This window comes from Doryrhamphus excisus, chromosome 9 (genome assembly GCF_030265055.1).
Source record: "Doryrhamphus excisus isolate RoL2022-K1 chromosome 9, RoL_Dexc_1.0, whole genome shotgun sequence".
In the NCBI taxonomy this organism is placed as follows: Eukaryota; Metazoa; Chordata; class Actinopteri; order Syngnathiformes; family Syngnathidae; genus Doryrhamphus; species Doryrhamphus excisus.
Window position 1 is genome coordinate 6337903 of NC_080474.1, and position 270937 is coordinate 6608839.

Below are 270937 nucleotides of genomic sequence, written 5' to 3' on the forward strand. Positions count from 1 at the left end.
AATTAGCAATTGTAATCAGGTTGCATATTGGGACATTCATTTTTATTTACATTGTGTTCCTTGAACCATGGCAAGCTAACTAGATTTTGCATTGTCAGACTTCAGCAAGAAAATAAAAGGACAAAAAGTGTTATCAATGATAAAAGCCATGGAAAACATCACTGGTGAGATGTTTAGTGTAGGGGGATAATCTTACATGCCAGCAGCCCACTGGCCTCTCCTCCCTCACTATGCTGTGCGTTTGCAGGAATGTGTTGCCTGAGAACCGCAGGTTGGAAGAAGGTACTGACAGCAAGCGGATAACCCAGCCAGGCCGCCTTTGTTTGTTTGTGTGTTACTGTGTAACACTGTCAGGCCTTGGCCGCTTCCAGGCTGTGAGAAACTCTCTACAGCCGCGTCTGCATATAGCGTGATTTACAATTGTGGCTCTGAATCAATATTTTCTTCCATTTCGGAGTGGATTGTTCCATTGGCAGGGGCTCAAGAATGGACAGTATTTGTTGAAAAATGGGAGGATCCCATCACCATTTTACAAAATTCCCCTTTAGAAAATTTTAAACAATCCCTCCACAGTAACCGCAATTTTTCAAAAACCAATGTGAAATAACTCTATCTATAAGTCTATCACGCTAGCTCCTGTATTAGCCGATGACAAGTGACAGACCTAATGTAAATTTAAAAAAGTACATTTTTCAAATACCTACCATGTTTGATATCTGATTACTAGCTCAGCAGACAGACAACATTTGGAAGTGGTATGTTTTTGACTCCTGACGTTTATAAGAAATACATTTGAGGCATCTGGTTAGCTCGCTAGGTTTCTAGCTTGTTAGCTCGCTAGCTTTCTAGCTTGTTAGCTCGCTAGCTGGAATGGCCTTTATTGTCATTATACAAGATGTACAACGAGATTGGAGAGCTTCTCAAGTTTAAAAAAAAAAGTATATAAAAGTAGAGTAGAAAAGACAATTTAACAAGATATCTTGTGCGTCTGGTTAGCTCGCTAGCTTTCTAGCTTGTTAGCTCACTAGCTGGAATGGCCTTTATTGTGATTATACAAGATGTACAACGAGATTGGAGAGCTTCTCAAGTTAAAAAAAAAAGTATATAAAAGTAGAGTAGAAAAGACAATTTAACAAGATATCTTGTGCGTCTGGTTAGCTCGCTAGCTTTCTAGCTTGTTAGCTCGCTAGCTTTCTAGCTTGTTAGCTCGCTAGCTGGAATGGCCTTTATTGTCATTATACAAGATGTACAACGAGATTGGAGAGCTTCTCAAGTTAAAAAAAAAAGTATATAAAAGTAGAGTAGAAAAGACAATTTAACAAGATATATACAAGATATATATACAAGATATCCAAAATATACACATAGTATTGCACAGGAGCATATGCAGGAGCAGACATATTGCAGATATATTAATTTAGTGCAATGATAAATAGGTCATAGTGCAAATAATGACTGGTGTATACAGATGAGTAAAGTCACATATGAGTGTATTTTATTGGGTTGTTAAATAAATAAATATGATTGACAGCTAACGTCTGTCTTGAGTCCCTGCAGCATATGAGTTGTGCAACGTGCTGTAAACAATGAATAATAGAGGTGTAAAGGTAATATAGTTATTTCAAGCCTACATGGCTTTATTAATGTAGAAATAATTACAAAGTCATAAACAGGTTTTTTACGAAAATATTAAATTTATTAACATTGAATCCTACACCATGGAAATTCATTTATTAGGGTCGGGTCTGGAACTAATTAACCATTATAAACGAGGGACTGTACTAACAAAAGTTATTGGTGTTCTTCAAATAGCACGACAGGGCATCGTTGCCACTTATAGGAATGTTAACAGACAACATGCTGCTACATAAAATTCCCGTCGGGGTAAAAGCGAAACTCGTGAGTCACAGAAAATGGGTCCGTTACTTTTGTATGTTCCTAGACATTATTTTTTTAATTGGAATGTCCTTACAATTCATACGTCTTCCACCCCTGACATTTGAGTAGGCTTTTTTTATACCTGTCTTCTCAAGGGTCAATACTACAGAAAATGCTTTCGAGACCCCAAGTACTGCTTGCCCTTTTCTGATTTTATTCACCCCATCACATCCATGACACCCCCAAGTCAGCTGGAGAAAGTATATGTTACATCATAAAATATGTTACGCTCATTTTGAGTTGTCTTTTCTTCCCATCCTTGCTGTCAGCATGCAATCAAAAGTATTGATTGGTTTTGTTCATTTGTTGTCAATTCACTCCACAGACTGTGTCCTCTCTCAACTGGAATAGTGATCTGTGTCATTTCAACAGTTCTGCCTCCTGTCATAATTATTTGCCGAAACATAAAGTGTTTGGTTTTGTGCAAATTGCTGAAAAAATAAAAAAAAAATAAAAAAAGATAAATCCTTTCCCCCTTCCATGTTTAATCTGTCACTTTCATACAAATTCCTAATTCTGTCAATCCACAATGATTTGGAAAATAAATTAATTCCCTAGCTCAAACAGCCACTAAACCCCAGTGCAATTGAATGACAGCCACAGGGCATTTGTTATATAAATATATTTTAGTGCTAAAAGATGGATGCTGGTGTCAATCAAATTTGCTGTAAATCTACATTTCGAAGCTATAATGTGGTTTCTTTATGTCACTCCTCAATGTATCAATCAATTGAAACTGATAAATAGCTTCATTCTGCAGAGTTCAGTAAACTAAGTACCACAAAAAAGAAAATATGGCAGGATGCATGTATTTTGCTCTATTTTTCACATTTTTTTCAGGTTTGTTTACATTTTTGTATTTCTGGTTAACATATTTTTTTGGTTAACATTAAAAGTGTACTTAAAATTTTGCCTCAGTTTACATACATTTTACATATTGCGCATGTCTTGACTTGATATTAATATACTGTGTGAGTCCAACTATGGTTTTAATGTGTTTTTATTACAAAGAGACTTTGTTAGCATCCGATTCACTATGGAAACAGGAACCAGGTGTCATCTCCATCTCCAGGTATGATGATGTCACCAGTGGTGTTAACAAAAACATGTTTTTATAGTTATATAAATGAGGAATGAAAAAGCACCACCACCTTCATGCCATGAGTGTTTTTCCTGAATTTAATAGTGTTTATCAACTTTTTTTTTTACCAAATGCTGGCAATAACGACTTTCATTGGCTTCATTTTGAGTTATTTTGCATAAAAAATTATTCTTTTTTTTCTTCCATATTCAATTTTGTTTTTTTATTTTTATCCACACATAGCTGGATATTTTTAAAACCACATATTTTCCTCTCTCTGTTAGTCGCAACAAAAAAAAATGCATCCATACGTAACCATATAAATGCATTGGGAACCAGTCATAAGCATGCTGCTCTTTAAAGTGAAGCAATACTTGGGCTTGCAACTACAAAGTACAAGTTACAGGTCGCTTCTGTAACAGCATACAGCATACATTGCCGCTGGGAAACATAAAACTCTGGTTATTGGCATCCATACCCAAACTGGATAATTGGATTTTTCTCAAAATCCACATTTTGGCCGGAGGTTTGAAAACCTTCATTTTTAGTCCCAAATATTTGAGGGCTTGAGTGGAAAAATAACTTAGGGCCTGAGCCCTACGCAAAGAAACTGAAACCAGCAAAATGCAACACAATATGTAAGTGAGAGTAGGAAAGCGTAAAAGCATATTCAAGTGTCAAAATGCAGGCTGTGCACAAAAAAAATATATGTGTTGTCATTTTTTCTCCATTTGATGACAGGTGATGCTATGATTCACAACAAAAAATAAAGTTACATAAAAATAACCTATTGACACAAACAGTCAGCAGGATTTTAGCAAAAGCCACAGTTTTAAATGTCTTCTGTAATGGTTCCAAACTGGAAATAAACAGACTTTTTCCCCATCTGTCATAATAATGTGAGTCAAAATCAGCCTTGACATGCTGTTGAAAACAGGGATTGAACAGTGGTAGCGCAGCGAAGCCCACTGTTAGCAGAGTGTCACCATTAGTAAGACCAACCAGGGAACACCCTCTCTGAAAAAAAAAAAAATGAAATGTGAGAAGGAGCTCCTAATGGCCTGCGTATACATATGTATTAAATATACTGTGGAAACTATATGAAATCAGTCATGCTACAGAATATGGTCTTTCAATTGCATATGGCAACAAATGTTGCAAGAATTCAGTTGATATACAATGAAACTTTAAAGAGGGAAGTATTGAAGGACAAAGTGAAAATTATTTTTATTATTTTTTACTATATGTGGGCTAGGGATCGGGTCATTTAAATTCAGAAGCCATCTCTCAGAGTCCGACTGAGTGGCTGTGTTGTTAGCTGCTGCCTCCTCTAACTTTCCCCATACGTCAAATGCCTTCCCAGCCTTCAACCCCCCACCACAACAGCTGGTGTCTCAGCAAGGACCCTGACGTTACACTGTCAGTGCAGGCTTTTGCCGCGGATCAAGTCTAGTAGTGTCGGGGGCCCCTAATGGCCCTCATGCAAAAATGCACACAGTAGGACATAATGCCCAGACAGCGTCCACAAAACCCTTCAATGCATAGTCTAAATCTTCAGTGGTAAATTAGCTTCAACCACCATAGTTTGATCCAAACTTCTACATTAGAACCATAGAAAATTATACGACTTCCTTAAACTACAACTGGACTCTGCCGTTCTAAAGCTCCTTAATTTAAGCTTAACCCACTTTGTTATGGAACAGGAAGAATTACAACTAAAACGAATCACAGAAAACCCACAATGTCACATACGCCATAATCTTTGGTGAGTTATGTTTATTGAATGAAGTCAAAATGGGTCATTTCGAGCTTGTGCTTATATTACACGTTTCCGAGTCATAATTAAGTTTTAACATTTGAACTTGCTTAACATGAGCAGATTCAATTTTCCTTCTGACTGTTTAATTTGTCATGCTTACTTCCTATTACTTTTTTAATGTTGTTATTTGCACCTTATACAGAATTTCTGTGGTAAAAAAACAGTCTTGTGGTCAAAGGTTTAGCGCCACCTGCTGCTCTGGAATTGCTCCTGACGACCTGCAGATGCAAAACCATACTGACGTTGTTCTGTTTTTAGCTTTGGTTTTAGAACTATAACATGCTGTGTGTGTCTCCTTCTTCTCAAACTGCTGACAAACAATTTGAAACATGGATCACATCAATGAAAAAGGAGTTTTTCATGATCCACCAAACACCAAAAACACACAAAGTCTTTTTTTAGCCAGTGTCAGCTCAGACCAAAATCACTATCATGAAATCAAATGTTAAATAACTGGAAGCTGCTAAAAGCTTGTAACTAAATGTAGTATCTTCCTGCTGCAGGTATGGGGTTTCAGGTGTGCTGAGGTGGTTCTGCCCAGGAAATGCCAAATATGGGCATTGGGAGAGAAAGCAGAGAAGACGGCAAGACATGTCACAACTAAGAAACACAATCATGACAGATAGGCTTAATTTAGCTCACCTGTGATGGATGAATGGATGCATGGATGGATTTTCCAAGCACAGGCGATTAACTTGTGCAGTGGGAATTTGGGAAATGATGTTTTAAAACAGTATAGTGTCTGGTCAACATCAGCTTCTGTGTGTATGCCAACAAAATGAAAACATCTTGGACAAATTCCTCTGCTTTAACTGTTACTCTCAAATATCTTAATTTTTATTTTTCTGCACCAAATAAGATGAAAAATAAATAAACAAATCAAGAATAAAGAAAATCAATCAATCAGTAATAAATAAATATAATAATAAAACGGCAAATAATACAAACTTAAGAAACCACATATAGTTGGTGGGTAGACAAATTATTTTTTCAGATTAAAATTAACAAAGCATTATTAGAGCCCTGTAGACATGCCAAAACACGACTATAGTCACATTTATACTCTTTTTATTTACAACATATTGCGCAACTGCAGGGTCTTGAGACACATGCTAACTCGCAAACTAGAGAGCTAGCGACCTAAACGGTAGCCTTCAAGTTATTTCCTTTAAACTTAAATAGGCAAAAATTTACCACTTCCACACGGATAGGGAGGATAACTATTAACAGTTATTTAACCTTTAACATGAACATTAATCAAACGTAATAATTTTTTCTGGGTACATGATACCATTCAGCATCCATATCAAACTTGTGTGGGCCGCACTAACATTAAACTTTCATATCAAGGCGGGGGCCTCAAACTAGTGTCCTGCGGGCCACTTTTGGCCCATGGGCCGCGTGTTTGAGACCCGTGCTCTACATACTGTATGTGGGACATTTTTTTACCTTAATTTGCCCAAGATGATAATTATTGCAAATGTCATCTGCAATAAAATGTTTTGGAGACACTTTTCTGTATTATGTATTAGCATCATGCATGCCAGACGCTGTATAACTGTAACATATGTAACCGATGTGTTAATTTACTTAATTTTATTTCACCAATAATTCACTTCATATGTACATATTTGTCGCTATATGCATTTTTTACATAGTCAATTATTTTATTTGCATTTATTTTTGTTGTGTAAACTTTGACATTGTGTGATGTCACTTCCTGTCTTTCTGGCGCGCTCCTCTTCAGTCGTCTTTTGACTGCTGAGGACTAGGTATGCTAGTCAATTGTTAATTGTATAAAATGTAAATATGTTATGCGTTTCACCCCAGTGTATGTTCATATATTATGTACAGTATGTAAATACATCTTGTAAACGTTACTGTTGTTAGATAAGTTAGTAAAGTGTATTGACGCTGCTGTACGTTTTGTTTGTTGTGCACAGTGTTCAGAGGAAATAAACGCCTCCCTTCGGTTGGCGAAGGAATTGCAGCCTCCCACGCCTACATTTTATTAGCATAGAGTTTACTTGTATACTGTCTCTCCTGAGTCAATATGATGTCTTATGCTGTATGTCTTATTTTGTCTTATTATGTGTGCTATACTTAGAAGGCACTAGTAATGTCAGAAGATTGGAAAGTTTTTTTATGCTCTTGCTATGATAATATTACATTTATAAATATGAAATCCTACTTTGCGGACCTTCACTTATCACGACCGAGTCTGAGTTAAACCGATTTAACCACAATAAATGAGAGATTTTTCTGTAATTATAGGGACTACTTCACAGCAGCTCTAGGAATCAACCCACAGTGTTTGCTAACAGAGCGGTAGCACCAACCAGAGTGACGGAGAGGGACTAGGAAACAAGTTTTCTACGACAAAGTGCCATCAAAACATGCTGAGAAGTCTATAGGAAGTAAACATGAATGTATGTTTACATACTTTGTTATTTGTTTGTCAGTATATCCCGTTATAAAACTTTTAGCATGCAGTAATGCAAAAGAAATGTAAAATGTGTAACATACGCTACACACTTTACAGCGAAAAATGAGAAAAATAATTCCAGTTTGGCTGTAAATATGTAAATATAATATGTGGCTATATGTTTTTAACCCAATGTGACCCACAGTCAAAAAGTTCTAGTCTAAAGTCGTCTGGAACAGGCTCCACTTTTGCAGCTCTTATTACATTTTGCTGAAGGAGAAAAAAAAAGGCTGTTTTGTGTGCAATTTTTGCAGACCCCTGTTCTGGAGCAGGGCTATCTCTCCCTCTCTTTCTCGGTAGTGCAGACTCTGTAGGACCCAGCGGAAAAGCGCCTGCGCTGATAGAGAGGGGGGGGAGAGAGAACTGTGCGCATAGAAGAAGCTCTCAGACCAGTCAGTGGCTTCATGGAGTTATGTACCTCTGATGCGCCGCCATGGATTGCAATTCGCGATCACTGCTTTTGCTTTTACCTCTTTTACTGTCTTTTATGTTTCCAGCTTTTTCCGTCGTCTATCCCCCAAATGAAGGTAAGCAAACTTGCGCGTAAATTTGTGTATGTGTGTGTGTGTGCTGTATTGAAGTGTGTACAGCACACGCTGCGCTGCATCGGCTCGGACTTCTTCATGTCCAAATGATTGTAATTAAAAACACAACATTACAATAGAAAGACGTGTGTGCGCCATGTGGAATATTAGTAGTGACACATTTTACGCCAAAAACAAAACAAAACGTGAACATAGACACAAAGAAGCCAGACAGGGTACTCCGTAATTTGGGATTATCTCTCAAATAAGGATTAAATGGGAGTTCTAAGGGGGTAAAAGGGTTCAAAGAACCTCATTTGTAAGAGATATTTACACGTTATGTTCTGTTTATGGATATATGTAGCGCGAAAGCACACTTTTGGACTACAGTTCCACGTATTTATTAACAATAAACATGATTTGAGTGCGTAAATACGCAAATTCACCTGTAATGATTTAGTCTTTGTGCAAAACATATACGGTTACTGATGGTTTTATGAAGTCGTATAATGAAATAATAACACAACACGACTCGTTTCTATTTTTGCCTGAGCTTTGTCACCAAAACACGGCGACAGAAAGAAAGAAGCGTGGTTGCACTTTGGTTGAAAGTCACCTGTTTAAACACTTGAAACTGCCCTGGAAACAAAGTGAAAGCCGCACGTCTTGTTTGTTTGGATAACTTTTTTTTTTTTAAAGTGCGTCAAAGCCTCAAGTCACAGACATATATATTTTTTTGCAGCGAGCAACAGGGAGTGATGTGTGTAAAGTGCGCCTTTTAGAGTCTTAATTGTGACCAACAGTCGGGTATACAAATAATGACCACACTCTGAATCATTTCCTTTTAGACGAATTACTGTCAAACTCTGAATTATTTCCTTTTAGTTGAATTCCTCAGCAATAAGTCAAGTTATTTGTGTTTAATCACTTCTTGAGGCAATCTCGTTGTGCTTAATGTTAATTAACAGACAGCAGTGCGATGTTACCTCCAAAAGTATATCATTAAAAATATAGAAAATATACTCCATCCGTAGAATAACTGTTTGGAAGTTTTAAAAAGTTTTAAAAAGTTTGCACGTTTACTTTTACTTATATATACGTGGGAAACAGTACATTTAAATAACTTTTTAATAAGAGTATACATCCAAACAACCTGAGTAGGCTCGTTCGTCTTTATTTCTTTTTTAAGTGCATACAACCAACGTTTATTCTGGTGTGGTCCATTCAAAATAATAAAAAAGGCTCACTTAAGCGCTGTAATTACTTATGAAAATGGAAAACATTGTTAAAATGATTGATTTTCCAAATCAGACCTATTCTATCCAAAAGAAGCAGGGGTGGAAATACGCCCTGGAATATTGAAATGTGTGTTTGAATACAGTTTATATCTGTGTGTGTGTGTGTGTGTGTGTGTGTGTTTCATAGAATTTGAAAAAAAACGGATGAAAACAACAACTTTAATTTTAAAGACAATACAGGGGGGTTCACGCCTGTTTATAAAAGTACGCGAAATATGAATATCGACTTTTTTATGTTGTTTCAAGTTGGGACACCTATTGCATTGTTTGAGGTGCTGTTTTAGGTTTTAGATAGAAGATGTGTTACCGGTAACGCTTCAATTAGACAGTTACATGACAGTGGGATCACGATTCAAGCTGTCAGTAATTAAAGTGGACGTACGCAAAAACTTTTTTTAGTCTGCGTAGGACTCGTAATTTAAGTAGCAAATAAAATATTTTTCATCAACAAAAGTGAATTTGTATTAAAAAAAAACATCATGATGCATTGAAAATATTGCATTATGTAACTTTTCATGATTTAGAAAAGTCAAAATGTATTTTCCATAAATCCTTATTCAAAGTTATAAAACATACTTTTAGTTTGAGTCCATTTTTAAATAGTATGTAAATGAAGGGAATATTTGGCATTTTCTGAACTTTTTAGTTCTGTATTTGCCTGTATAATTTTTAAAAAATACAAAATCACTTCATATTATCGGTTACATATTTCTTATATTGCGTGCGTTAACGTGCTAAAAAGTTGGTGCGGTCATGCTGGGGCGTCGGGAGGCCGGTGGTAAGCTATTTTTAGGCGGCTGAGAGGGAGGCTTGGCCCCGGGAGCCCCGCGGAGGAGTCCCGCTGGGACGGATCGACGTTTACGAGATAGGATATACCTTTTTTGGGGAGGGGGGGGGGGGGGGGCTGCTCTCAAACTGTTGTTATCCGGTCTCCTTCTTCAAAAAAATAACCTCCTTCCTCAACCAATCACTGAGCTGGAAAAATGACAGCGTGCGTTTGGGCATCACCATCGGACAAAACGCTTATGTCCATAACCGGTTATTTAGTCCATTTTTTTGGTATGTCTAGGTGTGTGATAAGTATAGGGCATAAAAAAAATGAAGAAAGAAGAATGGGGGCAGAGGGGTTGGGCGTGCACGCAGCAGCAACATCAGACAGAGCGACTGTGCACTTGAATTATTCATAATGGGAGGTGAGCACTTCATCCTTTAACACAGACACAAGTCGCCTTCCTTTGCCTGCACTGCAGCCTGCCAACCTTCACATGCACGCAGCAAGACAGTGACGTCTATACTTCATCATGGATCACTTATTGGCTGGTATTGATTTGGTTGTGTTTGGTAATTTCATGACCAAATGGAATGTTTGGCTCAAGGATGTATATACGTAGAGTAAAAGTCTGATGAATTGGAATGATCCCCCCCCCCTTTCAAGTGCAGTTCAATGTATAGTTTTGAACTTACCCCATCTCTCAAAAGTCAGCATGCAATTATATAAAAAGATATAAAAAGGAGATGTGTTGGAATAAAAAAAAAAAGACCTTCACATTAGTGGCTCTAAAGTGGTTTGGCTGCAGGACCCAACCCTGTAAAGACAAGCGGTGACCCAAATTTCTGATTTTTTTAAATCAAATATTTTATATTTAATGAAAAAGACGGCATAGTTTGAATTTGACATTTCAGGAACAATAAGTTGGTATCCGCAAACTCCAAATTATTTCAACAAAATGCTGCTAACATTTGCTCTGTATTTACTAGCCCAGCAAAGCATGTTGTAATTTAATTTACAGATGCTCTAGCTCAATGCTAATTTACATTGAAAAGCCCATAACCGTGCTAGCAGTAGCGATTTTACATCACCTCTAAATATTTAGCCGATATATAACAAGCATAGGGCGGCACGGAGGTCTAGTGGTTAGCGCGCAGACCTCACAGCTAGGAGACAAGGGTTCAATTCCACCCTCGGCCATCTCTGTGTGGAGTTTGCATGTTCTCCCCGTTTTACTTACTCCGGTTTCTTCCCACATTCCAAAAACATGCTAGGTTAATTGGCCACTCCAAATTGTCCATAAGGTATGAATGTGAGTGTGAATGGTTGTTTGTCTATATGTGCCCTGTGATTGGCTGGCGACCAGTCCAGGGTGTACCCCGCCTCTCGCCCAAAGACAGCTGGGATAGGCTCCAGCACCCCCTCGACCCTCGTGAGGAAAAAAGCGGTAGAAAATGAATGAATGAATAACAAGCATAAAATACTACCAGGCTCAACAATAGTCAGGACTGGACTAGACTTAGTCTTCTTCTATGATAATTGGGTTTCAAATAGCACTACAGAGTATTATCGCCACCTATAGGAGTATTAATAAATGACAAAAATGCCCACTGTCCATGCACACAAGATATATGTTTACATTGATGTACCTGTTTGGACCTTTGGCATGTTTCGCTGCCTTTCTTATATAGCCCAGTTTGCTAAAAATACATCAGTTTCCCGGTTAGATGGGCAAGGTCTGCTGCATGATGCTGGTATGCTAAGGGGTGAGTCCATGGAAGAGGTGTCTGGGTGTCCATGTGTCCATGCTCAAGTGTCCAGGACGTTGCGGTTAGGGCGTACTTGCATGTGCACACATTAGTTTCTATCCGAGCATACGGTTTCAAGTGCTCTTTTGGTGTGGATTTGTGTATTTCTTTGTAACAGTGCACCAACGGAGTGTTTATATACGTGTGTGAGAGAGTGTTGGCGCTGAGTTGTCGGCCAAGTACAGCTGGAGAGAGGAGGGAGTGTGCGATATAAGAGCTGTTTCATTTTCTGCTCTCAAATTCCCTCCGCTTGCCTCAATTTGAGCAGTGGGCTCGGCTCATTGAGAAATGTAAATTGGAGGCAATAGGCCTGGATGCTGAGCCGCTATTATCTGACATGAACAGATAGCTTCATTAGACGCTAATAGGAATGTGTCTGCTGCCACTCAGCTGCTCGATTGGTCCAGCAAGGTTATAGTTCAGGTGGGCCCCGGGTTCAGTTTTGAGCTTGGACTTTTGTTGTCCTGTGACACCGTACCAACAAGATGGGGGTTCCTATCATTATTGTGGTGTGAAACTACAAACTGAGCTTTTGAGGTGTGAGATTGTCTTGTGTGGAGTCAGAAAATAGATCCTCATTTTCACTTTATTGGATCTTGCTTCACAACTGTTTTTGGTATCGTTTGTTTATGCCATATTTTGTTATGCCCCATAAGGGGACATATTTTTTTTTCATGTCTCCTCGATTTGAAATACTACTGAAAACCTGTACTATGGACATAAAGTATTTGTCACTGATGCAGTGATGAATACTTAAATGATGTTCTTAAAATAAAATTTTACTTATTGTGGATAGAATATTTTCACAGAGCACAGAAAACCTGTTTGCAACCCTCAAAAACATTTTCAACATTATTAGAGCCCTCTAGACATGAAATAACACCCCTACAGTCACCTTCACACTCATATTACTCAATATAGTAGACATAATACACTGAAATAAGACATATATTGCAGACTCATGTTAGCACTGGGAGAGTTCCTTGTTCCTTGTCTCAGTATTTTGTTTTTTGGCGAGTTGAAAGAAAGTTGTGTCCACACTGTGCTGGATTAGTAGATGGATGCATCCAAAAAGGGATGGATAACTGAGTAAAAATGATGTAATACACAAGGCACACCTACGTGTGGCGCTGTGAAAAGATACACGGACCGAACCATGTGACAAATCAAACCATCATCATTTCAATCATTCCTTTTGGGAGAATAAGCTACGATTAAACTGTCAGAATGTTGACTGCGGTGAGTCATAACACTCGAAATATTCAGATGTGACGGCGAGGGGGGCGCTGTTTTTAAATTATTTGTTCACCTCCTGTATTCCAAATGTACTCTTGCCTATTTTAAGTACCGAGGAAACCATCAAACACAACCAACATATTTAATATTTCCTAATTTTAGTTCATTTAGTCATTCATTCATTTATTCATTTTCTACCACTTATCCTCACAAGGGTTGCCCGGGTGGAATTGAACTTGGGTCTCCTACATGTGTGGACTGAGCGCTAACCACTCGTCCGCCGTGCAGCCCTCATTTATTTATTTATTTTTATTGCGAAATTAGTCAAAGAACAAAGAACAACACATATTTTTTACAAGTAATTGGCCATATTCAATGAGTCAGTGATGACTTATATTATATTATATTATATTGCTATTAACTTCAGTTACTACTTTATTGGCATTTTATTGTAAAAAAAAAAGTAATGTAAGTATAAAACAAAATAATTTTGCGGGGTTAAGAATATTTTAGGGAGCCTTCACTCCCTCTAAAATAGGCCAAATGACGCCACTGAGCATAATTTTGCCGATAGGCTCTCCATGAGCATGAGAGAAACCCTGCAATGAGCAAAAAAATGGAGCTGGACTGGAACACCCTCCACCAACATGGCTGATTTGCTGTGGACATACTGCGGTGAAAAAAAAAAAAACCTACAGAAACGCCCATATTTTAAAGGAAAAGTGCATATCTTCCCATTTTGAATAACTTACGTTGTGGAATGAAATTAATTAGTATGAATTTAGAATTAATTTATGATGTGGATTTTGCTAAACAGTTCATGTAAGGTCGCATTTTACATACACTATACAGCTGCAGCTCAGTGAATTAGAATTGAAAAGTTAATTTATTTCAGTCAGTGAAGTCAACACTGTATTCAATGTGTTGCAAAAATCATCTAGAATATTGTCATATATGTTCTCTATATGTGGAAATTTCATCGATCCATCTATTTCTTATACCGCTTATCTTCATGAGGTATGCTGGAGCCTATCCCAGCTGACGGGGTACACCCTGGACTGGTCGTGAGCCAATCACACATATAGACAAACAACCATTCACACTCACATTCATACCTATGGACAATTTGGAGTCGCCAATTAACCTAGCATGTTTTTGGAATGTGGGAGGAAAAACCTACGCACGTATAGGGAGAACACAAACCCCACACAGAGATGCCCAAGTGGAGATTCGAACCCACATCTTTTCGATCTCCTGACTGTGTGCCCAACACAGCTAAACACTCTTTCACTATGCGGCATTGGTGGAAATTTTAATGTGCTGGAATTAAATAAATTAAATATTATTAAGTTATTAAATATTAAATAAAATAATTAAATATTACAATGAAATTAGTATTATTATTTAAATAATTTTAATTTAATTAGTGATGTAAAAAACTTCTTCTTCGTCTTCTCCCCCTCAACAACTGTTTCTGCATAACATATGCATAACATATGCTTACCATACATGTGACTGTGATTGATTTGCAATACTGTGCTAGCAACACCGTCATGACAGCATGTGCGTTTAACTTGTGTCAGGTTTGTCAGGCATAGCACGAGCCAACACATTTTCAAATGCATACCTTCCAAAACGGCATTCAGGTCAGATTGGGTCCGTCATGCAAGTCGTGTCTGAGAAACGTAACGCTGACACTGCGTCATGCAGATTTGTCTCCTTGGCTCACTTCAACATTTTCCCATTTGTGTAAATACAAATTAGAAATAAAATGCTTGCTGCATAATCACCACAAATTAAAATTGGTCTGCAGTCAAACGCGGTCCAACCCCCCCCAAACCTCCACTTGCCAATAGCGTTGACAGGATTGAGTGTTTTTCAGCCAAGAAACTGCTCGTTTGCATCTCGCCGTCAAATAAATATGTCAACCTGGGATGAATAATCAGAATCAAAGTTCTCAAACTGTAGCTCATTCTCACCAGCACTGTTTTTTTTTCTAATGTAAAGTGTCCTTTTGGGAAAGGAATTACCATTATGAATAATAATGGAAGTCCAACAGTACTAGTTCTTGGGAAAAAAGCATAATTATAAACCATTCTTTTTTTGTGTTTGTGTTGTTTCTTCCCCCAAGATAATACGTATAGACTCTTCCTGTAAAGAACCTGAATGGGAGCATTTTCAGTATCGTCTAAGGCAGGAGTGTCCAAAGTGGGGCCTGGGGGCCATTTGTGGCCCACAGCTGTAGCCCGTGGGACATTTTAAAAATACAAATAATCAAGAAAATTACTTAAAAAAAAAAATACAGTAAAAATAGAACAGTAGTAATTTCACAAGAATAATGTCAAAATATGAAGAGAATGAAAAATAACAGGGCTGGTGGTTAGCACACAGGCCTCATAACTGGGAGACCCGAGTTCAATTCCACCCTCGGCCATCTCTGTGTGGAGGTTGCATGTTCTCCCCTTGCATGCGTGGGTTTTCTCCGGGGTACTCTGGTTTCCTCCCATAAATGTGAGTGTGAATGGTTGTTTGTCTATATGTGCCCTGTGATTGGCTGGCCACCAGTCCAGGGTGTACCCCGCTTCTTGCCCGAAGACAGCTGGGATAGGCTCCAGCACCCCCGCGACTATCATGAGGATAGAAAATGAATGAATGAATGAATGAAAAAATAACAATAACAAGATTACATGCATAATATTAAGAGGAAAAATAATGATTTTAGAAGCATAAAGTTGAAAATGATAATTATTTTTTCAAAAGTTGCAATATCATGAGAAAAACACTAAATAAAAGAAAAATGGGAAAACAAATATTTTGACATAATGTCATTTTATGACCAAAAGAAGATTCATTATTTGCATTAAAAAAAAGAAAAACCCAAAGTGTGATACGGGGGTGTCCAAAGTGTGGCCCACTTGGCCAAAATGTCATTAAAAAAAAAAAAGTTGTAATATTATAAACAAACAAAACAATGAATAAAGTTCATTAGGTTGAGTAAAATGTATAATATTATGTCATTGAAGTCAGATATTATCAGAGAAATATAAATAATATTGGGAACAAAAATCGACAAGAATAAAGTTGAAGTTTATGAAAATAACCACGAATAAGACAAAAGTGCAGGTTGTATATTTCTTTAAGTTAAAAAAAATGCATTTGTATATGCGTTTTATTTTTTCTAAATGTAAAAGAAGTAATTTTTCAGTATGTTGCCCTCATTGGAAAAAGTTTGGACACCCCTGGTGTAATGTAAAGAGAAATAGTTAATATTAATAATAATAATAATTTGTCAGCTATAACAAAAAGCTTCAAATGGATGCTGTTTTTTTCCCTTGAAATATAGTAAACATCTTAAAATATCTACATGGGTTGGTTTACAAAATGTCAAATATCAAAGTGGCCACAGCTTTCTTTGATTTTTCATGTATGTGGCCCTCGATGGAAAAAAGTCTGGGCACCCCTGGTCTAAGGTCCACCCACATTCGGATATTTTTAAAATGCATACGTATATGTGGGTAGCGTTTTGGTTTTGCGTTGTAACAAATATGTGATGGTATCTCATGTTTGAAACTTTATTTAACAACAGATGTGCACCGATTTAATACTGAATAAATTTTCATTTATTTTTCGAACCAGCATAATTTTTGTTGTATTTTAGCAGCTGAGCAGTAGTTTTGGAACTTGCTTGAGACCCGGGGCCCCCACATCGGAGCATGTTTCCTTTTCTGATATCGATGCTTAGCAACTTCTGCTTTTATGCTCTACACAACACGAGAAAGTCACCCCTTTACTGTTGCCAAGCGTAGGGTATGTGTGTTTTGTGTGTCTGTGTGCTTACCAGCTGAGTAAACAGTGGCATGATCAGCGCTCGAGTGCTTGAGGTTGGGATCTCTCCTGTGGGATTAGATAAGGGCTAATTGGGGCTAACAAGGACTAGACACTCATATGTTGTCTTTGTTTTCTCTCTTTTTCCCGACAGTCAACCTGTTAGATTCTAAAGCAAGCCAAGGGGAGTTAGGATGGATTTCCTACCCTTCACATGGGGTGAGTATCTTCTAACTGGAGTAAGTTTCCATATGTGGCTATAGATTCAAGGTTCAAGCTCCCATCGCATGAAAAAATATCATTGTTTTCAGATAAATAAGCCAAGTGTAGATTAACCCACATTTTGGTCCGTTGTCCGACACACAGGTTAAAGGTTAAATATTCTGTGCTCGCCATATGGTTAGGATGCTTAGGGAGAAAATGTATGTGTTGGTGTTTATTTGTATGTGCGTGTGTTGAAAGGAAAGATTACGGTATTAAAGGATTTGGGTGTTGTTTGGACAAAAACATCCTCTCTGGAATTTTTGATATGCTTAACCTCTTTCTGGACAAATCACATTCTAAAGAGATGAGGTATTTTAGGAGTGTTTTATGAAAACACTGTAATTGTATTGTTTAGGGCTGCAACTAATGATTAGTTTCTTTGTTGATTAATATGAAGCTTGTTGTTTTGATTAATCAAGTAATGGGTTAGGCCCCAGACCGACCGACGGGATCAAACTCGCTTTTACCGTGGGCCATCACAGTATTGGTTACAAAGGCAACCTAAATACATTTGGCAAGAAAGATGAAGTGTCTTTTGTAATTAAATAAAAAACATAATAATAATAACATCTTAATAGAAATAAAATGTAAAAAAAGTAAAATAATTACAACAAATACATATTTGGGGCATGTATTATTTCCATGCTCTTGAAGCCTGAATCTGGCACCTATGCCTTCAGTTTGACACCCGTGGCGTAGTGACAGTTGGCTTCCAATATCTTGTTTTGCCTCAAACACAAATATAATACACCTGCGTTCATGGATGACCAAGGACATTAAAAAATATTCACATTTGAGAAGCTGAAATCAGATATTTACATTTTTAAATAAAAAAAAATAATAGGTGATTAATTTGGCAAGTGTTTAATCAATAACAATAATTAATTGTTGCAGGTCTAATGGTGTTTAGTGAAAAATAGTTTTTGTAGTTTTTGTTTAAAAATATATTTATTATTTGTATGCTTATTATTTATTAGATTTATATTTTGTATATATGAAATATATATTATTTGAGGGGGGTGGAGGGATTTGCATACGCTCCCTTGAAGAAGAAATTATTGGTGGTTATTTGATGATATCCCTGAAATTTTTCCATAATATATACAATTTTAGATTCACCTCAGTGGTCCGTTGTACACATTTTTCAGACTAACATTATTTTAAAAAAGTAATTTGTCACGTTCGCGCTTGCGGGCTATGCGATGCGACCCCAGGATGCAGAGAGCAGGACCAAAAGTGCAGATAAAGGGTTGAGTTTAATGCAAGTATTGGCAGCAGCAGGATAACAGACAGCAACTACCAAACAAGCCAAAACCAAAGACAATTCGCAATGAAGCCACAACAGAAAGAGCACGCACCTGAACTAAATAGAGATTATGAAATTAGAAGCAGGTGCGTGAAAAGAGCAGGAGCAAGGAAAACGGAAGCACGACAAAGGAAGTGGTTACCAAAATAAGGGCATGGAAACTGGAACAGAAGCAAAGAAGGAAACTAAGAGAAATGTCATTATACCGAACAGAGTTTTTATTCATAATAATATATATTAAAGGGGACCTATTATATTTTGTTCCACTTTTCTGACCTATGAATGCAGTTAGAATGTTGTATTCTCATGTTAAAAGATGCCAAAGTTTCAGATAATCCGGTTTGTGCATTTTGGGAAGACATTTGGAATGACTCAATATGCTCGGTTTGAAAAGGCGTGGTAAAACCGTGCCTTTGTGACATCACAGAGTACACACAGAGCACTTTGGGTGTGTGACCAATCACAGAGGCGGGCCGTGGGTGGAATAAATTAAACAGGCCGTTTTTGCAGGAAGCACAAATCAAAGGTAATAGGTGCAGATTCTTGAAAATCGAAACGATTTTCTGTGCGGGTTATTGTGTGTAGCTGCTCTATAGGAGACCAAACTCAATACAAACGGTCTGACAATTTGCATAATAGATCCCCTTTAAAAAATTCTGAATGTTTCCTTTTGTCAAAGAACATTCCAGCGCTTTACTTAATCTTGGTCAATCAATGCATCTTTTAAAAAATGGTAACAGGGGACTCGCAAAAAGTAAAAAAAAAAAAACAAAAAAAAAACAGATACCTCCTTAGACAGAGAAATAGCACTTAAATTGTACCAATCATGAGGCAGTACAAAACTGACAAAGAACCTCTACAAATGTGCTAACTAAGCAAAATTTTGTGTATCCTGGCATGCAACCCATCATTGAAATCTCTAACTAACTATCCAGCCATATTCAATTCCACTTGTCTTTGTTGGGGTCGTAGGCGAGCCGGAGCCTATTTCAGCTGACTTTGAGCGAGAACGGTGTACACCCTTGGCCTCCACTGCATATAAACAAACAACCAATCACGCTCACATTCACAAGCCTACAATTAGAGAACGTGCAAACGCCACACAGGGATATTCCAAAAAGGAGATCCAAAACTGATCCTGACTGTGCTGCCAGAGCAAACCATTTTATTTATATATTTATTTTGACAAATAATGACGTAGATGAGGCAGTTTTGAAATAACAAACTAGTACCTTGGCTAGCACTTTTGAGGAAAAAAAAAAATCAGAAATCTCATCTGTCAGCTTCTATTGCCACTCCAAAGTCCTTTCAGTGGGTTCTTGCGCAGAGTTTATTTGTCTAACTGGTTAGGCTACTGTGACTTGGGGCTGGCCCACTGACACACAGACACACACACACACACACACACACACACACACACACACACAGTTCCTTATTCCTTGATGAAGTGTTCCAGTTTCATACTTTTTGGCTGTAACTTAAAATAATTCTCATTCAGTCAGAGGTTGGTGAGATTGTATTCCTCAGTCATACACTTCACTGGCACCATCAGAAACATTCCCCATTGATTATTTATTCAATTTTTAATTTAATCTTGGATAAAACTGTGAAATACAATGTCGATTTAAGCTGAAGCAGCAGTGGGCCCTGAAATGTGGATAAAAAAGTAAACAAAACCAAAATAATAATGAAATTAATAGACTGTGTTTTGGTTGAACATTCATACACTCAAAAGTCCAAGTCGGAACTTGACCAAATCATTTGAAAAAAAATAATCCCTTCTTTGTTGTGGTTCATTGGTTCCAATTCCAGACCTTGATTATTTACAAATGGAATGTTTACATAGTTAGAAAATAGAAAACCTGTTTTCCACCTTCTAAATGTAGTTTTTTTTAATTATTAGAGCCCTCTAGACATGAAATAGCACCCCTATAGTCAACGTTATACTCATATTACCCAATAATAACCCAGAATAACACTGTTGCTAGCAGAGCTGAGTGGGGGGAAGGGACGAAGTGACGTTTGGCGTTAAAAATTTAGTTTTAGCTTGGCATGGGTTACAGCTGCAACAGTAGATCACGTTAGGGATTATTTTGTTTGTTAAATAATACAAACTTGCAATAAAAGCCTGTTCCGGCGATCAAGCCTGGTGCTTGTGCGTCTCACCGAACATTACAGTAACTTTACTGACACCTAGTGACCCGTATAGAATAGTACATAATGTCTTTGAATGCATCTACTGAATGCCTTATATTTGTAACGCATGATTTATACTTATAACTGCTTAATAGGCCAAAATATGTTAATACGCATGCTATTTGACTAATACTAGGCCGTATTTGACCACAAAACAACATGCTTTATTAATTAATTCATAAATTTGACAAATAAAACAAAATAGAGTGAAGCTGAAAAATCAAAAGTTAAAAGTGGTGAGGGATAACTGATTTCTGACATGAACACGTCTTTCTCTTCTATGTGTTCTGAAAATATAAAAACAACTAAAAAAAAGAGACAGCTAATTAATGCACATAATGCGGCACACATATTCCGCCTATAAAGTTTGCTATTAAAACACCTGCAACATTTTATTTATATACAAACTGTTACATTCAAGATAACATGTAATATTGTATTTTGGCATATTTAGGTTATTTTAAGCATTACCAGAGCTAACTATTATTGTTTTAATTTAACTTTGCCCAGTACAGTACAGTCTAGGGTACACCCTAGACTGGTGGCCAGCCAATCACAGGGCACATATTGACAAACAACCATTCACACTCACATTCATTCCTATGGACAATTTGGAGTGGCCAATTAACCTAGCATGTTTTTGGAATGTGGGAGAAAATCGGAGTACCCGGAGAAAACCCACGCATGCACGGGGAGAACATGCAAACTCCACACAGAGATGCCAGAGGGTGGAATTAAACCCTAGTCTCCTAGCTGTGAGGTCTGCGCACTAACCACTCGACCACCATGCCGCCCATGAAGAGAATTAAATATAAATAAATATGGAGAGAAAATGACCACAGGTAGAGGTGCCAATGCTGCAGTGCCCTTATTAGATGACAGAACGAAAAGACAGGGATTGATCGATATGGCGGACAAGAGGCAGAAGAGAAGAGAAAAGTGGAGTCAGAGGGAGAGATTGCTGATGATGAAGTCCTCAAGGTGAATCATCTGTAATTACTCACATCATCTAGTGACTTGCTCCGATAAGCAGCCTGCCCTGGGACAACCGCTGTGCACAAATGATTTCTCATAATGTGGCACCGAGCCCTGACACACGCTCATACGCAACACACACATACGCTCCTTCACAATGATGGAGAAGCTGTGGCCATTGGTCCACTGAGACACAACACACTCCGGTCAGAGCAAATTAAAGAGTTTAGCCTCCCAGGATGTTCACTGTGTAGACGGGCTGAAAATGATGAGTGGCCGCGTACGCGTATATGCCAATGTGTGTGATCCAGATATGCTCTTATCTGTTTGGGAGGCAGGCTGATGGCTGAGCAGCGTCCTGGGAGCTTAGCCGTCCGCTAGACTAAAGAGAGTTACAGATTACATTCTTGAGTGCTCTGAAAGCATTCTTCAGCAACAAACCAACACCCCAGACTCTCTCTGTACATGCAAATAGAATTAATGGGTACACACAAAGTAAGTAAGTCCTATTTTTTTGTGAAAACCAATAGAGAATACAAGTACAGGGTGGATTTGGCCAACAAATTGGTACATTCCATTGATTGACAATTTGTGCAGAAGTTAGAAAGGAAGTTTGAGTTGGACACGTTGAACCGTTTTATATGTTAATCCAATGTCTGTGTTTTGTCTATTGGTTTTAGGGGTGTCTTGATCCAATGTTGACATCAGATGTTGCTCCAGCAATGGCAAAAAAACACAAAAAACAGAGTATCTGATTATATCGACCTACATCTAAAACCTACATCTAAAATCTCCAGCAAAAGCCCTCTGGCAGTATGGCAGTATTTTTTTGTTAAATTTGAAAAAAATTGAAAAAGCGGGGCGGCACGGTGGCCGAGTGGTTAGCGCGCAGACCTCACAGCTAGGAGACCTGGGTTCAATTCCACCCTCTCTGTTTGCATGTTCTCCCCGTGCATGCGTGGGTTTTCTCCGGGTACTCCGGTTTCCTCCCACATTCCAAAAACAGGCTAGGTTGATTAGCGACTCCAAATTGTCCATAGGTATGAATGTGAGTGTGAATGGTTGTTTGTCTATATGTGCCCTGTGATTGGCTGGCGACCAGTCCAGGGTGTACCCCGCCTCTCGCCCAAAAGACAGCTGAGATAGGCTCCAGCACCCCCGCGACCCTCGTGAGGAAAAAGCGATGAATGAATGAATGAATAGATAGATAGATAGATAGATAGATAGACTCCCTTGATTGTCATTGCACAAAAACACAGTAGTGAAATTGCCAACGAAATGTCGTTGCCTGGCTCCCATATAATAACAGACACACATTTCCTCTGGTGGCACAAAACCGGAGCAGTTTACGTTCAACCTTATCGTGCATCGCAAAAAAACAGCATGAAGACCGTGGCACACTCCTGTTCGATATGGGAAACTAGCACAAGAGAAGAGAGCCACCACATGTCGGGGGTGGGTGTTTTCGGTTTTAAAGTTTACATTATGCCTAAGTGCCACTATATATTGTTGATGAAACTATACCCCAGATGCATAAATACTCATATATTACTCATAAATTATCATATATACTTTTAAGTAGTATCATTTGATCAAGGCTTTTTCTAACATTCCTGACTTCAAAATAAGTCCTAAAAGTATTTTATCACACCACTATGGGTATCGGCCAGTACTCAAGGCTACTATAATGGTATCATATTGGAAGCGGGACGCCCCTAATTGGTTTATTGCAAACTTTTGCCAATAACTGTTTTTTTCAGTCAATGCTTAAAACATTTTTTTCTCCAATTAATCGACAATTATTTGGGTATTTGATTAATCGTTTCATTAGAAAATGTAAATATCTTCAGAGTTCAGCCTTTCAAATGTGAATATTTCCTTAAATGTATACAAACTAACTTTGTTTGGTTTATATAGATTTGGTTCCTCAACTGGTCACCACACAATGACAAGCTTTGACGCAAATTGTGGAATTTTTTTAATCAAACTTCTCGAATATCTTATACGGAAAGGGACTGCAGCTCTTCTCTAGCAGATTTCTGCAGCTGTGTGTCGGGCGGATGGCACGTAAGTACAGTAGCCCATAAACTAGTGTTGGAAAAAGCGAATAATATAGACAAGAACGCACGGTGCATTCAGGGGCATCAGGTCATTTTAGATTTCTTTCTTTTTTTTTTTCCCAGGCATAGACCTGCGACCCACTTAAAATGTTTCAGAGACACAGTTTTGGGTCCCGACCCGACGGTTGAGAATCCCTGCTTTAGGGTCTAACTGATTACTTCATTAATCGAAAAACTTTACATTAATTCACTATGAAAATAATAGTTAGTTGCAGCCTGACTTGAAAAGGAAAAGCTTAGGAAAAACCCACTGCAGTAAGTGTTAGACTTTGCTTAAATAAACAAAATTTATTTAAACTGTCTCCCATCTAATTTTCTTCCAGTATTTTCTCTCTTTTTAAATATTTTTAGCTTGGCCACAATATAAAGGATCACTGATTAAATAAAAATACATTGAAATGCTCGTGGAATTGGCCTTGAAACTCCACAAGACTCCCAAAATGTGCCTTTTCCCATCACGTCATAGGAGTTGCATACGGTATTACAGTGAATACACCAAAAAGGGGCATCAACCGAAGCTGGCAAGGCAGTGTTTATACCATTTCATCCAAATAGTGAAGACTGTTAAAAATCAGCCCGAATCGTTTGACGTCATGGTCTTAGTAAGACAAAGAAAGTCGAGGCATAGGAGCATGAAATGTGTATTCATTGAATAACAGACGCTGAGGAAGCGTCCTTTGACTGATATGCAGCAGTTGTCGTCTCCGTGACCCCGGGACCCCTGCAAGAGGCCAGAGTGCAACATGGCTCCACACTTGTTTGTGGAGCGTTCTGTGCTACTGTAGAATTATAACCATTCAAATGCACAAAGCAACTCTTTTGGGCTTTTTTTTTTTTAATTAAACATTAATTTAAAGTATAAAAGTCTAAAAGTATAACTGCTGACATCATAGTGTCACTGTCCATACAAACAGCCATTACTGATTATTGTTGAATTTATTCAAGATGCACACATTCTGGTTTCTTTATTAAAAAGTCTTGGTCTAAAAGCATTGTTACCCAATACGGACCTATATACCGGCCCGTTAACTCTCATTGACCTTTCTTTGAAGCTGCTGAACTGGTGAACTGCTGAGACGTGCCTGTTGCCATAGTTGTAATTTCTTTAACGGCTCAGGTTACGGCACTCTCATTTTACTGTCCCTTAAGTTGCTTCACCTACAGCAAAGATCAGAGACACCAGGGACAAGATCACACCAATTTTGGCCCAGCTGTGACACATGGGGGCAGGGGGGCAAAGGTCACAAGGACCAGTGTTGGGTCTTAGTGTTGTTATATATCAATTAGAAGCCATTGGAAGGGGAGTTTCACCCACTTGGAGATAAACAAAAGGGCTTGTCCGCTTGTTGGTTTTAATTATTTAGACATGTTTGGGAAAAGAAGTTTCTCCACATCCACAGCGGGGGCTTCCTTAGAAGCGTGCAAGAAAAAAATAGTTGCAGAGAAAGTAGTGCAGGGATACTTAATGTGACACATTAAATACACAGTCGCACTCAAATTTATTAATATATGTAAAATACAACATGAACTCCGATTGTAAATTATATTTATTTGGAACGTACAGGGCCGAGTGGCCACACAGCTAGGAGACCCGAGTTCGATTCCACCCTCGGCCATTTCTGTGTGGAGTTTGCATGTTCTCCCCGTGCTTGTGTGGGTTTTCTCCGGTTTCCTCCCACATTCCAAAAACATGCTAGGTTAATTGGCGACTCCAAATTGTCCATAGGTATGAATGTGAGTGTAAATGGTTGTTTGTCTATATGTGCCCTGTGATTGGCTGGCGACCAGTCCAGGCTGTACCCCGCCTCTTGCCCGAAGACAGCTGGGATAGGCTCCAGCACCCCCGTGACCCTTGTGAGGATAAGCGGTAAAAAAGGAATTAATTAATTAGACAAATAATTAAAGGAAAAGTATAAGTATAAAATAGTGTGTGTTACATATATGTTCTGGCCCCCCTGACAATTTATTAACTTAATTTGGCCCACGAGTGAAAATATTTGCCCAACCCTGTGCTACAGCCATTTTTAATACCCAAAAACAAGAATAAAATATCCAATCACCTGAATACAACAGACAAGACTCTACCATGATAAGTGAATTTCGAAGAAGTAGGAGTTCTGATATATATAAATCAAATATTTTCATAGTCATAGAAACCTGTTTATTAATTTGTAACAATATTAAATGTGAAATAACACTCCTATAGTCACCTTTACACTTGTATTACCCAATATAGTTGACATAAAAGACAGAAAACAAGCCATTTAAGACATAAATAAGACTCATGCTTGTTTGTTCGGCCGTAAATGTGTTTCAGATCTGAGTTTACGGCTGTGTAGCCAATGTTGTGTTGTGACATTAATTCATGGGAAAACGATGTACATTTTGGTTAAATATGTATATTTCTTGACTACAAATAGGCGGTTTTCAACCATGAAACAGCAATGATTAATCATTGCATATATTTTTGATGAAAACTCGAAGCACAAAGTGGCAAGGTATTACTGTACATTGAATTAGGGTTAGGGTTAAAGTGTAGAAAGGGGCTAATTCCTCTTTGTGCACATAGTAATGTACTATTACTTTCATTCATCATTCATTAATCATTGAAATTTGGGGTAGACTAGGGTTAAAGTTAATTCAGTTTTCATTAGAATATCTAATTGAGTTGAATAGAAACACATATAACATGCTACTTTTGTATAATTCTGCAGGTTTTGCTAAGTATAGGAGGGCGTTTAACTCAAATATGAGTGATTTAACATTAGGGAACTGATTTTTTTTGATAAATTGTCGACTAAACGTATTTTCAAATTGTAATAACTTTCAACAAATGGCCAATTTCAACAAATACTCAATGTTTATAAACTTTACCAATACAAGCAATAGAGTTTAGGGGTTAATAACGTTTGAGTGCAAGTGTATTTATGTACATTTTTCCCCCTAATTTGTGCAAGGTTGTCACTGCCAGACGTTGCAAGTGTTTTACATAACAAAGTACAACACTTCTCTTAAAGTGTAAGTGAAGTTATTAAATTCTTTATTAGTCATAGCACTCAAGTAGGTCTATTTTTGCGTGTTTTGAACGACCTTTTGAGCTTAGCTCCACTCTGAAGAATGAGGTGAGGAGCACAGTTGGAGGATAAATACTGCTGGAATTTTTTTTTTTTTTTTTGTAGTTTTTGGTGCTCTTTTGGTGCTACTCGAGCTAACATCCCCTCCTCAGCACTCCACAGGCTTTCTCTCGAGGTCTTTTACTAAGAGATGAAAAGCAAGTGGCTATCCTTAAGCCTGAGAGGTCCTTGAACACTCTAAAGATACGCTTTACACCCACGCCGTGACACACACACACACACAAAGTTCTAATCGAGAGCAGAAACCTTCATAGCCAGTCATTAATTTCTGTGTTCATGCTTGAAAGCACCTGCTGTGCATGCCTTTAAACACTTCATATGAGCTTGTATGTGAATGTATACATACGTATATGTTTATGTTTCCAGCGCTACTATAGTCAAAGGGTCAATCATTCCGCTTCCACTTACCAAGACAGTGTGTCGCTTTCTTTGTGAATCAAGTGCTGCTCCATTCTTTATTTTGCCAAAAGAGGACAAAAGCGTCCATTTAGACTCAATCATTCTAATTACTGTCAATTTCCCGACAATACAGGCAGTGTTTCAGGTGTTTGCCTGTTCATCATCTCTCCGATTTGTTGTTATTTTTCCTGAACTGCGAAGCGAAAAGCGCATGATCAATTGAGTCTTCCTACTGTGTTGAATTCAAAAGGAATGACCCGCACTTTCTTTTCTCCTTTCCTCTCTCATCGCTTTCTTCCAGTGGAGGGAAAATGTAAGATAGCCATGAACGTTCCTGGTATACACTGAAATCTCTCAATACTTCCTAGATTCTTTTATTTCGTAGTAGTTTCAGCACGTTTCTATTAGACGCAGTCATACTATGACGTAGATAGACAAAGACTGCAGTCCTCACTCGTAGATCAGATGTTAGTCAAATGGGCGGAAAAAAAACACTACGAGATTTTACGCACCTATTCTGAAATTGCACATTTATGTTATATTTAAAGATCAGTTTGGACGATAATTTGATTGGTTTTAGTTAAATGAGAGATCTGGTAGTGGGATTTTTCCACCCGTATTTGTTTAGACTTCAGCATGAGATTGTCTGAATCTAAATTATTTATGTTTAAATGCTGACAGGATGGAGATAACTTTGTTTTTTCTATTATCCTTCCCCGTTTTTCCTTATTTCTGCTTTCTTACTCTTCTTCTGTTCACCCAAAATGCTTTCATTCTCCAACTCCTTCTTTCTTTGCCTTTCCTGCAAATTTTCTCCTGCATTTGTTTCTGCTCGGCTTTCCCTACTTCTCTCTCTACTCTGTCCCTGTTCCTCCTTTATCTTCCAGTGGGAGGAGATCAGTGGGGTGGATGAGCATTATACACCCATCAGGACTTTCCAGGTGTGCAATGTGATGGAGTACAGTCAGAACAACTGGCTTCGCACCAACTGGATTCCCCGTCAATCAGCCCGGAAGATCTACGTTGAGTTGAAATTCACTCTGAGGGACTGCAACTCCATTCCGTTAGTACTGGGCACGTGCAAAGAGACCTTCAATCTTCTTTACTTGGAGACCGATGACGACCAAGGCACTCACTTCCGAGAACACCAGTTCTCCAAAATCGACACCATTGCGGCGGATGAGAGTTTCACACAAATGGACTTAGGCGACCGTATTCTCAAACTCAACACCGAGGTGCGTGAGGTGGGGCCAATGACCAAGAAGGGCTTCTACCTAGCTTTCCAGGACGTGGGTGCCTGTGTAGCTTTAGTGTCGGTGAGGGTGTACTTTAAAAAGTGTCCGAACACGGTGAAGAATCTCGCCTCTTTTCCTGATACCGTACCCATGGACTCGCAGTCGCTGGTGGAAGTCAAAGGGTCTTGTGTGAACCACTCGAAAGAGGAGGAGCCGCCGCGAATGTACTGCAGCACGGACGGGGAGTGGCTTGTCCCGATTGGAAAGTGTCTGTGCAACTCCGGCTACGAAGAAAGGAGCAACACCTGTCAAAGTAAGACACGTCTTATATTCTTGCATGCGGTGTTTCGTTTGGTCTCAGATCTTATAGCTCACGTCTTTTATACATTCCTCAGTCAGGCTGCTTTTCTTTGAAATATTGGCATATAATATAAAGCAGAAGTGTTTGATGTGAATACTTTAACACCTCATAATTGTCAGCTCAGAACCTTTTCGAATATAAACCGTCCATTCTTGAAGTATACATGTGTGTTTTTCAATGGCCTTCAAAAGAACCCAAGAAACCCATAGTGGGGGTGGATGAATCAGCAGTGCCGCATTTATTTTTCCATATATGTATGATGCGTTATCCAGGTCTTGGCTGTCGTGTTCAGTATGCAGTAGTTTAATAGTAAGCCTCTCTCTGCATCACATCATTAACTTTGGGAAGATCTGAACCAGAGGACGTAAGAATGAAAGTGATAACACAGAAGAAAGAAGAGGGTTAAGCGAGTGGATGGTGAAAAATGAAATAGCTGTGGTGGTACTTGTGGGTGTCGGTGGAGACATGAGTGAGTCAGTCGGCTTTAAATCAAGTCTGGAGATACTCAATTTCACCTTGAAAATGTATTGATATCCTGGTAGAGGTTTTGAGGAGTTATCTGGCTACCAAATTGTGGTCGAGGGTCTGGTTGCATCATCATCATGCATTTTCCAGCTTACTGATGCGAGTTGTATCAAAATCGTGCAGTCCCTTTTTGTCCGACTATAAAGTACAACTCTATGGAAGGCTGCAAATGTTGGTCATTGTTTTCCAAAGTCAAATGTGTTATCATATTGTTATGCATAAAAGGTGAACGTAATAGGATGACTGAAATCAGAGGTTATATATATATAAATTTTTTAATTACCGTATTTTCTGGACTGTAAGTCGCTCCGGAATATAAGTCGCACAAGGCCAAAAATGCATAATTAGATAGAAAAAAACATACATAAGTCGCTCTGGAGTATAAGTTGCAGGAACAGCCAACCTACGAAAGAAAGTGCAACTTATAGTCTGGAAAATACGGTAAAAAGCATTAATCAAACCCCATGGCTGCACGGCGGTCCAGTCCAGGGTGTACGCCGCCTCTCGCCCGAAGACAGCTGGGATAGGCTCCAGCACCCCCGCGACCCTCATGAGGATAAGCGGTAGAAAATGAATGAATGAATGAATGAAGTCGCTCTGGAGTATAAGTCGCAGGAACAGCCAACCTATGAAAGAAAGTGCGACTTATAGTCCGAAAATACGGTAAAAAGCATTAATCAAACCCCATGGCTGCACGGCGGTGCAGTCCAGGGTGTACCCCGCCTCTCGCCCAAAGACAGCTGGGATAGGCTCCAGCACCCCCGCGACCCTCGTAAGGATAAGCAGTAGAAAATGAATGAAAGGATAATCAAACACCAAAATAGTTGTTGATTAATTAATTGATTAATTGTTGCAGTTCTCTCACTTTTTGTTTTTGGCCAAAAGTTTGCCTTGGTTTTCATACACTGTCTTGGTTATCATACCATATTGCACAAAACAAACTACTCCCAGCATTGCTTGTTTATTCAGCAATTTTACATCCCACATCTTATGCAATACTTTATAAAATACTACAATACTGCAATATCCGGTTACATAAACTAGTAATAAATTGCTGTATAATAAAGGTAAAAATGATATTTTGCATTGGTTTCTGCATATAAATCTGTAATCGTCCTCTGTAAAATGTGTTTTTGTTAATACATATTTCAATTTGTATGGTTTACTATTGGAAAAATTGCTTTGGTTTTTGCATTTTTTCAGATTTTTTGGAACAAATTAATAATGAAAACCAAGGTACAAATGTATTTTGGTGTAGGTAGTAATGCCCAAGATAAAATTAGTTGATTTCAAGTTTCTGCAGTGAGCAGAAAGCTCCTCAAAAAATGCTATAAAGTCAGTTTTTTGGGGAAAAAAAAATATTTTATTCTAAGAGTGGAGTCTAACTGTGCACCTAATATGTACAAAATAGTAAATGATATCCTGATATTCTCAGAGTTTTGTTGACATAACACGCTGTTTTATTCTCAACATATGACATCTGAATATTTTATTCTGCTACAAAACTTGTCCCATCCCAGAGCTTAAAATCCACAGTTTAAATCCACATTTTGATGATCAACTAAGTTTTTTTTTTATATATTTTGAAACTCTTAGACTAAACATATCAGCAGTCTACTGTAACATACAATTCTATGGGTTCAATTTCTTGTTTTATTCACACTCCTCTGGTTTAAGCATATGTATGTATGTTTTTTTAAATTACAACCAAAAGTACTTGCAGACGCAGCGTGTGCCATAAAACCTCCAAGTTGTCTTCGATGTGGCTGGCAGCTGTGGTTTATGTCATTCTATACTGTATGTTCTGCGTACTATTATGTGTTGGAAAAGCAGACATATATGCGCTGTAGTTTTTCTGCCATGACGATAATGCTTTTCTTAGACAGGAGAGAATGTCCGCAGCTCTTCTTTCTGGTCGCAAATGTTGCCATATTTATGCGTTTTTTTTCCTCTCCGGAGCTTGGCCCGATGTTCATTAAAGATCAAAGAGAGTGTAGTGGGTCAAACTCCTGCTGGTGGGGCCAAGGGAAGTTCTTTTCTGGGACAGTGGACTTCTGGCAGACTTGCCGTCCACAAGATAGGGGACATCAAATGTACAATTGACACAGACACATGAGGATTATTATGATATATTGGTCTTCTGATTGACACACTGACCAGCCAATGCTACTGAAATATTATTGTAATAATTCAAACAGCATTGACATACATACAGTACATATAATTTCAGATGACTATAGTAGGGATGTATTAAGAAAGATTCACATTTTGCCGAAAATTGCTTATTAATCGATTAACCAGTTCATTTGAAAACTATTTTTTGTATTTTATTAATCATTCTAGATTAAAAAAAAATAAATATCCTAATTTCAGCCTTTCAAAGTTTCATATTATTTAATTTATTTTGATTCCATGTGTAATTGGTTTGAGCCCGATGACCCAAATCACTGCAACAATTGCTGAACAAAAATTGCTGATTAATCGATTAACCAGTTAATTGAAAACTATTTTTTGTATTTTATTAATCATTCTAGATTTAAAAAAAATATATAAATGTATCCTAATTTCAGCCTTTCAAAGTTTCATATTATTTAATTTATTTTGATTCCATGTGTAATTGGTTTGACCCCAATGACCCAAATCACTGCAACAATTGCTGAAAAAAAATTGCTGATTAATCGATTAACCAGTTAATTGAAAACTTTTTTTGTATTTTATTAATCATTCTAGATTAAAAAAAATATAAATGTATCATAATTTCAGCCTTTCAAAGTTTCATATTATTTAATTTATTTTGATTCCATGTGTAATTGGTTTGACCCCGATGACCCAAATCACTGCAACAATTGCTGAAAAAAAATTGCTGATTAATCGATTAACCAGTTAATTGAAAACTATTTTTTGTATCATTCTAGATTAAAAAAAATAAATGTATCCTAATTTCAGCCTTTCAAAGTTTCATATTTTTTAATATCATTAGTCATACATGCAGCCATCCTTTTTCTATACCTCATACCTCAACCTTCATTCGGGTCGCCGGGGTATGCTGGAGCCTACCATGGCTGACTTTGGATGACGCAATCGCAGGGTTCGCATTGGATCGTGAATAACATACATGTGCGATATACAACATGAACGATAAAACACTATCCACGCAGGGTGTCCCACCCCGGGTTAGGGCCTAACCGATTACACGATTAATCAAAACCACCTGCTTCAGATTAATCAACTAAGAGAATAATTGTTGGTTGCAATCCAAAATTATTATGAACCAATAAATCAGTGGTTTGGTTGGTTATTTAGCTGTTTAACTCAATAAAGAATGCACGGACGGTGACTCGGCAAAGGGTGGGGTTCTTTGTTTGGGAACGCCATTCCGTGGAATGATGCAATACGGGGCAAACAGACTACTTTGTTATGCGGAATATTGTGCGATAACTAAGACAGAGATCAAATTTTGGCTAAAAATCTCGTTGAAAAACCTACCATCCAAAAATTTGAAGTTTGAACAAGATTTAGTGCTAACAAATGGCAACTTGTTTTCGCTCTCGCCCTCACGAGCCGAGCGGCCGTCTTTCGTTTCCGATCTCCATGTGAATTGTGTGAATGTTTGGATGTATTGGACAATCTCTTATTGAATTCAGGGTGCTCTAATGGACTCTAATAAGGTCTTATGTTACGGCGGAGTGGGACAGCTGCATCAACAGACCCCTGCCGCCCCCACGTGCAGCCACCATGGACCTCGGTGCACAACTTTCTGTCCAGACTCTCTGTGTTAACAGACAGATGAGTGCATGGGGTTAGGTCACCTTACAGACTGATAGCCAGAAAGCTGAACACATATTTACAATAGAGAAGACAGCTAAAAATGATAAATCCGAGCATGTGTAAACCACTTACTGGATCCTAATATTAAAATGGTGTATCACTATGTGGGAAATGTAGTTTATTGTATGTTTGTATGTTTTATACTGGTCACATGTTTGGGGAATGAACAAGAGGTTATGCACAACATTGAATAGTTATGTTTTGTTTTGCATGGTGTGTTGAGGTAATGCAACTTTGTTGTTTATTTAGACTTAAACGTTGTGTGTTAAAGTTTCATCATCGGTTCCGTTTACGAAAGCAATATTGTTGTTTTTTTTCGAGGCGCCATTTAGAGCATGCATTCTGTCTGGTATTAGAAACGTCACAGTTACCAGAATGTGTGCAACCGGTGTCTGCAATGTGTGTGTCATTACATATTTCACAGGATGTAATGCTATGATTGCACTTGGATATTTCATCATCTGCGGCAGACAACGTCTTGTTGTCGTAGCGTGTGAGCGGACATGACGGTGGTCGTCAGGTGACTGTATGCTTTAAGAGCAGAGACTGTGAGGCCAGATCTAATCTAGCTAAGTCAGTCTTTCATCTGTCATTAGAACAAACCGGAGCAGGTGAAGCGACTCCTGTCTAGCATCAGTGTGAAATTCCTGTAACCTTAATTTGATCCTAAAACAGCAAACGGATGTCTGTAAGACGTGTGTGTGTGTGTGTGTGTGTGTATATGTGTATGTTTGCACTTTGCAAATGCAAGCAGCTGTCCGGTCACATGTTGATGAGAAGCCAAACTTTATGCTCTTGCTTGATGCATCAGGACACACAATACCTAAAGCAGCCAGGACTGTAATGCTTATAATAACAACATCATAACCTGACAAAAAACACTTGATTTTACGGTCCTTAGTATTGCAGCAGTTTGAATTAAAACACCTCGATGGCTCATTCATGTTCTTTACATAATCTGCTTTCACCAATACTGATTACTTTTATTAGCATTTTTGTATACCAATACAGATACTTACTACATTTATTTTTTTTTACTACTGATACCGATGACTTTTTAAATATTTTTTTGGTACCATTATGGATTATTTTGTGATTTTTTTAAAATCACAGATGACTTTTTTGGCACTTTTTTTTCGATTCCATTTCCAGTGACTTTTTACTAGTACAGATAACTTTCTCTGAATTTTTAAAAATACTGATACTGGTGGGTTTTTTTTTTGTTTTTTTTTGGGGCATTTTAAAAAAATCCGATACCTATATCCATTACTTTTTGGGGGTCATTTTTTTTTATACTGATCAATTCCCTTTTTTTTAATCAATAAAACTTTTTTTCCCCCACTGATTACTTATTTGCTTATTATCCTGATCAAACATATGACAAATATTGGCAATATAACAACTTTAATGTATGTTCATTGTTCATAACATATTAGTTGCAACATATCAAAATACCTTCTTGTAAAAAAATTAATATGCGTTTACATTGTATAGTTCAATTGTTACCATTAAAGGACAAAGATGTGACTTCAAAAATCATTTTTTGTATCATAATCATGTTTTCCAGATGAACTTCAGTAAGATCATAAAAGTTAAAATTGTAAAATAAATATACTAAAGGTGAGTGTGAATGGTTGTTTGTCTATATGTGCTCTGTGATTGGCTGGCGACCAGTCCAGAGTGTACTCCGCCTCTCACCCAAAGACAGCTGGGATAGGCTCCAGCACCCCCGCGACCCTTGTGAGGATAAGTGGTAGAAAATGAACGAACGGACGAACGAACTAAATATACTAAAGGTCTGGTATTTATCATTAAAACTGCATTTGGCAACACAATTTATGTATAAAAGACAAGGTTGCACAGTATAATAATAGAGTACCGTAAAATGGATTAATAAGGGACAATTTTCTGGAAAATGTTTTAAATGTAATTCTGCCTTTTCATGTTAAACAGGAAGCTGCTTTGTGTTTTTTTTTTCAAAGTCGCATATATTCTTGAACAAATTGTTAAAAAAATATTTTCCCGAAAATTGTCCTTTTTTTTATGATTAAAATACATATCATAACACGTCTTGTTGGTGTGGTAGTTGGTTCCAGCCACCGCTCTTCTGGTCAGTGCTCACGTGACATGAATGGCTCAGTTCGATTTGACACTAATTTGACCCAAAAAGATACGGAAGGGACGCATTCTTGTTAGTATTGACACTTTGACATATTGACATATCGATGCTGCGGAATCGGTGCACCCACCATTAGTCTTTTGTGTATAGACATTTAAGGCCCGGCTCTGTAAAATCACATCCATTGTCTCCTCTCTCCTCCCTCGGAAAGTGTGTGTTTGTTTTTGTTGACCATTATATAACTGCTCGCCTCGCTACGAGAACATGTCGGCTCTGCTCACACACAGGCGTGCATCTGTGTGGTTGCATCTGTGTGTTGTAGCCTTTCTATTTATCTCTTCCCAGAGTAAACTGAGCCATTGTTCCCAGGTCCGGCTGCACACAAATACACATGATACCCTAGATGCTGCTTTTACGCTTGGCCTGCCAGATCCTTGTTGAAGGGCTGTTCTATTCTTTGTGGTTAAGTGAGGAGTTACTGATACTCAAATACATCCAGAACGCATATTTTCAACAAAGACAGTCATATCAAACCGTGCTGTCCAGTGATGGTGTGCACGTTTATGCTTTTTTTTTTTTTTTTTTTGGTTAAATGAAGTGTTATACTGTACATGGTTGTGTTCTAGGCTAGAGTTCCTCTGCATCCGTCCCCCTCCTCTCCTGTCACTTTAGTTTAGTGTGAAGGCTTTCTCTGCCGCAGCCTTTTGGCTGGGTGCTCCTTGGAATGTGGCCATTTTGGAGCGAAGAAGGAGCAGGAGAGATGAGAAGAAAGGACAAGGCCTGGATTGAGTGCTCCACTTCGGGAGGCGTCATGGTGGTATCGCGGCATTTTGCGGGAAAAAAAAAAAAAAAAAAAAATTCCAATCTGCTAATGAAACAATATCACGACAATGTAAGCAGTAAAAAAGTATAGAATTAATAACAATACAACTTTTTCATAACTAACCTCTTCTGCAGATGCACTGTGACTTGGACACACTTTTTAAAACTTTATTCCTACTTTACACCTTTATTCTTTTTTTTTTTTTTAATTCCTACGTTACCCCATCTACTGTATCTCCAACTCACAAACACGTATACCTCGGTCTGCAACACTTCATCATTCTCCACCTCACTGTCCCGAGGTGCCTTCAAAGATACTCCGGCACTTATATATATATATATATATATATATATATATATATATATATATATTTTTTTTTTTTTTTTAATTTACTGTGTTGGAAAATTACAATATGTGGTTAATTGGTTCCAGACCTTGAAAAGTCCCAGGTGTACCCTGCCTCCCACCCAAGGTCAGCTCTGATAGACTCCAATGTACTCTTGACCCTAATAATGTTTAAGCGGCATAGAAAATAGATGAATGGATTGTTCCAGACGCGACCATGATAAGTGAACTCCTTATGTATAAATTGAATACTTTCATATTTAGAGCATATAAATCCTGTTTATGACCAACAGAACATGGATTTTAACATTATTAGAGCCTTCTGGACATGACATAACACCCCTATAGTCACTTTTACACTCATGTTACACAATATAGTAGACATAATAAGAGACAAGAAGATATTTCAGATATAAATAATAATTGTGCTTGTGTGTTTTCCAGTGCTCGGGGAGCCGACTGGATCTGTTGTTTGGTGCTTGTGTGTCTCACTGAACATTACAGCAACATTTCTGACGCTGTATAATACTATAAATCACATCAATGTTTTTAATGTGTTTTTATAATGACTAGTTTATTTAGTTTGTAGGCTTGAAAATTCCAAAAAATTCCAAAAATTTGCTAACAATCTGTATTTAAATACAAAACAGTGTGATGTATTATGTAATATATTACTGAGAAACTGTGATAGAGTACAATCGCAAAATTTGAAGTTGCGAGGAATTATTGAAGTTGCAAATGGCGATCAATCGTGATTATCAGTGATTAATCAAATTACATTTTAAAGCCAGCTAAGAAATAACGCTGGCACGTAAAGATGTGCATTCAACTGGGGTATCCACTCCAAGATATGGAGGCCGTCCTGTATGGTGCCCCCCTATACAAAAAAGAGAGAAAAAAAAACTAATTAAAAAGCTTGGTGAGGGACATGAAGTAATCATACCACTCCACTACACACCAGCCTGAAGGGAAATCTGAACGGGGAGGGGGGAGAGGAGGAAAAAGGGGAACGTGGAAAACGTGAAAAGAAGGAGGGAAGAGGATGAGCGTGTAGTTAATTAGAGACACTATTAATTCAAAGACTGGAATTGACTAAGGAAGGCAACTCAGCAATAATTTTGACCGCTGGAGCGTGTTCATGCCCCAGTGTGAGTGTATGTGTGTGTGAGAGTGAAAACAGACATTTATGCACTCATCCTTTGCTGAATTTGGGGTGTATACAAAGTACTGGTGCAATGGTCTTGTGCCTTTGTGTGTCTGTCGTATTATGTTGCAAGGAGCAAGGCGGGTTTGTTCATTCGTGGCATTATTGCCTGTTGCGCTCTCTTTTTAGGGCCTTCCACTGCAAGCCAAGGGTGGCGGGTAAGCCTGTCACCCGGGGGGCCCCTGGTAATGTTGGGACTTCAAAGCTGCTGGTAACCACAGGCTCAGGAATTCAACTTAACACACATAGAAACAAACAAACCCCAATGTACGCATGCACACACACACACACACACACACATAAACACACACACATTGAAAAGATAGATCGATGGGGTGTTTATTTGTTTAAGAGGCCCGACCGGTTGACAGCACTACTTCACAGTGGTCAGTCTTTGTGTGTGAGCGTGTGTGCATAAGGACTCCATGCGTACCGGTTTGGGTGTCTGTTCACTGCAAAGAAAAGAGTAAAGGAAAAAGAAGAACATAATTTATGTATGTATGTTTGCATGCAAACCACATATGCAATTTATGGGGGTGGAACTCTTCCTGACATGGAGTTTTAGTGTGTGTGTGTGTGTGTGCTTGTGCGGGTGGCCTTACAGTTAGAATGGCCACTGTGGTAAGTGTTGTGTTCACTTACATTGCGGATGTTTGGTCACACATGTAATGTAATGTAATGTAATGGTAGGTGAGCGAAGGCAAGTTGAATAAGGACTAAGGAAGGCGGGATAGGAAGGAAAGGGATTCCCTCAGGGAATTTGGCAGAAAAAACGTTTGAAACTATTACACCTAAGTTAACACCTAAGTCACTCACACGGTCGACAAAACACACAAAATGTATATAAAATACAGTACTAAAATTATTAAATGGTGGTGGCTTTCCTTTTCTTTGGTGCACCGACATCAGTGGTCTACCTTGGTACCCAAGCCATAGTGTAAGCTACGTGCGACTACATCTTATTCCGACACATGAGCATAACTAATTCTCGAACGAGTCTCATGTTTAAGAAATAAAACCGATTTAGGTTGTGGACATTTATGGGAGTGGATTGTAACCCCACAACACCGTAAACCAAGGACCGACTGTAGGTGTTTCCACTGTATATACACAGTGGTACCTTGAAAATGTCAGACAAAGACCGAAACATAGGAAAATCGAATAACTTAAGTAATAAATAAGTAATATTTTCTAAAACTCCAAAAATATTAACAAAAAATATATATTTTTTACGATAATTATTCTTTGTTTTGCTGCTGTTTTTGTCCTCCCCCCCATCCCGCCACCCCAGTTTCTCTTCTTCTTTTCTGTGTTTCTTCTTGCGCCGGTCCGGTCGCACCAAATGCGCATAACAAAAACATCAAATAACGGCAAATAAAATTTAATAGTAAAGGGAAGTTGTAGCCAACACCTTTCCTGACACAGAGCAAATTTGTTTAGCATGTAAGGGCATTTAGATCAACAATACTATATGCCCTAATGTCTGGACGGGGCAAAAAAAAAAATAAAGTTATATTATGAAAATAAAGTCAAATTAATTATTAATTATTCTTTTACATGCAGGAAACAGTGCAAAATGCATGTAGATGGTGAATGAAATGAATGATAAAGTACAGGGCAAACACACTGCTTTGTTATGCAAAATATTGTACAATAACCAAAACAGTGTATGAAAACTGGTGGCAAAATGTGATAACTTTGAAAACCGAATCATACAAAAATTATATTTTGATGATTTGACTGAATTATGTACTTTGGCAATATACATTCACAATTTCTATTATTTTTTTCTATCATATAACTCTTTATTAGGCGGCACGGCAGACCTCACAGCCAGGAGACCAGGGTTCAATTCCACCCTCGGCCATGTCTGTGTGGAGTTTGCATGTTCTCCCCGTGCATGCGTGGGTTTTCTCCGGGTACTCCGGTTTACTCCCACATTCCAAAAAAAACATGCTAGGTTAATTAGCGACTCCAAATTGTCCATAGGTATGAATGTGAGTGTGAATGGTTGTTTGTCTATATGTGCCCTGTGATTGGCTGGCGACCAGTCCAGGGTGTACCCCGCCTCTCGCTCGAAGACAGCTGAGATAGGCTCAAGCACCCCTGCGACCCTAGAAAATGAATGAATGAATAACTCTTTATTAGTGGTAGTTGTATACAACTAATACTAATACTTTGCCATTCTCAGCTAAACAAGGGTATCAGCATATTTGAAATATATTTGTGTAAAAATACAGTATCATTGGTGCAACTGTACCTAATTCTGTATCCAGCATGTAAGGTTATTACGACGTGACGCTTGCCGTCCTTCATGCATGCCATGTGGCGCTGCCTTAGACTCATCTCAGGGCCCCCACGTCTGTCAAGTGTCTCACTTATCTAAACAGCTCCTGTAGGCATATATGGCAACATTGTGAGTTACTTGTCAGGAGCATCATGTCACCGTGCATCTGCAATTCTGTATGACGGAAGCTCCCGGCCACATAAATGTCTATCTCCCAACAGCCGTCTGATCTCACCGCTTTTGTCACAAACGCAAGCGTGACAAGCATTTCCACAAACTAGTCGATGACAGCAAAGCAACATCTGTTTTCTCTAGAAATAATTGCCATTGCTGAGCTCCGTCTCGTTCTCTAGTTCCCATATTAACGTGAAAGAATGACAAGGACTCAACTCATCTATCCAGATGTTTTTCTGCTAGACAAATCTTAGCAAAGTGCCTGTTTCCTTATGATGTCACACCTTGTAAAACATCATCTTGCTTTGTGCTGGTTGGATTTTTAATTCATTGTGTATTTTATCTGAAATCCTTCTGGCTTTTGTCGGATTGCACCTCATTCAAAGTCACATCGTATTACATGTAAATCCACCATCAAAGCATATTGCCTTAATAACAAGAAATAACTGCAATAAGAAGTAGATGAATCAATTTCAGTCGAAATTAAGTGTGAATGATGAAATGAAAAGTCGGGTGATTGTTGAAATAGCCTAGAAATGGGTTGAAATTGATTCAGTGACTGAACCAGCAACCGTCAACCGTCCATTAATTAACATTGTCCCAGATAATGTTGAATTATGCATACATGTAACAGCCCTCATTTTTTTTTTACATGTTTATGTTTTTTTCCATGTGTTGAGATGTCCCATTTTGTTCAGCGGTCCTTGAACACACCATAGTTGCATTCTTCAATGTCACAGATAATGTTGAATTATGCCTACATGTAACAGCCCTCATTTTTTTTTACATGTTTATGTTTTTGTTTCATGTTTTTTTCCATGTGTTGAAATGTCCCATTTTGTTCAACAGTCCTTGAACACAACATAGTTGCATTCTTCAATGTCACAGATAATGTTGAATTATGCATGCATGTAACAGCCCTCATTTTTTTTACATGTTTTTGTTTTATGTTTTTTTTACATGTGTTGAAATGTCCCATTTTGTTCAGCAGTCATTGAACACACCATAGTTGCATTCTTCAAAGCAAAATTGCAGCTTTCACACTTTGTTCATCAGTCACTTTACGTTATTGTTCATCAGTGGTTAAAAATGTGTATGAGACATACAAGAGGCTTAAAAATGGTTTGTACAATAACAGGAGGGGTTTGTCAAAAATCGACATTTTTATGTACTGTATTGTACTTTAGTCAAATTGTTTTGATTTTAGGTGCTTAAAACAAAGGACACATTTTATTTAATTTTGTGGTACTACTCAAAGTTTACACGATTAGGCTTGTTGTTTAAGTTGTAGGGAGAACATTCCGGAAAAAATGTTGTGATTATTCCGTATCATTCATTCATTCATTTTCTACCGCTTTTCCTCACGAGGGTCGCGGGGGTGCTGGAGCCTATCCCAGCTGTCTATGGGCGAGAGGCGGGGTACACCCTGGACTGGTGGCCAGCCAATCACAGGGCACATATAGACAAACAACCATTCACACTCACATTCATACCTATGGACAATTTGGAGTCGTCAATTAACCTAGCATGTTTTTGGAATGTGGGAGGAAACCGGAGAACCCGGAGAAAACCCACACATGCACGGGGGAGAACATGCAAACTCCACACAGAGATGGCCGAGGGTGGAATTGAACCCTGGTCTCCTAGCTGTGAGGTCTGCACGCTAACCACTACACCTAGAAACCTAGACCTGATACTAGAAAGTATCACTGTCTGCTCCTGTATGATTATAATGTGAAAAAAACTGAACATGTGATTAATCACGGGTTAACTGTGTAATAATTGTGATTAATCACGATTAAAACGTTTAAGCCATCAACAGCTTTAATTACATTGAAAGTTTTCATTGTTGTATGACGTTTCTGATTAAGCTTGCATAGACAGTCTTTTCGTTTTGTATTTATTTAACAAAGTGAAATTCAATTTATAGCAATTGTGTTTTCTAACACAGTGTATCGTGATCTGTGGGCAGCTGCTGCTACAGAAATATTGACATCAATATAACATTTGCACACTTAGTTAATGAACAGACACGGCTCAGGAAAATAGTCTTTGGTTACACTTGATTTAATTTCCTAGGTGTTTGTTGCTGTGCCTGATATAGTAACCCTGGTATTATTGGTTTCTCTCTGACCTTAATTAGTTTGTATACTACCTCGGGGAACTTGAAAACATACCATAGGTACACACGCATACTCTAAGACAAGATTAAAAATCCAATCTTTATCATGGAAGAAAAGTTTTTATTGGATCTCTGGATTGTGAATTGTGCAGGTGTACCTAATTTTATGGTCTGTGGGTGTGAAAGATCTCTTCTCAATCCTGGCAGACATAACTGAGCTCAATTTAACATCAAAATTACATTTTCTCTATTTTATCTTACTTACTGGCGCATGTCTTTGTGGCAGCACAGTCTTAATTTCGGGTCCGAAAAATGATCTTTTTGTTCTTTGAAAAGAAACTGCTTTTTCTCAGCTGTGAGATTGATATAACATTAAAAGAAAACTTGATAGACCTAAAAATGAGCCTGAGTAAAAATGTGAAATCTTGTATCAGCTCAGTAAATTTTATCTGTGAACCTTATAAGTAGTATTTTTTGTACAATTATCCTTAAAATGACCTGGATAATTTGTTCTCTTTCATGTTTCCCTTAAAAAAAAAAAATCTGATCAGACACAGGCTCTGTTCACAATGTGTGCGTGTGAAAAAGACACACAGAAAAAAATAAATGCACAGTTTAAACGAAAGAGACACATCTGTCAATATACTGCATCCCGGTCATTAGTAAAGCAGTGGTGGTCAGGAGAAGACGATGTGCTTACCACTGCACAAAGGCATTCTCAACACCCACAGACACAGACACTCACACACATCCTGTGGTCATGTGGTATTTGGGGCCTATGACAAGTCAGGGTGTTGTGCACGTCGGCACGTTGTGATATTCATCGGCTATTGAAAACAGAAGTACACTTGAAATGGGAGCAAATGGAATGTTTGTTTGAAAGGTACATTTTTTGTTTTTCACTGTTGGTCTCTAGACCAGGGGTCTTAAACACGCGGCCCGCGGGCCACATTTGACACTAGTTTGAGGCCCCCGCCTTGATATGAAAGTTTAATGTTAGTGCGGCCTGCGCAAGTTTGATATGGATGCTGTATGGTATCATGTACCCAGAAAAAATTATTACGTTTGATTAAATTGTTCATGTTAAAGGTTAAATAACTCTTAATAGTTATCCTCCCTATCCGTGTGGAAGTGGTAAGTTTTTGGCTATTTAAGTTTAAAGGAAATAACTTGAACGCTACCGTTTAGGTCGCTAGCGCTCTAGTTTGCGAGTTAGCATGTGTCTCAAGACCCTGCAGTTGCGCAATATGTTGTAAATAAAAAGAGTATAAATGTGACTATAGTCGTGTTTTGTCATGTCTACAGGGCTCTAATAATGCTTTGTTAATTTTAATCTGAAAAAAATAATTTGTCTACCCACCAACTATATGTGGTTTCTTAAGTTTTTATTATGTGCCGTTTTATTATTATTATATTTATTTATTACTGATTGATTGATTTTCTTTATTCTTGATTTGTTTATTTATTTTTCATCTTATTTTGTGTAGAAAAATAAAAAGTAAGATATTTGAGAACAGTGGATTGTTTTATCACAGCTTTTCTTGTAGAAAATTGGAACCAAAGCGAAGTTTTTAAAAAAAAAAAATGTTTTTAATAAATGCGTTTTTTTTTGTTTTTTTTTTGGAAAACCTGATGTGGCCCAGTCTCACCCAGACCCTAACTCCAGTGGCCCCCAAGTAAATTGAGTTTGAGACCCCTGCTCTAGACTCTGTTTACTTTGATTTTAAAAAATGGACACAATGGAGACCTTTTTTGTGTATGGCTACAAGACGATTGATCAGTGAGTTTTGAAAATTTGGACTTGGGTAAAGGAGGGCCAGTCCTTCCTACACGCAGAACATGTGTCATGCCGAAGTCCCCACAACTCCCATTTTACGCAACGGGGAGCATTCTTGGCAAATGCACAAAGGATGCGCATTCAGCTGCCTGGTAGTAAAACTAAATCCGGTTTTCGAAGAAGGTAAATAGTACGTCACTTTACATTAAATTTTACAGCAAACCTATTTACTGCCTTTTGCCTGCTTTGTCACCAATTTGAGAATAAAATCATAGAATTGACCGATTCTCCTGTCAGTCCCTGCTGGTATAATGGTACAATGAGCCTCTTTTGGTTTTCGCTGGCATTTCGAGATACAGTCATTTTGAATAGGGTCCCAATTAGGCCTGAGGCACCCTTGGGTTAAACTGTCTCACGTTTTGCACCACTGACTGACAGCTGACCCACGCACAAGACATGAAACCTTTCAAAAGACCAAGGAGTGAATGGGTGCAGAAATATAATCTCTGCATTTGGATACAGGGGGACAATGCAAGCACTGAGACGTCGGTCTCAGTAAAGTTAAAGTGATTGCAGTTTCAACAATGCGAGTGCAATTTGATATGTCGTTAATGAAAGGGTTTTTTTTTTTTTTGGAAAGCTTTGCCCTACGGAACAAAACTGCAGTATATACTGATGTAAAGTGAATGAAATGTCCTTACTCCCCCCAATGCGTAGTGGATGCTTTGTTTGGGCACTCCATTCCATGGAATGATTTGCAGGCAAACAGCAGGATATACAATAAGCAGGGATTTTTTTTAAGATTAAGATATGCCTTTATTCGTCCCTCAGTGGGGAAATTTGTAGAAATTTGAAATTTGTTGAAATTTTTCCTACGATCCTTCGAAAACCGTGAGGTACCGCAGTCATTTTTTAATTGTCTGTCCCTATTTAGAATCAAAAGTTAACAAACCTGTACGCCAATGTTCATTTTTGAACACATTTTCTTTGCATGAATGCATAGCAAAATAAGCGTGCATAGCTACTCAAGCTATCTCTAACCCAAAATATCCATATGGTCCCTGAAATGGTCCTTACACACTTTTCTTTATTCCCACAGTTGATGATATAAGATAAAGGAAAACCCCATTGCACACTCATTTATTGCACACTGCACACTTCTCTGTCTACTTGCAGGAAGCAAAGCAGTGACATTTACCTTAGCGCTTGACTTGGAAATGCTATCAGATAGAATGACATGCCCTCTAGTGTGTTCTTGTGTGCGTGCGCAGCTGTGGCAGTGGGTCATTTGCGTGCAAGCTACATACTGCTGTGTATGCATATAAGTGTGTGTGTGTTGTGTGAGTTTTGCGTGTGCTGATTAAATGCGGTCAGGCCTCAGCGATCAGGCCTTTAACTGCCCCGCACTCTGAATGCCAAACACAACTGAGCATGCTCAGTGCAGCCATGCGTGGCGACTGGAACACGGGCAAACCTTAAAGGCCTGCAGCTGTGTGGATGTTTGGGTGTGTGTCTTTCCTCATCTCTGCTTGACCTTTAGCCTCTGTCTCTTGACCATGTTTAGCATTCTTATGCTGCGGTGTTCAGCTTTAAAGGGGGGTTATTATGCTATTATGCTATTATGCTACCTATAAATGCAGTTAGAATGTTGTATTCTCGTGTTAAACTATGCCAAAGTTTCAGATAATGAGATTGGGAAGTGAGCTGTGAAAGAAGTTTGGAACGCTCGGTTTTAGAGTTTTTTTCTAACACTGGCTAGCTGTGATGTCACAGAGTGCCATGCTTCCTTATATGGGCGTGCGCTGTAGGCCAGATAACTCTTCCCCAAGCTCGTTTTCTCTTTTTATGGTGTTAGCAATGTCTACCACGCTTGTCTACAATTCCGTACAAAACGTGGCAAATGTGAACGATATTTCACACTGGACTGTTTTGTGAACATGGTCCAGTATGCAGCTGGACTAGCTGACAAACTTGCTAAAGCCTGACGCCTTTTCAACGTTACTTAGCCGTGTGGAGGAGTCAGAAGTACAAGCAGTAAGTAACAATTTATCAGTGTCAAAACTGTATTTATTTATTTAGTGTAAGTAATGGAACAAAAGCGGTTGTCTGTGTAGCACTATAGAGTGTGCATACAGGAATCCGGGTTTAAATTACAAGCTTAAGTCTGGAGTTGCTACTAGCCATTTCCCAACACAATCAATGGGTCTACCGAGAACTTGTACTTCTACATTATGTACTTCTTCATTGTCTCATCACTGCGGTGTGTGAGCAAGTAACGCGTACTGTCAAAAACGTTCAGCAGAAGCTACAAATGTCTCTTTTGTGTTTGCCTTGAAGTCGCTCCTCCTATAGGGATTTGAAATAAAGCGTTACTTATACCAGGACAAAAGTTGTAACCTTTAAAGGTTCTGGGACACAGTGCAGATGAGCGCTGACCTTTCTTACAAATTATACACACATATTCTCTCTCTCTCTCACACACACACACACACACACATAAACAGGCATGGAAACAGTGTGGAGAAGAAAGGAGAAAAATGGCAGCCAGCATGTGTCCAAGAAGATTACTTTACTCATCATCTCAGATTTCCCACCTCCTCCGATTCATTTCCCCTCATCTACGCTTGTTCAGACACACGGCAGCAGGTATTTGTCAAGGTGAAGGTAGTGTGACCCACGGTTGGCGATACGAGCGACCGGTTTTTTCAATTTCTTCCACTCTGCTCGTCTTTTGCCACTAAATGTCCCAAGCCAACATGCAAATTATCATTCTTTTCATAATTTTGGAGGAACATCTGTAATGTTTGTGTTGAGAAAATAAGAACTGAACTATTGAGTAATACCTCGTTTATCGTGGTTAATTAGTTCAAGACCCGTCAGTGATGAAATAATTTCCACAAAGTGGGATTCCTTATTAAAAAGTTGAATATTTTTGTTATTATGCCATAAAAAACCTCAATATTATTAGAGCCCTCTAGACATTAAATAACACCCCTATAGGCACATTACCCAACATAATAAAATAAAATAAGACATAATTAAGACTTACTAAAGACTCACACAAAGTTGCTTGTTGTGCTCCTTTTTACTTCAGTACCGTGACTATCGTCTCATCTTTGTTACATTACTGACACCTAGTGACCAGTGTATTATATTACATATCATCATAATGTCTTTGGATGATTCTTATGAATGTTTTATGAATGCCTTGTAATTGTATTCTAGCTCATTAAGCCACTTTTATTTTTTAAAATGCTTAATTTAAGCCAAAAATCCATAAAATGTGCCTAAGTGTCTAAATAATGTAATTTCAATAATAGACCATCATCAAAAACGTAAAAACGCAATGATTTGTTAATTAATGTAATTAGAAAAAAAAAAACGTGATGAGTGAAGCTGCAAAACTTGAGGTTTGAAGTGGCGAGGGACAACCTTAAGGCTGAGATTTCTTGTGACATCGCTAGCTAGCTTGCTTCCTAGCTTGCGGTCATTGTATTTTTGCAAGTTTTTCCTCGACAAAATCCACAATGTCATTGAAACGATCTGCACCCAAACGCACCATCACACAAAAGGTTGGACTTCTGGACATGCTGAAGTATTGTAGATGTTATGGGGCTATACAGCACCAGTATGGAATACTATAAATGAATTGTCAGTTCAAAGGAGGATTACTGCTGCAATATGTTTTAACGAGGATACAAAAACACTACAGTACAGTGGAACGGCTCCAGGACAAAAAGTCAGGGTCACAAGATTGAAATATGCATGTTTCACTCAATAATTTCTTGTATACCCAACCTGTAGATCGATTATTAAGATATTATTCCGTCTGAGAAAAGTGTATAAAGTCTATGGTGGGGGCTTTATAGCTTTGAAACACATATAATAATTAAAAAAAATGAAGTTGGCTACTTCGCGGATTTCACTTATTGCTGATTATTTTGGGAAACAATGGAACACCATACTTACATTTTTCCCACTCCTATTTACTTTAAGGCTACTTTCATATATACATTTTTAAAAATTCAAAACATCTTTTGTTTTTATGTAAAATATAAGGGTGGTTTGAAAAAAAAAACGAACATCATGAGTTATCGGTTCTCATGAGTGTAACTGACGGGTATTATTGATGAAATCCCAACTCTAATGAGCTTTGGCCAATTAATCCATCGATTTACATGTAAATGGATCCTGAAAGGTTACTGGCTATGACTGCCATCTGCATGTACTTACCATGCTAATGTCGTGCGGTGTGACACGTGCACACGTATATCGAGGAGATTTAGAGGTTGTGAGGTAAGATGTGTGATGAGAGACACATGGCTGCTCGATGGCTCGGTAGATTGCGCTGCATCCAATTATCAACGAAATAAACTGCTAATTACAATGCTCGTATATCAATTGCAGGTGTACACATCTTTTGATTATCAAGCAACATTGGGGTAAATTGATCTGTGTAGATTCTCAGTAATAGTGGTTCTCAGACAGGTGAACGCCCCATCCTTATGCAAGAGGGTCGTTGACAGAAACCTATAGTGACCATTCTCAGGGGACGCACCTGTCAAAGACATATAAAGGGGGGAACAGAATACCTAAAATTGAAGCAATTTGGGGGGTAAATTCATCATCCATAATCCGTATGTCAGATGTGAACACATGTGTTTCTCTTTTCTGAGTGTTCTAAAGATATAACACAGGAGAAGTTAGTGGCTTGCTGGCTAGTAGCTAGCTAATTGGCGACTCCAAATTGTCCATAGCAAAAAACTTACCACTTCCACACAGATAGGGAGGATAACTATTAACAGTTATTTAACCTTTAACATGAACATTAATCAAACGTAATATTTTTTTCTGGGTACATGATACCATACAGCATCCATATCAAACTTGCGCGGGCCGCACTTAACATTAAACTTTCATATCAAGGCGGGGGCCTCAAACTAGTGGACCGCGTGTTTTAGACCCCGTGCATGCGTGGGTTTTTTCCAGGTACTCCGGTTTCCTCCCACATTCCGAAAACATGCTAGGTTAATTGGCCACTCCAAATTGTCCATAGGTATGAATGGTGAGTGTGAATGGTTGTTTGTGTATACGTATGTGCCCTGTGATTGGCTGGCAACTAGTCCATGGTGTACCGTGCCTCTCGCCCAAAGACAAAGCTGGGATAGGCTCCAGCATACCCGCGACCCTAGTGAGGATAAGCGGCATAGAAAATTGATTTGATGGATGTTGAAGAAACCTCATCATTGCCCTTTTATAGGATGAATGTTCATGTTGATATACATGCAAGTTGACATTGGGTGAAAGGCGAGGCCGCCCCTCACTTATCACCTGTCAATAGCACTGCACTGCACAATGTTGAGACAAACATCCATTGATTGACGCTCACATTGACACCCACAGACAATTGAAGGTCCAGTCCAGTCCCTCTAGCACCATGGTCTTGTTAGCTGTATTTCTAGGCCATAATCAACACTGCGTACATCAAGTGGAGACGTTAAGAATCCTGCCAAGTTACAAAACCGCCCTAAACACTAGCTTTGTTTAAGTAAGTGGGATTATCTGTACAGAGCATACACAAGCTGCAGGGGGAAAATACAAACTGCAGAGAAAAGTCTGAGCCCAAAACTAAACTAAACTGTGTTGGAAGCTCACAGTGCTCTGCTGCATCTCTCATGCTCGTGTAACCCACCTTGTTGCTTCCTGGACTCGAACCATCGATCTAAATGCAGGGACTAAATGCACCATGACTCTTGAGGTGTCAGGGAGTGAGTTTTACAAATGCACAGCTGGCATCTGTGACACTAGATCAGGGGTCTCAAACTTAATTTACCTGGGGGCCACTGGAGCTAGAGTCTGGGTGAGGCTGGGCCGCATCAGGTTTAAAAAAAATGCATTTATTAAAAACAGAAAAAAATATATATATATTATAATATATAGAATTAAAAAACTGTCTTCAATGCTTTTGCTTCTTCTATACACGCTCTACAATTTTCCGATTTTCTACAATAAAAGCTCTGATAAAACATTCCACTGTTCTCAAATATCTTAATTTTTATTTTTCTGCACAAAATAAGATGAAAAATAAACAAATCAAGAATAAAGAAAATCAATCAGTAATAAATAAATATAATAATAATAATAATAAAAAGGCAAATAATAAAAATTTAAGAAACCACATATAGTTGGTGGGTAATTATTAATAAATTATTTTTGTCATATTAAAATTAACAAAACATTATTAGAGCCATGTAGACATGACAAAACAGAACTATAGTCACATTTATACTTTTTTTATTTACAACATATTGCGCAACTGCAGGGTCTTGAGACACATGCTAACTCGCAAACTAGAGCGCTAGCGACCTAAACGGGAGCCTTCAAGTTATTCCCTTTAAACTTAAATAGCCAAAAACTTACCACTTCCACACGGATAGGGAGGATAACTATAAACAGTTATTTAACCTTTAACATGAACATTAATCAAACGTAATAATTTTTTCTGGGTACATGATACCATAAAGCATCCATATTAAACTTGCGCGGGCCACACTAACATTAAACTTTCATATCAAGGTGGGGGCCTCAAGGTAGTGTCCTGCGGGCCATATCTGGCCCGCGGGCCGCGTGTTTGAGACCCCTGCTCTACAAGATCCTTCTTTTCGTAGAATGATCTGATGATAGAAAGTGAACTGTCCAAAATGGGCTTCATCTCACATTCCTGCAAGTCAGCTAATTCTTTGTGTGTGTTACCTGAGATGTACCAATGTGTACTGTATCTATAATATAGTTTTACAGTCGCTGAATGGAGTTATAAATGTGACTGATTTGCGTGTTGTATGGTAACGCCTGCAGCTATTATAGGATCATTCACGTCAAGTTGTGTTTCCCTCTCTATTTTTTTTTTTTTTTGCCTAACCATGCATGTGTGTGCTCAAACATTCAACTTGGAACCCAGACAAGAGTTCTGTATAAGAGAGATGTGCCGCTTTATAATAACGCCATCAATCACCACCTTTGCGGCTTCCTTTCTCATTGCCCCCATTCATTTAGCTTAGACTATTTATGAGCCTATAAAAAACAATAAGAAACAAAAGACGAAGAAGAAAACGAGAGCTCAGCGGCCGCTTTAAACGCATGGGAATGAAGAAGTCTGTTAAGTTCCACGGAGCATACCACATCACTTTGAGTTAATTACTCTTGATTTGTAACATCTGGTTGAGATTGGAAGATGTTTTCATATACGCGGTATGTTTCTGGACATATCACAGCTCGTCTGTTCAGTAGTTTAGATCAGAAGGGAAATTAGGCAGAGTCATGCTTTCTGGCAATTAGGAATGAAAGAAAACAAATCTGTCTGTCTTCTCAAACACAGACAGATTCAAGCTTATGGTTTGTTCGCACATGTGTATTTATCACATTAATTCATTTTTCATATGAAATGTGCCTCATTTAATGATGTATTCTAAATTTACATTCCCAGGTATTTCAACGTCAATCAACAAGATAGTGTCCACGCCCTCTAAAACATTGTTTTAGACAATCTAATGTTTTTTTTTTTTTTTTTTTTTTACAAGAAATATCAGGTTAAGTCTAGCGAGAAAAAAAAAATCAGGGTTTGGCTTGAAATGGTTGTTATCGTGGTTTCTAAAATACACACTTAACTTGGAAAAGAGAAAACCTGTGGTTGCAAACAGGAAATATTGAAAATGATCTTCCACTGCAAAGTCTGTCATAACCAGTTTTGTTTTGACCCTTTAATAGTATGTTTTATTAAATGCAAAGATTTTTTTAATGCAGATATTTATACAATCTAAAATAAAAAAGAAAAGCAATGACAACTGGTGAAGTAACTGATATTTGGGGACTACATAACATAATATCCAGTAGAGGTGCTTGATATAGTATTTTTACCAATATACCAATACAGTCCAGCACTTCATTACAGATATTGGTTTGAATCTCATTTTATGGCAATATCTGCCAGAAATATCAGTCGGACATCCCCAATTTCCAGTGTAAAAACAATTATTTTGATGTAAAGCTTGTTTATTTTTTGATTAATCAAGTTATTGCTTAGGCCCTAGATAGATCAAATCAACATGAACCAGACACAGTTTGCGGTTCGGTTGGCAACATACCGGAAAAAGGTAAAAAATGTTGATTTTTTTCCAAGTTCAAAGCTGATGTGTGTGAATATCTTTTGTGCCCCCCCCCCAAAAAAAAAAAAAAAAAACAACAACATGGAGAACAAAGGGAAAAAAAAAAATTCACATTTGAGAGGCTAATATTAGAAATTAATACATTTTAAATTAAAATAATCAATTAACCAAATACCAAAATATATGTCAGTTAACTGAATAATCGATTAATCGTCAATCGATCACTAAGGAAAACATTAAGGAGGGCGTAGGGACCTTAAATAAGGTTTAGGTAATAAGGTTTAGACACATAAAGGTCACTCCCAGCTATTTTCTTGTCAATGGAAAACATGTAGTGTGATGCAAACCAAAAGTAGAGAAAGGAAATTGTGCTATGGTTGTCTTTGCCCTTGGGGTGTTAAGTGTGGCTGTGGTTAAGTGTGTGACAGCCACAGCCATTCACAATTTTATTTGAGTTCTGCTTTGGTCTCCGCAGTCTGTTTTCTGTTAGATCACCTTCTCTGCCGTAAAGGTGTTAGACTTTGCCTCCTGTGAGCAACATGAAGTTTTCCATTGACTTTGAGATTCATTCATTCATTTTCTACCGCTTTTTCCTCACGAGGGTCACGGGGGGTGCTGGAGCCTATCCCAGCTGTCTTGGGGCGGGAGGCGGGGTACACCCTGGACTGCTGGTCGCCAGCCAATCACAGGGCACATATAGACAAACAACCATTCACATTCATACCTATGGACAATTTGGAGTCGCTAATTAACGTAGCATGTTTTTGGAATGTGGGAGGAAACCGGAGTACCCGGAGTAAAAAACCCACGCATGCACAGGGAGAACATGCAAACTCCACACAGAGATGGCCGAGGGTGGAATTGAACCCTGATCTCCTAGCTGTGAGGTCTGCGCGCTAACCACTCGACCACCGTGCCGCCCCGACTTTGAGATTGTTGATATAAATTCCGAACTGCCTAACTATGGAAGAAAAAAACAAACAAAACAAAAAATTTCCGAAATTTTTTTTTCATATAGTCTTAACATTTGGGGTGTTTCCATTGTCTAAAATGATAAAAGCTACCAAATTAACTGATATATGTAACCATTAGGCTACCAACCACAAATATTCCACACTCCATTGACTGACAAACAGATATCAAATGGAAGTAACTTCCATGCGCCAATGGTAATGGAATGGGAATAAAACACCAAACACACGGAATAAGACTGAATAAGACTGAATAAGAATAAGCACACAAGGTTGAATGCTGAAGGTTGAATCATTGCTGGGTGTTCCTGTGATGCGCTTCAATGATGTCACACTATTTACAAATTTTAAATTGCTATCCCATCTAGACATCCCACGGTGGAAAAACCAGTCAGATCTTGGTGTACTGCTCCAAACCATGCCGTGGAGAGCTGGACTTTTTATGTACCGTTTGCTTGAAATGCGGTGAAAGATCGTAAAAACGGAACATCTCATCCGTTTTGCATTCATCTGAAATAAAAACTCTTTGACAGATTTGTTTTTAATGACAGACTGTCTGTTAGTGGAGTAAGTGGAGGTTATCACCCTTTTCGCAGAACGAAATACCATGTGTGTGCCCAGCGGGTGGACATTCCTGCGAGCCCCATGGTTTCCTCTGGTCATTCATGCGGGCTTCATCCCACTGTAACGGTATTGTCTTGGGGCTCAGACGCCGCTCTGACAGGCCCCCCGCATTTCAGTCTCTGGCCACCCTGACAGCAACGCTGTTCAGCTGCATGTCAACAACGTTGAGCCTGTGATGGGCACAGCGACAGTGGGAGAGGTGACACAAAAACGAGGTCTGTGTTGATGGGTTTTGTATGACCTTGGTGTTTGTTGGTGTGTGTGTGTTTGGGATAGATTTCCCGAGTTTTGCTTTTAATTGTTAAAAAGTAATGAACAAGAATATTCATGTATTTAAAAATCAGGTGTTCTCTATTCTGTATTCAGTGTTCAATTTCCTAACTCAGTACAGTTAGAATAGTAATACAGAGATATAACATATTTTTGTCCTTGGGCGGTTTCAGACTTTGCTCTTTTTGTGTGGAAAATAGAAAATTGCTTGAATGAACTTTAGTAGTTTAGTAGTCTATGCTTTTGTTGGGTTCATATTGGAAGTTTAGAACGTCTATGAATGCACATCGCGGTATTGTGATGGGGAGTGTTGTTCTGATGCAGAACGGAGAGTTGGAGATAAATTGACGGTGTTGGAAAGGACCACTGTGTTAAAGTACGAAAACAATTAAATTAGAGTATTGTGCTTTTTCCACTTTTCTGACCTATAAATGTAGTTAAAATGTTGTTTTCTCGTGTTAAATGATGCCAAAGTTTCAGTTAATGAGATTTGCACATTTGGGGGGTGGTTTCGGAGTTTTTGCTAACACTGACTTCCAGCGTCCGGGTACAAGCTGTAAATGCTGTTAGCTGTACAAGCTGAGTGGGACCAATCACAGCAGGGTAGGTGTGCCCGGAGGCAGGTTGTGGGTGGAATACATTAAAAACAGACCATTTTGGAAATCCAAGGAAATACAGTGAATAGGTGCAGATTGTGGAAGATCTAGAAATCTAGTTTATCGTGTATAGCTGCTTTATAGTCGTCCATAACTCAATACAAAGACTGTGTGCATCAGAGGGTACACTACGATCAGACGGGTCTAGCTTGTTGTTATACTTTGAATATATACAATTATACTCAAATGTGAATATATTTGAATTTCTTTAGTCAGTCCTATTATCTTTGTGTTTTAGGCATAATCAGATATTCACACAAATCAGCTTTGACTTTGGAAAACAGTGATTGACGTTGCGGACCATACTACCAACAGTTTGTTTTTGGTTCATATTGATTGGGTCATTTTAAGGTTGGGGTCGGCAACCCTTATTATCAAAAGAGACATTTTGCCCCCTCATTTTGTCTGGAACCACAAACCTTATATACAAGTCAATAAACTTAGTTTATAAAAAGTTTTAACCTTTCTTACTTTTCCCAAAGAGAAGTGCATATGCAACAGATACCAGCTAGTGGTAGCCAGGGTTGCCGACCCCTTGATCTAAGACCTAACTCATTACTTGATTAATTGAAACAACCAGTTTCAGATTAATCAACAAGAAAATAATCATTATGACTAAGAAAATAATCATGTCATGTGTCGAAGAACGTAGGCAAGAAACCACACCTAAGACCTAACTCATTACTTGATTAATTGAAATAACCTTCAGATTAATCAACTAATAAAATAATCATTAGTTGTGGTCCTACTTGCCATTTTGCACATGTGGTAATTACTGAAAAAAATTCCAACACAAAAAAATTGTGTTTTTTGCTTATTTGTGAGTAAAAATAGTATATTTAAATCCTGTTTTAGCATTCACATCACATGTCAATCAGATGTGCAATCCATCTTGATGCTTTCTATGGAATGATCACATTGCAGTGACAGTAACAAAGCAAAACAAACCTAATCTTCCTTTTTTTACTTAACTAAATTAGGCTACCACGGTATTTGTTTTTCTTTGCTGCGTGATAAATACACATGAGGATTGGACTGTTTGACACAAACAAAGAAACACCATTCTTTCTTCTATGTAAATCAGCAAAAATGAACCTATGCAGTGAAAGAAGAAAGCAGGACAGACGGCATCTGTCTCTACTTATGAATCCCACAAAGGGCTTTCAGCGTTTCTTTCTTGGACATTCACTCTTTCCTTTCCTTTTTTCTCACCACATTCTGCAAGTGTAAAAGGCGGCTGTATATCATCATTAACGGACAGAGCCGATTAAAGGTGATTAAGCCCTGCCCATCTATCACTCTCGCCTTTCAGCCTGCCATTGGCCCCAAATTAAGAAGGCCACCATTGTATTTATGTTTATGTGTGCTCAGAAGAGAAAGAATGGCTTTCCTGCCACCTCGAGAAAGAGTTAAAAATACTCCCTATTACGCTAATTGGCGAAAATGTATTAACCACATAAAGTAAAGCCGCTTAAAATGCGAATAATTCACAAGGGTATTGAACTAACTTAAAATAGTTGCAATGTTACATAGTGATTAAAAATATTAATTTAATTTACATAACTGGCCATGATGCAATACTCCAGTCAGAGTGAGGGTTTAGCGATCGGATTAGTGTTCGGAGCTACGGTTAGCGTTAGACTTGAGATTAGAGGGTTATGGCCGAATCTATCAGTAGCGGTCCAAATGTATTTGTGGCAGGGTGACGCAAATAAATTAATCTATGGGAAACACTATTCTAACTCCTTGCAGCTCAGTAATTAATGTTCATAATTCACATAGACCAATGACAAAAGACAACAAAATGAGAGGCAGGGAGCGCTACTGCAGACCTGCCAACATGTACAAATTTATTGTACTCAATAACATTTGACTCTTGAATACCCTTGTATGCTTCACAGTTTTCCATTGTGTTAACTGAGAACCACTGCCCAAACCGAATCCATTTCCCATAAGAAATCATGTAAATCAATTTAATCTGTTCCACAAAGTTAAAAATGCTAACATAAAACATGTTTTTTATAGTTAAAAAATTATAGTTTGACGAGCAGAAAACAATTGTAAATTTTTATTAATGACAAATGAAAAGGATAAATGAACATTTAGGGTTACTTCTACCTCAGCTGAAGACGTTATTGCCAAAGACAAGATGTGACAGCGAGATCAACACGGACACCACCTACGTGTTTTGCCATTAGTGCCTTGCTGTCTTCCAGTTCCTGTTCATGTATTAGCAAGCTAATAGGATGCTAACAATGATGTTTTTTGAAACAGTTGAACTCATGTAGTGTATTAATAACATGTCAAGACGTGTGCCATTATTGTACACTAACCGAAAAAATGTAAGCAAACCAAGGCAAAATTTTGCCCGGGCTTATGCTAACCAAAGTTCCACTTTAAAATTACAGGAAAATTATTTCGGACAAAAGAAGATTGGTTTCACTTGGTAACATTGTTGTTATAAATTACACAAATATGTCCACAGGCCGTGGGCTGCACGGGGCCAAGTGTTTAGCGTGCAGGCCTCACAGCTAGGAGACCCGAGTTCAATTCCACCGTCGACTATCTCTGTGTGGAGTTTGCATGTTCTTCCCGTGCATGAATGGGTTTTTACTCCGGATTCCTCCCACATTCCAAAAACATGCTAGGTTAATTGGTGACTTCAAATTGTACATAGGTATGAATGTGAGTGTGAATGGTTGTTTGGCTATATGTGCCCTGTGATTGGCTGGCCACCAGTCCAGGGTGTACCTGGGATTAGGCTCCAGCACCCCTGTGACCCTCACCACAGGCCCAGTGTGATGGTTTCACAGCTCTCTTTGCAACAATAATGCTCTTCCGAGTCTGAAACAGCATTTAAACCATCACGAGATGCTAAAACAGACGAATGAATTTCATTGCTGGTTTTACACAGCATTGAGTTACATTTAACAAGCTGGGCCGTGCGGAGGAAAATGTGGATGACAGATTTGCCACTGTCTGATTTCAATTAACTGGCCCCAACCAGCTTCATAATATGAGTCAGTCGTGGTGTTTGCTGCCCAAAGACGGAGGAGTGGTTTAGGCGTGTGTCCATGTGTGTAACTTATGTACGATTATGGTGCGACACTAAAATCTTCTCGAGAGATCCGTGTTAATGAGATCCAAGAATGATCACATCAGTGTTAGAAAGCGCAATGAGAATAGTACAGCAGTTATGCTACAACCTTTTTAAGCATTACAACAAATTCACTTTGGGCTCCATCGCTACTGTTTACACTGGAGGGTGCTGCTGTGGAGAAGTCTTTCTGCTGAACATGCGCTTCCCCCGCCGCCACAAACCACCCGCTGCACCACACCCCGAGGGCACAAACTTACACAGATTAAAAGTTTAGATGTAATGATTGCGTATGTGGAATATGCGATTCACATGCATGTTTTTACAAATAGATTGTCTCCTGAACTGGATCTACACTTGTGGACATGTGGACACGTGTGGCAATATTTTCTAGTCCTTTTTCCAAATTGTTAGATGCAGTAGTTTGAGTAGTTTCTAGGGAAGTCCTAAAAAGACTGTATGAAGTGAGCCTGATAACACAAGTTAGCCACAAGTCTCAAAAATATTAACACAAAACACGTTTGTATAGTTGTTTGTATAGTTTTATAGTTGTTTGTTACATTTTGTTGTATTAATGCATTTTTAATGTATTTTTTTATCAGAACACGTCCTTGTTAGCGTCCTATTAGCTTGCTAATAAATGGAAACAGTAACTGGAAGTTGCTACCTAACACAAGTTAGCCACAAGTCTCAAAAATGTTAACACAAAAGACGTTTTTGTAGTTGTTTGTATAGTTTTATAGTTGTTTGTTACATTTTGTCGTATTAATGCATTTTTAATGTAATTTTTTTATCAGAACACGTCCTTGTTAGCGTCCTATTAGCTTGCTAATAAATGGAAACAGTAACTGGAAGTTGCTACCTAACACAAGTTAGCCACAAGTCTCAAAAATATCAACACAAAACACATTTTTATAGTTGAAAAAGGATAGCTTACAAGTAGAAAACAATTTTCGATTTTCGGTATGATTGATTAAAATACAAATTCATATTTCTGGTTAGCTTTACCCGGATTGAAGACGCCATTGAAGGCTGCGAAACCAATACGGACACCACATTATTTATCAAAATGCGCACACTTAGGCACTCCATTTTAAAGTTGTGATTTGTGTTAACATTTTCAACATCTTCTGAAACCGATTATGTGGATTTGGTTACAGTACATTTTGGTTAGAGTTGCACCTTCTGGAGTGGATTAACGACACTAACCAATGTTCCAGTGATCAGTAAATATCAACATAGATATCTACACTGAATGTGTTTGCTTTATGAGAGGAAAGAGGAGCACCTGGAGGAAACCATTGCCAGCACAGAGGGGGGGCAAAGCAACAAAGAAAGATGCCAACAGTATTTTACATCTCATTTTCTTTTATCTGTATTTTACGCTCAGGAGTGCCCATCACAGTCGAAAAGTCTTTGGATCTTAATTGGACCCTGGAGAGTTGTTTCACTGATCTCCTATGAATCACTACAGGATTTCTTTGACAGTGTGATTTGTGTTTGTGGCCGATCCAAGTTTAGTCCAGAGAGGTGTTTGGAAAGGACCCCTGCAAATACCGACCATTCTTGCGTCCCATCAGCGTCGAGGCGATTCTGGGTCTGCGATGTGTTTTTGGCTTTTGCACGTGTGTTTGATTTACTTGTGGCAGGTGTTGCGGATGGTCAATCGTGTGCAAAAAAAACAACACAAAATCAGCGTGAAACTCAAATTAGTTCTGAAATATAAAACACAAGTGAAGAAGAATTTATGATCAACATGTGTATGGACGATGACGTCTGTGTGAAATGGGAAATGGGATTGGTGGTACAGGTACAGGAGCGTTATGGTTAATGTTGGAAGAGTCTTGATATTTTCTTAGAACTCACACACTGTAAGGATGGGAATCACAAAGTAACTTAGAAGGTTACTGTATTATTACTGTATTTTTCCCATAATGTTGCTAGTATCAAAATACAGTGTTTTTGATACTTTGCAAGAAAACCTGCATTTTGTTTCACTTTTATCTCACACAAAACACATGCAAGTTCTTACGACCCACATGGATCACAAGTTGCTGATTTATAGAAAGGTTCATCCTTCTTTCGGTGACCCAGTAACCGTTGCCCTTGGGTCTCTCTCCCTGTGTCTCCGTCCACCAACACATGGCGGGGCACCCTGCGGTGAGGTGTGTCAGTTGAGGAGTGATTTAGCGCCGCTCTGCCCCAACCAGCTGACACACCTGCCTCAATGCATTCCAACCGGACACACACGTGCACATACGCATATTTTAAACGATACCCATAGCTACTTCAGTTTGAACTTGTGAAAAGGACACACGCGCATGACAGCATGCAAAAAATAGTCCAGATTACCCGAAAAAACGACAATTTGTTATCACTCTCAGGTATTGGACACCCGCTCTCCATCATTCAAGTGTCATGAGAATTATTTAAAGTAGACGCCATGCCCTGAACTTTGACACAAAAGGCATGTGAGCATTCCGCCGGGCAGTAAATATATATTTTTCCACAATACTATTTACAAAGGCTCCTGGAGTCATGTAATAAAATAAGAGCTCACTCACAGATAAAAGGACAGTAGGTAATTCATACAGTTTGTTCATTTTGATGACCAACTTTAAATTATTGCTGAACCAACCACGTTTATATAAGCTCTATGAATTTACTTTATATTTAAACTCTTTAACAATATTTTTTTCTATTTTTCATTATTAGGTATTTCCTTTTTATGTTTATTTCCTGACATCACCTTAAATTGCACACAATCATGCATTACCATTATAATACAATACAATACAAGTCTATTTAATAAAGTCTATTTCTATGTTTCCATCTTTTAATGTGATTTAATTTTTTTATTTTTTCTGAAACTTTTTACTTTTTTCTGAAATAATAAAACAATCAACAGAAACTGTATAAACATAATATTTAAGGCACCACTGATAAAATATGTTGTTTTCATCTAAACCAGGGGTCTCAAACACGCGGCCCGCGGGCCAAATGTGGCCCGCAGGACACTAGTTTGAGGCCCCCGCCTTGATATGAAAGTTTAATGTTAAGTGCGGCCTGCGCAAGTTTGATATGGATGCTGTATGGTATCATGTACCCAGAAAAAATTATTACGTTTGATTAATGTTCATGTTAAAGGTTAAATAACTGTTAATAGTTATCCTCCCTATCCGTGTGGAAGTGGTACGTTTTTGGCTATTTAAGTTTAAAGGAAATAACTTGAAGGCTACCGTTTAGGTCGCTAGCTTTCTAGTTTGCGAGTTAGCATGTGTCTCAAGACCCTGCAGTTGCGCAATATGTTGTAAATAAAAAGAGTATAAATGTGACTATAGTCGTGTTTTGTCATGTCTACAGGGCTCTAATAATGCTTTGTTAATTTTAATCTGAAAAAAATAATTTGTCTACCCACCAACTATATGTGGTTTCTTAAGTTTTTATTATTTGCCGTTTTATTATTATTATTATTATATTTATTTATTACTGATTGATTGATTTTCTTTATTCTTGATTTGTTTATTTATTTTTCATCTTATTTTGTGCAGAAAAATAAAAATTAAGATATTTGAGAACAGTGGAATGTTTTATCAGAGCTTTTATATTAGAAAATCGGAACCAAAGCACTGAAAAAGTTTGTATATTTTTCTGTTTTTAATAAATGCGTTTTTTTTTTTTGGAAAACCTGATGCGACCCGGCCTTGCCCAGACCCTAGCTCCAGTGGCCCCCAGGTAAATTGAGTTTCAGGCCCCTGATCTAAACCAGACAAAGGTGTCAGGTTTTTTTATGTTTTCCATTACAATCAAGTAATCTAAGGAGCATCGAGCAATTAGTTCAACAGATAAAAAAAAACACTAGTCAAAGCAAATCTATACAAGCCATATACATTATAATAATAAAATAAAACAAAAACAATTAAAATAGGCTAAATCCTTGATTATAAATGACAAGAAAACAGTAAAACCCACTGTGTTTACGCCTCAAATGTACGGATCAGTGGGCGTTCTGGTGACAACAGCTTAGTTTCTTTCATTGGCCCTGACATCCATTCCTGAGACGGGTCTGTGCAGACTTCCGCAGTGGGGAATACTGTCATGTTGTCTGAAGTAAGGGGAGTCTGGGGGCTCTTTAGCATATGGCACTGGCCCCTTACTGAGCAGTGTGTGTAGGCGTCTGTCAGTGTGTCTTTGTGCATATATGTGTGTGTCCTTCAGTTGTCCTCAGGTGCTCCAGAAGTGAAAGTGGTATTCCCTGGTGGAGTTTTCCACAGTGGTGTCGGCACACTAGCTTCTCCCTGTGACTGTGACTCCACGTGGACCTCTATTCATCTGAAACATTATAAGGAATATAAATCCAGATGTCAGAGTTGGAAATATTATGTAGTTTCAATTAATAACTGAAATATAGTCAAATCTGTAACTATACACTGAGTCAAATCGCTCAGTGACGTAATTTATTTAGACATCATGAGATTAGACGTCATTGTCTTTGTTCAAATCTTGCAGACTGGGCACATTCAATAAAGTGGGTCAACATTATTGGTGTGCATTTTCGTGTGTGCACGTGTGTGTTTGCGCCCATCCATCATCATTCAAGATGACCTATTTTTTTTTTTATTCAAAAGTGTGGCTTCTATACCATGAATCACTTATTCTGCACTGTATAGAGATGTGTGAGTCATGAACGAGTCGTTCACAACTTGCACATTTTTTTTTTTTTTGAATCGGGACTCACAGGTCTTTGTCTCTGTTAACGTGTTCATTTACTCACACCGATTACTTCTAGCTCAATTTAAAAAAGGAAACCAGGTCTCAAACTCAAATTACCTGGGGGCCACTGGAGCTAGGGTCTGGGCAAGGCTGGGCCGCATCAGGTTTTCCAAAAAAAAAACGCATTTATTAAAAACAGAAAAATATACAAACTTTTTCAGTGCTTTGGTTCCGATTTTCTAAAACATTCCACTGTTTTCAAATATCTTAATTTTTTTTTTCTGCACAAAATAAGATGAAAAATAAATAAACAAATAAAGAATAAAGACAATCATTCAATCAGTAATAAATAAATATAATAATAATAATAATAAAATGGCAAATAATAAAAACTTAAGAAACCACATATAGTTGGTCGGTAGACAAATTATTTTTTCAGATTAAAATTAACAAAGCATTATTAGAGCCCTGTAGACATGACAAAACACGACTATAGTCACATTTATACTCTTTTTATTTACAACATATTGCGCAACTGCAGGGTCTTGAGACACATGCTAACTCGCAAACTAGAGAGCTAGCGACCTAAACGGTAGCCTTACCACTTCCACATGGATAGGGAGGATAACTATTACGTTAATCAAACGTAATATTTTTTTCTGGGTACATGATACCATACAGCATCCATATCAAACTTCCACGGGCCGCACTAACATTAAACTTTCATATCAAAACTAGTGTCCTGCGGGCCACATTTGGCCCGCGGGCCGCGTGTTTGAGACCCCTGCTGTAAAGAATCGAAAAGTGGTTCTTTACGAGTTGGGAGATGTAATGTTTACATTCATGAAAAGTATTGGTGAGATTCCACCGGAAATGGTGATATGGTTGCTACTATTGTCACCCTGGGGGTTTTATACAATGGTACGTCTTGCTCTAACTCACCAAGATTATGACAGCAAGTGTGTTTGCGTGAATGTGAGTGTGGTGTACATGGATGGTTCTTGAAAGCAGCACAATAGTTGTGTAAAGGATGGCTGAAAGCAAATGGCTTTAATTGTTTTGCTGTGCGATGCTTGTTTCCAAGGAATGAAAGTGTGGAATGTGTGCGTATGTATGGGCAAGTGTGAGGGCATTAAAGGGTCAGAGTTATCTTCAAACACTGCACAATACAGGAATACCCACGCTGACACACAATTGTGTGTGCATGTGTGTGTGTGTGGGGGGGTTTGCTGCGCTGACTTACTCTTGTGTGCTGGTTGTCCTGGATTTCCTCACTGACCCGGCTAATCTCTGGAGTGTGGAGTGCGTAGGAAACGGTTATTGCATCCTTGATGGATACAACAGGGAGTTGATCCGTGCCTCCCTGTATGTGTGTGGTTTATAGGACTTGCCCCCCCTTGTTTTGGCCCACTTTATTGTCCTTCAAACAACAGTAGCTTTACACACACACACACGCCTACAAACACGGTTTACTGTAAATACCTTTTGTCTCTTTGGCTTATTGGGAGGATGAAGGAGAAGAGGCAGGAGAAGCTGCAGGAAAAGTGTTGATATTGTTTTTTTTTTTAGTTATCGCTGTCGCTCTCATAGGAGCAGATCCTTTAACTCATTTAATCTTAGACATTTTTCAAAAGCCGTCCCTCTCAGTAATGGCTATTTTTCATGATTTTAACTGATTTCTCACAGAATATTGTTTTCTAGTGCTATACAGACATTGTATAGTCCAAAACAAAGATTAGACTCTCAACTTTTATCAGAAAAATGTTTGTTTTTACCTTTTACCATTCTTTAGTAATCAGCGGATTAACATTTTCAGCAAAAACAACTAAAAATCCACCTCTTTAAATCTGTTTTTAATGTCTAACTTTTTTTATGCCACTTTTACTCATGTTTTAACTGTGTATAAACGAATGAATGTTGTATTTTAACATATATTTTACTCTGTTTACTTGCTTTTATTCAACTCCATTTTCTTTAAAGTGTCTTTGAGTATTTTGAAAAGCGCTATACAAATAAAATGTATTATTATTATTATTATTAAAATATCAGTTGTCAACAAGAACTTTTCCACACACATGCTTAACTTTCACTTTGACATAAAGCCATATATATTTATCCATATACGTATATTTAGCTAAAATGATACCACAACATAAACAACACAAAAATTGTTCTTTTACACAAAAATAACCATTTATTTACAAATATAACACTGTGAACTATTTACAATTTCTGAATCTTGTGTGTTCATGCGTTTGCATGTTAAAAATTCCATTCAATGTGTGCAACACAACAAGATGCCTTTTCACTTCCTGGTTGCTGCAGAGCTGCTGAGCTCTTAAAAAATACACTTCTGCCACTTTGTGACTGTTTTTTTCTGCTTAAAACTGCACCATCATGATGTGTTCTATTGTGGAGTTGCATCATCACTTCTTTGTGCCTCTCGTTCCAAAAAAACGTGCAAGATGTGAAAATACGTCTTTTGTAGTGAATGAGTTAACATGTTCAAGTATACTGTAGCAACATTGCAGTTGTGTGTCGTGTTAAAGAGTTTTGTCATTTCCGACTGTTTCAGGCCGTGAACATGACAGGATGAGTTGTGCAGAAAAGACAGTTGAGTTTGCTAATGTTGTTGTGGTGTGTTTGAGGCCAAAGAAATTGTTCATCGACCACCTTTCTGTCATCCTTACAACATCTGGGTAGAGATTACTATACTGACGAACGTATATCCTTAATGATAGTTACGACGTTTCTTCGCTCGCTGATCTTTTCATGATGTTCACGTTCACTTCTGGTAGATTCTATTGCACTAAGTCACTTTCTGGTAACAACAAAAGTTGTGTCTTTGAAAAAGTTTTCTATCCAAAATGTCTTTTGTTAATGTCACGGCAGGGTGAAACGGCTCAGCTCACAAAAGCCTTTAAATCATCGCATGTGTTGATTATAGTAGTCATTTACATTTCAAAGACCGACAACAAAGAGAAGGCCACTTCAGACTGACCTCCTGTTATAATTATTACACATAGACCAGTATATGAGGCCAGTATTTGCTTTAGTTGAATGCAATTTGGCAGAGCTGCCTTGCTTGGATGGAATAATATCTGTCAACAATTTGCATTTTATCAACTGGAAATAGGCTGCATTGGAATAGGAATTAGGGTACATTAATGTGAATTTATCACACAAACCCACTATTATCATGTGATCTTTTTTTTCTTTCTTCACAAACATGTTCCATTCTTACTGCTAACTTCGAAAACAAAAATGAGCATCAACAATTTGCATTTTATCAACTGGAAATAGGCTGCATTGGAATAGGAATTAGGGTACATTAATGTGAATTTATCACACAAACCCACTATTATCATGTGTTTTTTTTTTCTTTCTTCACAAACATGTTCCATTCTTACTGCTAACTTCGAAAACAAAAATGAGCATCAACAATTTGCATTTTATCAACTGGAAATAGGCTGCATTGGAATAGGAATTAGAGTATATTAATGTGAATTTATCACACAAACCCACTATTATCATGTGTTTTTTTTTTTCTTTCTTCACAAACATGTTCCATTCCTACTGCTAACTTTGAAAACAAAAATAAGCAGAGGTGCATGCAAACAAAGAACTACAGATGATCAGTGGCAAGAGGAAGTTAGGCCATTATACTTTCCTTTTTTTTCTGACAGAATGACAAATGACCGCGAGGTGGTATGCAAACAGGAAATCAATAGTCGGGTTGCCGCGTTTCTCCACTGCTGTTTGTTGCCAGACTGAATGTTTGAGGAATGATTACCAGGAGCAATGACGACTTAGAATGAAGCTTCAGTTTAGGGCGTCAGGTCAAGGGCACAGGAACATTCCCACATTCCCATTGTGACACCAATCGATTTATAAGTAAAGACTGATGTCAGAGGTCACCGAGACATGAACTAGGAGCGAAGTCACTTGTTCAGTTTAATCCCTATAATCAATAACCACTGAGGTAAGGTTGCCCAATTAGTTTTCAAGGCACACTAAAATTAACTGAATGGATAAATTCCTTAAGCAAGTTCTCAATTATTTAGTGCAGAATTTGTGACAGTATTGCTTATATTATTATATATTATATCACTCTCATTCAGGCCGCACGGTGGCCACACATGGTGGCTAGCATGTTGGCCACACAGTCAGGCGATCGGGAAGACCTGGGTTCGATTCTTTGCTTGGTATTTCTGTGTGGAATTTGCATGTTCTCTCCGTGCATGCGTGGGTTTTCTCCGGGTACTCCGGTTTCCTCCCACATTCCAAAAACATGCCAAGTTCATTGGCGACTCCAAATTGTCCATAGCAGGGGTCTCAAACTCACTTTACTTGGGGGCCACTGGAGCTAGGGTCTGGGCGAGACTGGGCCGCATCAGGTTTTCCAAAACAAAAACAAAAAAAAACAGAAAAATGAATAAACTTTGCTTTGGTTTCGATTTTCTACAATAAAACCTCTGATAAAACATTCCATTGTTCTCAAATATCTTAATTTTTATTTTTCTGCACAAAATAAGATGAAAAAAAAATAAACAAATCAAGAAGAAAGAAAATCAATCAATCAGTAATAAATAAATATAATAATAATAAAACGGCTAATAATAAAAATTCAAGAAACCACATATAGTTGGTGGGTAGACAAATTATTTTTTTCAGATTAAAATTAACAAAGCATTATTAGAGCCCTGTAGACATGACAAAACACGACTATAGTCACATTTATACTCTTTTTATTTACAACATATTGCGCAACTGCAGGGTCTTGAGACACATGCTAACTCGCAAACTAGAGAGCTAGCGACCTAAACGGTAGCCTTCAAGTTATTTCCTTTAAACTTAAATAGCCAAAAACTTACCACTTCCACACAGATAGGGAGGATAACTATTAGCAGTTATTTAACCTTTAACATGAACATTAATCAAACGTAATAATTTTTTCTGGGCACATGATACCATACAGTATTCATATCAAACCGCACTAACATTAAACTTTCATATCAAGGCGGGGGGCCTCAAACTAGTGTCCTGCGGGCCACATTTGGGCTGGGCTGGGCTCCAGCACATATCCGTGACCCTGGTGAGGATAACCCGTATAAGTAATTGATGGCTGGATGAGTCTTCAAATTGGTTTGCTAGGAAAATATGGTTTATAAAATGTCTCGTGGTTCCATTTGACTTTACAAATATTAGTATTATTAGAGATTTTTGTGTTGTTTATCTGCTGGAGGCCAGAGGCTTCCTGTCTCCAAAACGCTTGATTAAAATAGCCTTCATTGTCTCTGCCTCTCCTAGGAGGACATCACCCCTCCACTTTGCATTTGTGATTTCCTAAATGAACTAACATTTTAGCATGAAAAGTCAGGGATTTTCTTGAGATGGTTGTTTTGATTTGTCTCCTTGCAGGCAAGTTTTATTCGATTGTACCTCTCATTATTCTCAAAGCACTTGTCTCGTCTCTTATCTCTTTCGGATGCCAGAAGCAGATTTTGTCTTGACAGCAAGGATGCATTTGCGTTCCGTTTGTCCTCTGAGAATTGGCGTAGCAAGAAGTTTATACCGTGAGTCAGACTTGTCTCTGGTTGAGATGGAGATACGGGGTCCCTGAAGGTATATTTTGCTTCTGCGTCATCTTTTTAAGTTGAATATACATTTAAGTTGCTTATTAGTTGTCATATTTGGAGCTGTTTGCACCATGTAAATCACTAATCCTGTATCACTAGTGTGTATATTAAATTATCATCACACTTTGTTAAAATGCATTTCAGTTATGTTGAGTGGTTCATTTCAATTGGGGGCCTACATTTGACCACCCGGCCATGCAGAAGACATGTTAATTATTAATGAGGGTGTCCCATGACCTGGGCTATTGATTGAGAAAATTGTAACCTTAGTTATTCACACAACCAACATATCATGTGGCAGCTGCAGTTGTCTTTGTGTGTGTGTGTGTGTGTGTGTGTGTGTGTGTGTGTGTGTCTTTGTTTGAGCGATTGTGATGCGCTTCACAAGTGAATGACGGGATTGTATTTCAGGCGGCAATTTGTCGAGACGGGTGAGACACTGTGATATACCCTCACGAGGTTCTGAGTCGTTTCATGCATTTCACTGTGAAAGACATGCTGTTACCGGTGCTGGTATTGATTTGATGATTCATGTGTTATTGCGTGTGTGTGTGTGTGTGTTTTTTTTAACACACGACAACAAACATTTGAGATTTTTTTTACTAGAAATCCCATTAAACTACCATTAAGAAGCTCTGATATGCAGCTAAGCATCAATGTGATGAATAAAATTAAGCCGTATTTGCCATAAATTGTAGCAGAGATGCGGTTGCTGAGGTTCACAATGGGAGTGACCAGGATGGATAGGATCAAGACAGGGTTGGATGAAGGTGGTTGATTTGCTGTGGCCACCCTGAAGGGAAAAGCCGAAAGAGAAAGAAAAATAATCTGTCATAAATAAATATAGGTCTGAAAGAAGAAAAACTAATTTCTCAATGGTAAATATATAGTAAATTAGATGACTTCAATATACATCAATAAGGTTAAATAAAACAGCAGACTCAGCATGACAAACTAAACAATAAATTGAAGAATTATGTTGACATTTGGCTGCACGGCGGTCTAGTGGTTAGCGCACAGACCTCACAGCTAGGAGACCAGGGTTCAATTCCACCCTCGGCCATCTCTGTGTGGAGTTTGCATGTTCTCCCCGTGCATGCGTGGGTTTTCTCCGGGTACTCCGGTTTCCTCCCACATTCCAAAAACATGCTAGGTTAATTGGCCACTCCAAATTGTCCATAGGTATGAATGTGAGTGTGAATGGTTGTTTGTCTATATGTGCCCTGTGATTGGCTGGCGTCCAGTCCAGGGTGTACCCCGCCTCTTGCCCCAAGACAGCTGGGATAGGCTCCAGCACCCCCCGCGACCCTCGTGAGGATAAGCGGTAGAAAATGAATGAATGAGTGAATGTTGACTTTTATCAAATATGACGACCATGCCGGTGCATAAATAATCTGTTTGTCCACTCATACTCACTCGTAGTCTTGTGTCTATTTCAGTGGTCGGCATAACAGTGGGGCACCTGTGCCCTCCCTCGTTCAAACTTTGTACACTCCATTTAGAGCTAGAATAATTGCACAGCATAACCGCCATGAACAGGCTGTGCAAAAGGGCTTCTGTCAGCTGAAGAGGTGCCGCGTTTCTATCTTGGTGCACATATGCTATCACACTTTCTGAGTACACCCCTGCAATACACTGCTGGTGTATGTCAGCGGAACACATTTTGAAGTGAGGAGTTAGCTCCTTTGAGCGGAATCTGATTTTGCCATCAACCCTCTTTTCTTTCCTGGCAGACCCCACTAAAAAACAGGATTTTTATTATCCTATTCCAGCTGTTAGGAAAATATTTCTACAGTTGTGGTTAAAGAAAACACAACATATCACTACTGTCATATGAAAACTTCACAAGTGAAGCAGGAGATATTCATTCTCGCGTTAAAAATGTTATGAAAACTTCACTGTGATATATAATTCTGCTGGGTAACGCCATATATGTAGTCACTTCATACAGTGGAGATGAAGCTGCTTGTTTTTCATGACAGGAAGTTGATTTTTTTTAATCCATCCATTTTCTATGCCGCTTATCCTCACAAGGGTTGCGGGTATGCTGGAGGTTATCCAGCTCTCTTCGGGGCTGGTGGCCAGCCAATCACAGGACACATATAGAAAAACAACCATTCACACTCACATTCATACCTATGGACAATTTGGAGTGGCCAATTAACCTAGCATGTTTTTGGAATGTGGGAGGAAACCGGAGTACCCAGAGAAAACCGACGCATGCACGGGAAGAACATGCAAACTCCGCACAGAGATGTCTGGCCTATGTGCTAATTTTTGTTTTTTTGTGTTTTTCTGTTTTGTTTTTCCCACGTTGTATTCTCAAGGAATTTAATCAATCACACCTACAAGGTTCAGGTTGTCTTAGACCAGGGGTCTCAAACTCAATTTACTTGGGGCCACTGGAGCTAGGGTCTGGGTGAGAGTGGGCCGCATCAGGTTTTCCAAAAAAAAAACAAAAAACAAAAAAAACAACGCATTTATTAAAAACAGAAAAATGAATAAACTTTGCTTTGGTTCCGATTTTCTACAATAAAAGCTCTGATAAAACATTCCACTGTTCTCAAATATGTTAATTTTTATTTTTCTACACAAACTAAGATGAAAAATAAATAAACAAATCAAGAATAAAGAAAATCAATCAATCAGTAATAAATAAATAAATATATTAATAATAATAAAACGGCAAATAATAAAAACTTAAGAAACCACATATAGTTGGTGTGTAGACAAATTATTTTTTTCAGATTAAAATAAACAAAGCATTATTAGAGCCCTGTAGACATGACAAAACACGACTATAGCCACATTTATACTCTTTTTATTTACAACATATTGCGCAACTGCAGGGTCTGGAGACACATGCTAACTCGCAAACTAGAGAGCTAGCGACCTAAACGGTAGCCTTCAAGTTATTTCCTTTTAACTTAAATAGTCAAAAACTTACCACTTCCACACGGATAGGGAGGATAACTATTAACAGTTATTTAACCTTTAACATGAACATTAATCAAACGTAATAATTTTTTCTGGGTACATGATACCATACAGCATCCATATCAAACTTGCGTGGGCCGCACTAACATTAAACTTTCATATCAAGGCAGGGGCCTCAAACTAGTGTCCTGCGGGCTGCATTTGGCCCGCGGGCTGCGTGTTTGAGACCCCTGTCTTAGACGATATTCCAGGCTTCATCAGTTCATGCCAAACAACTAGGTAGGACATCTCTAGTCCGATTGCACCTTGAGGTTCCCACCTTGAAGCGATTAATTCACTGTACTTGTCGATGTTGTGGTTGGTGATGCTCGTGGATTTCTGCTGACCCAGCGATTATCCTGTTTCTTCTTTCTTTGATTGGTCAGGGTTGTTGCTGTCATGTCTAATTTCCTGCCTTATCATCATGGAACGGTGGTCTGTTTTCTGGGTGTGTCAGCAAGAACTGTGGTTGTCATTCCACCAGTAGGATCACATTTGGATGTTTATACTGTCATTGTGCAGATATACTAGACTGGGTGTAGTATTTACTTGTATGGGGACTGTGCTGAGGCCATGTCAGTGATGGATAAGGTAGTAGTATCAGTGTCTTTGTATTTGCAGGAAAGTGTTGTCCTCTTAGTCCTTTTCTGCTGTGCTAACATATTCTCCAACTATTCTGTCGTTGCTGCAAAACATGTTTTTTTTTCCTGTACTGTACATATGCAAGAGTGTCAGGTTGAATCACTGATTTGACACAATGCAGTACAGTAGTTATTTTTGACGTCTTGTTTTCTTGTACTTGTACAACCTGAAGCCTTTCTTTAGATATATACGTATATATATATATATATATACGTATATATATATATATATATATATATATATATATATATATATATATATATATATATATATATATATATATATATATATATATACGTATATATATACGTATATATATATATATATATATACGTATATATATATATATATACGTATATATATATATATATATATATATATATATACGTATATATATATATATATATATATATATATATATATATGTATATATATATGTATATATATATATATATTTGGCCCCCCCTCCATCTCACATAGCCTGCAGAAGAAATTATGATGCCCATTTTTACCTTTCCCATGTAAGATAATGTGTTGATATTGTTAACAAATTACAAATGGATACAAAAAAACGTATATACTCTTACCACAATAAGTAAAAAATCATGTACATAAGGGAATAAATAATACAGTAATCCCTCGCCACTTTGTGGCTTCATTCCATCATGGCTTTTCAAAAAAATCTTAAGTAATAAACCATGCAGTTTCATGGTTGAATATCACCCAATATTAGTCATAAAATATGCATATTTCACTTCGTTTTTGCCCAAATTTGGTATTTTCACTGACTTGATGTCACTCAGTTCCCCTGACACACAAGCAGGACTTTTATTCATGTCTTAAATGTATTATTTTATCTTATTATTATATACTATATTTGGTAATACGGGTGTAAAGTTAACTGTAGGGGTGTTATATCATGATTCGAATGTTCTAATAATGTTAAAAACATATTTAGAGAATAAAGAAAATCAATCAATCAGTAATAAATAAATATAATAATAATAAAACGGCAAATAATAAAAAATTAAGAAACCACATATAGTTGGTGGGTAGACAAATTATTTTTTGGAGATTAAAATGAACAAAGCATTATTAGAGCCCTGTAGACATGACAAAACACGACTATAGTCACATTTATACTCTTTTTATTTACAACATATTGCGCAACTGCAGGGTCTTGAGACACATGCTAACTCGCAAACTAGAGAGCTAGCGACCTAAACGGTAGCCTTCAAGTTATTTCCTTTAAACTTAAATAGCCAAAAACCTACCACTTCCACACGGATAGGGAGGATAACTATTACATTAATCAAACATAATATTTTTTTCTGGGTACATGATACCATACAGCATCCATATCAAACTTGCGCGGGCCACACTAACATTAAACTTTCATATGTGTATAAGTGTGGCCCGCGGGCCGCATGTTTGAGACCCCTGATATATAGTATTCATGGGAATTAATCTGAGTGGGCAATGTTGGCATATATTCATGCAGTTTTGCTCTTCTGAACAACAAAGCAATCATAAACTGAGACAGTTCAGAGAATTATTGTTTGATTCCTCACAAGGAGTTAACGGGTTCGTATTACATTATCAGGTGGTCTAAACAGATGAGCCTGAATGTGCATGATCGTATGTGTGTGTGTGTGTGTGTATTGAATACCACAAATCGTCCATGGCTTCCACTGCTGTGGAGGAGAATGTGTCTCTTAGGTGGTTACTGATGTGCAGTTTCAGCATGACACTGAATATCTCTGTTTCGTCTCGTTCCCCAGTGTGCAGGGCTGGCTTCTACAAATCTACGCTGGGAAATGTGGAGTGTTCCAAGTGTCCGCCTCATAGCTACGCTCATCATGAAGGATCACTGCATTGTGGATGCGAGAAGAACTACTTCCGCGCTGAAGGAGACCCGGCTTCCATGGCCTGTACTCGTAAGTGTGCATGTTTTTGCACATCATTTTGATATCATCTCATTATTGCTGCCTCTGTTTGATGTCTCGCAAGAGAAAACGTGCAATGTCGTGTGGGAGGATATTTCAGTTTGTAATAAAACATACAATAAAACCTGTCTGCACCCTGCCCTGAGGAGCTGATAATCCCCACCATTAGTTTGACTGTCAATGAGGTTTAGTGTTCCATGATGCTCTAAATGTTTCCAGCTGTATTTTACTCTGAATTATATTGCATGGGATTAAACTTTGGAAAACAAAGACACATTAGACTATAAATACATATTGACTTGGTAAAACTATATGCGATTTCAGACCTGCCAACATGCACATTTTTTGTGCATGGCACAATATTTTGTTGCATTTCAATGCTTTTGTGTCACAGAGCCAACGTACGTACGTAAAAATTATTGATGTACTCTGAGATCAGCAGAATATTTTGAGAGATCTTTTAAAACCTTTGCGAGATCCAGGTATCCTATTGCAAAATCTGAAGAAACATATGCAAAATCTGGATAAATAGTTGAGGGATTTTGCGGAAATATTTGCGAGATGATGTTAAACTTTTGCAAGATTCTCATAACTATTATGAGATCCGGATAAACCTTTTTGAGTGAAGCTACTGCAAGATAAATAAGAAACTATTGTGAGATAAAGAGAAACGTTTGCAAAATCTGAACAAAATTTTGAGATATTCTGAGAAACATTTTGAGGGATCCAGAATTTTTGAAATATTTATTGAGTTCTGGTGTTTCCAGGTCAGCTGCTGCTGACGTCGATAGCAAAATATAAGATGAGAAGATGACCTATCAGTCTTTGAAGACTTTCTCAGGATGTCTCAAAACTTTCTCAGGATCTCGGAATAGGATTTTTAAACATTTTTATCATATCCTGGATCTTGGATCTTGGCTTGACAGCTTGGCAGCTTCTGACCATTCAATGTGTGAATTCAAATTTAACAATAATTTATCATAACATATTAAAATCAGGGTGGCACGGTGGTCTAGTGGTTAGCGCGCAGACCTCACAGCTAGGAGACCAGGGTTCAATTCCACCCTCGGGCATCTCTGTGTGGAGTTTGCATGTTTTTCCGGGTACTCCGGTTTCCTCCCACATTCCAAAAACATGCTAGGTTAATTGGTGACTCCAAATTGTCCATAGGTATGAATGTGAGTGTGAATGGTTGTTTGTCTATATGTGCCCTGTGATTGCCTGGCGACCAGTCCAGGGTGTACCCCGCCTCTCGCCCAAAGACGGCTGGGATAGGCTCCAGCACCCCCGCGACCCTCGTGAGGAAAAAGCGGTAGAAAATAATGAATGAATATTAAAATCAATTAACGGCAGTACACAAATTAAGTCATGAATTCACAGATCACTAACACTACGATTGCTTATTCAACCTTTCTGCTCCTGACATGATTCTGTTTGTGTTCCTCTGATGCAAATTGATTGCAGATTCGTCTTGTGAGCCGTCCAAAATCCATTCCACGTGAAACTATAAATCAGACCATTCCCTCATGTCTGATTACGTATTAATTTATTACCAAAGTGTGAAGGGAGAAAGTCATTCATCATGTTTCACCAAGAGAAGAGTAGAAGATGTAAATGGAGGCCGTCGGTAATGGACAGAATCCTAATTAGAAGAAGAGTCATGACAGGCTGTTATTACCTAAACACCATCTGGTCAGCTGGACAGGACTCATCTCTTTTTGGGACACACAGAGTGATACAGAAAAGATAAATTTTGCAACCATGTGGAATGTCATTAAGGATTTCAACAGTTGAAGGTGTGGTTTGTGGTCCTTTAGTGTTGGCCAGGAAATATGAAAAATGTCCGTGTCAAAACTAAAGTCACAGAATCAACAAGAAAATGATAAATATGACATGCATCATCACATTTTGTGTGACCACAGAGATATTATTGGGGAAAGAAAGAAGGGTGTAAAGTTTCATAGCCAAAAAAAGTCAGACCCAGAAAGAAAAGTTTGGGATCCACCAACTTAACTAATTTATTAGTTACTTTTCTGGTCTTACAGTTTTTCTCGATTGTTTAAACACATTTTCTGAAAGGATGCCTCATATTCTCAGAACTCTACACACAAATTAAAAAATCACTCACACATTTCTGAAAATTCTCCTGCAAAATGAAACTTTACATCCAAAACAGTCTTAATTCTTCTCAAAATGGTGTTTTGTCTCCAAATGACGCACACAAGCCGCTATATGAACACACATTTATATGAACCAGTTAGTGTAAAACACTGTGATTACATAATATTCATCATGACTCGGGCCTTTTTGTGTTCAGTGTGACACTTCTTGCAAAATATTTTAGAATTGTTTTTTTGTTTTTTTTTTGTTTTTTTTTGACTCAGAACACAAACTTTTTTTTTCACAGAAAAACAATGTACAAAGTGTTCATCACAGCCAACACAAAGTTCCACATAAAGTGGTCTGCATCTAAATGTATACAGCTTTAGTTAAAGAAATAATAATAATAATAAACAAAAAAACTATCAATAACAAAGCAAAAGACTAGTCCTATCCTGTTCTATCAACCCGTTCTATCACAACAGGAATAGGACTAGATAGGACAGTTGTAGTCTAAGTAGAGGTAGACTAGAGACTACAGCTGCCTTATCTAGTCCTATGTAGTCTCTAGTCAACCTCTACTTAGACTACAGCTGTCCTATCTAGTCCTATCCTCTTCTATCAACCCGAACAGTCTCTAGTCTACATCTACTTAGACTACAGTTGTCCTACCTTCATCTTCTCAGGGAGTTCAATCCATCACAACTGGACTGTTCGGGTTGATAGAACAGGATAGGACTAGATAGGACAGCTGTCGTCTCTAGTCTACCTATACTTAGACTACAACTGTCCTATCTAGTCCTATCCTGTTCTATCAGGATAGGACACACAGGATAGGACTAGATAGGACAGCTGTAGTCTCTAGTCTACCTATACTTAGACTACAACTGTCCTATCTAGTCCTATCCTGTTCTATCAGGATAGGACTAGATAGGACATCCTGTTCTATCAGGATAGGACTAGATAGGACAGTTGTAGTCTAAGTATAGGTAGTCTAAGTATAGGTAGACTAGAGACTACAGCTGTCCTATCTAGTCCTATCCTGTTCTATCAACCCGAACAGTCCAGTTCTATCAGGATAGGACTAGATAGGACAGCTGTAGTCTAAGTAGAGGTTGACTAGAGACTACATAGGACTAGATAAGGCAGCTGTAGTCTCTAGTCTACCTCTCCTACCTCTAGTCTAAGTAGAGGTTGACTAGAGACTACAGCTGTCCTATCTAGTTGTAGTTGTGGTAGTCTAAGTAGAGGTAGACTAGACAGTTGTAGTCTAAGTAGAGGTAGACTAGAGACGACAGCTGTCCTATCTAGTTGTAGTTGTTGTAGTCTAAATAGAGGTAGACTAGACAGTTGTAGTCTAAGTAGAGGTAGAATAGAGACGACAGCTGTCCTATCTAGTTGTAGTTGTTGTAGTCTAAATAGAGGTAGACTAGACAGTTGTAGTCTAAGTAGAGGTAGACTAGAGACGACAGCTGTCCTATCTAGTTGTAGTTGTTGTAGTCTAAGTAGAGGTTGACTAGAGTCTACAGCTGTCCTATCTAGTTGTAGTTGAACCAGACTTGGTTCATGGAGTTGGTGCATTGGTTATATGTTGTGGTCATTGTGTCTCAGGCATCACAAATTGTGTGTAAAAAATCGAGAAAAACTGTAATAGTCCCATACTTTACGGCATCATTTAGGTTTTTTGGGGGGGAAATCTTCACACAAACAACAGTCAGGACTTTTTTTTTTTATTTAACACTCACAAACCACCATTTACTTTGACACCGGGAATAAACATTAGAGGAAGGTTATTACTTCTCTGTTGTTGCCAACAAAAACTGTAAAATCTTAAGCCTTGTAAAAGTAGAATAGCTGATGTATTGGCTTACATCGCAGCAATAAAATAGGCCGTGAGTGGATTTGCCATTTGCCATTAAATGTCATTTTCTCTGCACTTTTCCCCTTTTTTCCGCATCTTATGACTTCACCTTTTTCCACTTTTGCTTCTTTCCAATAACGTCCTTTTTCTTCTCACCTCATTCAAATGTCCTTCTCCTCTCTGACCACCAGGTCCTCCCTCAGCTCCTCGTAACGTTATCTCCTCCATCAACGAGACCTCGGTTATCCTAGACTGGAGCTGGCCAGAGGACACAGGCGGCCGCAGGGACATCACCTTCACCGTCCTCTGCAAACGATGTCGTGTCGGAGATGCAAACGGAAGCAATGGTGGCAGCCCACGTTGTGAACCCTGCCGAAGCAATGTACGTTTTATTCCAAGATCTACGGGCCTACAAAACACCACGGTGACCGTGGGAGATCTGCTAGCTCACACCAACTATACGTTCGAGATTGAGGCACAGAACGGCGTCTCGGCGCTGGCGCCCAAGATGAGACAGTATGCCGCTGTCACCATCACCACCAATCAAGCCGGTAAGATGTTACAGCAGATGGTAGATAATAACCGGAGAATATTCTATTCCCACAGCATGTGCTGAGGCGTATATTTCACAAGCATGCCAAAATTGTCTCTGTTGCTTTGTCCCTCTTAAAATGCAGATTCAGTTTTTTGTGTACTGAAATACCGTAGACTTTGGCGTCTGACGTAAGGAATAACATGAACAACTATTTCTACCAAGCCTGTGAATTTTCTAACTTTTACTTAGTGTTAAGAAAGAAACCATCAAATGAGGATACTTTTTCAGTTTTATCCTGCTAAAAGGCTTTTGTCCCAAAGCTGTGCTAAAACACCAACAATGTTTGGTGAATTCATAATCGAAGTGTCTGGTATGTTTTATCTGGTGGCTAGATGAGGATCTGGGATTTTACAGATGGTTTAGGAGAAAATGGGCACAAGACTTCTATTGATTCTCACAGCAATTCTGCAGCAATTTAATGGAAGCAGGTCAATTCAGGATTAAAAACAATGGGAGGTGGTAGGAACTTGGTAGGTGGAATATAAGGATATTTCCACCCTCGGCCATCTCTGTGTGGAGTTTGCATGTTCTCCCCGTGCATGCGTGGGTTTTCTCCGGGTACTCCGGTTTCCTCCCACATTCCAAAAACATGCTAGGTTAATTGGCGACTCCAAATTGTCCATAGGTATGAATGTGAGTGTGAATGGTTGTTTGTCTAGATGTGTCCTGTGATTGGCTGGCGGACCAGTCCAGGGTGTACCCCGCCTCTCGCCCGAAGACAGCTAGGATAGGCTCCAGCACCCCCGCGACCCTCATGAGGAAAAAGCGGTAGAAAATGAATGAATGAATGAATGATATTGACCCGTTGTCTTACATCTGAAACTTGTTTACACACTTTCATTCATCCAGTGTCCTGCACATGGGATGCAACTATGCACAGCAACAGAGCTGCTGTTTTGGGTGGGGCTGTTTTGATTTAATATTTGCGTTTGCAGCAGCTGCAGCGGTTGTGGTGATAATATTGTTTGGACACATTGGAAATATTTTCTTGTCTGTGTCAGACTTAGTAGATGCAGAATTAATTAATTCATTTTCTACCGTTTTTCCTCACGAGGGTCGCGGGGGGTGCTGGAGCCTATCCCAGCTTTCTTCGTACACTCTGGACTGGTCGCCAGCCAATCACAGGGCACATATAGACAAACAACCATTCACACTCACATTCATACCTATGGACAATTTGGAGTCGCCAATTAACCTAGCATGTTTTTGGAATGTGGGAGGAAACCGGAGTACCCGGAGAAAAAACAACGCATGCACAGGGAGAACATGCAAACTCCACACAGAGATGGCCGAGGGTGGAATTGAACTCGGGTCTCTTAGCTGAAAAATAAATAAAAATAGAGTTGAATAAAAACAGTAAGACTAAAAAGATGCATTAAAATACAATATTATTACACGTTTTCACAGAAATTGAACTCGGGTCTCTTAGCTGTGATGCCTGCGCACTAACCACTCGTCTACCATGCAGCCTAGTCTAAATTATAATAATAATACATTTTATTTGTTTGCTTTACAGTAGAGAAAAATAAATAGAAATAGAGTTGAATAAAAACAGTAAGAGTAAAAGATGCATTAAAATACATTAAAATGCATTAAAATACAATATTATTACACTTTTTTTTCACAGAGATGGCCGAGGGTGGAATTGAACCCTGGTCTCCTAGCTGTGAGGTCTGCGCGCTAACCACTCAACCGCCTTATTCAAGAATTTTATTTCTTTGGCTCCGTACTTTTATGGATTTTCTACGCTCACTGTACCGAAAATGAACGGAACCATGACTTTAATACCGAGATAACGTCCTGAATCATGAGTATGACAACTGTGCGTCAAGCCTTTTTTTTTTAAATACCACAAGTGTCAAAAAGTATACACCTCTTCATACGTATACTTCCTCCAGCAACTGTCTTTTACTTCCAGATGACACACTAGGATAGATATCTAGGTCACACGCGGCAGGACATAGGAGGGAGAAGGCAAGGAGGCACGAGACACAAAGGAGCCTTAACAAACTGCACGCTATCGAGCACATAGCGTGAGGGCTCGAACGCCGTCTCGACTCAACCCTTCTGGATACGGCACGACCCCGGATGACATTTGAAGTGATAACTTGTGGCAGATGCACAAAGAAAACAAACCGCAGCGTATTATCAGCACCCTTTCCTTCTTATTTAATGATCTAACCTTAAATTTAATGTCCCTGCACTACACTTACTATATGCCCTTGATATTTACTAGAGCACAGTAAACACTATTATATTCACTGAGCCTGTAGGAACCTGATATGTCAGAAATGAAAATGTCATCCTTTTTACAAGTAATTTTAGGATAACAATGGGCTGAGGAAACTGACATCCATTTTTTAAAACACATGAAACAGCGCTCGGAAGAAAAAGCCGACAAAGAGATGTGTTGCTTGGACATTCTAGGTGTAAAAATTCCGAGTTTAAGCACTTTAAAAGTGTATTCTGCAATACTTTTACACTATTTTGTTCTTGGCTGTCTTTTGAGTTTTTCCTTATTCAGTGTCGTCTGTATCTGGAGTGTAATTTTTTTTTTTTTGTATTTCTGTTGGAGTCAATTCTTCCAGGGAATATGTGAGGGACGTTACTCTTTCCACTGGGCCACAGTCAAGGTGCAACAGAAAAGGGACTTCCCTAAACTGATCCACAACAATAGAATCATAGAATTAAGATTACTCCGGTTTCCTCCCAGAATCCAAAAACATGAAATCAATCAATCAGTAGTAAATAAATACATATAATAATAATAATAAAACGTCAAATAATAAAAACTTAAGAAACCACATATAGTTGGTGAGTAGACAAATTATTTTTTTCAGATTAAAATTAGCAAAGCATTATTAGAGCCCTGTAGACATGACAAAACACGACTATAGTCACATTTATACTCTTTATTTACAACATATTGCGCAACTGCAGGGTCTTGAGACACATGCTAACTCGCAAACTAGAGAGCCAGCGACCTAAACGGTAGCCTTCAAGTTATTTCCTTTAAACTTAAATAGCCAAAAACTTACCACTTCCACACGGATAGGGAGGATAACTATTAACAGTTATTTAACCTTTAACATGAACATTAATCAAACGTAATAATTTTTTCTGGGTACATGATACCATACAGCATCCATACCGCACTAACATTAAACTTTCATATCAAGGCGGGGGGCTCAAACTAGTGTCGGGCCGTATGTTTGAGACCCCTGGTGTAGACAGATCAACCCAACTGGGGGGGTGGTTGAAGCTATAACAAAACCCTATATAAGGCAAACACATGGGATGATTACGGTGCATACAATCGTGTGGCAGCAGTCACATCGTGTGAAGTTAAAGTTCCAAAACATTTGTAAGAATGCTTGCTGTAATTACACGGCACAGCTCCAGCTGTACTATATTATATATGATAAAAACCAGACCCGTTTTAAATGACAGGACAAGGATTAGTGGCACATATAGTTGTTTTTGTATGTTTGTTCACTTATGTAGTATGTGTGGACTTGAAGAGAGGACCGTGGAGATTTACTGCAACACATTTTTTGATTGCGTGGTTGAGAAAGCTTTACTGTATATATTTATGGTAAACATTATAAACTGGATGCAAATAGTCTGAGAGTTATTTCAGAATATTTAAAGTTTCAGTGATTGTTTTGCACATTACTGATCATGGCACAAAGATGCTTTGAAGCTCAAAGACAACAACGCACACTTCACTATGACGACACCCCCACTTATGCACACTTGTCTCTCAGCCTAAAGAATATCTCCGCCTCCAGCTGCACACTCTCCGTTGGCCCTGGGAGTTTACAAGGATTAAGTATGTCGGCCGCGGCAGCACCTACCTGATCTACTCTCACATAGAGATGCCAAGCTGTTAAAAGATGGATTAAATATTTCCCTAGGTGGTAGCAGTGTGTCCAGGCGGTGCTGTCAAGGTGCTGTCAGATAGATTTCCTCCTCTCATCTTTTTGCCCTCCAACTCATGGTCATCCCTGTGTTGACAACATGTACCTGTGATCTGCATTTAGAGCAGTTTTGCTCCAATAGTAGCCCTCTGAACCGCAATGGAAGGGGAAAACCAAGGCACAATGCAATGTATGCTGGAATATCCAAAAAAGAAAAAAAAAAAATATATATATATATATATATATATTCATTCATTCATTCATTTTCTACTGCTTTTCCTCACGAGGGTCGCGGGGGGTGCTGGAGCCTATCCCAGCTGTCTTCGGGCGAGAGGCGGGGTACACCCTGGACTGGTGGCCAGCCAATCACAGGGCACATATAGACAAACAACCATTCACACTCACATTCATACCTATGGACAATTTGGAGTCGCCAATTAACCTAGCATGTTTTTGGTCGCCAATTAACCTAGCATGTTTTTGGAATGTGGGAGGAAACCGGAGTACCCGGAGTACACGCATGCACGGGGAGAACATGCAAACTCCACACAGATGGCCGAGGGTGGAATTTAACCCTGGTCTCCTAGCTGTGAGGTCTGCGCGCTAACCACTCGACCGCCGTGCCGCCTATATATATATATATATATATTTTTTTTTGACATTTATTTATATATTTTATTATTATTAGCCCAGGGTGTACCAAAGTCAGCTGGGATAGGCTCCAGCATACCCCCGCGAACCTAGTGAGGATTTATAATGTATGGTATTCATAATGGTGGTATTATCATAGTGCGCTCATAGCAACATTAAATTTACAAGAGACGAAGAAAAAACACTGTGAAACTAAATCAAACTAACAAACTAAGACACTAAACAACTTCTTGTTTAAATATATGGATACGATAAAAACGTACCTGTTTAACAAATGTCAGCATTTTTTTAAGAAGATACATGTAATGATACGTATAATTAACATTATCATATTCACAAATGAATTAAAATAGACTGAAAATCACGCATGTGTATTTAGTTAGTCAGTGGCTGACGCACGCGGCAGCTACAATCTCCAAGCTAGACATAATTAGTGTCATAATTAAACAGCACTGCTGTCTAAAATAACACATTTCTATCTTATAATAAGTATAATAAGTCTTATAATAAGTATCTTATAATTATAGTTGCACATGATATGTTTTGTATCATTTCATTTGTGTGCTGAACTGTATCCCAAACTCAACTTAATGAATTATTGTGGCCACTTTGTGTGACAAAAAAAAAACAAAAACAACAACCAGCATCTTACTTCAACTTTGGAATTTTGCCCGTCATTCACAATCTTTATATGAAACATGAACACATATTTATTTTCATTTTCTGTGCATTATAATACGAGAAAACAAGTTAATGTGAGCTAGCTAACAATGCACGTCATTGGGATACACATATTTCGACTATGAAGCCCTCTTGCTTCTCATGCATGTGATAATGCATTAACACGTACACTGATGCTAAAGTGTAATAGTTATTAGTTTTTTCGGGTATTTATAAATTTGTTTCATATTTTTGTGCCAGCAACTTACACACATAGACAAAATTGTTGGTACCCCTCAGTTAAAGAACGAAAATCCCACAATTCTCACTGAAATCACTTGAAATTTAGTAACAAAAAACAAATAATGATCAAAATCAGCCATCACTTTTGAATGGTTGATAAACATAATTATGTAAAAAAAACTCTTCAAGTTTATTTTTGCCAGCACACACAACAGGCCTCTCCCAAACAACTCACCCAGCCCCTTTTACCCGTGAAGGGCCAACCATAGTTCCCCAATGAGAGGGTGAGGCAATACATATAAAAGGTACCCTGTTTACATTTATAACACTCTTCTTTTAGGTTACAAAAGTCTTCCAATAGTCCCACACTGAAGTTCCACTTCCTGTATACATGTAAGCACTCAATTACACATAACAACTTAGATTACCGAACTACCACCCAGTTAATCCCCCCTCCTCCAGGTGACACTTGGGAGAGTCCAATCAAGGTGATAAGCCTCTAGCCTACACTCACCAATCACCTCAAAAAAAAAGGAGAAATTGATGAGAAATTAGGAACAAAACCAATGACTTCTAAATGAAAAACTACAACAAACAACTTAAATGGCAACCAAATATAATTAGTACTAACCAGAATATATGTAAATAACAAAAGCTAGCTATATACACCAATAGAAACATAACAGGCATACACCTGATCAGTGAGGGAGGATTGGCAGCTCCCTCACACCATCATTTTTGTCCAGGCCTGTTTTATTAATTAGTTTTTTTAAATAATTATGTTAATTAACAATTCAAAAGTGATGGCTGATTTTGATTTTAAATGTTTTTTAAATTTATTGTTTTTACTTTTGTGGCGGCACGGTGGTCTAGGGGTTAGCGCACAGACCTCACAGCTAGGAGACCAGGGTTCAATTCCACCCTCGGGCATCTCTGTGTGGAGTTTGCATGTTCTCCCCGTGCATGCGTGGGTTTTCTCCGGGTACTCCGGTTTCCTCCCACATTCCAAAAACATGCTAGGTTAATTGGCGACTCCAAATTGTCCATAGGTATGACTGTGAGTGTGAATGGTTGTTTGTCTATATGTGCCCTGTGATTGGCTGGCGACCAGTCTGGGGTGTACCCCGCCTTACGCCCGAAGACAGCTGGGATAGGCTCCAGCACCCCCCGCGACCCTCGTGAGGAAAAGCGGTAGAAAATGAATGAATGAATGAATGTTACTTTTGTAAGTTCCAAGTGATTTCAGTGAGAATTGTGGGATTTTCTTTCTTTAACTAAAGGGTTTGTACAGAGAAATACAATACAGATTCTCAATTAAAACTGTAACTAATGATTATTTAAATAACGGATTAATCTGTCAATTATTTATTTTAATTATTCAATGAATCAGATTTAAAAAATATTTTTTTTTAATTCATGATTTTAACTGACAGAGTAAATAAGTACACAAACAATAGGTTGCCACTTGAATATTCTGTTAAAATATTGTTAATTAATGAAAAATATTTGTCAAATAACAGTCATGAATTAATTATATAGTTTCTGATGACTTGGGTAATCAATTAACCATTGATCAATATTTAATTGTTGCAGCTCTGTTCTCAATAGCACCTGCATAAATGTGTAGATGTGAACGTTTATCACCTTTCTCCGACCTTTCTCCGACCTTTGGCCGACTTTAAAGTCTGAAATATATAAAATATATATATATAAAGTCTGATGTACCAAATGCCATAGCCAGTTAGAGTATTTTGATATTATATTGAACAAAAACTTGTGATTTAAGCAATTTGGAGTTTCCTACATAATGATGTGATAATTATATTGTGGAATACTCTTTTAATTATTTTTTTCAATATTTTTTAATGAGTTCTTTAATTTACTTTCAGTAATGACTTGAAGGTATTAGGCATACATTGTCACTGACTTACAGCGTGCTCCCTGGTTAATGGTCCTTAGGTATGACATATTCTCATAAGTGCCCCTTAAATCACTTATTAATGGTGGCACGGCCCACTTCGTAAGCCATTATTGATTTTGTGTCCTATAGAAGTTTTACAGTTAGATAGACTATAGACAAAACAAGCGACAACAAATGAAGTGATCTGAAAATAGACGCGTCAAAAAGTGGATGAGAAGAAAGAAAGTGGTGATGCCTCCAAGCTGCTCAGACACACTAAATCATTATTGCCACAGTAAACCACAGTGCCAATATAAAGCACGGCGTCACCGTGCTATCAGAACCAGAGGGAGAGGAGGAGAAGAGGAGTAGGGGGTATGGAAACAGATTCTCTCCATCTGGATTCATTGTAGAAAAAAAGGGGGGAATAAAACTTCCTGCAGATATGCACATGGGTATACCGTATATGCATGAAAAGACAAAAACACACACCCGTGCCCACAAACACACACACACTGGCTTTATAATCCCAATCAACCAAAGCTTGAACATTTCAAAGACAAACATGTTTTTTCCTGTGGTCTAATAAAATTAAAAGTCAATGCCTCAGATGCAGAGCAGGCCCCGCAGCTGCCTGGCAATTAGAGAGCAGTAAAACCAGGGAAATGAGAAAGTGAGTGTAGAGAAAGAGACTGAAAAAAAGGGAGGTGTGGGACCCAAAATGGCTACAGTGGGACCATGTGAACCTCCTGAGGTATTTTGATAGCGGACACCAACCAAAACAAGATGATACATTGACTTTCAAATTCATGCAACAGTGATAAATAAAACAATAATAATTATTTTTTTCCTCTCATGGTAACTTTACGTGTTTACATTTTGGTTTGTTGGTTTATTGCCATAGCAAGTTTATGAATTTTGCAAATTGATAGAATTTACCATCATCCCCCGCCACTTTGCTCTTCACTCTTTTTCCCCCAAAAATGTATTAATTTATAAATAATTCCGGGTTGTGTTCGACTATAACCTATTGTTAGTCATGAACTATGCATATGTAAGCAAATTGTATATGATTTTGGCCTAAATTAAGTATTTTCAAGCATTAAAATAGATAATAAATACAAATATATTGTAAAGTCCTGCGATTGGCTGACTCGAAATGTGATAGACTTATGTCTACTACATTGGGTAATAAGAATTCAACGTGATTATATGGATATTATTTCATGTCTAGAAGGCTCTAGTTATGTTTAAAAACAAGGTCATAAACAGGTTTATATCCTCAAACTACAATAATAATCCATTCATAAATAAGGAATCGTAATTTGCAGAAATTGATTTATCACAATCATTTATTTTAATAAAAAAGAAAGAACAATTCCTTTCCTTCATCCCTGTGGTTTCCCAGCCAAAAACAAGACCACTGCGCTGCTTAGTTATCACTGTCACTTTCATAGGAGCTGATAGTCACATTTATACTCTTTTATTTACAACATATGTATTGCGCAACTGCAGGGTCTTGAGACACATGCTAACTCGCAAACTAGAGCGCTAGCGACCTAAACGGTAGCCTTCAAGTTATTTCCTTTAAACTTAAATAGCCAAAAACTTACCACTTCCACACGGATAGGGAGGATAACTATTAACAGTTATTTAACCTTTAACATGAACATTAATCAAACATAATAATTTTTTCTGGGTACATGATACCATACAGCATCCATATCAAACTTACACAGGCCACACTAACATTAAACTTTCATATCAAGGCGGGGGCCTCAAACTAGTGTCCTGCGGGCCACATTTGGCCCGCGGGCCGTGTGTTTGAGACCCCTGCTTCAGTGTGTTTGTTACTCTAAACCCAAGTAGAGCGAAACAAAACAGGGTACACAGGAAGTGCGCTTGTGTCCCATATCAGGGGATTGGAGGAAACATGTATCCGTTTAGGTTGGTTATGTTAGTTATATCCACTGGTTAGACTGAAATACGAGATCTAAGCATTCTCCTCCCTTGTGTACGTCTCTGTCTCTGCATGAGAACGCCGTCTTTGGGAGTGAGTGTGTGTGTGTTGTTTGCATTTGCAACTTTGTGTAAGTCATCTTTATCCAACCCACAAATCCGGGACTGTGTCCTTTAATGTGGGCCCCACTGGGCAGAAAACTGAATTAGGCTAACAGGAACCATAGACAATTGTCAGGATGCAACACCGGCAACTGAACTTCCACTGAACCTCTTTATAGAAGAATTCACTGTCTCACATTCTCTGCTTTTCTCCTGTTCTGTTTCTACCCCAGCTCCCTCTCCGGTAATAGTCATCAAAAAGGAGAAGACATCACGAAATAGTGTTTCCTTGTCTTGGCTGGAGCCAGAGAGACCCAATGGCATTATCCTCGACTACGAGATCAAATACTACGAAAAGGTTGGTACTGACAAGAGGGGTTTACACTCTAGATCAGGGGTCTCAAACGCAATTTACTTGGGGGCCACTGGAGCTAGGGTCTGGGCGAGACTGGGCCGCATAAGGTTTTCCAAAAAAAAAAACAACAAAAAAAACGCATTTATTAAAAACAGAAAAATGAATAAACTTTGCTTTGGTTTCGATTTTCTACAATAAAAGCTCTGATAAAACATTCCCCTGTTCTCAGATATCTTAATTTCTTATTTTTCTGTTCAAAATAACATGAAAAATAAATAAACAAATCAAGAATAAAGAAAATCAATCAGTAATAAAAAAATATAATAATAATAATAATAAAACGGCAAATAATAAAAACTTAAGAAACCACATATAGTTGGTGGGTAGAGAAATTATTATTTTTTAGATTAAAATTAACAAAGCATTATTAGAGCCCTGTAGACATGACAAAACACGACTATAGTCACATTTATCCTTTTTTTATTTACAACATATTGCGCAACTGCAGGGTCTTGAGACACATGCTAACTCGCAAACTAGAGAGCTAGCGACCTAAACGGTAGCCTTCAAGTTATTTCCTTTAAACTTAAATAGCCAAAAACTTACCACTTCCACACGGATAGGGAGGATAACTATTAACAGTTATTTAACCTTTAACATGAACATTAATCAAATGTACAACAGGCGGTCAAACCTTTTGTACTTCCCAGTTCTTGCGTGATGTTTTCCGTCAAAGATTTTGCTAAAAATGTTTTCATAAAATCAAGTTCCCCAAAAAAGTACCCTAGGCACCCGAATCACTGTCTATTAAGTTTTATTGAGTATAACTATAAAATGAGTTTTACTATAAAATAACTTGCCAGGATGTACAGGAAGTCCGCATCAACAATAACTTCCATCCATTTGTCATTTATAATGATTTTACATTGTTTTCTGCATGTACAATGACATTTATTCTCCATAAAATGTATTTTTTATGATTGATTTGATTTTCCAGTACATTATATCATATGGGAAAAATTGCTTCACTTTTCATACGTTTCAGTTTTTTATCTGTATTGTTCAACTTTACAGTACAACTTCATAAGTCAACTATTCTGGAACATTGTTGTTTGCTGAACTGAGCTTCAGTTTCCTTGTTTGAACTGGCATATCCACCAAGATTGGGAATTGTGTTGCCATACACTGTTTGTCATAAATATCATTGTCGGGATGTGAACCCGAGAGAGACAAAATCACTTAAATATGAATCAGGAATTATGTATAACGACTTCTCAGCAGCGCTGAGAACATTAGAGGATATCCGTTTGATATGCGAATGACAAATATTCACACCCTTTTATCTATTTTGACAAGGTAACATACAATAAACAACATGAAATATGTAAATAGTTTAAACGATTAAAACTGCATGGGAAGAATTGGTTCGATTTGACAAGGGTCCTCGGATGATTCTGAATCATCACTGCTAAAAATAGAAGTTGAAGGAGCTGTGAGAAACAACTTATCGGGTCTATACCCTCGTTAGGGAGATGAAGGGTAAATGTGATATCTTAATATAAATCACGAATCAGTCTTAAAAAGATTCTTGTGTTTCTGAAAATTCCCTGGTGTTATCCAAGGATATCAAATTAAAATCAGCATAAAACTTTAAATTTCTTATCCAACATTCTCACCTAATTTTGTCATCACTGTCCATCTAGTAATTTTCTTCTATTTACCAAATGTCAGGTTTGCTGGGGTACTGGCCTTTGCAGGCAAACCCAGACTTCCTTCCCTCTTTTTCCGAGGGATTCCCAGGCCAGTTCAAACACATAGTCTCTCCAACGTGTCCTTGGTCTTCCTTAAGGCCTCCCACCGGTCGGACGTGACCTGAACACTTCCCGAGGGAGGAATCCTGACTAGATGCTTGATCCACCTCAATGTACAGTAGCAGCAAATTTACTCTGAGTTTCTCCCAAATGAGAGTACTTCAGAATTCATTCTGGCAACTTGTAAGCGCCATCTTCTCGGTCACCACCCAAAGTTCATGACTATCCGTGAGGGTAGGAATGGAAATCGACTACAATTCCCACCCTCAAAAGTCGGCAAACTAATCTGGTTACGAAACCGTTGACTCCGGTTGGACAGAATCCTTGACAATGTCACAAATGCACCAAGGAGACCACAAACTGACTCGAACTCTCCAACGCTTATCCGGATCCCAGTCGCAGGGGCAGCAGTCTCAGTAGGGAAATATCTCTCGGTTCCACTGGGGGGGACACCGAGCCGTTCCCAGGCCAGACATAATTCCTCCAGCGTGTCCTCGGTGTGTCTCCTCCCGGCTGGGGAACTCACTGGGGAAGCGTCCAGGAGGCATTCAGACTAGATGCCCGAGCCACCTCAACTGGCTCCTTTCGATGTGAACGACTACATGAAACAAAACAAATACTTATGCTGCAGTGTGATAGCCTGAGTTTCTTCTTCATTTGTCTTTCCCTTTTTCACACTCCATCTTACTTTTTCTCACTGTATTGTCTAGGCATGCTTTTCATATGTGAATAATTGTTTATTTATTTGTCGTTCATGAAAAACATCTTTCAAAAACAGAGATCCAAATTTCTGTCTATTTTTTGTGTTGCGGACCACTAATCTTACCGAACTGATCACCCGACTAATCAAAACAACAAGCGTCAGATTAATGACTATTAATGAAAATAATTGTTACTTGCAGCCCTGATAAAATAAATACTGCTGGAAATGATACAATTTGGAAAGCTGGAATTTTTGTGACACAAACATCTGAATAAAAACAAAATAAAGTAGTTTTCGCTGGATTATGCCGTCACTCGCCGACATGAGTCGATATTTAATTTTTATGCCAATATAAGACTTCCCTAGACCTCCCATTCCATATCCTGCCTCTTATCCTGTCCTCTCTATCTAATGGAGACAAGTTTTATGGCAGACAGTAAACGGGCGTGTTCATTCCTCTGTGAGAGAAATTAGCACAGAACGAATTAGGCTGTCGTTCAGCACCGATGCGGCGCTATCGCTGACATTTGATGGTGAAATTAGCCATGGATGCAAGTTTAGTCACTCGGGTAAATTCATTGTGTGTGTGTGTGTGTGTGCCCCAGATCACAGTTTGCTCGAGTGCCAACCCTGGCCCCTAATCTCTTGATTAGTAGGCAGACAGAAACTGGTGTCCTCTCTAAACTCTTCTCCCTGCTCAGCCACCCTTACCTAAGATGCTAATACATGGCTGGAAAGCAGCAAGGGGAAAAGTTAATGACTGATACAGGCTTTGTTTCATTGGCGCACGTTACTTAAATGCTACTTTATTACAAGAAGAAATTGAAAAGTGGGTTTTAAAAGTGCATGATTCCTTGTTAGTCACATCGAGGGACACATGAGGACATGCACACAAACGCCTTTACACACTTTCTACGGGATTCTCTCCACAGCGGCCAGGGATTTTAAAACATCAGACAAAAGGTTCTTCCATGCAGATGAGTGAACAAGGACACCAGTGGGAGGCCACCATAAAAACACCGGATTCTGGCCTCTTCCTATGGGCAAGCTTTAGGTGAACTCGCATGCCAAGGCTCAAGGCCACATTGGAGCGCATACAAAGTTTTTTAGAGACATAAGCTCAAATGCACGCATTAAAAAAAAAGATGGTGTGACAGAAGAATAGAAGAACTGAGATGAAAAGAAAGAACATTCAGTTAAGAGGATGATAATATGTGTTTGAAAAACCATATGTTCCTCTATTTTGTTTGTGGCTTGGGCATTTTCATGCGAAACACTGTGTGCTCCATCCGGTCGTATAATGGTTTCTGTAACTTTTAGAAATACATTTTTTTTCTAGCAACACGTTTTATCCAAATACACATCCAAGAATTTTAAAATGTATTAACATTAATGTATTAACATTTTTTTTTTTAATAATGCACCTCGTACTTCGGTATGAGGTGCATTATTAAAAAAAATAAAAAATAAAAAATAAAAAAAAAACTTTATTATGGAAAGCAGGAAGTGAATAGATGTAACAGTTACTGATTGTAAAAGTACCAGATGTAGGGGTAGGATTTAATAAGCTTTGCTTCTTCCTACTCCTTTTGGACATGTGGAACTGGGAACTGATTATGTGATGCATTCAATTGTAATCTGATGCATGTTCAAATGAAATAAAACCATTACCATTACCATGAATATATTTAACACTTTATTGGCCATTAGTTTGAATACTATTGAATTAAAAGTGTACCCCATTTTTCATCTAATTATTCCTTCCGGGATGTCAAAATGTGACCATTTGCAGTCCGCAGAAGTTTATTTATTTATTTTTTTAAATTTTTTATTTTTTTTAAATTGAGAAATTTGAGTTGAATATTTTCCACATTTTGCGTCGCCACTTGCGGGTGTTGGTGGCTCCCACTGCCAAACCAGTTGAGAACCACTGGTTTGAACCATATAAGCAGCAAATTGTACCGCAATCACATATATATTTTTATTATTTAGTCTTGTGTTGATGATCAAGTCAAGTGCCCACCCCGATTTCTCACCAAGCCACACTGCATTAGTTTGAATCTGTTGTGGGAATACACAGGAACATCCATAAAAAGAAGCTTCTTCTGTGGGTGGCAGTTAGAAAACCTGGAAGTGCTTTACAGCCTTAATGGTACTTTCACAGATGTGCAAGTTACCCCAGATGCCACGGGCACTGAAGACACAAAGTCACACAATGTAGCATCAAAGAATTCAAAACTTCAAGCTGGTAAAAAAAAAAAAAAATCTGGATGTCCTTTTCCTCTTAGCCTGGAGGACGCAATTGTCCGTGATGTTCAAAAGCATTTTGGAATGAGGACTCATTACACATCAACACATTTAATGCTTGTTTCTACTTTGCTGCCTCACACTTAAATTCCCTTAATCTGTACCATTTGAAGCCCTTTATCAAGAAATAAAGGCTTATGCGGACTAATCAATGGAAGAACGTGAAACACAGACAACCAACTTGTATGGCATGTATCAGCCATAAAACGGACATGTATTTTAATTTCATGATTTGGAGTAGCCTGGTGCCTTGAATGTAGTACTGTACAGTAATCGCTTGTACATTGCAATTCATCGATTCTGGACCCAACCGTGATATGTGAATTTCCGCAAAGTAGGATTTCTTATTTATAAAAGTAATAGTTTTGTTAGCGCATGGAAAACCTGTTAATGACATAGTGGTTGCAGTTTTTAACATCATTAGAGCCTTCTAGGAATGACATAACAACCCTATGGTCACCTTTAGACTTGTAGTACCCAATAATAATAAGAGAAATAATACTGCAAGTTTATTCTCATAAAACACATTTTCTGATTAGAATACGCTTTTTTAATCTTCTTTAATATGACATTTTAAAATAACATATTTTTTCTTTAATATTTCTAGTCTATACTAGTAAAATGACATTATTTTCGTGCCTGTTTATTCCTGTAAAATTTATTCTTTTAAAAAGGTTGTTTACTTTATTATTGTGACATTACAGCTATATTTCACAACAAGTTTTATTCTCATAATATTATTTTGTCTTTACTCCAATGACATTTTGACTTCAGCTCAATATTTTAAGTCTTTCCCAACCTCATTTTCCCCAAATAAATGTTTCTCATAAATCTTACAATTTAAAAAAAATATATATTTTCTTTAATATTATCAATGGTACTAAAATGTCAGAATATTTCCTCATAATACTGCAAGTTTAATCTCCTAAAACAAATTTTCTGATTAGAATACGGTTTTTTAATCTCCGAATTTGGACTTTATTCTCATAAAATTACAGCATTTTTAATTTTTTTAATTTTTCAAATTATTTCAACTTTCTAATTTTTTTTCTCGTAATAATGCAATTTTGTCCCTATAATATTTTAACTTTATTCTGATGATATAATATTTTTCCCCAACCTAATATTCCAAAAAAATATTTTGTTTTGTTTGTTTCTCATACTCGTTCATCTTCAAACCAGTTAATGACATTGTGGATGCAGTTTTTAACATCATTAGAGCCTTCTAGGAATGAGATAACAACCCTATGGTCACCTTTACACTACAGTACCGAAAATAGTAGACATAATAAACACTGCTGCTTGTGTGTTGGTGTAAATTGTGAGTATTGTGCCTGTTGTGAGATCATTCAAACCTGCAACAAAAGTCTGTTGTTTTGGCAATCAAGTGTAATGCTTGTCTTTAGGAACATTACAGTAACATTAGATGTCTAGTGACCGATGCTGCATATTTATATTAGTATTTTATTTAATTTAGCCATTGTTATGCTTTAAAATTTGTAATTTTAATTTAAAAATGTGCTTAAATATGCATATTTTTGACTATTGATAGACCGTATTAAACCACAAAACAGCGTGATTTGTTAATTCATATATTCTAAATAGAATATATTATAATATTGAGCATGATTTCATTATTGCTTTACCCAAAATAAGGACCCATGTACTTAAAAGGGCTCTTAAGTGCATTGTAGAAAAAATATTGTTTTTGAATGTGGTGTATTCTCGAGACCTTCACATGTGCTAGTTTGGTATGTTTATTTGGTTTTTTCGATGGAAGGAATCCTGTTTAGCCTTTGTGTGTGTGTGTGTGTGTTTATACTGGCAATCATTTTCTTCAACTTTGTTTAGATTGCCAAAGCAGAAAACCGCTATATTTCTTTATATCCCTGCTATATGGCAACTGCAATGGCAACACAACTCTGGTGGGACACACATAGACAGCCCATAATCACACGGCTTGGGCATTGCGATGCTTTGCTTCACACACACACACACACACACACAAAGGTCCCCTTACCACACCTGTGTGTAATTTTCAAGGGATCACATGCTGTCCCGAGCACTTCATGGTGACAAGCTGTGAGTAGATTTATGGGCACGATGAGGAGCCATCCTGATGCAGGCCTGCTGTATCAGTTACCCCCCTAACACACATACCAGTTAAAAAAGCTTTGTGCACTATAAAAGCCTGATCCCTCCCATTACTGGGCGTTATAAAAAGGGGGTTTTAAAAAGAGGTGTCTGTTCATAAACACAATGAAAGACGGATTTGATTCTCTTGAAAATGTTTTTTGGACTGCAGTCTTTATTGGGAAATTTATTTTCATGATTGTTAAATTAATCCCAAATATATTGTTATTAGATGTTTTAATATTGTAAAATCTCCGTTGTTTAGCTTCAGACATGAATCTTGTTAAACAGAATTGAGTCTTGTGACGCTCTGAGGTAAGGTTAGAGAAACGTGATAGGGGGTCAGCATAATGGGTCAGTAGTAATTCCTCTAAATGGCATTTTTACTACAGCTGCAGGGGGGTGGGGGGGTATCCATTCACGGGGCATATGCCCACCCACCTGATTCATAGACAGAGCCAGTATGGATTTAATGTCTTCTGAACCTAAACTTTGACTCTACACGTGCAAAACTGCTACGGTGACCACTAATCTCTGAAATGAAATAATGATTAAAAATAATGTTTCTTCTCAAGTGGAAAAATCGGCCTGTAGGAACATATCACTCTTTTCAAGCGATATTTAAAAAGAATAAGAATATCAGGTAATTTAAATTTTTTTAAATTTTTTTTAATGTAAAATTTTTTTTTAAAAAATTAAAAAAATTAAAAATTTTAAAAAATTATTTCCAAAAATGTAAAAATATTAAATAAATAAAAAAAATAAAGAAAACCAGGACATTTTCATCACTTAACAGCAGCGGTGCCTATCACGTCGATCAAGCTACCAGTAGATCGCCAAGGTAGTTTAGGTCGAGTAAACATTATTTTGTAGATTTCATATAAAATTCATTCACTGACATTAACACTTAGATGCATAAGTGGGTCAAAAATGACCCGGTCAGGTTGTTTTCTTGAAATATCTTCGTAATGAAAATTTTGTATCATTTCATATTACACGTATTCCTCAAAAAACATGTTTTTGATATCATACCGTTCACATTTTTAACTTACCTTTTATACATTTTAAGAAATTATTGTTTTTGTGTTACTACCCAAACCTTCCATCAGTGACTCAAAAAAGACCCGGTGAAGTTGTTTTCTTGAAATATCTTCGTAATGAAAATTTTTTATCATTTCATAATCCAGGTATTCCTCAAAAAACATGTTTTTGATATCATGCCATTCACATTTTTAACTTATGTTTTATACATTTTAAGAATTTTTTGTTTTTGTGTTACTACTCCAACCTTCCATAAGTGGGTCAAAAATGACCCGGTCAGGTTGTTTTCTTGAAATGTCTTCGTAATGAAATTTTTTGATAATTTCATATTCCAGGTATTCCTCAAAAACATGTTTTTGATATCATGCCGTTCACATTTTTAACTTATCTTTTATACATTTTAAGAAATTTTAGTTTTTGTGTTACTACCTCAACCTTCCATAAGTGGGTCAAAAATGACCCGGTCAGGTTGTTTTCTTGAAATATCTTCGTAATGAAATTTTTTTATCATTTCATATTCCAGGTATTCCTCAGATATCATGTCGTTCACATGTTTAACTTATCTTTTATACATTTTAAGATTTTTTTTGTTTTTGTGTTACTACCCCAACCTTCCATAAGTGGGTAAAAAATGACATGTTAAATTAGATATATACATAGGTATACAAGTCTCACCTTACTGTAAAAAAGTGTAATAATATTTTGTAAAAATCCTTATTTATATAACTAATGTAAAAATGTACTAAACATGTTAATATACTTACCAAGCAAAAGTGTCACTCCATAGAACTAAAACACTGTGTGATTTTCTTTTCATGTACTGTCTTTTGTCCAGTATTTTCTTCCCTCCACATCTGGTTGCAAGGTGTAGAGTCAGTGTGGAAGTTCTTGCATCGCTTTATCAGCGTAGACCGGCATTGAGAGAAGCCGTAAAATAGAAAGGCCGTAATTCATCAGATAAGGGGTGGGATGCTGTCAAACTGTCTGCATTGTTTGGGTGTGCACGCTTATGACAGCCCACCTTCTCATATGATACTCTACACATGCTGTATTCATTAATGTGTAGACCCAAGTCTGTGTGTATTTCATTTCTCTGTCTGTATCCCTGCCTCTTTATCATCCAGGAGGAGCAGGAGACCAGCTACACAATCCTTCGGGCCAGGGGATGTAATGTGACTCTAAACGGTCTGAAGCCCAACACTGCCTACCTGCTGCAGATCAGAGCCCGCACAGCTGCTGGATACGGAGCCAGCAGTCCCAGTTTCCAGTTTGAGACCAGTCCAGACTGTAAGTGGTGGATGTGCTGCAGGGGGTATGAAGGACTGTTGCACAAATGTATGAATCAGGGGTGTTCAAACGTTTTCCACTAAGGGCCACATGCAGAAAAATGAAAGGATGCAAGGGCCACTTTGATATTTTGTAATATGATAGAAATACTAAAAAGTTTAAAAACTGCATCTCAGCTTTGTGTCTTTTGCTCTTGCTCTTTTTTTTCAAAAGTTTTTCAAAAGTTTCTTCTTCAATAATCTTTATACATTTCCTTCTCATAATATTATGACTTTATTCCTGTAATATTAATAGCTTAGTTTTTTTTCAACTAGTTAATATCCATAAAATTGTAACTATTTTCCATTTTTTTGTCTTAATATTTTTTTTCTCTTCTCTTAAAATGACAACTTTTTTACCCATTTTTTGTTGCAATTTAGTTTCAATTTTCTTCCTGTAAATTTACGCCTCATAATTGTGTGACTTTATGTCCATATAGTACAATAGTACATTTTCCCCCAACCTAATTTTTGAATAACTATTTATTTTTGTTTCTGTCTCATAATATGACAATTTAAAATAACTTATTTTTTCTTTAATATTTCTAGTCTATGCTAGTAAAATGACATTATTTTCGTGCCTTTTTATTCCTGTAAAATTTATTCTTTTAAAAAGGTTTTTTACTTTATTATTGTGACATTACAGCTATTTTTCAAGTTTTATTCGCATAATATTATTTTGTCTTTACTCCAATGACATTTTGACTTCAAATCAATATTTTAAGTCTTTCCCAACCTCATTTTCGCCAAATAAATGTTTCTCATAAATCTTACAATTTAAAAAAATATATATTTTCTTTAATATTACCCATGGTACTAAAATTTAAGAATTCTTTTATTTATAAGATTTTTTTTATTCCCATAAAACAAATTTTCTGATTAGAATACACTTTTTTAATCTTTGAATTTGGACTTTATTCTCATAAAATTACAGCATTTTTATTTTTTAAAATTTTCACAATATTTCAACTTTCTAAATTTTCTTCTTGTAATAGTGCAACTTTGTCCCTATAATATTTTAACTTTATTCTGATGATATAATATTTTTCCCCAACCCAATATTCCAAAAAAATAATTTTGTTTTACTCGTTCATCTTAATAAATTCGGACTTTTGTCATTGTGGTTTTCAACTTAATATTCATAAAATGTTTGCTTTTTTTGTTTTTATGTTAAATTATTATGTTAAAAATAGAAAAGAGTCGTTGGCCAGACTTTGGACATCCTTGGTGTAAATCATCCAGACATAACAAATGTTTAGTACTTACTGCTGTGAACACCATACCGCTAACTACCTGTTACTCTGTGTCTTTTAGCTGCCTTCTCCATCTCTGGTGAGAGTAGTCAGGTTGTTTTGATCGCCATTTCTTCAGCTGTGGCCATCATCTTGCTGACTGTGCTGCTCTACGTCCTGATTGGCAGGTTGGTGGATAAGTGGTGTTATTTCATTTGAACATGCAACAGATTACAATTGAATGCATCACATATTCAGTTCCCAGTTCCACATGTCCGAAAGGAGTAGGAAGAAGCAAAGCAAAAGCAAGAAGCAAAAATCCTACCCCTTCATCTGGTACTTTTACAATCAGTAACTGTTACATTTGTTCACTTCCTGCTTTCCATAATACAGTTTTTTTTTTTTTGTTTTTGTTTTTTTTTTTTTTTAATAATGCACCTCGTACCAAAGTACAAGGTGATATGACCATCCAATGACATAATGTGTACCATAGTAAGTGTCAATATAGTGATATATATAGCACATCATGACTGGTTCAAGACTCTTCATCCTTGTATTTAGCAAACATCAACTGCTTGTATTGTTTCTTGAATTGGCTCATCGTTGTGCATTGTAAGTGTTGATACGATGCACGCTCACCGTACACACACACACATGTAAGCAGCCATATCAGACCTCCGATCTTGGCCAATGGCTCAAGCCTTATTAGACGTGGCACAGCTTCTGACGTTCTCTGTTTGGATTGGCAGGTTTTGTTGCCATAGCAAATCCAAACATCCTGATGAGAAAAGACTGCACTTTGGCAATGGGCATTGTAAGTACCGGGCTGTTTTTCTTCTTCAATCTTTCCTGTCTCCTCTTAACGGGTCACTGAAGTCCAATTAGCTGGTTGCATTCGGAACCGCTTGATTGTTTCATTCATTTTGTGTTTACTTATAGCATTTTTGCACTACTAAACAACAAGAAAAGGTCAAATAGGAAAGGTTGGTTTGCTAGTATGAAAACAAATATCATTTTCAAAATTTGGAATCCAATCAAATCAACTTTATTTGTATAGCACTTTTCCACTGGAGCTAGGGTCTAGGCAAGGCTGGGCCGCATCAGGTTTTCAAAAAAAAACAAAACACATTTATTAAAAACAGAAAAATATACAAACATTTTCAGTGCTTGGTTCCGATTTTCTACAATAAAAGCTCTGATAAAACATTCCACTGTTCTCAAATATCTTACTTTTTATTTTTCTGTACAAAATAAGATGAAAAATAAATAAACAAATCAAGAATAAAGAAAATCAATCAATCAGTAATAAAAAAAAATAATAATAAAACTGCAAATAATAAAAACTTAAGAAACCACATATAGTTGGTGGGTAGACATTTTTTTTTTCAGATTAAAATTAACAAAGCATTATTAGAGCCCTGTAGACATGACAAAACACGACTATAGTCACATTTATACTCTTTTTATTTACAACATATTGCGCAACTGCAGGGTCTTGAGACACATGCTAACTCGCAAACTAGAGCGCTAGCGACCTAAACGGTAGCCTTCAAGTTATTTCCTTTAAACTTAAATAGCCAAAAACTTACCACTTCCACACGGATAGGGAGGATAACTATTAACAGTTATTTAACTTTTAACATGAACATTAATCAAACGTAATATTTTTTTTCTGGGTACATGATACCATACAGCATCCATATCAAACTTGCGCGGGCCGCACTAACATTAAACTTTCATATCAAGGCAGGGGCCTCAAACTAGTGTCCTGCAGGCCACATTTGGCCCGCGGGCCGCGTGTTTGAGACCACTGGTTCATAGTATAATATAGTATGTGATGCCTCTGACCGAGTAACTGGAGTGAGTTTTTGGCATCGAATTAGCAAACAAAATAAAGCCACATGGTGTTTATGCTAATACCATGTTGACACAAACCTTATTATAGTGTTTCAACATAAAACTATATTAAAAAAAATAAACAAATAACATCATAAAATGATTTAGGTAACATTTAGGACCTTGATGAGATTTCTGTCATAGTTGAAATATGATTGATTATACAGAAAAATAATGGAGTGAACTTACTTTTGGATGCATAGGACCCAATGGGCCGTACGTGCAAACCCACATACGTAATTAGTGTGGCTGACGCTCGTTGGGATATTTTGGATGTCCTCCATGCGTGTCGAGACTTTACTTCTTCATGGTCACTGCAACTACGTTATCCACAAACAAAAAAAAAGCGATTTGGGGAACGCCAAAAATTGCACAGCCAAAAATGATATGTGTAGTTGTGACCTCGCCTTAAATGAGCTGTTATGTCTCTGATGGACTTTCGTCTTTGTGGGACTCCTCCACCGCCAGTCAAGCCAAATGAACACAATGTGACAAAAGGCAGCACTGATCAAGTTATCAATTGAAAAACATCTGTAAAGATGTCGGAGCACATGTTTGAGTCTATTAACTGGCTTCTGCAGAGGATCCTTGTGTGTTTGCTGACATGTTGGAACTAAGGGAGACAAAGGAAGATTACATCATTGGAAAAGCTGGAAATGGTTCTCTTTTTTTTTAAGTTTTGATTGAATTATGGTGCTTCCAGGATTTAGAACCATATGAGTTGGACGGTTCTTAATCTGTTCTTTCCGCTACAGTGCGTCTACCGGGGATTAAGACCTACGTAGACCCTCACACCTACGAGGACCCAAGCCAAGCTGTGCATGAGTTCGCTAAGGAACTGGATGCCTCCTGCATCGCCATTGATAAAGTGGTGGGAGCAGGTAAGAACAAACAAAAACAATACAAAAAAAACAGAATTGCATGCATCTAAATATAAACAAATAATCAGCTTTACTCACACAAAGTGTACGATACACAATATGGAACACATGAAGGGCTCTTGGGTTTTAAGTGCAGTGGCAGGTTATGTTAAGTGTATGCCATAAAATGAGCTACTGGGAATGATAGCGCATTTTAATGTCCCAGCCTCTTTAAAGCTTAACTCTTAACTCTTTTGACGGACAAAGAAATCGATAAAAGACAGCAGTTGTTGTGGTGGATTCATTAAATCGGTTTTCCTTCTTTGATGTCTTTGTATTATATATAGTATATATATATATATATATATGTATATAAATAAAGCGGGGGTCAGCAACCCGCAGCTCAGGAGCCGCATGCAGCTCTTTAGCGCCGCCCCAGTGGCTCCCTGGAGCTTTTTAAAAAATGTTTGACAATGGAAAAAGATGCGGGAGGGAAATGTATCTTTTTTTTAATACAGTTTCTGTAAGAAGACAAACATGACACAAACATTCTTAATGTTTTCCAATGCTTTTTCAACATTTCTGTCAACGAAGAAATACGTCATAGCCTGCGATACACGTTTCTATCAGCAGGGCGGGATGCCTGTTGTAAACAAACCGGCGGCTGTGTGATGGGCTATGGATCCCAAAAGGGAAAAATAGAACTGAGGAGAACAGAGGACTAAATGTTTATTGGAACAAATAATTCGCATTCATTGCATTCATTTTAAATGCCCAATGTTGAGAAGCTGACCAGTCATGTCCGAAAACAGAAGCCACATTAAACGGGTAACAACACAATCCTGTCATAGACACATATTTAGTCACAAAGTTGTTTTTATAAAGGGATTTCTGATTTTCCTCAGTATATATTTGGAATGACACTTTGGGTTATTATTGTGTTTTGTTGCTCGGGTCTGAGTGTTACAGGCATTTGCCTTGGACAGCTATGTAGGGTGAACTTGCATGACCTTTGAACCAGGAAGTTCGTCCGGTCTGGAATGTTAGTTGGTTGAAGGCAACAAGTAACATTTTCCTTCTCTGCTGAAGTCATGTCGCCCTTACTACGGTTCGGAGCTGAAGAACACTGACAAGTTAACACCAGGATAGCTACGTTGGTTGCGTGTAAAAAAAATGATGTAAAAAATTTGATTTCTTTATTGCATTTCTTTAATTTCATCAACGCAATGAAACAGAATTTATTAATTTTGTAATGAAATTAAACTTGAGGCGGCATCGTGCAACAGAGTAGTCACGTGGTGCGTCATTCCCTACATTCTGTAGGGAACGGAGCCATTATGTATTTGTAACCAACTTAGTCATTTTGATAGTAGGCTAATATAGCTAATATAGTAGAATAATATATGCCTTCATAATAATAATAATAATAATAATAATAATAATAATAATAATAATAATAATAATAATAATAATAATAATAATAATAATAATAATAATAATAATAATAATAATAATAATAATAATAATAATAATAATAATATATAAGGCATTTAATTTTTTGCAGCTGCACATTTGTTTTATGTTTTTTTGGTCCAATATGGCCTTTCAACATTATGGGTTGCCGACCACTGCACTAAAGGAACTAAATTACAAATATATATATATATATATATATATATATATATTCATTAATAATATTAAGTAATATTATGTCAAATCATGTTACATTAAAGAGACATAAAAAGAGAAATAAATTTAAAAAAAAAAACCTTTCCCAAAGCTAACATGTGTGAGTGTATATTATGTCATATTATCTTATTATGTCTACTATATTGGGTAATATGAGTGTAAAGGTGACTAGGGGGCTCTTATAATGTGAAAAAAATAGATTTAGAAGGAAGTAAACAGTTTTTCTATGCTCTAACTGTGATAATATTCCATTTATAGTAAGTAAGGAATCCTATTTCCTGGAAATTGACTTGGAACTAATTCACTATGATAAAGGAGGGATGACTTTAAGAGGGACTGACCTCCATACCCAAATACCGAGCTCTCAATTGTGTCAATCAGTTTTTCTTTTAAGCGCAGCAAGATTTTTGCTATGATTGGTCTTGGTTTTGATTGCAATCCATGAAATGCATGAAATTTTACGAAATCGTAGGACTACCCTTACGGAATACACATAATAGCACTTTTGTCATATATACTAGCATCAATGTTCAATTCTTGCCTGTCGGTGATTGTGTGTTAAAAGACAGAACATGAGTTTTTCCCATCAAAGTGAGATACTTTCTTTTTTTAGAACAGGAAGTGAGTGTCCCTAATCAAGTCTTATTAAACCGAGATCTCCACTTTCTCAGGGTGACCACAGAAAGAGCTCCTTTGCCCCGGCTTGGTCTGCTCACTGCTGGATAGAACCGAGCAGAAAGAAAGAAAAGGCATGATGTTGGTATTTAGACAGGTTGTAATTAGTCTGGTTTAAATTATTCCAGACACAGTTGCTTCAAGTCCAGATTTTGACCCATGCTCTGTGAGCCCAGAGTTGCAGTGGGAAATTATACTATGAGCCAGAAAGAGCGAGCGAGATCTGCAAATGTCTTAGGTCTGACATCACCTTACGCTCCATATGCATATATTGTGTATTGTAGCGCACGCATTCTTGATCCACTTGTCTAAAGCCGGGCCAAATCCCTGTAGCCAGCTGCAGCATTGATGGGTGCATTTGAAGCATGCAGCCTTCCCGCACGGCCCACTGTACATTGTGACCAAAAAAACACACACACACACATGCTGGCACAGGATGAAGTAAACACGCAGACCTAAGCATACAGATCCCCTCACCAGCGAGAAATGCTAATCACAGCATGTTGACTCACCCAGCATCCACTTTTACTAACCGACAATAAGGCAATGGCAATTAGATGGGAATTATCTCCATTAAGCTTTGTATTTGCATTAATCAGGAACACCCATTGTTAAATGGGTTTACTGTGAGATCAGCATGTAATAAAAGTTTCCATCTTCAAGAACTTCGAATGCAACAACACAATATTTTTTTTTCCCCAGTAAACCCCAAACACACCATTGGATTAACTTCAGTACTCTTGATAAGACAACCAATACATCGGTAGCACATACAGTATTAGTATGCATTACACGTTGTGAACAAGCAAAGTGTAGTGTGGGGGTATTCAACTAAAATGCAAATAGGTCCATTTACAGAACATTTCCTCAAGCAATCCTCACTTTTACCACTGACGCAGGAAAAAAAAAAAAAAAGAACTGCTGACCTACAAGATCAGGATTCGGATGGATTGTTCGTATTTGGGCTCTGAGGCTGCTTATTTTCTATGACCTCAGTTCAGACGTGAATTTGCTGAAAAACTTTATGTTGTGTCTTATAGTGGTGTTTGACACACAATTTTTTTTTTTTTTTCCTGTTGTGCTTCCAGAAAGAAGAATGAACGTAAATGAGTCTAGTATCTGTAAAAAAAAATCCAAGTTGACTCAACTTAAATTAATTTGTAAACCTTGCTGCCTTAAAATTTTGATTAAATCTCGCAAATTATTTCAGGTCATTTCAACTCACAACTAAGTTTCTCCAACTTAAAAGATCAAGTTGACGTGACTTATTTCTCTGTTTTGGGAATTTTCTTTATTAGGTGAAAATATATATAAACAAAATATAAGATATATATATTCATTCATTCATTCATTCATTTTCTACCGCTTTTCCTCACGAGGGTCGTGGGGGGGTGCTGGAGCCTATCCCAGCTGCCTTCGGGCGTAAGGCGGGGTACACCCTAGACTGGTCGCCAGCCAATCACAGGGCACATATAGACAAACAACCATTCACACTCACATTCATACCTATGGACAATTTGGAGTCGCCAATTAACCTAGCATGTTTTTGGAATGTGGGAGGAAACCGGAGTACCCGGAGAAAACCCACGCATGCACGGGGAGAACATGCAAACTCCACACAGAGATGCCCGAGGGTGGGATTGAACCCTGGTCTCCTAGCTGTGAGGTCTGCGCGCTAACCACCCACCCAAATATATATATATAAAATATATATAATATATATATATATATAATATTTTTTGTTGTATCAACACTAGAACTCAAGTAATCTCAACTCACTTTTGATTTAGTCTAATTAGCTCAAGTAAAAATTCAACTCACAAATAAATTGAAATTTGGGGCAGCACGGCGGTCGAGTGGTTAGCGCGCAGACCTCACAGCTAGGAGGACCAGCGTTTGATGAGTTGAGATTACTTGATTGTCGATACTCAGGATCGACCGATACATCGGCCGGCCGATATTTTGCGTTCTTTACTTGAATCGGTATCGGCCTATACAGGCGTGGGATCGCCAATATATTTTTCCGCTGCATGATTTACAGACAGGCATCCGTCGGGCAACGATGTGTTGCCACCTGTTTTGAAACAGGCAACAATGACGTCAAGTAAAAAAATCACATTTCACTGCATGATCGCTCGCCATAACAGTTTAAGTCATGGTGTGACAACACGAAAGCCCAAAAACATTACAAGTGTATTTATTTTTCTGATCTCTCTGATTTCTGATCACTTGTCTCTCTGTCCTCTCTGTCTGTATCACTCCCTCTATCTCTATCTCTCTCTCATTTCTCCCTTCTTTCTCCATATCGCACTTGACTCTCTGTCCTCTTACTCCAAATGTCTCTCGTTCCTTGTGTCACTCACTTTGCTCTGCTCCTTTTTCGTCTGTCTTTGCATTTAGAGTTGGAATGTTTAGCGCATGGATGCACAGATTTGATTGGTTGAGCAGTTTCATGTGAGATGGTTTAACATGGTTTAACTGGTCAGTGGTTTTCCTGATTTGATCAGACATTCATTCATTCATTCATTCATTCATTTTCTATCGCTAATTCCTCACAAGGGTCGCAGGGGGTGCTGGAGCCTATCCCAGCTGTCGTCAGGCGAGAGGCAGGGTACACCCTGGACTGGTGGCCATCACAGGGCACCTATAGACAAACAACCATTCACACTCACATTCATACCTATGGACAATTTGAAGTCGCCAATTAACCTAGCATGTTTTTGGAATGTGGGAGGAAACTGGAGTACCCGGAGAAAACCCACGCATGCACGGGGAGAAAATGCAAACTCCACACAGAGATGGCCGAGGGTGGAATTGAACCCTGGTGACCCTGAACACCCTGTCAAGTAAAATGCTTAAGTTCTATGCTAAAGGTCCAGATCTCGGGGATCTGGACTCCGCTACTTGAACTACAGTGGCGTGCGTAGCCAATGCACGAAAGAACGAAGGAAGTAAATTGTTTGAAATTTGCAACAAATCCAGATTAAACTGAAATCTGCACAATTTGACTTTCAGGGGAATTTGGCGAGGTGTGCAGTGGTCGACTGAAGCTGCCCAGCAAGAAGGAGATCTGCGTGGCCATCAAGACCTTAAAAGGAGGATATACAGACAAACAAAGACGTGACTTCCTCGCTGAGGCGTCAATCATGGGACAGTTTGACCACCCCAACATAATCAGGCTGGAGGGTGTGGTAACACGCAGTAAGTCAAATGTTATTCCTCACGATACACAACCACTTGATGTCCATGTCTAGGTTTTCTTTTCAAAATAAAACATTTCACTGGTAAAATGCTGGATTACTGAGATAGGCAATAGAAGAATACAAATGGAGAGATCAGATATATGATTTGTATCCACATTCCATGACAGATCTCGTCTCTCAGGAGTCTTTTCACCGATTTTGATCTGAAAATGTCTTTGACAAATGGCCCCTAAAGTGGCCGACACTTTAGTGAAAAGCGCAGCAGTTTTATCGAATTGCCGTGGTGTAAATCTCTGCAGATCAATGTGCTGTGATCAAAGCTGTGTCCTTAGCGGGCATAAATCCATATCTCTTGCTTGGTCCCCTCTGGGTCTCTTTATAGGACATCATTAGCACACAGAAGGAGTCTTTAAAAAGGAAAGACTGCAAAAAAAACGAAATAATGAGTCTGAACTTTGTCGCGAAGAAACATGGCTGGCCTCTATTTTTCCCCGAGGCATGAGTCTTGTTAAGAAGCTTTGCTATATAGTGGATAAAATACCACAAGAGCTTCACTTAATTGTCCTCAATTTTTGCTTTTCCTTTTTTAAGGCCCCTCATTTTAATTCTCTAATTCTCTTGTGTGATCTCAATGTCTTAATTTCTCTCTGCCCTTTTTTTTAATTCAATCCAGCTGGATTGTCTGACATTTTAGAAAATACTTCTATCCTAAGGAGTCAAATGTAGGCCAAAACCTAAAAAAAATGTGAAAAGTTTATTGTTTAAAAGAAACATTTTATGTACAGTGGAACCTTGGTTAGCAAAATGTTGGACTCTAACCGAAACCTACTCTAACCGAATCAGTTTTTCCCATAAGAAATAAACTCAATTCAATAAATCCATTCAAGGTAGAAATGTTGCTATAAAAACAAGTTTTCATAGTTATACAATTATAGTTTTACATATATAAAACAATTTCAAATGCAATGGATGCTAACAAGGATATTTTGTGCTAAAGATTCACGAAGGGCACGGTTGGATTCATTCATTTTCTACCGCTTTTTCCTCACGAGGGTCGCGGGGGTGCTGGAGCCTATCCCAGCTGTCTTTGGGCGAGAGGCGGGGTACACCCTGGACTGGTGGCCAGCCAATCACAGGGCACATATAGACAAACAACCATTCACACTCACATTCATACCTATGGACAATTTGGAGTGGCCAATTAACCTAGCATGTTTTTGGAATGTGGGAGGAAACCGGAGTACCCGGAGAAAACCCACGCATGCACGGGGAGAACATGCAAACTCCATACAGAGATGGCCGAGGGTGGAATTGAACCCTGGTCTCCTTGCTGTGAGGTCTGCGTGCTAACCACTAGACTGCGGTGCCGCCCCACAGTTGGATTCACGCATTGTATTTTAAGATTCCAGAAAATGTACACATTTTTTTCTCTACATTAACCGAAAAACATAACTGTATGTTTTTTTTTTCAAGTTACTGGCTTTGTAACTTCTTATTGGAAGAAGTGTGTGTGTGTGTGTGTGTTTGAGCTCTGACATGCCTTGCGGGTTATATGTTACATATGTTATATGTGTATATAAAATAGTGTTGTTTTGCATGTATACCTGCATAGTACCTAGCACTGCACAATTACAGTATGTGTTGCACATGTGGTAATTCTTATTGTGTTATTTTTGGTTGCACTTTGAGTGAAGGAGGCATTTAGGGTTCAATTGGTCCTGTTGGTTTGTGATGTGTGAGTAAGGGTGTAAAAAAAATGGCTGACCCACTGTTCTGGCAAGCGTTGAGATTAAATTTAACCAACCTAAGTACTGTATGTAACTTCCATATTAATGTTGCACCTTCAAAATGCCACGTTCAATTTGGCTCGGTGCCGCTGGACCTTGTTCAGAGGAGTAAATGTGTTTGTGAGAGTGTGAGGGAAACCCTGAACATATGTGCATGAGCCGGAGCAGCCCGGGAGCAAGGCTCAGTTTTAGGTCCATTTGCTCTGCAAACACACACACACACACACACACACAACACACACACATGGATGCGGGTGATTTATTAAGGTGCTCCTGTTAATTCTTAATAATCCTGAGACTTTCACACTCCATTTACCTCGCTGCTGCTTTTGGCTTGATCCACCGGCTGCATATTTTCAGAGACACACAAACACACGTGCATGTTGTCGCTCATACGCACTCACTCACCCACACCTGCAGAACGACACAACAAAGGGGCTGCAGGGCCTTTTATCTTTGGTGCCAATCCGAACAGAAAAACGGGGGGAGCGAAGAGGCCAGCCGACACGAGGGAGGAACCCAGGTTGTGTGTTCCACTCGGCTACTATAAAACCTTCCTCTAATAAACACTGCCATCCATCACCGTGATGTAGGAGGTAGGACAGAGATGTATAAACTATGATTGTAAAAGTAAGCTTTGTGAGTTTATTGAGACAAACTATGTTGCTCAGATGGTTAAACGAGAACATTAAAGTGGAAAAAATGTCACATAAATTAAAGACAACGGGGTTGTGATGTTCTTTTCGGGGCTTCTTCCACATTATAATGTTTATTATTATTATTTTTTTCATCATAGCTATTTTTAGATTTTTTGTTAGAAATGGTTTGTAGTATTTTGCGGAATGTAAACTTGGAATTTTGAAGCTTCTTGCGATCATTCATTCATTCATTCGTTTTCTACTGCTTTTCCTCATGAGCGTTGCAGGGGGTGCTGGAGCCTATCCCAGCTGTCTTCGGGTGAGAGGCGGGGTACACCCTGGACTGGTCGCCAGCCAATCACAGGGCACATATAGACAAACAACCATTCACACTCACATTCATACCTATGGACAATTTGGAGTCACCAATTAACCTAGCATGTTTTTGGAATGTGGGAGGAAACCGGAGTACCCGTAGAAAACCCACGCATGCACAAGGGTGGAATTGAACCCTGGTCTCCTAGCTTTGAGGTCTGCGCGCTAACCACTCGTCCACCGTGCCGCCCTCATTCGATCATGTATTTTCAAAAACATACGAATAAATTATGCTGTTTGGTTGTTGAACACGGCCTATTATTAGTCAAAAATATTCATATTTAAGCAAAATGAATGTATTTTTGCCTAAATTCAGTAAGCACAATAGCCTCTTACAGTTTCTAAAGTTGTGGCAGTAAGCCACGGCAAATTAAAACTCAACTCTTAACCACCCCCCCCCCCCCCAAAAAAAAAGCAACACACACGACAAGTCTTATTTATGTCTTACATACTCACTTACACACTTGTATTACCCAATATAGTTGACATAATAAGAGAATAAGATATTAGATAGATTCACATGTTAGCATTGCTAACATACTTGGTGGCTAATGTCTCAGTGTAACGTTCCTGACCCCTAGTGGCCAGTGTAATAGAATACTACCGCAATGGCGCAGTGAACATTCCCACAGGATCTGCTGTCAGCCATAACCCCAGCCAGTCAGTGGCACCCACCACACTGCTAACCATGCTAACACTCAGCAACTGTACAGTAATACATCACATTACATCACACACATGACTTCCCAGGCCCCGCCTCTTAAAGACGCACAGGTTACAGATATTACACTACATATCATATTTTCATATGTTTGTTGATTGAGACATTTTTATGAGCGAAATGCTTAATTTGGGTGAAGAATACGTATAATTATCTTAGATGTGCATAAGTTTTGACTAACAACCACCAAACAGCCATCATTTATTGATTACCATAGATATACTCGAAATAGACTTTCTTTATTGTCATTGCATAATAACACAGCAGTGAAATTGCCAACGAAATGCCGTTGCCTGGCTCTCGTGTAATAATAAATAATAAATAATAAATAATAAATAATAAATAATAAATAATAAATAATAAATAATAAATAATAAATAATAAATAATAAATAATAAATCAGTTTTGAAAAACTGCAATGGAGTGAGGGTGCAACATTTGAACCGCGATGTAGCGACTGCATTTGCATAACTGTACAAAAATGATGACTTATTTCTTATACAGTATTACATGTGCATTGCTTTACATTTAATTCAATATGGCTTTCAGCGTGGGAAAATCTAAAAAACGGCTTGTCGTTTCCATGTAGACAGTAAACCGTGATGTCACCCTACGCCAGAATATATATATAACTCAAATAACAACATAACTTGTGTGTCTGTGTCTGTTACTATTATTGACAACACATTACATGATAATAAATATACACTCCCTTGTTGAACCTAAAACAAATGAAAAAGGCAGCATATGTGGTTTACATGGTTTAGGTTGGCATATATGTATTAAAGGACATGCTGCTCAAAACAGTAATTGATATCAGATCAGCTCGGTCGTATCTGCTTTGATTTAATTAAAGCAATCAATCATTACTAGAATGTGAATGTAGAGGACTAGAATGTATTTTATTGGGTGTGATAGATTTGTTACATTTAACAACCAGTTTCACCACTGGTGCCACAACGTTCTTTGTGATCCAGATGTGAGGGAAGTTCACACGAGACGTGGAAAGAAAGACGAGTCGCATTCATCAGGGTAAAACAGAGACGAAGCATATGGCTGGTGGCAAGTCGAGAGTGAAGCACATGGAACAAAGCCATCTGTGACACAAACAAGTCCTGACACCACGCCTGTTGATTTAACAACGGCTGATTTAAAAGATGTTTAAAACGATTGTTTTTTTTCCTCTGTAACAAACCCCATTGGTGGCTGCAGTTTGATCAAGTACAGATGACAGCAGGGCTGTATGGATTTACACTAAAGTAAAGATGTCACTCTTTGACAGCAGACCTAGTGGAGCTCCTAAAAACTATGACTAGTTTGGATAACCAGCATCACGGATATAGAGTATCCAGTTAACCAAACATGCATATTTGTGGAATGTGGGAGGAAGCCGGAGTAATCGCAGAAAACCCACACACGCACAGGAAAAACTCCATACAGACAAACCCAAACGAGATACGAGTAATACCAAAAACCGATGTACTTAAAGTGTCCTCCTCTTTTGCAGGTAAGCCTGTCATGATCGTCACAGAATACATGGAGAATGGGTCACTGGACAGCTTTTTGAGGGTGAGTAGATGTCTGGAATTATTTACTACAATCGAGGCGCATTTCATACCAACGGTGAGAGAATTCCATATCTGATAAAGGTTAACTTCATAACTCTTCTTAAAAAGTGCAGTCGTTAAGCTAGGCGCCTTCAATTTTCATCACAAGTAGAGCTACTTTGACATAACACAGGGAGCATTGAGCTATTTTTGTTGTATTTGCAGTATTTTATTTACAGATTTCCAGTCAGTCAGTGTGGTTATTGTGTTTATGATATTTAGTGGTAATTTGTCATTAAACAAAGGTATAATACTTGAACTGAACAGGTGGCAAGCTACTACTAGCTTAAACGCTACCTGTACTGCTATTTGAGTTTTCCTCTCCATTTCCATCCCCAACAGTTCTTGTTTTTTCAATTATGGCTGAATTAAGCACAAATATTTGGCGCATTTCAGACCAAAGGTGAGAGAATTCCACATCTGATAAAGGTTAACTTCATAACTCTTCTTAAAAAGTGCAGTCGTTAAGCTAGGTGCCTCCAACTTCCATCACAAGTAGAGCTACTTTGACATAAAGCAGGGAGCATTGAGCTATTTTTGTTGTATTTCCAGTATTTTATTTACAGAGCAGATCTCCAGTCAGTCAGTGTGGTTATTGTGTTTATGATATTTAGTGGTAATTTGTCATTAAACAATGGTATATACTTGAACTGTGGCAAGGTACTACTAGCTTAAATGCTACCTGCACTGCTATTTAAATTTTCCTCCCCATTTCCATCCCCAACAGTTCTTGTGTTTTCAGTTATGGCTGAATTAAGTACAGATATTTGGCAATTCTCTCTTCAAATATTATCCTCATAGTCATTTTGATGGTAGACTGGCTCGCAATAAGTAAAATCGCATCATAGCAAAAACCACATCACTACTTCAGATGTTCAAGAATTCTTGGACCAGCCCAGACATTTCTTTCACACAAACATGACTGCAAAACTAGCATAGCATAATGTATCGGTGCCAAAAACGTTCTGTTCTGTTTAGCCTTCTATAACGTTCGACCTGTCTGTCAATAAATAAATGCAGCTTTACTGTTAATTTCATTTTACCATCTTGGCCTAAAATTCAATTAGACCTCACAAGTGTAGGGGAAGACCTGGAGCAGTGGAAAAAAAAAATAATTGAGGTTAAGCAAGGTTACATGAGCTAACTTCCCACATCTGTTATTTCAAACTATGAGTCAGACGACACGATGCTTTCTTTCTTTAGTCAATGTCAAATGGAACGCAATAAAGTAATTTGCAGCCAGACAGCGGTGACTTTGCTTACAGCATGGCTCATTAAGCAGCTACCTGGTTTAAATCAGAAAGCATGCAAAAACACAGTGATGTTGACGTTATTATCTGCTTTTTTCCAGTAATACTTCCTGTTCGTGTGTTGTCTTTTACTTATTAAAACATAAAAAAAAAAACAGTGCCTGTGACTGCAATATTCTCCTTTGGCTTCTCCATTCAGAGGTTGCTACAGCAGATCTGAACTGTTTCTTACAGTTTGTAAGCCTTTCCTGACGCCACTACATAGAAGGCAGAATGAGAATTGTACGCCAAATCTTAGTGTGGTTATGGCGCAGTGCTGGACCGAAAACTTTAGTAGCTATCGGTGTTTAATTTGGATGCTAAATGAGTTTAGACCTGCAACAAGGACTTCCAAGTAATGTCTTGTAGGTAATGTAACGTCCCGACCAAGACACACAGATTCTGACACTTTTAATTCTTTATTGCAGACCTTAACACGCTAACAGCAGTGCTAAATTTCAACACTGTAGACTCGCATGTATTTCTCTGATGTTCTTCTAATAATTGTGCACTGAGGGCAGAAGTAGTGATGCTTAGTAATAGTATCAATATGAGACCGGTATCAACGGTAAACGGTAGCAACTAGACTGACAAACTCAGTTTTGGTGCGAAATAATTCTGACTCAGCTAACCCTTAGATGCATGAGTGACTGGACCCTACACTCTTCCATAAGTGGGTCAAAAATGACCCATATTAGAATCAATGTGTTTTTAAGCCATTTTTGCCATTTTGGTTAGGAATAATGCTATAGCATACTTGACTATGCCAATGCTATAGTATTCCATATTGACAGTATCTCAGACAAGTGTAATACCTATACTGCATATTATATTTTACAAAAAACTGTGCTAGTGTTAGCTATTTATAAAGTATGCCCAACAATACATATAGTAATGTTAATTATAAAGTAGGCTAATTTGTTGATAATACACACACACAATATCATATGAAGATAATACTTACATGTATAAGCACTTGATGTATAAAATAATCTTCCTGAGGGGTGACACTTCTGATATAGTCTGTGTGGTCTACAGTTAATTTATTCCTGACTGCCAAAGTTGATAAGAATCAATGGTTCCTATTGGATTCGATAGAAAATGCACGTGGGTCATTTGGTTGGGGTAGTAACACAAAAACAAAAAATTCTTAAAATGTATAAAAGGTAAGTTAAAAATTTCAATGGCATGATATCAAAAACATGGTTTTTGAGGAATACCTGGAATATGAAATAATAACAAATTTTAATAAGAAGATATTTCAAGAAAACAACCTGACCGGGTCATTTTTGACCCACTTATGCATCTAAGGGTTAAAGATGATATTGTGCAAGTAGCATCGTTCTGATAAAGACACAGTCTGATAGATTTTAAAACTTTTTTGCCAACCTTAACACATCAACAGCAGCACTAAATTCACACATATTTCTGCATAGAAGTCGAAAGTAGATGTTCATACCAAAACTTTGTATTGTAATGGGATGAAGTAGCTACTGGTGCCTCATTTTGGTGGTAAATGAATGCTGACTTGATCATCTGCAACAGGTGCTTAAAGGTGATATTGTCCAAGTAATGTCTTTTACGTAATGCGGTAAGTAATCCTGACAAAGACACCCAGTCTGACTTTCTTTTTAACAATATTGCCGACCTTAACACATCAACGGTAGCGCTCAATTTCGACATGGTAAACCCGCACACATTTCTCCTCCAACACACATAGAAGGCAGAAGTAGGTATGTGTGCCAACATTTTACGTTTATGGCACCGGTTCCGACATGAATGGTAGTAAGATGGCGAGATTCAAGATGGCGCCGGTGTGTCTGGCTCGCCGTCCCGCTCATCTCACTTTGGCTTTTCTTGTTTTTTTAATTATACTAAGGACCATAGACTCTCTGCTGGTGTATAACCGCCAAGAATTACTTAAAATCCAGCACATTGTTGCAGTATGTGTGAAACAAGAACATTGGGGGTCACACAAACCGCGTCCCTCATACCTGTCCGATGTGCCAAACTTTCTGCTGCGGGCAGAGCCGTCGCTTCCCAGGAAACGTAGACGCCGCCGGGGGACACGGGGTGGAAGACTCGTGAAACTCAAAGCTTGGCTGGCATTCTCTCCCGAGGTGGCACGGTCCCCACATAATATTCCGAGCGACTATAATGATTGTTTTCGCCGCTTCCTCTCTCGGCGTTTCCTCGCTTCCGTTGGGGCCTGGCTGGTGCCGATCGTTGGGCAACACGACGAATGCCCTGTACTGCGTACTCGCCGCCCTCATTGGGCCGCTGCCGGCGTCAGCCCCGGCAACCTTCGGCCGCTAAACCGTGCAGTTTCAGCGGCACTTAGGTGCCCAACGAAATGTGCACTGGTGAATGCGCGGTCAGTGTCAAGCAAGACGTTTATCCTCCAGGACCTCTTCAAATCGTACGGTTTGGATTTATTATTCATCACGGAGACCTGGATTAATGCCGGTGAGTCCGCTGCCTTCTCTGAGCTGGTGCCTCCTGATTGTACCTTCATCAACACGCCAAGAACCACTGGCCGTGGAGGAGGTATTGCTATTATTTTAAAAGCGTCTTTGCGCCATAAGCCACTGTCAGTGGCGTCTTTCGGCTCATTTGAGGTGAGCTGCTTCGAACTGCACCAACATGAGCGGGTGCTTTGCGCTGTCATTTATAGACCACCCAAGCACAACAAGGATTTTATTCAGGACTTTTCTGACTTTGTCGCTGCAATGCTGATAAAGTATGACAGAATTTTAATTGTGGGTGATTTTAATATTCATGTCTGCTGCCCTTCTACGCTTATGGCAAAAGACTTTTTAGAATTGATGGAAGCTTTTAATTTGACACAAAGTGTAGCAGGAGCTACACAGATACATGGACACACTTTAGACCTCGTTTTGTCTTATGGTCTTACTGTTCATAACGTCTCTGTAGGTGATGCGGTCTTCTCGGACCACAGTCCGGTTAGGTTTGACTTAGATGCACACTGTAACACCAGCCTGCCTGCTCCTGTTCGCTTTGGTCGCTTTATCAAGCCTGACGCGGCCTCGGCCTTTGCCACTCTGTTCTCCACTGCGTCTGAGGCTTTTATGACCTCCGACGCTGCACTGGACACCGAGCAGCTGATGAACTGCTTTACTTCTACCTGTGCGACTGTCTTGGACAGTTTAGCCCCTCTGAAAGTCATGCGCCCCAAAACTAAACAAGAAGAGTGGCTCAACGATGTCACTCGAGCAGCCCGGCGTGAATGCCGAAAAGCAGAGCGCAGGTGGAAGAAAGACGGTCTACAGGTCTCCTATCAAATTCTCAAGGACAGTTGGAGACATTATCAGAATGTGGTGAAGACTGAGAAAACAAAATACCTCTCAGACTTGATATCAGACAATATTAACAACCCACGTGTTCTTTTTAAAACTATTGACTCTGTTTTAAATCCCAGTCCATCCACTATACTTGAACAATCATATGAAACGTGTGAAAACTTTATGCAGTTTTTTAAGGACAAGGTTGCATCTGTACGAAGTAATATATCACCCCCCTCTTTTAATATGCCCACATTGACACAGTGCTCTAAAGGTTTTTATCAGTTTGAACCGGTGTCACTGGCTTTTATCACGGAGATGGTAAAGGGTCTTAAGCCTTCTTCTTCCCCCATCGACCCAGTCCCACCTCGCTTTTTTAGGGAGGTGTGGCCAACCGTGGGTCCTTCTGTGTGTGCCATCATCAACAGTAGCCTGGCCTCTGGTACCGTGCCATCTTTCTGTAAAAAGGCTACTGTTGAACCTTTGTTGAAAAAAACTAGTCTGGATCCTTTAATTTTATCAAATTATCGGCCAATCTCTAAACTGCCTTTTATCTCAAAGATTTTAGAAAGAAGTGTTCTTGCACAGATGCAACCTTTTTTAGATGAGAATGGGATTTTAGACACTTTTCAGTCAGGTTACAGGGCTTTTCATAGCACTGAGTCTGCACTTTTAAAGGTTTTTAACGACCTATTTTTAATAACTGACTCTGGTGGTTCAGCCATTTTAGTGCTTTTAGACCTGACTGCTGCTTTTGACACAGTGGACCATACCATTCTTTTATCTCGCCTGGAGAACTGTGTGGGTGTCAGGGGGTCTGCTCTTGAGTGGTTTAGGTCGTACCTGTCAGGGAGATGCCTTGCCGTGGGACTTGGGGGATCTTACTCCTCCACTGCTCCGCTTGACTGTGGAGTTCCGCAAGGATCAATTCTTGGGCCCATTTTATTTGCCCTCTACCTGGTCCCACTTGGCGCAGTACTTAAAAAGCATGGCATCTCCTATCACTTGTATGCGGACGACTGCCAGCTGTACTTGCCACTCGCAAAAAATAATCATGCCCCCCTGACACCCCTTCTTGAGTGCTTAAGGGATGTCAAGGCCTGGTTGGCTCACAACTTTTTAATGCTTAACGAGGAGAAGACCGAAGCTATCCTCCTCAACTATAAAGGCCCCCCTATAGACTTCGGTCCCCTCCAAAACAACATTCGTCCCTCAGCCACCAGCCTTGGCGTCATAATAGACAGTGATTTTAAACTCAACAAACAAGTTAATGCAGTTATAAAATCCTGTTTTTATCATCTTCGGCTTTTATCTAAAATTAAATCTTTTTTATCTTTGCAACACTTTGAGCAAGTCATGCACGCTTTTATTTCATCACGTCTGGACTACTGTAATGCACTTTACTCTGGAATTAGCCAAAAGTCTCTCTCCCGCTTACAGTTAGTCCAGAACTCTGCGGCACGGCTTTTAACAGGAACCAAAAAGAGGGAGCACATCACCCCAATTCTGGCCTCCCTTCATTGGTTGCCTGTTCGTTTTAGGATTGATTTTAAGATTTTATTGTTTGTTTTTAAGGCGTTGAATGGGCTGGCCCCCAAATACATCTCGGACCTCATCCAAGTTTACTCTCCAGCTCGGTCACTGAGGTCCGAGGGCCAGCTCCAACTTGTGGTGCCCAAGATGAGACTTAAGACCAGGGGGGACCGAGCCTTTTCTGTGGTCGGCCCCAAACTATGGAACTCTCTGCCCTCCCAAGTAAAAAAGGCCCCCAATATCGAAAGCTTTAAGTCTCGTCTTAAAACCCACTTTTATTCTCTGGCTTTTAACTCAGAGTGAGTCGTATGGTCCTGTGTCTTTTAGTTCTTTGTTTTTATTGTAATTGGTTCTATTTTTTATACTTTTATTGCTTTGTTTCTTGTTTTTAATATTTTAATATCTATTTTATTATTTTATTTCTTAAATGCTCTTTTAGTTTTGGATTATTACTTTTTATTTTTACTCGTCTGTGCAGCACTTTGGAAACTCTGTTTATAAAATGTGCTATATAAATAAAGTGGATTGGATTGGATTGGATAAAAACTAAGTACATATCGGTGCCTTATTATGGTGCTCAATTAATCTAGAGTCAAGTTCAACAAGTGCTTGAAGATCATGAAGATCATGCGCCATTAATATCTTGTAAGTAATGCAGTCTGAGGCTTAAAAAAACAAACAATGTTATTGCTGACCTTAAAGCATCAACAGCAGTGCCCAATTCCAACAGAGTCATTTTGCACCAAAACACAAAACCATTTGTTATGGATACCCACCCGTAGGCAGAATTGTGTTGACTACATCACTACATTAACGATGCATTATTTTGTTCATCTAAGACTTTTCTGGAAATCCCCTTGCTCTTGAGGGAGTGTTCTGACCACTTCTTCGCCATCAACCACCAACCCATGTCTGTAGATTGTGTCCCCATTACGTCCTCATATTCATCATACTGGAAGGGACTTTTTTTTTGTATTTTAACCATGTCTCTGCTACTTAAAAAGGAGTTGACCTGCCTCACTGAAATTAGTCAAAGCATGAGAGCCAAGTCATAACAGTGACATCAAAGCTGGTAGACTCATGTTTTAGCCCTTTTCCACATGTCTGCACTGCATCATAGTTCATCCTGGAGGAGTAGCTGTTGTTTGCTGGCATGTTTCCCAAGGCCTGCACTTCATCTCTGTAGATGTCTCGCAATGCGCACACACATGCAAACACACACACACAAATTCATAGGTTATGCATTATAGCATATGTCTGATTCTGGAAAGCTTTGAAGTGACTACGCCAGGTGGTCTGGCCACTAACTGCTCCTGTCGAAACGAGAGGGGTCAAGTTAGGTTTATAAGTAAACAAAAAACAAAATGAAATACGCCTCTTGCACTTAGCTTGGAAAGGATGTGCTCTCACAAGCACAGACAAAACATTTCCACAACCTTCAGAGTTTCTTAGTCATAAGCTAAAATGGACTGCATTACTTTATTCCTGTTGCATGACAAATTTCCTGTGTTTGTATCTTTCTCCCATCCAGCAGAAAATTACGAAATATATAAAATTCATCATAAATTGGTGTAAACCATACCAAACAGAAAGTATATTTATTGTATACTGTGATTTGAGTGATGAAACACTTTGCAAATGTTCTGTAGAAGTCCATTATACTGCTTACTACATATAAAATGTCTTTGGAATGAATAAGACAAAAAGATCGCAAATACAGTAAACAAGTAAATGACTGCAAGTAATCAATACCTCTGTAAAAATTACTATTTTTGACACACGGCTCCCTCCACCCCCTTTCAACCCTCCTGCTATGATACTGTATGAACTTGTGTTCATTTTTCTTCAGGTTTTGTCACCAGATTGACTGTTAAAGTGTACATTTTACCTTATATATTATTGATGTACTGTATTATGAATTAATTTTTCATTTTTTAATTTAAAAAACTTAAATACCTAATATACCTAAAATTTCAATTGAATTCTTCATTTTGTTTGTTTCTCATATTATTATGACTTTTAAAAAATATTATTACATATTTTAGTGAAATATGTAAAAGTACACGAAAAAAAGTACTCTATATTTCAGGGTCTTTTATTATTATTGTGACTTTATTCTCCTAATATTGTGTCTCTACTCTCATAAAATTGGTGCAAATTTTTAAATGTTACTGTTTTGGGGATTTTTTTCCTTGTTATAATTGTATTTTTAGAACGTACAGAGGGCCAATAAAAAGACAGCTGCCTGCTGTAAATGGCCCCCAGGCCACACTTTGGACACCCCTGGTGTAGATTGCATTGCTTTTATTTCAGCCTCTTATTTTACACATTCAATCCCAGCCATTTTTCAAAAGACAATTCACTGTGTACACTTGGAACCTACCAAACGAACGATTAGAAAAAGTCTGTTTCTACCGTTTTGCGTTCTTTAGTAATCAGAAGTCGAACATACTCTAGGTAAGTAAGGATAGCAAGCATAACGTTCACTTTGACACAATTTTGTCACAATTCTTAACAACTGTTCTACAACATAAACAACACACAAACAAGGTTGTTTTACATCAAAATAACAATTTATTTATAAATATAACACCATGAACTATTTACAATTTTTACATTTGAAACTGTAAAATTTCTCGACAATGCGTAACCTTCTGTAAGCTACACTCCTCCATGCCGAGATCGAGATCAGCTGTTTGTTTTGTACAAACTGTCTGTTGGAATGAATGTGTCAATAAATAGACAGATACTGTATGTTTTACTTTAATAAACTACATTTAGACACTTATCAAATGAATACCAATAAGATGATATTTCACTGATTTCCTTCCTAATTCTGTTATAAGTTTTGTGGCACTTCAGGGTTTAACCTTTGACTTAAGATATGGAACAAAATGTCAAAAGTGCCCGTTTAAAGGTTACTTGGTCATTTATGTAGAAAGGTTTTATTTAATGCAAATTGTCTGAAAGGTCAGAGTTGTGGATCAATTAAAGTGTGACATTAACTTATGCATATGTTGTATTTTTTTCTTTTTAGAAACATGACGCCCAGTTCACTGGAATCCAGTTGGTCGGCATGCTGCGTGGCATCGCCTCAGGCATGAAGTATCTGTCAGACATGGGCTACGTTCACAGAGACCTTGCTGCTCGAAACATCTTAGTCAACAGCAACCTGGTGTGTAAAGTGTCGGACTTCGGCTTGTCAAGGGTCCTGGAGGATGACCCTGAGGCTGCTTACACCACAAGGGTAAGCTGAAATACAAACTTGACAGTAGAGTAATTATGTAGGGCATTTCCCTGGGAACCTACATTTGTGTAAGGAGCATGCAATAAAAACGCTGAGGGTCGTAATGCAAGGAAATGAATGCAAAGTCTGCTATTTTTAGTCTGCTTTTCACTTTCGTTTTCTATGGTCTGAATCAGTTGATGGGTTTGCAAATTTGGTTTGTTTATAATGTAACCTATGCGGTATACGGAAACTTGGTTAGTGTCATTCATCCACGCCAAAGGTCCTTCTCTAACCAAAACATTGAAACTTTGAAATGTGGACTAACCACAATGAACAGTACATACCAGAAAATCTACCCTTCAATCTTACCATATAGTGAGATAAACAACTAATATTGAAGAATGTTGCCATAAAAGCAATTGGTGTGTATTTATGCTGGAACTAACACAAATGATCCGCCAATCATTGATTGGCATCCCACATACAGTACCAGTACCAACAGCCATGCAGCAGCAGATTCGCAGCTGTGTTATTTTGCAGCATGTGTGTGGTCATTTTCATCCCAGGATAATGTGGTCTAGACGTTCATAAACATGCTGTAATTTGCCAGCCAAGAATTGCTTGTCAAATAAACAGGGTGCCATTTGCCTTTTTCGTGGAAATAGAGAAACACAATAATAAATCACCTCGTGCTGATGGAAGTGACAATGCTCCAAATGCGCTAATAGATTCATCCGATATCCATTAGGCAAAATATGTTTGCTGATTATATTGTGCGTTGTATATAATGTATCAGGCATTTGAACTCGGGGAATGGGTTGTTAGAGTCGTAATTATGTCTGTTTTCCATATAATATTACATCTAATACTGTATTATAATGCACATTTGTATGCTATTTTGTGCCTGTCATATACTTTCCCCTGTATTGGGTAGTATAAGTGTGTTTTGGTATAGGGCGACGTGTGTGACTACACACCACCACGCGTGAACTGACTAGACTTGGCCGATGACTTTTGTTGGTTTTGGCTGCCATGCACCTTCCTCCCTCAGCTCCGTTTTCCTCATTTGTCCTGTTCCTCAGTGAAATGACAAATGAAGTCAACACTGCAATCGGACAGCTATAGGAAACTTTGGATTATGTTTGGAAAGAAAATATTTGAGTACAGTTATTTTTGCAATGTAATGTACACTAGCTAATGCTGATAACGTGACTTAGCGGCTTCTTGAGGTGCATGAGGGAGGTTTCACTGCAAGTATTTTGGCAGAAGAACAACTATACTACACACTGTACGCTATACAGACAAACATCTTGACACATTTCTTGGTTAGTTAGTTAGTTAGTTACCCTACCCCCTAAATCTTAATTCATTGTTCTTACCTAGACATTTTGGACAATGTGGAAACAGTATGAGTGTGCCCCAGTGCGGATAGTAAGGTCCATAATTGCATGGTTCGATAAGTGGATAAATGGAAAAACTTGAATGCCCCACGCAGTGCTTCAGTCCCTTTCAATGACATGTTGGACGGGTGAGGGTTTCAGCTATTTAGGTCGGATCCAAACACAACATTTTTCAATCTTAGTGCCAAAAGCCAGATATAATTGAGTGGTAAGATCATTTTGGATTCATAATTTAAAGACAGAGGCAAAACCGTGGGAAATGCATGGTTTTACTCCTGGTATTTCGGTTTCCGTCCCACGGTCTTAACCCTTCGCTGTTGTGACGGTCAACCTTTCGTGGCTTAACTGCCACCTGTTTGTGTATCCAAGTGTGTAATACGTCATTGGAATGTTTAGTTTGTCAACTTTCAAATGATATACTCGATTCCAGTAGACAGTTACAACTGCAGGTTCGGTATACATAAATGTTATACGAGCTCAGTGCTTCTCAAATAGTGGGGCAGTCCCCCCTGGGGTTGCGCGGTGTCAATGGGCCAATAAAATCCAGGGAGGACCTGCCATCATGTATGAATTTGTCATATTCAGCATGCAATTTGACTTGCATGTGTCACTGCTTTCCTTTTTTTGGCATTTTGCTGGTTTCCGTTTCGAGTTCTGTCAGTTCTGTACAGTTCAGATAAATAAATAGATATAGTCAGCTTCTCAATCGTATTTCAAATCAGGGGGATGCAAAAAACATTTCTGGGGGCATGACAGAAAATAATTGATAACCACTGGAATTATTAAACTTTCATTAAAGTTCTACAAAATTCTACAAAGTTCATCCACACTAAGTCTTACATTCATAAAGACACAATAACCGCCGCCACATACTTTCATTATTGTTATCGAATGCACATATTTACAACATTAACTTAGCATGGATGCATTAGCCACACCGTGCTGCATAAAGAACGCTGAACACTGACACCACAGAGAACTGTTTACCCAGTCTGCTGAGGTACAATAGCCAATTAAGTTTTGTGCGGAGCTCGGGCCAATTATGTCCAAACTTAATGATGACTGACACACTGAATAGCCACTGAAATTGTGAAAACAATTGATGTTGATGGGTGGGCTTTTGTCACAAGAGCGCGGACACCCTGCGTAAGGGTGAAAAGGAAAACATGCAATGTGTTCAGTGGTGCGTCAACACCTTTTGATGTCTTTATTTTACAAACAACTATGACAAAACAGTTATAGTTACAGTGTCAAAAAGAATTTCGTTTGTATGGCGTTAGTGAAGACTCTGACCTATTAGTCTGACCAAGGGTCCTCAAATAAAATCCCTTTGGGTTGTAATCAATCCTCTTCAAATGGCAAAGGACAATTTTTGGAGTGTATTCATGAATGAATTAAGTTCATTGGAGACTATGATATGCCATAAGTGTGAATGTGAGTGTGAGGGTTTAAGTAGTTTCGGCACAACTCAATGGACCTATTGGCTGATTGAATTTCTCCTAACTGTCTTTCAGGGCGGTAAGATCCCCATTCGGTGGACAGCTCCAGAGGCCATTGCTTACAGGAAGTTTACATCATCCAGTGATGCTTGGAGTTACGGAATCGTGCTCTGGGAAGTAATGTCATATGGTGAACGGCCTTACTGGGAGATGTCCAATCAGGACGTGAGTAGTTTGTAAAACACAGGCACAACACAGGCACAAACTCAACTAAATAACATTTTTTTTTAACTTTAATTTTCCTTCTTCTATCCAGGTGATAAAGGCTGTAGATGAAGGTTATCGCCTTCCACCACCCATGGACTGCCCTGCTACACTTTACCAGCTAATGCTGGATTGTTGGCAGAAGGAAAGAAACAACCGGCCTAAGTTTGAACAGATAGTCAGCATTCTGGATAAACTTATACGGAACCCCGGTAGTCTGAAAATTACAGCCAACACCACATCAAGGTATGCATATATTCACAAAAATGTCTGTGTCTGTGTTCAACAGTTTCATACTGTATGTCTAGACATACAATGGCCTTTTTTTCTATAGTCTATTTACAATAATGTTTTTGTTTTTTTTTGTTTTTTTTTTTACAATAATGCTTCGTTTGTCATGGCTAGTAGGTTTCAGACCGGACCGTGATAAGTGAATTCCCACAAAGTATAATTTGTGTGATTGTGATTACACCACTTCACTCACTTTTACACTCATAGTACACAAAATATTAGTCCAGGGTGTACCCCGCCTACGGCCCGAAGAGAGCTGGGATAAGCTCCAGCACCACCGCGACCCTCGTGAGAATAAGCTGTAGAAAATGAATGAATGAATAATGTAGACTGCGACAGTTCCTTGTTCTTTTTTTAATTGCAGTTTTGCACTTTTCAATGTAACATTACTGACATCTAGTGACCAGTGCTACATTTCATCAATGTCTTTGAATGCGTCTTCGGAATGCCTTATGTTTGTCTTTTGTTCACTTGATGATTATTAGGCTTACAAATGTGTAACTTCAGCACAAAATACATACAATTTGCTTAAATATTGTTTTTAAAAATAGGCCAGATTCAACCATGAAACAGTGATGATTTATTAATTTATATATTTTTCAAAAAACACAATAGATTTCAAATTGAAAGCAAATGTATCTTTGGGCCAAAATCTATGAATGCCCCTTTAATGCATTGTTCCTTTCGAAGGTCCACCGTTCTGTCCTAGAGACCCGTGGGGTATATGGGTAGTGCTTGTACAGTTGTCAGTCGTAGGCAGGAAACAGGACAGCCAATGGGGTCTCCAGCAGCCGCATGTGGTATTATGGAGACGTCAAAGCTCATAACATTGACTAATGATTTCTTAAGAAAGTGAAAATAGGTCCCTTGGAGTTTGCATGTAATTTTCCTGATTGGCTTTTAACACTGGGTGAGCACCGGCTGGCCGACAGAGTCTAGTGTGGTGATTTATGACAAGTGTGTGTGTGTGTGTGTGTGTGTGGAGGCAGTTGCGCAGCGGGAGCAGCTGCACTCAACTCTGCACACCTCGTTTGTCACTGAGCTGTCCTGGCTGGCTAATGGAGACCCCCCCCTCCCCCACGCCCAGACCAGGGCCTGGGACCATGAGCATAGCATCTGGAGGGTTCAGGGGTGGGACCCGGTCAGAGTTTACTGTCTCTGCATGGAGAGGTGCTGGAGTCAGTGGGTCAAGGTTGGCTGTCAGAGACTAATTATAGGCCAACAACAGTCCAAACAGGGCTGGAGGCCACTGTCTATCACACAGGCTATACAGTGGTACCAGAGGAGAGATGTAAGATTGTAATCTGAATAATGTATGTGTGTGCTCGACAAATTATGTTAATTGGCAACACAAACCACTTTGTCGATCAGTGTTTGCTTTAAAGACTCAGTAATTTTCTGTTACATATGCAGCTGGATTTTTACTGAGTGACATTTTTTTCTGATTTTTATATGTTTTAGACCAGGGGTCTCATACTCAATTTACCTGGGGGCCACTGGAGCTAAGGCCTGGGTGAGGCTGGGCCGCATCAGGTTAAAAAAACGATAAAATCTGATAAAATATTAAATTATAATAAATTATTATAAAATTTCGTTTATTTTTAAATTATTAAATAAATGTTTAATGTTAATTTTTAATTTCGACACAAAATAAGATGGAAAAATAAATAAGCAAATCAAAAAACAAATTAAACAAATTAAACTTTCATATCCAGGCAGGGGCCTCGCGGGCCGTGAGTTTGAGACAAATTAACCTAAATTTGCTAATGGCTTACATATCAAAGACCTGACAATCTAAGGGTGCGACAACGCAGATGCAAAAGCTGCACACTAAAAAAAACACAATGTAAATTATCCTAGCATCTAGCATCTCATCATGTCATTGTAAGTAATTCCTGTCTCCAATGTCGGTGGTTCTCAGCTGGTTTGGCTGCGGGACCCACCATCACCGCTCAATGACAAACGGTGACCCAAATTGCAGAAATTTTTCAACTGACACTCCTCCGATATGTTATATTTAAAGGCACTGTTTTCAGTGGTTACACACATCATAGGAAGCGAATAGCACAGAGGTGAAATGACTGGCATTTGATGAACCACTGAAACATCCGGCCATTTGAGAATGCCAAACATATAACTGCACACTTTTGGGTTTATGGAACGCTCAAAATGTGCCACTTAAGAAATAAAGTCTTTTTTATGATGGAATTTTAAAAAAATATGCATGAAAATAATGCAAATCTCTAATACATAGTCTGATATGTAATATAAGGGGTGCTAATTGTACATTCCCTTGTCATTAAAGTGGTAATTATACATACATCAATGTTTTTAAGTAAAGCTATCATAGACATCCATTCCAATTATGTCGTGTAATATAAATCACATATTTAGAGTAACAATCATACATGCACGAGTAAGATCTAATCAAAGCGTCACACCTGAAGTATTTCAGGTTAATAGCTTCCCTCAGACCACCTGAGTAGTACTGATTAACGCTGCGTCACATCCATCATATCCAACAGAGGCATATCAGAAATTCAATTTAAAGGGCCATCGCTGACTCCATGTATCGGTTGCTCCTCACCGAGGGACTCCATGGGAATTGTCCCGCTACCACAGCGAGAGATGAATTGCTCTCCCGCGGTCGTGCCCTCGTGTGTCTGCACAAGCTTGTGTCTTCGCCTCCTCTCCTCCCTGAAGATCACTAAAACAAGAGTTACACAGCCCCGGTTATGTGGAGGTCAAAAGAATGACAAACAGTGCGGAAGGGAGGGAAATAAAAATGTGACGGGGGTATCGTGTTTATTGTCTTGCAACGATATTTTTACTTCAGTGTGGTGTTTTCTTTACTCTGATGGTGTTAAGTCCGGAAGGGGTTTTAAAATTCTCTTTGCCGTCTTTGCTAGTGATTCTGTCTGTGGGACGTACTGAAGCCGAAAATGCAACGGCATAGCAAACAAAGACAATTATAAAGGAAGGAAAACAAGGTCGTTTGCAGTTTACATCCCAGAAGTCAAGGAGAAAGCAGATGATAAAGGGAAAGGAGATCTGAGGAAGGAGATACAAGAGATAGACAGCAAATACAAGATGATCAATATGCCTGGAAAGCAAACACTCTTGCCTTAACATTGGTTCAATTGTTAGTCAGTTTTGGATGTTTGCTTTTCCATGCCGCCTGGCCTCCGAAGTAATCTCAACCATCCCTCTTCTTTGCAGGTCACAATTGTGCCCTCTTTTTCACACACCAGTCTTCCCAGTGGGTTCTGTAAGCCATTTATTTTTTTGACATGCACATTCTATGGCAGGAAAGGACTCAATCAATGTAACGACACCCATGGCACTGCCTTGAATGTCATTACAAATTGAGTAACTTAGTTTAAGTACTACTTCAGTTGTCCTTCCCAACATCGCGGTTCGAACATCCCTCCCCGCTCAATCGTGTTTTTTCATAAATTAATTAACAAATGATTGCTGTTTCATGGTTGACTATGGCTCATGATGAGGCCAAAAATATTGAAAGACAAGCCTTATGTAGTATTCTGGTCACTAGGCATCAGTAATGACACAAAACATTGTTGAAACATTACCTTACATTACATTACCTTCAACACTGCATGTAGTCAACCACGGCATGTCTAACATGATATGAAAGTGAGTGGGGAAAAAAAGTTTTCTCATTCCATGTGGAAGTGGTAAAGTTTTTTTTCGTTTGTCCTTTCGCACCCAATTTAAAGCCCTCTCTCAAGTTTAGACTAAATATATTATTAGTTAAAGTAGTTAGATTGCTAGCATGCTATGCTTAAAACAGTAGCTGTCTCTTGCAGTTATCCCATAACCTGTGCATTGGTGTAAGTATTGTGTAAAAGTCACTATAGAGGTGCTATTTCATGTCTGCAGGGCTCTAATAATGGTAAAACATATTTAGAAAGTCAAACAATGCCCTAACTACAAAAATCCTCCATTATGATGAATCCTATTTTGCTAGAGTATTATTATTTTTGCAGTCGGATCTGGAACCATTCAACCGCAATACACAGGGGGAGACTGTAGTTGTTGTTGAATGGGTGGTTATTAGGGCCCCGACTAATTAATCGGTTTATACAGCTATATAATGAACCGATTATAGCCAATTGGTAATTGTTGTTTACACTTAGTTCTCACTAACGACACAAGGCTGGGTAAAAAGACAATAATTAAATCAATTATGGATCAATTACGGATTCCCTAGGCATTTACAAAATAAATGTTTGGTAATAACGATGGTCATTTCAAATGTACATTTTTCATTCCCAAATATCAGACACAGCCCCAAAAAATCCACATGCACAGGCTCTAGTAGTTCTATCTTTTTAACACTACCGTCTTTGTTGTCCTGCACCCCCCCCCCCCCATCTTTCCTGCTGTACTCTACCCCTCCTTTGTATCTTCAGTGTGCCAGTAATTTACACCAACCTTTCCTGCCTCATCTTCTCCAGCATCGATAAATCAAAGCCAGTCAGAACACAACCCATAGCCTTTCCTTCACCTTCTATCAGTGACTGAAACATGAGATTGAAATTCATGCAAATCAGACTTTAAGCCTGAGTAAATATCATATATTTATTTTATTTCTCTGCATGGTGTATCAACCAGAAGACGAGAAAAGGTTTTGACATAAGGATGCAGGGATTTTTATTATAATCACATTCTTGTCTATGTTAAATCCAATGTCAAACACATTTGTCACATTGTGTGAGTTGTACGGAAAGCTACAAACACAGGAGACTCAAGTAACAATGTATGTGTGTTTCATTTCATATGTATTTATAGAAGACAGCAAAGAATGGTTGTGCAAGGGTGCTAGTTATGAAACTTTCATAAAATCTAGCTGTTAATTCCCAAGTAAACAAAAACACTTCAATAGTGCAGTGGAAATTTTGGCTTCGGTTTACGTCAACAATATACACAAAAATTGTACTTGGTATGTACAATATGATGCATGTCTGCATCATATTGAGTCCCACTGTGTTCTTATTTTTATCACATCAAACCGAAAGTAATTCTCTGTGATGCCAATGATGTCATCAGTAGTTGACTATGTAGATATTTGACAACTAACACAGCTACGGCAAAAGACGCTGTTTTTTAAAATTGATTGCGGCTGCAAAATACACCACAGTAGAATTGAAACAAGATGATAAAGAAATGGGGAAACATGGTAAAACTTGGACTTGATGTCCATGCAGATCTTGCTGCTTCTATGCCCATTTAACCCCTTTATTCAACATTTATATGCATTTTTTGTGTTTTTCTCCATGCAAACTATAAAACTATACATATATATATATATGTGACTATAAAACCATGCTTTGTGTTAGTGAACAGATGAATTAGATTTACATTATTTCTTATGGGAAGTCAGACCTTCTGGAACAGATGAATGACTCTAACCAAAGTTCGACTCCACTCCAATTGATTATGCATGCAAACATACAGTAATTTAGTTTTTCAAACACTTCTAACATTAATTTCTTAAGATGGCACACGCTTATTTTCCTTGTTGGAATTTGTTAGATTCCTCCCACATTCCAAAAACATGCTACGTTAATTGGCGACTCCAAATTGTCCATAGGTATGAACGTGAGTGTGAATGGTTGTTTGTCTATATGTGCCCTGTGATTGGCTGGCCACCAGTCCAGGGTGTACCCCACCTCTCGCCCAAAGACAGCTGGGATAGGCTCCAGCAGCCCCTGCGACCCTTGTGAGGACAAGCGGTAGAAAATGAATGAATACATAATACATAATAGCTTTTGCATATCAAGTTTGGTTTTCATAAGTAAAGGAATATTAGTGTTAGCATATATATTTTATTTACCAAAAACCAGGACACTTGAGATACTCTATGATACTCAAAGTGTACGCAACGGTATCTTAGAATTTCATTACATTTAAAGTTGGTCTCCTTTGTATGGATAGAAAAGTGCCGCAATGTACTGGTCCAATGAAAAACAATGAAAATTAGGAAAATTTGCTTTTGGGTGACGCAAAAATACGTAAAATACTACAACAGTTGTGTCCTGCTAAAAAGCCCTCCTCTGAGCGTAATTATTGACCAACTCAAACAATATGTAGCCAATATAATGCATATTTGACTTCTACTGAGGAGGTGTTATATACAGAATACGATTAACAATGCCCGCAAAACTTTGCAAAGGTATTGTATCATTTGCCAAGGAAGTACACTCTAGTTATTAATGTGTTTTCAGTAAATGTCGTAAACATCACAATGAAGTTTATTTATTAATAGTACCCTTTTTTTCCTTCAGTAAATATTGCATTAATCCTTATGATAAAATCAGGCATTTTTATGAGGTAGGTATTTATAACTGGAGACAATTTGGTGCTGATCCAAGTCAGGCTTTTTTGCCTTGGCAGGTTCTATGCTCTACTTAGTGCCACTCAATTTATGATCATTATAAATAGTCAGAGCATTTAAAATGCTGAGTTCAAAGTCCAGCATGGGCCCTTTGCGGCCCTGGAAAAAAAAAAAAAAAAACATCTGTTGTATGTATTTGTTTGTGCATATAAAGTTATTCAAGTACATTTTTGCTTCCACTCTCCATCTCAGGCCAGCCAACTTGTTGTTGGATAGAAGTAGTTCAGAGGTTCCCTCAATGGGGACGATGGGCGACTGGATGGATGGAATGAGGACCTTGCCCTGCAATGAGGCCTTTTCTGGGGTCAGCTACAGCTCCTGTGATACTCTGGCCAAGACTTCCACAGAGTAAGACACAAACACACTAGGCCACTCTTGCCTATTCATGTCAACAGTCTTTACAAGGACTAAATTGTGAGGCAAGCGTTACTGAGAATTTAGAAAGTCCTTTGATAAAGAACACAAAATCTTTCTTCCTTGCTCATAAGAAGATAAAAAAAGCTATGGAGCCATTACTAAAGGTCTCATGGTAACTCATCATGACAGGCATTTCGCCACGCTCGCGATGTTGCTAGTATGACTACGCAGGAAGAAGGTGAGAATATGAAAAGAAGAAGCGATAAATAGTGGAACTGGGATTGAGACTGAGGGAGAGACAGTCAAGTGGGATTGTGAGCCTCTACAGTGAGACCGGAATAAAAGAGCCACTATTCAAGACTGGAATGAGAGGGGGGGAATTTGACAAGTGAAAAGAGCAGCAAGGGAGGCTTTTCCAAGAGCAAATGCAGGCATGTGTGTCAGATCGGTATGCGAGCATATGGTGTTCACGGAAATGTGCATTATGAAACAAAAATGCAAAGGAAACATCAAGCAGTGATTGGAAGTTATTTAAAGGTAAAAATAATGCTGACACGACAGAACTACTAGATGTGTCCCAATGCAGTATAAGCCCGTTCATTCATTGTTTGAAATGCATTACACAAAAGATCCATTCAATGTATATGTCCTCCAGATATTCATCATGCTTTTTCCATCAGTGAGTATGTTTAATCAATGAAAAGTTATCTATAGTCAACATATCCCAAACGAGAAATGCTTACACTGCAGACTTGTAGATGACAGACCACACCACACAAGAGTAATCTTGCACAAGAGAAATCCCATTGCCCTACACTTTTCCCCCTGCAGCTGGATGGTAAATTGGATCATTTCGGTATTAATCCTCTGAAAGATGAGGCTATAGCAACCAAGGCCAACTCCACTGCCGCTACAGGACTAGCAGCCTTGACTGGGACTGTGTTGAGATTACTCTATTGATTCGTGCAGACTTAATCTAGTCCTTGATAGTCAGCACAAGTGTTAGCCATGCTCTGACCTCCGACAAACAGTAATCATACTTCCGCAAAGGTTGAATCGAGGCAACTGGACTTTTCATGTTTGTTCAAGATGTTTTACCTTGAATCCAAAAGGCGTCTTCAGTTCTGAATTTTAAAATATGGAGTAGTCCTGCTTATTTATTTTCATGTGGTTGTGTTCCCTGTGGGGTTGGGACAAGAGGGTTGTTGCAGTCAATTAGTGGCCACCCTTCCCATGGAATGAGACAAGCTTTGGGGGAGAAATGCCTCCAAAGAGATACTTGCTCTTTTTCGGAAGGGCCATTTTTGTTTGATATAGATGGTCTCTCCAATGTAGAGGCCACTGCACTCCTCATTACACCGCACCGCGCAAGCAACATTGCTGAGTTTGATTCTCAGAATCTTGTCCTCGCAGTGAACCGAATTTCATGGATATGTTATGTTATGTTTACAGAAAATCCTTCTTTCTGAGTGTCTCTGACAAACCACAAAATTTTGCCTCCTGTTTGTATCCTCAAGGTCTAGTATCCCTTCTTCTCTTTTTTGATAAAAAAAAATTGATAAAATCCAGTTAGGATACCCAGAGTCAGAAAGAACCTTCCTGATGTTTGTCTGGTCCTTCTATCTCGCTTTGTCGGTGGTAGGGATCATCTGTGCTCTGTCCTTGGGGGCTCTGATAACCCTGTGTTAGCTAGCGGGTGATGGGAGTCAAAGAGCAGGCGCTGGTCTTTGTGGGTAAATTATCTGTGGACCTCAATCCTTCCCTGCCCACACTTTCTCCTGTCCTCCTGAGTGAAACTGATGCGTCTATCTGTAGAGTTGATATGTTCAGTAAACAAATGGATGAGGTAGGTTGTGAGCTTACAAATTTTCTTTAAATTACAATTAGGTGGTAACAAATGTAAAAGTCGATAAAGGTTGATTATGTCCAGTCTTGTTCCAGTCCTTCCCTGACCACATTAATGGCCGCATTAATGGTGGGGATCTATGAGAACAGTGAATGTTGGACCAACCGACAAGGCTCAGGTTCCAGACCTTGTTGAAGTTGTGGATATGGTATCGCTAAGAATGGTGGTTAGATATTTGTCAGTGTTGTTGGTTGGGGGAGTTGATGCTGTGGATGATAGCCAAAGTGGAGCTCCTTCCTTGTGAGGAAGCCTTTTGAAGTCCAGTTGCCTCAATGCAAGTTTTGCAGATCACCATAACCTGGATGAAAAATCATACTTGGCTGCAGTGGAAGGAGAGTTTGTACTCTTTGTGTTTTACACATATGCAATCATGATCCTACAGATATTTTATTCTGTACTATACGGATAAATGTATCACTTTTCTTTATTTGAGTCACTAAGCAGTGACTTCACCTGTCCACCACAGAATCCAAATTTCATTTGCTGGATTCATTGACTGGAATGTCCTGGTGACTAACCATCAAATGTATAAAAAAAACTCCAGGCAATGCCTTTTAAGGCTTCTCATAGGCTAAAATATTAAGGCTTCTGGCTCTGCTTGTTGCCACGACATGCGGTTTGACATCCTGCAAATGCATTCTCACATTAACTTTTTCCTAAATGCCATGCATGTAGACAGAGAATTTTTTTGGACCATGGAGTCAGGATTTTTTTTCACATATCAAAGTTTCCCGTCACACAGACTTTGTGCTCCTTTGTGCAAATCAGGGAAACCCTTCAAACTCTCCAAGGACATACTGAGGAAATGATCATAATAACAGAACTCTAATCCAGCATCCACTTTAGATCATGTCCTAACATACCGGATTAGTCTTTTTCAAGGATGGTCCTCGGTCCCCTTTTTATATACACACCCATGTTGATGTAGAGTATAAGAGGAGCAATCTGGTTAACAGACAGCAATCCGTAGATTGCACATTATGCTTTTGTCACATTTAATTATTGTAAATAAAAATACCCTGCAGAGGTTTTACGTACACCGGGGTCATGGGAATGTCTGCACAAACACTACAAAAAGAAACTTTTGACAGTTAATTTTCCACGTTTTTTTCTGTAAGATACCGATCTCTGGCCGTGATATGTAATCAAACCTACAGTTTTCATAAATCGCTGTAGTGTTTTGGCAATGCTTCCTGTGTTTGAGATCATTCCTTTTGGCTATCCTGATGAGAAAATAACAAACAGGCCGAGTTAATTAAGATGACCTAGGAGTGGGAGAAGCTAACACGTTGCGCATGAGGTCATTCAAAATGTTTCGGATATGAAGAAAAAAAAGATGACAGCACAAATATATGAACTTCACAAGGTAACAGAGATTAATTAGTGTGTGTTTATGTTTCAGATATATTCTGATTGCATTGTTTGAATTGTGCATGACTTCATCGTTTCTGTGAAATGATATTGCGCTGCGGGTCTGATCATGTGTACTTTGTGTGCATTATACAGTGTGAGACCACCCTTTAAGACAAAAACAATAAGTTAAATACTACCCAACACATGACAAACAGTGATTCCCTTTGTTAACATTGCTGGGCATGGCTGTGTCTCAGTAGAGTGATTCTGACAGAAGTCCACGTCACACCAGCAACTTGCCCAGAATGGGAGCCGTCCATGGGGATCACCACTCTCTAACAGCCAGTTGTTCTTCTTTCGATTCCTCGGACTCTGGATGGTGGGTGGTGCAGCACAAGCCCAGGCCCTCCTGCGGACTTTTTGATGGGCCTTCATTTCTGGGTTTCAAAGGGATTACTGATAACTTGATGGTTATGTTTCCATCCCACATAGATGCATAACTATGTGTAGTGTAACCTATTTCCACAAAAAACAAACATGTATGTCCTCTTTATGATTATTGATGACCATATTTTCAACACACGAACCGTTGGAAAATATACTTGGAACATATTTCATATACCGATATTGTCTAGCACTTCATGACCAATATAAGCAGCACTGTGATAAATGAACACATTATGCACTGTTTATGCAAATTAACAAAAAATTGGTCATATTGACTGTAAAGTATACAAAATGTGCCATATTTACATGACCAATAGTCAACTAAAATAATGTTTTCCTATATTAACAAGTAACACAATTAGTCTTAATAAATCCAATTAAACAACGGTTGCACATTAATTGACGAAGCAACGATTAATCTATTATCAAATTAATCGACAGCTATTTTGATATTCGATAAAAAAGTTTTGTATTTAAACATGCATCCTCTAAGTTCCTGAGACAAAACATCTATGAATTTGGAAAAAGTGATTGACGCATTTGCCTGTTCTGAAACATTGTGGGCCAAACCACTAACAATTAATCAAAACAGCTAGCTTCAGATTAATCAACGATTACATTACTTTGCCTTATTGGCAAAGAAAGCCATGTATTTTAAAATGTATTTTCAGGAGAGCAATATAATACTTTTTTTTTAACACTGAGTACAACGCACCAATAAACTGCTTCTAAGTCTTTTCCACACCTTTTTAGCTAGCTGACCATTTCATTAAAGTAGGCAAGGGTACTTCTTGACCACTCATTGACCCGGGTAGGCTTCCGCATTATCCAATAATAATTGAGTTTTGGTGTCTGCCCCGTAAAATATCGACAAGGACAGCTCTGGCCACATGTACTACGTTCGAAAATGGATGGATAGATTGACTGAAATGCATGAGAATGTTAAACACTGAATTAATCTGCAATGGAAATGAATACATAAATTAATACAATTAACCGTGCTATGAAAATGTCTCAGAGCCAGATGCAATCCTCAACTTTGTGGTTTCCTACCACAGGACTTACATAATAATCATTAGTAGCAGCCCTTCTGCACGTTATAATGTGGCACAAACATCCGCCTAAAAACAAAGTAAAGTGCAAAGTAATGAGAGTAACATTAGATTAGAACTATTAAAAGAAAACACCCCCCCACGCACACTTTTGCATACATAACCAGAGCTTTCATTGCAAATGGAATATTTACAAAATAAATAATCCTAGACCGTGGACATAATGAGCTAGCAAGCTTGAACATCAATGTCATTATTGGCAGAAAAAAAACATACCGCTAAGAATTGATATCTAATTTTAATGCCAAAACTTACACCTGAATGTGCGATTTTGAATATAAACCATAAATGCAATTCTTATTTTAGTATGTTGAGACAAGCTAAGAGGAACACAAGATATGTTATGGACATAAATCAACATAATTTTTGTGTTGTGCTGAAAATGTCCTGCTTTTCATTGGCCCATTAAATTGATTTTCGGTTTTAGAGCACTTTGTTGCATGTGACGTTAATCTTTGCAAGGCTGTGGTGTAGCCGTTTTTTTAATTATTGTTTCCAAAGAAAAAGCTAAACATACATACACATAGAGGTAATCCTCTGATGCTAGCCAAGTTTTTTTTCGGTTACATTCTAAAACTTGACCTCAGGTTCCTTTCTCAGTTGTGTTTTTGGAATAATTTTTGGGTCTTGATTTTGGTCATTGATATGCTTTTAAATGGAAATCAAATCACTATAGATAATATTTTGTAATATAACAATTTTATATTCAAACAGGGGAGGCGGTCTTTAAATGTATTGACATTATGTCTTGGTTTCCAAAATATGGTCACCCCAATTTTATTTGGACATACATGTTGAACCATGCGGTTGAATATACATGCAAATAAACATTTAGCTTATTGTAAATGTTCATTTCAATATTTTATCGTGTGGATGGAAACTGTGCTATCTTTTCCCTTTTTGCAGATTAGCGCTGCTTGTTCCCGCAACTCTTTTGTTGTCTGTTTTTTTGTTGTTGTTTTTTTTTTTACTGCAAACCTGATATATCCCATGCCATGTAACCTGTCCCTTTGTGTTTCCGCACGGAGTCGAGCTGCTTTGCAAAAAACCTGCTTCCATAATAAACTTAACAAATTAAAATTTCTAAAATCCAGTTTGATTCACATGGACTGCAACTGCTCTGCTTCTACTAATACCTGATTTGACTACAGTAGTTTGAGTTTCTAATTCCATAAACGACATTTACAAGAGTTGTGTGATGCGCAACCAAGGTTGAATTGAAGTGGTAGCTGTTAATGAGCAATTCCTCTTCCCCCTAAATGACTGGTCTTTGTTGGATTGCATGTTTAATTATGTATCATGTACCAGCCCGTGCTCCTTTCGCCACATCCCAACCTGCCTGTTAGCTCCAATTCAGTTTCACACGGGAAAACCAAACCATCGCATGTGATTGTTTCTTCCACTGACAGGTCATAACTGCAACTGTCAGTGTATTGCCACAGGCCCGTATTGCTGTTTATTAGTGATGGAGAGCAGACGCATATCCTCAATTCAGAGCAGTGGCAGCTCAGTGGCCTTCTGAGAAATGCAGTCCGGTGTGAATGGCAGCTGCATGGGAACGTGAAGGGAGCCGTGCTGGGAGCATGCCATTAAATGTCACGGGGGGGATGTCACATCCTTCATCACTAATGCACACTTTCTATCTCTTTTTCTCCCAATCTTTCCCTTTGTCACTTCCTGCTCCCTGATTGTGTCTTGTAAATGACCTCCTGCTCCCTTCCTCTCTGTCCCTTTACTTCTTCTCACTAGGGATTTAAAAAAGGTTGGAGTGACAATTGCAGGACCACAGAAGAAGATCGTGAGCAGCCTCAAAGCCCTAGAATCGCACACCAAGAACGGCCCAGTACCTGTTTAAAAAAGACAAAGCCAAGTGTGCGTCAACTGATGATGGGAGCGTGCGAATGCAATGATCGTATATCCATAGCAAGAAATGGCAGAAGACTGATGAGAAATTCATAAAACGAGGGCTTTTATTTGACAATAAAGTCCTGGCAGTGAAAATTGGGAGGAGCCCAGTGTTGCACTGGTTGACTCATGAACCCCGCAGATGATCCATGCTCAAGTTGAGATGCCTTACAGACACATAAAGGACGGTAGAGACGCACATCAGCCCACAACCGGTCAGGTATAGAAACAAACAGGACCTGGAGACACGGAAACCGGAAACCGGTGAAGTTGGACGACATTGCCCTCCCTTTATCGCGATGCTCTGTGGTTCCTCCTGTGGAGCAAAGATGGCTGCCCGTTGTGACAGCAGCAGCGGCCGACCGGGTGAGGAACCTTCCTGAGATTCTTTTTTGTAACTACCTACACGTTAACTAATCGACGGCATTCTGCAGACCTGTCACGTAAAAAAAAAAGCAATAATTCTGATAATCAGTTGTTGGGGTTGCCATGGTTACGCTGCACTCAGGGTGTGCTTTGAAGGTACAAAGGGGCAATAACACACTTCACACTCGACTTTATATGATATATGTACGTTTTTTCATGTGATATGAGCAGATATCGTAACGTTATAGTGCTTGTTCCCGCAACCCGGAGACCTTTTGTGTGAAATCTCAGGATGCACACATTATTTCATCGATATTTTCTCGAACAAGCGGAAACAGATAAAGTGAACAAAGCAGGGAGCTGAGAGTGCACAATATGAGAGTTAAGAAAGAAGAGAGCGGGAAACTCTTAAAAGAGACGCTGCGGAAGATGAAGATGTGTTTTTCACACTTTTCTTTCAGACATTTTTATTGTCTAACGGATGTTTTTGTTTTTTTTTTTTTTTTTTTGTCCAGGTGGGTTTGTACTTTAGAGTTTCTTTCCCTGGGAAACTAAAGTTTGACTCAGCAACCACACACACAGTTACAGCGTCACAAAGATGAGATTGACACATAAAAGACATTTGTAGTCTATTATTCTGAGATAAACACAAGTCATGGGAACACATTCATTGGCGGGGTACACCCTAGACTGGCTGCTAGCCAATCACAGGGCACATATAGACAAACAACCATTCACACTCACATTCATACCTATGGACAATTTGGAGTCGCCAATTAACCTAGCATGTTTTTGGAATGTGGGAGGAAACCGGAGTACCCGTAGAAAATCCACACATGCACGGGGAGAACATGCAAACTCCACACAGAGATGGCCGAGTGTGGAATTGAACTCGGGTCTCCTAGCTGTGAGACCCATGGGAACACATATCAAGATTAATTTGTTTCTTTATTACCAAAATTTTTAAAGTTCTGTTTGCTGAAATACTGTTTTAATTTTCAGTTTAAAGTTCACACACAGTAATCACTCGCCGCTTTGAATTCTCTCTATCACCATTTTTAATAAATCATGGTTGAATAAAGCCTATAATCGACCAATTTTTATTCTTCTTTTCTTTACTAAATTTCAAAATTTCGAGCAAATGTCTAAAAGAACTAAGATACAAATATAAGGCACTCAGAAGACGCATTCAAAGATGTGATGATATGAAGTATTCTACACGTCACTACGTGTCAGTGATGTTACAGTAATGTTCGGTCAGACACACAAGCACCAAACTTGATACCCGGAAAACAACAGGATTTTATTGCAGGTTTGATTTATCAGGCACAATAATCCCTGTTGCAGCTGCAACCCACGGTATTTACAACACACACAATCACCAGTCATAGTTTCTGTTAATATGTCTACGATATAGTGTAAATGCAGATATAGGGGTGTTATTTAATGTTTAGAGGGCTCTCATAATGTTTAAAAACACATCTTTCCTCTGCTCTAAACTATGAAAATATTCAATCTAGAAATAAATACTTCATAGTTGGGTCTGGAAGCAATTAATTATGATAAACCGGGATAAACTTATTATTTACTTATACAATAATGTCCAAGTGCCATCCAATCAGGTATAAAGTACAAAGTCATGTGACAGGGGCCTTGAACTCTATGTGTGGTTGTCAAACATCCAGATTATTTGTGGTGATTTTTTTTTTTAATGGAAATTCAAGAAACTGAAATTTAAATCACCGTATTTTAACAAACTGAACTTACAAACACTCTATTACAATTTTCTGTTCTATGAAATTCTATGAAAAATATTCTAATTCTATGAAATTTTCAGCATACTGCGATAAAAATAATTCAGTTCACAAAATTTAAGCGCACAAATTCAGTTATATAAATTCAGAAAAAATTGCAAAATGATAATAACAAAACAAATTAACCTTCATAAATACATTTTTTTTTTTTTTCATATGGAGGGGGGGTCGAGTGCCTCGTTGGGTTCCATCGTTTTGGGATCACGTGCAAACTCCTGCTTTATTTTAGTTTAAATCAGTGCTTCTCAAATGGTGGGGTTGAAAGGTCTGACATTCATGTTTGAATGATGCTTTGCCAGCAACTCATGCAGCGGTTTGTACAGATAAGAAAATGAGCCCTTCAAGTTTACAACGGTATTTCAAATGTCAGGGGCTGAAAAAACTGAGAACCACTGGTTGAAGTGATTCATCATTGCCGTCAAAAAAGTGTGAAGCATCCCTCAAAATTGGGAATAAATACTTGATAAATGGAATCCGAATGCATATGTTCCAGAAAGGGATCCCCTGAATGCACCTTTGAAATTCAGATGCTCAAGATTGTAGCGGTACATCTGCATGTATTCCGGTCCATTACACATGTGACCGGGTATTGTGAACTGGTACCACTTTATACTTTCGGGTGAAATCCATTCATCTTCAGTGGGTGCAGTAGAAATGCACTTAGTACACAAATGTGCGAGCACTTTCCTTGACATGAGAATCGAACCCGTCGGCTGGGAACGAAACACACACGATGAACAGGGACGATTTCGGTGCTTTTTTTTGGGGAAGCAGAGCTGCGTTCATGGCATCGGTCGGTCCAGCGTTCTTACATGTGGATGCTGCTGTTGCTGCTATGTGATCTGATTAGCATGTATATAATGTAAACCATCATAACGATATAGCAACTAGCCAGACAGATTTTTTTGCAATATGTACATGCCATCCCTCTTTGTACAATTTTTTTGTATGTATAAAAAGAATAATGAGAAATTGTGCAACAATTTTAATTAAAAAAAAGACAAAAATCATCTGTATTATACTTTATCTTGTTTTGAATTATATTTGTCAGCTTGTTTTTATTTTCTACAATAAAAATTCAACTGTGGCCACATTATTATTTATTTGTTAACATTACAGTGACTTTTTTTAAGCTTACAGTAAATTATGTCTGTGTTTTTTTTTTTTGTTTTTTTTTTTTGCTTACTTTATCAACCTTGGACATCTGAGAGAAGAATACTGTTATGCACCTCATATCCAGAACCTTTCTTTTCTGTCTCAAGACTGACCTGTGTGTTTGTGTGAGAGTTTACGTGTTCAATTGTAGATGGCCTTGTCAACTAATGTAAAAGGATTTGTAGTGGAAACATTTATATTTTTATAATAAATATTCTCAAAATATTTTCCAAAAAAGGGAATGACGACAGACGTGGTTCTGTGTTTTTATTTGATGTATCTTGTTGTATCTTTTGGATAAAAATCGATGACTGATAATTGTCAACAGTTAAAAAGTACATTTCTGAAATTACTGTACTTTTTGTGTTGTTTTTTTTTACTTGGAGTTGTGGATGTTTTTTGATGTGATGTTTCTGATATAAGCAAACACACACACACATTATTCTACTTTCACTGTGATATCGCTGGATGCATAACACAAATGAGCGCTGTTTGTGCTAAATAAGAAAACATTTACCACACTTAATTATTTAAAAAATAAAGTAAGATTCCTTGTCCATAAATTAAATGAGAATTAAAGTTAGAACAGTGAAAAAACACTTTTCTGACCTATAAATGCAGTTAGAATGTTGTATTATCGTGTTAAACAATGACAAAGTTTCAGATAATGAGGTTTGCACATTTGGAAGTGAGCCCTAACATTTTTTGGAATGGCTCAAAATGCTCGGTTTGAAAAGGCGTGGTAAAACTGTTCCTTTGTGACATCACACAGGGATGGACTTCCTTATATAGAAATTCTCTACCTTTCTCCATGCTCTGTTCCATGCCCTCCCTCAAGTGCTGTTCCGCTGTTTACTTGCTAGCAATACCTCGAAAGGGAACCTACATTTGTTTACTAAAGACGCCACTATCGGGCACAAGTGGTTGGAGTCAGAACACCAAGCAGCATTTTTGTGTAGCATACAGGAAGAGGGGTTGCTAATAGCCTTTTCACACCACAGTTAGTGGCTCTAACAAAGTGTTTTTTACACACTGGTAGTCCCGTAAAACACATTACACATGACTGATGCTGTAGAAAACCCAAGGCTAAAATGCTAAAGCTACTTACCATTGACAGACATCTCATCACAAAGTAACCTTTTTTCTGGCACAAACCGAAAGTCCCTTTAAGTACTTGCGAATGTGACCAACCACGGCAAAGTAGGCGTGCCTGAGGGAGGGCCGTGGGTGGAAGTACTTAAAAGGACTTCCGGAAGACAACAAACCGTTCCCGGTATCCAAAAAAAATACAGTTGTATGTTCATATGTGTAGATTCTTTAACTAAACGGGACCTATTATGCTCATTTCCAGCGGTTTAAATTGAGATGTAAACTCCTATAGAGCAGCTACACGCAATAACCCATACAGAAAGCTATCTAGATCTTCCAGATTCTGCACCTCTTTCTGCAATATTTCCATATACTTCCTGCTACCCAAAAATGTCTGTTAAATTTACTCCACCCCCCGGCCATCCTCTTGGTACACCCACTCCACTGTGATTGGTCACACTCCCAAGGACTTCCGGATACTTAGGCCGTGTTTACCTGAGTACAGGTAATCTGTAGCCCATATAAGGAAGTAGGAATCGCATTGACATCAGTAGAACTTTGTATTAGACATCCGAAACTTCTTTGAGGGCTCACTTCCAAATGTGGAAACCTCATTATTTGAAACTTTGGCATTGTTTAACGCAATAATACAACATTGTATAAGTCAAAAATTTGGAAAAAGCACAACAGACGCCCTTTAATATATTTTTGAAAAACTGTGATAGGGTGATACGTTGCTAAAATAAGCTATGGAAGTTAATGAAAAAAGTGGCATATTAATTTGAAACATTTTGGCTCGACAAAATTCATTAAAAAATCTCGACCAATCATCAACTAAAATTAGAACGCTGAAATTAGTAGTCGTTTTACAAAATGTTGCCTTTTTATGTTTGACGTTTGCCAAAGGGATGAGAACAGAAAGAATTAAGGTCGCTCTGCTCCGTGTCGTGAGGATGACAATATCCAGATGTTTCCAGGGAGATGTGCAAGGAGAGAAAACAGGATCCTTCCCTCCCTATGTCAAGAAACAATGAACACAGCAATTTAGTCCTGTTTTTATCGAAAGCATCCCCGGTGCTCAAACTACCAGAGCGATGGGGGTAAAACAGAGCCAGACTGGAAGTGGAAGAGGCAGAAATAAAATTGAAGCGAGATGAAGCTAGGGAGAATAAGAAAGTATAAGACAGTTGCGCTTGGAGTGCAATGTGTATATGTCACTTGTGTCCAAGTCTGGAGAACTTTGTGAACAATGGCGTGCAATATCGCCATATAAAAAGCAAAGGTTAACCAGTACCATTCATCATCTTACCTGGCAGCACTTTGCTGTAATACATTCCTTTTTTGCAGGAGGAGGCACAGTTCCACTTGAAGAGCAATGGTAATGAGAAAACAACTTCACGAAGGAGCATGTAATGCAATGCATTGCCCTAGTTGAATAGGAGTAATATGTATGTCAAGAATGCAACTATGTTCAAAAAGCCTTTGACAACAACCAATGTTTCTCAAAGGGCCTTTGTCAAGGGGAAATCTGCTGCTAGCTCCAAAGCAGAAAAGAGACGAGATGAGTTCTTTGGGAATAATGAGAGGCACACTTTGCAACGAGACACGTCAATACAACCTGAACAAACATAGGAAACAACATATGCTAGGGGAGGGTTGATTGCCTCCTCCACTGAGGGACAGAGATGATGAAGGGTAGACTACTATGCCAAATTTCCTTCCAATGCACAACCTCCTGGCACATGTGCTGTATTTCTATAGGAGAAATGCATGCCGAGCTCTTATAAGGTGATACTCTTGCCACCTTGTGGCTGTTTTTTCAGCTTAAAACTGCACCTACATGATCTCATCTATTGTGTAGTTACATCATCACCTCTTTGTACCACTCATGCAAAAAAAAAAACATAAAAGATGTATGAATACGTCTTTGGTATTCATTCATTGTCTTCGGGCGAGAGGCGCGGTACAGGCTGGACTGGTCGCCAGCCAATCACAGGGCACATATAGACAAACAACCATTCACACTCACATTCATACCTATGGACAATTTGGAGTCGCCAATTAACCTAGCATGTTTTTGGAATGTGGGAGGAAACCGGAGTACCCGGAGAAAACCCACACATGCACGGGGAGAACATGTAAACTCCACACAGAAATGGCAGAGGGTGGAATTGAACCCTGGTCTCCAAGCTGTGAGGTCTGCGCGCTAACCACTTGACCGCCGTGCCGCCCTGTACTGTATTTCTATCGGAGAAATGCATGCCGAGCTCTTATAAGGTGGTACTCTTGCCACCTTGTGGCTGTTTTTTCAGCTTAAAACTGCACCTACATGATCTCATCTATTGTGCAGTTACATCATCACCTCTTTGTGCCACTCACGCAAAAAAAAAAAAAAAAAATAGATGTATCAATCCGTCTTTGGTAGCGAATGCGTTCATTCATTCATTCATTTTCTACCACTTTTTCCTCACGAGGGTCGCCTATCCCACCTGTCTTTGGGCGAGAGGCGGGGTACACCCTGGACTGGTGGCCAGCCAATCCCAGGGCACATATAGACAAACAACCATTCACACTCACATTCATACCTATGGACAATTTGGAGTGGCCAATTAACCTAGCATGTTTTTGGAATGTGGGAGGAAACCGGAGTACCCGGAAAAAACCCACGCATGAAGAACATGCAAACTCCACACAGAGATGGCCGAGGGTGGAACTGAACCTTGGTCTCCTAGCTGTGAGGTCTGCGCGCTAACCACTCGACCGCCGTGCCGCCCTGTACTGTATTTCTATAGGAGAAATGCGTGGTACTCTTGCCACCTTGTGGCTGTTTTTTTCATCTTAAAACTGCACCTACATGATCTCATCTATTGTGTAGTTACATCATCACCTCTTTGTGCCACTCACGCAAAAAAAACATAAAAGATATATGAATACGTCTTTGGTAGCGAATGAGTTAATAAAGAAATTAATTTTCTGTAAGAGAAGACTTAGAGTTACACACGGCAGATCCCAGAATTTCTTCAAATTTAAAGTTTTGCAGTGATTATTTAAATTATCTGGTCTGGTTTAACATCTTACATTCGACAACATTAAATTATATCACCAATCTTCGAGTCGCCCATGAGCTCTCCAGAGTACTGTAGTCTATACACAAGTGCTCGAAATGTAACACCGCACAGACTCACTTTCCTAAGCAGTTTCCTCGCGATTGTGTTGTCGTCAGTGAATAAAATAGAGGAGTTACGACTCCACATCATCCACAGTGGGTGACTTTTGGACTGCAACGTCATAATTTTCACCGAAACATGTGGAGTTCCGGGTAATGGTATTGAGCTAGCCGACCACCGCAATACTTTGTGGTGATACAACAGTGGCTGAAACCGGCAAAAGTGGAGAAGCATTTACCTTAGCCAAATAAGAGCACTTTTTATTATTAGTCGATTATAGACAAAATCTAACAAATCAGATTTTACAATAAAAATCCTTAGTCAAAAACATAACCACTAAATGAAGTGTTGAATTCTAAGCATCGGTGGCCTGATGCTCAGTCTCTGCAGAATTCCCTTCCACTTCCTGTTGAAATCCGGCCTCCAGCTGAGTGCAGCTGCCTGACACCATGTTAAAAACGCAGAACACTTCACTCGGGTTCCCTGCTAAGCTGCAATGGAGATCTAAGATTGGAAGTCCACTCTAGGGGGGGTGTGGAGCTAGGAGGTTAAAGGAGCATATGTAAACAACTGGAATGTTGTATTCCGATTATCTTGTGTTACACAACTCGTTTATTTATTATTTTTTTACAGGAATTGTAATGCAGCCACAAAGAGAATGCTCTATGTGCTGCAACGATGCTCCCTGCGGTGTTCTGGTGCTCTAAGCTGTCAAAATGCTTTCTTCATTACATGCATATATACACACTGTCAGACACACACACAGACACACAAAGATGAATGTTAGCTTTGTACTGTCTGTTCTCTCAAAGGGACCTAAGCACACACTGGCTCCTCGATCATTGTATCACCAAAGTAACATGGCGTGCACCGCGCACACTTTACAGAAGTCCCAGGACTGCAGTACTTGCAGCACCTTCTGTCATTGTAATAAATGGTGCGAGGACAATAATAAGTGGAAATATAATCACAATACAACCCACTGAGTTTCTTCTTCTGAATGTCAAGTACAAGCTGATGTGTGGTTTTTTTAAGTCGCAATTTTTGAGGTTGTGGAGGTCGTCTTCTGGTCGGAGGTTCTGTTCATACCGTAAGACTGTGATGTAAGATGAGTTTTAGTGTCAATTAGAATGTATGTAACCCACCCTGGTCCAGTCGCCCCTATGTCAGAAAAATGACAGTAAAGAGCGCTAGCCATCAAGCTAAAAGTGGCATTTCAGTGGCTTGGACCAGGCCAGGCATGCAGGTCGTCTTGACTCCACTACTGAGCATTTTCCTCTGTCTGATTCCAATTTAGTTGATGGTGTTATTTCCTGTTTTGAGAAATATGGAATCTGACTTTGCGGAAATTCACTTATTATTATTATTTTTATTTTTTATTTTTTTCTTTCTTTCTCTCTTCTTCTTTTTCTTTTTTTTTTCTAGCAGCCGGTCAGAGGCTGTATCATGTCCTTATCATGTATCATGTCCTTACATGTCCATAAGGAAGATTTTTACTTCAAGAAGTCTTGATTTGAAAAAAAAATCCATCCATTTTCAATGCCGCTAGTCAAGAGCGCTAGCCATCAAGCGAAAAGTGGCATTTCAGTGGCTTGGACCAGGCATGCAGTTCGTCTTGATTCCACCACTGAGCATTTTCTTCTGTCTGATTCCAATTTAGTTGATGGTGTTATTTCCTGTTTTGAGAAATATGGAATCTGACTTAGCAGAAATTCAATTATTATTATTTTTTTTAATTTTTTTTTCTTTTTCTTTTTTTATTATTTTTCTTTCTTTCTCTCTTTTTTTCATGTATCGTATCATGTCCTTATCATGTCCTTACATGTCCATAAGGAAGATTTTTACTTCAAGAAGTCCAAGAAGTCCAAGAAAAAGCCATCCATTTTCAATGCCGCTTATCCTCATTAGTGTCACTGGGTATGCTGGAGCCTATCCTAGCTGACTTTGGCCAATCGCAGGGCACATATGAACAAATATCCATTGGTCGGTCATAATTATGAGATACAAAGTCGTAATTATGAGGTACATGCCGCACTTGTGCCACCATTTTTGTGCAATAGAACCTTGGCGCAATTTGTATCTGATAATTTTGATGTTTCGTCTCATAATTAGGACTTTCCTATATCATAGTTAGCAGTTTTTGTCTTGTATTTTTGACTTTTTATCTCATAAATATGACATTCTTGTCTCATAATGGTTTTTTTTACTCCTAATTCTGACTTTTGTTTGTTTTGTTTTTTTTCCTCAAAAAAAAAAATGTACTAATGCAATTTCCCTGACTTTGTGGATTATTTACAGGCTTATTTAGAGTCAATGCAATCATTCTAGTTCAGGGGTCAGCAACCCGCGGCTCCAGAGCCGCATGTGGCTCTCCAGCCTCTTTGTTGCGGCTCCCTTTGCAATGCTTGAATATTTTTTAGCACCCGTGTGGTGAAAATGCATGTCTTTTACAAAAATCCAACTTTGTGTGAGACCATGAATGCATCCTGACTGAGTTCTGACTGGTGACTGAATGAGCATGAAGCGAAATGAGAAGGGAAATGAGTAATACTTTGAGTTATTAATTATTATTAATGAGTTATTTGACGATTCTAAAAAATAAATTAGAGCTCATTTAAAAACAAAAGTTTATCTCCAGTACTAGCAAGAGTACTCCAACTCGTCTTTTTTTTTCCCCTCCAATGTTGTTTTAAACATACAACGTTTTGCGGCTCCAGGCTATTTTTCTTTAGTGGGCAAGTGGGTGAAATGGCTCTTTTCATAGTAAAGGTTGCCGACCCCCGTTCTAGTTAATAGTCAGATTAGGAAAATTGAGGAGTCAAGGAAGAACAATTCCAGATTTTTTATCCAATCCGAATGCAAGTGAAGCTGTTGAAAGTTATTTTCAATTTTAGTTCTTTTAACTACAATGACATGAATGGCGTAATCCAACCCCAGAATGAATCTACTAAATGTTGCCATTACATCATCACTCGCTGCATCCCTCCGTTTTCAGCCAAATAGGAAGATCAAGGAGCATATCTGTCTTCACGCTGTTATACCTGAGCGGGCAGCGCTATTACCACTCTGTCTGCTAATGTTAATGGCGATGGAAGCAAAACTGAGAGGTGGGCCCCCCCAGCTGTTAACGCCGTTGCGCCTTTCTGAGAGAATCGATTTTCAGTGAAAGCTGAATGATGCGTCGCTCTGATGTTAGCACTTTGCCACCCGCGATTCTTTCGCACTTTATTCCTTCCCTTCTCACCTCTCCTCGTCTCATCTCCCATCCTTAATTTACAGCTTCTACCTCCCTCGGCCTATTTCTCCTGTTGCACTCGTCACTCTTCCGGTTCTTTACTTCATGAGGACTACATATTCAAATGAGTTTGTTGAGCAAATACCATTACTTGAAGGAAATATATAAATTGTAATTATAACAAAAATATCCTCACAGGGGTTGCAGTGGTGCTCGAACCTATCCCAGCTGTCTTCGGGCGAGAGGCGGGGTACACCCTGGTACTGGTGGCCAGCCCATCACAGAGCACATATAGACAAACAACCATTCACACTCACATTCATACCTATGGACAATTTGGAGTCGCCAATTAACCTAGCATGTTTTTGGAATGTGGGAGGAAACCGGTGTACACGGAGAAAACCCACTCATGCACGGGGAGAACGTGCAACATGACCGAGTGTGGAATCGAACTCGGGTCTCCTAGCTGTGAGGCCTGCGTGCCGTGCAGCCCTAGTCCATCCACATATTTATTAATACAACAGCTTATTAGGTGCAGTATAGTTGTCTCCTATTTATCTTACCTTCTAAATACAGCTTTTACCATTATTAGAGACCTCAAGACATTAAATAACATCCCCACAGTAATCGTTACACTAATATTGCCCAATATAATTGACATTCATTCATTCATTTTCTACCGCTTTTTCCTCACGAGGGTCGCGGGGGTGCTGGAGCCTATCCCAGCTGTCTTCAGGCGAGAGGCGGGGTACACACTGGACTGGTGGCCAGCCAATCACAGGGGACAAACAACCATTCACACTCACATTCATACCTATGGACAATTTGAGTACCCGGAGAAAACCCACGCATGCACGGGGGGAACATGCAAACTCTACACGGAGATGACCGAGTGTGGAATCGAACTCTGGTTTTTTAGCTGTGTAGCCTGCGCGCTAACCACTCGGCCCGGAGTGATACAGTACGGTCTAAATTTTTACACGTGATATTGTACCATAACTGAGACATAGTTTAAAAAAGAGGCATTTTCATTTCATCATACAAAAAACTAGGATGTTGGAAAACCGAAGTTTTCCTGAAGTATTCTCTACAAGTTGTTAAATCAAACCATCATAATGCTGGCAAGTTTGTTAAAATGAAATAATTAATTATTTTGTGCAAGATGTTGACGTATGCAGGGTGCCAAAAGTAATAATCAGTCACTTTAAGGGATATAATATTTTGTATTTTTTTGGATTAAAGGTTACTTTAGGTATATATAGCATTTTCATAGCATATCAACAGGTCGATGAGTCACTTCGCCAAAATGTATTTAGTTTGTACATCTGTATGTGAAAAACGTGCTACAATCATGTTCTTCTTACGTGTTCTTGCCATCCCTCCATTTCTCTCACTCCATATATCTTTCTCATTCCTCCATTTCTCCATCCTTTCATGCACATATTAAAGTCATATATCACCGGCATCAAACCCCACATGTGAGAAGGAGTGCCAGGCTGATTTACTGCTGAATTTCTTCTGTGTCTCTGAATTTTCTGATTGGGGTCAAGTGCCAGGGATGCCGGGGACACACTCCTGACAAGGCCTGTCTGCAACGGGTAGTTTTGGCACCTCCCTTGGTGTGAGCTTAGTGAATCACAAGGCTACATGTTAATGTTACTTTGGACTTAAACAGCCGTTTTCCTGTAAACAGCTCACTAAGCTGCTACATAGGGATGCGTACTGAAACCAGGTATGGATATGGCACAATTATTCATTTAGTGGTACTGAAATGAGGGGAAAAAAGATGTATAGTGTGTCTTTTCCCATGGATTATCTGTGAGTGTTAGGCAACTTTAGTTGTGCTATGTGAGTGTGTGTCAAGAAAGTTGTTAGACTGAATCAATGGTGCAATATTAATGTGTAACACATTGTTAACCTTGATTGTACAATATGGCAGCTATTTGTTGTTTATCTGGAGAGTGTCAACATGCAAATTCTCAAAATATTAGTCATGGGGCAGCCCTTCCCAGAAGAACCATAAACTAATCCACATTTTGTCTTATCAGTACTGTGGCCAGGAATCATGACCCAACCTCAGTTAGCGCAACACAGCACCGGGCAACAGCGAAAACAACAAATGACACAAGCCGAAGTGCTGCTGAGGCTCGCAGACGTACATGCATGAATGCTTGCACATAGCGCATAAAGCAAGATTTCTATCTCTTCTTTTCCATCCAGACCCCTCCCTCCTTGATCTTTGTTCCCTCATGTGTTTTCATGTCTGCAAAGGAGACATGACAAGCTCTTTCCGGCCTTTCCCAAAGTGAGCCAGTTCACAATTTACCACAGTCCCTCTGTCAGCCAGCCAATCAGTCAGTCATCTATACCGCACTCGTTCTGCAGGAATGCAGAGGAAGAGTAGCTCGCCCCCAGTTAGAACCTCAGCCCTTTCATTTGCAATGTAATCCTGTGTAGAAGAAGAACGTGGATGAACCTGTGACTGCAATGTCAGGGCACATTCAGGAAAATGTGCTAAACATGATAATCCCTCTGCAGCATACACATTATTTTTTGCAATTACGGGCCCTGTTACCTTTAGTGCATAAATATAAATCTTGTGGCTCTTGCTTGTCCCTCTAATGGAGTGTATACTGTATGCACAGGGGGAAAGTAAAGCTATTTACTTTCATGCTAATTCTGCCTGACATTTACAATTACCGCTGCGTTTGGTTACAGCAAGGCCAACTTTAACAGCGCTGTTGACTGTCAAATTTGGTTAAGTCTTTTTTTTAAGACTGCGCTTTCCTTTCATGGGAACCTTTTTGTTTGGGATTCTGTGTGTGTGTGTGTGTGTAAGAGAAAAATATCCTTATTAACAAGTTTGCTTTTATTGTGCATGGTAAAAGCACAGGCAGGATGCAAACGATCGTGCAAGAAATAAAGTAGTGTTGATATTTTTAGATTAATAGTTAATCGGTTGCGCTATACTCATCATTCATTGCTCAAACTTCATTCATTCATTCATTCATTTTCTACCGCTTTTTCCTCACGAGGGTCGCGGGGGTGCTGGAGCCTATCCCAGCTGTCTTGGGGCGAGAGGCGGGGTACACCCTAGACTGGTCCCCAGCCAATCACAGGGCACATATAGACAAACAACCATTCACACTCACATTCATTACCTATGGACAATTTGGAGTCGCCAATTAGCCTAGCATGTTTTTGGAATGTGGGAGGAAACCGGAGTACCCGGAGAAAACCCACACATGCATGGGGAGAACATGCAAACTCCACACAGAGATGGCCGAGGGTGGAATTAAAGCCTGGTCTCCTAGCTGTGAGGTCTGCGCGCTAACCACTCTAGTGCCGTGCCGCCCTCTCAATGCCCCAATTCCATCCAATTTAATGAAAACCCGGACATTTTCATAAATTTCAGAGGATGGCTAAAACGGGATGTGACAACAGGCCGCATCCTGAGAAAACAGGAGGGTCGAACACCCCATTTTAGCTGAAAACTGCACGGTTTTCATAATACAGAGTTTTATTGTTTACTGCAAGTAAAAGTAGTTATTCTCTATAAAATGTATTTTCTGTTAACATTTGTCTATCAGTGGTGTCTGGAACACCAATACCAGCGATAAAGCTGCGAAAAGTTGCTCAAGAAAAACTCAAAAAGCCTCCTCAAAATGGACAAACCATCAGGAATTTAACCCAGCAAACTTGTACCAAAGCCTCTGGATGTGTGAATATCGGACAAGTGGAAGCCCAGTATTAGACATTCTCTGGGCTGACCAAGACAACGTTGGCAGGACTGAATCCAAGAAACCGTCTAACGAGAAGAAAACAAAGTGAAGACCCTTGACAGAAATGAATAGAGCAATCTGGGTAGGAGACGTTTGAATGCCAGGGTGTGGACCCTGGAACGGACTGATATTATTTACATTATTTCCTAATGGGTAAAATCTGAGTTTTGGACGTTTTGTTTTTTGTCTGACAGAAACTGAGGTAAAACTGTATAATATAATGTATGTTATTTTGCCTGCTAAATTCTCCAGTTTGTTAATTCCATTCTTAGTCACCCTATTTCATCAATTAACTGAAGTCTCATAGAGGTTTAACACCAATATAGCATATGCCTCAGTATATATTCAGGATTTTACTGGCCTGGTGAGGGCTTTACAGAAACAGGATGGAGCTTATTGCGACAGACACAAACCATTGAGTTGTTCCCCATCAGATATTATCATAAGGGGGGGGAAATGACATTAACAAGCCTGGCAATATCATCTGGCTTTTTATGCATTCAGAATCCCACTCGCTCTCCAATTACAGCCAGCCAAACGGTTCAGGGAAGTGGCTGCTGAAATTCACTAATGGCATGAAGAGTATGCCGGGGACATACTGTATACAGACAGACAGATAAAGTCATAAGGACTGTCAGACATGTCACTATTGATTTTGTAACATGACACGTTGTCCTAATGGAGGCTTTATGTTGTTAATAGTAAATTACAGCTGGGCACTGTAGGATGGAAGATAATATTTAGAGGCTATAAAATCATTTTGTTTGTGTTATTGCGTATATACAGTAAATCCTGCTGCTGCAGTGTATGGAATGGAATCAAACACTCAGTATAATTTGTCTTTTTTTTTTTTTAATAGTGCGGTGTAATTAAGGTAAGAATCCTTTTTGAAACCTGATATAAAACAAATATCAAATATCCACAAAGAGTGGTTGCTTAAAATTCACGTCATAAATTAGTTGTTGCAACTTTCCAATGGAAAAGCCCTTTGCCTTTACTATCTTTACTAAATTACTGTTTACGGTGTACATTGTTCATATTTGATGTAATCTATTTATTATTTATTATTTATTATTTATTATTTATTATTTATTATTTATTATTTATTATTTATTATTTATTATTTATTATTTAATGTATTTATTTCTTAATTTATTTTTCATTTTTTTAATTAATTTCTTAATTCATTTATTTATCTTAATTAATTTATTTTATTATTTATTTTTCATTTTTTATTTTTTATTTTTGATTACACAGGAGCCAGGCAACGACATTTCGTTGGCAATTTCACTGCTGTGTTATTGTGCAATGACAATAAAGAAAGTCTATGTATATGTCTAAATTTCTTAGGTACATACAACAATTAATGTTTTCATACTCGGTGTTAGTATATTAATAGTTAGCATGCCAACATTGTTCGATTCATTTTAATCATTTTATCAGGTATACGCTTAGAAAGACACTTAGCATTATGTCAGATGTTAGTGTACTTACTGTTAGCATTTTAGCCACACTTCACTACATCAATTCTGAATGTACAGACGCATAAAGCTTTCAGGATAAAGGCTTCACATCTTTCACTGAACCAAAGCCAAGTGTTCAGACGAGAAGGGAGTCAAGGGGCCATACTATACATTCAAGACAAATGTTCTATGTTGACGTTACATTCCGGCTTAGAGCTAATCTTGGCACACACACATTGGCACATTGCCCACTTTAGGTAAGAGAGGTATGGTCATCAAAGGCCTTGTAATGATGTGATGGTCTGCTAGAGCTTGAGTGTCAATGGATGGAAAATGTGAGGAGAGATCAGAGTGAGGGTTTAGTGTGATCAAACACAATCTTCTCAAATAGCAAAATCCACCTCTTTCTCCTTCCTTCCGCAAAAAGTGGAGAGATCAGGAGGATTTTTATTTAAGGTTTAACAGCTTTATTTGGATCCCTTGGTTATCGTCTAAGCGTATATATAGGAAGTGAGTAGCAAAAGAAATGAGAAGTTCATCCTTCTCGGAAAGTCCGGAGAATATGCAGCTTTCCAGCTGACGTCACAAACTGGAACAAAAGTTGTCAGTGTGTGAGGAATGCGTCAGTATGGAGTTGTGGGGTTTGGGGTTCATCATGGTATGCCCCACACACTTCTAAAAGGGAATAAAAACTCTATATATGTAAGGGGAATCTTATGAATAATTATTTTAAAAGTACATATTTTTATATGCGTTTTGGCCTCTCATCCACATGCAAACATAGATTTTTGTCCTTAAAAGATGGAGATTTTCAAAAAGTGCTGCTCAGTGTTTTGTTTGTGGATGGGTAAAATGTAGCTTTTTGATTTGTGTCACAAGAAATGTGTGACATTACAGTCATCCCTCGTTTGTCATGGTTAATTCATTCTGCAATAACCGTGATCAGTGAATTTAAGCAAAGTAGCATTGCTTATTCATAATTTCATATTTTCATAGTCAAAACATTGAGAACCTATTTACGATCTTTCCATTACCATTTTGCACTATTAGAACCTTTACATTCATATTCACATTGTAATACAAAATGAATGGAATATGAATGAGGAGGTTTTATTCTTCTACTCAGAGTAATAACAACACTTCGTACTAACAGTTCCTTATTTGTCTCTAGCATTATCAGTTTAACAAACATTTGAACACTGATTAAACAATAATGTAATGTTGACTTTTTCTTCACGTCAATCTAGTGACAGTTTCCACAGACAATGTATACTTTTAACATATATTTAGCACAATATCAGTAACACTCATTTCACATATTTCACTTAGCCCGCTTAATGTTATTCACCATACACGAAGGCCTGCTAGCATTAGCCATTTCACATGCGCTCAAATGCTCTACAATACATTTTTATAACAGACAACAAGCAGCTGTTTACTGTAGCAACTTTCTCCACACGTTGGAGTTGTTTGTTGTTTGTATAAATTATAAATTATTTCTACTTTATACTAACCTGTGGTACAGAACAAAGAAGACAATCCACGGTGAGTTGGTGTGTTTTCACCATCAGGAGTTATTCTTCCTCTGTTGTTTTATCACCTACTCTATTCCACCATTGCTGCCACCACCCCCTAGCGGAAGTTACGGTATTACACCCAAACACCAACAATGAAGATTTTGATTATTTTATTTTAAAAATAGTGGAGTGTCTGTTTTTTTTTATTTTATTTTTGGCCCACCCTGTATCTGAATAAATCATGCTTTGTGGTTGAATGTGGCCAATAATTAGTCACCAAATACACACATTTATTTTTTTATTATTTGTCAAGTATACAAAATGGCTGAATGAACTAATACAAATACAAGTTTTCATAACTAGAGGGCTCCAATAATGTTAACAAATGTATTAAGATGGTTGTAAACAGGCTTTCTATGCTAACTACGACAATGTTTCAGTTATAAATAAGAACTTTGTGAAAATTATTTTTTTCACAGTCAGGTCTGAAACCAATTAATTGCAATAAACAGGTTATCACTGTATTAGTATCATTTAGATATTTTTATGCTTGAAAATGCAAAAGTACAATTGACTTAACCCTTAGATGCACAAGTGACTGGAGCCTACACTCTTCCATAAGTGGGTCAAAAATCACCCATACTAGAATCAATGCGTTTTTTATGCCAATTTTTCCATTTTGGTTAGGAATAATCACTTGTATGATATTTAGTATTATATTCAGGACCACACAAGAATGATTTCATGTTAGAAACATCTTAATTTTTTACTTTTTTCCATCTTTGAAAAAGAAAATGACCCCGTACAACAATAGAAAATGTGAGGATCCATTGTGTGTTGTATAAAGGTAAGTTAAAAATGTGAATGGCATGATATCAAAAACATGTTTTTGAGGAATACCTGAAATATGAAATAATAAAAATGTTTCATTACGAACATATTTCAAGAAAACAACCTGACCGGGTCATTTTTGACCCACTTATGGAAGGTTGATGAAACAAACATTCATAATGTTTCCTAGGCAACCTCTGATTTGTTTATGTCATTATCCTGACCGATGTGTTATAATGTGCAGCCAAGTCAGCTCCGGTTGCTCTTTCAGGCTTCTGATTGGCCAAAATGCACTGATCGGCAAGTGTTTTTTTTTTTTTTTAACTACACTCGTGTGGCTGGTATTGTTTTTAACACCAGAATGGGAGAAATGAACAGGATATTTTTTTTCTAGTGGGCAGCTCTATTGTGAAGGAGTTTAAAACATATATGTAGTGTTCCCTTCTTTTCTTCGGATATACGATTGAGTCTTTGGCTCGTCCAATTGACTTGTCGATGCATGTTCACAAATATGATTGACATTTGTGACGAAGATAAAACAAATTTGATAAAATACGTTGTATGCACATTTTTATATTTTTGACATTATGTATGAACCTCAAGGGGAAGCTTATACATCTGGACCCTGCACTCTGGAAAACTCATAAATTAGAAGGTTCCCACATCATTCTACAGTGTATACTATGTCTATAATCAGACCGCATGATGATGGAAATTAGTTCTAGTCATTCATCATGGTCATACTAGATGTACGATTTATACACAGGTGACGTCAAACAAAATAAAAGTCAGTTTTGGGTTTAAAAAAAAAAAAAACAAGCACAGCGCTCATGTTTGTTCCAGATAATTTTTAACATATGGATCGAATGACTGTTTCAATAAAGAGAAATAAAATCCTACAGTTTTAATATTATGAGGACCAAGCAAAACAATGATTAAAAAATATATGTTATGAGACTAAAGTCTAAATATTATGGTAATAAAGTCATAATTATGACAATATTAAACAACAACAGCAACAGCAATTGGAACAAACAGCTGTCATTTCTATAAATAAAGAAAATAAAAAATAAAAAAGAAAAAGTGATCATTTTATGATCATAAATAAAATAAATATTTATGAATAAATATTAATAGGATAATATTAATATATTAATTAATTTGTTATTAATTAATTTAATATATTAAATATTAAGAGGAAAAATAATGTCATTTTAGTAACATGGTGTTGGAAGATTTGTTTTAAAGCTGAATATAACAAAATAAAGTTAAATTTGTCATAAAAATGGTAATAAAATCATAATATTGTGAAAAGAAACGTTGTGAATATTAGAAGATTATTTAAGAAGAAGGTTGAAATATTTTGAGGGGAAAAAACAACAGCAAAAATGTCAGAACAAAAGAGGAAAGACCAAAGTTTATATTTACGTATATGTGTTTTCACTTACTTTTATGGAAATACATACAATGTTTTAGCATATATAGTATATGTATATGTGTTGCTTGACAAAATACCAAAGTGGATCTTGCATCCTTTCATTTTTTTTTAATGTCTGGGCATCCCTGGGTTGCAGCACTGGACTCTACGTCGACAAGGAAGATGGCCGAAGAGCCCGGAATGATGGCTGGACGGATCATAAAGGGTAGTTTACATTAGTTCAAGTGAACAAGTGAGCAACTCAATGTTCGAGAACAATGTACCAGTTGTGTGTTTGCCTCTTTTTGCGGTATTTTTCCATGAGTCCAATGTCATTGTTGCACAACTCTGACTGTGCTATGTGAGTGTCAATAAGGCCTACTATTACAACTTATTGCTCATAGACTGAATCTAAATGTTCAAGAACAATGTACCAGTTGTGTGTTTGCCTCTTGTCCCGGTATTTTTCCATGAGTACAATGTAATTGTTGCACAACTCTGACTGTGCTATGTGAGTGTCAAGAAGGCCTAATATTACAACATATTTCTCATAGACTGAATCTAAATGTTCGAGAACAATGTACCAGTTGTGTGTTTGCCTCTTTTCGTGGTATTTTTTCATGAGTCCAATGTAATTGTTGCACAACTCTGACTGTGCTATGTGAGTGTCAAGAAGGCCTACTATTACAACCTATTGCTCATAGTCTGAATCTAAATGTTCGACAACAATGTACCAGTTTTGTGTTTGCCTCTTTTCCCGGCATTTTTCCATGAGTCCAATGTAATTGTTGCACAACTCTGACTGTGCTATGTGAGTGTCAAGTAGGCCTACTATTACAACATATTTCTCATAGACTGAATCTTAATGTTCAAGAACAATGTACCAGTTTTGTGTTTGCCTCTTGTCCCGGCATTTTTCCATGAGTCCAATGTAATTGTTGCACAACTCTGACAGTGCTATGTGAGTGTCAAGAAGGCCTACTATTACAACCTATTGCTCATAGACTGAATCTAAATGTTCGAGAACAATGTACCAGTTGTGTGTTTGCCTCTTGTCCCGGTATTTTTCCATGAGTCCAATGTAATTGTTGCACAACTCTTGACTGTGCTATGTGAGTGTCAAGAAGGTCTACTATTACAACCTATTGCTCATAGACTGAATCTAAATGTTCGAGAACAATGTACCAGTTGTGTGTTTGCCTCTTGTCCCGGCATTTTTCCATGAGTCCAATGTCATTGTTGCACAACTCTGACTGTGCTATGTGAGTGTCAAGAAGGCCTACTATTACAAACTATTGCTAATAGACTGAATCTAAATGTCCGAGAACAATGTACCAGTTTTGTGTTTGCCTCATTTTTTCCATGAGTCCAATGTAATTGTTGCACAACTCGGGCCTTCTTGACACTCACATAGCACAGTCAACTATTACAACTTATTGCTCATAGACTGAATCTAAATGTTCGGGAACAATGTACCAGTTTTGTGTTTGCCTCTTGTCCCGGTATTTTTCTACGAGTCCAATGTAATTGTTGCACAACTCTTGACTGTGCTATGTGAGTGTCAATAAGGCCTACAATTACAACCTATTGCTCATAGACTGAATCAAAATTTTGTAACAATTGGAATAAACAGTTTCATATGGTTTTGTATGAGTTGATATTATCCAAAACGATCTTACAGCAGAATGTTTGACATGGTGTTAAATTCACGCTGCTCATATTTCAAACCGTTTTGGTCACTTCACTTCTGTCGAGTACGAAAATCTCAACTGACAGCCGGAATCACAACTTGAGATCAGCAAGTGCAAGACCATCTGTGTACCAAACAAGTGAACGTTTTGAGAAACACCTCTTATCAGTCAGACCCGTGATCAGAGATGGTTCAATCTTAGGGAAAACTCTGTGTGCAGAGTTTCGATGCAGTAATAGAAACCATTTGCATGCATTCACCAGCATTGATATATGCGTAGAATAGCACACCCACTGGGAAAGGGCCAACGCTAATGACTTTCTAAGTGTTGCTCAGCTCCCAGTCGAGCCCTGAGAGTGTGTCACAGCGAAAGAATGATTGTTTTCTTTCTTGTTGGGTCACAAACCAACGGTGCTGTGAGAGACTCTGCAAATCAAGTTATTCTAAGTTACAAAGGAAGGTGTTCCTAGGGGATGTATTTCCAAAGCAGCGTAAAAAGATGTTTTTCTTCTTTTTTTGACATTTTTGCTAACAAGAGGTGCTACTTGTTTGTTCATGGCAGGTCGCAGTCTTAATGTATTTTTATAGCAATTTATAGCGCAGTTGAGCCAATTTGATATTTGACATTTTGTTAACCAACCCATGTACATGTACTAGATATGCTAAAAAGTGGTATACTTGTATATTTAAAGGGGACCTATTATGCAATTTTTCAGCCCTTTGTATTGAGTTGTGGACTCCTATAGAATCTTCCTTCCAGAATCTGCACCTATTCCAGCCTTCAAGACTACTGAGTTTGTTGTACAGTAAACCTCGGATATATCGGATTCAATTGTTCCCACTGGTTTTGTCCGATATAAGCGAAATCCGTTATATGCGTATACCGGAAAATGTCCGTTTTACGCATATATCGGATTTATATCCGGTATATGCGTAAATCGGATTTTATCCGTTATAAAAAGGCACTTCCTTGACTATGTTTCCAATGTACCTGGACGCGCAGGCAACGCTGCAAACGCTGCAAATGACGTCGTATAGCGGCCTGTCACGATTCGGCGAATCGGAGCGCCACAATGCGGCCATCCGATATATGCGAGGGAAATTTAATGGAAATGCATTGGAACGGGACTGGAGATTTTGTCCGAAATAGGCGAAATCCGTTATAAAAAATCAGATATATGCAATGAAATTTTATTGGAAATGCATTACAGAAAAATTGGTTCTTTTTTATCTGTCCGTTGTGAGCGAATTTTCCGATATATCCAAGTCCGATATATCCGAGGTTTACTGTATTTCCTTCTTCCCAGCAAAATGGTCTTTTATTTCATGTTTATTCCACCCATGGCCTGCCTCCACTCTGCTGTGATTGGTCACACTCCCAATGGTTACTGAGGACTTCCAGACATCTGCCGAACACTACGTTCTAATTATTTTAGTATAGGAGTTGATATAAATGTGGTTGTTCCACATTTTTTGCAGGACTACCTGTTTATAAAACTCGGGTAGACTCACTGATTGTTGTGGAAAAGCAGGCATCACTCCGCTCCTTGTATGCACACTCTATAATGCTACACAGACAACCGCTTTTGTTCCTTTTACAAAATAAACACTTAAGACATTGATAAATTGTTACTTACTACTTGCTCTTCTGACTCTTTGACATGCCCAAGTTACGTTGAATAGGCGTAAGCAACAGTAACAACAACAGTTTTGCGAATAGTCCAGCTTCATAGTGGCCCGTGTTCACAAAACAGTCCCGTGTGAAATGCCGTTAACAGATGAAAATATTTTTTTCTCATGCAACTCCAACCACTTCTGCCTGATGCTCACTAGACCAGAATAAATATTTCCTGGGAGTCACTTTTGTGTATTTACACTCAGATTCAGAACAAACACACCGAGCAAGTAAGGGTTCATATGTAGTATGCATTGCTTACAGTGTGAATAATAATTATACAAGACCTATTTTTTATGAAACATGACAAACGCCAATCATGAGTTACTCCAAAAAAAAATAATTCACTCCATATGACAGCTGGAATTTTTATCTTTGTATAAATAATCAAGATTTACCATAGCCTGTCTGAATATAAAATCACATTTCCAGTGTGTCCGCCAAAAAAACGCTGACATTAAGCAGACAATTGTGTCATTATTCCCATACACGGTTAATTCTCCCCTTGGTGTAATTGCATGTAAAATCCATTATCATCAGAGTCCATGCTAATCATATGGCATGACTGAGCTGAACAGGTAATTGTTGAACTTTCTGGTCAATATGTGGAGATGCAATCCCGGCACTACTATACCTGCAGCTGCTTCCCTTCTCTTGTTTGACCCCCGCCTCCTACCCCAAAAACCACTACAGATTGCTTTTCATTCTGCCCTGGAGTGGAATATAGAGGAAAGTTAAGTTCTTTTAGATGACATAGAATTTTATTCTTGTTACTGCACCTAGAGAGCTGGCAGTTCACTCTTGGAGATGAAAAATTGACTTCGGCATGCCTCATAGAGACAGAGAAGGAGAGAGCGAGAGTGGATTCAAGGGAGAAAGAGGAAGAAAGTGAAGTGGGAGCGTTTCGTGTTAAGAGTGTAGTGTAGAGACAGCTGTCACAGAGCAGCCTGCTCTTTGGAAAACACAGACTCATCAGTCAAACGAAGCTGCACCTGCACCAATGTTTGTGTGCGTGTGTGCGCAAATGCAAGCATGTGTCACTTGCCGGGTGTATCGGCACATTTGTGGAAGATGAATGAAAGCACAGAGTGGGTTTTATTTACATTACTAACTGTTCAGTTTTCATGCATTTTATGTGGATTATTGTGCTTGACGTTTCCAGACAGAAATGTTCCGTCTCCACAATCCACTATGGACAGATTCACGGTATTAAGGGCCCAGACAAACAATGCTGCACATAGCCAAGGCTGTGTCTGGATTGGAAAAGACAGCTATGAGTGATCAGAATGGATGCAACTATTGAATAAAAATGCCTTTTTTTGAACCCCTATCATTTTAATATATACAAAAAATGCATACAAATACATTTATAACAACTCATGAAACATTCATCAGAGGGACTGCTAATAATCGCTCTGGCATCAAGTTGCCTCGGAAAATATGTGGCTCCTAATGACTATGCCAACAAGCATATTTGGACTTCTGCGCTATCGCTGGCGAGAGCACTTCATCATTCTCTCTCCAGCTATAATATGGCATAATATTTGTTTTTGGTTGGGGGCTTTTTTTTTTTTTTTTGCTAATTAGTTTCATACAAAATAAAGAATGAACTATTTCTGTGATTGTCATTTGTAAGTGTCATTGAAAAGTGATAAAATTAATAAAACTATTTTATTGTCAATAATTTTCTGAGTCATTTGGTTAATTTCATGGAAGACATCATATGAATTACCTTTGTCCCTAGTTTACAGCAGTTATTTGGTTCCAGACTCAACCATGATAAATTCATTTCCGCGATATAGGATTCAATGTTAACGCTGGTCTAAATGATGCAAAATGCGTGACATTTTTTTTTTTTTATTTTAGGGGTTTTTCTCATTTTTCTCATTAAAATAAGACGTGCAGTATTAGGTCAAAATTGGTTCCAAATGGGAAATTTATGTAAAATCCTATATGGAGGGATAGAGGCGTGGGTGTGCGGTGCTGCGCCAGACTGTGCTGCTCTCAAAAATTGCAAAATGCGCTGGCCACACTCTCCCTTGGAAGTGGACAAAATGCATGCATGTAGAAAAACAGTAGCAGAAATGTACTTTTGCATTAGAATTTCTTGGAAACTACAAGGCGGATAATTATAAGCAGCTGGTGCCCAAGTCCTCCAAAGCCCTTGGCTGCAATATGTCACTGAAGATACACATTTTTCATTCACATCTAGATTTCTTTCTATTGAAATGAGGAGAAATAAGTGATGGGCATGGGGAAAAATTCCACCAGGAAATTGCAGCTGTGGAGAAAAAACATCAGTGAAAGTGGAATCCATGTATGCTTGGAATGGAGTCAGGGATGACCCTGCTGCTGAGTATAAGAGACAAGCCAAAAAGTGATACGTTGCTGTTTTAAGTGATACTTTAGCTTGCCTTTCATAAATATTCCATCACCTGATGTCTTAAGAAATAAAAAAATATATCTTGACAGTATTAGATGAAATATTTTCAATATATAAATTTTCTTTTTAAGCAAAAATGTTTTCCAGATATACCACAAGAAACCATAAGAAATAATGATCCTTTCACTCCATAGTCACTTTTACACTCTTATTATTCATTGTTTAAACCACATTGCAAGGCTTTTGAGATAGCTTTGACTTTCTTCTATATTGAATATTTCTTTTAAAATTAAGAAGCCCAAAAGTTATCACTTCCACACAAATTGGGAGGAGACATTTTTTTCATGCTGCGGCTGATTTCATGACTTCGTGCAGTGTTAAGGAAATGTAATGTAAAGTAACGTCTCAATGTCTTGTGTCATTACCGCCTAGTGACCGGAATATGACATAACTGTTTCAATATGATTTGACTAATATTAAACGTCTCCCAAAAAAGTGATCATTTTTTGATTTTATAGATTTTTTGAATTGATTAATTTCTGAAAAACTGTGATGTAGCAATAACCAATTCATTCCTATGGAAAAAAAATGCTTTTTTTGCAGTTTTTTTTTCCAACCTTTTGGCAGAAATTAGTAACGAAAACAGAAATGATCACTGGATGTATAAATATATTTAGTGATACTAATTTTATTCCCAGCTAAAAAAATCAATCATATACTTATAACACTAGATAAAGTAAATATATACGGTTAATCTAAACCAAAAAAAAAAAAAAATATTACCATTGAATATATTGATTGTATGCACGATTACACTGCTATTCAATTGACTATTGCAACAAATTAAAGAAGACAAAGAAATCAAATGGTTAAAGAAAATCACCAAGGAAAAGTCAAAACCTCTCAACAAACCGCAAATTTAAATTAAACAACAATTCTGTAGCCTAATACAATTTGGACATCATCCTTACCTTTTTTTTTTAGAAAGGAAAATTTGGAAGCCCTAAAATAAAATTTAAAACACATGAACGCCACCATCTGGTCTTGATAAAAGTAGATTAACCAGCCTTCTATTAATACCAGAGTTGAACTGGAACCCACTAAACACGGCAATGTAATTCCCTGCTTTAAACAAGTCCAGGCCTGCTATGTACATGTGCCGCTCCATGGTCCCGGTATAAAATGTATTATATTACACGCACCCAATCATCACCTAACCCCCCCGGAATCATTGTCTGTTTAAAAGAGAAGGGAAGTGCGATTACTTGATGAGGCCTGTAATTCCATACACAACTGAAGGGTACACTGGACTGTTGAGATTTATTATTGATGATACAAATCAACACACTTACACAAATATAACGTGGTATTTTGGAGGTGGGTCAAGTTAACAAACCACTGCTAACAAGGCCGGAAGGGACATGCGTTTTCTTCCCGGGTCCCGGGAGCAGCAGTCTCAGCAAGAAAACTCACACTTAGCAGTCTCCAGTTCTCCCGGGAGGTAGAACACCATGGTGTTCCCAAGCCAAGACATTATCCCTTCAATGTGTTCAGGTCTGCCCAGAGCCTCCTCCAGGCTGGACATACCCAGAACTTTGAGTTGAGCTGTCTGAGCCATCTGAAATGGCTTTACTCAGAGCTCCTCCAGATGACTGAGATCCTGATGGTTGATGGTTGCTTGTATCCAGGTTCTTGCTCTTTTGGTTACACCCAAAGCTGCCATCGGTGAGGGTAGGAACTGAGATGGTCAGGTCTATCTTCACCACAATGGTCCGGTACAGTGGCCAGATTACTTGTGACCCTGAGATACTTGAACTGGTAAGACCTCAACCCCAACTGGAAGAGTGCAATCCACCCTTTTGCGGGTGAGAACTGTGACCTCATATTTGGAGGTGTTGAGTCCCATACCAGAAGTTTCACATTCAGCTGTGAATTACCCCAGTAAACCTCATCATCCACAAATATCAGAGATGGGTTATTTATTGCAGAACTTAATTGCAGTTTGACTCTCCGAAGACAAGTCAATCAAGTCAAGTCAATCCAAGCCAAGTCAAGTCAATCCAAGTCAAGTCAATCCAAGTCAAGTCAATCCAAGTCAAGTCAATCCAAGTCAATCCAAGTCAAGTCGAGTCAAGTCAATCCAAGTCAAGTCAATCCAAGTCAAGTCAATCCAAGTCAATCCAAGTCAAGTCGAGTCAAGTCAATCCAAGTCAAGTCAATCCAAGTCAAGTCAAGTCAAGTCAAGTCAATCCAAGTCAAGTCAAGTCAAGTCAAGTCAAGTCAATCCTAGTTTATTTATATAGCCCTTAATCACAAAAGAGCCTCAAAGGGCTTAACAAGCAGGCAACAGTCAACAACAGTACATGATAGACAATAGACCACATCCCCTGATCTGAACCCCCATCAGGGCAAGGAAAAACTCAAAACCCAGAAGGGACCGCAGATGGGGGAATCCCGCTTCTAGGATGACCAGGCTGCAATGGATGTCGAGACGTTAACATGTGACAGTTAAATATAACAGAGAGTATAATAGTCCATGTCCGAGATGTAATGCTATTAAGAGAGTTGGGCAGCCACGGGTCTTGGGGATGATCACCATCCCTATTCTGCAGCGCCTCCACAAGGTAGGCTACGTCAGATGTTGTACAGTTAAGTCAACGCAACTTCCAAACAGGCAGGGAATAGTTGAACTAATCGCTAATGTGTAGAAAGTCTTAAGTCGGAACTTGAACATTACTACTCAGGTAGTAGCTCTAATCTTAATGCTACGTTCACACCGACGCCGAATGTCGCGCTTTGAATCGGCGACAAATTCGGCGTCATTTTTCAAAAAATCTCACGATCTCCTCAGATATGTTTATGCTCTGTTAAGCTCTGTTACGCAATGGAAAATTTCGAGATCCCGACTGCATCCCGCCTCTGATCCAGAGCATATATAAAGATGCAGCAGATCCATTGATCCTTTGAACCAAGCTCTGTTAAGCTTTCATACGCTTTGAGCAAAACTTTGATAAGCTTTGTGACGCTTTGATAAGCTTTAATACGCTCTCCCCGCTTTACGCAATTCGTGACAGATCGCCTCAAATTTTTAAAAACAGTTTAAAAATTTTTGGCGCTCTTGCCGAATGTCCCGAATTGCTCAAACCTTTCTTACACTGTATTACGGTCTTTACGCTTTCATTAAGCTTTGTTACGCTTTGCCGCCGCTTTGCTCGCCGATTTAATTCGCCATATTCGGCGTTGGTGTGAACGTAGCATAACAGGTAGAACATTCCACAACGTTGGGGCCCGAATGGAAAAGGCTCTAGAGACCGCATACTTCTTTCTGGCTCTTGGGATTGTCAAAAGACCTGCGTGTTGTAAGCTTCGGTTTCTAGACGGAGCATAGGGTACAATTCGGTCAACCAGATAATAACGTGTCAACCCATGTCATGTTTTGTAAACAAGAAGCAAAACCTTAAAGTCGTATCTGTGCAGGTGCAGGAACTGCAGGAATCTGTGCAGGAACTGGGAGCCAGTGCAGGTTGGCTAGTATTGGAGATACGTATATGGTCAAACTTACGCATGCTTGTAAGAAGTCGTGCTGCAGAATTTTGTACTAACTGCAGGTTTTTGAGACTTGCCATCGGAGACCAGAAATCAGTACATAGCTTATCAAGGCGAGACGTTACAAATGCATGGCCAAGGGTCTCTCTCGTGATGTTGCGAAGATGAAAAAATGCTGTTTTAGTAAAATTCTTAATGTGCTTATGAAAAGATCAAGTCAGGTCCAATATCACAGATTTTTCACAGAGTCAATTTGGGTAATGATGCTTTTATCGAAGCTCAGAGTGGTGTCGTTAGACAGGCGACTCTGTTTAGCAGGGCCAATGATCAAAATCTCAGTTTTATCGGGGTTCAAGAGTAAAAATAGAATAGAGCAGTCTTGCGGGTCAGTTAGCTTTAGTGGCACATACAGCTGAGTATCATCAGCATAAGAGTGAAAGCTAATCTTATGTGATGACTGAAGTGATTACTTATTTGTAGCGAGGAAAAGCAGTTACAAATCTACTCAACAGGAGCAGCGTTGGCATAACAGCACTGGTTTGACTGCCAATCAGTTATGATTACACCATCATTTTACGTACAAGAAGGAAATGTTGAAAAAATATGACAGACCAGTGTTAAGGTCCATGAACTGTTTTGTACTTTGACCTTAGCAACCTTATTTATTTTGCATTTGATATCCTAATAAATAAAAAGGTTTATTGCTTTGAGATTGGTTAAGAAGGTATGGAAAAAACAAGTTGAATTAAATGAAACTTATATCATTAATCATAATAATAATACAATATCACAGCCCATACATGGTGTGTCTTCATTGAAACCACATACAATGCATTTGATTGCGAGAAAAAACAAACTATGTGTTGCAAAGCAAGCACTGCGGAATCGTCCCCTCGGCTCACATGAAGGGCTAGAGTGCTGGATTAAAGGGCTCGGTGGACTTGGTGTTAATGTTTAATGCATGCCACGGGGCCGTGCATGCTTATTACTGATGGGTCAAAGCAACTGTTGCATTTCAGAAAGACCGGCATCGGAATGACTCTCATACTGTACTTAACTGCTGTAAGCTTATACGACAAATACACACTGCAGTGTCTGATGCGGCTGGCGTGATGTCTTATGTGTGAAAAGTTGGCCTGCCATGGCTTCTTAGAGGATTTGCTGATCCGTTTTTTTTTTTTTTTTTTTGATGTTTAAAACTGCAGTTGTGCACTTTCAGATGTGAGAGACTGAGGCGAGTGTATGACAGGATTGTTGTTGAGTCTGTCGACACACGTATTAGACAAAGATAAGATTTTCGATGATTTGATGATTGTTTTGATCATCGTTGATGATTTTTTCTTTCTTTGACAGATTGCAGCTTAATTGAGATCCTGGTGAGATCTCACCTTTACCAGATTAGATAAGATAAGATAAGATATGCCTTTATTCGTCGCTCAGTGGGGAAATTTGCATTGCACAGCAGCAAGAGTACAGAATCAGTTAAGCAGTACAAAATATACAATATAGAAAAATAAACAATATAAACAACCCAAGTATTAACAAAATCAACAGTTTTTCCCAGAGTTATATACAAATACAGTATGTACATACAGTAAACCTCGGATATATCGGACTCGGATATATCGGAAATTCACTCACAACAGACAGATAAAAAAGAACAGATTTTTCTGTAATGCATTTCCAATAAAAATTCATTGCATATATCGGATTTTTTATAACGGACTTCGCCTATTTCGGACAAAATCTCCAGTCCCGTTCCAATGCATTTCCATTAAATTTCCCTCGCATATATCGAATGGCCGCATCGTGGCGCTCCGATTCGCCGAATTGTGACAGGCCGCTATACAACGTCATTTGCAGCGTTTGCAGCGTTTGCAGCGTTGCCTGCGCGTCCAGGTACATTGGAAACATAGTCAAGGAAGTGCCTTTTTATAACGGATAAAATCCGATTTACGCATATACCGGATATAAATCCGATATATGCGTAAAACGGACATTTTCCGGTATACGCATATAACGGATTTCGCTTATATCGGACAAAACCAGTGGGAACAATTGAATCCGATATATCCGAGGTTTACTGTAATATGAAACGAGATGAGATATATAACCAGTCTATACACTGAGATCCTGTTAGTGAGTTAATATGAGGCATTATGGAAATACTTCACATAGAACTTAGTATATTGCATTTAGAGCCCTTAATATTGCACATGGAGGTTGATCAGATATTGCACAGTGAATGGGGTCTGGAGTAACTATACTGACTATAAAAGCAAGTATTACACATATGTACATAGTAGTGTAGAAGTCTATTGGGACCATCACTTTGTTTGGACACTTGAGTCAACAGAATGATACAGTAACAAATTATGGCAAAAATACGTTATATCATACAAAAATTCCATGGATTCAATAACAGAGGTTTGCTGCAGGACTCTTTGAAAGTCATTCCGCAAACCTTTTCTTCTGCACATTCATGAAACTATTCTCCCAGAATAGTTTGGGGGGGGGGGGGGGGGCAGTAGAGGAATGATATTAATGATGTTTGTTTGAGCAAAGCCCATGAACATGAACAAAATGGAAAACATTCCATCCACTCAGCTGTATGTTTAGTGTGAACTGCCATTAGGTGATTTGACATTGTTACCAAATATGTCAGAAATGGCTTATGTTTGTTATGGGACAAATGTTTGGCTCAATAAATGACTGCCATATGATTAATAGAGGTAATAAAGGAAGGACCACCATGATGGTGTCTGAAACCATCTATATAGTATATGCGGCATATTCAGCCCTGACACGGGGCCCAGATGTTTTTTTTTTTTTTTATGACAACATTTTTTTTTATTAGCCATCATTTTGATGCCATTACTATTACTTTTGCTTCTTTTTCCAGTATTAATATTTTTAATTTAATCTTAAATCATACAAAAAAAATCTCAACTAAGCACCTAATTTTTAATCAACAGCATTTTATGCTTACAACTCCAAATAGTAAAAAAGTAAATGATTACATATGGTTTAGCTACAAAGAATGTTAAACAATATTTTAAAAAATACATAAAATTTTATGTATTTTATTTGCTCATTTAAAGGTAATTTTATACTACTTGAAATAGTTAAATGTTAAAAAGTGTGTTTAGTAAACCCAACCAGGAACATGCCTTTTTGTGAATGTTAATGAGTCGTAAAGGGATCAGAGATGACACTTTCATGTAAATATATGTTAATTTGTCTTATTAGTACCTCCTCTAAATTGTCCATAGGTATGAGTGTGAATGGTTGTTTGTCTATATGTGCCCTGTGATTTGTCTTTTGGTCTATTTTATCTATATTTTTTATTCTATATAGTCTATTTTGCTGTAGTTTTTTCAATTTTATTTTTTTACAATATATCACAAGCCACTAAAAAATTAAAACACGTTGGCCACACTTTTCAGGGACAAACTAGATACTAGATACTAGATATGTGAAATAAAATCGAAAACATGAAATCAAATGAAAATCATCAAGAAAATCAAAAGGGTTTTGCCTAATCTCAGAAAACCATTGCTAAATACTACTAACTGCACCAGTCAGAAGTGTCAGTGGCTCTGATGTCTTATTGGTCAGTCGGTGTTGATCTCTTATCTCCAAACATCACCTGCTTTGGAGCAACTAACTCATGGATCATGGAGATGTATCCTGTTCTGTATTTATTTATTCTACTTTTTCCTCATCTTTCATGCCTTGCCTTAGTTGTTTTATTTTGTTATGAAGTGATGAATTTCATTATGACATTTTTACAGAGCTGCTGGAAGTGTGAATTTCTTTCTTTCTATCTCTCTAAATCAATACAACTTTATTTATTTATTTGTAGAGCACTTTTCCTGCAAAGACATGCAACACAAAGTGCTTTACAGAATTAAAAACAATTACCACAATTAAAAGGAAAAAAAAAATTACTAAGAAAGCCCCTCCCTCCCACCCTCCATACTAGACACACACACACAATCACACACATTTGGGATGGCATGGTACTGAGGATCAAGGAAACGCCACCTTCGGGGCCGTCCACACTGGGAGGAGCCACAGGCCGTGCCATCGGGGGACCAGCACCCGGGCACCCGGACGCCGACAGACGTGCGGACCCCCACATTAAAGGGAGGAACCCCCAGCCGGCCGGGTCGAAGGGACCCAAGGATGGCACCCCCTCAGCAAACCCGACACAGCCCCCAGTGTGGAGGACCCCTCCTGAGGAAATACTGGAGTTAAAAGCTAAAGACTAAAAGCATAAAATAGGACTAAAAAGATAAAAACATAAGAAAAGTTTAAAAATATTAGTTAAAAGCCTGATTAAAAAGGTGTGTCTTTAATCTTTTTTCAAAAATATCAACAGTCTCCGCAGTCCTGAGGCTCTGCAGGCAGGCTGTTCCACAGGTGGGGGCCATAGTGGCTAAATGCTGCCTCACCGTGGGTTTTTGTTCTGGGTTTTGGTATTGTTAAAAGGCCAGTGCCGGAGGACCGCAGGGTCCGCGGGGGTTGATATGGTAAAAGCAGATCAGATAAATAAGAAGGTGCAAGGCCATTAAGACATTTAAAAACCAGTAAGAGAATCTTAAAATCGAACCTAACCTAAATCTAACCAAAATAAACATATAAACAAAAAGGACATTAAACCAGCAATCCTCCAAAAAATCATAGCTTCAAAACCACTAAGATCAGATTTTGTCAATCCACCAATTCTGCCATTTGCTTTTCCGTGTATGACGATCCATGTAGCCTTATATCATCCCTCCCTTGACTTTCTCAACACAATGTTTACGCTTTCTCATAAATGTGCTGGATGATAAACATGACCCTAGATCACCATTCCAACATGAATCATTTGTTTTGGTCGCAAAGGGCATATTCAATGGAACAACAGCACATTCCTGGGCATGTATTTGCTTTATTTTTTGTTTGAAACAAATATTTTGCAGCACATTTTCCACCCTTGACTTTAAAAGGGGTTATTTGTAAAACATACATTCATTATAGGAAAACACTGCAGTCATTTAGCATGATCAAAATATACATAAAGAACCTGATCTTTGACGACGTCGGTGACATCAGTGCATAGAGACATACCCCCCCCCCCACGCCCACATGCCTCCCACAACGTCCTTTAACATTGTTCATCAGATCCAGCACACCCTGTTACTAAATCATGACTAATCCAAAGCACAGGGGCTCGTTGGTGGGATAGTGAGGCAATGTGAGCCCCTGCTGACCTCTTTGGAGATGCACTGTCCCGTGTATCAGTAAATCAGTCCGCCAACACTTTCCCAAGGCTGCAGTGAGTCTGAAGGTCAGGAACCGGGAGGATGTGACCTGAGAGGTTATATAGGCCACAGGGAAAGTAGTTTTAGGGTCCAGAATCCCACTGAGAGAGAGCGAGAGACGGATACAAGAAGAAAGAGATATGACGACTGACACATGAGCCAAGGACAAAGATGAGTGGAGACACAGGGATGAACTTTTGTGGGGGGGAAAAAAAGATGTCCTACTGTGGCTCGATACATGAACATATAAAAACACGGAGGAGAATTTAGGGGTTTTTGGTCTTTTTTTTTTCAGAGACCCCTGATTTCTTCTTTAAATTTGCTTTTGCCTTTTGCCCGCTGACAAACTGGATGTTCAATCACCGCCACATCATGAAAAATAGCGGCAAATAAAACCCTGCACTTACCGAACATGTGATAACAGTTGTGATGATTGGACACCATCAATCCATCTTCTATACTCATATATCCTCACTAGTGTTGCGGGGGCATGCTGGAGCCTATCCCAGCTGGGATAGCTGGGACAGGGCACATATAGAGAAACAACCATTCACACTCATATTCAATTTGGAGTTGCCAATTAACTGAGTTAATTCAGATTAATTAAATTATATTCATTAATTTATTCATTTTCTACCGCTTTTTCCTCACAAAGGTCCTCAAGGGTGCTGGAGCCTATCCCAGCTGTCTTTGGGCGAGAGGCGGGGTACACCCTGGACTGGTGGCCAGCCAATCACAGGGCACATATAGACAAACAACCATTCACACTCACATTCATACCTATGGACAATTTGAAGTTGCCAATTAGCCTAGCATGTTTTTGGAATGTGGGAGGAAACCGGAGTACCCGGAGAAAACCCACGCATGCACAAAGAGAGCATGCAAACTCCGCACAGAGGGTGGGATTGAACTTGGGTCGCCTAGCTGTGAGGCCTGCGTGCTAACCACTCGTCCACCATGCAGCCCAGAGTACTACATGTCACTTGTATTTCCATATCCATCCGTCTTTGGATTTTTTAAATATGAATTCATACTTAATACTTAATAACTTAATAATTTTTTACTTAGGTGCAGTAATTTGACCCCATAACTATAGCCTAGCTTCTTGCTTTGCAGCTGATGTGTGTAGAAGACATTTGAGACAAAAGACAAAAAAAAAAATTCATTGTCAAAAATTGTCAAGGCATATAAAACATAAAAGTAAATATCAATATAATTTTGTCATTTTGTAATTTTCCATCAGTTATGTTGATAACCGCTTCAGCTTGCCCAAGGAGTGGCGACACATGCAAATTTGACTGTATTATTAATAATAGCAGCTGAAGGTTCTGCAATTCCTGTCTGCCAATGGAAAAATATGAATTGTGGGCAGAACTGTGTCACGCTGAATTGTTACTTTGGAAGATGCTCTCCAGAACAATTGTTAAACTAGAATACCAAAAACAGGAAGGTTACTTCCGACCCCAAACCTCCCTTCCCCTTGGGTTTGGAAGTGTAACCGTTCCATTTTTGCATCATGACTATCAGATTATAAAGCGATGTCAGTTAAAACAGAATGACCCGCTCAGCACCAACAAAGAGAGCAGATGTGTTCCCAAATCTCAGAGCCATGTCTCATACGAAATAAATCACCTCCCGAATTGTCTTCCTGCCATCTCACTGTCAGAATTTCCAGAAGATATGCTGTGTAACATCCTGTCCAGGTTGAGTATTTATTTCCGATGTGACCATCTGATTTGTGTTTGAGTGAACAAACAATCATGACAAAAACATCTATATGTCTCTAGAAAGAACAGTTGAGTTGTATTAGCCAATTTTTTTGTGATGGTGGCAGTGAACTTGACCTTAGTTCAACAAATTGTCATTAATCCCTCCTGAAGTGTAAGTGTATGTCTACGCCAGATGTAACAAAAGTCCCAACAGGCATTCCCGAGATATCACATTACTATGAACCAGGCGACGTTATAGACAGACAAGGTCAAAAGCAAAATACGTATGGTAATAGCTGATGCTGAAATGGAGGCATTAAACACTGTATTAAACATTAAAATTAATTTGCTGCTCATTGACATGCAACTCTCTGCAGACAATGGCTGCAAACACGAAAAAGCCTGGATGAAATTACCCTGAAAGATGTGGAAGTGATTCATGCTCTTTTTTTTCAAAGTAATTGATGCGCATTCAGTACTCAGTACACACAAAAAGAACTGCAACATTAATTGATGAATCAATGATAAATCCATTTTCCTATTAATTGACAACTATTTTGGTATCCCATCGATCACGATATGTGCTGCTCATGCATTAATTTTGTTTATATTTGTAATTATATAAATAATACATTAAATTAATCATATAATTGAATTAGCGGCACAGCGGTTTAGTGGTTAGCGCGCATGTTCTCCCCGTGCATGCGTGGGTTTTCTCCGAGTACTCCGGTTTCCTCCCACATTCCAAAAAACATGCTAGGTTAATTGGCCACTCCAAATTGTCCATAGGTATGAATGTGAGTGTGAATGGTTGTTTGTCTATATGTGCCCTGTGATTGGCTGGCAACCAGTCCAGGGTGTACCCCGCCTCTCGCCCAAAGACAGCTGGGATAGGCTCCAGCACCCCTGTGACCCTCGTGAGGAAAAAGCGATAGAAAATGAATAAATAAATTAATATAATTGAATTAATCTCGATTAACACAGTTAATTGGCGACTCCAAATTGAATATGAGTTTGAATGGTTGTTTGTCTATATGTGCCCTGTGATTGGCTGGCGACCAGTCCAGGGTGTACCCCGCCTCTCGCCCAAAGACAGCTGGAATAGGCTCCAGCACCCCCGCAACCCTCGTGAGGAAAAAGCCGTAGTAAATGAATAAATGAATGAATATAATTGAATTAATCTGGATTAACACGGTTAATTGGCGACTCCAAATTGAATATCAGTGTGAATGGTTGTTTGTCTATATGTGCCCTGTGATTGGCTGGCGACCAGTCCAGGGTGTACCCCGCCTCTCGCCCAAAGACAGCTGGGATAGGCTCCAGCACCCCCGCTACCTTCGTGAGGAAAAAGCGGAAGAAAATGAATGAATTAATATAATTGAATTAATCTGAATTAACACAGTTAATTGGCAACTCGAATATGAGTGTGAATGGTTGTTTGTCTATATGTGCCCTGTGATTGGTTGGCGACCAATCAAGGGTGTACCCCGCCTCTCGCCCAAAGACAGCTGGGATAGGCTCCAGCACGACCGCGACCCTCGTTAGGATAAGCGGTAGAAAATTAATGAATGGATTAACACATTAATTTGACATCCCTAAAACTACATTGAATAAACTCAACTATTGTAGCACATTGTAATCTATAATAACTTCACAAATACCGTATTTTCCGCACCCTATGTCTACATTACGGGGCTCTTTCTGTACTTAACAGCGGACATTATGCATACATACTGTACATATTACGTCATGTTCACTGATTGCTTTATTGTTGCCAACATATGTGCTGTACGTATTACGTAATGTTCTCAACTTATTACATCCCTGTGTCAGCGGGAATTGGTCCGACAGTCAATCAAGCGGAGCGCTTACTCAAGAAGCACAACAGCATTTTTACAGATTTTGGAACTCACATAAGGCGCAGTGGATTTGAAGGTGCATCGTCAATTTTTGAGACAATTAAAAGCTTTTAAGTGTGCTTTATAGTGCGGAAAATATGGTACCTAATAAACACATGCTCAAACATGATAACAATCCTGAAAATGGAACACCAACACACACACATGGACACACATAATTCATCGTGAGGGCACTTCTGGCTCAAGAGTGAGGTGAAAATAGCATTTTCTTCTCATCTGAGACTTCATCCAAGGTTAGCGGAGTGAGAAAGTGCTTACCACATGATGTGTTATTACTCTGCCCCACAGTTACACATCTCTGGCAAAGGTGGAATATTGAGTTCCCCACCTTTCTTTGTTTTTACTGTGGGGGGGATTGATACCATGGAGTGGAGAAACCATAGCGGTATGTGATAATTGGACCCTGCACTCATTTCATCTCGTCATTATTGTAAAAAATACTTCCTGGCACAGGTTTTACATTTAAAAATGACTTCAAATAGACCAAAATAAAATAATAATAATTAAAAATAAGCTAAAATGAGTGTGGAGAATATATGGAGGTATGAGTATACAGTATGGATTGGGGAGAGTGCCTGAAGAAATACAACCCTGTTGGCTTCATAGAAGACACAGCAAACCACAGAGGTTTCTATTTTCAAAAAAACACCATCTAGCTCTGCCAACTGCCTGTAGGGAAAACGCAGAGCAGATGAAGACAGGTAGGCAGGTGGAGGGTGAGGGGGCATAAAATCAATAAATACTCCGGAGAAAGCAAAATGGGAACTCGGGAGAAATGTTCATTATGACAATGTTTGACAAAACCCAGCCCTGTGTTTTAATGCTACATTAGGAGTAAAATTACCTTGTAAGCAAGTAATTTAAACAAGTTAAAGTTTTTTTTAGTTATTTTGTCAAAATGATGCAAGCCGACACAAACGACTGAAACTGGAGTATGCTTGCAAAGCCACTGACTCTTGAGTTGAGTTAGATCCATCCATCCATCCATCCTTCCATGCATCCTTCCATCCATCCTTCCATCCTTCCATCCATCCTTCCTTCCTTCCTTCCTTCCTTCTGCTTATCCGAGGTTGGGGAAGCAGGGAAGCCGTGACCATCCATCCATCCTTCCGTCCTTCCTTCCTTCCTTCCTTCTGCTTATCCGAGGTTGGGGAAGCAGTGAAGCCATGACCATCCATCCTTCCTTCCTTCCTTCCATCCTTCCTTCCTTCCTTCCTTCTTTCCTTCCTTCCTTCCATCCTTCCTTCCTTTCTTGCTTCCTTCCTTCTGCTTATCCGAGGTTGGGGAAGTAGGGAAGCCGTGACCATCCATCCATGCTTCCTTCCTTTCTTCCTTCCTTCCTTCCTTCCTCACTTCCTTCCATCCATCCTTCCTTCCTTCCTTCCTTCCTTCTTTCCTTCCTTCCGTCTTTCCTTCCCTCCTTCCTTCCTTCCGCTTATCCGAGGTTGGTAAAGCAGGGAAGCCGTGACCATCCTTCCTTCCTTCCCTCCTTCCTTCCCTCCTTCCTTCCTTCTTTCTTTCCTTCCTTCCTTCCTTCCTTCCTTCCTTCCTTCCTTCCTTCCTTCCTTCCTTCCTTCCTTCCTTCCTTCCTTCCTTCCTTCCTTCCTTCCTTCCTTCCTTCCACTTATCCAAGGTTGGGGAAGCAGGGAAGCCGTGACCATCCTTCCTTCCTTCCTTCCCTCCTTCCTTCTATCCTTCCTTCCTTCCTTCCTTCCTTCCTTCCTTCCGCTTATCCGAGGTTGGGGAAGCAGGAAAGCTGTGACCTCTTCGTCCAGCTTCTCCCGGTAGAATCCCAAGGCAGTCTCAGCTCAGTTTTGAGAAACAGTCTCTTGAACGTACTCTTCCAATCTTCGGTCCTTTCGGTCACTACGACACCAAATTGCTCAGCTGCTTATATGCTGAGATGGATGGAGCCGTTTGTGTTCATTGCGGAGGCAATAAAGGTGGGACTGCATGTCAACTGGTCCAAAACTAAATTCATTAATGTCAGTGATGGTCTAATCCACCATCATCTTGCTCCAATCCTGGTGTGTTTGTTTTGTTGTTTATTTACCTGGGTCACTAATACCAGAGACATACTTCTCGAGGTGAGCCGATTCATAGACCGGCTACTGGTGTCATGTCCAGAGACCAATATGCAGATGGCATGGTATCTCCTTCGCACCAAACTCTACAACGTCTACAACGGTGCCATCCTACCAGTTCTCCTTTATGGAGCAGAGACCTGGCCACTCTGCAGAATCACGGCTTACCGGATCCACGACTTCGAGGCCCATGCCCTCACAACCATTGAGGTTGTGCGGTGATATGACTATGTCTCCAGTGAAGAGAACAAACCACTGACGTATTCGACCAAGACCTCCAGCAGATTGACCTGTCGCTGTGAATACCATTCTTATTTTTCTGTAAAGTCATCATACTATTTTGACCTTTGCACTTGGATCCTATAAACAAAACTGACTGTGCAGTTTAGTTTTATAGGAATGTGAAGAGTTGTAGCGTTGTAGTCAGTAAAACATTCTATCCAGACAACTTAAATAAGTGATCTCATCAATCATCGGAGATTTGCCGTACCTCAGCAGTTGTTCCTTTGTGTGTTTTTGTGTGTCTGCACACTCCAGATGTGTCTCTGTAGGGAGCAAGGTGCGTAGAGCATCTTCCCCCGATGGGCCCATAAAACATGGGTAACAAACAGGCTAATTAGTTCACACACAAACACAGACACCCATTCTGACATACACCGCCTTAACCTTTAACCAAGTCTTCTCATTATAGTGTTATTGTTGTCTTGGTAGTCTTGGTCTCCCATTGAACAAATTTCTGTTCAGTCATTTGAGAACCTTGCAAATTTATGCTACTATAGTGAGCATTTTTTTATGAAACTAAGGATTTAAATTGTAAAAAAAAAAAGTGTTCTTCAAGGCAAACACATTTTGTCCCTGAAAGCTTTAAAGTGTTCAATTCCACCAAGAGACAATGTGTTCGATTCAATTTAATTTCCTTTGTCTGGATTGCGGTTGCTCCTTTTGTGGTGACAAATGCTCAGCCAGCACATTTGATTTATCAGATCCATGGCTAGCTGATAAAAGCCGCGCTTGTTCAAGCATAACCAAAATGATTCAAACATGTCAAGATGAGGCACAGAGAACACGGATGCTGACAAATACGAGGCACGATCCCACGCTTTGTTGTTTGTTGACTATGTCACAGTGTTCCGGCACCACATTCAGCATGTGTCAAGGTTAAAGAGAACACAGACTTGTCAGTGCTGCATTGAATATTCCGTGTTAGATCCTTATAAAGTCAAGCACTTATGTGGGTGGAGTTTATAGTTTGGGAATTTCAGTGATTTAGTCATCCTCAAAGGCATTTTTATTAAAGCTCCAGTCATTAAAACCACTGTGGGATCTTGGGTTTTCTGTGATGTACGGCGGTGTGTCCATGTTCATATGCAGCTGTGTGCTTGTCAGTGATGACAAACCCAAGTGTCCTTGAACTTTAAGGTCCAAGGTCTATATGCTCGCTAGGATAGAATCAAGGTGAAGAATGTGTTTGATTGCGCTCCACGTGTGAGTGCAGGGTAATACCGCTATGTCCTGATATACGACCGGCGAGATATTGATATTGATGTGAGACAGTGTCGATTTCCAATGTCAAGATAGGAGTGGATTGTGTTCATTATGTTAATTTTTTTTTTATTTGGGCAAATATATGAAACATTACAGTGCATTTCTTACATCAATCAAAATATAACTTTCCATTATTTACATATGTATTCAGCTTTCTGATCACAAGGAGTAGGCTGAAGCAAAAGCTTATAAATAAGATATAATCATGTTCATGCCACTGTCTTGTTTTCCCGTTATTATCATTGTAATATTATTATTGCTATTATCATTATTATCATTATTGTTATAATCTTTATCATTATGACCATCATTATAATCATCGTTAATATTACCATTTCCATCATTATAGGTAACAATTTTTGGATTTTTTTTTTAAATTTAATTTTACAGACTTCATTGCTTCTTGTTGAGTGCTGTATAATTCCATCTGAAATCCGCAGTATTTGTGCTTTTATTGTCAATTTATTAGTCCACTTTTTTGTAACATTTACATATCATTTTTCTGGATTGCATGTTATTACTGCATGTTATTAGTTATTACTGTATTTTCTATAGGTTATATTATTTTTAACAGAGCCCTTCAAGGAACAAAATATCATAGTATCTACCAAAATAATAAGTGAATAACAGAAAATATTTCACATGCAGCAGCAAGGAATAATTAGGTTTTGTTCTCTCCTGACTCCAATCAGTCTTAAGTCTAATTTAGCTCTACTTTAATGGAGCTATTCTCCTCGTTCTCGGGCCTTTGTATTGAGTTCTAGGCTGCTATGAAGCAGCTACATACGATACGATACAGAAAGCTCTCTAGACCTTCCAGATTCTACACCTCATCCTGCATTTTCTTTGAGTTTCCTGCCTCCCGCTCAAAGTAACTGGGTAATTTACTCCACCCCTGGGCCCCCCTCCGAGCACACCTCCCACCGAGCCCACTCTGCTGTGATTGGTCACGCCCCCTCCCCTCGGAGTATGCATTCTATAATGGTACACAGACAACCGCTGGTATTTGCTATTAGAGTATGTGTTCTATGAACCTGTTGAGAAAATCACCACACCATCATAAACACATAAAAACATAACTCTGTGTTCAATGTTAAGTTCATGCACAATAGTGACACATCAACGTCACACTCACAAAACATTTAGGTTAACATCATGACAACAATGGTGACGATTGGACACCAACTTAACTTAAATGATCAACTTATTTTAGTAAAACAATATTAACTTGTTCCGATAAATATAGTCTAGTTTCTTCCTTTGCAGCTGGTGTGTCTTAGAAACAAAAACCGAAGGCGTTCAAATCACTTTCCACACTGATTTACACACATGATCATATCTTATCAACCCTACTTGTTTAAAGAGGACCTATTATGCTCATATTTCGACCGTTTGTACTCCTATAGAGCAGCTACACACGATAACCAGCACAGAAAGCTTTCTAGATTTTCCAGAATCTGCACCTATTCCAGCTGGATTTCCTTGGATTTCCAAAACAATCTGTTTTCATTTATTCAATTCACGGCCCATTCGCCGAGTTCCACTGTCTAATTTTTTTATCAATATAGGAGTTGGGCGTCACGGCGGTCGAGTGGTTAGCGCGCAGACCTCACAGCTAGGAGACCAGGGTTCAATTCCACCCTCGACCATCTCTGTGTGGAGTTTGCATGTTCTCCCCGTGCATGCGTGGGTTTTCTCCGGGTACTCCGGTTTCCTCCCATATTCCAAAAACCCCGCCTCTCGCCCGAAGATAGCTGGGATAGGCTCCAGCACCCCCCGCAACCCTCGTGAGGAAAAGCGGTAGAAAATGAATGAATATAGGAGTTGATAATAAACAAATAAACCCTTTGGAGAGCTACTTGAAATTGGTTAGGAGCTACTGGTAGCTTATGAGCTACTGGCTGGAGACGCTTGACCCCTGTGTATTAACTCAGAGTGGTAACGTGGGTCCGCGTTTACTAAGTGCAGACAATCTTGGTAGTGGAAATGTGTTCATTACACATTTTTCGTGAGACTACCCGTATTTTTTTAAAAAAAGGTAGACAACTGACTGGAAAAATGCTATTACTCCAGACACAGCTTGTGTTCACTGTTGGCACACTGTGACATCACAACGAGCCGGTTAGAAACTAACTCTCTGAAACTGAGCTATTAGAGCCATCCCAAATTTATTTCACGTCTCAATTCCAAACCTAATTATCTGAAACTTGGCATCGTTTAACAAAAGAATACAACATTCTAACAATATTTATATGGTCAGAAAAGCATTATAGGTCCCGTATAAGTGGAATAAGAAGAAAGTTTAAAAAATTACAAATGAGCACATCCCCATTTGGAAGAAACATACATCAATCAAAATTTTAGTGTTAAAAATTGAATTAAGAGACTGAAAATGTATACCAATAGTCAATATGTAGACATCCATAACGGTGGTAATAACATAAAACATAACAGAAATGGATGATTAACTATTACAGGCTACATCTGAAGTGTTTACATTGTATATTTCCGCTCTTTTGCTAAATAAATAAAATAAAACTAAACACTCCCACCCAACTCCTTTAATTATAGGAGCAAAAAAAGATGATTTGGAGAAGTTACTATATCCAAAGTCAGCAGTTTCCATTGAAGATGAATGATAATGTAAGGTATTATCCAAACACTGCATAGCATTTGAGGCTGACTAGAAACCAAGAAGTGGGTGGGAGGACAGAAAACCATCCAAAATTTTGACATTTCAATCAACGGTTCTGAGTCACAAGAGCAGTAACAGATCCCTCTCTTTGGGAATTGTGTACTAGAATAAGTCTTTCTCTTATGTCAAATACGACCAAAATGAGGTTTTAAATTGACAAATGATCCTACCATTTATGATGTTGTGTTTGATATGTTGTAGCATTAGATTTATTAATGAGGTGCAACAAGGCGCTGGGATATGTCAATGTTAATGGTCAGAAAAGCGTCAGAACTGCCTTAGAGACGCAAAGGAGGACTTTACCCAGACTACCTCGTATTTTGGGACAGACAAGGGCATCTGGGCACTGCCAATATTAATGACTGATGAAAATGACAGGAGATTGCCTCATGGGAGGACACCACGGCACAGGATAATGCGACTAAGACTAATAAATAAATAAAACAAATGTACGTACTTTAACCTACACCTAAAATACATGTGTATAGTTTTACATGCAGAAAATAATTGGAAATACATATAAATGAGAAATTAAAGGGATAAATTAACATATAACACCTCCGACATTCCAAAAACATGCTAGGTTAATTGGCGACTCCAAATTGTCCATAGGTATGAATGTGAGTGTGAATGATTGTTTGTCTATATGTGCCCTGTGATTGGCTGGCGACCAGTCTCGCCTGAAGACAGCTGGGATAGGCTCCAGCAACATCACTTTTACCTTGATTGATGACAAAAATGGTGATCACGAGCAACAAGGGAGGAGACAACACCTTTGTGTTTTGCTAGTTATCTTATATATCTTATTATCTTATATGTATCTTAAATTTAAAAGTATACTCACCTACTTTATCAAAATGTTGACGCTTTCTAATTTCATTGGCTTTATTTTGGGTTATTTTGCCAAATGAAATGACATCATAGACGGGAATTAGAGCTGACTTCAACATCCTGTTTCCATGCGTTAGCAAGCTAACTGGCTGCTAACAAGGATGTTTTGTGGTAAAAACATTGCGAACACAGCCGGACTCGCGCAGTTCATTCATGATGTCATGTGACATGATGGGCGATATTGTACTGGAAAAAATATTGGCGGAAAATTTAATTGTCAACAGACAAACATGCTGACCGAGGCACACGCTAGCTGAGGTTCTGCTATAGTAGTAAAGATGAAGGGTTATAGTTATATACGTATATCTTTGAAAGGAAACCTAACCAGCATTCAAATGTTGTCGTCACCTCAAATACTTTGTCTGCTGCTTCATTATTTGGACGAATCACATCACGAATACAACCTCACACATAGTATATAAGTTACATCCACAGCACTATCTAGATCAGGGGTCTCAAACACGTGGCCCGGACACTAGTTTGAGGCCCCCGCCTTGATATGAAAGTTTAATGTTAGTACGGCCCGCGCAAGTTTGATATGGATGCTGTATGGTATCATGTACCCAGAAAAAATTATTACGTTTGATTAATGTTCATGTTAAAGGTTAAATAACTGTTAATAGTTATCCTCCCTATCCGTGTGGAAGTGGTAAGTTTTTGGCTTTTTAAGTTTAAAGGAAATAACTTTAAGGCTACAGTTTAGGTCGCTAGCTCTCTAGTTTGCGAGTTAGCATGTGTCTCAAGACCCTGCAGTTGCGCAATATGTTGTAAATAAAAAGAGTATAAATGTGACTATAGTCGTGTTTTGTCATGTCTACAGGGCTCTAATAATGCTTTGTTAATTTTAATCTGAAAAAAATAATTTGTCTACCCACCAACTATATGTGGTTTCTTACGTTTTCTATTATTTGCCGTTTTATTATTATTATTATATTTATTTATTACTGATTGATTGATTTTCTTTATTCTTGATTTGTTTATTTATTTTTCATCTTATTTTGTGTAGAAAAATAAAAAGTAAGATATTTGAGAACAGTGGAATGTTTTATCAGAGCTTTTCTTGTAAAAAATCGGAACCAAAGCAAAGTTTATTCATTTTTCTGTTTTTAATAAATGCGTTTTTTTTGTTTGTTTTTTTTGGAAAACCTGATGCGGCCCAGCCTCGCCCAGACTGTAGCTTCAGTGGCCCCCAAGTAAATTGAGTTTGAGACCCCTGATCTAGATGCTTTTTGTATGTTATTCTAAGACATACAGTATATCATGTAAAAAGTTTGAAATAGATGTAGTTCATTTTGCTGAAAATGTTTTAATTATTAATTAATTATTAATGATGTCGAAACCGCTCATTTTTGAAGTAATTGATTTTTCGTTGGAGGCACTGAACAGATATGACGGCCGCAATTCAAAATCACTGATGGAAAAGATGAAGTTGAATTAGATTTTTTTTTTTCTAATTAAAGCCAATAATTACAATATCCTTTGCCCTACCCCCCTCCTATCTACTTCTATTTTCTTCACACACAATAGTGGAAGAGCTTTGTATGAGCGTCGGGGCAGGAGGTCTCAGAGGCCTCATCTCCCTGCTTGCAAGGTACAGCCATAAAACTGACAACCAAACTAATTATCCCTAAAATTACAGCATCTTAATGTCCATGCTTAGAGAATTATGCGTGTGTGTGTGTTTGAGGGGGCTGTTCATTAAGCAAGCAGCTGGAGGTGGCCTCCTGCATGTATAATAAAGAGCAGATGCATTGTTGCTGTTTGTTCTGCTTCTACAGCACTGACGACATTCGCTATCACAAATGAACCAGCAAAGAATTCATCAATATTACCGGCACTATTAAAAAAATACAATTGAATAAGCTGCTTGGTGGACTAGTGGTTATCATGTAGGCAACACAGTCGGGAGATGAGTTCGAATCTCTGTTTGGGTACCTCTATGTGGAGTTTGCATGTTCTTCCCGTGCATGGGTTTTCTCTGGTTTCCTCCCACATTCCAAAAATATTCATTTAATTTAAATTGTCCATAGGTATGAATGTGAGTGTGAATGGTTGCTTGTCTTTTTGTGCCCTTTGATTGGCTGGCCACCAGTCCAGGGTGTACCTCACCTCTTGCCAAAAATCAAGCGGCATAGAAAAGCAGTGAATGAAAAATAAAATAAAAAATTACTGAAAATGTAAATACTTCTATGCAAAATTGTAAGATTTTGTTGTTCTATGCTTGTGTTCAACTATGTTTATATTTATAATAATAATAATATTTTATTTGTATAGCGCTTTTCAAAATACTCAGACACTTTACAGAAGAATGGAGTTGAATAAAAGCAAGTAAACAGAGTAAAAGATACATTAAAATACAACATTAATTCGTTAATACACAGTTAAAACATGAGTAAAAGCGGGGCGGGGCACAGCAGTCTTATATAAAAAGTTAGACATTAAAAACAGATTATATTTATATATTTATGTAATTTATTTATTTAGTTTATATATTTATATTTGTACTTGTTTAAGTTTTGGATAAGAAAATATGTTTTCATCATAGGAACTACACAGGAACGGAACATTTAAATGTTGAAAACAGTAGATTCATAATCGTCACCTCACCTTATCTGTGAGACGTAAACTTACCGTATACAGTAATACCTCATTTATTGTGTTTCGCTGGTTCTAGACCTGACCGTAATAAGTGAATTTCCACAAAGTAGTATTCCTTAGTCAGAGCATAGGAAATTACGGAAATTAAACTATTAACTAAAAATTTTACAAAATGAAGAATTCCTGAATAATCAGAATGTTAGTGCCAGTTCCCATTGGCGCAGATTATTAGAGCATTCTAGATGTAAAATAACATACTATAGTCCCCTTTACGTTCATATTACCTATAGAGTAGACATAAAAAGACATGAATAAGACATGTTAGCCTGAGGAGAGTTCTTTGTTCCATTTTTTTACTCCTGGATTCGAGGTAGTACTTTCTACGGTGGCTATTGTCTCATTAATGTTGCATTGACTGACAACTAGTGACCAGTGTAGTACATTTTATAATGTCTTCTAAATGCCTGACATTTGTATTTTAGCATTATTTTATTATTGAAAATGCTTGATTTAGGCAACATATACAGAAAATTTGTTATATTTGTTGACTATTAATAGGCTGTATTCAACCATGAAACAAGTATGATTTATGAATATATTTTTTTTATAAACTGTGATAGAGTGAAGCCGCGTATGTCGAAGGCCGAAGTGGCGTTGGATTACTCTATTTCCTTTTTGGGTTTCCATGACAGTTGATGGGCGACAAGATAAGAACTAAGCAAATACTATTATTGATTCACATCTGTGCTAAGACTCCAATACCCATCCTGAAAGCAGACACAGGATTACGACAATAACGTGAAGGGATTTACTGTGATCTCATTCTGCTCCTGACAAAATACCACAATGACATGTCAAGCCGACGTATTAGCGGCGGCGAACCTGTGATAATTGGGAGGAAGTGTTGACATCTTTGGGTTAAAAGGCAAAGCGTCAAAGATAGTTACTGATGTCGTTGTGTTCTCACAAGATTTGAAATCAAGAATGAATTGAAAATTTGACTTTAATGTCCCCCTTTTTTCATCACTCCCTCGTCTTTAAACTGAAACCATTTAATTCTAGCAAAACATGGTCTTCATCATACTTCATTGCATGACTCCAGCTTTTAGGTTTTAAAATATGAGGATCAGAACTGAATTCAACTTCCTATGTTTGTGCATATTACAAACTCAGCAAAGCAGCCCCAGATGTAGGTCACAATGTTTTACTAATGCCTCAAGGTCATTAAATGTCCCGATTTGTTATGGTGTAAAAAAAAAAAAAAAAGAAGAAGAAGAACCAGAGCCAGGGTGATTTCATTGAGAATATGAATACTGCATAAGAACCACATCATATAAGGTTTCAGGGCAAATTTCTTTTGAAGGTGCAATTCTCCTTTTTTTCCTCTCTCTCTTTGTGCCCAAAGTCAAGCAAAGGCTGACTGGTAGATTTCGAAAAAATAAGTTAAGACTAAAGCTTGGTTTACGCTCCTGTGTAGCCACCCCACCATGTACGTACGCTAGGGGTGAGTACTAACCATGCAATTCGCCGACAAACAATGTTTTCCAGTCAGTCAACTTACCACCATTATGTTTGAACATTTATTTTATGTGTCACATCTTCAATGGAGGTAAAAATAACATTTTGTTCCATCGTTTGTTGAGAATTTAGAATTGCTGCGACATTGCACTTCACCTTTCACAGACTCGCTCATTGGCAGGTTTTTTAAAATTTCAATTTTGCATGTTTTTTTGAACATTGTATTGTGTTCTGTGTCATTGTGCTGTATAAGAGTGAGCCATCGGTGCTGTGTTGTGTCTGTTATTGTACTTACAACTGCTACCAGTTGAGTCCTGCTAGTAATGAAGCCTGGTTTCATGCTAACATGCAGCTTTTTGTGAAAAAAAAAATACAAAGTTGGACTCACGCTGTCTATAAGTAACCCAACAATTTATGTGCTACATTATATGCCAACCTGGGAATGTACGTGAACCTAAGTACATTTTTTGCATACATTTTCGACGGAAACCGAAAGTATGCTAACTGTGGCACACGCTAACTGAGATGTCTCTGGCTGTGTTTGAAACCACATACTTACCTACTACTCATACGAATTCTTTCAGTATGTAGTGTGTCTACACTGGCAGTATGCAATTTTTAAGTATGCGAGAAGTTCCCGGATTGGATACTGCATTCGCCAGAAATTCGCCAGAAATTCGGCCGAAATTTGCCAGAAATTTGCCAGAAATTTGCCAGAAATTTGCCAGAAATTTGCCAGAAATTTGCCTGAGAATGTACGTGAACCTAAGTACATTTTTTGCATACATTTTTGACGTAAACCGAAAGTATGCTAACTGTGGCACACGCTAACTGAGATGTCTCTGGCTATGTTTGAAACAACATACTTACCTACTACTCATACTAAGTCTTTCAGTATGTAGTATGTCTACACTGGCAGTATGCGATTTTTAAGTATGCAAGAAGTTCCCGGATTGGATACTGCATTCGCCAGAAATTTGCCAGAAATTCGCCAGAGTATGTATCATCGGCTTACTACTCATACCCAAATTACCCAGGAACGTGGAAAAAAAAAAAAAAAAACGTTGGCCGAACACTGAGCAGCAGGATAAACCAAACGGCGGTGTCAAGCAGTATATATTGCGAGTTGGTTCGCTTTTCAAAGTAAAAGCAGTGATTTATCACTATGTTTTTTTTTTTGTATGAGAAAAGTAAAGGGGGTGTTTTAGTTTGTGAAAATAACCTGAAGTGTGTTGCTCACTTCGGCTAGCTTACATTTTGCCGAATTCATCTGAACAAAATTGTAAACGGTTGGTATTTGCATAAATAAATGTCACACTCGGGATCTAAACGGCCATTTTCTTGCCTGATTTTAAAAAAGAATCTCAATATTGTGATGAATTTAAAGAGTTTAAAGCTAAAGTGAAATTAGCTTCAGTCGATTTCGGCTAGCTTACATTTTGCCGAATTCATCTGAACAAAATTGTAAACAGTTGGTATTTGTACAAATAAATGGCACACTCGGGATCTAAACGGCCACTTTCTTGCCTGATTTAAAAAAAAAATCTCAATATTGTGATGAATTTAAAGAGTTTAAAGCTAAAGTGAAATTAGCTTCAGTCGATTTCGGCTCAGGTAGGAGCACAATGCATTATGGGTTATCATGTAGTACGCTGTAGTGTAAACGCTTTGCATACTGTCTGATGGATTGGGTATGCAGTATGGAGTGTAGATAGTATGGACATGGAAGTATAAAGTAGTGGTTAGTAGCGGTTTTGAACACAGCCACTATATCTGTGTGAGACCCTATGAGAAAACACAGAGTTTCTGTGGCTAACTACAGTAATTATTTTGGGATGAAAGCAGTCTTTCCTCCTACATTGTGCTTCCCTGTTGTGTGACAGTGACACCAGGCCATTCTCACCTCAAGCAGTGCGTCTGACAAAGGTTTGTGTATGAAATTGGCTCAGTGTGAGTTATGGCAGTCTGAGTGAGTGAAGTCAATGAATGTGGGAGCAGGTGGTGGGATGGCAAGCTGAGGGTGATTTGTTACAGGTGTGTGGCCAAGTCTTTTGCTGTCATCATCGCATTCGCTGGATGATACGACACCATCATCTGTTGACACATCCTGTGACCAGAAGGAAGGCCAAGGAGAAGGTATAAAAGAGAATTACGTTCTTCTTGGCAATGGACTGAAAGAACATACATTGGGCCTAAAGTGGTTCATTACTCACACAGTGTTATTTCTGCAGAGCAAGTTAAGCCCAATAACATTTGAATGAATGAAATGAGAAGATGAGTTGTTTTTTTTTTAACAGTGCCTTTAGAGCACTGGTTTTCAGTCATTTTCTATTATTATTTTCTATATCCAGCTCTCGTTCTACCAGCTGACTTTGGACAATATTCTGAAATAGTCGACAGTCACAGGACACATGGAAATATATATATATTATTTTTATTAATTATTAATATTTTTATTTTTATTTTTATTTTTATTTTTATTTTTATTTTTATTTTTATTTTTATTTTTATTTTTATTTTTATTTTTATTTTTATTTTTATTTTTATTTTTACAACACTTTTGTTGCAATAGATGTAAAAATTACAATTTGCATAAAGATAACACAAAAATAAATCATAAATTAAATTAAAATTAAAATTAAAATTAAAATTAAAATTAAAATTAAAATTAAAATTAAAATTAAAATTAAAATTAAAATTAAAATTAAAATTAAAATTAAAATTAAAATTAAAATTAAAATTAATTAAAACCTGCAAACAATAGGTTACTGAACTTGAACTTGAAAAATAATCAGACACCGCTGGGTCTAGAGCGGCAACAATTATTTGGTGGATGATTACTCGATTATGCCGTTAATCTACAACTATTTTGGTGTTTGATTAATCTGATTAAAAATGTAAATAATCGCTGATTTTAGTATTTCAAATGTGAATATTTTTTTATTTTATTATCTCAAATGTGAATAATTTTAAATTTTGTTTGATTTTAGGATCTCAAATGTGAATATTTTTTTTAATTTTTTTATTCCATTAGTCATCCATTAAAGCAGACCTATTAATCTTTGTGCTCTAGGCAAAACAAGATATAGAAAACAAAAAAATAGAAAGAAACAATGATTGAAATGTTTGCCTTTTTTCTGAAATGTTGCGGACCAAACCACCACTGTTTGTGTTTGATCCATATTGATTTGGTCCATCTGCGGCTTCAGATTGGCTTCCGATTAGTTGAAAGTAATCGTTATCTGCAGCCCTAGCTGGGGTCCAATACAAAAGCAGACTCCGCAGTCTACAAAGTAGATAAAAACGGGTGTGGCTCATACCACAATGACTTATCGTCCTACATAACTACATTTACGGCTGATAGGGTTCATTTGTGTAGACATGGTAGACTGACAGGTGAACGTATCATATCATCATTATATCACAACACTGGAACTCACAAACACGAGACCATTTGGATCAGTTCCAAATTCCACATTAAGTGAATGAATAGCTTGGATAACATTCTCTATCTTACCATATGACAGTTTTTATTATTATTATTATTTCCAAAATATATAATAAATATAGTTTATATTGTGACAGGAAATTCAGACAGCATGCAGGAATTAAAAAAAATGTCATCATATGACTGGTCCTTACAATAAAGGGTGGTGAATTAACATACCATCAAATATCTCTTATTAATTAAGGCCGTAACTAATTTAATTATGTGCATGAACATGTCCAATCATGTGACAAAATGCACACACATTGTTAAAATGTCTGATGCGGTCTGCATCTGCTGTGAGCCTTATGAAACACGTTGGCCTGTCTCTGGCTTCGATTGATTTGCTGTGACATCTGGATGCAATATGAGCTTCCACATGCAAGTCAATATTCTTGGCCAGTTATAGAAATGACCCATAGACACAGAATTCAACTTTTCGCACCATTTCAAAAATCAGAAACAATTTTTACGGCTCTATGAAGACTGTAACTAATAAAAACAGTGAACACTGGGACAATCCCTTTGAGTTTTTTTTTTTTTTTTTGTAATGATTTTCATCAAAGAATGGTGGAAATAAGATTTAGCCATTGTAGAGTTTGGTCGTATGCCTTCATAAAACTTTATTTGTTTTGTTAAGTAAAAAGAAAAAAAAAGTTGCATATACACTATCTTGCGATCTGTTAATTTGTAGTTTTATCGGTTAGTATTAATTTTCTTTCTTTTTTTTCTTTTTTTACAATTGACATTAATCACCCTACTAACATAATGCTGAAAAATTGCTTGTCACAAACGCTTATGTCAATTATGGTATATATGAGATTATGTTATGCACGCTGCATTAAAGTTTTTCAAATCTAATTTCATGTACATGTAAATTGTGGGTCGATATTTAAAAAATATTTATGCCATTTTGTGTTATAATTAGTTGAATAGTGAGTACTTATACATTTTTTTATATTATTATTATTTTTTTTTTTTTATATTTATATTGTGTAAATGCTATTGCTTCTCTTTATCTTTTCCTTATGGTTCTTTGCACCTCTTTGCTATCAGGGACGTTTTCAGTGATCAGACAATTTAAAAGTTTTAAATTGTATAAAACAAATATTACTCATATATTTGGTTACAATACTGGACACATCAACGAGGATGAGTACAGAATAAAAGTACACAAAGGAGAAATGTGAAAAAGTTAATACTTACACATGACCTTCCCCATTCCATTTTGTTATTATTTTTCAGATCATCAAACAAATTTAAAATCCAACCTACAAAAGGTGATTGCCTCCTAAAATGAATAATGGTTTGGGCCACCCTTGCAGTCTCTTACAGTACTGCAAAGGAATGTAATTCAGCCACCTTGGAGGGTTTCCGAGCATGAACCGACTTTTTAAGGTCATGCACCATCATCTCAATAGGATTCAGGTCAGGACTTCGACAAGGCCATTCCAAAGTATTCATTTGGTTTTTTTTTTCAGTCATTAAGAGGTGGACTTGATGGTGTGTTTTGGATCATTGCCCTGCTGAGTTGTTTCAGCTTAAGGTCACAGACAAATGGTTGGTCATTCTCCTTCAGGATTACTTGATGGACAGAAGAATTCATGGTTCCGTTTATCACAGCAAGTCTTCCAGGCCCTGAAGCACCAAAAGAGCCCCAGACCACCACACTACCACCACCATATTTTACTGTTGGTAAATGTGGTGTTACTTTTACACCAGATGTAATGGGACACAGACCTTCCAAATTTTCGTCTGGTCAGACCATAGAGTATTTCTTGGGGATCATCAAGATGTTTTCTAGCAAAATTGGGACGAGCCTTAATGTTCTTCTTGTTTAGACCCAATGTTTTGTTTTTTTAAATTATGGAATCATGAACACTGACGGGCGGCATGGTGGTCGAGTGGTTAGCGCGCAAACCTCAAAGCTAGGAGACCAGGGTTCAATTCCACCCTCGGCCATCTCTGTGTTGGAATTATGTTCTCCCCGTGCATGCGTGGGTTTTCTCCGGGTACTCCGGTTTCCTCCCACATTCCAAAAACATGCTAGGTTAATTGGCGACTCCAAATTGTCCATAGGTATGAATGTGAGTGTGAATGGTTGTTTGTCTATATGTGCCCTGTGATTGGCTTGCGACCAGTCCAGAGTGTACCCCGCCTCTTGCCCAAAGGCAGCTGGGATGGGAATGAATGAATGAATGAATGAACACTGACCTTAACTGAGGCAAGTGAGGCCTGCAGTTCATTGGATGTTGTTGTGGGGTCTTTTGTGACCTCTTGGATGAGTTGTTGCTGCACTCTTGAAGGAAATTTTGGTTGGCCATCCATTCCTGGGAATGTTCACCACTTTTGCATGTGTTTGCCATTTTTGGTTTGTTTCGCTCGAGTCCCAAATCTTTAGAAATGGCTTTGTAACTTTTTTCCAGACCGATTGATCGCAGTGCAACAAGTATATGTAGCAGCTGCTGCACCGCTCTAGAAAGTGAATGTTAAGCTCGTGTTATAATAAGTAATATTTTATATTGGGCTTGCATATGCCAAATTTGTTCGGAAAATGTGTTCTGTTTTATTTTAGCATGTATGCTAATTTGGATGTTTTGATTCACCTTACAAATGTAAACCATTTCTGATGTTTGGGTCACATTTTGTCTCTATTTAAAAGCTTTTTTTTTTTTTACATTATGGCAAAAAAGGTAATTTTGTAATATCACTCACGATTTTTGGACACTGCTGTCTCATCATCCATCCATGGGAAGATGACATGAGGGCTGTTTCTTATCTGAACACACCTCTGAGTTTTATTTCTATTTTCATTCCGTTCCAGAGCACTGTTTTATTGCCTTTTTAAAGGAATTTTACTCAGCTAAATCTGCTTCTCACACCTTCTTTTATCATTAATCCTATCTCAAGACCAAGCACAGCCGACCAGTTGGGCGTGCAAGAAAAACAACACATGGCACATTTCATGTTTAATCCAATCACCATAAACGGACATATTGTTGTGATGTTTTATGTGTATTTTGACAGAAGTATAAGCATTTGGATCTAAACCTCAGCAGCTGGCATCTACTCAAAGCGGTATAGCGATATCAACAAAACATGCTCTAATCAGAAGACCACCAATCTGCTATGTTACTGACCCGGTGTGCATGAAAAAGCTTGCACGGTCTCCTTTTTTGTGGTAAACGGATACTATACATAGTTTGTGGTCCCATAGCAAAGTTAGAAAACAACTTAGGAAGATGGCAGCTCTGCAGACAATCAGCCAGGAAGTACTTGGCTTGGGAACCGGAATGGTGATCAATTTAAATCCTGTTAGACCAATACAATGCTTGTATGCATGTAATGTACATAGAACTGTTGACTTTACTTTCATAATACAAGACAGAATAATAATTTATAAACATATAGTTAAAAAGATTTCACTATTACAACACACAGACACAAAATTAGATCAGTCAGCCAAAATATCCTCCAATTTACAATTTTTCCTGAAGTGACATCTCCCCTTCCCTGCTGGAACTTGCCATCATCCCATGAGTCGATGTCTCCATTATATGTCTGGATGACTGTAATGATAAAGAACAATGGAATGCAGTATTCCACTTATCAGATGACAAACTGTTCCCAATGACCTTCCTGCATTCTCAGCTGTTCACTATCCAAAAGCCAAATGTAAACTTTTGTTATGTGTCCATCTAATTCACACACACACACACACACACATAGAATGACATCATAATCATTTGCTTTTAATTGGATCTTTGATCGAACTACGTTTTGACAACATAATATCTAAGAAGGGGCCGCACGGCATGTAGGCCACATAGTCAGGAGATCGGGATAACCTGGGTTCGATTCTCCACTTTCTCTGTAACTATTCTATGTTACAACATGGACACCTGCGGCTTGTGAACAGGTGTGGGTAAACCTGGCAAGAACTAAAGTCAATTTCCTTTTAATATATTCAAATACAGACGTATCATTAATAAATATATCAACATAACAGGTATAGTTTGGCCACGATGCAATGCCATCAGTTTAGGGCAGGGGTCTCAAACACACGGCCCGCGGGCCAAATGTGGCCCGCAGGACACTAGTTTGAGGCCCCCGCCTTGAGATGAAAGTTTAATGTTAGTGCGGCCTGCGCAAGTTTGATATGGATGCTGTATGGTATCATGTACCCAGAAAAAAATATTATGTTTGATTAATGTTCATGTTAAAGGTTAAATAACTGTTAATAGTTATCCTCCCTATCCGTGTGGAAGTGGTAAGTTTTTGCCTATTTAAGTTTAAAGGAAATAACTTGAAGGCTACCGTTTAGGTCGCTAGCTCTCTAGTTTGCGAGTTAGCATGTGTCTCAAGACCGTGCAGTTGCGCAATATGTTGTAAATAAAAAAAAGTATAAATGTGACTATAGTCGTGTTTTGTCATGTCTACAGGGCTCTAATAATGCTTTGTTAATTTTAATCTGAAAAAAATAATTTGTCTACCCACCAACTATATGTGTTTTTTATAATTTGCCGTTTTATTATTATTATTATATTTATTTATTACTAATTGATTTTCTTTATTCTTGATTTGTTTGTTTATTTTTCATCTTATTTTGTGCAGAAAAATAAAAATTAAGATATTTGAGAACAGTGGAATGTTTTATCAGAGCTTTTATTGTAGAAAATCGGAACCAAAGCACTGAAAAAGTTTGTATATTTTTCTGTTTTTAATAAATGCATTTTTTTTTTTGGAAAACCTGATGCGGCCCAGCCTTGCCCAGACCCTAGCTCCAGTGGCCCCCAGGTAAATTGAGTTTGAGACCCCTGGTTTAGGGAATGGTGGTTATGGTTTGGGTTATGCAGAAGTCTGCAAAAGCAAATGTAGTTGCATTCAAGACGCAAACTTCATCTCACTTCAAATTCTGTCATAAGTCATCCTGACTCACAGCAGGGTACATGATAGCATTGCCTTTTATAGGACAGAATAGAACCTTTTTACATCATGCCTGTCAGCTCTGCTAATATATCTCTGACCCTTGCTGTCTGTCTATTAATATCGTTCTCTTCCCCTTTCCTTCCATCTTTATCTCGCTATCAAAGTGTAAGACAGTCTCCAGCTTTGCCTTACGTGACTGGGGCTCATATCAGGGAGAATAATTTATAAAACCATGAATAAGAAATGTAGTGGAGTTTCCAATGATTCAGATCTGGAATGGAAACAGTCTGAAATATTTGGACAGTAGAGGATTGAGCGGTCTGTGTTCACCAGTCTGTTGTTGGCAAACGTGTCAGTAAAACCAGCTGTCAGAAATGCCCAAGAGTAACATGGAGGTGGGGAGGAGGATAGACAGGAGGAAAGGTATGGATGGGTGGAAAAATAGAGCCCGTGTCAGCATAAGCAGTCAATGCATATTAAGACTTGGTGAGGAATATGGCTTGGAATCCTTTACATACATTATTATCTCATATGGTGACAAATCGTTAAACAATGTTTTTTTTATTTTTACCGTATTTTGTGACATGCAAGTTGAACGTTATACTAATTTCCGTCATTACTTCAATTAAGCACTTCTGTTGGGGGTTAACATCAGCAATATAGTTTAAAAAAGGTTTGATATGTCTCTGTGGGGGCATTGCATTACGTACTTTCTTGAAGTAATTGTTGTTAATTTAGCATTGAAATTAGCCACATGGAAATTTTTCCGTCCTGTTACTAACAATACTGATTTTTTTTTGAGTAAAGCTGCAATTTATTGGTGACAGTAAAATATATTTTACACTTTTTTGTTGACTAATGTATAGTTTTTGTTTCTTAGCACAATATCAAATTAACTAAAAATATTTACAGTAAGCCTATATACTAAGGATGAGCGTATCTGTATCTGTTCACCCACCTTATTTATATCCATAATATTTTAATGTTCCCAATTTATCATCAGGCTGTACAACCAGCACTGCTCCCAATATACTTCTACACCAATTTGTATATCTGTGCAATACTTTGTTTTTATATTCAATTGCTTTGCTTCTTCCTGCTCCTTTTCAGACCTGTGTAGTAATGAGGTGTTGTGTGTGTGCATGTATGTGTATGTGTGTATGTATGTGTATATATATGTAGATATGTGTGTATGTATATGTATGTATATATGTGTGTATGTATATGTGTATATATGTAACATATATATTTAAATATATATTGTAAGTGTATTGTATTGTAAGTGTACATGTGAGAAAGAATAATGTACCATAGTATGCATGTCTGAAATAAATTAAGAAAAAAAAAAAGTATAGTTACTCCAGACTCCATTCACTGTGCAATATCTGATCAACTTTCACATGCAATATCAAGGCTCTAAATGCAATATATTAAGTTCTATGTGAAGTATTTCTATAATGCTTCATATTAACTCACTAGCAAGATCTCAGTGTATAGACTGGTCATATATCTCATCTCGTTTCATATTATCTACATACTGTATTGTATATAACTCTGGGTAAAACTGTTGATTTTGTTAATACTTGGGTTGTTTATATTGTTTATTTTTCTATATTGTATATTTTGTACTGCTTAACTGATTCTGTACTCTTGCTGCTGTGCAATGCAAATTTCCCCACTGAGGGACGAATAAAGACATATCTTATCATACGGTGCTTGGAGAAGACATTGTCCGAAAAAAAAACTGCATCAAACTCTTCCGGAAAGTCACTAATCTGTCAGACAGATCTCAAACATGAGCAAGACAGCTTCCTTTGGAGAGCCAAGGGACGGAGAAGATGCTCAAAGATATCATTGCTCTCTTGACACAACTGTCAAGACATTCAGTCATTTAGGACAAGCGCTTGTATTTTATTTATTTCCAAGGAAGTTTCTGACAAATCAACATGGAGAGACTTGTGGAGAGCTGGACTTCCAGAATTGACAACAAGGTTATGGTGCAATGGCCTCAGCGGACTGTGAAGAAACGCTGGAGTGACCGCTCTTTGGCTGTGGTACCGCTATGATTGACTTATCGGGGAGGTACAAATGCAGCCAATTGGAAACAACTCATCCAGTGATGTCAATTCCCAACTATTTTGGAAAAAAAAAAACTATTCTTCCTCTTGAGTGGCTGAAAGTGAACATTAATGTTCATGTTAAAGGTTAAATAACTCTTAATAGTTATCCTCCCTATCCGTGTGGAAGTGGTAAGGTTTTGGCTATTTAAGTTTAAAGGAAATAACTTGAAGGCTACCGTTTAGTTCGCTAGCTCTCTAGTTTGCGAGTTAGCATGTGTCTCAAGACCCTGCGCAATATGTTGTAAAAAAAAAAGAAGTATAAATGTGACTATAGTTGTGTTTTGTCATGTCTACAGGGCTCTAATAATGCTTTGTTGATTTTAATCTGAAAAAATAATTTGTCTACCCACCAACCATATGTGTTTTTATTATTTGCCGTTTTATTATTATTATTAAATTTATTTATTACTGATTGATTTATTTATTCTTGATTTGTTAATTTATTTTTCATCTTATTTTGTGCAGAAAAATAAAAATTAAGATATTTGAGAACAGTGGAATGTTTTATCAGAGCTTTTATTGTAGAAAATCGGAACCAAAGCACTGAAAAAGTTTGTATATTTTTCTGTTTTAATAAATGCATTTTTTTTTTTGGAAAACCTGATGCGGCCCAGCCTTGCCCAGACCCTAGCTCCAGTGGCCCCCAGGTAAATTGAGTTTGAGACCCCTGGTTTAGGGAATGGTTATGGTTTGGGTTATGCAGAAGTCTGCAAAAGCAAATGTAGTTACAAAAAAAACCTATTCTTCCTCTTGAGTGGCTGAAAGTGAACATCAGCATAGCGTTCATTATTTTTAGGGGTACTTTTGCCGAGTTAGATGGCACACAGTTGCTCCTCTGTATCAGCACATATTTGAGTTACTCTGCATACCACAGTGTCATTTGTGACTGGGATGGATTTCCGCACCTGTGTAGGACTTGTCCACAGTATAGATAACCTACTTAGATGTTCCAACCTGTCTCCATTTGTGAACAGCTGTCAACAAGAATACGTCATACAACAGACTGCATTACTTTTGGACCATTTCTCTATTGTCTTAACTGAAAACATTCTGTAAAAACATTGACTTTTATGCTTGTGAACTCATTGGAATATTGCCTGAAATATATGATGTACTAGAGTACCTTTATGTTTCTATTGGTTATCCTCATGAGGGTTGCGGGGGTGTTGGAGCCTATCCCAGCTGACTTGGTGAGAGGACAACTGGACTGGTCGTCAACCAATCACAGGGCACGAGGTGGGTGCTGGAGCCTATCCCAGCTGTCTTCGGGCGAGAGGCGGGGTACATTCTGGATTGGTGGCCAGTCAATCACAGGGCACATATAGACAAACAACCATTCATACTCACATTCAATTTGGAGTTGCCAATTAACTGTGTTAATCCAGATTAATTCAATTATATGATTAATTTAATGTATTATTTATATAATTACAAATGTAAACAAAATAAATGCATTCTCATCAGGGTCACGGTCACACTGTCTTCAGGCTGGAGGCTGGGTACACCCTGGACTGGTGGCCAGCCAATCACAGGGCACATATAGACAAACAACCATTCACACTCACATTCATACCGATGGACAATTTGGAGTCACCAATTAACCTAGCATGTGTTTTTGGAATGTGGGAGGAAACTAGAGTACACGGAGAAAACCCATGCATGCACAGGGAATCGAACTCGGGTCTCCTACATGTGTGGCCTGCGCGCTACCCACCCATCTGACGTGCAGCCTGAACAGGTTTAGCTTCTTGAAATGGTGAAGTAAACATCAGAAATGCTTTGCCGCAGGTTGCAATTCCATGAACTCCACTAACTTCTTCTGAGATTGTCTTCTAAGAGCATCCATATTGTTGAAAGGTTCCAGGTTCTAGGTACACCTCGACTGACTTGGCTTCACCTACAGAAGGATCCTCTTCAGCCACAACCATCCTGAGCTGGACTCGGCTGCTTTGGCTGTGTCACTGGTGGATTTCTTCAGCTCTGTGGGCTCCAACCCAACGCTCTGGAGAAAGTAGTGCACAGATTTTGCTGGGAACCTGTGGCAGATGACTTCAACAGGAAAGATGGTTTGATCTTTGATCAGGTCTTGGGGTGTTTGGCGTTTTCAAGTTGGTGGGACGGGGTTACGTCTCTTCCCAAGGCACTGTGAGTTCAGCAACTCTGATGGTTTTCATGGATAGCAGTCTTGATGAGAAGTTTCCTCTTCAGGTCCACACTCGGATCCCATTCAGAGAGTGATTGGACACAGGTTCCTTTGGGACTTGTGCCCTTCCTTCACTAAGGTTATGGCGTTGGTTGGTTGTTGTTATCTTTGACTCAGTCCTGAAGACATCTCATTGACTTCTCATGAGAAGACAATGAAGAAATGTGTGCTTGACACTTGCAGAAACCAGTGTTGCACAGGTTATCAGCAATGATCATGATGAATACCTTATCTGAGGAAGTCTTTCCTCTCACTGTGGGATTGCTGACAAGATGGATTATACACCATCACTTAGTTCCTGATGTCCACTGTGAAGAAAAGTAACACCGACTCCGAAAGCCTCTAAAACCATCATCTGAAGAATGTTGCTGTATCAGAAAACCATCTGTTCCTAAGTCAAAATGTCCTGCGAGCATTTATGAATGCTGTGGCAGCTGCGTTATTTTGATATCATGGTCTGATGTCTGTATTTTCTTGCATGGGATTCCTCCGTATGGATTTCATCGAGCAACCAAGACAGACACAAACGCCTCATTGGGGAGGATCTCAGTGGCGTGCATGTGAAGATGTCCAGAGGAAGGAAGGACAAGAACAATGAGATTCATTTATCATGACTTAAGTGCGAGTGACGTGGTTAGAAAAAAATCAAATTTCATACAGACCAGTATGTTTTTAGTCTGTGGTTTGTGAGTAAAGTATATATTAATAAACCCTTTTCCTGCAAATGGTAAACACCACAATTCTCCAGAGAAGAACATATGACTGAAGAGGATATCTGAGAGATAAACATAAATTCTTAATGGGAAGGCAGAAAATGTAGATTTCAGTGCAGGTTATACCAGACTTGCCTTAAGGGATATTCATTCATTCATTTTCTATGCTGCTTGTCCGTCCTTGTATCGCAGGGGGTATGCTGGAGACTATCCAGGCTGACTTTGGCAGAGAGGTGCAGTACACCCTGGACTGGTCGCCAGCCAATTACAGTACACATACAAACATTAACGTTTGCATTCATACCTATGGACAATTTAAAGTTTCAGATTAACCTAACATGGATATTTTCCGAATGTGAAAGGAGATTTAAGGGCTATTCTGAATCCAAATGTTTTATTCATTCATTAATTCATTTTCTTCCGCTTATCCTCACGAGGGTCGATGTGGGTGCTGAAGCCTATCCCAGGCTGTCATCGGGCAAGAGGCGGGGCACACCCTGGACTGGTGGCCAGCCAATCACAGGGCACATATAGACAAACAACCACTCACACTCATATTCAATTTGAAGTTGGCAATTAACTGTGTTAATCCAGATTAATTCATTCATTCATTCATTCATTTTCTACCGCTTTTTCCTCACGAGGGTCGCGGGGGTGCTGGAGCCTATCCCAGCTGTCTTCGGGCGAAAGGTGGGGTACACCCTGGACTGGTGGCCAGCCAATCACAGGGCATATATAGACAAACAACCATTTACACTCATATTCAATTTGAAGTCTGCAATCCAGATTAATTCATTCATTCATTTTCTACCGCTTTTTCCTCGCGGGGGTGCTGGAGCCTATCCCAGCTGTCGCCAGCCAATCACCAGCCAATCACAGGGCACATATAGACAAACAACCATTCACACTCACATTCATACCTATGGACAATTTGGAGTCGCCAATTAACCTAGCATGTTTTTGGAATGTGGGAGGAAACCGGAGTACCCGGAGAAAACCCACGCATGCACGGGGAGAACATGCAAACTCCACACAGAGATGCCCGAGGGTGGAATTGAACCCTGGTCTCCTAGCTGTGAGGTCTGCGCGCTAACCCCTAGACCACCGTGCCGCCCCAGATTAATTCAATTATATGATAAATTTAATGTATTATTTATATAATTACAAATCAGGGTCGCGGTCTTCGGGCTGGAGGCTGGGTACACCCTGGACTGGTGGCCAGCCAATCACAAGGCACATATAGACAAACAACCATTCACACTCACATTCATACCTATGGACAATTTGGAGTGGCCAATTAACCTAGCATGTTTTTGGAATGTGGGAGGAAACCGGAGTACCCGGAGAAAACCCACGCATGCACGGGGAGAACATGCAAACTCCACACAGAGATAGCCGAGGGTGGCATTGAACCCTTGTTTCCTAGCTGCGAGGTTTGCGTGCTAGCCATGCAGCCCTGAAACTAGATTAATCAGTTAAAAAAAATAATTAATCATGATTAATCACCATTTGCAATATGTCTGAAATACACCTATTTTCACTCTAAGATACTTATCACACTCAGCAAACAAAACCGTATATTTATTATGTCTCTAAATGAACTGCTGCCATCGTCTCATTTTGCGATGAGTTCTTTCTTGAAATTTGCAGCATTTCTGACTTTCTTTATCAAACTGTCTTTGGTTCCAGAGTTATTTATCAGTCACACTCAATAAACAACACATAGGATACTTTGTTTGGATACTCAATTCCATGGACTGATAGAGTCACCCACAATATTGTATGATAACCAAGTCTGAATATGAAAACTGGGGCATTCAAAAAAACATGGTTTGACTGTACTATGTAATTAACTCATTCACCATTTTCATCATTTAAAAACTCAGAAGATCAAATAATTTTGCGAACATCATGTGGTTGTTTATTTCATTTTCCCCAAACTACAGTAGCAAGTCCAGTAACAGTAACAGTAACAGCGCTCTGTCATCAAGTTGAATCCAAAGCTCTGCCTTGAAACTCCAATGTACAGTAGATGCCTTTAACTTCACATTTTTTGATTTTTTTTTATGAATTTGAATAAAGATCCAGTAAACAGAATAACTGAGCTTTGGATGAGGAAAAAAATGATGCATGATTAATCCACCTTTCTTACCATTTCAATCTCAGCACAACCGTGTTTATTGCAAATGTGAATGTTAGTAGTTCATAGGATGAAGCTCCCCAAAACTCACCTCTGAAGCAGATATCCATCCAGGTCCGGAAGGTCAAACTTCCCAGTTTCCAAACACCACTTCGAGCTCCACCGAGAGGACACCGTGGCGTTCCTGGTTTCCCGTCTCTAGTGTGTCCTACTTTTACCCTGGGGCCTAATAATACATTTAAAAACAATAATGATAATATTCAGAACAGTTTTGATGATCACAATGAATCTATTAGTTGTTGGATTGGTGGTATCGATGTGTGGTTGTGTGAAGCTTAGGAAAACCTGGCGACGAGTCAAAGTTTTTGTAAGACGCTGAGGTGGTTCCTGACTGAAGCCAAGCCGCTGTAATCCATTACACTGTGACACTTGGTTGGTGCAGACTCAATTCCCATGCCGATGGGTGTATTTCATCAGAAACATACTTCACAACACCGATATCATAAATCAGTTTTTTTATTTAAAGACTTCTTCACAGCCTTGCTTCAAACGTGTTCCTTTCTCACCGTTTGTGTGCGTAGTGAAAGTGTTGTCTTACCTTCTTTGTGGCACGGATTCGATCAAATATTTCTTTCTGTTCCCTAAAGTTGAGGGTAAAAGTAGATGTGATGTGAAACTGGGACAATATCTGTGAAACAGAGGATAGAGATGAGAAGTACTTTTGTCTGTATTACACAAAAAGATTCACTCACATGCGTTAGCATAGTTAGATGCAGTAATACAATTATATGTATCGACTTACAGTATATATACTGTATATACTGTACATATAATCATTGTTATGTATAATCACTGGAACTTAAAGGGCCTTGGAAATATATCTCTTTGACATTTGAATGATATCATGGTTCCTCATTATGTGAAAGATCTGATCTCATAAAATTGTAATTTTTTTCCAGTCAAAATATGTTTTATTCTTTCTCTTTTTTGTCTTCATTCTTGTAAAAATTACAATGCTTTTTTACATTTCAGATTTTTTTCCCACCTATTTCAATTTTATGCTCATAATATTTACACTTTATTCAGGTAAGATTGTAACTTTTTCCAAACCTAATTTTCAAAAATTACAATTTCATTTGTTGTTTTTATTTGTTTTAATAATATTAGTATTTATTTTCTTTCAAATATATTTCTTTAATATTTAATATTTTAATATTAATTATTAATATTAAATGTCTATCTTTAATATTTCAATGTTATTCAGAAAAAATATGTTTTTCATATGATGTAATATTATATCAATTATTTAATTTGTTATTACATTATAATTTTTCCCCTGAATATTTTGACTCTATTCTTTAAAAATTACTGAGTACAATAAATGTGTACATGTTGACTGGTAGACGAGTGGTTGCCATGCAGGCCTCACAGCTAGGAGATCCGAGTTCAATTCCACCCTCAGCCATATGTATGTGTCACATCCACAGGTATGAATGTGAGTGTGAATGGTTGTTTGTCGATATGTGCCCTGTGATTGGCTGGCCACCAGTCCAGCTTGTACCCCGCCTCTCGCCCGAAGACAGCTGGGATAGGCTCCAGCACTCTAGAGGATAAGCGGTAGAAAATGAATGAATGAATGAATTTTTTCTCATGAAACGTGGAGATTTTGAACTTTTTTCACCGGTCCTTGAACACACCATATTGAAATGTGTATATAACGTCTACACCATGGCTGTGTTCGAAACCACATACTTACCTACTAATCATACTAACTCTTTGAGTATTTAGTGTGTCTACACTGGCCAGAAATGTTGAGTATGTATCATCAGCTTACGACTCACACGCAAATTACCCAGGATGGAACGCGACGTGACGTCACCGCGAAAAAAAAAACGTTGACTGAACACTGAGCAGCAGGGTGGACCAAACGGCGGTGTCAGGCAAGTATATATTGCGAATTGGTTCGCTTCTTGTTTTCAAAGTAAAAGCAGTGCTTTATCACTATGTTTTTTTGTATGAGAAAAGTAAGTGGGTGTTTTATTTTGTAAAAAAAACCGGAAGTGCGTTACTCACTTCGGCTAGCTTAAATTTTGCCAACTTCGTCCGAACGAGATTGTAAACGGTTGGTATTTTTTTAAATAAATGGCACACTCGGGATCTAAACGGCCACTTTCTCGCCTGATTAAATAAAATATCAATAAAGTTATGTATTTAAAGAGTTTAGAGCTAAAGTGAAATCAGCTTCAGCTTGTCGATTTCGGCTCGGCTAGGAACGCAATGCATTATGGGTTATCATGTAGTACGCTGTAGTGTAAACGCTTTGCATACTGTCTGATGGATTGGGTATGCAGTATGGAGTATGGATAGTATGTATGGAATTAGTAGTATAGTATATTATTATTATTATTATTATTATTATTATTATTATTATTATATATATTAATAGTATGTATGCCTGGAAGTATGTAGTAGTTAGTATGTGGTTTCGAACACAGCCCATGACTCCTATTCCATCTGATTCCATTCATTCATGGTGAGCACCTCTACATTTTCTCATTTAAAATACCCATTGTTCATTCTTGTTATGGGATCTCTGATTTTGGAATAACTTAATAAACAACTGGACAGAAAAAATGATGGCTCAAACAGACATGACTAATGCAGGATGGATTGAAAGCACATATTATTTTTCTTATCCTTACCAAGTTTCATCAAAAAAATCGAATGAACTGATCTACCCTTGAGATACAATCTAATATTCCTAAAAATACAGTAATTATATGCTGCTAAAGTTTTATTAAACCCTGAAGACCAGTGATATAGAAACAGGCACATAAAATGTTGAGTCTCCGGTTAAAATAAAAATATATATTTTTCAAGAATCTGTAATTTCTTCCTTCCCAGACTGACCAGACAATTTGACAGCAACGTTCATACACACGGTAGAATACATCCTAACGCCAACGCTGCAATTGTGTTTGATTTGTAGACTACACACAACTTTCCACTTTGGATCTTGATAACAGGAATTGTGCTGAATGCACTTACCGTCTCTGCATTGGACCGCACACGGTCTCCCCTCTCAGTTATCCAATAGAGTAAATAACATTATGAAACTTTGGAAGCCATCTAATCAATTTCTGTGGCATTTGTTGACAGGGCAGAGTAGAACATGGAGTCAAGATCATATTTCGTGGTACAATAACTGGACTGGGCTGAGACAGCATCATCTTATTTGCTCCTAATTGCTTGTGTGCTAGTCTCACAAGGTCAAAACAATGACTTACCAAGACTTTAATAATAAAAAAAATTGCAATTTATTAAAATTATATCAAATAAAAACACTTTTAAATAAATAATATTTCAGACTTAATAAAGTATTATATATGCAGTAAAAAAAACTATATAATATAATTATATAAAATATAAATACTAGGTGGGATAGGCTCCAGCACCCCCGCGGCCCTTGTGAGGAAAAAGTGGTAGAAAATAAATGAATGCATGAATGAATAAAATTATATCAAATAAAACACTGTTAAATAAATAATATTTCAGACTTTAAAAAGTATTATATATGCAGTGAAAAAGCAATATATTATAATTATATAAAATATGAATACTAGCTGGGATAGGCTCCAGCACCCCCACGACCCTTGTGAGGAAAAAGCGGTAGAAAATGAATGAATAAATGAATGAAAAACACTGTTAAATAAATAATATTTCAGACTTAAAGAGTATTATATATGCAGTAAAAAAAAGCAATATATTATAATTATATAAAATATAAATACTAGCTGGGATAGGCTCCAGCACACCCCGCGACCCTTGTGAGGAAAAAGCGGTAGAAAATGAATGAATGAATGAATAAAATTATATCAAATAAAAACACTGTTAAATAAATAATATTTCAGACTTAAAAAAGTATCATATATGCAGTAAAAAAGCAATATATTATAATTATATAAAATATAAATACTAGCTGGGATAGGCTCCAGCACCCCTGCAACCCTTGTGAGGAAAAAGCGGTAGAAAATGAATGAATAAAATTATATCAAATAAAAACACTGTTAAATAAATAATATTTCAGACTTTAAAAAGTATTATATATGCAGTAAAAAAGCAATATATTATAATTATATAAATATAAATACTAGCTGGGATAGGCTCCAGCACCCCCGCGACCCTTGTGAGGAAAAAGTGGTAGAAAATGAATGAATGAATGAATAAATACTTTTAAATGATTTTTGAATGATTTTTTCAAGTATTATACATGCAGTAATATAATATATAATGAATCTAAAATATATATGCAGTAATATAATATATAATTAATCTAAAAATAAATACAGCAATAATTGATAATAGTTAAAAATATATATATGTATTTAAATATTGACATATTTTGACAAAATTTTTTGCAGCTTTGCAAAAGATGAGAGAAAATGCAAGAGGACTAACTATCAGAGGGCACCACCGTTCCTTTTAAGACCTGCAGAGTGAGACTGAATCCTCAGAGACACATTTATTCACCCACATCTCAGTTCATTTTCACCCCCAGCCTTGTCCCAATGTGTGTCACAGCTGTTTGCATAACATCAACATTCTGACAATTGGTTATTATAATTATTGTATATCAGCTCCCTCTACTGGTCACATCCATCTGTCCCAGACAGATTAGATCTGGGACTGCTGCTTTTTTTTTTCCTAAACATGCATTTTCTACTATACAAATCCATTTTTGAAATATGACTTTTTTTTTTCAAAGTTTTATGTTAAATATTTTATTTTATAGAGATTGTGTTGGAATGACTGTGTGAAGGTGGACAATATTATATTAGCAATAGTTTGAAATGTGAACTCAGACTCAATTGCTATAGTGTCTCATCAATATTTTTTTTTTATTATTATTTGAGGGTATAGGAAGCAGTGTTTTGGTCTGATGGCTGTACATTGAAGATCAATGAATACACTCAATTGGCAATTATGTTAGTGAACACTGGATGGCATTGTTGCTGCTCTGCAGCCTGCCTGTTTGATGACCAGTTAAGCAGCACAGTAAATACACTGTATATTCTTTTTAAATTCTCATTCCATATTTCACTTTACATTCTTAAGATGCTTATGTTTTTTTTTTATTAAAATGTCACCCTAATCAGTGTGAGGCTGAGGAACAAGACAATGGAAAAATCTGAGGGAAAATATATTTCCCAAACACTATTAAACACCAAACGCCCCATGTTACACCCAAGGGATCCTTGCAAATAACATGGTCCCTAAATAAAACGCCACATTGATAGGTAGCGTTTATTCGATGTCACATGAATGGTTAGCGTCTAGGAGAAAATGTCATATGAACTTAGGAAAGGTCATTCCTGTCACTCATTGTTTGTGGATGAAACATGTTTGAAATCTTATATATATATTTATATATATAAGATTATTATTATATTTAAACAGAAAACAGGTGCAGGTTACGTCACAGGTAAGCGGTTCTATTTACACCGTTTGTGCTATACTGGAAACGTGGTTGTCTGAACAGCAGACAAACCAGTTTTTCCAGTCTGGTTTTACCACACCCAAGGTACCGGTGCGCCGTACTAAGAAACTTCAGACACCAAAGAATACTTTTCATTACTTATTTTTGACTTATTATGTATTTTATGCTTTTATTATGAACTGTATGAAATGTGTACTTCTTAATTAATAGTACATGATGATTGGTGTCATTATAATGTATGCATCGATAGCATCAAACAAAAATTTATTTCACGTTTAGATTTAATAAGCCTAAATTTACTTTTGGTTTTGTCATTATGACAAAAAAGTACCTCTATTTAGGACCAATCAAATCAAAGCGCTGTAGATAGAGTGTTAGCTCTAAGGTCAAACCTTCAATTTTACCTTTTGACGTGTTAAATATAGAATCAGTTTTCCCATATGGAAGTATGGAAATAAAATATACAATGGGGGGAATAAGATGTTCATCCCTTTACAGACACATGAACAATCCATTAATTTTATAGTAGGTTTATTTTAGCAGATTGGAAAAAAAAACAATCTTTGGGGGAAAAAAAAACATGAAATAAAGGTTATGGATGTTATGAAAGGTATGTGTTTATGAGTGAAATACATAAGCAAGCAAAACATGTCGTAGTACTTGGTGATTAGACACACATCAGACATTTCCTGTTGTTGGTCACCAATTTTTAAGGTCGAGAGACTGCCTCAGCCACTCCGCGCTTCTTCTTGCTGTATGTTTTGGGTTACTCTGAAACTGGAAGACCAGTCCACGACCCATGTCCAGTAGTCCGGCTGAGACCAGGAGGTTCTCATCCAAGATAGTAGTCTAGATGGCCCCTCAACCGTCTTGCTGAAGATCTAAGACTAATTTGTTTTGTGTACTAATTCATGGGCGGTTTGTTGGGTCTTTAGGACTGCATCTAACAATTATTTTCTTAGTTAATTAATCTGAAGCTTACTGGTTCGATTGCTTGAGTAATTGGTTAGACCCTAGCCCGAACAAATCAGGCTGTTTATTTCTGTTCTGTTCATTTTACAAAATCAGCAGAGGATCAAATAAATAGTAAATAATAAGTAGTAACAGTAAGTATTACCCCATCCCAGCTGTCTTTGGGCGAGGTACACACTGGACTGGTGGCCAGCCAATCACAGGGCACATATAGACAAACAACCATTCACACTCACATTCATACCTATGGACAATTTGGAGTCGCCAATTAACCTAGCATGTTTTTGGAATGTGGGAGGAAACCGCAGTACCCGGAGAAAACCCACGCATGCACGGGGAGAACATGCAAACTCCACACAGAGATGCCTGAGAGTGGAATTGAACCCTGGTCTCCTAGCTGTGAGGTCTGCACGCTAACCACTAGTCCACCGTGCCTCCCCCAGTTTTACTTTAACATTTTTAAATTCTATACACCCATACAAGTGAAAAAAATAAGTAAATCATATAAAAATATAAAATCAATCCATTTTTTGTGTGGTACTGAATATGTGTTTAGGCTACTTATCACATACTCGTAAAGTGCAGCACATTTGAACATTTCTTATTCATTTATTACCATTGTCATCCTAGCCATATTCAACTGAGTTCAATTTCTGGCCATCACATTTTCCAACACTGGTACTTTTTACAAGAACACATGAAAAACAGTCAATGTTGAAGACTCTGCCCCACTGCTCTGTTTCAGGAAACCTTCGGAAAAACCACCGATTTTTAGGACATTGATGAACAAAAATTAATTTTGTCACAGCCATGAAATTCTTTTATTCACATATTTCATGCAGAGCAGTGAGATGCTTAGTATGGGACTCTGCCAGTTCCATGTACCTCAAAGTGTCCTAGTACTCCAAAATAAAAGATAATGATCCAGGTACATTTTCCAAAAAAGCAATATGGACCATCCAGGAGCTACCACGGTTGCGTTGAGGTAATGAGCGGGGCTTGGTCTTTAATCAGGAAAAACTGGACGTTGCTTTTTCAGCTGTTTTGATCATTACTTATACTTCATCAGATGTTCAATGTTCTGTACACACGTTATTTATACTTAAGCAGACATTTTTGAGACATATTCGGTTGTTACTCATGCTGTGCCAGCTACCATCTATTGTCAAAAAAATATTTATTTATCGGCATGAGACATTGTTAGACAGAATGGTTGAATAGGAGTATGGGACAGACTCCTGCCTTGCTCCCCTGGTCTGCACACCTGTTGCCCATCAGCCATTAGGCCTTTATTTACCATGCACTCCACTTCCATGTTGCCCAGTCAGTCATGCCTCATCCTGACCGCACATTGCACGCTTCATTGTTGCTCTTTGCTTTTGTCATTCTGCCCTGCATCTTGTATTTTTGCTGTGTACTTTCTGGAAGTAGTTGAGCCACTTTGTGATCCTTATTTGCTGCTTTGTACTCATTTGTTTGTACTTTTAGCTTCCCACTGACCTTGTGTCACTGGCGTCTTTTGTTGTACTTTGTTTTTCCTCCTCTGTGACCGCACTTTGTTTGTTATTAAATACTTTTTTTTCTACATTTGCTTTGGTCTGTGCTCTAGGGTCCTCAACACCTGGCACAGGTGCCACCCAATGTAGCAAAACGTATCCTACAGTCGTCCCACGTTTATAGTGGTTAATTGGTTCCAGACCAATCCACGATAAATGAATTGCACGATTAATACATTTTAATAAATAGATTTTTTTTCATACAGCATAGAAAACCTGTTGGCTGGCCACCAATCCAGGGTGGAACCTGACGGTTTTAACATTATTAGAGCTCTGTAGATATGAAATATAGCATATTGCTCAACTCTGCAGGGTCTCCCCATGACCGCAAATTGGCAAGTTAGCAAGCTAACAAGCTAACTAGTTAGCCTCAAATGTATTTTATCAAAACTTAACATGCCAAAATTGTACCACTTCCTCAACGAATTCCTCAATGTTTGTCATTACTGCTGCCTCGTAACTAGAATACTACATTCATTCATTTTCTACCGCTTATCCTCACGAGGATAGCCGGGGTGCTGGAGCCTATCCCAGCTGTCTTCGGGCGAGAGGCGTGGTACACCCTGGACTGGTGTCCAGCCAATCACAGGGCACATATAGACAAACAACCATTCACACTCATATTCAATTTGGAGTCGCCAATTAACTGTGTTAATCCAGATTCAATTATATGATTAATTTAATGTATTATTTATATAATTACAAATGTAAACAAAATTAATGCATTCTCATCAGGTTCGCGGTCACACTGTCTTCGGGCTGGAGGCTGGGTACACTCTGGACTGGTGGCCAGCCAATCCCAGGGCACATATAGACAAACAACCATTCACACTCACATTCATACCTATGGACAATTTGGAGTCGAAAATTAACCTAGCATGTTTTTGGAATGTGGGAGGAAACCGGAGTACCCGGAGAAAACCCACGCACAGGAAGAACATTCAAACTCCCCATAGAGTTGGCCGAGGGTGGAATTGAACTCCTAGTTGTGAGGCCTGCGTGCTAACCACTCGTCCTCACTAGGGTTGCAGGTATGCTGGAGCCCTTCTCAGCTGACGGGGTAATACCCTGGACAAACAATCCTGAACTATTAACCATTCACACTCACATTCATACCATGGACAATTTACATTATCCAATTAACCTAACATTCCAACCTAATTAACCCTAATAAAGCCGAGTAGCTGAAGGGGAGAACATGCCCAAACGAAGATTCAAACCAAGATGTTCCCGATATTGTGACAGTGTATTTCAACAGCAATGATTTATTATTAATAATTATGAATAATAAATCATAAATAGGATTTTTTTTTTAAAAAAGCAATATAGTGAGGGAGCGATAATCAACACATTGCAGGGAACTGCGTACAGTATATACGTACAATGTTCTTCAACTACACACAGCAGTTTTTAGCTTCAGCTGAAAGTGCATTAAAAAAAATACTAGTACTTGTGGTAGACATAAAAAAAAAAGTTCAGATCAATGGAATTTGTGATGAAGCAGTGACAGTTGCAGAGGTAGTCGTCTTGTTTGTGACCTCTACCAGATGACAGTGAAGGTCTTCCAATAAACCTCCATGTTGGTGAGGAGCACTCAGTGAACTGTCTCTTCCAATAGCAGTCACTTCACACTCTCTTCAAAGAAATAAGTGTCTCAAATACCAATTCCTGGCCTCCCCCTTAATTGTTTTCTATGCTCTGCTGAATCCGTCTTCGCCATTGCTGTGTTCAACAGCAAGGATCGCTGTACTCTAACCTTCACTTTAATGGCACTTGAATCCAATGTTGTTTACTCCCAACAGGTGAGACATTTTAAATACCAGCTCCCCATCCCAATTCATAAAACATCACAAACAGCATTTCCAGGGAGGGCAGCAACAGCAGCAGATTTGACGAAGAGGGTTCTTCTTCTTGTACCTGGCGGCCAACTTGAACTTCTCATTAGAGGCTGCCACGTAATCCTGGGTCCTTTCTACATTGGTCTGAATGTGCTCGATGTAGGTCCCTTGTTCCTCGACAAGCATGAAAACGTCCATGAAAAGGTCCCTCAGCTCCTTCATATTGCTCTCAAGGCTCAACAACTCCTGAAGAATAACAGCATACAGGATGGTGAGATTTAATGAGTAGGAATAACACTTGAATGTCGCCTTCCATAAAAATGGAAGGGGGCGGCACGGCGGTCGAGTGGTTAGTGCACAGACCTCACAGCTAGGAGACCAGGGTTCAATTCCACCCTCGGCCATCTCTGTGTGGAGTTTGCATGTTCTCCCTGTGCATGCGTGGGTTTTACTCCGGTTTCCTCCCACATTCCAAAAACATGCTAGGTTAATTGGCGACTCTAAATTGTCCATAGGTATGAATGTGAGTGTGAATGGTTGTTTGTCTATATGTGCCCTGTGATTGGCTGGCGACCAGTCCAGGGTGTACCCCGCCTCTCGCCCGAAGACAGCTGGGATAGGCTCCAGCACCCTCGCGACCCTCGTGAGGAAAAAGCGGTAGAAAATGAATGAATGAATAAAAATGGAGGGACATGGAGGCTACTAGCAAAATTGCGATTGATTGCCACTTTTCTACGTACAAAGTTAAGGCAATCATTGAGCATCAATGTAGCGTATACTGAAAATACTGTATGGATTTTCCGGATTATAAATCATATTTATCACAAAAAAATGCGTCATGAAGAGGAAAAAAAAACACACATAAGTCGCTCCTAACAACATTGCAAGAGAAGAAGATACACCAACAAGAAGGCAAACTTAAGCTACAGAAACTGAAATAAGTAATTTCTTTAGGTATAGGATACAATAACAACTTATTGGTTTAATAAATGTCAGAATGTTGTCGAAGAAGACACTTTTAATATGTGGCATTACTCCTGTATGTAGAAACTACTGATGGGTGCTTTGCAAAGGAAATGGCTCTTAGAGACTGGACTTTTGATGTGAACAACAAAAGCCGGTTCTTTGAAGTGAACGAACCGCGCTTTTTCCTTTTTTTCCTTTTTGTCTGTTAACGATGCACGAGATTGGTCGAAAAGTGTGGCGTCGACATTGAGCACAAGGGGGATGGACGGGTTACATATAAGCAAGTTGGAAAAGTGAGGAAAACGAGCAGCAGGAAACCAAAGCCAGAAGCACTTTTTGTTTTGGAATTGATAGAATTTTTTTCTTTATTTTTTCAGCTTTAGTAATAAATCAATTTCATTCATTTTCTACCGCTTTTCCTCACGAGAGTCGTGGGGGTGCTGGAGCCTATCCCAGCTGTCTTCGGGCGAGAGGCGGGGTACACCCTGGACTGGTCACCAGCCAATCACAGGGCACATATAGACAAACAACCATTCACACTCACATTCATTCATTCATTCATTCATTCATTCATTTTCTACCGCTTTTCCTCACAAGGGTCGCAGGGGATGCTGGAGCCTATCCCAGCTGTCTTCGGGCGATAGGCAAGGTACACCCTGGACTGGTGGCCAGCCAATCACAGGGCACATATAGACAAACAACCATTCACACTCACATTCATACCTATGGACAATTTGGAATCTCCAATTAACCTAGCATGTTTTTGGAATATGGGAGGAAACCGGAGTACCCGGAGAAAACCCACGCATGCACAGGGAGAACATGCAAACTCGAGGGTGGAATTGAACCCTGGTCTCCTTGCTGTGAGGTCTGCGCACTAACCACTCATCCACCGTGCCACCCTATAAATCAATTTAAGCAACAAAAAATATGAAGTGCCGTTTGGAGGTCTTTTTAGATGACTGAGTCAAAAGAACTGACTCCTTTTAAAAACAGCGAAATTCCCATTACTAGATGAATTATGAAAAAATGCCATATTTTGACACCAAAAACCTTTACTTTAAAAAGACTGAAAAAAAACAAATGTGCATTATTTGTTTTTTTTCAGATGTGCATTATTTGACTGACGAATCGCCCAGCTCAACATTATTAGTGTCCTAATTAAGAACATGCAAAACTTCACACAGAGATCGCCGAGGATGGAATTGAACTTAGGTTTCCTAGCTGTGAGATCTGCGTGCTAACCACTCGACCACCATGCCACCCTATAAATCAATTTAAGCAACAAAAATTATGAAGAGTCTTTTTGGGAGTCTTTTTAGATGACGGAGTCAAAAGAACTGGCTCCTTTTAAAAGCAGCGAAATTCCCATTACTAGATGAATTATGTAAAAATGCCATATTTTGACACCAAAAACTTGACGAATCATCAAGCTCAACATTATTAGTGTCCTAATTAAATAACACTGCTGTCGAAAATATGTCAAAACAGCCATCACACTCAACAACGAACTATGAAAACGACAAAACAAATTTAACTCATAATGCGAACAGAAAACATCGTGTTTAGTTCATCGTCTGCCGTTGCTCTCACCTTGTGCCGCTGTTCAATCTCGGACAGTTGTGAGCGAGTAATTCTGGCATCGTTTAACAAGTTCTCATTGAAAACTTCCCATTTTCCTGTTGCTACCATCTCGTTCACCTCCTCTTCTGTCACATCCCTTCCTGAGACCTCCAGCTGCCGGATAATGAAGTGCTTACAGCGTTCCTGCTTTGTCAACAATCCTTCATTATACTGTCGCATTACCTGCATATAATTATAACCACATAAAAAAAAAGAGAGAGAGCATTAGAAAGGAAGAGAGAGGTTAATGAGAAGAAGACATTTGGGTCCCATCTTAATCTCTTCCTGTGAGCCCCAGGCAGAAAAAGAGTAATAAAGTGAATTGATTGAGTGAATTAAAGTGCTTCCCCATATTGGTTGTTATAATATTCCATACAGAAAATCTGTCCTATTATGTTTGATTTATAGAACCATCTTTTCATAGGGCAAAAGTTTGGTTGATGTCATTGAAATGATAAGTAAAAAAAAATGTTTTTAACAACCTGCTGGAATTTGAAGTACATGGCCGCATGCTGGGAACGTTGTATTCTTGATGTAGCAGCGGCAGGTCCCTGCTGCTCTTCTGTTTTTTGGACTTGTTTTGAAAGAGCATCCAGACGTCGGTGGAGGCTCTCAGCTTGGAGTTTGATGTCCCTCGTGATGCTGCTCTCCTTCTTCATTATGCTAAAACGCCGCATGGTTGCGACTAGTACTTTCTGTTGTTGGCTGAATTTAATCACCTGGTGAAGAGAAATCATAGGTTGAAACATCGTCATCATCATCATACATATTATCCAAGCCAACCTCACCTCCGTCTCCAGTGTGCTGATGTCATTTCGGATTTGTTGAGCCTCAGACAGGAAGTTGTCAATAACCGGCTCCTCCTCAAATAGCACAGCCTCTGGTCTTATGACACCAACCACCACAGAGTTGTCAGTGTCAGCCTCATCCTCGGTGGTGGGGTAAGCAATTACACTTCCTGTTTCGGGAAACTCCTGAGACCTCTCCTGTAACTCTTTCAAGCGGTCCCTCATAGTGCAGGTCGCCACGGTTTGCCCCTTGGGGAACAGAAGTTGCTTCGGCTGAAATGCAAGTATAATAAATATGAATTGTTATTAATATACCATAAAAGGGCCCTCAACTTTCCTCATCAGTGTCAGTAATAAATAGATAAATTTAAGGCATTTAAATATTTTGTAAAAAAAATATAAAAGCAATCCCACACTGCTTTACAGGTTAAATTCACTCACTATCAAGGTTTTTCAAAAATATATTAATCAATATATTCATTCATTTTCTACCGCTTTTCCTCACAAGGGTCGCGGGGGGTCCAACTGTCTTCAGGCGAGAGGCGGGTTACACGCCAGCCAATCACAGGGCACATATAGCCAAACAACCATTCACACTCACATTCATACCTATGGACAATTTGGAGTGGTCAATTAACCTAGCATGTTTTTGGAATGTGGGAGGAAACCGGCGTACCCGGAGAAAACCCACGCATGCACGGGGAGAACATGCAAACTCCACACAGAGATGGCCGAGGGTGGAATCGAACCCTACTCCTACTCCTACTCGACCGCCGTGCCGCCTTCATAAGTCGCCAATTAACTATCGCCAATTAAACTAGCATGTTTTTGGAATGGGGGAATGGGGGATGTTTCAATGTTACATTTTTTTTTTTTTGCTTAAAGTAAGCATTTTCAGGCACACAAATGGCTACTAAATGAGGTTAAATAGAAATATAAAGCATTGAGAAGACAAATTCAAAGACGTTGTGAGGATATGTAGTTCATTTGGTGAGACACGCCTGTTGTTCTGGCTTGATCGTCCAAATATGTCTTTATTAAAATCATAACAGGCACAATAATCCCTAAAACAAGCCATATCTTCTTGTCTGCCCCCCATTTGGCTCGCCGAGGGAACATGTTTACAGCAGCACACACGGACTTCTTCTTTCTCTTTCTGTTTTTCCCTTCAGGGGTCGCCACAGCAAATCAATCTCCTCCATACAACTCTGTCTCCCTCACACCAACTACCCTCATGTCCTTTTTTACTACATCCATAAACCTCCTCTTTGGTCTTCCTCTACGCCTCCTACCTGGCAACATCCATTCACTATCTCTCCTCTGGACATGTCCGAACCATCTCAGTCTGGCCTCTCTGACTTTATCTCCAAGGCCTCTAACATTTAATGTCCCTCTGATGTACTCGTACCTGATCCTGTCCATCCTGGTCACTCCCAATGTGAAGCTCAGCATCCTCATCTCTGCTATCTCCAGTTCTGCTTCCTGTCTTTTCCTCAGTGGCACTGCCTCTAGACCAGGGGTCTCAAACACGAGGCCCGCGGGCCAAATGTGGCCCGCAGGACACTAGTTTGAGGCCCCCGCCTTGATATGAAAGTTTGATATGGATGCTGTATGGTATCATGTACCCAGAAAAAATTATTACGTTTGATTAATGTTCATGTTAAAGGTTAAATAACTGTTAATAGTTATCCTCCCTATCCGTTTTTGGCTTTTTAAGTTTAAAGGAAATAACTTGAAGGCTACCCTTTAGGTCGCTAGCTCTCTAGTTTGCGAGTTAGCATGTGTCTCAAGACCCTGCTGTTGCGCAATATATTGTAAATAAAAAAAGTCTAAATGTGACTATAGTCGTGTTTTGTCATGTCTACAGGGCTCTAATAATGCTTTGTTAATTTTAATCTGAAAAAATAATTTGTCTACCCACCAACTATATGTGGTTTCTTAAGTTTTTATTGTTTGGTGTATTATTATTATTATTATATTTATTTATTACTGATTGATTGATTTTCTTTATTCTTGATTTGTTTATTTATTTTTCATCTTATTTTGTGTATAAAAATAAAAATGAAGATATTTCAGAACAGTGGAATGTTTTATCAGAGCTTTTATTGTAGAAAATCGGAACAAAAGCAAAGTTTATTCATTTTTCTGTTTTTAATAAATGCGGTTTTATTTTGTTTTTTTTTGGAAAACCTGATGCGGCCCAGTCTCGCCCAGACCCTAGCTCCAGTGGCCCCCAAGTAAATTGAGTTTGAGACCCCTGCTCTAGACCAAACAACATGGCTGGTCTATCATTATTTTGTCTGGCAAATGCCAGAGTCAGTTCGGCTTCAGCTCACCTTTGATGCTGAATATGATAAGCAGTAAAAAAAAAAAAAATGTGTTACTCATTCCACAAAAATTTTAAGAATGGTGGTACAGTATTTGTCAAAGCTAAAAAGTCAAACAGAGGTAGTGTTCAAGATTCAAATAATGATTCAGTCACATTTCCTTAACTTAAGTGCATTTACATTCAGTTAGTCATGAATCTGACTTGTTTATACTCAATAACAATCGTACTCTTGGATGCTGAAAATTGAAGAATTCCTCAGTTTTTATTGAGCCGGTAATATACTGAATAATTAATATGGACAGTCATGTGTCATGTGTCAGTCATATGTTCATTTATAATTGCTGTTTTGGGGGTGACGACCACGGCCTATTCTTCGTTCTCTTTCGGCTTTTCCCTTCAGGGGTCGCGCACACCAACTACCCTCATGTCCTCCTTCACTACATCCATGAACCTCCTCTTTGGTCTACGCCTCCTACCTGGCAGCTTTAAACACAGCATCCTTCTACTAATATATTCACTATCTCTCCTCTGGACATGTTCGAACCATCTCAATCTGGCCTCTCTGACTTTATCTCCAAGGCCTCTAACATGTAATGTCCCTTTTATGTACTCGTTCCTGATCCTATCCATCCTGGTCACTCCCAGACCACGGCCTTATTGTAACAAATTGTATTTATTCAAGCACAACATGGCTAAATGCGGTCACACTGTCTTCGGGCTGGAGGCGGGGTACACCCTGGACTGGTGGCCAGCCAATCACAGGACACATATAGACAAACAACCATTCACACTCACATTCATACCTATCGACAATTTGGAGTCACCAGTTATAACCTAGCATGTTTTTGGAATGTGGGAGGAAACCGAAGTACCCGGAGAAAACCCACAAGCGTAGAATTGAACCCAGATCATCCCGATCACCTGACTGTGTGACCTACTGTACAGAAAGTGAAAGTAAAAGAACAAAAATGCTAACATGTGTGATTTTATATTATGTCTTATTATTTGTACTATATTGGGTAAAGCGTAAAGGTGATTGTAAGGGTGTTATTTCATGGTTAGATTATTCTAATACAGTAAACCTCGGATATATCGGATTCAATTGTTCCCACTGGTTTTGTCCGATATAAGCGAAATCCGTTATATGCGTATACCGGAAAATGTCCGATTTACGCATATACCGGATACAAATCCGATATATGCGTAAATCGGATTTTATCCGTTATAAAAAGGCACTTCCTTGACTATGTTTCCAATGTACCTGGACTGGGCAATGAAAAGAGACGTAAGGTAATGAGAATTTAAGTTTATTGGACTCTGAGCATAACAAATTGTTAATTAAGCTAGGCCCTGTTACGCCCGTCAGGCCTACGTTATTTCCAGTAGTGAGGTTAAGATCTCATTCACTGCTCTGCTAGTATTATTGACGTCACTCACTTTTATATTTGTCCTAAATCTGGAGCCAGGAGAAAGACAATAGCCAGTGACATCAACAAGATTAGCATAACGATGCGGCCATCCGATATATGCGAGGGAAATTTAATGGAAATGCATTGGAACGGGACTGGAGATTTTGTCCGAAATAGGCGAAATCCGTTATAAAAAATCTGATATATGCAATGAATTTTTATTGGAAATGCATTACAGAAAAATCGGTTCTTTTTTATCTGTCCGTTGTGAGTGAATTTCCGATATATCCGAGTCCGATATATCCGAGGTTTACTGTATTATAAAACTGTATTTAGAAGTCTGGAAATACAAGTAATCCTACTTTTTGGAAATTCGCTCATCACAGTCTGGACCCAATTAATGGCAATAAAAAAGTGATTGCTGTACAATATTCTCTATCATTCCTCATGAAGACAACAAGTGCTTCAACTTATGACCATGAAGCTAATAACACACTTGCTTTTAACATAAAGTAAATTTTGTGAATACCAGGATAAGTTTCTATCCAAATAGTTCTGCTTCAACTATGTAAACAAAAGAGAATGTTTGTAGTGTCAGAGCTTACCAAAGCTTAACGATAACAGTGACATTTTGAATTGAACTTATCTTTTCTCTTCATTTCCTTTTCCTCTTTTTCTCTCGTGCTAACTCCCTGACCCTGAAGAGCTGATTTAAAAAAATTACTGAGAGGATTTGGAAGCACATTCTCTAGTGTTTAACCTAAAATCCTTCAACAAAGTGAAACACTTGTAGTGCTCAAGCATGTCTCTGGTTCTATAAAACCACAACATATTTGCTTCCTAATATCATTTATTCCTTGTTTACATCACTAAAGCACATTCTTAATCTCTACAATAGTAGAAGATATTTTTCAGTATTTTTTTTATCTTGTTTTTATACTCTATTCTGTCAGTTAAACACTTGAAACCGGACGTTGTGTATATGTAAACAAGTAATTGTATTTACCGTTATACCCTCAGTATTCCATCTGAAGATGTCCGATCCATACTTGTCCAAGTGTATAATCCACAGATTGGCATCAAGATGACGTCTGAATCCTCTATAGCAGCCACCAGCTGCTTGTAGATAAAGTTCTTCTCACAAGCAAGGGAACTTTTAAGGAAGTCTTTCCCAAGCACCTCCCTTACTCTATTGAGGAAGGCCTGGATATAGCCACTGGGAAAAGGGGCAGGCAGGCTTATTTGCTTATCTAAAGAAATACCAGATGACGTCATGCCTTCAGTTAATGACAGGGAAGAGACAGAACGAAAAGGAAGAGGATCTCTAAAACCCTCCCCTTTATTTCTGCTCAGGTAAATAGAGCCGAGCAAATAGAAATGTATTGTGTACTTTACTGGGTCCAAACAATAGGACTTGGGTGTCAACCAGTGAATTAGGTTTCTAGTTTATTTCCATGTGAAATATGTGAGCCCTCCAAGTCCGGGGTATTGTACTCCTTAGGCCCCCGGTAAGTCCGCTGAGTACTTGTGACAGATTTCAACTGACAAGCTCCCAAAAACTTTGGCGCCTTTTTCAGGACGGGAAGCGACACACTCGGATAAGCTGCTTGAAGTATGGCGTCTAAGCAAGGGGGGGTTTGTAGATGAGACAAGTTTAGGGAGGTCAACAGTTCAGTCTGGGTCACTTTAAACTTTGAAGGCTGGATGCAATATTTCTGTTATTTTTAACATTTCAGCAGCTATACTCTTAAGGCGGACGGTAAGGTTGGAGAGTCAGATATTTAATTAACCTTTCTGCATACTTTAAAGTGAGTCTAACGCATAATTTACACTACAATATGGTTGGGTTAATTGATTCATTTTTCCAACTCAGTATGGACCAATTAGAGGTTTACAAGTTTGGAAATCCTCATTCAGTTGCTGAGTTTATTTCTAGTGGGTGGCGGTGTTTTGGCTTGCGGTAAGACAATTAAAAGACACATTAAACATATGATGACTGTGCCGAATGATGTTGGTGATTATTAATTTTTGCTGTACCTCTGTGCACGTAATAAGGCTGCAGTGGTGTGTTCACGGTGAGGCATCCATCCCCTGAAGGCAAGATATTATGACAACAAAGCAAAAACCAGTTTTCTGAGTTTCAGAATCCACCCGCATCAGCATCAGCGGGTGAAAGTGTTTCCTTCAGCCATCAGTTGTCGTCATTTATATTCCTTCATCTTTAAGTCACTCATTAAGATTTCTTTATAGCAGTCTTTTGGGTGTAGATGTATTCTGGATCCGAGCCTATTTTTTTGTTAAAGTACAATTCCCAGACTGTACACCACTATCTCTATATGACCCAACTAATCTGTATCCATATTTGTGCTTGGAGTGGGTGGGGCATAAACTGGAAGTCTCGGTTCCAACAGGAAGACACAAAGGCATGTTGGAGCTACTGTATATGCACAGATGCGCATACACATAGTGGGGAAAAAAAATCCTCTCATTCCGTGTGGAAGTGGTACATTTTTGTCCTTCTACCCCATTCCATTTGAAACACATTTTTAAGTTTAGAAGAAGTAAAGTGGAGAGGCTAACTAGTTGGCGCTGTCTTATTCCTTGTGGAAGTGGTACATTTTTGTCAAATCAAAATCAAATCAACTTTATTTGTATAGCACTTTTTCCTGCAAAGACATGCAACACAAAGTGCTTTACAGAATAAAAACAATTGCCACAATTAAAAGGAAAAACAAGTAGGGAGACATGGCATGGCATTGAGGATCAAGGAAACGCCACCTTTGGGGCCGTCCACACCGGGAGGGGACCAGCACCCGGGCCCCCCGATTCCGACAGAAAAAAAAGTTATCCTCTCATTCCGTGTGGAAGTGGTACATTTTTGTCCTTCTACCCCATTCCATTTGAAACACATTTTTAAGTTTAGAAGAAGTAAAGTGGAGAGGCTAACTAGTTGGTGTGTCTTATTCCGTGTGGAGGTGGTACATTTTTGTCAAATCAAAATCAAATCAAATCAACTTTATTTGTATAGCACTTTTTCCTGCAAAAACATGCAACACAAAGTGCTTTACAGAATTAAAAACAATGACCACAATTAAAAGGAAAAACAAATACTAAGAAAGCCCCTCCCTCCCACCCTCCATACTAGACACACACACACACACAGTAGGGAGACATGGCATGGCACTGAGGATTAAGGAAACACCACCTTTGGGGCCGTCCACACCGGGAGGGGACTCCGACAGAAAAAAAAGTTATCCTCTCTTTCCGTGTGGAAGTGGTACATTTTTGTCCTTCTACCCCATTCCATTTGAAACACATTTTTAAGTTAACTCAATTCAGCTGCTAGTAAACGCAGTCTTGTTCTTTTGGTCACAGGAGCATAGATCTACCAGTAAAATGAGGCCTTTGCCTCAGCTCTCTAACCATGTTAGTCCAGTACAGCGACTGCATTCTTGCAGATGCGGCACCGATGCTGTCAACCTCACACTCCAAACTTCCCTCACTCATGAACAAGACCCCAAAATACTTGAAAACCCCTACTTGGGGCAACCCAAACAGTTAAATCCCCCCTTTTCTGACTGAGAACCATGGCGTCCCTGTCCGTGGTACCCATTATGAAGGATACAGATGGTATTTTTGAACAAATTAAAAGGACCTGAAAGGATCTGCTCCTACATTCCGTAATCATAATTTGCTCGTAGTCAACCCTCAGTGACAGTGATAACAGCATAAGCAGTGTAGCGGTATCATTACTGAGACCGTCCTCCCAATTAGCCAGTTTTCACTCTTTCCAACACTTCCTAGTGAGCAAGACAACCATGTGTATTCATTTTTCATTGCTGTAATTTAGATATCTTCTGTATAAAACATCATCATCATGAAAAAACTGTCCAAGAACAGAAATTGTACATAACCTGAAGGCAAATCGAAAATCTACAAATACTTTCAAACCCCTGAATATTAAAAATGTGCATATTTTTTCAGTTTAAGGTAAGATTATAAGAACAATGTCACTGACCAAAAACTTTAACATAACTGTCCTTTAATTCACATAAACTACCTTCTGCCCCCCATGTTAAATAGGGTGCTTGCAAGTTTTGTTGCCACAACACCTTTATAGGTCAATGATATATCAACAATGTGGTTACATTTTCCACTACCTCATGCCACTATACAAGACTATGGATTGTCCAACTGTAAAAAAACAAACAAAAAACACGTTTCTGCTGTACCAACATCATGTATTTTTTCAATGCTATCGGTAAAATTAATAAACTCAGCAAGTCAAGTACCTCTAATAAGGTGTAGCACAGCCTGGGCAGGGAAATCAAACTCTAATAAAGAAAGAACAGAATAAAAAGATAAGACTGGAGTCACCAGCCAACTTTTATATGGCACACAAAATGGCACATCAAATACTGGGATGTATAACAGACCCTTATATAAGCATGTTATGATGGCAGAAAGATGCTACAGAAGATAAATGACTGAAGGGCGAGAGCTGGTCAGAAGGGCAAGGATAATGAGGGCAAAGCCATCGTCATTAAGCCAATCAGAGAGATTGATACTGAGGTTGTGGCCTTGCCTGGTGAAATGAAGAATTAAGAATCTGTATGACTGTTCCAGTTGGTGCTATAGCAAGTGGAGTATCAGATCATGTTTCAGATCAGATCAGAAGTTATTTCTTTGATCTGGTGTCATTTTGCCATAAGACTAGAATTGGAACTGAGTCTGCGGGTGAAAAATGTGGTCCAGACCAAAACATTTTTGTGGTGCATTTTAAGTTCGGCACTGATTCACAAAGGTTCAGAATGTTTTCCAGCAAAATAATATATGTGTCCGAATTGTTACCAGATTGGAGGCTTATGGCCCACTATTAGTCAAAATAATATTGGAGCTACTGTATATGCACAGATGTGCATACGTATAGTGGAAAAAAAAGTTATCCTCTCATTCCGTGTGGAAGTGGTACATTTTTGTCCTTCTAACCCATTCCAATTGAAACACATTTTTAAGTTTATAAGAAATAAAGTGGAGAGGCTAACTAGTTAGCGTGTCTTATTCCATGTGGAAGTGGTACATTTTTGTCCTTCTACCCCATTCCATTTGAAACACATTTTTAAGTTTAGAAGAAATAAAGTGGAGAGGCAAACAAGTTAGCGTGTCTTATTCTGTATGGAAGTGGTCCATTTTTGTCCTTCTACCCAATTCCATTTGAAACACATTTTTAAGTTTAGAAGAAATAAAGTGGAGAGGCTAACTAGTTAGCGTGTCTTATTCCGTGTGGAAGTGGTACGTTTTTGTCCTTCTACCCCATTCCATTTGAAACACATTTTTAAGTTTAGAATAAGTAAATTGGAAACTAATGCTAACTAGTTAGTGGCGTCACGGTGACCAAGTGGTTAACGCACAGGCCACACAGGTAGGAGACCATAGTTCGATTCCATCTATGTGTGGATTTTGCATGTTCTCCCCGTGCATGCGTGGGTTTTCTCCGGGTACTCCGGTTTCCTCCCACGTTCCAAAACATGCTAGGTTAATTGGCGACTCCAAATTTTCCATATGTCGTTTGTTTATATGTGCCCTGTGGTTGGCTGGCGACCAGTCCAGGGTGTACCTGAAGACAGCTGGGATAGGCTCCAGCACACCTGCGACCCTCGTGAGAATAAGCGGTAGAAAATGAATGAATGAATAACTAGTTCTCAAAGTCATCCCGGAGCCTTTCAATGTGAAGAATGATAGGAGTGTAAAAGTGATTATGGGGTGTCGTGTCATTTCATGTCTAAAAGGATTCGAATAATGTCAAAAACTGTATTTAGAAAGCCATAAAAAAGTTTTCTATGCTGTAGCTACAAAAATATTCTATTCATAAATAAATAATTCTACTTCACAGAAATTCACTTATCACAGCAGGGTCTGTACTACTACTATATGCTGCTGCTGTTATACTGTCTAGTACTGATATCCTTAATAAATATGCTGGTATGCTTCTTTGGTGTATTTTCTTGTAGTTCACCATTTTGAGTTTCAAGTGTAGTCCCAGTGAGTAGCGTTGCGTGCACCTCTAAAAAAAATCTTCAAGCTGCGGCTGTGCTGGCAGTTAAGGCTGTGATTGCTTGGCTTGGTAGTACTTTGTGTCCTGTGTGTGTGTATATACAACTTGTTCACTTCTTCTACTCTCATTTTCTCTTTGATTAGGTCCAGCTGCAATAAGATAATAGTAACAGATAAATATTACTTTATATTCAGACATTATACTAATAAAAAATGTACAATGTTCAGTGATTTGGATATTGACAATGATGATCAGGAAGGGGGATGTTACAGGATAGGTTAGACACACACAAAAAACACACGCCCATACTCATCTCCGACCATCCGGCCATCACTAATCGAGATAGAGGAGCGTTGTGGCAGATCGAAATGCCTGTAGATGACAAGGTGCGAATGGATTGGCTCCCATGCCCTTGTCATGTTGCTCCATCTGCACCAAACAGAGAGCAAGACAGATGGAGCCTGGAGCAGAAGGAAGACAGGTAGGAGAACACAAAGTGATAGATCCGAGGCATTTGCAACTTCTAAATGAGAGATTAAATGGACAAAAACATTATGCGAATGGATGCAGATTTTTTTGGGACATGTTTTATTGTATTTTTTGTCTTTTTTCCCACAGCTTAAATCACCTCATTTTGGAGAAAAAAAAGCCATACTTCAAAGCATAATTATTATTTTCTTGTGCAGTGGAAAAATAAACATTACCAGAGTTTATGTACCAGTGTGCAACTACTTGACAATGACAAAGAATGAGTATCATCCCCCATTCTGTTTTCGTGAAAATCAATGTCCAATATCTTGTGAACATTTTACAAACATGTGCCTTAATGATTTTTCCCCCCCATTAACAAAATTGCACTGTGCATGAATTTCATTATGTTGTATTTGTGTTAATGTGCAGAATGTCCACGATTGGATTTGTTCATGTAGCAATGCTATAATGATCATTTATTAGGGGTCTCACAAGACACCCAACTAATGATGCACAAGATTGGGTTCACGATAAGGACGAGATTTTAACATTATTTTTTAGAAGTGTACAATGAAAAAAATCTGACAGAAAAATGCAGGTTCAAATGTTTACTGCCCACAAATTGATGCTTAACGATACTGTCAACATTTTTTGAGACCAAATAAACCATTCATTCATTTTCTACCGCTTATCGCGGGGGTGCTGGAGCCTATCCCAGCTGTCTTTGGATGAGAGAAAGACCCTGGACTGGTGGCCAGCCAATCACAGGGCACATATAGACAAACAACCATTCACACTCACATTTATACCCATGGACAATTTGAAGTCGCTAATTAACCTAGCATGTTTTTGGAATGTGGAAGGAAACCGGAGTACCCGGAGAAAACCCACGCATGCACGGGGAGAACATGCAAACTCCACACAGAGATGGCCATGGGTGGAATTGAACTGAGGTCTCCCAGCTGTGAGGTCTGCGCTCGACCGCTGTTATGATAATAATAACTATAATAATAACAATTAATAATGTAATATTTTATTTAATATGACATCTTTCACTCTGTAAAGTTCTGTATTTTATCACAGGCAAATTTGTCTGTCAAACATTTGCAGCATTTCTTGAAATTGTATTAAAGAGCAGCATTTTGCCAACCAAATGTCTTTGTGAGTGTTGACTGTCAGAACAAAGAGTTTGCATCTTGATGTTTTGATGCATTGCAAGTTTTTACTTCCTAATTTCTATTACCTTGCATTGCTACTCATGAGGCTCCTTACTGTGTGTATGCTAGTGGCCCCGCCTCCTGTACAGAGACAAAGGGACTGTATAACTGACAGAAGATCTAACTCTATTTGCCTTTGTTCTATGAAGCGTCTAGGTGTCGAACCAATGCACGACAAAAACCCTCCTTCTGCCTGTTTGGAGGCGATAGAAGACGAAAACAGACAAGCGCGAGAATAGCAATATATGGAGACCAATAAAATTATCAGGTTCATTTTAATTCCTCGTGTGATTAATTAATTACAACTCATGTCATGTTTTAATCGTAACACACCTACTATTTACATATCTTATCACGGTCAGGTCTTGAACTAATTAAACACAATCAAAGAGGGATTACTGTACCCTCAACATTAGTTGCTTTTCTTGCTGTATAGCAACTCATACACACAGCTGAAGAAAATAAACAAAGTTAGCTTATCGAATTAAACTGTTTGCCTTCACCTTGGCAACCTAAAAAAGATGTTGATATAATTGTCACTCACATTCAAGTAAAAGGCTTCTGTTTATTTCGTTCAATAATTACGCAGAGTGCTGATAAAACCTTTATAAGGGGTAATTTACTGTTGGACCTGTGTATTTTCTTCAAGGTGATGTGGTGGCAAATGCTGAGAGGCAGGTTAATGTTGTTTCCTCTCTCAGGCGGATTAATCGCCTACCTACTACCTGCCAACATAATCATTGTCAAGAGATAGGGAGACTCTGCCAACTGCTAAACTGGGAGAGGGGGGTGGGGATGAGAGAGAGATGGATGGGAAGAGAAATTAGCCACATGAATTTTCTTCATACTTCCAATAAAAAACATTTTTTTGCCTTGTTTGGTTAGTATATTTCCCTTGTCTTCATTTTATTTTTACCATGAATAATGTACATGAATCTGAAGTATTATTGTAGAAACATACAATGTAATATATTGTTTGCTATGATCCTCCTTCATTGAGCTTCCCCAATAAACTCCACACTGTAGGGATTTGACGGCAGAGATGGGGATTGAAAAAGTGAATGCCAAACATGAGATCAAAGTGTCCCTCATCGACAACATTGTCCTTCATTTGACCTCCAAAGGTCTCACCCATTATTCCCTCCCCTATCTTGTCTTCCAGGCTCCTTTCCCTATGTTGAGATCATAAATTGCTGCGTATAAAGCCTTGTTTCCAGTCCGTTAAACGCACCAGCCAATGCCAAGGGCCTTTGCATTCCCTGTTGCATCTCTGAAGGCACTTGGGTGGAATAAAAATCTTTTTTTTTTTTTTTTTCTGAGTGCATTTTCATCTACGGTTTGTGTATGCATCAGTCAAGCAGAAAAGCACACTGCAGTATAAACAACATCCTATCACAAAGACCTACCACTGTGCCTTCACAAGCGTGACGGTGAAAAGGTATTGGTTTGATTCCAGTTTGTTAGTTATCCGGATTATGTAGACACTGTATAACCAGTTTTTGGTGCCATGGAGAACCTAATACATTTACATGTAATACACGCATACCTTGGTATCATTGGTTAAAGATATCCATATGTTATATGTTCGAAAAGGAGGAAGAAGCTGAGCTACCCCCTTCTTTGTTTTGCATTATTTGTTCACTTTCTGTATTCAACATTCACTATTCACATGACTTTTTGCAACAATTGGTTGTTGATGATAAAACAAATAAAGGTGGCGATTTTAAAATACTCATTTAAAAACATTAAAAACATTATCTACATACATCAAAATTCAACAACCATTACAATACAATACAATAAAATACAATGCAAACAAACAAGCCAGATTAGGCACAGCAAGTGAAGACTGGGGCTGGTCATCGGTTTGAGCACAGACCTAAAACCTTGCACAAGACTAGACACACACAAACTAAAAAGCACATCTAAAAACCTCAGGTAGGGCTTAACAAGAAGAAACTGATGTTCGGGTTGGTCACCTGTCCAGACACAGTCTCAAGTTCTTGTTATTTTAATGCACAAGATTAGACAATGCAATCCAGAAAATGATATGTAAATGTTACATTTAGGGGGAAAAAGTGGGCTAATAAATTGACAATAAAAACACAAATACTGCGAATTTCAGAAAACAACAAATGGAATGATACAGCACTCATATAGCACTATAAAAAGAGTAGGATAAAGGGTTTTGTTTTTTCTTCTTTGGCCAATGACACAATGGAACCATTTTCGACAATGCAAATCCCATGTTCCCTCGCTACTACACAGTTCACCTTCCACGGACTTGCTGCTTTGCAGATTTTTAGCACTTTTGCATGTTTTAACAGCAAATGAACGCACATTGTGTTTTACGTCCTTGTGGTGTTTTAGAGCGCTCTATCTGTGCTGTGTTGTCTGTTACTGTATGTACTACTGCTACCAGTAGAGGATGTGGTATACGCATGTGTGCAGCTGGAATAAAAATATCATCCTTCCACTTTGTCTCAGTATGTGCAGCCAGCTAAATATAGAGCCACAACAAACCTGATTGGCTCAGGGACAACCCGTTCATTGTGTTGTGCGTTCTGATTGGTTGTAGACTATTTTCAATTATTATCAATCTCCTTTGTGCAGCATTGTGAAAGCAGTATGACTCTGTATATCTGCATGTTTTCACCCTGACAAAACCCACACTGTCAATGAAACATCCAAAAGGAAGAGGAATACAGCCATCACACAAGAAGTTTGACCTCTGGATAAAAAATAAAAAAAAAAAACGCTTAAAAACGCTTAAACTTAAAAAGATAAATATGAGAAAATGTTCATGCCTGTCTGAGAAAAGTGTATAAAATGTATGGAGAGAGTTGTAGACCCTTAAAACATGTATAATAACTGTAAAAACAGTTGAGTACTTTGTGGATGACACTTATTACGCTATTTTGCCCACCTATCCCCTGTAACAACTGAGGCAACACTGTACAGACCCTTATTCTTACTCCCAATATCTTATGTGATACTTATTCAACCAAAAAATAACAATTACAGTAACTAACACAGATCACGCCATATGTTTTTGTGTGTTAGAATAATTTATTCTCCTGTTTTGTTGTTTTGGGTCACAATAAAACTACCACATTTAAAAAAAACAGTTCCATCTTCACACACAATCCAAAAGTGAGCCTGTTGAAATACATAAACAAACTGTATAAATATGGAGCTCCAAAGAGACATTGGATTATAAAAACAATGAATAAATTACCTACTCTGTATTTGTCTGTAAACCTCTCACTATGACCTAAGCCTGTACATTAAATTGGATTTACTGACATCATTTTGGGGTGATCTCTAATAATCCTATTTGGCTTGAATGGAAGATTATTTGAAACATCTCTCAAATGGGCCTTGGTCGAGGACTAAGGTCTACTCTTGCTTTTATTTGTAGTTTCTGTGTCCACAATGAACATTAATACATCATACAGGTTCTGCTACATAATGCTACAAAAGGATTATTGAAGATTTTAACGGTACAGTAACGCATCCTTAATCAAAGTTAATTGGTTCCACAAAGTTGGATTCCGTATTTATAAATTGAATATTTTTGTAGTTCGATGTTAATTTTTTTCATCACTATTGAGCTGTCCAGACATAAAATAACACATGTCGAGTCGCCTATATACTTGGAATTAATTTAGAATATGCACACAATTTACACTTAAACACATCACAAACAGTTTATTCGTACAAATTACTGTTTACGCTGTACATTGTTCATATTTGATGTAATCTATTTATTATTTATTATTTATTATTTATTATTTATTATTTATTATTTATTATTTATTATTTATTATTTATTATTTATTATTTATTATTTATTATTTATTATTTATTTTTATAAATTTCTTTATTTATTATTTTATTTATTATTACACGGGAGCCAGGCAACGACATTTCGTTGGCAATTTCATGTCAATAAAACAACAATTTAAGGAACTTATACAACAGACTTAATGATAGTAATACAGTAAACCTCGGATATATCGGATTCAATTGTTCCCACTGGTTTTGTCCGATATAAGCGAAATCCGTTATATGCGTATACCGGAAAATGTCAGTTTTACGCATATATCGGATTTATATCCGGTATATGCGTAAATCGGATTTTATCCGTTATAAAAAGGCACTTCCTTTACTATGTTTCCAATGTACCTGGACTGGGCAATGAAAAGAGACGTAAGGTAATGAGAATTTAAGTTTATTGGACTCTGAGCATAACAAATTGTTAATTAAGCAAGGCCCTGTTACGCCCGTCAGGCCTACGTTATTTCCAATAGTGAGGTTAAGATCTCATTCACTGCTGTGCTAGTATTATTGACGTCACTCACTTTTATATTTGTCCTAAATCTGGAGCCAGGAGAAAGACAATAGCCAGTGACATCAACAAGATTAGCATAACGATGCGGCCATCCGATATATGCGAGGGAAATTTAATGGAAATGCATTGGAACGGGACTGGAGATTTTGTCCGAAATAGGCGAAATCAGTTATAAAAAATCCGATATATGCAATGAATTTTATTGGAAATGCATTACAGAAAAATCGGTTCTTTTTTATCTGTCCGTTGTGAGCGAATTTCCGATATATCCAAGTCCGATATATCCAAGGTTTACTGTAGCAAGGAATTGATAGTAGTCAATCACCCTCGGCCATCTCTGTGTGGAGTTTGCATGTTCTCCCCATGCATGCGTGGGTTTTCTCCGGGTACTCCGGTTTCCTCCCACATTCCAAAAACATGCAACTAATTGGCAACTCCAAATTGTCCATAGGTATGAATGTGAGTGTGAATGGTTGTTTGTCTATATGTGCCCTGTGATTGGCCACCAGTCCAGGGTGTACCCCACCTCTCGCCAGAAGACAGGAAAAGCGGTAGAAAATGAATGAATGAATGAATGATAGTAGTCAATGTGTACATATAAAGTACTCCCTGAAATGAACATTTTGTAGTCAATATAAGGGTGCTTTGACGTGGTATTGCATGCACAGTAGTTCAGATGTCTTGTTCATGTCAGTAAGTAAGACATATAAGACATAAATTGTGTGTGATAAAAGATTGTGTGTGTTGTTATAAACCGAGTGAGGGGCGGTCAGGAAGGGATATTAGAGGGTCAGAGTTACGTTATGGGGGTATTTATTTATTTATTTATTTTGGGGGGGGGGGGGGGGGGTCCTGTCCAGCCATCCGGGCACTGTAAAATGATAACGTGTTTGTCTGGAACTCAAACTATTTTGCTGAGCTCTAGTCACACAAGATCAATGCCCCAACTCTCTTTGAAACTTTTCAATAATACTTCAAGGATAGCAGAGAGGTAGATCGAGACTTTGTTCTTTACAGCTGCTGGAGAATGAGGACCAATGTTTGTGTCTGGTCTATTGATTCACCTCTTTGTTTGAAGACTTCATTGTCTGAAAATGTGTTATCATGGGATTCCTTTGCAGGTAAAGGTGGAATAAAAAGGGCATAACTAGAATATAGGTATGGCATGTTTTGTTATTAATTTGTTCCATAAGATCTTACGAAAACCGAAGCAAAAACATGCAATATTTTTGTAAAAAAAAATAAATTATAAAATTATAAAATTATAAAATTATAAAATTATAAAATTATAAAATTATAAAATTATAAAATTATAAAATTATAAAATAGAAAATTATAAAATTATAAAATTATAAAATTATAAAATTATAAAATTATAAAATTATAAAATTATAAAATTATAAAATTAATTCATTCATTTTCTACCACTTTTTCCTCACAAGGGTCGCGGGGGTGCTGGAGCCTATCCCAGCTGTCTTCGGGCGAGAGGCGGGGTACACCCTGGATTGGTCGCCAGCCAATCACAGGGCACATGTAGACAAACAACCATTCACACTCACATTCATACCTATGGACAATTTGGCTAATTAACCTAGCATGTTTTTGGAATGTGGGAGGAAACCGGAGTACCCGGAGAAAACCCACGCATGCACAGGGAGAACATGCAAACTCCACACAGAGATGGCCGAGGGTGGAATTATAAAATTATAAAATTATAAAATTATAAAATTATAAAATTATAAAATTATAAAATTATAAAATTATAAAATTATAAAATTATAAAATTATAAAATTATAAAATTATAAAATTATAAAATTATAAAACCTGCAGCATTTGAACACCAAAGATTTATGTAATTTTTCTTTTACTACTACAGTTACATGTGTCTAAGGTAGTCCTAACAGAGCTACCACTGAGTTCTACATAATCAAAGCACACCAGCGCTATAGCTTGTGAATCACTGCAGGCAGAGTCGCCTCCTACAGCAGACTGATCAAGCATGAGCGTGTGCACCGGTGTGTGCAGATGCCTGCTGAAATCTCTTTACATGTTTTTGACAAACAGGTTGCCTGCACATCACTGTTCCGCGCCGAAGACACAAAAGAAGTGAAATGTTGTTCTTGTGTCACTTTGGGGACCATTTTATCATTGCATATGCTATCGAGTCAGGAATTCACCTTGCAAGGCAATTTAAGTGTGCTACTTATTGTGCTGGAAAAAGTAGACATTATTTTGAACATGAAATTATTACAGAAACAATGTGATTTTTTATAGGCCGTTTATTTAACTATACGATTCAAAGTGAGAATTATATCAATTAATGCTCACCTAAAATATTGCCTCTATACTGACGAGTATGCAAAGAATCAAGTAGCTAAAATAGCTAAAAAGCTAAAGGTTTGTCCTTCATCTCCACTTCATTTGAAACACTTTCTTAAAGGATCCTTGATATGATTAATCAACTTTGCTTAAATATATTGTATTTTGTTTGTGTTTAGGTTCTACATTATTAAATTTATTGAAAACAAACGGGCGGCACGGTGGACGAGTGGTTAGTGCGCAGACCTCACAGCTAGGAGACCAGGGTTCAATTCCACCCTTGGTCATCTCTGTGTGGAGTTTGCATGTTCTCCGGGTACTCCGGTTTCCTCCCACATTCCAAAAACATGCCACTCCAAATTGTCCATAGGTATGAATGTGAGTGTGAATGGTTGTTTGTCTATATGTGCCCTGTGATTGGCTGGCGACCAGTCCAGGGTGTACCCCGCCTCTCGCCTGAAGACAGCTGGGATAGGCTCCAGCACCCCGTCACGACCATCGTGAGGAAAAGCGGTAGAAAATGAATGAATGAATGACTGAAACAACTTTAAACTGTATTATGGAAAGCAGGAAGTGAACAAATGTAACAGTTACTGATTATAAAAGTACCAGATGGAGGGGTAGAATTTAATAAGCTTTGCTTCTTCCTACTCCTTTTGGACATGTGGAACTGGGAACTGATTATGTGATGCATTCAATTGTAATCTGATGCATGTTCAAATGAAATAAAACCATTACCATTACAATTATTTAAAAGTGTGCATAATTATTTTTCGGACATCCTGTATATAACTACTGATCTGCAGCCTTAACCCCAGGTTTTGCGTCATCTGTCTTGCTTTGTCCAGCATCATAAGAGTGCTAGTCTCTAGACTGTACGCGTATCCAAAAAAAAAGAGATTTTCCTGCACCTGTCTGTGCAGTAATCTTTCAAACCCTGCAGACATATGGTGTCTTGCCAAAACAGATTCATCCATGTTCCCCAAAAGAACAGCGGGTGAAATACAAATGTGTACCAGGTCTTGTCTAACCCGGGTAGAACCGCTCATCAAGTCATGCCTGGAGGGTATTTGTGCTTCTCAGCTTGGCAGGCAGAATGTCTGCAGCTTTCTGATAGTTTGATGTTATTTTGTGGGAGTAAGTTATCATATGCCCTGCTCGTGAACTCCTCTTAAAAACAGGTGAAGAAGACAATTGGTTGGCAGGGTCTTGGTTTTGGTTTTGGTTTGACTCACTGCTAGCACAACGTGTACGTATCACCTTCAAAATATGTTATTGCTTCTGATGAAATCTGTGATTTTTTTTTGTTCATTTTTGTGCATTTACTGTATGCTGCAAATCTGTTTCTTTCTGTGGAGGAGAAAGTCATCGGAATTGCTTCCTGGGTCTTTCATTTTCAATCCCGCAGGAATTATTCCTTCGCTATCAATGTTTGGGCCACCACTCTCATAAATTCTTGCAAAGAGTCTATTAAATTCATGTAGGACACAGGTAATTTAATTCATAAAACAGACAAGATTACATCAGAGTTATAATAGCCTAATGATGAAACATGGTGTTTGAGTTTCAGTTAATAGGATTGTCTAATAGACGATAGAGGCCTGGCTATCACCCACCAGGCTACTAAGGAAGCTCAGGATGTTTCCAATCATCTCCCGCGAGCATAAGAACCGACCCCAGGATTTAATGTCTACATTCCCACCTTCCGCAAAGGCAGGGGAACTGCTATTAGAATGATGATAGGGTACTAAAAATAGAAGGACATGTTGCGTTTTTTTAAAATTATTAAAGTATTCCTGGCACTTTCTAACTCCGTAATATGTTTTAGATGCTCTTTGTGACATCCAGACAGTGGAGATAGATCATTGTTCTGAAAGAAACAGAAGAATCCAAGTTAATCTGCTCATCTGGACGCAGCGGTGCTCCTGTGCACATTTACCAACTTGAACTTTTCGACAGCTCTGGTAGGAATTAAAATAAAACCATTTAAAGAGAACTCTAATGTGCTTTTGGAACCTTTTTGCTGGGCAATTCTGGGTTAAATGTTCAAGGTGGGAGTATGGATGAAACTACAAATGGTTGAAAAAGTAATAACAAAATGAAAGTAGGCGGCACGGCGGTATAGTGGTTAGCATTCAGACCTCACAGCTAGGAGACAAGGGTTCAATTCCACCCTCGTTTTTCTCCGGGTACTCCGGTTTCCTCCCACATTTCAAAAAACATGCTAGGTTAATTAATCCATAGGTTAATTAATACATCTATTAATCCATGAATGTGAGTGTGCATGGTTGTTTGTCTATATGTGCCCTGTGATTGGCTGGCGACCAGTACAGGGTGTACCCCGCCTCTCGCCCAAAGACAGCTGGGATAGGCTCCAGCACCCCCGTGACCCTTGTGAGGAAAAAGCAGTAGAAAATGAATGAATGAATGAATGAAAATCAAAGTAGTACTCACTTTATAAAACTGTTTTCATGCTGTTGTCATAGATAAACAACAATGCAATGAGGTGAAAAGAAGTGATGATTTTGACCCAGCTAACTATGACACTATGAGTGGTTATCGCGCAGGATATCCAGGTTCGATTCCCCGCTCGGGCATCTTTGTGTGGAGTTTGTATGTTCTCCCCTTGCATGCGTGGGTTTTCTCCAGGTACTCCGGTTTCCTCCCACATTCCAAAATCATGCTAGGTTAATTAGCAACTCCAAATCGTCCATAGGTATGAATGTGAGTGTGGATGGTTGTTTGTCTATAGGTGCCCTGTGATTGGCTGGCCACCAGTCCAGGGTGTACCCCGCCTCTCGCCTGAAGACAGCTGGGATAGGCATGGCCGTGACTCTTGTGAGGATAAGCGGTATGGAAAATGAATGGATGGACATGGTGGATGAACCCAAGAGATGGTCAGAGATACTTGAACCTCCTCTTTATTTGGGCAAACAGGAACCAACACTATTATCTTGTCACAACTTGTTACTTAACATAACAGTCTAACTCATAGTGTCATAAAATAAATAACGCTATTAACATCACAAAGCAACTTGGATGTTAAAACATATATTGGGTAATGAGTACTAAGATTATGCACTAGTACTAAACATGTACTTTATGCAATTTCAGTCGTCTGTTGCCACTCTGTTCAATCATTGTGCCCTCACTGTAGTGCCTTTTTTTCAAAAATAACTAAATGATCACTGTTTCCTGTTTGAATATGGTCTACTGCCACTAATATTGGTCAGAGACCTCTGGCATAGATTGTTAGTTGGTCAGAGACCTAGGGACAATTTATGGTCTGTCGTCATTCACATTAGATACACTACCAGTCCAAAGTTTGGACACATGTTCCCATTCAAAAGCATGAGGAAGAATGTAAGAGTCCAGCACTGTAACCAAATATATTCCTCATATTGTTTTAATACAATTTGAAAAATACTTTCCGAAAGACAGTCCAAAATCAATAAAAATCCAATCCATACATGTCTGCCATACTTCATGTCTGGATGCATGGATACAAATTAAACACATTAGTAGGAAGAGGTTTGTAATTCTGCACAATGTTCATCTACCCGCCACCTAAGACTGGTAGAAATGTGGAAAATAATTGATTTAAAAAAAAAAAAAAAAATTCAACAATCCCATTCTCGTCTCACCAAAAGAGCTCTGCAAAATTAGTATGAATGAAACTGCAAAGAGAATGATAGTCCCTGTTAGAAACTTTAATTTAAATTTGCCTATTAGTACCTTCACAATTGGTATCGTTTAGTAAAACGCTAACTCCGAATGTGTGATAAAGCTAATGAGACTGATACGCCCCTCTATTTCAGCAGGATGGGTGCTGAGTCTTGTGCTGTTGTCCTCTCTGTGAACCCTGTGTTTATCTCTGTACATTTCAAAGGAAGCAAGAAGCTGTTGATTTGCATAATCTACAATGCATTGGGCATGTGCAACTGTATTGGCAAGAGCCTTGACTTTTTCCCTGCATTCCCAAATCTAATTATTCCTCCTGGCCTGGGGACAGGGCCCACTCAGTTAGTAGGAGAAAGAAGCTCGTCACAACTGAGAATGAAACAGACAAAAAAAAAAAAAAAACACAACCCATCTGCACAGAATGAACAAGAAAGAAGTTTTTCCTGAACTAGGTCATTGGATTTGATTGTATGTGTTCCAAAAAAATAAAATAATTGTGTAAAAGTGATTTATTACGTTTTCTACAGATCTCTTGATGGAAATTAAGAGCTGTGAAATGTTGGAAAAGCGGAAAACTGCACCTTTTTATGAATTTTGGCCATCATCCACAATACTTGTGTAAAACATGAGCACACTGCATTCTAAAGAAAGAAAAACAGTGTGAGGGAGCTAACAATGCACATCATTGGACACGCCTATTTCGACTATAACTCTCTAAAAAACTTTTATGGGTTTCTATACATATTATGACCATGCAGTAACAGTATTTTGCCATATTTTGGTCATTTTAAACATTCTTTTCTGTGTTAATTGATTTCACGTAGCTCATAGATAGGAATTAGCGGTACTTACATCAACAACATTCATGCAAACATTGCAAACAGGGAAATAAGCTGTCAGCCTTGTTGACTGTATTTTTCTCAAAAGCACCATTTTCAGTACTAAAAAATTGAATTGAAAAAAATTTTTAAAAATGCACTGTGTATGTTATGAAACAGGTTTAAGATTGGTATTGAGAGGGATGTAATATTTTTGCACGCTTATTTCGAGCATACATGCAGGATGTTTAATGCTGCTATTGTTCTACTGTGCAAGTGTACCTAATGTTGTGGCCAGTCAATGTGGGTAGTCTGTGTACTACTAACTGAAAATAAGCATTCATTCATTCATTTTCTACCGCTTTTCCTCACGAGGGTCGCGGGTGCTGGAGCCTATCCCAGCTGTCTTCAGGCAAGAAGCGGGGTACACCCTGGACTGGACAAACAACCATTCACACTCACATTCATACCTATGGACAATTTGGAGTCGCCAACTAACGTAGCATGTTTTTGGAATGTGGGAGGAAACCGGAGTACCCGGAGAAAACCCACACATGCACGGGGAGAACATGCAAACTCCACACAGAGATGGCCTAGTGTGGAATTGAACCCTGGTCTCCTAGCTGTGAGGTCTGTCATGTACCCAGAAAAAATTATTACGTTTGATTAATGTTCTTGTTAAAGGTTAAATAACTGTTAATAGTTATCCTCCCTATCCGTGTGGAAGTGGTATGTTTTTGGCTATTTAAGTTTCAAGGAAATAACTTGAAGGCTACTGTTTAGGTCGCTAGCTCTCTAGTTTGAGAGTTAGCATGTGTCTCAAGACCCTGCAGTTGCGCAATATGTTGTAAATAAAAAAAGAGTATAAATGTGACTATAGTCGTGTTTTGTCATGTCTACAGGGCTCTAATAATGCTTTGTTCATTTTAATCTGAAAAAAAAAATTGTCTACCCACCAACTATATGTGGTTTCTTAAGTTTTTATTATTTGGTGTTTTATTATTATTATATTTATTTATTACTGAGTGATTGATTTTCTTTATTCTTGATCTTATTTTGTGTAGAAAAATAAAAATGAAAATATTTGAAACAGTGGAATGTTTTATCAGAGCTTTTCTTGTAGAAAATCGGAAACAAAGCAAAGTTTATTCATTTTTCTGTTTTTAATAAATGTGTTTTTGTTTTGTTTTTTGGAAAACCTGATGCGGCCCAGCCTCGCCTAGACCCTAGCTCCAGTGGCCCCCAGGTAGTTTAGATGATGGGCAAAATTCCAAAATTTCCTTTAAGTGTTGATGCTTCATGCAGCGATAAAGTTTTAAGTAAAAGTAGTCTATATCTGTCCCTTTTCAAATAAGTTCTTAAAGGGAGCCCACAGATGAGACAAGTACAAACTGGCAGAGACAGACAGACAGTTAGTCAGCCTTAAGCTGGAGCTTGGCAGAGATCCGATGCACATGAGAGCCTCTTTAGAACAAAGTCCTTTTTATACTTAGGTATGCAGACCTGCTCCTACCTCCCTGCTCCTTCATCTTAGCCTCCCTGTCATTAAAACTTTTAATTGACTCATTCACACCTGCTCATGCACTGCCTCATTTGAGACATGCCTCCGCCACGGAGCAGATTGTCTCAGCAGTGGTTAAGTCCCTTCAGGTGCACACTGTCCTCCGTTGAAAAACAGGCCAAGCCAAAGCAGCTCATTCATCAATAAATTGGGGATACATAGTCACAAATATGGTTTTCAAATAACTTATTTGTATATGGTACACATGTGCCCTTCCATTCTCTAAGAAAAGCACTATTACTTTGTTGTAAAAGTCTGATTATATTCTGGTGAGCTTAGATATAATCCTCCATCTTGGCAATCAAAATAATGCATTCATTAATATCGTTAATATTTTATATAATATAATATAATATAATTTGGCTTGTTGCTGACTTTGATGCTACTGTTTGTGTATTTCAGTGAAGTTAAGATAAAGGTGTCCAAAGTGCGGCCCCGGGGGCATTTATGGCACACGGTTGTTTTTGGTTGACACTTGGACATTCTAAAAATATGATTAAAAAAGAAAATTTAATGGGCGGCACAGCGTTCTAGTGGTTAGCGCGCAGACCCCACAGCTAGGAGACCAGGGTTCAATTCCACCCTCGGGCATCTCTGTGTGGAGTTTGCATGTTCTCCCCGTGCATGCGTGGGTTTTCTCCGGGTACTCCGGTTTCCTCCCACATTCCAAAAACATGCTAGGTTAATTGGCGACTCCAAATTGTCCATAGTTATGAATGTGAGTGTGAATGGTTGTTTGTCTATATGTGCCCTGTGATTGGCTGGCCTGCCTCTCGCCCGAAGACAGCTGGGATAGCCGTGACCCTCGTGAGGAAAAAGCGGTAGAAAATGAATGAATGAATGAAGAAAATTTAATAACCCAAATGCAAAAATTTACAAAAAGAGCAATCATTCTATAGGAATAATTCTATTTATTCTTTATTACTTATTTATTTAAATAATGTTGTAGGTATAAAAATTATTTTTATATTTAATATTCATTCTTTCATTCATTTTCTATCGCTTGTTTTCATAAGGATCACAGGTATGATACTAGTAGACTATCCCAGCTGTCTTCGGGCGAGAGGCGGGGCACACCCTGGACTGGTGGCCAGCCAATCACAGGGCACATATAGACAAACAACCATTCACACTCACATTCATACCTATGGACAATTTGGAGTCGCCAATTAATTTAACTAGTTTTTTGGATTGGGGGAGGAAACCGGAGTACACAGAGAAAATCCACGCATGCGAACGCATGAGAATCGAACCTGGTCTCAACATGCTAACCAGTAGGCCACTGTGCAACCTTAAAAAGTACTTTTCTTTTAATATAACCCAAGTCTTTGAGGTATCTCCGTGGGTTAGTTAAAAACTGTAAAAGTGGATACCGTTGTGGATAACCCTAAGTGACACCAGAAAGCTGGTACTGGATTTATGACCATTTATTTATGGAAAATATTAATATGCCTGATCTGCCAACCTTGACCGCACATCACTGATGAAGATGTGATTGCTCACTCTTTGACTTAATTTGACTTAATTTGACTTAATTTCCGTACTGTATTGTACATAACAATGTTGTTTGTTTTGCCCTCTACTGTATAAATTCCATAAATTCGGATTTAAGTAATTTCCTATTGGAGAAATTGCCTTGGTGCTCGTATGTTTTGGTTTTCGTTGAAGTTTTTAGAACAAATTAGTCACGAAAACCGATATGACCACGATATAGCCTTCATCAAAATTACATTTCCTATATGTAAATCATAACCTTTTGGGGCTGTCAGGAAATGACAGTGTGTCAAAATATAACACAGAAGCAGGTCAGTGGAAGCGAGTGGCCAGTTGTTAAGTGTCCTAACTGTAATCCATCACACATAGACTGTGTTGGCAAGGTCTCTGTCAGCCATCATTATAACATTTTACACTGCCGCTATTATCATCCTTCTCAATATGCACCGTGCAGCTGCTAATAGTCTTAGTCCTCATATTCAGATTTTCCTCGAAAATATGATTGACCACTACGATGCTTAGCCTTCCTTCCATCCACTTACTGCAACAATTTCCTTTCCTTTGTCTTTCCAGCCATCTTTTTCCCCCTATGATATTTTTGCATTTTGTGGCTATAATGAGACTTTGCAGTACCCTGTGAGTGTCAGAGGTCAAAATGGTAATGTTCAAATCATTGTGTCAGCAGGTTTGTGACAGGTAAGAGGAGCAAACTGCTTACGTGCATAAAACAAGCGCTCTCACCAACCACATCCTTCCTGTGTAGACTGACTCAAAGTCATAATAGCACATAGTTTATTGTGGTTAATTGGTTCCATACCCAACCATGATAAGCGTGATTCCTCATTTAGAGCATACAAAACGTCTTCAGGACATTTCAGGCATGATAAATGCTCTGTTTCTATAGTAACTTGTATTAGACATTTAAGACCTAAATAATGCTTGTGTGTGTTGCTATAAATGTGTTCCCTAGGGGACCTGAGTGCCGGGCAGACAGGAAGTGACCTCAAGTGTTCAGAGTTGCATTTCACTTTGGCATGGATTACTGTAACGACAATAGATTGTTTTTTATTAGGGATTCTGTTAAGTGAAACCTGCAATAAAAGCCTGTTGTTTTGTGTCTCATAGATCACAGTAAGATTAGCAGCACCTAGTGACCAGTGTAGAATACCACATTCAGTCATTCACATGTCTTTGAATGCATCTCTATATTTAATTGTTTCTCAGTTTAGCCATTTTGATGCTTGAAAATACTGAATTGAAGCAAAAAAAAACATGTTTCATTGCATCAAAATCCTTATATTTTTTTAAATAGTCATAGGCGGTATGCAACTGCAAAACTACAATGATTTTGGAAAAGACATGATTGAAGCCGGGCTGCACGGCGTTCGAGTGGTTAGCGCGCAGGAGCTAGGAGGACCAGGGTTCGATTCCACCCTCGGCCATCTCTGTGTGGAGTTTGCATGTTCTCCCCGTGCATGCGTGGGTTTTCTCCAGGTACTCCGGTTTCCTCCCACATTCCAAAAAACATGCTAGGTTAATTAATCCATAGGTATGAATGTGAGTGTGGATGCTGTATGGTATCATGTACCCAGAAAAAAATTATTATGTTTGATTAATGTTCATGTTAAAGGTTAAATAACTGTTAATAGTTATCCTCCCTATCCGTGTGGAAGTGGTAAGTTTTTGGCCTTTTAAGTTTAAAGGAAATAACTTGAAGGCTACCGTTTAGGTCGCTAGCTCTCTAGTTTGCGAGTTAGCATGTGTCTCAAGACCCTGCAGTTGCGCAATATGTTGTAAATAAAAAAAGTATAAATGTGACTATAGTCGTGTTTTGTCATGTCTACAGGGCTCTAATAATGCTCTAATAATAAAAAAAAAACATGCTAGGTTAATTGGCGGCTCCAAATTGTCCATAGGTATGAATGTGAGTGTGAATGGTTGTTTGTCTATATGTGCCCTGTGATTGGATGGACACCAGTCCAGGGTGTACCCTGCCTCTCGCCCAGGGACAGCTGGGATAGGCTCCAGCACCCCCCGCGACCCTCGTGAGGAAAAAGCGGTAGAAAATGAATGAATGAATGAATGATTGAAGCCGCAAAATTCCATCCACAAGGGAACGACTGAGCACATATTTACTCATAGAGAAACATATACATTATTAATGATAAAGGTCATGAAAACACATTCAATGAATGATAGTCTGGTGTGTGAAAGCCTACATTAAATGCATGAATATGAATATCAATATGTTGACTGATGTGACTGATATTTGACTTTGTTTTCCCCAATCAGCAATATGCAAATCGCATCGGTCTGTGGTAGACTGGTGTTATTTTTTTTAATGTTTTCTACTCTACTTTGTGTAACTTTTTGCATAGTTCATGCACACAAGTAGGTGTGTCCTGTCCTTAGATACCCTGAAAGCAGACAAGCTCTGTAAAAACAAGAGGTCTTGCAGCCATTTTTATACTCTCTGCCCCCCGGTTTGGCAACTTGCACTTCACACCACTCAGAGATTAGTTCCCCCTGAGTGGTCCTCGCTGCAGGAAAATGGCCTCATTAACAGCCAATGAAGCCACACTGAGGGGCAATCTGACTCTGTCTGCGATTAGGCTGCACAGGGCCCTTAATCTGCCTTGTGCATGATGGACGCTGGCAGTGAAATTGAAACTGTCCGTGGTAGGGCAGCACTGTTGTGTAACATAAAGAACAGTTACTGAAGAGTCTGCAAGTTTAGGGAGTCAATCCTAATAAGCTTTACAATGGTGCCTCTGCAGTCGCTCTTTGTGTGTTCTTTTTATCGCTCTTCTTTTCCTAACACATTCTCCATTCAGACTCTTTCCCCTTCTGTAAGATATCGTCATCCCCAAAATTACTTTATTATTATATTACACAAATTACAATATCTTTGAAAAGTTAATTCATATCAGTAGTTAAATTCATAAAGTGAAACTTATATTCTATAGATCCACTGCACACAAATGGAAATGTTTCAAGGATGAATGTGGAAAGGCTATTACTTCTTCTTTCTTTTCTTCCTGGTTCTTTGGACCGTGTTGCTATTGGAGAAGTAGTCCAAGATGACACAATTTAAATGATTTTCAGATTGTATATAAAAAAAGAAGAATATATTTGATTGTGGCAGAGTGGTTCATATGTTGGCCACACAGGCCTCCGCTTCAAAAATTGGTTGGGGCATTCTTGGTGCCAGTGTTTCCAGGAGGCTACATTGGGTACATCGATCAAGGTGGTGAAGATGGCTTCATGAAGGGCAGGGGTCTCAAACACGCGGCCCGCGGGCCAAATGTGGCGCGCAGGACACTAGTTTAGGCCCCCGCCTTGATATGAAAGTTTAATGTTAGTGCGGCCCACGCAAGTTTGATATGGATGCTGTATGGTATCATGTACCCAGAAATAATTATTATGTTTGATTAATGTTCATGTTAAAGGTTAAATAACTGTTACTAGTTATCCTCCCTATCCGTGTGGAAGTGGTAAGTTTTTGGCCTTTTAAGTTTAAAGGAAATAACTTGGAGGCTACCGTTTAGGTCGCTAGCTCTCTCGTTTGCGAGTTAGCATGTGTCTCAAGACCCTGCAGTTGCGCAATATGTTGTAAATAAAAAATATATAAATGTGACTATAGTCGTGTTTTGTCATGTCTACAGGGCTCTAATAATGCTTTGTTAATTTTAATTTGTCTACCCTCCAACTATATGTGGTTTCTTAAGTTTTTATTATTTGCCGTTTTATTATTATTATTATATTTATTTAATACTGATTGATTGATTTTCTTTGTTCTTGATTTGTTTATTTATTTCTCATCTTATTTTGTGCAGAAAAATAAATATTAAGATATTTGAGAACAGTGGAATGTTTTATCAGAGCTTTTATTGTAGAAAATCGGAACCAAAGCACTGAAAAAGTTAGTATATTTTTCTGTTTTTAATAAATGCGTTTTTTTTTTTTTTTGGAAAACCTGATGCGGCCCAGCCTCGCCCAGACCCTGGCTCCAGTGGCCCCCAGGTAAATTGAGTTTGAGACCCCTGATGAAGGGCATCAACTGGAACTGATGATTATTCTTATATACTTCCTTTGCCATCCATCCCCAAATGTTCTTTATTTTTATTTTATTGGATTTAAATCAGACAAGGGCCCTCATGCCCGGTGCAAGCAACCGCCCACCGTTTGACGACCCTGCACCACCTGAAGCTCCAGTGTTCCACTGAATGAACAAGCACCCCAAATCATAATGGATCGCCCTCAACTGTGCCGGGTCGAAAACTTATCAGGTGGGAATTCTTTCATATTTTTAACTGGTATTAAAATTATAATCAGGAGTGTATCTGTGCATAGTCACAAAATTATCTTTACAGTACATAATCCTCAGGCCTTTGGCAGTAATGTGCAGCATACTGTGGTCCAACTTATCTGATAATAGTTCATTTAAGCCCCCTGAATCCGAGCGCCTGACTCGATTGCTTAATTTGTCAACATGCCGGGGCCTTGCATACAATGCATAATTATAAAATGATTAATGTGTGCAGCAACTGCCCTATAGAAACCCCCCCCATGCTGTGATAAAATGCTGTGTAAGTTATCAAGCTGTTGAAGATGCTTTTTAAGGTTGTGTCACTCGGTACAGCAATGACAGATTTGCTGTTGATCACCCAAAGAGTCTCACTCTCTGGATCAGAGTGCATCAGAATGGTCACACCGCGTGATCACAGATGAGTTATTGACCTTCAACAAAACAAAAGGCTTTGGAACAACTGCAGCAATTCATCACATACTCCGTGCATGATGATAAAAATCGAGTAAGACAATTAAACAAAAGTCAAACTTCCAGTTTGTTTTTTTGCAAATCTTGCAAAAGCTGTATTGACTCAAAATGCATCCCAGTTGGAATCCCATGAAGACCATAACCAAAACAAACTAGCAATCAATAACTGAAATGAAATGTGATCCTATGGTAAACTATTATGCATTGTAAAAATATTTTCAGCAGCACGTTTACCTAAGTATGTAATGCATAATACATTTAAAACACCACAACTTTCCACAATGTTGAGAATTATAGAAAAAATATGCAAAGTGGTAATGCAAAATATGTTTGAATGTGGTTAATCATGGAGCATAAATCCAAAACTCTTAATCTTAATTCAGTAAAAACAATCTATCAACCAGGCTTTCCTTGGATTCCCCGCACTCCACTTGCACTTACAGGGGAACTATTGTGCTTTTTCCACTTTTCTGATCAATAAATGTAGTTAGAATGTTGTATTCTTGTGTTTAACGATAATAAAGTTTCAGATAATGAGGTTTGCACATGTGGAAGTGAGTCTTGAAAAAAATGTGGGATGGCTCTGAATGCTCGGTTTCAAAAGGCGTGCTAAAACTGCGCCTTTGTGATGTCACAGAGAGGTGGGCTTCCTGATATGGTTAGGAAGCAGGGGTGGGCGTGCCCGGAGGCGGGCCGTGGGAGGAATTAATTAAAACAGACACAAATCAAAGGAAATATGGCTGGAATAGGTGCAGATTCTGCAAAATCTAAAACTTTTTCTGCATGGGTTATTGTGTGTAGCAGCTCTATAGGAGACCACAACCCAATACAAAGGGTCGAAAAATGAGCATAAATCAAATAATGGATCAAAAACAAATACAAAAAATAAAAACTACAGTTGGCTAGCTGGATCCCGGCATGGCTGTCGTGTGGTTAGCATGCAGACCTCACAGCTAGGAGACCAGGGTTCAATTCCACCCTCGGCCATCTCTGTGTGGAGTTTGCATGTTCTCCCCGTGCATGCGTGGGTTTTCTCCGGGTACTCCGGTTTCCTCCCACATTCCAAAAACATGCTAGGTTAATTGGCCACTCCAAATTGTCCATAGGTATGAATGTGAGTGTGAATGGTTGTTTGTCTATCTGTGCCCTGTGATTGGCTGGCAACCAGTCCAGGGTGTACCCCACCCATTGCTCAAAGACAGCTGGGATAGGCTCCAGCAACCCCCGCGACCCTCATGAGGAAAAGCGGTAGAAAATGAATGAATGAATGTGATCTTATTGGGGGGCACGGCGGTCAAGTGGTTTGCGTGTAAACCTCACAGCTAGGAGACCAGGGTTCAATTCCACCCTCTGCCATCTCTGTGTGGAGTTTGCATGTTCTCCCCGTGCATGCGTGGGTTTTTTCCGGGTACTCCGGTTTCCTCCCACATTCCAAAAACATGCTAGGTTAATTGGCCACTCCAAATTGTCCATAGGTATGAATGTGAGTGTGAATGGTTGTTTGTCTGTATGTGCCCTGTGATTGGCTGGCGACCAGTCCAGGGTGTACCCCGCCTCTCGCCTACAGACAGCTGGGATAGGCTCCAGCACCCCCGCGACCTTCATGAGGAAAAGCGGTAGAAAATGAATGAATGAATGAATGTGATCTCATTGGGGGGCACGGCGCTCGTGTGGTTAGTGTGCAGACCTAACAGCTAGGAGACCAGGGTTCAATTCCACCCTCGGCTATCTCTGTGTGGAGTTTGCATGTTCTCCCCGTGCATGCGTGGGTTTTTTCTGGGTACTCCGGTTTCCTCCGACATTCCAAAATTGGCGACTCCAAATTGTCCATAGGTATGAATGTGAGTGTGAATGGTTGTTTGTCTATATGTGCCCTGTGATTGGCTGGCGACCAGTCCTGGGTGTACCCGGCTTCTCGCCCAAAGACAGCTGGGATAGGCTCCAGCACCCCTGCGACCCTCATGAGGAAAAGCAGTACAAAATGAATGAATGTTATCTTATTTCCATTAACCAAACATATTCCATATGTACATAATTTCTCTACAGTCCAATACACACAGGGAATTCAACTATTTGATCTAATACCGGTGTTTATCTTTGCTTTCGACATGTTCTTTGGGTTTGTTTTTGCATGTAAATAACAGCCTGTATGCACATGTCCGGGATTAAACCACGAATGTGGGTGCTGTTGAGATTGAGTGTACATGTGTACATGCACCACAAGTCCCCACAAGGTGAACCCTGCTCAATTAGATGAACAGATGAAATGTGTGTAATCCTCTCTGTTGGAGCGGGGACAGGTCCTGATCAATAGCTGCCTCTCCGGGCAGGGCTATTAGCAAACAGCGGCATGCCTAATAACTGAGCGATGACCTTTTAGTTTAACGCTTTCGGTCCCCCAGCTCGAGACCTCAGCTACAGTGCTTTGTGCTCTTGTACAAGGAGAAAAGGTGAGTGTTGTTTTAGTAGTTTGTAAATGTAATGCAGATTGATCACTCTCTTGCAGCAGTTATTGCTGTTTGTCAAGGCTGCGGGGAATAAAAGGGACAGGGATCCAAGTTGTATAGTGAAGTGATTCATAGACCGGTTGTCTTTATTTATATGCAGTCATGGCGTCTATAGAGGGGGTGGCAATTTTATATGTCACGCCATTTTCATCTTTCACGCATAACTGTGGGTCATACATCATTTAAATATGTTCATGGAAGACATTTCCTATAGGAGTATGCTTGTTGTCTAAACATTGACTGAGCTTAGACGTCTTCAGCAACATGAGGTGCGTTTTGGAAAATCCGATTTTATGAAGTTAATTGTGAAACTACTGATAGTAACACAATAGCAAGCTGATGTTTCCAACCCAATAATTCCCGAGTATTCAGCGTCACACCCTCTCTGTGTGACTGCATGCATATCTCAGCAGATGCACATCTCTATTAAGGACCACTGGCTGAGCCACTTCCACATTCTGTCCATCAAACGCTTGTCCTCTCTTATCCGGGACGGCAGAGGACAGAGGGCTGCAAGTCAAGCTGGTATTTAGTGACGGAGTAGCACTTTTATAGTAAATTTATCTTGATTTATCTTAAATTGGTGCCTGTTTGGGTGTGTGGCAGCCTCAGGTGTATTCATTTATGCAAATGGAGAAGGACCCTATAAGTTCTCTAGATACTTCAGGAAGGTTGAATCAAAGACACTTGTACTTTTGCATTTGTGAAGATGTTTCACCTTTTATCCAAATCAGTTTTTTTTTTCAAATGTGACCTTTTTTCGTATTTGGTCATAAATCCAATATGTATCTGATGCTACTGTCGTATTAATGTTTGGGTTACTCCTGAACAAGATTTTAAAACCAAGTGAAACAGGCAAGAATTTACAAATCTTCGCTAGGTTCTATACACTCTTAAAAATGCTGGGTTATTTTTTTTGACCCAACCGCTCGGTTGAGCCTGTTAGGTCATTTAATTGGGTAATTTTTATTGAATTGTGTATTCTGAGAACCCAATTCGATGGGTTATCTCTGTTGGGTGCTGAGTTATTTGCTGCTGGGTTGTGATTTCTATTATTTTGTGCTGGGTTATTTTGGACATTTAGAATTTTGGACATGCACAACAAAGCACCGCCCACAAACTTACTTCGTTCGGACCGCACATCTCATCTGAGGAGACAAATTTCAGCACGGAGCAAGGTTTGTTAAATTCCCACTATTGTTTTACCGTAGCATTGACTTTATATTATTATATAAAGCTTCATAAAGTTGTTAAAATGTAAGTTCGTGAAGGACTGTTGAGTACTAGCTTCAGGAATCAATCGGTAACCTCAATCGGCAAAATTCCATTCCCTCCAAAAGTGGCGAGCTATGTAGGAACCAAACTATGTTGTTGAAATTACAAGAGACATGCACTATGTGTGATAGTTATGAGGACAACATCAGTTATCTCGTCAATTTGCCATTTTATGTGATATCGAGTTATAGTATCTTGTGAATTAATACGAGCGTGCTGGTTTTTTTACGCAAGACCGCTGCATGCTAGCAGGCTTCTGTTAGCCACCGATAGTCCACTATATACACATATACTGTATGTTGTGAGTTGTTATATAACAAATATAACAAATATAACAAATATATATATATATGGTATATTGGCAACTGAGCCGTGGAGTAAATATGAACCCAATGTACAACCCAATTGTTGGGTTAAGAGAACCAACCCAACTTGTTGGGTTAAAATAACCCAACGTGAGGTTGGTCCAATATTTAACCAGCGTTGGGTTGGGAAACAACCCAGATTGGGTTGTTTTTAACCCAGCATTTTTAAGAGTGTAAGTAGAGCTTCAAAATGTACAAAATATTTAATCGGCGTGAGACACTGCATTTTTTGAGTAAGCAATTTATTGTAAACATTTGCAAACAACATTAAACTGAAATTAGCTTTTGCCAGTGTTTCATGCCAGTGACGTCCAACTTAATTTGTTATCCATCCTAAATGTTCTCAATTGGATTTAAATCAGGGGAACAAACGAGATGGTCCAAAAAAATGAAACTTATTCCTATAGAAGAAGTCCGTTATCAAGTGGATTTTGTAAAGGCCCAGTCATTACCACACATACGAGGGCCTGCAGTCATAAGGATTGCCCTTTGAAACATCTCAAGCTCCATTGTTCTACTAAATGAATCATGATGGCGCCCCTCCACTTTGCCATGTGGAAAACATTGCAGGTGGGATCTCCCCACCATGCCAGGACATTAGGACTGTGAAGAATAAAGCCTTCTTCCACCTGTCAGAGCCCCATGTCTGATGCTGTGGTGCAAATTCCACACTTACAATTCTGTGTAGCGTTGAAGGAGACAAGGCTTATGAATATTTTTTTTGGTCTTAAAATCCCATCTTTCACACATGCTGTCTGATTTTTTTTTTTGTCTCATTCCCATTTTTTCATTTTGCATTTTAAAGCTGTACTTAGAATCCTTTAAGATCCAACAGTGCCCAATCTATATTCGGGCAATTTTTCAACTGGTCTTGGAATTTTGATCGGGAGTGTATGTCTTCAAAAGCCAAGGCAGATGTCGTAAAAAGTTCTTGTCATCCTTTATTTGAAAAAAAATATATAATGTCCCACCACTCCTGGCGCCGACTCCTCTGCCTTGGAACAGACAACACAGCAAGTTTTCCGAAAACCACCATAGCCAAAAGTCTTGCCCTCTTTCTTCTTAATTGTATGTGTTAATAATGCACCTCGTACCGAAGTACGAGGTGATATGACCATCCAATGACATAATGTGTACCATAGTAAGTGTCAATATAGTGATATATATAGCACATCATGACTGGTTCAAGACTCTTCATCCTTGTATTTAGCAAACATCAACTGCTTGTATTGTTTCTTGAATTGGCTGATCGTTGTGCATTGTTTGATTTCCTTACTCAATCCATTCCATAGTTTGATTCCACATACTGAAATGCTATGGCTTTTTAACATAGTCCTAGCATATAAGTGTTTCAAATTTAGTTCTTCCCTGAGATCATATTTCTCCTCTCTTGTAGAGAAGTATTGGATGACATTTTTAGGTAATTGGTTATTTTTATCCTTATGCATTATTTTAGCTGTTTGAAGATGAACTATATCAGCAAGTTTAAGTATTTGTGATTTTAGAAATAAGGAGTTAGTATTATGAATTATCCTTACTGACCTTCTTTGCAGTACCTTTAGCGAGTGAAAATTGCTTTTATAGGTATCCCATATTTCCACACAATAAGTAAGATATGGTAGAACCAGAGAGCAATAAAGAGTGTGGAGTGATTTCTGATTGAGAACAAATTTTGCTTTGTTATAATAATGAAGAGATGTACTTGTTTCATGTTCGTACTCAGCAAAAATGCATTATCTGTAATGGATACTCGTTTATAACAAGTATTCCTAGTAATCATCCAACTTCGACTAAAGGTGTGAAAGATTTAGATTCATGCAAAAAAACCCACTGAATCATGACCCAAAATGTCCCTTCCTAATTATATGTGGATAGTGCTCAATTTTTATAATTTCTCGGGGATATAAATTGCAGCCTTCCAATGTGTCCTTAGGGTAGTGTTCGTCTTTGCGTCAGTAGGTTTCAAAGGCATTGGGATGTTGTAATTACACAAAATCCTTCTGTTTCTGTTGACAACTTAGAGCAGTGTTTTTCAACCTTTATTGAGCCACGATACGTTTTTTACATTGGAAAAATTTTGCGGCACACCACTAACCACCTCACGTGCATCACTAACTCTATTGGAGGAATGAAGCAATCAACTACGTGTTGCCACACGGACAAATATTGAATTGCTCTGCCAGTCTTTGCACCACGGACATTAGACAATGACATAATATTTGCAGAAAATTATAAATAAATGTTAAGTAAAAAAACGATATTGGATAATTCCTCACGGGACACCGGATGATTTCTCATGGCACACAAGTGTGCCGCGGCACAGTGGTTGAAAATAACTGACTTAGAGGAACCAAAAACCATAATATCTAACCGTACCATACCACAACTTGCTGATTTAGTGTAAGTTTTACATCCACTTTGTTGCAACAAAGCATTACATTACGTTGCATTGATTTATATGTATACGTATGTTCTTTTAATATGATATTTATAATTACGGTTGTCCTGCTCCTGAATGTGATAAAATTAAATTTATTTTTTTGTTCAAGTATGTGGAGCAGAATGGAAAAGCTCTGCTAAAACAATGATTCAGTCAAATAACTGTACAGTGTATGTGTGTATACATACACTCTCTTCAAACCTTTACTTGAAAAGAAACAAGTAAATATTTGTGCCTCCAAACAGACTGCAAGGGAAGAAAAAAAACATTTTGGAAAGCCTGTTTATTCAAAGTTGATTAAATCTCTTTCAGTGATGTGAGTATAAAGCGCACATTTTTTTGGTTCATTTTCTGTTTTGTCAATGTATCTTTGCATTCACGTTCAATTCTTTCCAGTTTACATTAGAGCCGGGCTCATTTTTATTCAGCCGACATGAAGCAAAAGGACAACAGGCAAAGCTCAAGTGTGCGATTAGAGTTGACATACCCCTGAGATGATGACAGGTAAACAGGGGAGGAGAGGAGAAATGTGTTAATTCAGCATTCTTGCTCAAGCAATGCCTTTGGTTGTTTTCTGATTTGTGCCACAAAATGTGAAAAGTTAAACAGGCTTGGGGATACCAGGGAGGTTCAAAAGAGGCACAAGATTTGGCTATCTAAGCAAAATTTATGCAAACAAAACAAGCTAAAGCAAGAGTTTTTTGTTCCAGCCTCAAGCCTCACACTGACCCATAGTACATAAGCATGGAAATAAATTACATAATTAAGATATTTTATCATGCTGTGTACTAGTAAGCCTGCAACTGGTGATTTATCAGGTGGGATACAGTCCAGTTCTTATAAAGGCTATTGCATCTTTTTATCATTTCTTCTTGGCTCTTTGGACAGCATTGCTATCAAAGAGGTAATGCTAGCTAACAGTGTGAGCGCCTAAATGGCAAAACCCTCATGTGGCCAAACCCTCGGACACGCCGGAGGACGTCAAGCCATGTGGCTGGAACAAATGATTCCTAGGCTCATAAACACAACATAATACATGCAACAAGCTTTAACAAGGCCACAAAAACACCACAGCCAAACGGCAGACAGCAACAGTCAGTGAGTAAATCATTTCTTGTGTCCAACCAAGCATGTTGTTCATTAAAATTCTAACAAAATTTGAACTTGTAGAGTGTTTTTAAACAAGCGAGAAATGTGATGACTCATTCGCTACACAAGGAGTATTTATATGTTTATGTTTTATGTTTTTTTTTTTTAACAGTCCCACACTGTACTCCTTCATCTAAGAGTCTAGCTTTGGAGTTGTTGTTTTTTCCCCTCCCCTCTCCTAGTGTTGCCCCCCCCCCCATGCAAATTTCCCCACTGAGGGACGAATAAAGTCATATCATTCATTCATTCATTCATTCATTCATGTTTTTTCAACCCGGCCACTAGCTACCAAAGACATAGAGCTAGAGGCAAAAAGAGGTGATGATGCAACTCCACAATAGAAGAGAGCACGTTTGGTGTGGTTTTAAACCGGGAAAAACGGCCACAAGGTGGCAGACGTGCATTTTATAAGAACTTTTATGAACTCTTTATAATTTTGTTTTTTCCAAAAAGATACATTTCAAACAACGTTTATATAGCCCGATAACACAATATTCTTGTGACTTGAAAAATCTGTCAAAATCATCAAAAATGGCAGATTTTGAAAAACGGCTGGGATTGAATGACTTAATGCCGGTCTGAAAAATGTGTATAATGTGTATAGTGAAGGGTTTTACAGCCTTAAAAAATACCTTTTTTTAAAATACCTTTTTTTTATAGCCTTAAAAAATACGTTTATATAGCCTGAGAACACAATATTCTTGTGACTTGAAAAATCAGTCAAAATCATAAAAAATGGCAGATTTTGAAAAACGGCTGGGATTGAATGACTTAATGCCGGTCTGAAAAATGTGTATAAAGTGTATAGTGAGGGGTTTTACAGCCTTAAAAAAATACCTTATATACATATTTCACTTATTGAGGGCTATTTTGGGAACCAGTCCCCCACTATAAAGAAGCGATCACTGTATAGTAATGCCGATGTTTGTAACATACTACATTTAAACTATTGATCAAGTGACACTGCATTTGGCGGAATCTGGAGTTTCAGTCTCTCTCCGATTTTGGGAAGTCTCCCAGAAATTACACTACCGACATCCCCAACTGAAGCTACAAATCATCCAGCTTGAGATGTTTTTGTTTGGGTATAAAATATTGTAGCTTTTGCTGGGAAAATGAAAGACTCATGAAGAGGTCATAGATCAACAAGAGCTTTATTGAAACAAACAGGTCACTGCCGGCAGCAGACAGGCCAAAATTGGCTCCCTCTGCCTTTTTCTTGCCTTCCTTGTGCTCATCCGGTCATCAGTCAGGACACTTTTACTCCCTCACAGTAAGTCGGAAATGAGAATTCCAATGCAAGAATGAACAAACGTGAATATATTAAAAAAATTAGCTTTCCTCCACTTGGGGGTAAAATTAATCTTCATCCACATGAGTGGCATTTAAAACAAACAAACAAACAAAAATCGATTAACATAAAAATTCACCGGCCGTCATGCGCATTTTGGCCAATGGTCACACATTATACTTTCGTTCATTATATCTTTCTTCATCAATATAGTGCGATAGCCCATATACAATGACCTCTACATTATCTTTACAATAATATGCATTACATGACTGTTTTGTAAAGATATGTGTATAGTATTCAGCAGTGATCACAAACAACTACCACGACTTTTCAAAACAACACTTTCCCAATGATTTATGTTGAGGACAAATCAGTAAAAAAGTGCTAATGTCCAAAAAAAAAACCTGAAAAAACTCAGTACAAACACAGCTGTGATAATGAAATGCCAAAGTGTGCGTGTTTTTGTCTGGGAAGTAACAACCAGTGAATTGCGAGAATGTCAGCTCAGCTGTAGTATCAGCAGATGGGGAGGAAAAAGCAATGATAACACAGCTGGTCCTGTGCCGCCGCTCTCATTGATCACCAGGAAGTGTGCCATAATTTGAGTCCTCTGTATATCATCCCACCTTGAGCTTCCATATATAGATAATATCTACTCTGACTCGTTTGTCAGCACTGGCTAATTACCACAGAACTGGCTCTGGCTATCGCTCTGCCATCATTCCTGCTTGTGGTAATTTGCATATACACACATGCACATCAAATCTTATTTCTTACCAGATTTCATTTTGTAATAAATTAACATCGTTTTAAGTGAGCAACAATGGTTTACTCTTTTAAATAACTTTTAAATAACTATAAAAGTAATCTCCACTGTCTAAATGTACTGCAAAAAAGGTCAGTAAGGATAATTCATAATGCCACCTACAGAGAACATACTAACTCCTTATTTCTAAAATCACAAATACTTAAACTTGCTAATATAGTTAATTTTCAAACAGCTAAAATAATGCATAAGGCTAAAAACAACCAATTATCTAAAAATGTCATCCAATACTTCTCTACAAGAGAGGAGAAATATGATCTCAGGGAAGAACTACATTTGAAACACTTATATGCTAGGACTACGTTAAAAAGCCATAGCATTTCAGTATGTGGAATCAAACTATGGAATGGATTGAGTAAGGAAATCAAACAATGCACAATGATGAGCCAATTCAAGAAACAATACAAGCAGTTGATGTTTGCTAAATACAAGGATGAAGAGTCTTGAACCAGTCATGATGTGCTATATATATCACTATATTACACTTACTATGGTACACATTATGTCATTGGATGGTCATATCACCTCGTACTTCGGTATGAGATGCATTATTAAAAAAAAAAAAACAACAACCTTAAACTGTATTATGGAAAGCAGGAAGTGAACAAATGTAACAGTTACTGATTGTAAAAGTACCAGATGGAGGAGTAGGATTTAATAAGCTGTGCTTCTTCCTACTCCTTTTGGATATGTGGAACTGTGAACTGATTATGTGATGCATTCAATTGTAATCTGATGCATGTTCAAATGAAATAAAACCATTACCATTAACATTACCATAAATCTACCAAACTTGGTTTGCTAAGTTGTCCTGATTCTCCAGACCGTTTTGACCTGAGTGACTCTATCATTTGTTATACATCTGCATAAAGCCTGAAGCGTCTTGCCTAAAAACCTACCCATTTACCCTTGCTGGGAATTAAACCCCAAGTCCATTGTCAGTGCAGTATATCACAGCAGGGTGTAAGATGCTGCCAGGAAGGGCATACATAGAGCGAGTAGTGTACCGGAACATCTGTACCATGGGACTGGAGGTTCCAGAATCAAGACGGCAGACACCACCAAAGTGGATTGAGAACTTCTGGTTTCAAACTGATGAACTGGAAAGGCGATAGTGTTGGTGGATAAACATAAGAGGACAGCAATGGTGGGAGATGTAGCAAGCTGAAATACCAAAAGTTCGAGGAAAAGCTAGAAAAAAGACGGAGTGTGAAGGAAGCAGTTGTGCCAATTGTGATCGGTGCACTAACCCCCAGGTGACCCCCAAGCTGGGTGGATGGCCCCAACAGAGACAGTGTGTGGACAGTGTGATGTTATAGTGTGTAACACCTCCATGCAGTATAACCCAATACAGACAAAAAGCTAAAATCCTATGCAAAATCCTAATTTTAAAATATTATTATTGAAGCACTTTTGGCAGCATGGCGGTCTAGTGGTTAGCACGCAGACCTCACAGCTAGGAGACCAGGGTTCAATTCCACCCTCGGCCATCTCTGTGTGGAGTTTGCATGTTCTCCCCGTGCATGCGTGGGTTTTCTCCGGGTACTCCGGTTTCCTCCCACATTCCAAAAACATGCTAGGTTAATTGGCGACTCCAAATTGTCCATAGGTATGAATGTGAGTGTGAATGGTTGTTTGTCTATATGTGCCCTGTGATTGACTGGCGACCAGTCCAGGGTGTACAACGCCTCTCGCCCAAAGACAGCTGGGATAGGCTCCAGCAACCCCCGCGACCCTCGTGAGGATAAGCAGTAGAAAATGAGCTTTTGAGCTTTTTTTTTGTATTACTCAAGAAAAAGCGCATTCATGTGTACACCTGCACTCTTTCAATAGCACATTTGAGAGACGGACTGATTATAAATCACGTTCAAGTACCCCGGCTTTCCAGTCTCAAGATTGACATTAGTAGTACTTCAGCCAGTTTGCACGTATTTCAACATTCTTCTATATCCTCATCATGAAAATCACTCAGCTGAGCAATTTTGGCCGGTTTATTTTCAACATTTTTACACTGAATAAGTGACCTAATGGCTCAGCTGTTGGCAATGCTGCTTCCCAGTTAGAAATTTCACGAATCACTCCCACAGCTGCTGTATTTGGAGCGGGCATATCCCCCCCCATCGTGTCTGTGCGTATTTGTTCTCACGTTCCGACGGCATGCGGCTCGGGTTAATTAGATATTCTCCACAGGAGAGGACGTGATTGTGAATCATTTGTATTCGATGTGTCATAAAGTGGCAACCTGTATCCTCTAAACTCTGCCTGCCAAGTGAGGCTGCTTGTGAACAATAATAATAATAATAATAATAATAATAATAATAATAAATAAGACCTGCTTATAATTTGGCATGATCTATGATTGCATGAGCAGTGTGGTTAAATATGTGAAAGCATGTTTAAGTGTGGGATAACAGTGGTTTTCAATGAAGAAAACCGACGCAAATAGCCCCGAAAACAATTGCCGTATCGTGGAAAATATTCGTCCTTCCTCAAAACACTCATCACCTGCTCTACTTTTATGATACTTTATCTTCAAGAGCAATGTGCATAAATAGATATTAAATATTTATGCTCCTCTGCTGTGGAGATTTGCAATCGTGTTCTCGCTTCTAACAAAAATCTTGCCAGCCAGACAAATGTTTTTCACTCGAAGGTTATGATTAAAATTGCTCCTTTTATTTCCACGGGAGGTTTACTCGCTTCACGCCAGTTGAAAGTTATTTTCATTAAACTGGGTCAAGCGGTTTGGCTCCCGAGCTCTGCGGGTTCCTTCAGAAAAATTACCCTTCCATCCATTACCTGTGCCGTTTATCTCGTCCTTAAATTTGCAGACTCTGAACATGCACAGAAATGGAATATTAGTTGCTTTTTTTTTTTAACAGAAAATAACCTATGCATTTAATCCATCACATTCATGAATACAACAAGCAGATGCTATTAATGACACACTGAAGAAGATGACGGAGAGCATCTCTTTATGTTCTTCCTGGTTTTTTGGGCCGCGTTGCAATGTTCATACAAGGTTGTCAGATTATATTAAAATATAAAAGCCCTGAGCTCTTATTATCAATGAGAAAGAAGAGCCCGGAATGAAAGTGCAAAGAGTCTATATGGCAGTTGGCACGCCCCTCTAAAACGGGAATGTTATGTTTGAGAAGTGAGAGTTTAGCTTGTATGAGTGACAACAAAGTGTCTATTGGTTGTCTACCAGTATTTTTCTGTGAGTGTTGTGCAACTCTAGTTGTACTATGTGAGTGTTGTGCAACTCTAGTTGTGCTATGTGAGTGTGTGTGAAAAGAAGACCTTTTCTCAGAAGCTATTTGGCTGAAAATGCACTGAGCTTTTCAACTGAAGGTGGAAGAATAATAACAGTAATAACTGTCCCAATGTCGGTCGGATGAATTAAAGTAAATTAAATTAAATACAACAAATACAATTTCCTCCAGTATTAATTATATTATCTATTACTCCTGTTTCCTCCCACATTCCAAAAAAACATGCTAGGTTAATTGGTGACTCCAAATTGTCCATAGGTATGAATGTGAGTGTGAATGGTTGTTTGTCTATATGTGCCCTGTGATTGGCTGGCGACCAGTCCAGGATGTACCCCACCTCTTGCCTTCCATAAAGGTAAAAATAATGTTAAATATTTATCCATGTCATTCACCAACTATTTTCCAATGTTCAATTTCCAAAAACATAATTGTTCTCTGTAAAATATATTTGTAGTTAAATTTGTGGGTGTCTGGGATGTGATCAATTGGAGTTAAGTGATTTAATGTGGGGAAACTTGGGGGGGAACAAAATAATAATGAAAACCGAGGTACCACTGTATATATATATATATATATATATATATATATATATATATATATATATATATATATATATATATATTATATTTCTTATACTCCAAAATTGGATTTGGCAAAATGCTATATTAAATAAATATTTACACTTCTGTTGAAATGCTCTTGTTCTTTTGGTAAATAAATGAGAAAGTTATTAAACACAAATACACACACACACGCACATTTTTTTTTCCAGGATTTAATTTTACTTTCATTTCACTTTTTAATTGATAGTACAGTATGTCCATTTTTCCTCTCCAAAAGGTACAGCATTTAAAGTCTTTTTACATTAATTCGACTGAATTTATTCACATTATCTTGATATTTGTGACTTATTGATTGCAAAATAGCCGCTATTTCGCTGCAGTTCCGCATGGGGAAAGGTATTGACTGCGGGGGCCTGCCGCAAGTTACAGTATTAAAGAGAAAAGATGAGTGTGTCTGTCTCGTTATGATGGATGTTCGCAGGCTGCGGAGGAACTAATTAGCCCTTGATGAGACTGGTGTTGCAGAGATTAGCACATTAGCAGGTTAATCAATGGAGTAGTTGAGGTGTGCTGTTTCCTTCTCCTTTTTGGCGAAAATGTATTCTCTATGTACAAAAGAGTACTGTCTGTCATGATAGAGAATGAAGTGTTATTAATATTAGACTTATTATAAGATTACACTGGGTAAATGTTGTGGCCTGTGACAGTGTGACAGTGATTTATGCACTGGCTTTTATTTTATTTTCAGTTTATTTCGGTGTCCAGATGTCTGTTTGTAACAAATGCCGCTGTTTGTGTTGTAAAATGGCATGCTCAACCAAAACAGCTGGTCATTATACGGATAGGTTTCAAGACATAAATCACATTTACATGCTGAAATAGCTAGGAATATTTTCACATAAATATGAATTTTCTTATTCTAAGAAACCTGCAATTAAACACATTTCAACAGTGATAGACCCGCTTTAATAAGTGAAACACCAGCTAATAAAAAAAGCTGTCAATCAGATAAGCAGAAATTTGAGGGATTCTGAAAGACCAAAGTGTCCTTGCTTTTCAGCAGTCTCTACTGATACCCCCCCCCCCCCCCCCCCCCCCCCAAAAAAAAAAAAATGGTGCAGTATTCAGATTTAAACTCTGGCTGAACCCTGCATTTGAATTCTTTTGAAATCCTCTGCAGCCCTGTCATACAATTTTAAATACGCCTATAGTATAGTAGCCGGCTTTCATGTCGATCTGCATATCCTCTTTTCCACACATGGTGGCTTATTTCAGAAATAGATTTTGCTGAATTGTTCATCTGGTTATGTCCTCCTTACTTTCCGAGTGACTTTTTTTTTTTCATTTTCATATTCAACACCGTTTTGTAACCCCGTTCTCATACCAAGTCAACAGCTTTATAATCCCACCATGTGTTTTTCCACCTATAAGATTACATGTTTTGTCTGAAGTGATGGGATTAGGGAGGCTTTACTTTGATTGGTGTACGTATGTAAATATATGTGAGAGATGTATGCATTAAGTATATGTGCACACACTAAGCAATAAGGCAATAAGATACTCAAATTGTACTCAAATACGCCTTATAATTTCAATACATTTAAAGCAGGGGTCTCAAACACGCGTCCCGCGGGCCAAATGTGGCCCGCAGGACACTAGTTTGAGGCCCCCGCCTTGATATGAAATTTTAACTTTAGTGCGGCCCGCGCAAGTTTGATATGGATGCTGTATGGTATCATGTACACAGAAAAAATTATTACGTTTGATTAATGTTCATGTTAAAGGTTAAATAACTGTTAATAGTTATCCTCCCTATCCGTGTGGCAGTGGTAAGCTTTTGGCTATTTAAGTTTAAAGGAAATAACTTGAAGGCTACCGTTTAGGTCGCTAGCTCTCTAGTTTGCGAGTTAGCATGTGTCTCAAGACCCTGCAATTGCGCAATATGTTGTAAATAAAAAGAGTATAAATGTGACTATAGTCGTGTTTTGTCATGTCTACAGGGCTCTAATAATGCTTTGTTCATTTTAATCTGAAAAAAATAATTTGTCTACCCACCAACTATATGTGGTTTCTTAAGTTTTTATTATTTGCTGTTTTATTATTATTATTATATTTATTTATTACTGATTGATTGATTTTCTTTATTCTTGATTTATTTATTTATTTTTCATCTTATTTTTTGTAGAATTTTTTGTTGTTTTTAATAAATGTTTTTTTTTGTTGTTTTTTTTTTTTGGAAAACCTGATGCGGCCCAGTCTCACCCAGACCCGAGCTCCAGTGGCCCCCAAGTAAATTGAGTTTGAGACCCCTGATTTAAAGTATGCCATCGTCGGGTGAAACTGTTTATATTAGTTTATTTATTGCACTTTAAATGTCTCATTGTTTCAATTTCCAATTTCCTGTCCAAAGCAAAGTGACTATCTAATATTATTTTATTATTTATTATTAGCAAATAGCAAGCGCATGTTGAATGCAGCAACGTGCGTTACCTTGGTATGCAAATTTCCAGAGAGGTGCAATCACAGCCCCTGGAGTTTGCTACCTTTCTAAAGTCTTTAACTTTATGCTTCATACTCTTTTTTTTCAACCGTCCACCGTCCGCTACTGATGTATTCCCAAATGTGGATCAATTAGCCACATCAAAAGGACCTTCATCATTCTAAGGAACCGCCGTGTGGCCTTGGGGGAGTCACCTTAGAAAGAAGGTGGACGGTTTGACCACGGATATGACACTTCTTAAAAGACGTCGGTGAAAATCCAAGATGAAACACACGGACTCCTCGGAGACATTACTCGTTTATATATATGTATAGTTATTTTCATTTTGACATTCAGAGATGGTGTATGAAATGTTATAGTTCAACAATGTAAGCAGTGAAGGCTAATAACTGAGTAAGCGTGATGCTGTATCGGCAGTTTTCTCCTGTAAAAGAGATATTTGATCTTCGATACGTTTAAGGTTAGCCGGGGAAATACTTTTCTAAGACAAACATTCCATGTACTGACAGTATTTCCTTCGTGTTATGTCATTTTCCTCAAGATTCCGTTTTTATTGTCCAATTCTTTTAACGCTCAAATGTTAGGGCCCTACAAATATTGGCTGAATTAAATAATTCACTGTGGCTGTAATTAAGTCTGTTTGGTTTTCTGACTTGAATGCTTTCAACTCTTGAGACACATGCTAACTCGCAAACTAGAGAGCTAGCGACCTAAACGGTAGCCTTCAAGTTATTTCCTTTAAACTTAAATAGCCAAAAACTTACCACTTCCACACGGATAGGGAGGATAACTATTAACAGTTATTTAACCTTTAACATGAACATTAATCAAACATAATAATTTTTTCTGGGTACATGATACCATACAGCATTCATATCAAACTTGCACGGGCCGCACTAACATTAAACTTTCATATCAAGGCGGGGGCCTCAGACTTGTGTCCTGCGGGCCACATTTGGCCCACGGGCCGCGTGTTTGAGACCCCTGCTCTAAAGTCATGTCTCATAATATTACTGATGCCGAGTACACAGAATACTACATAGAACTTGAATACATTTTGACTAATAATACGCCATAGGCAACCATGAAACAGTGACCATTTATCAATTAATATATTTTTTTAAGAAACGCAGTATATATAAATCAGATATAGCGAGAGACTACTGTAATGCTTTATGTTTGGGGGGGGCGTGAGAGCATTTTCCTCCATTATTTGACATTGTTCCTTCCTTACAGTGTTGCCATTGCTTAAAGGGGACCTATTGTGCTCATTTTTTGACCCTTTATATTGAGTTGTGCTCTCCTATAGAGCAGCGACACACAATAACCTGCACAGAAAACTTTTCAGATTTTCCAGAATTTCCTTTCATTGCCAGTATTTCCTTTCATTTGTGCTTCCTGCCAAAATGGTCTGTTTTCATTTATTCCCTGTGACATCACAAAGGGGCAGTTTTACCACGCCTTTTGAAACCGAGCGTTTTGAGCACTCCAAAACTTCTTTCAGGGCTGCACAAACCTCATTATCTGAAACTATGACATCGTTTAACTCCAGAATATCACATTGTAACCATATTTAAAGGTCAGAAAAGTGGAAAAAACATAATAGGTCCACTTGAAAAAATCAGCATACAAAATAATAATACTTACATTATATGTATATTTAACTGGAATTATTTTGACAATGCAACATTTACTCAAGTAACGCCATAGTTAATACATTTGATAGACTATAATCTAAATCATCATCATTACTGACTTGTCATGAATTCATCAACTCACCCAAAACAACCAGTTTTGTAAATCTACATTTTTTTATCTCACATACCAGTCATTGTTTTTGGAGATCTTGGAAAATGACAAATCTGGTCTTTCAGACCTGCCAACATGTTTGAATCTGTTGTCCTCGACATACAATTTGACTCTTAAATATGCTTGCATCTTGTTGTTTTTTTAGTCTCAAGTTCAGTCTGTACAGTACAGATAAATAATTGTTTTTAGAAAACCAAAACATCAAGCTAAGCTATGTAGATGTTGCAACCGGATTGACGTTTCAATGACTGTGGCAGGTGGGTCTTTGACAGCATTGTGATTGGCCGTTATTCCACTGACTTCCTGTCAGGTTGACCCTTATATGAACCGGGCTGCTTTTCATTTGCATAATATGGATGACAGCTCATCAGCACACCGGCTTCGTAAGCCCGCTCTTTCTCTTCCACAAGCAGTCTTTGTCTCTGCCCCCCCCCCACCGCTCCTATTCTCTCCCACTGTCTCTGGCCTCAGTGAGGGGCCATTTAATGGCTGCACTGACTGGCCTCATTCAGGTAGGAGGTGTTTATTTGTGGTTAGAATTACTGAGGATTGTCACACTGAGGACTAATTTGAACAATTTAGGGAACAATTAAAGTGCTTTGCTGCAGATGGGGGGTTCACTGCCAATATTTGCCAATGTTTATTTTACTCAGTACTCACAGTTTCAACATGGCTCCTTAAGAGACCAAATACAAGGCCACAGAGCCTGCAATAATGTCCAGACAAACAAGATTAGTAATGAAGTGCTGGACAATATTGGGATATTGTTGTTGTGATATTGTTAAATATTGTAATTATACATAAAACATACAATTATACATATTACATACTTAGATAATCACAATACACAAAAAACTGGATGCAAACTTTCACTGGTGTGACACACAAGCTGCCATTCTGTCCAGTACGTTCCCTCACAAAATATTCTCTCCTCGTTTTACAGTTTTTTTTTTCCACCCTTTCCAATCCGATCAAATTGATTTTAACATCTCCAGAGCATTCAAGTTGATTGACAAGTGGGAATTAGGCACGTGTAAACACTTCACGCATCCATTTGCATGCCATCAACCCTTGCACCGCCATCCCAAACACCCTCCGCCCACACTCGTCCCTTGCACGTCACCTTTTTCTGCTGCTTTCAACAGTTTTACTGTTTGTAGAATGAGAGGGAGGGAAGACAAAGAAATGTTTGACAAATACTAACGTACGCGCATTACATCTACTTTAACAGTATGAGAAAACTAGTGTATACAATTAGTGCAGAGTTTCAGTGACTATAATAATATTTTGCGTGACTGTATGATTCTGGGCAGCCAGCTGTCATGCATGTGTGCGTGCATTAACTAACCCACAAAATAAAAACAAAAAAAACAAAAAAAAAACAAAAAAAAAAAAAAAAAAAAATATATATATATATATATATATATATATATATCTTAAATGCTTTGTATACATATATACTCACAAAGACATTTTGGAGAACACATAACTTGTTGGTGAGCTTTTACAGACCTCGTCTATGCCGTAGCTAGCCTGGGTTCCACCAAGGACAATTGAATTAAATAGGACTACCAGTTAATATATTCATATACTATGTATACGTATGTATATACAGTGATGTTAAAAAAGTGTGTGTTGTGTATAATGGCTCTCTTTGTGGTTTGCTGGAGTCCCAAAGCTTTACAAATGGCTTTATTTTCCGGACCTTTTCAAGGGAAAAGGGGAATCTCTTTTTCAAACAAGTCCATGTAGTTTTTTTGCATTTTTTTTTATCCCTTAATAATAAAAAGTTTTGTTTAAAATTGCATTTGGTGTTCAAAGTCCATTATACTGCAAAATATGACCAACATGTATGTAGATGTCAATAAAAACCTGAGCATTTTCCTTCATTATTTGACATAATTCCTTCCTTACAGTGTTGCCATTGCTCAAAGGGGACATATTGTGCTCATTTTTGGACCCTTTGTATTGAGTTGTGCAGAGAGAATATATATATATATATATATATATATATATATATATATATATACATTTTACATACATAGTTTTGTTTTAATTTCCCGCTATTTCAACTTTCTAAATGTTCTGCTTGTAATTATGACTTTATTTCCATAATATTCTGACTTTATACCTTACACCAAAGGCATATTTTGAAAATTATATTGTTTTCTTGTTTCTCATAATACTATGTACAACTTAAAAAACAACTGATTTTTTTTTTTTTAAATATATTTTTTCTTTAATATTTAAACTCTGTGTTACTAAAATGACATGACTTTACTTCCCAATATACAAGTTTGTACTCATTGAATTATTACATTTATTTTTCATTTTTGATGATTTAAAAAATCCCATTACCCGACGATCTTTCTTCTTGGAAATGTACATCTCGTAATTATGCCTCTATTTCCATAATATGTTGACTTCATTATTTTTCATGCAATGGAATTTTCCAAAAATTACAACTATATTCATTCTTTTGGAGGTTTATCATAATGGTAAGATTTAAAAATAAAATAAAAACAAATCTTTTCTCTATGCTACTTAAATGACATTTTTCTCAAAATATTACGTTGCATTGATAACAAAACCTGACATTTTTCTCATTAGATTAGAACTTTTTCTTTAAAAATACTGCATATTTTACTGTTTTGACAAATATATACAACTCTTTTTTCACACAAAAAATCATATCTCTTATGTCCATCTCTTTCCACCACTGATTTTATATTGCTTTTGCATTCTATTTTAATCACAGTAAAATGTATTGAATTAATGAGAGTGTAATTTAATCACATTTAGAACTAATTATTTTGTCAGCTGTTATCATCGCTTATGCATGCAGAGGCCAGTAAAATTTGGAAATGAGCAGGGAGTGATGAAATTAAAGCGATGTCCATTACGCTTGTGCACAAATTAGTGCCTCTCTCTCGGCCTAAATGAACTTGCCCATCTCTCATAAACAAGCGCAAATTAAAATATTCACTTGAATGGGTTTTGTGGTTGTAGCGGTGTTTTGTTTTGCGCTGCGCCAAGGTTGTTCATTCCAACCTTAAGCTTGATGTGTAAATCACACGACGGCGCACACATCTTTCTTCTGTTCCATTCCTTATTTTCCCTCACGGGATTAATAAAGTAAATCTGTCTATCTTGTGCTACTGTGACCAACTGTTTCAGCATCCAGGTGCTGCAAGTCTGAGCACGTTGGAATGACTGACAATTGAGAAGCAGTTCATGCAAATCAGGCAGTCGTACCAGAGATGAACCCGTGCATCTGTCTTGCTGAATTCACACCAGCGCTGCTCACAATATTCATTTTCAAATGTCGTTCCAAATGTGTGAATATACTGTATGTTAGTCCAAGTGGAAAGCATTTCATGGTGAAAATTGTTTTTAACGCCATAGCCAAATTCAAAAAATACCAGTAATTGCCAGTGATAGACAAAAAACACTAAGCAAAGCTGTCAAAATTGCTGGTCGTACCTCCCTTTTTTTTTTTTTTACCACTTCACGCTTCATAAAAAAGGAAGTTGGCCAGAAAATACAGAATTTAATTGCAATAGACCTTTGAAAATGGCTGAAAATCAATCAATTAATGAGCACTAAATGGGATTAAGACAGCATGACTACTAGACAAAATTGCTTTTTGATAGCGTACCATATTTTCCAGACTAAACGTTGCACTGGAGTATGTCGCATCAGTCAAAAAAAAACATATCTGTGTCACATATTTGTGATTAAGTTGCCATCAGAGCAAGGAAGCTGAAGCCGGAAGGATGTGGCAATTTTTGCACTAGGGGTCGGCAACCCAAAAAGGTTGAAAGAGCCATATTGGACCAATAAAAGAAAAACCAAATGTGTCTGGAGCTGCATAAAATTAAAAGCCTTATAATGAAGGCAACACATGCTGTATGTATCTATATTAGCTATTATTAAAATGACTAATTTGGCTACAAATACATAATGGCCCTTCATGATTACATGTTTATTTTCCCTGCAGCACATCCTGTAGGGAATGACGCACCATGTGACTACTTTGTTGTACGATGCCGCCTCAAGTTTAACTTCATTACATTATTACATACAAAACTTCAAGTTCTGTGCTTGGAGGAGGTAATTAGCTTAAAGAATCCCTGAATACCTGTGGTACATTGGCTTGTGTTTGTTTTTTGGATGGCGGATGAGTGGTTAGCATGCAGGCCTCACAGATCCATCTCACAGCTCCTCAGAGATTCCACCCTCGGCCATCTCTGTGTGGAGTTTGCATGTTCTCCTTATCCATGCATGGGTTTTCTCCGGGTACTCCGGTTTCCTCCCACATTCCAAAAATATGCTAGGTTAATTGGCCACTCCAAATTGTCCATAGGTATGAATGTGAGTGTGAATGGTTGTTTGTCTATATATGTGCCCTGTGATTGGCTGGCGACCGGTCCAGGGTGTACCCCGCCAACACCGTCCGCGACCCTCGTGAGTATAAGCAGTAGAAAATGAATGAATGAAACGTTTGAGAACCGAAGTAATAATCCCCCAAACCAAAATAAAGTACAATGGAACCTTGGGAGCGTCATTAATTAATTGGTACACTAATCAATGTTTGCCATAGGAAATAATGTAAATCATTTAAACCGTTTACAGTTGTTCAATTAGATCATATATTTTATATTTTGTAACCAAGATCCCACCGTATCAGGTGGGTTGTGATCCAAGATGGCTGAATAAACAAGGAATACAGGGAATATCTTGCATCCGCATCTTTATTATTACCACACGATTCAACACATCAGAGGCAAAATGTTATGTTATGTTATGTTATGTTATGTTATGTTATGTTAGGTTATGTTAGGTTATGTTTTATGGTATGTTATGTTATGTTATGTTATGTTATGTTATGTTTTATGTTATGTTATGTTATGTTATGTTATGTTAGGTTATGTTTTATGTTATGTTATGTTATGTTATGTTATGTTATGTTATGTTATGTTATGTTATGTTATGTTATGTTATGTTATGTTATGTTATGTTATGTTATGTTATGTTATGTTATGTTATGTTATGTTATGTTATGTTATGTTATGTTATGTTATGTTATGTTATGTTATGTTATGTTATGTTATGTTATGTTATGTTATGTTATGTTATGTTATGTTATGTTATGTTATGTTATGTTATGTTATGTTATGTTATGTTATGTTATGTTATGTTATGTTATGTTATGTTATGTTATGTTATGTTATGTTATGTTATGTTATGTTGGGTTGGGTTGGGTTGGGTTATGTTAGGTTAGGTTAGGTTAGGTTAGGTTAGGTTAGGTTAGGTTATGTTATGTTATGTTATGTTATGTTATGTTATGTTATGTTATGTTATGTTATGTTATGTTATGTTATGGTTAGGGTTAGGGTTAGGTTAGGTTAGGTTAGGTTAGGTTAGGTTAGGTTAGGTTAGGTTAGGTTAGGTTAGGTTAGGTTAGGTTAGGTTAGGTTATGTTATGTTATGTTATGTTATGTTAGGTTAGGTTATGTTTTATGTTATGTTATGTTATGTTATGTTATGTTATGTTATGTTGCGTTGTGTTGCGTTATGCAGTAGTTTAAATTCTAGGGAAAAAAATTCTAGTGAAAACCTAAAATCATATGAAAACTGGGGTATTCAGAAGCTGTGGTTGGACTGTATTGATAATGCTAAATATTACACTGACAGCGAAAGGCTACCTGTCTGTATAAACAGCTCTCACACAGAATAAGAGGAGATTGATGCTTGACAGAACACGCTTTACACACTCGTGGTCTGGGGTGAATTTCCAGGCTTCCATCTCACGCTGCACAATAAGCATCATCACATCTGCACTTATGAGCTACTTACTGAAAATAACTACCTGCTCTAACAAGGATGATTGCAACCAAAAAAGTTGTCCCCTTGTGTATCCTTTGCAATGTGAAGCTCCCATCTTA

General features: G+C 38.4%; 2 protein-coding genes across 6 annotated transcripts; one reads left to right on the plus strand and one right to left on the minus strand.

Moving 5' to 3' along the window:
* The first annotated feature begins 7681 nt into the window (after nt 1–7681).
* epha3 (eph receptor A3) lies at nt 7682–142059 on the plus strand. 4 transcript variants are annotated; one of them, XM_058082512.1, is made up of 18 exons: nt 7682–7850; nt 16938–17002; nt 28065–28725; nt 73509–73664; nt 77826–78185; nt 87898–88022; nt 97139–97301; nt 98654–98759; nt 99321–99385; nt 101223–101348; nt 106707–106892; nt 111923–111984; nt 121184–121393; nt 124290–124439; nt 124531–124724; nt 131380–131535; nt 135061–135182; nt 138112–142059. In XM_058082512.1, exons 1-17 carry the CDS (start codon nt 7757–7759, stop codon nt 135140–135142), a joined length of 2961 nt encoding a protein of 986 aa, XP_057938495.1. In that variant the 5' UTR covers nt 7682–7756; the 3' UTR covers nt 135143–135182; nt 138112–142059. The 4 variants fall into 4 exon arrangements, with proteins under 4 accessions (XP_057938495.1, XP_057938494.1, XP_057938496.1 ...); XM_058082514.1 differs by lacking the exon at nt 135061–135182 and adding an exon at nt 27479–27514 and having other exon boundaries at nt 7780–7850; nt 138112–142057; XM_058082511.1 differs by lacking the exon at nt 135061–135182 and having other exon boundaries at nt 138112–142057.
* A 68843-nt stretch (nt 142060–210902) lies between these two features.
* stx19 (syntaxin 19) lies at nt 210903–221413 on the minus strand. Of its 2 annotated transcripts, none has more exons than XM_058082990.1 (5): nt 221242–221413; nt 216498–216746; nt 216192–216428; nt 215680–215892; nt 210903–213366 (listed from the first exon to the last, which is right to left on the minus strand). In XM_058082990.1, the coding sequence occupies exons 2-5, from the start codon at nt 216720–216722 to the stop codon at nt 213130–213132; spliced, it is 912 nt and encodes a 303-aa protein (XP_057938973.1). In that variant the 5' UTR covers nt 216723–216746; nt 221242–221413; the 3' UTR covers nt 210903–213129. The 2 variants fall into 2 exon arrangements, with proteins under 2 accessions (XP_057938973.1, XP_057938972.1); XM_058082989.1 differs by having other exon boundaries at nt 216498–216770.
* Nucleotides 221414–270937: the final 49524 nt, after the last annotated feature.

What these genes read in the sequence shown, in the direction of transcription:
- epha3 (XM_058082511.1), top strand. Translation starts at nt 7,757, where the DNA reads ATGGATTGCAATTCGCGATCACTGCTTTTGCTTTTACCTCTTTTACTG. An exon ending in GGCTTCCATGGCCTGTACTC is followed by an intron (nt 73,665 to 77,825) that starts GTAAGTGTGCAT and finishes TCTGACCACCAG; the next exon opens with GTCCTCCCTCAGCTCCTCGT. An exon ending in ACAGCCAACACCACATCAAG is followed by an intron (nt 124,725 to 131,379) that starts GTATGCATATAT and finishes TCTCCATCTCAG; the next exon opens with GCCAGCCAACTTGTTGTTGG.
- stx19 (XM_058082990.1), bottom strand. Translation starts at nt 216,722, where the DNA reads ATGAGGGACCGCTTGAAAGAGTTACAGGAGAGGTCTCAGGAGTTTCCC. An exon ending in TGTACTTCAAATTCCAGCAG is followed by an intron (nt 215,893 to 216,191) that starts GTTGTTAAAAAC and finishes AATTATATGCAG; the next exon opens with GTAATGCGACAGTATAATGA. An exon ending in AGATTGAACAGCGGCACAAG is followed by an intron (nt 213,367 to 215,679) that starts GTGAGAGCAACG and finishes GTTATTCTTCAG; the next exon opens with GAGTTGTTGAGCCTTGAGAG.